At 50.6% G+C, this 263,001-nt stretch overlaps 6 protein-coding genes, 1 long non-coding RNA gene and 2 pseudogenes across 9 annotated transcripts; 6 read left to right on the top strand and 3 right to left on the bottom strand.

Annotated features, from left to right (window-relative positions):
• The first annotated feature begins 21,579 nt into the window (after positions 1 to 21,579).
• Positions 21,580 to 37,538, top strand: Prdm12 (PR/SET domain 12). Of its 2 annotated transcripts, XM_040745004.1 has the most exons (5): positions 21,580 to 22,048; positions 23,843 to 24,033; positions 25,365 to 25,520; positions 34,018 to 34,129; positions 35,886 to 36,402. In XM_040745004.1, exons 1-5 carry the CDS (start codon positions 21,826 to 21,828, stop codon positions 36,302 to 36,304), a joined length of 1,101 nt encoding a protein of 366 aa, XP_040600938.1. In that variant the 5' UTR covers positions 21,580 to 21,825; the 3' UTR covers positions 36,305 to 36,402. The 2 variants fall into 2 exon arrangements, with proteins under 2 accessions (XP_040600938.1, XP_040600939.1); XM_040745005.1 differs by lacking the exons at positions 21,580 to 22,048; positions 23,843 to 24,033 and having other exon boundaries at positions 24,578 to 25,520; positions 35,888 to 37,538.
• On the top strand, positions 37,100 to 44,430 carry LOC101841308 (annotated as a pseudogene).
• A 6,963-nt stretch (positions 44,431 to 51,393) lies between these two features.
• Exosc2 (exosome component 2) lies at positions 51,394 to 63,066 on the top strand. The gene is made up of 9 exons (XM_005085518.4): positions 51,394 to 51,546; positions 53,244 to 53,345; positions 55,504 to 55,549; positions 55,647 to 55,736; positions 56,742 to 56,807; positions 57,880 to 57,948; positions 59,716 to 59,892; positions 61,665 to 61,793; positions 62,452 to 63,066. Exons 1-9 carry the CDS (start codon positions 51,425 to 51,427, stop codon positions 62,530 to 62,532), a joined length of 882 nt encoding a protein of 293 aa, XP_005085575.1. The 5' UTR covers positions 51,394 to 51,424; the 3' UTR covers positions 62,533 to 63,066.
• An 8,640-nt stretch (positions 63,067 to 71,706) lies between these two features.
• On the top strand, positions 71,707 to 179,432 carry Abl1 (ABL proto-oncogene 1, non-receptor tyrosine kinase). 2 transcript variants are annotated; one of them, XM_005085519.4, is made up of 11 exons: positions 71,707 to 72,233; positions 151,033 to 151,206; positions 151,599 to 151,894; positions 159,565 to 159,837; positions 166,957 to 167,041; positions 167,371 to 167,548; positions 169,221 to 169,405; positions 171,638 to 171,790; positions 173,060 to 173,149; positions 173,621 to 173,785; positions 176,274 to 179,432. In XM_005085519.4, exons 1-11 carry the CDS (start codon positions 72,098 to 72,100, stop codon positions 177,962 to 177,964), a joined length of 3,426 nt encoding a protein of 1,141 aa, XP_005085576.1. In that variant the 5' UTR covers positions 71,707 to 72,097; the 3' UTR covers positions 177,965 to 179,432. The 2 variants fall into 2 exon arrangements, with proteins under 2 accessions (XP_005085576.1, XP_005085577.1); XM_005085520.4 differs by lacking the exon at positions 71,707 to 72,233 and adding an exon at positions 136,117 to 136,331.
• On the bottom strand, positions 80,087 to 80,659 carry LOC106022461 (annotated as a pseudogene).
• A 3,450-nt stretch (positions 179,433 to 182,882) lies between the features above and the next one.
• On the bottom strand, positions 182,883 to 186,363 carry LOC101841580 (pyroglutamylated RFamide peptide). Its single transcript, XM_040745003.1, has 2 exons — positions 185,849 to 186,363; positions 182,883 to 184,102 (listed from the first exon to the last, which is right to left on the bottom strand). Exon 2 carries the CDS (start codon positions 184,100 to 184,102, stop codon positions 183,704 to 183,706), a length of 399 nt encoding a protein of 132 aa, XP_040600937.1. The 5' UTR covers positions 185,849 to 186,363; the 3' UTR covers positions 182,883 to 183,703.
• Positions 183,959 to 187,908, top strand: LOC110343796. Its single transcript, XR_005877068.1, has 2 exons — positions 183,959 to 184,075; positions 186,359 to 187,908. It is a non-coding gene; the product is annotated as an uncharacterized LOC110343796 (long non-coding RNA).
• Positions 187,909 to 191,430: 3,522 nt separating this feature from the next.
• On the bottom strand, positions 191,431 to 221,704 carry Fibcd1 (fibrinogen C domain containing 1). Its single transcript, XM_005085521.4, has 7 exons — positions 221,473 to 221,704; positions 214,509 to 214,982; positions 210,791 to 210,950; positions 210,242 to 210,378; positions 196,607 to 196,703; positions 192,273 to 192,452; positions 191,431 to 191,798 (listed from the first exon to the last, which is right to left on the bottom strand). The coding sequence occupies exons 1-7, from the start codon at positions 221,542 to 221,544 to the stop codon at positions 191,539 to 191,541; spliced, it is 1,380 nt and encodes a 459-aa protein (XP_005085578.1). The 5' UTR covers positions 221,545 to 221,704; the 3' UTR covers positions 191,431 to 191,538.
• A 12,215-nt stretch (positions 221,705 to 233,919) lies between these two features.
• Positions 233,920 to 262,654, top strand: LOC121140145 (laminin subunit gamma-3-like; the record flags this gene model as incomplete). The annotated part of the gene is given in 7 exon segments (XM_040744849.1): positions 233,920 to 233,926; positions 234,358 to 234,444; positions 234,496 to 234,546; positions 257,343 to 257,407; positions 261,409 to 261,524; positions 261,611 to 261,708; positions 262,135 to 262,654. Coding segments are annotated over 7 exon segments (944 nt in total), but the record flags the coding sequence as incomplete, so codon positions are not given.
• Positions 262,655 to 263,001: the final 347 nt, after the last annotated feature.

Below are 263,001 nucleotides of genomic sequence, written 5' to 3'. Positions count from 1 at the left end.
GGGCATTACAGGGAAGACTTCCTTCTAATTCATCTTCCAAGCTCAGTGCCAAAACAGCATTTGGCATGGTTCACAGGGAGCAATTGTGTGATAATGAACCCTAAGGTGTCCCTTAATTGAAGACTGAGCATTGCGGTTTGTGCCAAGAGTCGTAAATGGCGCAGGCTTGCGGGAGGATGCATTTTCTTAAATGTATCGGTAAGTACAGATTAGCGTTTGTCCCCAGTGAAATGCCGTACTATAAATTATGGAAATCTCTCTTTCCCTCTGATGTAGTCTTCTGTTGGGGGGTGGAGTGTGCAGAGCAGCAGGCCGCAGGGGGGAAAGTTTGCAAGCATATGAAATTTGGCCTCTCATTAACATGGCGCCCGCCCTCTGAAGATGGGTTCCATCAGCAGTCTGCTGTCCTGGAAGGCTAAAGTGCTTGAAATGTACCAAGTTCAGCGGTTGTGTTCCATTAAGAAAGCTGCATGGTCATCATGGAGGGCAGTGCCTGGTCTGTCTTCAGAGGGCTCGCCCCACACCTACTTTGCTGCACCCACACTGGCCCTCTGCCCACAGGCTGGATTCAGCAGGACCCCTGCAACCTAGCCTCACCCAAACTGGAGTGAGGAATTCTCCATCCTCCATGGGATACACCTCCATCCCTGTCCCTGGCCTCTCAAGTAAGAGGCAGTCTTATCCATTCGTGGGCCGTCTCACACGGTGATCATCCGTGTATCTGACCTACAGCCCCACAGGAGCACAGATGGTATGCTGCGGTGCCCACACCAAGGGGCACTGGACACCCTAGAGCCCCAGCTCCAGCTGGCTCCGGCACTGCTGTCTCCCAGACCCACTTCCTGCCCGCCAGGGCCCAGCTGGGGTTTAGGATGGGCTAATGCAACTGCCCCTGAAGGACTCCGATTAATGGCCAGAAAGTGGCCTGACAATTCCGCAGGGGGCTGCTGGGCCAGGGTGCCTGCAAGTGGAAGGGGAGACATCCCGAATGGCTTCATGCAATGGTTATCTTGGGCTTTTGGTCTTGAACCTTTCTCCAACTTCTCCCCCTTTGCACACTGGGCGCAGGCCTGGATGGTAGAGGAGCAGGCTCTGTCTGTCAGCCAGGCCTTCTGCAGTGGGGCCGAGGCTGCTGCTGCTCATAGACATGGTGGGGTCTGGTCGGTTGCCCAGGGAGACAGCTGAGGAGGAGAGGATGTCCAAAGAGAGCTGAGCAGCAGCTGTGGGCGGGCCCAAAGGCATGTCAGTCATTTGTCATTCACCTCACTAAGATGTTTGAAACCCCAAACCAATACCTTTCCAGTTATTCATGGACCAAAGTCATTGTTACGGTTCTGTACCACCCTGTCTGACCAGCCACACGTTACTGTATGGCCTTCTTAAAAAAATGTTTTTCCATTTCATTTATGTAACTCTGGCTGTCCAGGACCTCACTCTGTAGACCAAGCTGGCCTCCATCTGCCTCTGCCAACCAAGTGCTGGGACTAAAGGTGTGTCTGAGCCCCACTTGGACACAGTTTTCATGTGTGTGTTCTTTTTTGTTGGTGATTTTGTTGTTAGACCCCAAGCGGGAAAAGCCAGCAGGTAACTGAGCACAGGAAACTGGGGTGCGCCTTTAAGCAGTAGGTGTGGGTCCTGGGCTGTATGTGGGCCTGAGTTAGTGCAGTGGCCATGAGATGGATCAGAATTGATACACACACCTATAAATAGACACATAAGCACATATACAGAAACAACCTTGTATGCACACGTAACTACACAAACAAATGTGCATGCATTAAGTATAGAAACATGCTTGAAGCATGATGTGCCCTAACACTGGCTCCTTGGAAGCCCAACCACATTTCACTGCTGCAGCTTGCACGTGGTTTAACCCCTCTGAAAGAAACCCAAGTGGCAGTGAACCACCATCAGCAGCCAAAGAGGAGCAAATGCTTTTCTGCGTGGGGAGGGCATGCTCTCTCCACCACGGGTCATGGGACCCTCCTCTTCCCTCTTCCACGGAGCTTGTGAGACAAACTCTTGTGCTTTCCAGGTTTCTATAATCTAGATGCAGGGAGGGTCCAGATACAAAACAGGTAATTCTCCCTCACCCACCCTCGAGCATTTTGTTGTAGCAACAGAAAAGGTGACGCTGCCCTCAGAGCTCCATGTTTACCACTAGGAGAATCTCGTGTGTGGTTCCCTTTGAGGGAAGTGCTGCACTCACGCCCTTGAGGGGAGGTCTTGTCATGTGTGTCAGGGGCAGAGCCGGCAGAGCATTGCCCTATCCGCCTGATGGAGACAGAAAAGAGCCTGTGGGTGAGACTTGCCTAAGGTGGTTCTAGAGGGGCCTAGCTAGTCAGTCCACCTGACACAGCACAGTGCACGGTGTGAACAAGCGGACCTCAGACTTGGCTCGGAATCCTGCCTCACTCACGACAGTCAGCTTCATTGCCAACTTGGCTGAGTTTGGAATCGCACCGGTGTGACTCCATGGAAACACACTTCTAGGCGAGTGTGGGAGAGGGCATTTCTATAGAGGTGTGATTGCACTGGGAAGACTCACTCTGAATGTGAGCAGTGCCGTCTTTATGGGCTGAGGTCCCAGACTGAAGGAAAAGGAGACAGCAAGCTGTGTACCGGCATGACTGCATGTAGGCGGAGGTCCTGTTCTGCCCGGTCCCGCCACCTTTCAGTCCCAAAGAAACACAGAGACATATTAATTACAAACTATTTGGTCGATGACTCAGGCTTCCTATTGACTAGCTCTCTCTTAATCATTAACCCATTTCTATTCTGTGTATCTCCGTGTGGTTTTGGCTTACCAGAGAATGCTCCAGCCTATTTCTCCTTCAGTGGCAGCTCACCCTCTGCATCCTCTTCCCAGCTTCTCCTCCTCTGGTCGCCCCGCCTTTCCTTCCTGCCTGGCTGCTGACCAACCAGTGTTTTATTCATCAGCCATATAAGAGAAACATGCACACAGAAGGGCGTCCCCCACCAGCTGCCTCATGCTCCTGGCTCCTCATCCTCCCCACCATGGTGGACTGTCTCTTCAGGCTGTGAGCTGAAGCAAACTTTCCTTTCTCGAGCGAATTGTCAGGTGCTATGTCACAGCAAGGAGGAAAGTGACCACCCTGTTCCCCCTCCTTCCACGGAGGCCCCTCGCAGCAGGTGGCAGTAACCACCCTGCTCATGAGGTGAGATGAGCTTAAGCTCACCATGGGAAGTGGCAGCTGTGAGTAATAGTGAGTAAGGACGTCTGACCACCAAGGTGGCTTCCTGCAGGAGGAGCAGGGGCACACTGAACACGGCACCCAGCTATCCTCAACCCCCATTCCAGCAGCCAGCCCCGGCAAGGGAGAACTCTGTAAACAGCCAGGTCCACCGCCATAGCAAAGTGGGTGACAACTGGCGTAGTCAAGGCTGCTTCACTCTGACCCATACAGTGACATTTCCAGAAATCTCACATCGGGTCGTTGCTAAGAAGTCTGAGGTTCTGCAACTCTCTGCTTGTGTCAGATTCTCTGCCCAACTGTTGCTTCCCTGGGAGGCAGGCACCATGGTCCAGATCTGAAGGTCTCAGCTCTCCAACTGTCCCTCTCTCATCTGCCACCATGATCCTAACGAACCTCAGGCAGGCAGGTGCTATGGGCCTGGTGACAGCAGAAAGAGATGTGGCTGTGTACCCAGGACAGCTGAGTCATCTGTCTGAATGGTTTTTAAGGGGCTGGTTTTGTTCTTTTGGTTTGGAGTTGAGTGTTTGTTTGGGGTTTTGTAGTTGTTTGGTTTGTGGGTCTGCTTTGTTTTTGAGACAGTATCTCATGTCTCAATATTGTTCTATAGTCGAGGAGAGATGGCTCAGAGGTTAAGATCACTGGCTGCTCTTCCAGAGGTCCTGAGTTCAATTCCCAGCAACCACATGGTGGCTCACAACCATATGTAATGAGATCTGGTGTCCTCTTCTGGCCTGTGGACATACATGCAGACAGACTACTGTATACATAATAAATAAATAAATCTTAAAAAAAAAAGACCTTGAACTCTAGACCCTCCTGCCTCTACCTCCCCAGTGCCGGGACCACTGGCATGTACCACCACACTCAGCCTTAGATGTGTACTTTAAAGATTCCTCCCTAGCCTGCCTCCTTTTCAGTCCAGAAGAGGGACCTGAGTTTTGTCTCCACTTCAGTGGAGATTTGCCCTATAATTGGAGAAGGTCAAACCTATTCATTGTAGTTCCCTTCCTTGAATTTGGGTCATACTTGTGATCCAAATCTCATTAGGCTCCCAGGGATCTATAGATGGACAGGTATTTGGTTTAGTTTCGAGTTGTGAGCTTTTGTCATTTGTATGTGAGGCAACAGTGTGCACAGGCACACATGTTTTGTGTGTGTGTGTGTGTGTGTGCGCGCGCAAGACACAGATACTCGGGATGTCTTCTTCAATTGCTCTCTGCCTTTTTTGTTATTCTTCATTAATACAGGGTCACTCACTGAAACTGGAACTCCCTGGCTAAGATGGAGCAACAAACTATAGGAATCCTATCTCTGCTCGCCCTGGCTCTTGGGTTACAAACACCCAGGGCTGTGCCTTTCCTTTTAATTTAATTTAATTTTTTACTTGTAATCATATGTCTGTGTCTGTATGCATGAGTGTAGGTACCTGTGGAGAACAGCTGAGGGGGTCAAACTCCCTGGAACTGGAGTTACAGGCGTGTAACGTGGGTGCTGGGACCAAACTCAGGTCCTCTGGAAGAGCCACCTCCTTTTAATTAAATATTTTATCATATTTATAGGTGAGTATAATGCATCTTGATCCAATCCACCCCAATTTACTCCTCTCCAGTTCATCCTCTACACCACTGTTTGGGTTTGTTTTCTCTCTTTTTATTTCTTTGGTTTTGTTTGTTTGTTTGTTTGTTTTTGTTTTTGTTTTTCCTGAGACAAGGCTTCTCTGTGTAGCCCTAGCTGTCCTGGAACTCACTTTGTAGACCAGGCTGGCCTCAAACTCACTGAGATCCACCTGCTTCTGCCTCACAAGTGCTGGGATTAAAGCATGTGCCACCACTGCCTGACTTAGTTTGGGTTTCTATTACTGCAACAAAACCATGACCATGATAATTCTTTTTTAAATATTTTATTATTTATTGTGTATACAGTCTTCTGCCTGCATGCCAGTGGAGGGCACCAGATCTCATTCACGATGGTTGTGAGCCACCATGTGGTTGCTGGGAATTGAACTCAGGACCTCTGGAAGAACAGTCAGTGCTCTTAACCACTGAGCCATCTCTCCAGCCCCAACCACGACAATTCTTAAACAGGAGAACATTTATTTAGGGTTGGCTTGCAGTTTCAGAGGTTTAGTCCATTATTATCATGGCGGCACACAAGCAGACACAGGGCCTGACTTGAGCATTTGAAACCCCAGTGACACATCTTCAACAAGGCCACAGGTACCCTGTCAAGGCCACACCTCCTAAACCCTGCCAAGCAGCATCATCCCCTAAAGACCAAGCATTCAAATGAATGAACTTATCCCTCCAAATTCATGTGCTCTTGCCTCCCTATTTCTCTCTCTCTCTTCTCTCCTCTCTCCGCTCTCTCCGTGCTCTCTCTCTCTCTCTCTCTCTCTCTCTCTCTCTCTCTCTCTCTCCTCTCAAATTAATACTCACATAGTTCAGCCTAAATGCACGTGGGTGTGGGACCAAACACTGGCGCATACGCGACCCCTGAGGCCTTGAGCACTACAGCCATGGCCCCTGGGATAGGGTGGGACTCCATGAGGCCCTCCCCCATCCATGCTGGGATGTCAGTTGCCTTGATTTGTGCAAGTCTTGTTTTTTTCCCCGCCCCAGCCACTAAGTTCGTGTGTGTGTGTGTGTGTGTGTGTGTGTGTGTGTGTGTGTGTGTGTGTGTGTGTGACTGCACTAGCGCGTCCAGGAAATCCTGTTTCTTTACAAATGTTCACTTGCTCTGGCTTCTACGGTCGTTATGTTGTCTCTTCCACCATGATCCCTGTGTCCTTAGGGGAGATGGTAGGACGCAGATGTCCCATTTAGAGCTGAGCGCTCTACTGTCCCTTATCCCTGCTGTCCCCCCCCCCCCATATCAATTTTTGATTTAAGGAAGTCCGGCACTAACAGGCATAATAAATGTAAAAGCCAGAGCAAGTGAATGTCTGCAAGCATGAAGACCTGGGCTTTGAACCCTAGCACCCACGTAGAAGCTGGCCACACCTAGGGGAGACCTTACTACTGTTTTGTTGAATGGACATGGTAATAAACTGCCCCCTAAGCTTTTGTCTCTGTACCCATAAGCGAGTGCATCTCTCAGTCCTCACCAGAGACGCTTCTTTTTGCAGTTGACAGCGATTGAAGCAGAAGCCACTTTTCTACAGTCACAATCACAGTGTGCCTCCATCTTTCTGGCACCTCTCTCTTCATGCTTGACTGCACCAGCCAAGCCCTCCAGTACATGGTCGATTAAAAGTGGTGAGAGTGGGCAGCCTGGGCTTGTCCGGGATCTCAGAGGACTGCTCTCAATAATTCACCATTAATTATGCCTGCTGCATGTTGCTTGTACATACCTTTCATCAGATAAGGAGTTCCCTGATGTTTCCAGTCTGCCAAGAGTCTTATCGTAAATCTTCGTTGAATTTTTCAAATGCTTTTTCTCCATCCACAGAAATTATCAAATGATGTGTCTCCCTTTTCACTGGAATATGTGAATATTAATGGTGTTGCCTTTCAAGGGTTAAGCCAGCCTTGCATTCCTAGAACAAACCTCCCAAGACTCATAGTGTATCCCTGTGTGTCTATTACTTCTCTACTATAGAAACATTTGGATTTGCTAATATTTTATGGAGGAGCCATCCTCCCGTGTTAGCAAAACTGCACCCAAAGGTTCACCACTGAATTCCAGGGCCAGTGAAATGCCAGGCAGGGCCCTAGGGAGATCAGTGTCTCACTGCAGCCATTGGTCATTGTATAGTGAAAGCCACAGCCAGCATTGCTGAGTAGCAACTGTCTCCCAGGCACTATTCTCAGCTCTGAGGAATAGGAAGGACAAAGCCGTCCTCCCATTATACCCCTGAACGGGGAACCTATTTAGACCTTGCATTGCTTAGTTTGTTCAGCTCTGATGCAAGTTCCTCCCACACAGGTGAGGGTTTGGGATCAGTTTCATGAGAGTTGCCAAGGCAACAAGGTAAGCATCCTACACAATGTTGTCAGGGAGTGCACTGCTTGCCTCTGTGCTCAGAATCGTAACCACACTGAGCGGTACTCTGAAGTAACGAGAATGCGGACTCTCATGCCACCCCCTGTCCCAAGTCAATTCTTAGCTTCTTTCTTTTTTTCTTCCCCTTTGGTTTTTTTGAGACAGGTTCTCTCTAAGAAGCCGTGGCTGGCCTGGAACTTGCTATGTAAAACAGGTTGGCCTAGAATGCATAGATATCTGCCTGCCTCTGCTGCCAGAGGGGCAGGATAAGAGGCACCCAGCCATTCTTTGGATTTTGTTGTTGTTTGTCTGAGTTTCCAAGGTGTGTGCTTTGCTGTCTGTCATTAAATTTGTAAGTCCTTAGCCGTAGTTTCGTCATCGCTTGGAATCTTACCTCCTTTCTTCCTTTCCACTTTCCCTGGGGCTCACGTAGCCAGGGCTATTCTCAAACTCACCGTGTAGCCATCAATAACCCTGAACTTCTGATTCTCCTGCCTCTACTTCCCTAGTGCTGGGATTACAGGTGTGCATCGGCAGATGACAAGTCTGTGCGGCGCTGGGATTACAGGTGTGCACCGGCAGATGAAATGTCTGTGTGGCCTTGGGATTACAGGTGTGCACCAGCAGATGACAAGTCTGTGCGGCGCTGGGATTACAGGTGTGCACCGGCAGATGAAATGTCTGTGTGGCCTTGGGATTACAGGTGTGCACCGGCAGATGACATGTCTGTGTGGCGCTGGGATTACAGGTGTGCACCGGCAGATGACATGTCTGTGTGGCGCTGGGATTACAGGTGTGCACCGGCAGATGACATGTCTGTGTGGCGCTGGGATTACAGGTGTGCACCGGCAGATGACATGTCTGTGTGGCGCTGGGATGGAACCAGGGTTTCTGACTGGCTAGATAAGCACTCTACCAACTGAGCTGCGTCTCCAATACCTCGGCCCCATTTTCTTTCTTTTTAATTAATTAATTAATTAATTAATTAATTAATAATTGTTGGTTTTTCAAGACAGGGCTTCTCTGTGTAACAGTCCTAGTTGTCCTGGAACTCACTGAGATCCGCCTGCCTCTGCCTCCCGAGTGCTGGGTTTAAAGGCATGCACCACCACTGCCTGTCCCATTTTCTTTTTTTATCTCATGCAGCCCAGACTGACCTCAAGCATCCTGCGTAAGCTGGTTGGTTCTGAATTCCTGATGCTCCCGCCTCTGCCTCCCAGGCGTTGGGGTTGCAGGCGTGTGCCACTGTGCCTGGCACTAACGGCCACGTCAGCTCCATCCATCTTCCTCATCCTGATGCTCCCACACCGCTCTGCTGTTTCTGCAGAACTCACCCTGTTGTTCCTGGGACCCCAGTTGTCTCCTTCCCTCATTGCCCTTTTGCCCCTCCTACGGTTATTTCTATTGACATAGCTTGATACCCCAGCTCCCCGCCACCCCACGGGGTCTGTTGCAGCAACAGGCCCATCAAAGCTGTTCTGTGCCTGTGATGTGGTGGAAAGCTCCCCTAACCTTCCTTCAGATCTGTGAATTAGACCTTCCTGCTTCCACACTTATCCACTCTACAGCCTGTAGCAGGTCCTTTCCCATACCCACCACGGCTGTTTTAAATCCCCGGCTGGTGCTTCCCGCATCTATTATACCGGAGTCTCCGGTATAATATATTATATCTATTATACGGCCTTGTCTCCTCAGACTGTGTTGTTTTGGTTTTGTTTTTTTCCACTCCCGTTTGGCACACCTTGCAGTTCTGCTGAGGATCAGGTACTCAGAGCTGAAGTCATTGAGCCTTTTCCGGGTAACGACCTAGTGTTTATCGGGTTGAGAGCTGGGGCTGGTCCCCTGTCAGCCCAGCCTCAGGGTGCTGAAGTCTAAACTAGTCTCTCCTACCCATGTGTTTGTCTTCGTTGCATTTCTAGATATTCATGAATCTTCCTCAGAGTCTGTTCAAAACTTTTCAGCTGCTCTCTGGGATGACCCATAGTCTGGTGAGTGGGCTGCAGCCATGAAGAGGTGGGAGCCTTCTGCCATCTTCAGGTGAAACGGGCATCTTTTGGGAAGACCTGGGCAGTGTGTGAGGGGTAATGAATTCCCTCTGCCTTCTGCTCCTGTGTCTGGATATATTTTACAGGGACCCCCTCTCCTTCAGATGTGATCTTCCTCAGATTGAACCTAGTAGGTTTCACCCTCAGCCTTCAGCTGTCCATCAAAATCACCATTGAAGCCTGGCCTGGTGGTACAAGCCTGGGTTCCCAAGCTACTCCAGAGACTGAGACAGGAGGATTGAAAATTAAGGTATATCTGGGCTTCGTACATCATCAGTTCAAGGCCAGTCTGGGGAATGAGCAGGACCCTGTCTCAAAAAACCATAAAATAATTACATAATAACAGAAAAGGTGAGCCAGGCAGTGGTGGTACATGCCTTTAATCCCAACACTCAGAGACAAAGGCAGGTGGATCTCTGTGAGTTCAAGGCCAGCCTGGTCTATAGAGCGAGTTCCAGGACAGCCTCCAAAGCTACAGAGAAACGCTGTCTTGAAAAAAGAAAAGAAAAGAAGGCTAGAGAGGCAGATTGGTGGAAGAGAACTTGCCAAACAGATGCAAGGCCCTGGGCTCCATTGCCAGAACCGCCGCCAACTGGCTCCTGCATTTACAGTTCGCCTCTTCTCAACAAGTAGCTTCAGTGGGGTGGAGAGATGGCTCAGTGGTTAGGAGCATTTGTTGCTCTTGCAGAGGACCTGGGTTTGAACCTATATGGTGGCTCAAAATAGCCCATAACCCCAGTTCCAGGGATCCAACACTTTCTTCTGACCTTAGCAGGCATCAGGCAGGCAGGTGGTACAGCTACGTGCATGTAAGCAAAGCACTCACACAAGGAAAGTAGCAAAGTGATTTGCTTTTAAAAGAAAGTGACTCCAGCCAGGTGTAGCAGCGCACGCCTTTAACCCCAGCACGTGGGACGCAGAGGCAGGCAGATCCCTGTGATTTCCAGGCCAGCCTGCTCTACAGAGAGAGTTCCAGGACAGCTAAAGCTACAGAGAAAAGGAAGGGAAGGGAAAAAGAAAAGAAAGCGACTCTGGATAACAGCTGGGGTTGTCTGGATTTCCTGTCCCTGAATGTCCCAGGCTGGCATTTGTCCCACCAATTCAGTATGAAAAAAAAAAAGGTTGCTTTTTCATTCTTCTTGCTTGCTCTGGGGGTGGGAGCCATGAGCCCCCAGCTGTTTGTGTGTGAAGCCCAGACTCGACCCCAGTATCCGCGTCCCCCAAGACTTCATCTGAAGGAAGCAGGTCACCCCTCCTTCATCTTTTGCATTCGCTCTGCGGCAGGGGTCAGTCTTTTATTCGGACAAAACCTTTGACACGGAACGGGAGGAGGAACGTTTGGTTTGGTGTCACACTTTCAGAGGGCTCACCCGCGGTTGCTGGCACAGCTGCTTTAGGGTCCTAGGTATGCCGACTGTGGAAGAGCACGGAGGGAGGGACTGTTGAAGTCAGAGGCGCCAGGGAGCGCAGCCACACAGACAAAGGGAGGGCCTGGGTACATGTGTCCTTGACAGCAGGGTGAGGTGACACATACCTTCAACCCAGCACTTGGGAGGCAGACGCAAGTGGATCTCTGTGAGTGTGGGGATAGCCACACTCTGGTCTGCGGAGTGAGACCCTGTCTCAGACAATAAAAGAAACTCTCCTCATCTGGGTGGAGGAGCACAGGCCCTTAATTAAAGCACTCAGCAGACAGAGGTCAGAGGATTGTGAGTTCCAGGACACCTAGACTCTGTCTCAACAAAACAGTGGATACAGTTCAAAGAGGCACCACCTGCAGCATTTTTCTCTTATCAGCACCCGCATTCAGTTCCAACAACCTCCTAATAGCTCATTTGGTGCACTGGGCATTGCGGCACGTGCCTGGAATCCCAGCACTTGGAAGGCTGAGACAGGAGGATCTCTTCAAATTCAAAGTCAGCTTGGTCTACATAGTGAGTTCTAGGCTGGTCAGGGTCGTATAGTAAACATGTCTCAAAAAAAAAAAAAAAAACAAGACAAGTAAGAGCTGGAGAGGTGGTTCAGCAGTTATAGGAGCATTTACTTCTCTCACAGAGGTTCTGTTCACAGCATCCACTTGGCAGCCCACAACAGTCTGTGACTCCAGTCCCAGGGAATCTGATTCATTCCTCTGGCCTCTATGGGTACCAGGCATGCTCCTGGCACACAGACATACACGCAGGCAAACACCCAGACACATTAAACAAACAAACTTTAAAAAAATAAAGCAAATACTGCTGGGGGGCAGTGGTGCACTCCTTTAAACCCAGCATTCGGGAGGCAGAAGCTGGTGGATCTCTGTGAGTTCAAGGTCAGCCTGGTCTGCAGAGTTCCAGGACAGCCAGAGCTGTGACACAGAGAAACCCAGTCTCAAAAGCAAGCAAACAAACAAAAACCAAAAGAACAAACAAACAAACAAAAAACCCACAAGTGTATGCAAATACACACACACACGCACACACACACACCCATTCATGAAAAGAAAAAAAAAAGACAGTTCGAGGCCAGCCTGGTCTACAAAGTGAGTTCCAGGACAGCCTCCAAAGCTACAGAGAAACCCTGTCTCGAAAAAAACCAAAAAAAAGAAGAAAAAAAAAGACATTTCACATAGATTCTCAGACCCAGGAAAGCTGCCTCAGCCCTACCTTTGCACTGAACCTGTTCTTATGGCCTCAGGACATCCAGACTAGTCCAAGGAGTCCTCTTTACCCTTTTGAGCTTGGACAGGACAAATTCAGTAGAAGTTCTCATTAGGGGCTGAAGACTCCATCCACATTTCCTGATGGTCTCTAGAGCAAGCTGGCTAGTGAAACTAGCCGTATTGGTGAGTGCTAGACTTGACCGACAGACCCTGCATCTTTGAGGAAGGCAGAAGAGTGACCAAGACTCAGAAACTGCCAGGCTGATGGGAATGCCTTGTCTTGACTACATGTCCCCAAGCAGCCTCATACACTGTGACTATGCAACAAGCATTTGCATAATTAAAACAAACTGATGATCCCATGGAGAGTCAGGAATAGCCAGAAGGTTCTGGAATTAACTTGTGTTTTCCTGGACATTGGGAGTTCAATTGCAACTGAGGATGAGAGTCAGTAGGAAACCCTGTGAGCACATACAAGGTCCTGAGTTTTATCCCTGGTGCTGAAGGTCAGTCAGTCAGTCAGTCAGTCAGTCAATCAATCAATATCTCTAGGCCAGTTTGACACTTGTTTCTGATAACTCTATAGTTGAGAGCATTAGACTTGGGAGGGGGTAGGATGGTATTCTCTAGACTGTAGAGAGTTGGGGGTCAAACAGGCAACACAAGGAGGGGGCTTAGGTTGGGAGGGCATTTTCTTCGCCAAGCTGCAGTTTCCTCTTCTGTAAGTGGGATGATGGCCAGACTTCCCTCAGAGACAGGTCTACCTCTCGGAGAGCAGCATGTTGACTGGGCTAGCCTGGGCTATGCACACAGTCCTGGAAGCACGATAGAAGTGTCCAGAAAGCTGCTGCTGTCACAGTGGGGAGCAGGCAGAGGCTACGGGCAGCGATTCAGGAAGGTCCGAGGTCCTGAGTAGAGATGGAGGGGACAGAAGGTGGCTAGGAAATGCCACAGTCCAGGCTGAGGAGACAGTTGCGAAGTGAAGCAGGTGTGGCATTCTGACCGTCATCCCAGCCTGGGAAGGCAGGGACACATGGGGATCCTAGTGCATGCTGGCCAGTTTACATTGGCAAGCTCAAGTTTGACAGACAGATCTTGCCTCATCGAAGGTAGAAGAGTGATCTAGGCTGATTCTAAACACCCACCTCTTGCCTTCACCTGCACATGCATGCATGTGCATATATGCCCACACACATGCAGACATGCACACACCCGTGAAAATGAAATAAAAAGCGGTTGGAATGGAAAGGGACCACAGCAATGCTAACACAATTAATACTTGGTAGGCACTCCCTTTAAGGAATATAAGTACTTATACTTGACACGGCTTGTCTCAAATACCCTCATGCAAACACACAAAATTAGCCACTGTAATGACTGTTTCTACCTCAAAGAATGGGAAACTGAGTCACAGATCTCTTAAAGGTCTCACTGAGGGACTGTTTTGGCCCTCAAGCAACTTAACCTCAGTGGCTACTGCAAACAAGGGGTTAATTTCCTCATATCATGGAGTGTGAAAGTAGATAGATATCTGTGGTCCTTGGTGTGTGTATATGTGTGTGTGATATATGTGTATTGTATGTGTATGATGTATATGTAGATTAGTATCTGTGGGCCTTGGTGTATATATAATGTATGCACATTTTGTGTATTGATGTACGTACATTGTGTGTGTATGATGTATGTGTAAATAAATGGGTAGCTGTGGTCCTTGGTGTGTAGGATGTGTATGTGTACATAATGTGTGTACGTGCACAATATATATGTATTGTGCATGTATGATGTGTGTGTAAGTATGTGTGATAGTGTGAACAGGCCATGAGATGTGTATGTGTGTGTGTGTGTGTATGCAAGTTAGAGCACAATTTTTTGAAGTCTGCTGTCTCCTTCCACCTTGGGATCTGAGGATCAAGTTCAGGCCACTGGTTTAGCACTTTTACTGCAGTTTCCAAAGAACCATATTCAGTTCTGCTTACAACCACCTGTAACTCCAGCTCCCAAGGAATCTACTCGTAGCCTTGGGCCTCCACTGACATTTGCACTCATGTGCATACATCCACACATGCATGCATAATTAACACTTTTTGTTTGTTTGAGATAGGACCTGTGGTAGTTTGGATGTAATTGGCCCTCATAATCCCATAAACTCACAGTGAGTGGCACTATCAGGGGGTGTGACTTTGTTGGAGGAAGTCTGGTCTTGTTAGAGGAGGCTGGATGACACAACCTTTAATCCAGACTTTGAGGCTGGGGGCTCACCTTTAATCTGGGCCACACCTTCTGTTGGAAGTGTGTCACTGTGGGACGGCTTTTGGGTCTTTTTCTCAAGTTTCCCTCAGTGTGAGTTTGTTGACTTCCTGTTGCCTCTGAGTCGAGATGCAGGACTCTGAGCTCCAGTGCAAAGTGTCTGAATTCTGCCACACTCCCTGGCGTGATAGACTGAACCTCTGAACTGTAAGCGAGCCAGCACAATATGTTTCCTTTGCTTGCTGTGGTGATGGTGTCTCTGCATACCCATAAGAACTCAAACAATGACAGGGTCTCTATATAGAGCTATTCTGGACCTCACTCTGTAGACCATGCTGGCCTCAAATTCACACTTATCTGCCTGCCTCTGCCTCCCAAGCCCTGTGAGCAAAGGTGTGAGTCATCACAGCACGCATGCATCACTGTGAGTCATCACAGCAGAAATGCATCACTGTGAGTCACCACAGCGGGAATGCATCACTGTGAGTCATCACAGCAGGAATGCATCACTGTGAGTCACCACAGCGGGAATGCATCACTGTGAGTCACCACAGCGGGAATGCATCACTGTGAGTCACCACAGCGGGAATGCATCACTGTGAGTCACCACAGCGGGAATGCATCACTGTGAGTCACAGCAGGAATGCATCACTGTGAGTCATCACAGCAGAAATGCATCACTGCGAGTCACCACAGCAGGAATGCATCACTGTGAGTCACCACAGCAGGAATGCATCACTGTGAGTCACCACAGCGGGAATGCATCACTGTGAGTCATCACAGCAGGAATGCATCACTGTGAGTCACCACAGCGGGAATGCATCACTGTGAGTCACAGCAGGAATGCATCACTGTGAGTCATCACAGCAGGAATGCATCACTGTGAGTCATCACAGCAGGAATGCATCACTGTGAGTCACCACAGCGGGAATGCATCACTGTGAGTCACAGCAGGAATGCATCACTGTGAGTCATCACAGCAGGAATGCATCACTGTGAGTCACCACAGCAGGAATGCATCACTGTGAGTCATCACAGCAGGAATGCATCACTGTGAGTCACCACAGCAGGCATGCATCACTGTGAATCACCACAGCAGGCATGCATCACTGTGCATCACAGCAGGAATGCATCACTGTGAGTCACCACAGCAGGCATGCATCACTGTGAGTCACCACAGCGGGAATGCATCACTGTGAGTCATCACAGCAGGAATGCATCACTCTGCACCATCACAGCAGGAATGCATCACTGTGAGTCACCACAGCACGCATGCATCACTGCCTGTAGCTCCAGCTGCAGGGGATATGATGCCTCTGATCTCAGCAGGCTTACAAACCTTACAAGAATAAAAACATTTTAAATGAAATGTGTATTCCGTGTGTTTGCATGAGTGCAGGTCAAAGGACAACCCGAGGAAGTCAGTTATCCCCTTCCACCATGTGGGTTCCAGGAACCAAACTCATGTCGTCTGGCTTGACGGCAAGGCTCTTGCTGGTTGAGCCATCTTGCCAGCATTTGTTATTGCCATTGTTTCTGGGTCGCACAGTTGCTGATATTTTCCATTCATGGCATATTTCAGAAACAAACAGTCTCCCGTGCCTTGCTGCAGCCATTGGTTACCTTGATGTGTTGGGGAGAGGATGAATTGAGATAAGTCAAGATGGGCTTAAAATAACAACAGGCGCTTACCAAGTAGTACATAGTTGCTGTGGCTATTTTTCATTCCGAGCACTCTCTTATTTGTCATTTTCTATTTTCAGATGGAGATTCTTTCATTATCCCATTTTACAGATGGAAACACTGAGGCCCAGAGAGGGGAAGTGGGTGCCTCAGGTCTTTTAAAGTAAAATCTACAAATGCCCTGAGCATTTCCTGATAGGTCCCAAAGGATTCCTGGAGAGGAGAGCAATATTAGGAGAAACAGCCTGGGCATCTCTTCTCCAATGGGCACTATATAGCTGGAGCCTAAGCTTGGTCCCCAGCCCCACAGGCTTCCTGACAGGGAAGCCCAGAAGCCACACGCAGGAGAGCCTCAGACCGAGCCATCTGTCATCCGTGGACACAGCACGTAGTATGTGTCAGACCCTGCGGACTCTGAAGGACCACCAGGGTGGACTGGCATCACTTCCCTGTAAGCTATCCTGAGCTCAGGGTCTAGCCTGGAAGCTCCAGGTTGCCCAGAACCTGACACAGCAAAGAACTGACCTGAGGCCCCCGGGATTCGCAGGGAGCAGGTGAGGCAAAGGGTGCGGTCCCAGGGGCACTCCCGCCCCCAGCCTCTCGCTCTCGGGTGGGCAACTGTTAGGAGGCTGAGGCCCTCCAGAGAGGCTGCTGGAGGAAGCCCGGGAAGGCTGAGGTAATGGGGGCGGGTGTTGGAAAGGGGCCCTGGGGGGAAGGGGTGAGAGTAGGCCGGGAAGGGGTCCTTGCTGCCCAGAGGGCCTCGATCCCGGGCATCCAGCCTCCTGTCTTTGTCCTTTCCTCCCCACGGGCTCCCTAAAGCCCCCTTTCCTTCTCAGCAGCTCCTCCAGCCCCTGAGGTCCTGCTTCTTTGGCAATCCTGCCTTGGCTTCCTTCATCAGGTGTCTGCAGTGATGCAGTGATGCCTCTCCGCTGCTCACTTTGCCTGCGTCCTTGCATTTCTGCCTCTCTCTGCCTCAGTCTCCCTCTCTCTCCACCTCTGCGCCCTCTGCCTCCAGAAAGCTGTGCCAATCTGTCGTAGCTTCTCATGGTTTCCCAAACAGCATGGTGGCCTAAGAGGGCTGGGCCGTGGGTGATGGAGTACGGGCACGGGGGCCCGGAAGCGCTGAGAAAACAGCCACCTAGCTCTGGGCTCCAGGGGAGACACCTCTCTGCCCAGGCGCCCGCTCCCACTTAGTTGCCCCGGGCTTACCTGTGTCTCTCCCTGGCCTCAGAGGCTAATTAGTTAGGGCAGAGATGGGACTGGGAGAGGGGGCCACCATCTTTGTTCCACCTGGCCACAGCCGACCCTCGGAGGGCCAGGCCCAGCTTGCTCCACACGTCTGTTGAAGACGTCCCTGCTGCAAGGCTCCCACCCGGCTTGGGCAGCCCATCGCGCCTTTGTCCACGCCCTCGGGGGCGCCCTGGAGCTACGGGAACAGGGCGCAGGGGTACACCTGGGCCCCCATAAAGAGAGCATTTTCTAGGCCACGGTGAGGACGCAAAGGAGACAAACTGAGACTAGGAGAACAAGAGAGAAACCCGGGGGTGGGGGGACCTAGAGGGTTTGAGAAAGGCGGGAGCGCTGGGTCAGACCGAGGCGCGCCGGGACCCGGAGGCAGGGATGAAGCGGAGACGCAGGGCGCAGCGGGGCAGAGCCTCGAGTCACAGGCTACCGCAGAGAGCGGGCAGGAACTGTGGAGGCCGGGGTGGCCGCGAGGGCCGGGATGGCCGGAGGCAACCCGGGAGCAGTGGGAGGCTCCTCTGCACAGAGCCAGGGGCCAGTCTCCAGCCACCGGGCTGGGGAGCAAAAGGCTGGGCCCAGGTGGGGGTTCCGGACGCAGATCCGCCGCTTTCTTCGCTTTCTCGTCCCCCACCCGCCCACCCTCCGGCTCAGTCCGGTCGATCGATACCTGCGCAGGACCTGCCCCTGCTGCTAATATCTTTTTAATGAGTTCTCAGGGCTTAAAGCCAGCGCGATCTGCCCTCCAGGGTGGATTTTCCCCCGGCAGATGTTTTGGGAGGAGGCGGTGCTTTGAGGCCCGGGGTGGGGGGGTGGCAGACGAGGACAAATCTCTCCTCGCGCGAGGGGCAAGGGCAGAAGACTTTCTTCTAAAGTTCAAAACGGGCGCTTTCTCTTGGAGCCCCCAAAATGTATTTCTCTGCGGACAATGGGCTTTTTTTTTCTTCTAGGGCCTACGGGACGGGAGGGGCGGGGACCCGTCGAGGTGGCCCCGCCTGACCGACTCCCGCCCTGGGCACTAGGGCCTAGACACCCGGCGTTCCGGCAGGAGCTGGAATTTGGCCTACGCTGCCGTGGTCCGGATGCAAAGGGCTGGCCCAATCTGGGGGTCCAGGAGCAAAGCCCGGTCGCACCAGAGGAACCGACGTGCCCTTCGGGCTGGACCCTAGCGGCGGGCTGCTCCCGGTGCTCCTGGTCTCCCGGTTGCGATGCTGAGCCCGAAGGGATGCGAGCTGGCTGCTGGAGGGGATGCGGGACTCATCTCCCGGCTCGCACCACTGCCCTGGTCCCCTGGGCTCTCTGCCAGAGGCAACAAGTTGGAATTAGTGGGGCCCTGCCGGCTGCTGGGTTCTGAGACCCTCTTGGTGCACCTCGGGCCAGCCGCCTCTTCTGATCGTTCCCACCCGATCCTGCGCTGTCCTTCCACACCCCACTTGGGGTCCCTTAGCGCTTGGGTCTCTTGGCCGGTTGCTGCGTCCCTTGTCCCCACTCCCGTGGACTTGGGGGTGGGGCACGGGCAGCGGGGATGACCTCCGAAGAGCCGCGGCCGATTGATTCGTTCCGCCCGAAGCCTGGGCCGAGTGAATGGGGCTCGGGCGGCGGTGGCAGCGGCGGCAGCGGGGATAAAGATGTTGTCCCTGAAAAGGGGGTGGGGGTGGGTGAGGAGCGGGAAGCAGGGCCATTCACTCCTGGCCCGGCCCCTCGGGAAGCCTCCGTGAAGAAAGAGGGCCAGGGTCTATTCAAGCCCTACGAGCCGCCCACAATGGGCCGATATACTGGGGGCCTCTCTATTAACGCCCATGAATATTAAAGAGATCGCCGAGAGGCAGCTCGCGGGCGCGATCGAGGGGGCGGGGGGGGGCGGCGCCTTGGAGCTCCGACCCTGCCGAGTCCAGGGGAGGGGTCTTCGCGCAGCCACACTCGGCGCCTGGGTCCCGGAGACGCGGTTCATCCACTGTACTCGCAACATTTCCCCCTCCAAGTCTCCACGCAGAAAGATGCGAGCTCGGGGACTTGGCTGTCCGATCCCGGTGGGCAGTCTTCCTACAGGGTTTGATTTTGGGAGAGCATGGGGTCAGGGGGGACTATCACTAAGCCAGAAGCTCAGTGTGCAGCGACTGCATCCCAGGTCCGTAGGCGTCCCAGCTAGGAGGCTGTTTTGGTTCCAGTACACTTCTCCGCAGGTTCTGGTGATCCTAAGTAATGGGACACTCTGGTCGCAGTCTGAGCCTTCGGTCCTTTTGTCTTTTAACTTCGATCTTGGGACCTGGGAGTTTTTCACAGTAGAATGTGGCGAGGGAATTGTTTTAAAAAAAATCCTCTGCAGCTCCGGGGAAAGCCGCCGGAACCGAAGGGTGACAAGTTGGGACGAAACCTCAGCACATAGTCCAACTCAAACCACTGTCGACAAGAACTCAGAGGCCCAGAAAAGGGAAGAGCTGTCTCCAGGATGGTCTCCCGTCCTCACTCCCCTTTAGTCTCCCGCAAGCGCAGAGGTAGGCTCCGGGGTTGGAAGCTGAGCACCCAGTCCGGAGATTTTTTTCTGTCCAACTCAGTCTCCTCTCCACGTAGGCTTCATAGAAACCAAGATCCAGGCGCCGGTCAGGTTCCCTTGCCACCGAGACATTGGATTCCATCCTCCCGTCTGACTGGAACCCTCCATGAGCCGATTTAACTCACCGGTGGCATCTGTAAGAAACCCCAGCCCACCGGCAGCACTTGCTCCTCTGCAGCGCTGCCCTCTGCTGGCGCCCTGCCCGCTGGTCCTCTCCCTGCCCGGTTCACCCACTTTCCTCTGGGCTCCAGGGGTTCTGCGTCGGAAGACATTCTATCGCTGCCGCTTTGGTGCTCTAGTCTCCCGACTGCCAGGCTGAGGATGCCAGAGACCACTGACTCCAACTAGGGGTTATAGAGATCTGAGATCCCCCGGTTGCCAGGAGCGAGGCAGGTTTAGGGCTGGCGAGCTGCGGGTGGAAAGGGGGCCACTAGGATCCCGCCCGAGGTTCAAATCCCAGTCCTGCGCTTGCAGCACTACCCACGCCCAAGTCCCAGGGCTTCAAAGGCCTGAAGAGTCTTCGCTATCCAGTGGAGACTTAATACATGAACTCACACTAGCCTGAAGGCTGCGGAACTTTCCATAGCGCCATCTGAAATTGCAGCGGCACGGGGTCGGGGGGGGGGGAGGATGTCCCAATGTGGTGTTTTCTGGAGCTGGAGGAGGAAATCTTGAGGCTATCCAGGAGGCTTCAATGCACGCAGGAAGCCGTCGTCTTCCCGACTTAGCAAGAGGTGTGGAGATGGCTCCCAGGTGCCTTGGAAAGACCATACAGAATATACTTTTGAGGCGAGGGTAGAGGGAAGGAGGGGGAAGAGAAAGGAGCCAGGAAAGAAAGAATGATCATTAGGAGACGAATTTTCCCATTAGGGAAAGAGGAATGCCTGACGATTTCCTAGGATGCAGATCCCGGAGCAATTCGAAAGTCCAGCAGATGGGTTTTCGCCCAGGCTGCCTGCATTGGGTTTGGGTCCCTGCAATTCCCATCTTACACTGGTCCAGGGTATCTCACAGATACGAGTATCTGAGGGCAATCGTGGAAGCGGGTCAGCCCTTCACTATCCCCACCCCAACTTAGTTCTCCTAAGGCTGGGAGCCTTCCTGTGTGGGCTCCAGCCCCGACGTCGAAGCCGGTGGTTCTGCCTCAGCAGCCCTCCGTGCTGGCTGCGCTCTGCTCCTCTGCTCGCAGAGCAGTTGGGGAACCCCGTTTGAATCGAATGAATCGAAACCGGCCCGGCATGGGGATAGCTCTGCCGGCGTATGAGATCTGCATCACTCGAGCAGGAGTCACCGGCTCCTGGTTGCTGTGGCAGTTTAGGGCGTGAAGCCTCTAAGAGAGCAGGGTCCGGAGGTGGGGGCGAGGGGGGAGATGGGAACCCGGCAGTACTGGGCTTGGTCAAGGGAGCAGCACACTGCCTGCAGTTCAGTGCTAGGAAGGTGAAGCCCTAGCCGGGACCCGTAGTGACCGCGGATCTTGCCTGGGACAGGTGGGCGCGGGGGCACTCGGGGCTCGCAGTCATGTGTCCCCTCTTGCTCAGTCTAGCCCCTAGAGTATGGGCGAGCCTCGCAGCCCCTACTCCAACCCCTCCTCTCCCGGCCGCGGGCTGAGACTCCCTCCCTGCCTGGAGCTTCCCACGGGGAGAGGAGGAGGGGGAGGAGGAAGGATCGGAGGGGAGGGAGGAGCAGAGGGGGACTATTCTGAGCGGTCCGCGCTGCCCCCGCCCCTCGCGCTGTCGGTGAAGGCTCCTTGGAGCCTGGCCGGGTGGAAGTCTGTCCTTCGACGTCAGGGGGTCATTAATAACCAATTAGGAGGGTCACTGCGGCTCCTATAAAGGAGCTGAGATTTTGCCAAGGGGAGGACGGTACTGGCTGGATGTACAGGAGGCGAGTGGGCAATCGAGAGCCCTGGGTCGGTGTTTTTCTGCAGCCACCTGCCTCCTACCCATCCCGCACCCCTCCTGGTACCCGCCCCTGTCTCCACCCGCGATTTCCAGCCCTCTGTGCCACCTCTAACATCTCCGCAGGTTTCGTGTGTCTCCCGCTTTCCTCCCCGCCGCCCCCTTGCCACTCACTCCCCAGTTCATCCTTCTCTTCCTTCCCCTCCCTCGTGTTGTGTCGCACTCCTGTCGTCTCTCTCCTGTTCTCCCTCTTCACTGCCCACCTCTCCGAAGTCTACCCAGCCGTCCTTCTGCAGCGCCGGCGAGCCCCTGGCCGCCCATGATGGGCTCCGTGCTCCCAGCTGAGGCCCTGGTGCTCAAAACAGGGCTGAAGGCTCCAGGGCTGGCGCTGGCGGAGGTCATCACCTCCGACATTCTGCACAGTTTCTTGTACGGCCGATGGCGCAATGTGTTAGGCGAACAGCTGCTGGAGGACAAGAGCCACCACGCCAGCCCAAAGACCGCCTTCACCGCCGAAGTCCTGGCGCAGTCCTTCTCCGGAGGTGAGTCGCGCAGCGCCGTCGGGGCTGTTCTCCTTCGCTCTTCCTGACTACCCCTCATTCCCAGGCTAGCAGCGGCGCGGTGACCAGACAGGGAACACTGGGCCTGGGGCTTCAGCCCTCAACCTGGATGCCCCCGCTCCCCCAACTGCGCACCTCAGTTTTTCTGAGTCAAATCCGGCCTGCAACAGCCACACCGAAGCAGAGCGGAGGCAGCTAGGAACGCAGGGCGCCCTAGAACCAAATCCCAGCGACCCAGACGACCTACAGCCAGGCTCCTCTGTGTCTTCTCTCCCCACCCCACCCTCCAGCCAGGAGCTCGAGGTTTCCTGGCATTGAAAGCCTTACTGGGCGTGTAATAGCAGTTGACTCAAAAAGAACGGGTTTTAAATTCATTTGGTTAACTTGGGCTTGACCCGCGAAAGTTCCCACTTAAACCAAAAACTTTAAAAGACAGCCGGGGCCAGGGAAGGGGCGGAGGGCGGGGAGGCCGGAGAGAAAAAGCCGGAGAGAGCGAGGGAGAGAAAGAGAGCGAGGAAAGTTCCTTTTCTTTAAGATGTCTCAAGTTCTTATTCCTCATTCGTCACCCCGCAAACAATATCTTTCCCCAGCGCTGGCGTCTCTGAGCGTCGCCCTCTCTTCCCCTTTAAGGTTGCTGTTCCTCTCTTAATTTACCGTGAAGACTAATTCCACTTCCATTCACGCTATGTCAACCATCTAATCCTCCCTTTTTGTAAGGAGAATTCCTCGGCCCCTTTTAAACAAGTCCCCTCCGCATTGAGATACAATTTACTGCTACAGCTTTCTTCCAGGGCTAATGAATTTAGAATTAGCAATTTCTTTCGAATGGAGCCGAATGAATGCGATCACTTTAACAGCGTGACAAATTGCCGGCCGCTCCGCAATGGACACCGTTTAACCCCCCCTTTCAGCTGGCCGGCTCGCTGGGTATTTTCCCAGGTAGCTTAGAGGGGAACCTTGTAAGACATGGAGGCCGCCCCTGTGCGCCTCGCCGCTCCCACCCCTGCCGCAGAGGCCCCACCGGGGATCCTCTGGGGACTAGGGACCACTGGCTCTTCCTCGTCCATTAAGGTGATTTCAGAGCTCGCCTGATCTTGGTGCCGCCTTCCCTGGCACTCTAGAGCCTGGAAGCAGAGAGAGAGAGACACTGGCTTGCCAGGGGAGAACTCAGTTTGCAGAAGCAAGTGTTTCTTTTGCGCGGGTGCTACCTTCCAAGCTGGGGATCTGTCCCCAGTGCTGACCGCGTACCGGAGACACGCAGTGAGCCCAGAGTCACCAGCTCAAGAGCCAGGAACAAGGCTGGCTGAAGAGACCCGGGTTGGACGTTACCTCTTCGCCCGGCCTCAGTTTCCCTGTCTGTAAACACAACGCGGTTTCACTTGTTCTTAAGCTTTTCCGCGATGGAAGGCGGTGAAGGTTTGTGGATGTTTGGAGAATTGTAGAAAGCCCCAAGGGCTGATGATACAGCTCGGGGCAGAGCGCTTCAAGCGCAAAGCTTTGGGTTCGATCCTCTCTAGAAACTCTCCGCCCCAAAGAAAAACAAATGAACCACGATGCACCGCTTGCTTTTAAAAGGCACAGAAGGTCTTGGGTTGCAAAATAAGGTTGAACCTCTGCTCACCCGCCCTTAGCGCACCACTGGAGAGTTTCACCGTGATGGGCTCAGCTTGTGGGCTGAGCAAGGAGAGTGCGTCCTGGATGAGAAGGGTAGGGCCTTCTCTGTGCATACATGACCGGGTTCTTCTAACCACCCCCATCACCCCCACCCCCGCACAGAGGTGCAGAAGCTGTCCAGCCTGGTGCTGCCGGTGGAAGTGATCATCGCTCAGAGTTCAATCCCGGGCGAGGGCCTTGGCATCTTCTCCAAGACGTGGATCAAGGCAGGCACGGAGATGGGTCCCTTCACTGGCCGTGTCATCGCCCCAGAGCACGTGGATATCTGCAAGAACAACAACCTGATGTGGGAGGTAGGCTCGAGCCTTGGAGAAGGATTCGGGTGGACAGATGGGCTGGCTCCCTAGGGCTTGTATCCACTGGTGCCAGAGCTCCAGCTTTGAGCGATGAACGCTGTCCCTTTGAACACTCTCCGGGGCACCATGCTCCTGTCTTGCAGCTTTCTCTGCCGTGGTTCTTTCTGATTGCCTTGGGGGAAAATCTAACCCTTCTTGATTCCAGGCTTCCCAGGCAAAGCCATCCTTCACCTGTGCAGGCAGTGCTGAGATCCAGGGGGGTCTGGTGCAGAGCCTGGACTTCTCCAAGCTACCCACATTCCTTCCCTGGCCTTAGAGGCAGCAAGGGTGGGGTCTCTGGGGCTGGCCTATGGTGAAGGGAGGCTGGAATGGAGGATAGTGGAAAGTGGGTGTTTCTTGAGAACAGCTTTCCGAGTTCCAGGCCTGTTGGCATCCAAAATAACCATGACTGACTGGGTGTTGAGTCAGCAGTCACATTCCCCAGCCTGCAAACTGTGAGCTCATCTCCTCAGCCCTGCGGGCCATTCTACTCTTTTTGCAGAGGGAAATGAGTGTCTGAAAGACTTCCATCTCTGGCCTTAGGACTCTACCCACCTCCAACAATGTCAGCCGCCAGGGAGGGTCCCCCTAGGACAAAGCCGGCCCAGCAGTAGTCCTCCTCCAGCACTCTTCCCCCACAGACCTGCACACCCCCAGAAGCCAGATGGTACACCTACTTCTCAACCTCATTGTGTCCCCTGCTGCCATCCTAGCAGCCCCACCTGGCAGAAGCTCAGTGTGACACTGTACAGCTGTTCCGAGGAACTGGAGGGACAGAGAGATGAACCCAGATCTTGCTCTCTCTCCACCCTGGACACCTGGGCCTGGTGTGTGTCTTCCAGCTGCTTCCCAGTCAGGAAGTTAGGGTGTGGTTTGAGCTCTGAGGACCATTAGCAGCTAGCCTCACATACGGGCTTAGGCCAGACCAAGAGACCCCAGTGAGCTAGATTTGCACCCCAGACTCTTGTGCCCCTTTCTGAGATTCTGCAGCAAACCTCTGCATCCCAAGGTCAGGCAGCAGGAAGAGCATGCTACGTGCTTAGTGATTTCTTGGAGACATTTTTCTTCTGGGGGCGGAAGAGCCTGGTAATAGTAAGCGCATAGAGCCCTGAAAACTGATTCCTTTGCCCCTTGCCTCAGATAAGTCACAGTGCTCCCTAACCTTCCTTGGATTGGAAGGCATAGCTGACAATAGCTTTAGTCACTTCCTGGAGCTGTTGGGAGAAAAGAGAATGTCTACGGATGAGCACAGCCCTGCCTCAACCCATCACTGCTCCACTTGTGCCTAGGTATTCAATGAGGATGGCACGGTACGCTACTTCATCGATGCCAGCCAGGAAGACCACCGAAGCTGGATGACCTATATCAAGTGTGCCCGGAATGAGCAGGAGCAGAACCTGGAAGTGGTACAGATTGGCACCAGCATCTTCTACAAGGCTATAGAGGTATGCACATATACTGTTACGTAGGGACAGATGGAGACATGTCATGGTGAGGATTGTGCAAAAGCAGCTGTGTTCTGTGACCAAGGAAGACAGAAGGACATTGGTGCTGGCCCAGCTGGCTCTGCCTGGGTGTAGGGCTGAGGCTTATGTGCCGTGATTGACAGGAATATGTCCTGCATGGAAAGCTTGCTGATATAGCCAGGAGAAGATGGAGCTTGCAACTGGATGACGTGGTGAATAAATCGAACATAGAGGAGCGTGTGCAGAGGTTCAAAAGGTACAATAGTGCAGAAAGCAAGACACCAAGTAGAAGCAGGCTGGTGCTTAGGTTCGATGATAAAGGCTGTATGTCCGTGGAGGGTTAACTGTGTGTCATCCCTCATTCTACATTTTACATTCTACATAATACATGGGGTGTATGTAGTTGTGGATGGCTCTGGGCTTTGTCTCAGCAATAGTTCACATGCTGAACCACACACAAGAGGATCTTGCGTTTATCCACAGTTTATGGACACGGAAACCTTGTCATTGCTTGGTGGCCTAGAGTTTTGAAACCACACACACACACACACACACACACACACACACACACGTGTTACTGAGGAAAGCCTGCGGGGGGGGGGGTATGATGTGTGGGAGTCTTCTAAAGTGGACCAGGTTCTGGGAAGAGGAAGGGGACACTCCTGAAGGTAGAAGACACCTGGCAGAAACAGAAAAGCTGAAGGCACCAGGGAAGGTGATGAGGGAGGGAGCAGCAGCCGCCGAGGCCGTGCACATCAGCAGGGTTCTTTGAACAGGGTCTCTTGGCGTGCAGCTTCCTTGTGTCTTTTTGCCCTGGGTGTGGGAAGTTGCGGGGGGGGGCAGAGCTGTCCCACCACATTTTTCTACATCTTGAACTTTTGCTAACTTGCTTTCAAAGTCCTTTGGTGGGGCAAGAGTCAGGGGCTTGGTTAGGGAACAACTTCCTTTCTAGCCACACTCCATTTACTGGCAAAGACTCTGAGCCTGAACTCAAGACTCTTCTGCATGCTCAGGCCTGCTAGGTTCTTGGACTTGAGTCTTGGACTTGTTCCAGAATGACCAGACCCTTGGGAGTTTGACAGGGGTGGTGACAGAATAGCCTTTGCCTAGGCCTTGCATGGCCAGGGCCTGGGTCACAGCAGAATGTTAGCTCAGGGAAGACCAGGGAGTAGAGAGTAAGGAAAGCCAGGCAGCTCTGCCACTGGCGTTCAGACATGCTAGCAGGGCTGAGGAGTGTCAGTGTAGTAACAGAGGTAGCTCAGGCAGGACCAGCATGACTCCTGTGACCATTCAACTGGATTGCCCACTCCTGGAACTGGTTTTTGTAGCAGCTGAATGCTCCCATAGTTAAGTACATCCCCATGAGTTCTCACCCCTCTGTCTTTCTTACACACACACAGATACACACCTCCACACCCACATACACACACATATTACGTGCACACTCCCAGAGACACACATGCACAGACATATATACACAAACACACATGCACACACACATACCTGTACACACACACACACACACACACACACACACACACGCTCATACATACACAGATTCACACAGACACACACATGGACACAGACACAGGAGACTGGCCAAGAATGCCTATGTCATGTTGATACTAAGGCTACCGGCTGGGGCAGACAGGTGGCCTGAGTCCCATCATACTAGACACATCAGATCAGACTGTTGAAGTCAGATCAGGACATGTGAATGACATTTATCCAGAAGTATGAATTCAGGGGACAAAGAGGGTAAGGAAATTTCTAGGGAGGGATTGGAATTTGTATGATTAGGAGAAAAAGTTCATTTATGTTTCCAGAAATTTAAGTTCATGAAAGAATGGGCTATACACACACATCTATATAGCACACACATTATCACACATATGATGAATCTATCATACATGTGCTTCTCACATGGTATCATAGTGTTTAGCGTGAACCATCCTGCTAAGAAGGGGCTCTTTACGTGAGGCACAAGGTAATACAAAACATTTCCAAATTACTTGTCTTTCTTTTGTTTAATTTTTTTGATATTTTGCAGTGTGCTAGGGGAACATGTCTTTAATCCCAGCACTTGGGAGGCAGAGGCAGGCAGTTCTGAGTTTGAGGCCAGTGTGCTTTACAGAGCAAGTTCCAAGACAGCCAGGGCTACACAGAGAAACCCTGTCTTGAAAAAAACAAAAAACAAAACCAAAAATTTTGTTTTTTAAAATTTAAGATAGGGTCTCACTATGTAGCCCAAGCTGTTCTGGAATTCACTTTGTAGACCAGGCTGGTCTCAGATTCACAGAGATCCACCTGACTCGGCCTCCCGAGTGCTAGGATCAAAGACATTCATTCGCCACTATACCTAGCCCCAAATTACTTTTCATAAGTAAAGTTGGACACGTTTTTTCATAGCAGCAATTCTCTCAAATCATTTTATAACAGTGTCAGAATTCCACTTGAGTATCTGGGTGTGACCAGACATATTTCTGCTCACCCAGGCGGCTCCTGGGTAGTCTTGAATCATCAGCTGTTTGTTCTGTGTGCAGAAGGAGCTGTTAGCCAAAGAGAGGGACCTTTGCCACGATCTGTTCACTTGCTCTTCCTGCCACTCACAAGCACTATTTATAGCTCATGACAGTAACCCATTACTCGCCAAAACGCAAGGGGCAATGCCTCTCTTCAGTAGGAAGAATACACTATTGCTGCTCTAGACCATTCCACAAATACAAAGTCACGGGTCACTAAGTGGAGACAGAGATCACTGGGTTTGGGAACTCAGGCCAGCACTAGAGTACTGCCCCAAATTCTGCATTCCAGGTTGGGGTGATGGGGGCTGGGGACTTGCAGTATTCTGGCTTTGCTTCTGCCTGGACAGTTACTCAGTCCTGCCTTAGGTGCTTCAAACGGCATTTCTAAAAGCTACCCAGCAGAAAGCAAGGATATACTAAATATTAAACAAATAAATCTTTCTCTGGGTGATGGGATATCCACAGGGGCCCACCTCTTCCAGGAAAGCAAAACTAGCTCACCGAGGAATCAAGAGATTTGCTCAAGAGACCATCACAAGTGAAGGCTTGAGGAATCTGTTATCACACTAACTAAACATTACTCTCTGGGTGTTTTACAATGGGAAGAAAATCTCCAGTCAGTCCTGTTTCTGCTTCATTGTATTGTATTGGCAAATAGTTGCCCTGAAATGTGGGCTTTCTTGTTTCTTCTTGTCTCGGGGCAGCTGAGCCTTCTACTTTTCCTAGATCCTCATCTCTTTCCTCAACTTGGAGGATAAGCGCAATTTTCCTTTTGACCTTGCTCCGTAGCGGCTCTGAGGATTACCGTCATTAGTGATCATCGACATTAATGCTACCCAGAGCATGTCTCATGTGCCGACACTATATTGACAATGTTTTCAAAGGGCCTTTGCAACTGTTTTGCTTTTGTAGTGGGGACTCAACCCACGGCTTACTTACTTTTTCCCCACGGTTCCCCAGGGCCTTATACACACTGAGTAGGTCCTCTATTGCTTGACCTCATCATAGCCCCTGTCCCCATTTTAATGATGAAGAAATGAAGGTCCAAGCTTGGGGAGACTCTGGAGCTGTGACTTGGACCCCAGCCCCATCTGCTGCAGAGCCAGAGTATGGATGGCTGTGCTGTGTGGCCTCCCCGGCCAGCATCTTCTTGTTGGGACTCTATTAATTGGTGTGTCAGGACATCTGTGCACAATGGAAACTGATGATCATCCAGATGACACAGAGATGCTTCTGTGTCACTCCGGGAAAGGGCAGGTGTCAGAGCCTCCCAGGAGCGTGTTCAATGGGGTGTCATGAATTTGTATTAGGAAAGCAAACCTGAAAGCCTGTCATTGCCCTCCTGTCACTGAAATGGGGCAGGACTAGAGTTAAGGAACGAGCGAAGAACGAACATTAAGCACTAGACGAGAGAGGTCACGAGGCTTGGCGGCGGGAACCAGGTAATGCTGCTTCCCTGGGCTTGGCAGAGTGGATTTTATGAAATGGGGATCAGTCCCTTTGGGGATTGCTTGCTCTGTGGCATGTCCCAGACCAGAAACATGAATGACCAGCTGATTCTGGCTCCCAGTCCTTCCAGCCTGGACCAGGTGAATTCAGTAGGAACAATGCTTGCGAAGGGCCTCCAGGGGACTGTGTCTGTGCAGTGCGCTGGGGTGGACTCTACACAGTACTTCCAGGGTCTCAGACAAGAGGAGGCAAGTCCTGGGGTATCCTGGGCTCCAATGCAGGCTTTTGCTGGATGCCAGACACACCCAGAGGGCAGCAGCCGCAGCTGGACATCCAGAGCAGGAGAGAGAGTAGCCCTCCCCCCCCCCCCCGTTACTTACCCCACGGCACAGTTATTATTTTATGTCCACGAGCTTTACTTTCCAAGGTGAATAAAATTCATTTTAGTATTTGGTAAGTGGAGACCAGAGGAAGGGGATTCCAGGCTATGAAGGTCAAAGCAACTCTCAGTCCTGTTTCTCTGTGAAGAGGACAAGGGTCTCTCCTACTGCTCGTAGCCTCTAGCTGTCGGGATGTTTTATTACCAGTTCCAGTACATTCTATTTAGTAGGCTTTTGTTTCCTGAAAAATCTTACGATTGTTGTCGCTGTTATGTATGTTTAGAAGTGATACATGCTCATTTTTTTTTTGAGACAGGGTTTCTCTCTATAGCCCTGGCTGTTATGGAACTAGCTCTGTAGATCAGGCTGGTCTCAAACTCACAGAGATTCACCTGCCTCTGCCTCTGGAGTGCTGTGATTAAAGGCACACGTCACCATGCCCAGCTAATACGGGCTTTTTAAAAAAAACTATTTATATATTTTTATTTTATGTGCATTGGTGTTTTGCCTGCAATGTATGTCTGTGTGAGGGTGCCAGGTCTCCTGGAACCGGAGTTACAGACAGTCATGAGCTGCCATGTGGGTGCTAGAAATTGAACCCCAGTCCTCTGGAAGAGCAATCAGTGCTCTTAATTGCTGAGTCATCTCTCCAGCCCCCATATGCTCATTTTAAAAGTAGATCTTGTAAAACCAGAAGTCACACTGTCTCTTCATGTTGCTCTTTTTAAGCCTAAATCAGCATTTTTTCCCCAAAGGCTCAAAATGACTTGTTTTTGGAGAAACACATCCAAAGAAGCATAGGAACAGCTGGACATCAAGGCAGGAGAGAGAAATTTTCCATTATTTACTCTGTGGCACAGCTAGACCTTTATTCCCATGAAGTTTGATTTGTTTAACCTGAATAAAAAATATTAGTATTTATTAAATTTTAAAATGTTTATTTTGTTAATATGCGTATTATGCATGCAAGCATGTATGTGTACCACGTGTGTGCTTGTAGTCCTCAGAAGCCAGAAGAGGCTGTCAGATTCCCTAAACTGGAGTCACTAATGGTTGTGTGCCACTACCATGTAAGTGCTGGGATCTGAACCCAGGTCCTCTGGAAGAGCAGCCAGTGCTTTTAATTGCTGAGTCACCATTCCAGCCCTACTTATTTATTTTTGAGTCAGACAATCTCTTGTAGCCCATGCTGGTTTTAAGACTGGCCATTCACTATTTAGGTAAAGATGACCTTGACCTTCTGGTCCTCCTGCCTCTGCCTCCTCAGTGCTGGGATTACAGATGTGAGTGGTGAGTGGAGCTGAGGTCCAAACCCAGAGCCTCTCACACCCCATACAAGCACTCCAGGCTCTGAGGCGTGCCCCCAGCCCCGAGCCTGTGCTTAGCAGAGGGGGACCTCCACCCTGCCAGCAGCCCTGGGCTTTACTGCAGTGACTCGGGGTGCCCAGATCACTGCCAGTTCCTCCAGGGATTTGGCAAGGGAGGAAAACAGTCAGCAGCAATTCCACAGTTTCATGGTTGAGAGAGCTTTGTGCTTGTGGTCCTGTTTCTCAACAACTATCAGGAAGCCGGTAAAATAGAGACTGTTCTGTTCTACAATTGGAAGAACTGAGGCTGAGTGACATGATGACTTGCTTGGCAGGTACAGAGCCTGAGTGGTCCCAACATCCCAGACTCCAGGGCTCAGCAGGGCCCTCTGTAGCCCATCTCTTACAAGGTGTGTGCAGGTGTGCAGGTGGCCGAGAGGCTGCCTTCAAGGGACATGCTTAGAGACTGCCTAAGGTCACACGGGGACCTGGTGTCATGAGATCCGTCTTGTACAGTAGCCTCTTTCTCAATCTATATCTTAAAAAACCAGTACCCCTCAATCAATATCTGAAATACTTGAATTCCATCATCTACATCTTTGAGAGCTTCACAGACCTTTCTTCTCTTCTGTATGGAGAGGCCACCAGCTCTGGCCCTGTGGCCTCTTGGATGCTGCCCATGATCAGGAAGGAGAGCCTGAAGGACTTCAGGACTAGTGCCAGATTCTAAGCTGCCTGCTGTCTTTGAGATGCCGTGTCATCTTGCTAGTGTTTAGGAGGGATCGTCCTTGTCTTCCATATTTAACCTCCCCACTGGAACTGACCACATGCACGCTCAGCCGTCGTGATGACAGTGGCTATGAGTTGGTGTGACAGGACATGGTGACACTAGGCTGAATCTCAGTAGGGAAACAGCAGCCAAGACACATGCAGCTTCCTGCCCTTCTATCCTCTCTCCTTTTGGAGACTAGAGGATGGTCTGGGGGGTCTTCTGGGCTCTCTCCAAGGAAGATGGACCTGAGGCTCTCAGGCTCACGTGAAAGGGGAGAGATTCTCCTTGACCACTACTCTGGGGTGACTCCAGACACTTATGGGTGGAATCCCACATGATTTCTTTGTGTGTGCATGTGTGTATATGCTTGTGTTGTATATGTGTATGTATGCTTCTGTTGTGTATGTGTATATGCTTGTGTTTTTGTGTGTATGTTTATGTTGTATGTGTGCATATGCTTGTGTTGTATGTGAATATGAGTGTGTGGAGACCAGACATCAACCAGGAGTTGTTGCTCAGAAAACTTGTTTTTTTGAGACAAGAGCTCTCACTGGCTTAGACTGACTGGTCAGTGAACTCCAGGAATCTGTCTATCTCTACCTCCCCAGCACTGGGATTACAAGTGTACACCAAGCCTAACTTTTTCAGGTACGCCTGGCGCTCAACCTCATGATCTTACAAGGCAAATATTTCCTCACTGAACTATCCCTCCCACCCCCAGTCCCCATGTGATCTCCTGTGCCTCTGCTGAAAGAGAACTCCAGAAGGACAAAGCCGTTGTTAGGTGCTGTCTGAGTTTCTCTGGGCACCTCACACAGTGACCTCCAAAAGTTGTGGCTAGTGTTAGGGAGGCCAGGTGGGCCTCAGGAGAGAGATGAGCTGTCTGTCCTGTTTGTCCTTCTTTGCTGGGGTCCAGAGAGCAGCATTTCCAGCTCCTTGGATGGTCACCACACACTCTCTTGGTCAGTAGCCATCATCACTCTCTCAGCCAAGCCTGGCTGGAGATCCAGCTCTGGGTTTCTTTCTTTCTTCTTTTCTTTTTAGTTGTTTTGTTTTTCGAGACAGGGTTTCTCTCTGTAGCCCTGGCTGTCCTGGAGCTCACTCTGTAGACCAGGCTGGCCTCAAACTCAAAGAGATCTGCCTGCCTCTGCCTCCAAAGTGTCGGTACTAAAGGTGTGCTCCACCACCATCCAGCTGCTCTGGGTTTCTTGATGATGGGCTTAGGACACCGAGAAACATTTTGTTTAAGGCTGTCTTGGTGTTTCCAGAGGTGTAGGTGTTTGTCAATCCAAAGGTTTCTTTTTTAGCACCTGCCATGTGCATGGAGTCCTGCAGAGAACCCTGTGCTGGGAAGAGTAGCATGTGTGACTCCATGCTGCCTGTGCGGCTTGGGGTAAGAGCTGTTTCCAGAACATTATCAGGCAGGGTGTAGCCGTAGGCCACCACAACCCACACTCCTTAGAAACATCTGGCTTAGCCCTATGACCCTGAGGGATGGCTGACTCTAATTCCCCTGGATAAAAAGAAAAAAGAAAAAGAAAAACAAAGTTCTAGGCTTTCATGTTACTTCTGCTTGTGAGGCTTTCCCCTCTTCTTTTGGAGACGGAGTCTCATGGGTTACTGATTGGTCTCAAACTGTCTACATGACCAAGGATGACCTTGAGCTTCTGATGGTCCTGCGTCCACCTCGGTGCTGGGATGCCAGTGACTTTCAGGACTGGTTTATGCAGAGCTGTCCATCTATCCCAGGCCTTTGTGTATGTTAAGCAAGCACGCTAGCAACGTAGCTACTACCTCAGCTCCTGAGTTCTTTTTTGTATCGGTTTGGATACCTTTGTGTGGTGAAGGTGGGACAGAAATGACATGATGACCTGGGCAAAGAGAGGGGAGCAGAGGGGACAATGCCCTGGGGCCTTCAGTGTCTACACAGTGTATCTGGGATAGCTCAGTGGGATAGCCTCTCAGGGTTGGGTGTGCAGAGACCCCCTACCTCCTGCTGGCAGCGCCCACCTCCCTGACCTCCTTCTGCCTCTCTCCTTACAGATGATCCCTCCGGACCAGGAGCTGCTGGTGTGGTATGGGAATTCCCACAACACCTTCCTGGGCATCCCTGGCGTGCCAGGACTGGAGGAGGAGCAGAAGAAAAACAAGCATGGTAGGTATTCCCCATGGGTCATGGTGACAATGATCCAAGGAGGGCAAGCTGTGGGACTGGAGGCCTCCTGGCCTCTGAGGACCCTGCTCCAACCTTCAGGAGCATTCTGTACATGGGACCTAACTGGTAAAATAAGGCCACTTCCTCCAGAGCAGCCAGTACAGGCTGAGCACAGGAAAGGCAGGCTTGCTTCCTGGACCAGATTGGTTGTCAGAAGTTGGATGGGGGAAACCCCCGAAAGGCGATGGGGTGTGGTTGGAGAGCTGGGCAGGACAGCAGGAACACATACTGACCCCCAGCTTGCTGTGTGGTGTCGAGACTGGCTTTGTGACTCAGCTTACTCATCTGTAAAGAAATGGCAAAGGCATCTCTGTGTCCCCTGTTAGCTCTGTCCCGGTCCTGGAGTGGGATCCGGCATCAAGAAGCTACACAGTTTGTGTAGGCAGATTGAGCCTGTGTGTCTTGAGATGTGGCTTATCACGGTAGAAGCCACCGGCTCAACACCCATGTCCTTCTTGGTACTGAGAACCTGGACCCTCCACTTTGGAACGAAACCTTTGATGAGCATCACCTTCCCGGAACTTAAAAACTCTCCTGACATTTTTTTCATTTAAAGGAGTGTGTGCTGTGTGTCCCAGGCTGGTCTCCAAACTCATTGTGTAGCTAAGGATGACCTTGAGCTTCTGACTCTCCTGCCTCCACCTCCAATGTTGGGATTAAAGGAGTGTATCATTATGCCCTATTACTTATTGTTTGTTTGTTTATAAGAGAAGGAAACTGGGCATGGTGGTACACATGCACTCTGGAGCCAGAGACAGGTAGATATCTGAGTTTGAGGCCAGCCTGGTCTACAGAGCTAGTTCCAGGACAGCCAGGGCTACACAGGGAAACCCTGTCTCAAAATATGAGGGAAAAAAAAAGGAGCAGCCCAAGGTTCGTGGCCTAGTGTTTACAGAGGCCTGCTTTCCCTGAATGTCCCTGTTGCCTCTGTTTGGGATGAGAAGATAGGCAAACAGTAGTTCCCAGGTACACTGAGAAGTCAGTGAATATTTGTGAAGCGAATAGATGAGGGTCGCCATAGTTGCTATCCTTTATTTGTGGCTTATTAGGACCTAGTCATTTCTCACATTCGAACTAAGCATAGAAAAAAAATTTCCAGTGACTCCAGTTTTTTTGATGAACCTGCAAAAATCCCACCAGCCCCTAGTGGTTCTACAAGACCTTAAAAAAACTTTATTTTATTTTTTACTTTACATATTTTGTGTGCATCTGGGCACGCATGCCACTGCGCGCATGTGGAGGACACTAATGGGAGTCGGTTCTCTTCTTTACCATGTGGGTCCAGGAAAATCCAGTTCGGGTCCTCAGGCTTGCCGCAAATGAATGCGCTTAGCCCAGGCTCCTGCCACCCCACCCGATGCGGTCCTGCCTTTTGCTTTGTGAGGCAGGGTCTCTCTATGTAGTCGTAGCTAGTCTGGAACTCAGAGATCCGCCTGCCTCTGCCTCCTCGGACAGCCTCCCATTTTCAGATGAGAAAGCTAACGTTTCCTGGGGCCTTGTCGCCTAGTCCTCGCAGGTTGAGTACTGCTGCAGTCTAGCTGCCATTAGACAAAAGTCGTGGCCCGTGGCGCCCTCGGGACCATATGGGAGTGAGTACACGGGGGACCGGGCGCAGCCGGCGTGGGTGCTAACCGGATTGCTCTCTTTCCCTCCCGCCCACGCCGCCGTGGGTCCCGCGTTCTGCCCGCTGGGCCAGAGGACTTCCACCCTACGGACTCGGCGACCGGCACCGCGGGCCGCATGCGCTGCGTCATCTGCCACCGTGGCTTCAACTCGCGCAGCAACCTGCGCTCGCACATGCGCATCCACACGCTGGACAAGCCTTTCGTGTGCCGCTTCTGCAACCGCCGCTTCAGTCAGTCGTCCACGCTGCGCAACCACGTGCGTCTACACACGGGCGAGCGCCCCTACAAGTGCCAGGTGTGCCAGAGCGCCTACTCGCAGCTGGCCGGCCTGCGTGCGCACCAGAAGAGCGCGCGCCACCGGCCGCCCAGCGCCGCGCTGCAGGCTCACTCGCCCGCACTGCCCGCGCCCCACGCGCACGCGCCTGCGCTCGCCGCCGCCGCCGCCGCTGCAGCTGCCGCGGCGCATCACCTGCCGGCTATGGTGCTGTGAGCGCCGCGCACGCGCCCCACGCGCACGCGCCCACCTGTCCCCGCTGCGGCGGACCTGACCCCAGCGTCGCGCACCGCCGAGGCGTCGGCTACCCGGAACCCACTTCTGATCCTCCTCCTCGCAGAGGAAGATGCCAAGGAGCGACGTCCTCTTTGCCCAGGCCACCCGGCTGGTGTGGCTGCCCTGTGACCTCTGCTTGGGAGCAGGTCCCCACGCCCAGCTCCTTCCCGGAGTCTTCCTCCTGCAGGGCCGCTCCCCCACGCGAACATCTCTCTCGTGGATGACAGGAGAGGGACAGATCATCTCTAAAGAGAGCTTAGTACTTGGGAGTGGAAGGGAGAGCCACCTCCTTGGTCCAGGGTGGACCTCGGGGCGGGCAGTGCCTATCCTGTCTTGATGTGCTGTGAGTGGAGAGAACGACGGTGACAGTTGACAGCGATTGCGGCCGGCCGAAAGGGTTAGGTTAGCACAGACCCGGAGATACCTGCTCGTCCTGGTCCCTGCTTTCCTTCTGGCTTCTTTCCCCAGCGCCGGGCTCCCAGGGAAGAACGAGACGCCAATACTCTCCAAGTGTGCTGGGCAAGTTGAGGGTAGAGACACAAGGAGCATTCACCATAGCCCCTGGGCAAATCCCTGTTCCTTTTGGAGCTCAGTTTCCCCATATGTAGAACGCGGGAGTTAGACCACTGCCCACCTCCGGTAGCGCTGTTGTCTTGAGTTTAGGAATGGAGAGGCACCCTCGCCATCACCCTACTAAGCACCCACATAAGACAAAGATGAACCATACAGGGCAGTATGGAGCCGGGCCTGGCTTCTCTGTGCAGAAAGCCCCCCGAGGCATTCGGAGTTGGGGGGCGAGGTGAGTCCCCACGTGCCCACACCGCCGCGGAGGCCCTGTCCACGCCTTCCCCTGCTCCGACCATGGGCGCCCTCTGGTGTCATCTCAAATCTTGTCATTTACCAGAATCCCCACAACACTCAACACTCCCTCCAAACACGTGGACGTTTGTAAAATTAAAACACAAAACTATAATAATATTAACAAAAGGATAAAATGTATAGAGTTTTCAAGAAAGTGTGTTCTACTCCCAGAAAACGGTCACTTTAACTTTGTAAATGTTTATCTAAGATGATATTTACGAAACTGTGATATATATTATTTGATTGTATATGTACAACTGTAAATACATTTGTACTTCTCTTGTATTCTAAAATAAAAATTACTTGGAACATGTATCGTTTGGCCCCTGGACGGGTCCACCCCTCTGTCTGAGACATTTGGAAACACAGAAAGTGGGAAGGGAATGGAAAAGGCTGGAGGGGCTGTTCCACGGACTGCTGCTGAAAGTCACGGCTGTACCCTCTGTAACGAAAAGTCCTGGACCCTAAGAGAAGCCACAGTGCAGAGCGGGTGGAATCCTGAAGGAGCAGGACAGAATTCTCAGCAGCACAGGTTCCCTGAGGTATAATTTACCCACCTATACTTAGAAGTTTTTGTTCTCATGACCAACTTGGAGGGGTTTAAGGAGGTAGTGAGGGTGGGCCACGAGGACCACCAAAACATTTGCCACACCCATTTTCAGACTCGATGGCTTAGATTCTTTTCCTGTGTTATGACAGCTTTAGCAAAAACAACTTAAGGAAGAAAGTTTAGTTTGGCTCATGGTCGATGGTATAGAACATAAAGACAGGAAGTTAAAGCAGCAGGAGCCTCAAGCAATTGGTCACATCACATGCATGGTCAGAAGATGGCAGTGTATGAAGGCATGCTGCTTGGTCCCTTATCCGTCAGGTCACCCACAGTAGGTGTGGTCCTTCCCCACAGGCATGCTCAGATGTCTTTCTCCCAGGTGACTCTGGATCATGTCAAGTTGACAGCTCTAACAAAACCTAAATGAAGGCCAAGGAGCAGGAAGATGCTAAAGCCAAACTTCCAAGAAACCAGTAGGGTCTTTCAACAGAGCTATTTTGTTCCCTGTAGGTAATTCTGTTGGACCCCAGAACCCACCTGGTGGCAGTGTCCTGCTATTGCAGTCACAGGTGCCTCAGGTGTGTGCACAGGCTAGGCTATTTTTGCAGAAGTGTCAAAACTGCCTATACCACTGGGGTGTAAAGATAAACAGATGTGGACTGTGCTCCCGAGGAGTTTGCACGCCAGGAGGAGGCCTGCACAGAAATGCTTTACTCCTTACACCTGCGTCAGAAACCTCTAGTCCCTTTCCCCAGGAGCATAGCGCCCCCCCCACGCACGACGTGCAAATTTTGAGACAATTTCTGTGAACTAGTTCCATGGTTAGGCACTGGAACATGTGCATTCTGAGACTGTTCCTCACACACTGATGAGCTGAGTTCCCTCCCCCTCTTCCGAGTGCCCTCTTATTTGATGTGCTTGTGAAATATGGACATAGGGAACATGTGCCTGTGTCATTCAGGCATGTAGCAGCAAAGCAGGATTTCAGCTCGGGTGTCTGACCTCAAGGGTCAAAATCCTGATGGTCAGGCTGCAGAATCCTGGTCAACTTGTGGGTTCAGTCCAAAGGGCTTTGTTCACATCCCACAAGGACACAATGTACTTGGCTCTGTATTGATTTTGATCTCTTGTTTTTGTGGTACAGTCCTGTCCCTCCCGTGATCTCCCCATCTCCCTCCATGCTCCAGAGAGCATCACTGACCCTTTCCCCCCCCAAACCCTTCCTGTACTCCCTAACTTCAGATCTCCTAAATGGGGAGCAAGAACCTGGGGTCTTCCTTGCAACTGGCCTACTGGGGTACATCCGTTGGAGGGCAGAGAAGGTTGCAGACATAGCTGACATCATTGGAGTCCAGGACCTGCATACGACAGACCAAACACTCAATCACTAAATGACACCCAGCCCTACCACGGATCTTCACTAGTATCTTTTTAAAAGATTTTATTTATTTATTATGTCTACAGTGTTCTACCTGCGTGTATGTCTTCAGGTCAGAAGAGGGCACCAGGTCTCATTATTGGTGGTTGTGAGCCACCATGTGGTTGCTAGGAATTGAAGTCAGGGCCTCTGGAAGAGTGGGTAGTGCTCTTAACCAATGAATCTCTCCAGCCCCGCTACTATGTGTCTTAAAACCTAGCAAAACCCACATAATCATTCTAGTGCCTTGTGTATTTCTTAGCATAATTTCTGGGTAAAATAGTGTTGTCTGCGGATGAAAATATTTTTCATTTTTCCCTTATAGTTGGTTTTGTTTATTTATTAATTTATTATTATTACTTCATTTCTTTATTTTGGTTTTTTGAGACAGGGTTTTTGTAGCTGGAGTTCCTTTCCAGTCCAGTCCCGCAGCCGATGAGCCCCAAATAAATACACAAAGACTTACATTTATTTAAAACTGTTAGCCGATGGATAGGGCTGCTTACTGACTAGCTCTCCCTTAATTATTATCCCATAACTACTAATCTATGTATTTCTACATGGCCTGATCTTACCAGAGAACGCCTGATGTATCTTATCTTCCCAGTCTCTACATGGCGTCTCCCTCAGCTTCCCTCCCTCTCCTCACTTCTTCCTCTCGTAGCCCCGCCTATCCTTCCTGCCTGCCTGGCTACTGGACAATCAGTGTTTTATTCATCAACCAATAAGAGAGACATATATACAGAAGGACATCCCCCATCAGGTTTCTCTATGTATCCCTGGCTGTCCTGGAACTCTCTGTCTAGACCAGACTGGCCTTGAACTCACAGAGATCCACCTGCCTCTGTCTCCCAAGTGCAGGGATTAAAGGTGTGTGTCACCACCATGCCTGGCTAAAAGAAAAAATGTAATCAGGGGCTTGTTGAGGTTAGTCCATGGTCATCACGGCAGGAAGCACGCAGGCATGGCACTGCAGCAGTACCTGTGAGGTTTACATCCTGATCCAGGCGGCAGGCAGAGAGAGACACTGGGCCTTGTATGGGGTTTTAAAACCTCAAAGCTCACTCCCAGTGACCATGCCTCTTCCAATAAGGCCACACCTCCTAAGCCTTCCTGAACAGTTCATCAAGTGGGGACTAAGTTTGAATACGTGAGCTTACAGGAGGAACATTCTCATTCACCCACCACACCCACACTCTGCTTCCAGGATGCTTCTTATTACTTTTTTCTTATTTCTGTTTTTGAGACAGGCTCTTCTCTACAGTTCAAGCTGGTCTTCAACTCATTATATAGCCCAGGCTGCCTCAGCTGTGATGACTGTCCCGTGCCACAGAGAGCACAGCAAGTTCTCTCTGAAGGAACCAAGCTTTGGTGTTAGATTTCTTCTTTTCATTTTCATAGCAATAGGGACCAAACTTGAGGCACCACACATCCCAAATAGTTTTAATCACTCCAAGGCTGACATGTATTCTATTTTCTCTTGCTCAGAAACCCCAGTAGCAGAGGATTCTGGACAGAGGGCAATGGTCTGAGTTTGAAACCCTACTCAGCCATATATTAGCTGTGTGATTTGAGGCAATGAACGAACAACTCTGTGCCTCAGGCTCCTCACATGGAACTGGGGGTTGCTGGGTAACAGTTATAAACAAATACAGTACATGTGTGCCTGGCATACAGAAGGTGCTCAGTAGATACAAGGATGTCTTCGGTGAGTGAGTGGGGTTGTAGCTTTTGCCACCACCACTAATGCCACACCAGCGCAGTCTCCAGAAAGCATAACCTACTGTCCCTTAAACTCTTTCCTAGACTTTACGCTCCAATCTCCTGAACTAGAGGGGTGGAGTCCCTGAGTATGCCTCGGAACTGGTCTGCTGGGACACGAGTCTGTGCATGGGGCGAGAAAGTTCCCGACAGTAGTTGGCAAGTTACCAAGCCTGACTGCTTACTTACATCACGGCCATCTCAAGGGAGTCTGGCTTCTCCCATGTTCCTTCAGAGCTTCAGAAGCAAGTATTCCAGGAGGGCAGGGGAAGCTGTGTGGGCTGTCTTGGCTGGGCCTTTTTCACATATACCTCTAGAGAGGCAGGCACAGGTCCAGCACAAAAAAGGCAGGGATTGAAGAACTCTGGAACTGTGAAACATTCATGGTCTTGCTTTTAAAAACACCAAGGAAGCCGAGCGTTGGTGGCGCACGCCTTTAGTCCCAGCACTCGGGAGGCAGAGGCAGGCGGATCTTTGTGAGTTCGAGACCAGCCTGGACTACAAGAGCTAGTTCCAGGACAGCCTCCAAAGCCACAGAGAAACCCTGTCTTGAAAAACCAAAAGCAAACCAAACCAAACCAAAAAACAAAAAACATGGCTGGAGGGAGCAGACTCCCTAGTGTTGTCTTCTGATCTCTACACACATGTCATGGTGCAGACACACTTGTGTACACACACACACACACACACACACACACACACACACGCATGCACACGCACGGGGGGTGTCTATCTCGAATGCCTTTAGAGAAATAGTATTTTGATGCATATCCTTGGATAGAAATCTCTCTTGTCAATTTAGTGAGCCACAAAGCAAGGCCGTCGTGTGGGCGAGAGCAGGGCCGAGAGCTGCCAGCTCCAGCTCCTGATGCCTCTTTTCACACTTCTCCAGATGCTCTTGTTGGCCGGTCACTTGGAACCCGCCCAGTCCACCCATCCCCACCTCCCACGCCCGTGGGTCCCTCACTCCAAGGCTCACTCTAATGCCACCTTACCCAGTGGGTCTTCTCTGGGCCTCCGTCACTACTCCTTCTGCTATCTCTGAACGCCCCGGCACACTCATTGCTGGGATATCAAGGGACCCAGCTCTGTGTTTCCCATAGCACCTGGTGGCTGTCTATTGAATAGGTTTATTTGTTCATTCAGCAATTAGCTATTGCTTTTCCCCTGCAGCCACCTGAGCTGCACAGAAGAGGATGCTCAGGAGCTTGCCGCAATTGGCCTCTTATATTTTGGGGGGTGAGTCTAGCCTTTAACAACTGAGCCATCTCTCCAGCCCAGGGGGCACACCATTAATCCCAGCACTCGGGAGGCAGAGGCAGGCAATTCGAGGCCAGGCTGGTCTACAGAGCAAGTTCTAGGACAGGCTCCAAAGCTACAGAGAAACCCTGTCTCAAAAAAAAAAAAAACCGAAACAAAACAAAAAATTTGACTTCTGTGTGGTTGCCCACAGTCTAATTTGCTATCTGGGACCATGTTAGTGACCAGGGATCATGCTGCATTTGGGGTCACATAATGGCACATACTGCTATCCGATGCCATGGTGACACCTGGGTCAGGGCCACAGCTGGAGGCCATGTCTGGATTTGTGGCCCTACTGCAGCCAGGGTCTGTGTTGATATCTGTGGTTCCTTCGACCACTGAAGACCATGCGGATGCCTAAAGTTGGTGTCTGAGGGTCACGCTGCCACTGGAGGTCATGCTGCCACTGGAGGTCATGCTGCCACTGGGGCTGTGCTGATCTGAGTGGCCTGAAGTGCCACCAGGGGCAATGGTGACATCCAGACCCAGTTGCTGCTGAGGACCATGTCTGGGTCTGTGGTCACATCACAGCTAGGGTCTGTGTTGTCACCAAAATTCACATGGAAGCCTGGGATCAGGACTGCAACCTGTAGCCTTGTTGGTGTCCAGGGCTGTTGCTGCCACCAGAGCCATCCTGATCTGAGTGGCCTGTGCCTCCACCTGGAGCCAGGATATGGTCCAAGCTCCAGCCACGGGCCATGTCTGGGCCTATGATCCTGCTACAGCTGGGGTCTTGGTCAATGTCTGTGTTGCCTCAAGGGGCCATGGGAGCCATGCATGATGGAATCAGAGGGCTCTGCTGAGCTGACCCTGGCCTTTGCTGGCCTTGAGATAACTGGACCTGCCCCCTCGGTGGACACTGCGCAAGAGAGACGGTCCTGACCCTCATGGGAGAGCTGCTCCCACTCCCCACTCCCCACCTCCTGCCGAAGAGATGGTCTCACCCCTTACCACAGGCATAGGAGAGCTGACCCTGATGGCATGGGCATAGGGGAGCTGGCTCCTCCTCTAGTCTGAGGGGCACAGCCCTGGTAGCCTGGACTGACCAGTTGAACTAGCACTCAGGCCCACAGCTTGGCCTGGGGCTAGCCCACCCTAGCATCTCCCCTACCTAGGACCTGCTTGAACTGGTGAAGGGACTGGTCCTGTGGAAACTGTCAGGATCTCCATGACTCCCGGAGGCCTTGGGATATGCTAGAGGAGATTCAGTGATGATGGTGTACCAGAGACCAGAGGCCTTGAACCAGACCAGAGACTCATTGTAATGAACACTCGAAAGTGAAGGTGATTAGACGGAAGTGTATACTCTGTGACACCCTGAGGCCTCCTATGTCACCAGGACAAATGATGAGGTGTTGGAGACTCAGGAAAGATGGAGGATCAAAGAGGTTTTTCGTTGTTATTATTTTGTTTTTGTTCTTTTGCTTTGTTTTTCTTTTCTTCTTTTTTTTTTTTTGCTTACTTTGTTTTGATTTTTTAAAAATTTTTTTCCAGGGGGCATGGCAGTGGGGAGGGGAGGATATGGAGGGACAGGGATGTGAGCAGAGTTGGGGTGCATGCTGTGAAATTCCCAAAGATTCAATAAAGGAATTATGTGGGGGGAAAAAAAAGATTTGGCCAGGCATGGTGGCACACGATGTTAATCCCAGCACTCAGTAGGCAGAGTTGGATCACTGAGTTCAAGGCCGTCCTGGTCTACAGAGTGAGTTTCAGGACAACCAGGGCTACACAGAGAAATGCTGTCTCACTGCCACTCTGCCCCCCCCCAAATAAAAGATTTGGTTTCACCTGAAATCCAGCCACCACCATACCCAAGGGAGGCATTGGTGCTGGAGGTGTAATAAACACCAGTGCTCCTGTACAAGAGGTGCTGAAGACCACCCTCATCCATGATGGCCAGCACGTGGCGTCCTTGAAGTTGCCAACGCCTTAGACAAGCGCCAAGCCCGCCTTCGTGTGTTTGCATCCAATTGTGATGAGCCCATCGATGCGTGTCAAGTTGGTGGGGGGACTCTGTGCTGAGCACCAATCAAGGTTGATGACAACAAGAACCTAGGGGAACGGGAGGGGAAGCCACAGAAGGTGACTGGCTGCAGTTGTGTAGTGGTTGAGGACAATGGCAAAGAGTCTGTGGCCGAGGATGTCATTGAAGAGTACTTCGAACGTAAGAAATGATTAAATGTGATTTTTGTCTCAAAAACAAAACAAAGCAAATATGTATTGAAGACTGTTCCCAAGGGTCCCCAGAATTTATTTTAATCAAGTGTTATAAGATAGGCCAGCCTGGTCTACAAGAGCTAGTTCCAGGACAGCCTCCAAAGCCACAGAGAAACCCTGTCTCGAAAAAACCCCAAAAGAAAAAAAAAAACATAGGCAGACAAGAAAATGACTATAAGGCAGGGCAGTGGTGGCACATGCCATTAATTCCAGCACTTGGGAGGCAGAGGCAGGCGCTATCTCTGTTGAGTTTGAGGCCAACCTGGTCTACGGAATGAGTTCCAGAACAACCAGGACTGTTTTACAGAGAAACCTTGTCTCAGAAAAAAAGAAAGAAAAGAAGAAAATGACTATAAGAAGAAAGAAATAGGTATTGCTCACTGGTCTTTAGAAATAGGAGATGGAACCACCTGGAGAAGCATAAGGGTCAGCCAGCAGCCAGCAGGAGTTAGTGTAGCCAAGAGACTTCCTGTACTTTGTTGTTTTTTTTTTTTTTTTTTTTTTTTGAGGCAGGGTCTCATTGCGTAGCTCTGGCTGTGCTGGAACTCACAGAGATCTACCTGAAAGACATGCCCCACGATGCCAGGCTTTCTTTTAATTCCTTCGCTTGCTTGTGTGTATATATTCATGCCGGAGGTTGAAGTCAGATATCTTTCTCTCTTCTCCACGTTAGTTTTTGAGACACTACCTCTCACTGAGCTCAGGACTCACAGATCAGCTGGGCTGGCTGGTCAGTGAGCTCTGGGGTCCAGGTGTCTCTGGGTTCCCAGGACTAGGGTTACTGATGGGTACCCTGTGTCTACTTTTAGAGGAACCAAACTCAGGTCTTATGCTTGTGCAGCAAGCACTTTGCCCACTGAGATTGCAGCAGGCTCTGTGGCATGCAGGCCGTCTCTTGTATCTTGTATTCATCCCTGAGGTGAGTAGGGCGGGTGCATGGTAACCCTGAGTGAGAGATCCCCCACAAAGCAGGGGATGGGCTGGGGAAAGCATGTTCTTGGGTTAGCTGGTTTTTGTCCTTAGGAATTGGTTAACCCTGGAAGGGCCAACTGCCTTTAGGCTAAGCAAGTACTCAGGAAGTCAAAGCACCAGAGTACAGAGACTGAAAGGGTGGGGGCTGGAGAGACGGCTCAGGGTTAGGATCATTGACTGCCCTTCTAGAGGACCTGGGTTCAATTCCCAGCACCCACATGGCAGCACACAACTGCCTGTAACTCCAGCTCCAGGGGATCTGGCACTTTCACCTAGACATGAAGGAAAAAACACCAATGCACATAAAAGAAAATCAATAAATTATTTAAAAAATAAAGAAAAGAAGTCAGGCGGTGGTGGCCAACACCTTTAATTCCATCATTTGGGAGGCAGAGGCAGAGGCAGTGAACCTCTAGGAGTTTGAGGCCAGCCTGGTCTACGGAGCAAGTTCCAGTACAGCCATCAAAGCTACAGAGGAACCCTGTCTCGAACTGCCCCCCCAAAAAGAAAAGAAAATGAAAGGTCTTAGGGTGAGTCATGCCTGGGACTGGTAAACCAAATAGACTGAGACAAGGTTTTAACTCGCATGTTGTGGGGAGACAGACAATGAGGACACAGAGAAACAAATATTTGTAAAATTTTATTATTTTTTCAACAAATGCTTTAAGAATGCTACAAATGCTCTCTCCAGGCCAGGTTTGCTGCTCAAGGCTGAGCAAGACAAGGTAAAAGTCCTGCAGTTGGGACACATGTGTGCCAGTGGAGATTCGACCTGTCCTGCAGCTGGGAGGCCTGTGTGCCAGTGAGGAGAGGGCCTGTCCTGCAGCCGGGAGGCCTGCGTGCCAGTGGAGAGAGCGCTTGTCTAACATCCCCAGCACTGAGCAAAGTGGGTGTGCTGTGCGTGCCTATAATCTCAGCACTTGGGAAGTTGAGGGTGGAGAATCAGAAGTCCAAGGCCAGCCTCGGATTCATGAGACTCTGTCTTCAAGCAGGCAAACAACTACCAAACCGAACCAACAGAAAAAGTCCTGGGTCTTGGACCATTCTCAGAAGAAGTCTGTTTCTGGTTAGGAAAGACTGCAATAAGCAGACAAGAAAACTCAGTGTCAAGAAGTGAAACAGGATCAGTGTCGAAAGAGGAACTGGAGGGTTTGTCCAGGCAAGGAGGATGGGAGCACCTTCTCCAGGAGGATATGGACATGGGGAGAAGAAAACACACTTGTGACAGGAGGATCCACCCACAAAGAGCCCACAACAAACTGATCTTAATCTAGCAAGGGGTGGTGACATTCATGGACCGAGGGAGGTCAGTGTGTGTGAAGACACAGAGGAGATGGAGGAGCTGCATTTGCATTTTATTCTTGGTGTCAAGGGAGACTTCCCAAAGTGTTAATCAGGAAGATGACATAAGCTGATCTGGGTTTTGTTTGTTTGTTTTGTTTTTTGCTTTTAGAGACAGTGTTTCTCTGTGTAGCCCTCGATCTGTAGACGAGGCTGGCTTGGAACTCACAGAAATCCACCTGTCTCTGCCTCCCAAGTGCTGGGATTAAAGGTGTGCACCACCACCGACCAGTTGATCTGTTTTTTTTTTAAGATTTATTATTTATTTTGAATACAGCATCCTGCCTCTATGTATGTCTGCACACCAGAAGAGGGCAACAGATCTCATTATGGATGGTTGTGAGCCACCATATGGTTGCTGGGAATTGAACTCAGGACCTCTGGAAGAGCAGTCAGTGCTCTTAACCTCTGAGCCACCTCTCCAATCCGATCTGGTTTTTAAAAGCTCCCTTTTGCTGCTGTGTGTGTAGTGTGTGTGTGTGTGTGTGTGTGTGTGTGTGTGTGTGTGTGTGTGTTGGGAGTTGGCTGTTGGCAAAATGCTTGCTGTACAAACTTGAAAACCTGAGTTCAGATCTCCAGCACCCACATATAAAGATGGCATGATGCCAAGTGCTGTAACCCCAGTGCTGTAGAGGTAGCTGATTGAAGTGATGAGCTCCAAGTTGGCGGGACAGAAAGGCAGGGGAAACTAAGGGGACATTAGAGAGAAGAGGAGGCCCTCTTATGAGAATCTGATTCAAGCCTTTTGACAACACAGAAGGAAAAATTCCAGGACAGCTAACATCTGCTTCAGACCTCTCTCCCTTCACTATAAACCTGAGTGTTCTAGGAATCTCATCAGGAACCCCATTTGTAGGGCAAGGCCATGCTCTGCATCTGCTGTACCATCCTAGTGGCTCCTGATTTCCCTTTATCAAGATCATAATTCCAACCAAAGCATCTTCAGAGCCACCCTATTTTACTACTCAAAAGAGAGAAAAAAGGGGTAAGTTTTCCTAGCAACCTTTTGACATGTATGTAACATGAAAGCCACCAAAATGGTATACATGGCTAATGCTAAACAAAGGAATCTTGATTCTGCCCTGAGGGGCCCATGCCCATACCTGGGTGTGTCTTACTTTCTGATAGAATCTTTCTCCTAACATAACCCTTGTGCTTAAAGTCTTTATTAAAATGACTTGATAAAATCTTCAATTCTGGGGGCTGGAGAGATGGTTCAGAGGTTAAGAGCACTGGCTGTTCTTCCATTGGTCCTGAGTTCAATTCCCAGCAACCACATGGTGGCTCACAACCATCTGTAATGAGATCTGGTGCCCTCTTCTGGCCTGCAGGCATACATGCACACAGAACACATAATAAATAAATAAATCTTAAAAAAAAAACTTCAATTCTGTCTCACACTGGTTAGTCCTGAAATTGTCTTCTGTGTCAAAGTCACAAGCCCTCCTGGCCTATGTCAAGCTTCCAAAAAGATTAAGACAGTTCTGTGGAGCCGAGTCTGTCTCCTTACTGCTAGGTGGGGAACAACAGAGGACAATACCTAATGTTGGCCTGTGACCTCTGTACAGATTTACTTGCACACATATGTACGCATACAAACATCCAAACACAAGCACACTAAATAGAGAAGACCTGATGTGCCATTGAAAGCACAGACTTCTGGACTCCACTTCTGGAGATGAGTTGGTGGGGGTGGAGCTGTGAAGCCTGACAGCTTGATCCCAGGAGCCTGAGAGGTGGAGGGAGAGGGCTGCTCTTGCAGGTTGTCCTGGGTGTGTGTAAAACCATGCAAGCACAAGCTGTCAAATGAATGCAAAATAAAACAGAAACAAAAAAGCAGAGCTGAATCCATATGCTTAATAAGATCACAAACCCCAATGTGCAGCTGTTTCCAGGTGCCCGCCGCACCCCAGATGTGCAGCTGTTTCCAGGTGCCTGCCGCACCCCAGATGTGCAGCTGTTTCCAGGTGCCCGCCGCACCCCAGATGTGCAGCTGTTTCCAGGTGCCCGCCGCACCCCAGATGTGCAGCTGTTTCCAGGTGCCCGCCGCACCCCAGATGTGCAGCTGTTTCCAGGTGCCCGCCGCACCCCAGATGTGCAGCTGTTTCCAGGTGCCCGCCGCACTCCAGATGTGCAGCTGTTTCCAGGTGCCCGCCGCACCCCAGATGTGCAGCTGTTTCCAGGTTTCCACTGCACCCCAGATGTGCAGCTGTTTCCAGGTTTCCACTGCACCCCAGATGTGCAGCTGTTTCCAGGTGCCAACTGCACCTTTTGCTGCTGAATGGGTAAGTGTGGAGCAGAGAGAGCAACTGTATGGAAATTTAATGTCTTGCATTCTAGTCCTAGCACTAGGCTTGTTTTGGGGAGTCAGTATCCTCAGGAAATCATTGGAATCAGCATGACCTTTTCCTGAATGAGCTGACTGAAGAGTCAGCAACATGCTCTCGGAGCACTCAGCCCAGGGGCAGTGAGCATCAGGAAAAGGCCAGTGAGCACTCAGCACAGGATCAGCGAGCACTCAGCACCTGGAAGATGTTTGGTTAAGGGCAAGGGCTCTGGAGAAAATGGGCAGCAGATGTAATTGAATGAGGCTGGCTGCCTTTGCTTTGTGAATTCTAGCCCTTCCTGGACTTCAATTTCCTCCTTTATAATTAGATATCCTCAATGTCATCTCATTGCCACAGGCTCTATGCCTGTGAGTGCTGAGGTGAGCAAGGTCTTTCCCTGAAGGATGGAACCTTGAAGCTTGAGTTGGGATGTCTTAAAGGATACCATCGCCCTCTTATGGCCACAGCTGACTCAACAGTTGGACTCTAGCTGGCTTCCTCCAGGCATGGAGAAAGGTGGCTCTGGCTGCTTAGTGGCCATGTGATTGACTTTCTGGCAGAGTCTGCTTTCTTGATAAATGTAGTTGTGAGCATTGGTTAGGGTAAGGACTGCTGACCCTTTGGAAATTCATAAAAATTTGGTTTAATTTTCTTTAGGGTCCCATTTGAGTGGAGAACTATGTTGGCTGATTCTGTGAGGTTGAAATTCAAAGGGCTGAGGCAGGGTATGATGGTGCAGAGGCAGAGGCAGGAACAGGGGCACAGGGGCAGAGGGGCAGAGGGGCAGGGGCAGAGGCAGAGGCAGAGGCAGAGGCAGGCAGCTCTCTGTGAGTTCAAGGCCAGCTTGGTCTACCTAGCAAGTTTAGGCTAGATAGGGTTACATAGATAGACTTTGTCTCAAAACAAACAAACAAAAAAGAAAGAAAAAAAAACAAAAGACAAACAAATTCAGTGAGCTTCAAACCTCGAAGCACCAGGAGAAATGGGGGTTAGTGAATGGTGGGGAGAAGGGCCCAGGGAAATGCCTCTGTTCAACAGAAGGCTCAAGTAAAGCCGCAGGAGACAGCTGTCCATCTTCCATTCACTACTCAACAGCATCTGATCAGAGAGCGCTAGGCTGTGTGAGAGAGTATAAGCAAAGATCTTTGTGTTGTGTGTACACATGGCCTCCCTAACAAACACACTTGCCTTGCCACATGTGGCTGGCTTTTACAACAGTCATCTCCCAAAAGAAATACTCTCTACACTCACTCAGAAGAGGTCCTTACTAAAGTACAGTGAGAGCCATGGGGGCAATAGGCAAGGACCCAAACCAGCACCTAAGGGGTAACTCTAACAGAGAATATGAGGCCCACTGAGAACAGTATTCAGAGGGCTCTACCTTCTGCGCAGGTGGTGGTTTCTGTAAATCTTGCCTCCAAGCCTTGATCTCTAGTCTATAAAACACTAGATTGTAGTGGTTTAGAGTTGGATGGAAAACTCAAGGTTCACATCTCAATCTCCAGACTTGGCCAACAATAAATAGAATAATGGATATGGGATAGTCTGAGCAAAAACTCACACTACAGTTTGTCATGATGGTCCACACATGTGATCCCAGCACTAGGAGGTGGTGGAGGAGGAGATCAAGAGCACCCTGGGTTACACAGCTAGTCTGAGATCATCCTGGACCGCAGGAGACCTGTCTAAAAAACACCCTAAACCTGGGGCTGGAGAGATGGTTCATTGGTCAAGAGCACTGGTTGATCCCCAGCATCCCCAGCTTGGCTCACAAGCAGCTGTAACTACAGTTTCAGGGGATCTGACACCCCCCCTTTTTTTTTTGGCCTCTGTGGGCACCACTCACTCAAGTAGTACAGAGGCATACATACAGGCAAACTTCTTATAGACATACAAGAACAAACCAATCAAAATCGAAAACCACCACCACCAACGACAACCTATTCAAACTTGTGTAATCCCAGGTCTTGCAAGGTGGAGGCAGGAAAATCAGAGTTTGAGGCAAGCCATACACGCGACCCTTTCTCAAAAAAAAAACAAAAAACAAAACCAGCATCCCAACACCAAACCAAATCAACATCACACTCCATTACAACGTGAAAATTCTTTACTCCACAGGTGCTTCCTTGCCAATAGTAAATATGGCAGTTTGTCGCCCTCCTCCCCTCCTCCCTCCCTCAGGTTAACTTAATAGTTGCCAATAGTCAACATGGCCGCTACACCAAGCACTCCTATTGGTCACTGCTCTGAAGGTGGGCGGGATTTGTTGCACCGAGAGTAGAGCTGCGCCTGCGCAAGTCATTGGCGCCAAGATGGCGATGGAGATGAGGCTTCCTAAGGCTCGCAAACCTCTCAGTGAGAGCCTGGGGCGCGACTCTAAGAAACACTTGGTGGTACCGGGGGACACGATCACCACGGACACAGGATTCATGCGGTACGTGAGGATTTGGGGACCCAAGGCCTCAGGAGGCGGCTGCAGAGCGCTCCGCACGTGGCCTGCTGCCCCGGAACCCAGGCCTCCTGCCACCTTGAGTCTAAATTACCGAGGTACCCGGGACACTTTCAGCATCCACAGTCGCCCTCTCCTTTCCGAGCCTCGTGCTTCTGACTCCCTTCTTCTTGGGTGAACCTGTTTCAGCCCCTGATTCCCTCTGATCTATGGCGTCCGAAACTTTTGAGTCCTTGGTCTGAAACAAGATTTTTGAGCTTTCCTGGGGAGGGAGAACTGTGGAGGGCTGGGAGCGGGACCGTCCTTAGGGCCCTCTGCAGGGACAGTGGGCGTTGCTCGTTTGATCATCTTCCTCAGTGTCACCTCAACAAGGAGCCTGGTTTTATTTTTATTTTTCGAGACAGGGCTTCTCTGTATTGTTTTGGAGGCTGTCTTGGAACTACCTCTTTTTTTTTTTTTTTTTTTTTTTGGTTTTTCGAGACAGGGTTTCTCTGTGGCTTTGGAGGCTGTCCTGGAACTCACTTTGTAGACCAGGCTGGCCTCGAACTCACAGAGATCCGCCTGCCTCTGCCTCCCTAGTGCTGGCATTAAAGGCGTGTGCCACCAACGCCCGACAAGGAGTCTGGTTTTAGAGCAGTGATTTTGGGGGTTTTTTAAGCCAACATACAGTGCTTGGTGCACTTAGCATGTAAGGCAGACATCTTGTGGTAGTTAGGGCAGGCTGTGGAGCTGGACAACTGCTGTCATTGTTATCATTAGCAGTAGCACCTTGCTGAATTTGACATCCTCACTCTGAAGACAGTGGTGACAGCCGTAATTGGTAGGGGAGTGAGGATTGTATGAAAAGTAGGACAGAAAAGCAAAATCCACCATTGTATTACAACCAAAGGTCAATCTGTGTTAGGTAGCCAGTCTCTCTCCCTCTTGTCCCCCCCCCTTCCCTCTCTCCCTCTTTCTCTCCCTCTCCCTCTCTCCTTCCCTCATGCACCCTCTCCCTCTGAGAAAGTCTGAGAAAGGGTCTCACTGGTTGTTTTGGAACTTACTGTGTAGACCACTCTGGCCTGGAACTCAGAGATCCCCCTGCTCTTGCCTCCCAAGTTCTGGGCTCAAAGATGTGGCTAACAAACCTGGTTCTCTTCCTTTCCTTTTCCTTTTTCCTTTCCCCACCCCTCCCCTCCTCCACCCCTTCCCCCTCCTCTCCTTTCCTTTTTTTGGTATAAATGAGGTTAAAGTGTTTGTAGCATTGCCTCTGAGCTTTAAGGTTAAGGTTGTTGGATGGTAGAGATCTTAGAATTCATTTCGTCATACTTTCAACATATCTTGTGTGGCTGGGGTACAAAACTGAAAACCTGTGCCCTGGTGGCGTTTACAGTCTGGCAAGGAGACAGAAACAAGAAATGACATCAGAACGTTGTAACTGCGGTGGATGAGGGAGAGCAGGGTCGGGGAGCAGCTGGGAAGAGGGTGGAGGAGGCAGCAGTGGGGAGGGCATCTGTGTGCCTGGGATGTTGGAAAGTGACTTCTGAGTGACCTCTTTAGGATGAGGAGATGCCCATGTAGCTCTCTGAGGAGTGCGTCAGGCTCAGGGCAGGAGGAGCCCATGAGGTTCCAGAAAGTTCTAGATGGGAGAAGTCACCTTCAGCGTAACATGGTATTTTTTCTTGGGTCTTTTCCTTCAACAGGGGCCATGGAACATACATGGGGGAGGAGAAGCTCATTGCGTCTGTGGCTGGCTCCGTGGAGAGAGTGAACAAGCTGATCTGTGTGAAAGCCTTGAAAACCAGGTGAGCACAGACAGTGGGGAGCTCTTTCTTGGAACATCTGGGTTGTACACAGGCCTCTTCCGTCTCCCCACATTCCTGTTACAGGCCTGCTGTGTTCAGTGAGTTCACCTGTTTGTCATAGTTGCCGTCAGCTGCCAACTTGACACAAATCCAGAGTTACTGGTAAGCAGGAACCTAACTGAAGAACTGACTCCATCAGATTGGCCTGTGGACATGTCTGTTGGGAAAGCCCAGTCCGTCCCCGGGCAGGTGGGCCTGGGGAAGAATGCTGGCTGAGTCGAGCGTTGGTGGCGCACACCTTTAATCCCAGCACTCAGGAGGCCAAGGCAGGCGGATCTCTCTCTGTGAGTTCCAGGACAGCCTGGTCTACAGGGTGACTTCCAGGACAGCCAGGGCTATGTAGAGAGAGCCTGACTAATAGGGGCAGGGAGAGAAGAATGGATGTGCTGGCTGAGCCTGAGACTGAGCATGGGGAGCAAGCCAGCAAGTGGTGTTCCCCTAGGTCCCTGCTTCAGTTCTGCCCTCCAGGTTCCTGCTTTGGCGTTCCTTCAAGATGGAGTATAACCTGTAAGCCCTTTCCTCGCCGGGTTGCTTTTGCTTGTAGTGTTTATCATAGCAACAGAGAGCAAACTAGGACACTGAAAGGTAGTAGCATGGATTTTAAAGGTTTCCTCTTGTCCCTTGATCCCTCTAAGCTTCTGGTGCTTTTCCTTTTCTGCAGAGTAAAGAAAATAGCCACCTTAGGTTTCAGTTACGTGCTATATGTAAAGTGCTTAACACAGGGCCAAGTTCCTAGGAGCAGCCTAGAAAGGTTAGTCCAGAAGGGTTGGAACTGAGTGGTCAAGGAGGAGATCTGGGACTGAGCTGGGCAGGTGGTCATCCTGGTCACCCTGCCTGGCAGTGGGCATTTGTTGTGTGGACAGAAGAAAGCTGTGATGTGGCTTTGTCTTTTGGTTTTTCGAGACAGGGTTTCTCTGTATTGTTTTGGAGGCTGTCCTGGAACTCGTTCTTGTAGACCAGGCTGGTCTCGAACTCACAGAGATCTACCTGCCTCTGCCTCCTGAGTGCTGGGATTAAAGGCGTGCGCCACCAACGCCCGGCTGTATCTTATGTCTTAATCAATTTGCTGTAGCTGCTACGGGGACATTGAAGGGGGACAGGGTGCTAGGCTAGGGACCTGTATTTATCTTACAAAATAACTAAGTGATGACAGCACAGCACTGAGGAACAGTGACTGCTTCCTGTGCTTTCTAAGTGTCTTTACATGAAAGGGGGTTGGACTTTATTCTTTGGGATTTTCTCTCTGTAGGAACATTGCTCACTTGCAGTAACTGATGTGTTTAAGAGTAGTTAACAGAATAGAGATGTTTTAGTTCCTGTTTTCCAGTCTGGATGTCTGTGTTTCCTTCATACATTTTAAGGTACCATCAGCAGGATTTGTGCTGAGCTTATCCCAGAGTGTGACCAGAATCAAGGTTGATATTCCAAGGTTTTGGCCTAAGCATGGGAGGTTGGATGGGGTGTGTGGCAAGCACTTACTGACCTGGGAGTGAATGGGAGAGCAGTTTGCTGTGGAGAAGGGGAAGCAGCTGCTGGCAGTCTTCAGTTTGGGTAGTTACTTTTAGAAGTGCTCATGAGCCATTTGTGTGGCTACTGATACTGGATAGCTTCATGACTCTGCCTCCCAAGAGCTGGGATTACAGATGTGCCCCCAGACTCTCACCATTAAAACTCAGTGAGGGAGCTGTGAGGGAGCTGTGAGCAGAAGGAGACCTAGTCTAGTGCCTGGCCTTTAGCAAAGTGCCCTTTGCCCTTGGAGTCAGGGTGAGGGGCCAGTAGAGTGCCTGAGCCAGGCAGGCAGCGAGGAGAGGCAGCTCGAGCCCCCATGGATGGGGGCCTGTTTCAGCCTCTCCTTCCCTCCATTGCTTGGTGATGAACTTATCTCATCCCTATTCTGAGGCAAGTACTCTGTGTTTTTGTCAAATAATCAGGCAAAGTTAGGACTGCAATCTAAAGAATGACTTGCAATGAGCAAGTTCTTTAAGGATAACTAATGAAGTATAAAGAGACTCTGAAGTCCCATCGTTTACCAGCCTCTAACAGTGCTTGGTCTGGTCCGTCTGCTGGTCACCAGGTAACCTTCTGCTTTCTCTTGCAGATACAATGGAGAGGTAGGAGACATTGTAGTGGGGAGAATCACAGAGGTAAGGTGAAGGAGGCTGGTGGCTCAGAGATGGGCCCTTCATTCTGTGAGCCTGTGTGAAGGAGGAGCCTGAGATGCTGCCCTACATTTCCTTACAGGTTCAGCAGAAGAGGTGGAAAGTGGAGACCAATTCCAGACTGGATTCCGTCTTGCTCCTGTCCTCCATGAACCTGCCGGGAGGGGAGCTGGTGAGTGCCTGCCTGTCTAGAGCTGCCCAGTCGAGCTGTGGCCTTTGCACCACCAGAGAACGCTGTTTACACTGGTAGCTTTTCTCCTGGCTCTGGCCACCCGACATAGGCAGCAACTAGTGTTTGGTGAAACCAGAAACACCTGTGGAATGGGCTCCTAAGACGGAGCTGGGGAGAGAGGCTCCTGAGCCTTGGTGCTAATTTCCTTTCTTGGTGCATTGCACAGGGAAGGGGTCTGTGAAGCGTTAGCCTTTGCTTTCTTTCTTCTCTTTTCTTTCTCTGGGGGGCAGGAGGTTGGGGTTCAGACAACATTTCTCTGTGTATTCCTGGATGTCCTGGAACTAACTCTGTAGGTTGTCTTGGAACTCATAGAGATCTGCCTGCCTCTGCCTCTCAAGTGCTGGGATTAATGTCATGTGCCATTAAGCCCCACTTGTCCTTACTTTTCAGTGACTTGAATGGCACATGGTTATTCCAGACAGTGGCAGCCTTTTGTCCGTTCTATGGTTCAGTTCCATCATACATTTCAGAGAGGCTCCCTGAGCTGAATCCTATGGAGAGTGTCGGAATAAAGAAGGCACACCTGAGCCCTTAGAGAGCTTATAGACTGGTGGAGGACAGGAGATAACTGAGCCCTATGGAGGCAGGAGAATGAAAACATGGAGAGCAGAGGGGTTGTTTCATAGGAGGGCCCTTGGGGTCTGAGGGTTGGAGTGGGGTTGGGGCTCTGAGGTGAAGGGAGATACGTGAGCAGACACAGCCTGGTGGAAGTGTGGGTGAGTGCGGAAGCAGGCTCAGTGAGCGCAGAGTGTCTGGATGTTAGCCCAGGAGGGTCCCGCTTGGAGAGCTCTGTCACCTCCCTTGCTCTCCAGAAGCTCAGGTTACCTCTTGTCATAGTTCATGTTAAAATACCGTGGGCCACACAGACCTCCAGCAAAAGGCAGGAGTGGGAAGAGCTCTCAGAGTGGGGCTTGTGTCACGTGGCCGTTTTCCTGTGTGTTTCAGAGGAGGAGATCTGCGGAGGATGAGCTGGCCATGAGAGGCTTCTTACAGGAAGGCGACCTCATCAGCGTATCCTGACCACAGGGCTGCGAGCGTGCCTGTGCTCTCTGACTAGAGGGTCTGAGTTCTGGTCAGATGTCCAGGGCTGGGCTGCAGCTTTGCTTTCTCCTTAGCTCAGAACAGTATTCTGGGTTTTGTAACTTGTGACCCATGGTGCAAGCTAGACACAATTGTCATTCTTTTAAAGAAGGATAGCCCAGGATGGCTTGGAACTCACTGTGTACCTCAGGCTAACCTCAAACACAGCATTGCTGTCTCAGTTTCCTGAGTACTGAGATTTCAGGCATAGGCCATCATTTCCTGGCAAAGACCTAAATTTCCTTTTTTATCTTTTCTTTTTGTTGTTTTTTGTTTTGTTTTGGGGACAGGGTTTCTCTGTGTAACAGCTCTAGTTGTCCTGTAACTAGCTCTGTTACCAGGCTGGCCTTGAGATCTGCCTGTCTCTGCCTCCTGAGTGCTTTGATTAAAGGCATGCCACCTGGCTCCTTTTTTATCTTAAACTTTTTCTTTGATTACATTTTTTAAAATTATTTATTATGCATACAGTTTTTTATCTGTGTACATGCATGTACCCCAGGAGAAGGCATCAGGCCTCATTATAGATGGTTGTGAGCTACCATGTGGTTGCTGGGAATTGAACTCAGGACCTCTGGAAGAACATGCAGTGCTCTTAACCTCTGAGCCGTCTCTCCAGCCCCGATTACATTTTTTTTAAATTATGTGTGTGATCACTGCTGTTCTGTCATGTGGAGGTCAGAGGACAAGTTGCAGGAGTTGGTTCTTCTATGTGGGCCTGGGGTAGACCTCGATTGTCAGGCTTGATGGCAAGTGTCTTTACCCACTGAGCCATCTCTCCAGCCCTCAAGTTTTCTAAATGGTAGGAACATTTACCCCAGAGAGAAGAAAAAAGTGTGTCACGATATTCTTGCCAACCAAGGGAGGAGGTGAGGTCAGTGATGTCCCGTGGGGTCATGGAAGATAGGCAGGGTGGGCCGTCAGTGACAGAAGGGCAAGCTGGACGCAGGCAGGTGACACAAGCGTGGGTTGCCAAGCTACTGTTGTTCCTTCATCACCTGGGCAGGCGGAGGTCCAGGCAGTGTTCTCAGATGGAGCTGTTTCTCTGCACACACGGAGCCTGAAATATGGGAAGGTGAGTCAGGCTTGGGAGGCTTCAAGTTCAGTTCCGAATCCCCATAGCTCCCGGCATGCTAACCTAAAGACCTGGTAGTTAGCTGGGTGTGGTGTCATGGGCCTGTAATCCCAGCCCAATGGAGGCTGAAGTAGAATTACAAATTGGAAACCAGCCTAGACTATATAGTGAGACAACCTCTCCCTATAGCCCCCATCTTTTTTTTTTTCTTAAAGATTTATTTATTTATTACATATACAGTGTTCTGCCAGAGAGGGCACCAGATTGAATTGTAGATGGTTGTGAGCCACCATGTGGTTGCTGGGAATTGAACTCAGGACCTCTGGAAGAGCAGTCAGCGCTCTTAACCTCTGAGCCATCTCTCCGGCCCCATAGCCCCCCTCCCTCCATCTTAAAACAACAAAAAGCAACAACACAGAACTTAGTTGATTAGGACTGATGGCTGGCTGACCGTCCTAGAAGAGTCTGGTGGGAGAGGGGGTTGCTGCTAATAGTGGCAAGGCAAAGGGTGATTGACATTCTAAATCCTTTTCCTTCTGAAGAGCCTGTTCTGGCAGAGCCCCTCTGCTTGGGGCTGTGAGGTTCTGTCCCCTTTGGGAGATGAGCAACCTGGTATTGGCTGGCTGCTGTGTCTGCAGTCTAGTCAACATGGTGGATATTACTGCTAGCAAAGATGGATTTCCCGTGTGAGCCTCTAAATGAAATTTGCCTGCCTCTGTGAGGTTCCATTATTGAGGACACATTAAAGACAACATGCTTCCTAGAACACATTAGGGTGTAGTTGTTTCTTGGCTTTTCATTTTCCGAGAGGAATAAAAAAGCTGTGTCCTTTAATGAAGTGGCAGCTGTCACCATGTTCTTGAACATGTGTTGTGTGTGCTGACCTCCACAGTCTGTTGCTGTAGACAACTATTATTGGTATGTGGACCTAGAGCTGACCAGTCAAGGGTTTGCCAACACCTCTTGGTGGCATGGGAATTTGAGGTTAAGATCCAAACTAGGGCCATGGATTGGAATTATGTGGTCATTGGGAGGCTCCTTCTTGACTCTAGTTTCTGTAACGGGCCAGCACACCTGCTCTGGATTAGAAGGCAAAGGGAAGTAACAGTATTGATGGCCACTTTCTTTTATTAAAATGTGTGTGCCATGGCATATGTGTGGAAGTCAGAGGGCATCTTATAGGAGCTGGTTATCTACTTGTGTGGATTCTGGGGATTGAACTCAGCTTGTCAGGCTTGGAGCAGGCACCTTTACTGCCATCTCACCCACCTGACTATTGCCTTCTCTGGAACGCATAAATAGCCATGGGCCGGAAATGTTTTCTGCAAAGTGCATGCCCTGTATACATTGAGCGACAGCAGTATCCACAGAAAGGACAGTGATGGGGTGTGTCAGGGTGTGTATTCTGTATCCTACTTTGCATTCATCTCACTGATTGCTTCTTGCTCTTTTTTTTTTGGGGGGGGGGAATGGGAACTTACTAGATAGCTCAGCCAGTCTGGTATTAGTGAGTCTCTTGCCTTAGCCTTCCAGATGCTGTCTCCTCTGCCTGGCTTCAGATCCTGTTGTTGTTGTTGGGGTGTTTGTTGTTGTTGTTGTTTGTTTTTTCCAAGACAGGGTTTCTCTGTAACAGCCCTTGCTGTCCTGGCACTCACTCTGTAGACCAGGCTGGTCTCAAACTCACAGAAGATCCACCTGCCTCTGTCTCCTGAGTGCTGGGATTAAAGGAGTGTGCCCCCATGCCTACCTTATGGTCTGTCTCTCTAGCTAGGTCAGGGAGTTTTAGTCCAGGTTTCTCCTTCCCTGGTGAAACGACAGAAGACTCATTTCCATGATCTGCCATGTGGTGCTTCAGTGATTCTGGGCAACAATGGTTTCATCTGGATCTACCCTACACCCGAGCACAAAGATGAGGATGCTGGAGGGTTCGTTGCAAACCTGGAGGTGAGTGAGCATCATGCAGCTGTTGACTGTATTTGTGGCAGGAGGAATCTCTTGTCCTGTGTGGGGGCGGGGAGTTTGTGCCATGGCACATGCAGTGGTCAGAGGACAAGCTTCTGTTGGTCCTTGCCTGACACCGTCTCTGCGAGCTGGCCTGTGAGCTTCTGAAGATTCCCTGACAGGTGTGTGGGGTTACAGATTGTTGTGCTCCGTCCAGCTTTTGTGTAGGCTTTGGGGGGGTCTAATCAGCACGTGCTTTTATCTGCCAAGCCCTGCTGTGCCTTGTGTTGTGCCAGGTAACATCTAGGGTATGTCCTGAGAACTGCAGTGGTGGGTGATTCTGTCTTTGTAGAGCATCACAAGTATACGCCAAGATGCTGCAGCACTGCAGTGGTGGTGTCTTGGGGGACACTGCGTCTGTGTGAGCTGTTGCTGCCTGAGTGCTGCTTGTGGTTCACTCAGTGCAGACTTCCGAGCCTGCTGAGCTTTGAATGAGTGATCTAGAGAGTATTCATTAGTACCTGATTGATGGCTCAGTGGCTGCCTTGAGCTTTGTTGGTGACGGTGGCAAAAATTACAGTGTAATAGCCAAAAAGCCATTGAAGAAGCAACAGAAGATGTGGGGGGGGGGGGCAGGTGTTGGCTCAGGTGGCAAAGTACTTACCTTGTAAGCATTAAGACCTGAATTCAAACCCCAGAAGCCATGTAAAAATGCCAGATATGTTGGTGCACTTGTAATCCCAGTGTTTGGGGGTGGAGCCAGGAGGATCCCTAGGGCTTGCCTGCCTTATTGGTCAGATCTAGTTCAGTGACACTCTCTCAAAGGAGGTGGATGACATTCCTAGGATGTCACAGAAGGTTGTCTTCTGACCTTCCCATGCATGTGCACTCATGAGCATATGCACACATGAACTTGTACATGTATACACAGAAAAAAATTACAGCTTGTGTAAATGGTCTTTCTTTGGATTGCCAGCTTCTGAATAACAACACAGGCTTTTGATCAATTATGGAAGCTTGGCCTTAGCTTAGTCTTGTTTCCAGCTAGTCTTACAATTTAATCTGTTTTTATATATATATAAATATATATATATTTATATAAATATATATATATATTTTTTTTTTTTTTTTGGTTTTTACGAGACAGGGTTTCTCTGTATTGTTTTGGAGGCTGTCGGTCCAGCCCGGCCTCGAACTCACAGAGATCCGCCTGCCTCTGCCTCCCGAGTGCTGGGATTAAAGGCGTGCGCCACCACCGCCCGGCTAATCTGTTTATATTAATCAACATTCGCCATGTAGCGCATGTTCGATTTTTTTTCCTTGTCTGGCTGACGAATTTCTTGCATTTCTTGCCCCTTATTGCTTTGGAGGCTGTCCTGGAACTCGCTCGGTAGACCAGGCTTGGTCTCAAACTCAGAGATCCACCTGCCTCTGTCTCCCGAGTGCTGGGATTAAAGGTGTGCGCCACCACCGCCCGGCGCCCCTCAGATTCTTCCCCAGAGTTTCTGTCTCTCCTTGGAAGTCCCGCCACATACCCACTCCAGCCTAGCTATTGGCCATTCAGCTCTTTATTAATCCAATCAGAAGGGCCTTAGGCACATAAGGAAGGACAGAGACACAGCTTCACTCAGGGTATGTAAAGATTATCCCAACAGGGTGGCATGGAGTGCCATGGTAGAAATGACTGATTTCTCTCTTCTGTGGCTTTTGGGATTGTTTGCTTATTTAGATACTGTCTGTATTTCTTTTCCCTTCCCCTTTGTGTCCCTGTGTAGCCGGTAGCCCTTAGTGATCGAGAGGTGATCTCCCGGCTTCGGAACTGCGTAGTCTTGCTGGTGACTCAGAGAATGATGCTGTATGACACCAGCATCCTGTACTGCTATGAGGCCTCCCTCGCACATCAGGTACTCCACCCACCTCCCTTCCCTTGTGCCAGCTGCTCCTGTGGTCCTTCACATTCCACTCTCCTTCCCATGAGTCCCTGCCCTGTTCCCTGAGATACTTCTCCTACTGCTATGGATTTGGTGTAGGATGGGGGCGTGGTAGGATTTTTCTATGACAATAGCATTCCACACTACATCTTGCCTGTTACAAAATTCAGCCATCAAGTCAATAGATTTTTTTCTTGACTTAAATTAAAAATATTTTATGTGTATACGTGTTTTGCCTGCATATGTATAAGTCTGCACCACATGCATGCCTGGTGCCTGGGGAAGCCAGAAGAGAACATCAGATTCCCTGGAACCAGAGTTACCGCCAACTGCCATGTGGGTGCTGGGAACTGAACCAGAGTATTTTTGAAAGAACACCAAGTGTTCTTAATCACTGACCTACCTCTCCAGCCCGTTAGCTGTCTTCTGATGAGTAACTGAACAATGTCTCTGTCAGCTGTCCCAGGGCACCTTGCTGGCTTGCTTCCTGAGCTGGGACAGTGTCCTTGCTCAGTCTCTGAGTACAGACTTCAGTGTATATTAGCTAGACTTCCTTGCCTTGGTTAGTTGACTTGATGTTCTGCTTATGGTTATTTCTGAATGAACACATACCTTTTTCTTTTTTCTTCAGATCAAAGATATCTTGAAGCCAGAAATAATGGAGGAGATCATGTTAGAAACACGCCAGAGGCTTTTGGAACAGGAGGGGTGAGGCCAGGTGCTGAAGGACAGGACTGTGCGGCTCATTGGAGCAGCCTCTGGAAAGGACGAGCCTGCCATAGTGACCTCACCACATGTGGCCTAGGGAGGATCGGACAAACATCATTCACCCACAGTGGCGCAGCAGAGACAAAGCCAGGGTGGAAGTGGATGGTGGCTTTGGACGCTCAGGTCCCTTTCAGAGCCTGCTGTCCCAGTCTGACGGTGTAACTTGGAGAATCCATGTCTTCCGATCATATCACACAGCACCCCATGGAACTGTTCCAGTGGGCTGGGGATTGTGCTCAGGGGTAGAACACTTTCCTGATATGTGCAAGGCCCCAGGTTCAACTTCCAGCCCTTCCCCCACCCCAGAAAAAAGGAAAACCAAAGAAAAAGAGAGAGACATGCGGGGCCAGCGGGGATGGTCTGTTTGGGCTTCTGCTCCATCTTCAGTGCCCACGTGTGTGGTTGGAGAAGAGGTGGGGGGTGAGGGCAACAGTGAGGTGGGTAGAAGAATAAAATGAGCCAGCAGCCTTTGTTGGAATCTGATTCCCACTGTGTGTCCTGGTTCAAGGGATCTGCACCCTCTGCCTGGACTTCCTTCCCTTGTGCGTGAGCTGTTTCTGTTTCTCTGCATCTCAGGTCCTTCAACGTGTCCACCAGCAGGAACTAGCCTGGGGGCCTTAAGAAGTGCCTGAGATGTTCTCTGAGATATTGGCAGTATTCTCTGTAGTGCCTGTCTTTCCTGAGGGTCGTTTGTAAGAAGCTGAGCCATTACCAATAACTGAGAGAATAAGTGTTCTGGACCCACAGTGCTTTTGGACGCTCTGACAAAAACAATAACAAAAAAAGCAGTTGTGAAAAGTCAAACCATTTCCTTGTGTAATTGATGTGGAGATGTATTAACTTTTGAATAATTTAAAAAACAAGTCCTGCCGGGCGTTGGTAGCGCACGCCTTTAATCCCAGCACTCGGGAGGCAGAGGCAGGCGGATCTCTGTGAGTTCGAGACCAGCCTGGACTACCAAGCAAGTTCCGGGACAGCCTCCAAAGCCACAGAGAAACCCTGTCTCGAAAAACAAACAAATGAACAAAAAAACAAGTCCTGTGTAGAGTGCCAGTTCCTATGCTTTGTTTTTCTTATGACTGTTTAAAAATGGGTACCCTGGTCCAGCATGGCAGTGCAGGCCTATGATTACACATGGAGGCAGAGGCAGGAGTTGAGGCCAACCTGGGCTACACATTGAGACTATCTCACTACACAAAACGAGAAATGGTGCCCAAGCTTACATTTTTCAATTAGCATACTTCCCCCCACTTATTTTGTGTATATTTATTTTGTGCATGGGTGTGAGTGCATGCATGTGGAAATCAGGGGCACTTGTAGGAGTCCATTCTGTCCTAGCATGTGGGTTCTAAAGATCAAACTGAGGTTATCAGGCTTGGCAGCAAGCACCCTCCTTACCCACTGAACCATTAAACTGGCCTAAGACATTTTTTTGCCAAAGCATGAGATAGAGCCTAGGCCTAGTATATACTAGTAGGCAAGGACATCTCTGAGCAGTGGCTGATTTGGATGCAGGGTATGGTGACGCATGCCTTTCATCCCACCACTTTGAGTTCAAGGCCAGCCTGGTCTACAAAGCCAAGGCTATACAGAGACTCTCAAAAAAACAAAACAAATTGGGCATTTCATAAATGTATACGACGTATTTTGGTCACATCCATCCTCCACTTTAACAGCTGCCAACTCCTGGCTCCTCCAACAGACCCCCCTTCCAACTTCATTTCTCTTCTTTTTGTAAGCAAACGTTAGTGCCAGGTTTTGGCAGTAAAATGTAAGCAGGTGTGTTACAGCTCTGCAGCTACAATGGTGTCCTGACTTATCAGGAAGTCAGGCTACTTAAAGCCGCAATAGGACAGCTCAGCCCTGAAGAAAAAGATGCCCTGACTTTTTGGGAAGCCAGGCTACCTAGGACAACTCTGGAGGCTGGAGCTGCAATAGGACAGCTCAGCCCTGGAGAGAAAGGTGTCCTGATTGATCCGGAAGCCAGGCTACCTGAAGCTGGGGTACAGTGGTGAATGGTCTCCCTTCAGGGTATAGCAATCCTGCTCCTCTCCTAGAGACGGCCCTTACAGCTGAGCTCTGCTCCGTTCCCCTAAGTGAGCATCCTAACAGAGCTGAACACTTCTTTGACTACAGTCTGCAGGGAAGCCCCTGCAGTAATCTAGCGAGGTGGTGATGATAAACATCTTTAATTCCAGCACTCTTGGAAGGCAGAGACAAGCAAATCTCTGAGTTAGAGGCCATCTTGGTCTACAGAGGGAGTTCCAGGACAGGTGCCCCCATCCCAAACAAAAAACAAAACCACACAGAGAAACCCTGTTGTGAAAAACAAAGGAAGAAATGTAGCAATCTCTTAGTGAAAAGTTATTTTTTTCTGCTACAGCCTTGCTCAGCTCGCTGGCAAATGAAGATCTTCACCCAAGACTCTTGAGAAAGATTTATTTGGACAGGAGGAGTCCAGGAAAAGTGGTGCCTCTGCCAGGGTGGGAAAGGACAGTCCTCAACTGAACAGGCTGAGGGACTTACATAGGGCTTCTTAGGGGGGGGAGTTACCTTGGGGAGAGGTTTTTCTGCCCAGGGATTGGTTAATTTAGTGGGTCAAGGGCAGAAATGGCTCTGGTTTCAGGACCAAACTGTTTCTTTCACTGGTCCTTTTTAACCTTTTGGCTCTAGTTTTAGGGCCAGTGTGTATTTCTTTCACTGGTTCTGATTCTAGGGACAAAGTATGCTTCTTTGGCAATGGTTTCGAAGTCAGGTGATTTTCTTTGGTTCTGGGTTCAGGGATAAAGTGTTTCGCTGGCTATGGGTTCAAAGAGTGCTCAGAGATTGGTTGGTTTCTGTTGGTCAGGGGCAGAGTTGGCTCTGGAGTCAGGGACAAAGTGGGTTTCTTTGGCTGGTCCTTTTATCCTACACTTCCTTTTTTTTTTTTTTTTTTTTCTTCAGACTGGCTATTTCTGTATAGTCCTGGATATCCTGGAACTGTGCTGATCAAGCGGGTCTCAAACTGATAGAGATGCACTTGCCTCTTCTGAGTGCTGGGTTAGAGATGTGCCAAGCCACTCCCCTCCCTTTTTTTTTTTAATTTAAATAACCTGAGTCTAGTTAGTGCTGCCCATCTGCCCAGGGTACATACAGTTCATCTTGGTGGCAGAAGCTTGAGGTGGCTGGTCACATTGTGTCCACAGCCAGGAACATGAGTACTGCTGCTTGACACATGCCCCCCTTTGTATCCAGCCCAAGCCCAAGGCAGAGAAATGCTATGTCCACAGTTAGGGTGGTCCTTCCACCTCAACCCAGTCCAGAAGCTTGCTGGTAGAACTAACAGAGGTCTATTTCCATGGTGATTCTACCTTCTGTAAAGTTTACAATCAAGATAGGCCATCAGTTAGTAGACAATTTTTTTTTTTGATACAGGGCCATAAGATGACAGCTGCAGTACCACAGATAACTGAATTTCCTGTATCTGTACTGCCAGGTGATTCACCTCTTTTTTTTCTTCTTCTTCTTCCCTATTTGTTTGTTTATTTGGTACAATGTTTTTCTGTATTGTCCTGGCTATCCTGGAACTGACACTGTAGACCAGGCAGGCCTTAAATTCACAGAGATCCGCCCACCTCTGCCTTCTCAGTGCTGGGATTAAAGGTGAGGGCCATCACTGCTTGGTGGTTGTTTACCTCTTAAGGTTTGGGAATTGGAGCCTAAGTTCTGCTCAAGTACATTTTTCCTAGCCTGCTTCTCCCAAACTGCTGGCTATGCTTTTTCAGTGTCTGCTTCAGGGCAGCCAAGAGGTCCAAAAGCATCTTCAGCTGGGTATGTGCTTCCCATGGCCCACCAGAGGGCGCCCTTGGTAAGGGTAAGAATGCGCTGAAATTTGTAACAGCTTTGCTTTATGAAAGTAAGGACAAAATTAGATTTGGTTGAAGCACTTTTAATGAAAGCTGTTTAAGCCATACAGGATGCATCAAACATTGGTTTCACATCAGATACTTGCTGAGTTCTGTATTCTGTAGTTTGTGTCCTTTGAAGGGTTTCTAGTGTTAAATAGTAGTGCATCTTGCTTGCTTTTCATGGTGGCTCCTAGGTAGTCGGTTATATCAAGATGAAGCTGAGTATCTCCTCCGCCCCAGCCACAGACTGTCAGAAACTCGTCCACAAGGACGGTGAACACAAGCTTCTAGGAGAAGCGCCCAGCCACAGAAGGAGCTGCCGATGCTCTGGTGAGGAGTGGAGAATTACCTGGTCAGAATCAGTGGTGGGAACAACAAACAAGGTTTCCCATGAAGCAAGGCATCTTGACCCAGGGCAGAGAGCGCCTGATGTAAAGTAAGGGACCAAGGGGAGCGTGGGAGAGGAAGAGTGTGTCTGTTTGTGGCTGGCAACCTGAGTGTTTTAGACTTGGTTAGTGTAAGAAAAAAAGAGAAGGATATTCATGGACTGACTGACTGTGTTTTGGCTGCTGGAATCCAAAAGAGCTAGCAGAATCTGAAAGCTTTTTAGTCTCTCAAAAGAAGTTGTTGTCCACTTGTCAGGAAGGCCCAGGACCAAAGCGCCCCAGACTCAGCATCTTGTTCCTCCACTAGTCTGCAAGGCAAGTGTCGATGTCCATACGCTGCTCTGAAGAAACAGTACACTAAGGGAAACAAGGAGGCTGCAGAACATGCTAAGCTTCTGGCCAAGAGAGTGAGGAAAACCAACGGAAAACACTACTGTCAGGAGATGGGCTTCTGAGTCTGGTCAAAAAATAAGTCTTTAGGAGTAACAAATAGCCGGGCTTTGGTGGCGCACACCTTTAACCCCAGAACTAGAGGCAGAGGCATGCGGATCTCTGTGAGTTCGAGACCAGCCTGGTCTACAGAGTGAGTTCCAGGATAGATTCCAAAACAATACAGAGAAACCCTGTCTCAAAAAACCAAAAAAGAAAAAAAAAGTTAACAAATGAACCGGGCAGTGGTGGTGAACGCCTTTAGTTCCAGCACTCAGCAGGCAAAGGCTGGTGGATCTATGTAAGTTTGTGGCTAGCCTGGTCTACAACGTGAGTTCCAGGACAGCCAGGGCTGTTATACAGAGAAACCCTATCTCAAAAAACAAAACAAACAACCAAATTATCAAAAAAAGTAGCACATCTCTAGGAAGAAAATTATAGATGGGGCTTGGAGGTCACCTGAAGAAAACGGAGTGAAAACTGATGGTCTGGGGTAAACATACAGCATAAATGCAGGTGAAGACCCTGCAATGAGGACAGTGAGGCAGATCTGAGTTTGGAAACCAATTGTGCTCGTAAGATTACTACAAACAGTAAGTAGCTATCCCTTCTCTTTCAGGCGAGGAAACCAATTTAGGGAACTGAATAAAGACTTGCAAATCATGAAAGCCATGCATGAACACAGCTGTGAAGGGCTACGGCTCCAGGGGTGTAGTTTGCGGCATTGAGACTCATTTTATTTTAAATGTGTATGGGTATTTTGTCTTCGTGTATGTCTGAGAACCACATGATGTGCCAGATACTTTCTAAGGCCAGAGGCAGCATCAGATGCCCTGGAACTAGAGTTACATATGGTTGTGAGCTGACATGTAGTTGCTGGGAACTGAACCTGAGTCCTCTGGAACAGCAGCCATTTAATCACTGAGCTGTATCTCCAGCTCCAAGACGGAGTTTTGTTTGGATTGCTGTCTTACTGACTGAATGCCTGTTTCTTCTTTTGTATTCCCTGAGTAAGAAGGCACCTTCCCTCAGTGCTGTATGCCGGCCCCAGGAATAGGTGCTTAGTAAATGTGTTAGTTGCTAGGACTGCGGATATAGCTGCTTTGGGAGGGTCCTCACCTAGCATCCTTGATCAAGGCCCTGGGTTCCTTTCCTAGCCCTGCTTGAACCAGTTTTAGTGGAGCATACCTATTACCCTGACACTTGGGAGGTGGTTGCAGAGAGGTCATAACTATAAGGGAACTCTCAGCTATATAGGGAGTTTGAGGATAGCCAGCCTGAGTTGAAACTCCTGTCTCAAAAGCAAAAACTGCCGGGCGTTGGTGGCGCACGCCTTTAGTCCCAGCACTCGGGAGGCAGAGGCAGGCGGATCTCTGTGAGTTCGAGGCCAGCCTGGTCTACAAAGTGAGTTCCAGGACAGCCTCCAAAGCCACAGAGAAACCCTGTCTCGAAAAACCAAAAAAAAAAAAAAAAAAGCAAAAACCAACAAATGTTGGTTCAAGAAATACTTATCGAAGAGCTGCAGTTTGAGGTGCTGAAGAGATGGCTCAGCCGTTAAGAGCACTGCGTTTGGTTTTCAGCTCATAACCATGTCTGTCACTCCAACTCCAGGGGTTCTGGTGCCCCTTGGCCTCTGTTGACAACAGGCACGATAGCGGTGCACATAAACTCATGCATGCACACTCACATACATGTAAATAAAAATAAGTCTCTTAAAAGTTATGATTTGGTTGTTTAAAGTTCAACCAGGGAATAAGAATGTGGGTGGGGAAAGGAAATGGCTAAAGCACGAATGAGAATTAAAAAGTAGGATCTTCAAAGAGAAAAAGCAGTGATCAGGTTGGGTAAGTAATCAAAGGCGAACAAAGGCATCTGGCTTGAAGACTGGCAGTACAAGCGACAGTAAAAGCCAAATGACAATAAGATGATTCTGTGACTGAAAAAGGTCACACTCACTAGAAGTTACAAATTCCCCTTCAGTGTTTCAAGTGATCCCCCCCCCCAATGCAGCATCTCACTGTGTTGCTCAAGCTGGCCTGGAGCTTTATGGAGATGGGGCAGGCCTTCAGCTGTTGAGTTCTGAGGCTGAAGGTGTGTGTGTGCCTCCTGAAATGCACGTTTCAAAAGCAATACCACTTCTCAACCTGGCAGATTTCTGAAATGCTTAGCTGCACATGCCTGCAGCATTCCCTAACGTCAGGTCAGCAGAGACGTCTGAACACTTGCTTGACTTTAGCTCAACAGTTGATACTGAGTGCTACCGCAGAAAAGGCTCGCTTTCCGGTGACACTTCAATCTCAGCTGTGAATTCCACCTGTATAGTGGGAACAGTATTTTATTCATACCTTGATGGGTGAAAAGACTGGGGTAAAGCATTTTATACAGAAATGCAGGCTAATTGCAGGGGTGAGTGGGTCCCTTTAGAAAAGGGTCCAGGAGCCCGGGAGGTGGTGGCACGCCTTTAATCCCGGTACTCTTTTGGAAGGCAGAGGCAGGTGGATCTCTGTGAGGGTGAGGCTACAGAGTGAGTTCTAGGACAACTAGGGCAATACAGAAAAACCATGTCTCCCGAAAAACCAAAAAAAAAAAAAAAAAAAAAAAAAAAGAAATAGGTCCAGGTACAGTGAAGACTGGGGGGCGGGGGTGGGGCATAGGATGAACTTTCACAAGTGTGGGGTAGTTTCACAGGCTTTTGAGAGCTGATAACCTGGACAATTTTCGCCCAACTTCGAGTTTTACGAGAATGTATGTCTCACTGTGGAATGTCATGGTAAGGATGCATACTAGTGCAAACATGCACGAATGCACGATCATGCCTAGCATACTCTGAACACTTTTTTTTTCAACTTCTTCCTATCCCAAAGGACCATCGATGATTGCTTCCTCAATACTTCTTCCCAGATTCCCATATTTATGCCTTTCCCGGTTGATGAAGATGTAACGAACCAGTCATCTTGCTATCTAGAAGCGAGCCAAAGTTTCTCCCCTAACGAGGCTCAAAGAAGTAATCCAACTCCGGTTCTGGAAAACTCCAATCCATAGTTTTCCCCTGGCTCTGAAATCTGCCGCGGTCTCGTAACTCAAGCAGTGAAGACGTTGGCTGACCGGAGTCCACCGGCTCCCAGGAGGCGGGACCAGCTCTCTAGCTATAGGAGCCGGAGGCTGGGGCCTCAGCGAGCAGCCCATGGGCGCCAGGACCACAAGTCCCAACATGCCCTGCGGCAGCACCAAGCACAATTAGCTGGCCGCTCTCGTCCTCACTGGCCAATTGGATGGCGGTGAGGGGACCGACTCCAGTAATAGGAAGACCAGTGACAATGCAGAGGAGGCGGGCGCTTCCTCATCGCTCACCTTGAGCTCTGAAAACCTACCTTTAAAAGGTCTCGCGGAGCCGGGCTATCGCGGGCAGCGAGGCGAGAGCCCGAAAGCGCCGCGGCTTGCAGGAGAGCGGGGACGGCGGCCCGCTTGACCTCACGCAGGATGCTCTGGCGTCGCTGGGGGCGGGGCCGGGGGCGGGGCCTGGCCTCGTTGTGGAGCTGCTCGTAATCCATCATGGCGGCCTCGGGGGTCGGTGTCTGTCCCTGAGAGGCGCTGGAGCCGGAGCCGGTTGCAGGGTCCTGCGGCTACGGAGCCCTTCCGCGGCACACACCCCTGTGGCTGGAGAAGCCGGGTCCCTCGGCAGAGCCGGGGATGTGACGGCTTGGCGGCGGCGGCGGCGGCAGAGTCCGGGGCCGGGGGAGGGGTCTCTCGGGTAGACCCCTGGCTCGGCGGTCGCAGCTGAGGCGCCGGGCCTCCTCCCGTGGCCGCCTCCCGGTTCGGAACCGCGGGAGTCCTTCGTTCCTTCACAGCTCTGCTCTGGCTCTGGGACACCCAGGGTGGTCTCAGTTTCAACCCACCTGGGACACTCAGTTTCCTGAGGCGTGGAGGAGCGTCGCCCCCGAGTAAGCCGCCCGCGCCCCAACCTGGGGAAGTCTCTCTCTCTCACCCCGAGGCCGCGCTTCGCTCGATTCCCACCCCAAGTTTGACCGCGGAGCCACTCATTCAGATCATTTCTCTGCTGTCAAGAGGTCTCCACGGTCCTCCCAGATTGCTTCCGCCGGCCTCCGATGTCCTGACTTCTTCCAATGTCACCCACAGCCCCATTGGTCTCAGTGCAGCCCAAAACTTTAATGCAAAGGAAAAGTCTGGATTGGTTTCACAGGCCTTTTAAAAAGCGGACTTAGAAGTTGCTGGCCATGCATTCCTTCTCGGCAGTGTGGAGAGCAAGCTCTGCTGGTTGAGGTCTGTGTGACCCGTGTCATTTTCCGGAGACCAGGGCAGGGAACAGAGAGCGGCAGGAAATTTGTTGGAGCGAGAGAGAGATAGGGGGCTGGTGACTTCCACAGGAAAAGTTGCAGAGAAGCGTCCAAGACGTTCAACGTTTGCAGCACGCTGGGGAGTTGAAGTGACTTTTAGTACTGTTGAGCCTTTTCAGACTTCCCTGTGAATAAATATTTCTATCCAAAATTCGCCTCTTGCAAAGGAACAGTCCTCAGCCCGCAAAATAGACCGAGTCAAGAAGCTTTTGGGTAGCGTTGCGATTACATGACTTCCAATTAATTAACTTGGAAAAAGAATTCCAGACTCCTGTTTACATGTGCGAACCTCAACCTTTCTCCTGGAAGTTGTCTTTCTGTGACTGACCCCAGTTACTGCCGTGGAGTCAGTGGTGTGAAGTTCTGGGTACATACTGTTTCCTGCTAGTCCCCACGAACCGTTCTGGAAGATCTTGAACCCTCTCCTGGAAAGGGGTGCTTATCATTGCTTTATGGGGCAGCAGCCTGGAAAAGTTCTTGGGGACCAAAGAAGGCCTAGTTTGCCGGCCCTTCATTTTATCAAGGGGGCAGGGAAGAGGGACTCATCGCGGCATGGGGGTCCACACTGCAACGTGTTCGTGGAACACGGTGAGTGCTTCCCAGGTTTCTGATCATTGTTTTCCCTTATGCATCAAAAGGACTGTATGAAACAATACTTGCGTCAGTTCCTGCTAGATCTGCTTAGCGTTTTTGCTGCTGTAGTTATTAGTTTCTTTCTCTGGTGGAGCACTTCTTTACATAAGAAAACTATGACTGTTTAGTCTGCTTGAGCTGCTGTTTCTAGCCAGGGCCCACTTCAGGTTCATTGTTGACGTGGGACAAGTCCTTTTACTGTTGGGGCCTGCATCCTGTGGGGAAGGGGACAGGACTTAGGTGGTTTTGAAGCCTCCATACTTCTTCCCATCTGCTCTCCCTAGAAGTTGGGACTCTGCTGTTGTGCATGGGTTTCTTTCTTTTCTTTTCTTTTTCTTTTTTTTTTTTTTTTTTTGGTGTTTTTTTTTCGTGAAGGGGTTTCCCCAGTGTTAACAGTCCAGGCCATCCTGGAACTCACTTTGTAGACCAGAGAGATCCGCCTGCCTCTGCCTCTGGGGCTAAAGGTGTGCGCCACCACCACCCGGTAAGTATGTTGTTTTTTTTTTTTTTTTTTTTTACTGCCTGTTTATGGAGCACTTGTACTGTGTCCTCAAAGTGGTTTGTGCCCTTTCTGAAAGGTTCTAATGAACCTAACTGATACTATCTTTTGACCTTCTCAATTATGAGCAGGACTTAAATTCTCACTGTGGAGCAAGGTAGGAAACTTGAGTGTGGAAACAGCGTGCCCCCTGAACTGAGGACCGTTCTGTTACTTTAAGGAGTAGCCCTGTCCTCATTGATGGAGCTTTCTTCCCCCTCATCTCTCCCTGCCTAGTTGACTTTGACATTTTTATGAACCTAATTGGTTCATAAGGCTGACAGTACATGTCGTGTTGTTGGCTGACAGTTGAAGTCACATTAGACTAACCTGTTGCAGGAGGCCAGCCGGGAGCTAGTTAGAGTCCTGGTTGTTACTGTGGTAGTGTTGTTTTTCAAACTGTATACTTAATATCAAAATACCGATTGAGCCATCATGTTGTATAAGCAAATGTAGCCTATGCAAGGGTCTCCTATACTTTGAAATTCAGTCATAAATACTTTTTTTTTGTTTTTGTTTTACGAGACAGGGTTTCTCTGTATGTTTTGGAGGCTATCGGTCCAGCCTGGCCTCGAACTCACAGAGATCCGCCTGCCTCTGCCTCCCGAGTGCTGGGATTAAAGGCATTAAAGGCGTGCGCCACCACCGAATAAATACTTTTTAACAATAGGTGACTTCTATAAACAATGGCTGCTTTTGGGTGAACTTACATTTGGTAATTGAAGTTTGCTTTTTTTTTTTAAAGTTTAGTTTGTTTTATGTGTATGAGTATTTTGCCTGGGTGTGTATATGCACCATGTGTGTGTCTGGTACCTACAGAGGTCAGGAGAGGATGTTGGATCCCCTGGAACTGGAGTTACAGATGGTCATGAGCCACAGTGTAGATGCAGGGAATTGAACCTGGGTTTGCTCTTACCTGTAGAACTGTGTCTCCAGTACCTCTTTTTTGTTGTTGTTGGTAGTTTTTCCTTTTATCTATTTATTTCCTTTTATTTATTCTATTTATTTAATTTATTGTTTGTTTTTTTTGAGACAGGGTTTCTTTGGCTGTCCTAAACTCACTCTGGAGACCAGGCTGGCCTTGAATTTATAGAGATCCACCTATCTCTGCTGGGATTAAAGGCGAGTGCCACTACCTGGCATATTTAAAAAGTTTTTATGTGTTTGTGCCTTGTCTGCATGTATGTTTGTGTACTACATGTATGCAGGGCCTGTGGAGCCCAGAAGAAGGCATTAGAAACCCTGGAACTGGAGTTACAGGTAGTTGTGAGCCCCATGTGGGCTTCTGGGAATCAAACCCTGGTCCTCTGGAAGAGCAGCCAGTGCTCTTAATCTCTAAGCCACTTCTCTAGCTCCTTTTTCCCCCTCGTAATTATTTTTAATGATGTGTATGTCTGTGGGTATGTGCACATAAGTGCAGGTGCCTGTGGAGGCCAGAGACATCAGCTCATCCTTGAAGCTGCAAAGCAGTGCATGCTCTTGACTGCTAAGTCATCTCTCTAGCCATTTCTCACATGAAAGTACTTCAACTCAAGTAAGTGTGGGTAACTTGGTTCTATTCTACCTGGAGTCATTAGTTCTTTTTAGCATTCACACATTAGACAAGTGTGACTATTTGTTAAGATACTTCAGATTTACAACTTTGGTTTTCTTTTTTTTTTTTTTCTTTTTTTTTCCAGACAGGGTTTCTCTATTGTTTTGGAGGCTGTCCTGGAACTCGCTCTGTAGACCAAACTGGCCTTGAACTCACAGAGATCCACCTGCCTCTACCTCCCGAGTGCTGTTTTATTTATTTATTTATTTATTTATTTATTTATTTATTTATTTTTTTTGGTTTTTCGAGACAGGGTTTCTCTGTGGCTTTGGAGGCTGTCCTGGAACTCACTTTGTAGACCAGGCTGGCCTCGAACACACAGAGATCCGCCTGCCTCTGCCTCCCGAGTGCTGGGATTAAAGGCGTGCGCCACCAACGCCCGGCGTGCTGTTTTATTTTTAAACAGTCTTATTTTATTTTTTTGAGACAGGGTTTCTCTGTAGCTTTGGAGGCTATCCTGGAACTAGCTTAGTAGATAGACCAGACTGGCCTCAAACTCACAGAGATCCATCTGTCTCTGCCTCCCGAGAGCTATCACCGCCCGGCTCAAATTCACAACTGAAAACATTATTATCTGGTGATGATGATGTAGCTTCAGATAGTGAAAGTTGGTGGAAAGTTCTGGCTAAACTGAAAACATGGCTACCAGTGACCTAGGAAACTCACACCCAGGAATCCTAGCCTAGGTGTCTCTGATACATTTCAGGGGTTCTGAGGGAAGATGGAGTCTTATGTAGTTTAGGTGGGCCTCTAACTCAGTATGTGGAAGAAAATGACCTTGAACTGTTTGATCCTGTTGTCTCTACTTCTCAAGTGTTGAGATTGTAGGTGCTTCTAACCTGCCTTCATCCTTTTGTGTGTGTATGTAAAAGTAAACTTTATTAGTTGGGTGTTAGTGGTGCACTCTTTTAATCCCAGTACTCAGGAAGCAGAAGCAGGAGAATCTCTGTGAGTTTGAGGCCAGTTTGGTCTGTAAGTCAAGTTCCAGGACAGCTAGGGCTGTTACACAGAAATCCTGTCTCAAAAAAATCAAGCAAGAAAACAAAGTTTATTTGTTATTATTGTGTGCATTGGAGTGTATGTGTGTATGTAGGTGGGTCAGAGGACAGCTTTGGGGAGTCAGTTGTCTCCTACCTTTTCATGGGTTCCAGGAGTCAATTCAGGTTGTCAGGTTTGCTTGGCAAGTTTGTTCAACCCATCATGCCGACCTATGTCTGTACATATCCTTCTGATGCTATGAGATGTAGTGGGAATGTGTATAAACCTCTTTGCTGTATACTAAGTGAGACAATGTCCCTGGTAACAACACTGGAGCAACTGTTTGCATGGTCACCTGAACAGTCACTTTTTAATTTTTCTTTTTTCTATTTTGGTCTGTCATTTTTAGTTGAAATTGTAACTGATAGACTATGGTTATTCGGATTAAAATTTGTCATTCCTTTTCAAGCTGGTTTTAGAGAATTTTTTATTGCCACCATGATGTTTATAGTGTAGGCAGGGAACCAGCATTTTCTTCCTTCCTTTCTTCCTCCTTCCTTCCTTCCTTCCTTCTTTCCTTTTATTTACCTATGCGTCTTTTTTCCCCTCATTCCCCTTCCTTCCTCCCTTTTCCCCTTCCCCTGCCTCTCAGTATCCCAATTTACTCAGGAGATCTTGTCTTTTTCCCCTTCCCAGGTGGATCCACGTATGTCTCACTTAGGGTCCTCTATGTTCTCTGGGGTTGTGACCTGTAGGCTGGTTGTCCTTTGCTTTATGTCTAATGTCCACTTATGAGTGAGTACATGTTACGTTTGTCTTTCTGGGTCTGGGTTACCTCACTCAGGATGACTTTTTGTAGTTCTGTCGATTTGCCTGCAGATTTCAGGATGTCATTTTTTTTTTTAAATCACTGAGTAGTACTCCATTCTGTAAATGTACCACGTTTTCCTTATCCATTCTTCAGTTGAGGGACATTTAGGTTGTTTCCAGGTCCTGGTTATTCTGAATAATGCTGCTATGAACATAGTTGAGCAAGTGTCCTTGAGGTGTAAATGTGCCTCCTGTGGGGTATATGCCCAAAAGTAGTATTGCTGGTCTTGAGGTAGATTGAGTCCCAATTTTCTGAGAAACTGCCATACTGATTTCCAAAGTGGCTGCACAAATTTGCACTCCCACCAGCAATGGAGGCCTGGAGCCAGCATTTTATAAGGGATTAGTAGATCAGTATGTGATACACACACACACACACACACACACACACACACACACTGAGAGGTGCCTTCAGACTTCAAGGTGAGGAAGTAGTTTTCAGTGTCCCATTAAAGAAGAGTGTCGACTTAAGATTCCACAAGGCAGGTAGCCTTTGAGAAGTGTCAGGGAAGAGCCATGGATATCAACCGAGTTTATTTGTTTGGGAGGAAACTTATTTATTTATTTATTCTAAAATAAAAAAAAGCTTAATTTTGCATGAATAAATGGGTATATTTAAAATTTTCAACTTTGGTTTCTAAAATAGGCAGTATTTGCGATAAGCTATATAAACTAAAGGTCTTTGGGCCATCATTGATTTTTCTAAAAATGTAAAGAGGATTGGGATTAAAAAGTACAGACCTTGGTCAGTGTGGTGGTACATACTTTTAATCCCAGGTTAGCAGATCTCTGTGGGTTCAAGGCCAACCTGTTCTACATAGGGAGTTCCAGGTCAGCCAGAGCTACACAGTCAGACCTTGTCTGAAATAAAATAAAATACATGGGTATGTCATTGTGGGAAGTGTATTCCAGGCACACAAGGATGCTTTCTGCAGACATGCTTCTGTTTGTCTGTGTGTGTTACTGCTTGGGCTTGAATGTGTCATGTGTGCATGTGGAAGTCAGAAGACAACTTCACATACTCACTTCGCTTTCATCCCTTAAGAGGGCATTGGAGATGAAACTCAAGTCATCAGACATGTGCTACCATCTATTGTAGGGGGAAATTTTTTTAAAAAGAAATTACAGTAGTTTTTTTTTTTTTTTTTGGTTTTTCGAGACAGGGTTTCTCTGTGGCTTTGGAGCCTGTCCTGGAACTCGCTTGGTAGTCCAGGCTGGTCTCGAACTCACAGAGATCCGCCTGCCTCTGCCTCCCGAGTGCTGGGATTAAAGGCGTGCGCCACCAATGCCCGGCTCAAGAAATTACAGTAGTTTTAATTAGTCTTAATGTTTTTAGACCTTGAAACGAAGCTTGACTATGTGGGGGAAGGGATGGTTTGTTTTTAAGATTAATACAACAGTTAAACTAGCCAAACCCACTTTAAAGGTGAAGGAAGGAGAGAATGGGAGGAAGAAGTTGAGGAAAAAGGGGGATAGAATGAAAACACAAATTATTAGTATCAGGAATACACTAAGGCATTAAGGATGGCATGTGGCTCAGGTGGCAGAGTGCTTGCCTAGCATTCATGAAGCTCTGGGTTCCATCCCCAGCACTGCATAACCCAGGAATGATGACTCACATCTGTAATCCCAACACCAGGAATATGGAGCAGGAGGATCAGAAGTCCAGGGTCTGGTCCACATGGGACCTGTCTCAAAACAAAAACAAAATGGAAGGGAACACACTGGGAAAGACACCCCCAGAATATTGCTAGGTGTGTAAATCCTGAACCGCTGAGGAGAGAAGGAACAATCTTCCCAAGAACTCAACCCCACTCTCATGAGCAGACACTAGCTCGCTCTCTTGCTCAGTCCACGTAATAGTATTCTTATTTAACAAGATTGAAGGCTGGAGAGACAACTCAGAAGTTAAGAGAACTTGTTCTCACAGAGGATGAAGGTTTGATTCCCTGTGTCACAAGGTGGCTCATAACTGTCCATAACTCCACTTTCAAGAGATTCAACACCCTCTCTGACCTCCTCAGAAACCAGGCAAAATAAATAAATAAATAAATAAAAATAAGATTTAAGGAAAGAAAACACCTGGAAGAAAGAAGCTCTCTCTCGTGGCACACGCCTTTAATCCCAGCATTTGGGATGCACAGGCAGGTGGGTGTCGGTGAATTTGAAGCCAGCCTGGTCTACAGAGCGAGTTCTACGGCATCCAGAGCTGCACAGAGAAACCCTGTCTCAAAAAAAACCAAACAAACAAAAAACCAAACAAACAAAAAAACCAAAAGAATCCCCCTTTTTATATGGATGTTTTCCCTACACGTATGTGTGTGTACCACATGTGTGCAGTGCCTGTGGACGCAAAAAAAAAAAAAGAGTGTCAGATCTTTTGAGATACCATATGGATGCTGGGAACCAAACTTAGGTCCTCTGAAGGGTAGCCAGTGCTTTTAACTGGCGAGACATCTCTGCAGCCCCTAGCTACCTTTCTGTTTTGAAATAATTCACTTGTTGATTTAGTTAGCACACAAAAGAATGTACATGTCGCAGCTGTGAAGGGAGGGGGCATGGGGGTGTTTCCCTAGAGAAAGTAGTACAGCTTTGCTCTGCTCAGGTGGGAATACCTCACAGCAAACTTCACATGAGACTTATTGGAAGGCTGGCTGCCTCTGCTTAGGTGGTCGAGAAGCAGCATCGAATGAGCAGAATGCAGGGCTCATATGGGGTTTCTCGGGAGAGGGGTGGAGCTCTCCAGGGTAGAGATTTTTAGGCTGAGGATTCGTGGGATTTCAAGTACTGAGTTTGGGGCAAGCTGGGGAATTTGGTGGACATTCATGTCCTTGGCTTTGGTCTCAGGGTCAAGGTGTTCTTTCCCTGACCATTTTTCCTTACATTTATGATGGGTCCATCTTGTTTGTTGTCATGGCATCCTTATTTTTAACAGTCTCATTTAATTATCTTTTTGGGGGGGGTCTGCATGAAAAATCATGTGTACTCAAAGGTCATGAGAAGGTTTTAACACTTTACAGTTTGCTTGGAATGAGTTTTGATCTTTATTGGTGTTTGTCCCCTCCCCCCTTCTTCCATTTTGACTTCTCTCTGTCATTGAAAAAAAATCTTGCTATGCTAGGCTTGGGGGTGGCTCAGTGAGTAGTACATCACTTTCTGCTCAATTGTGAGGACAGGAATTCATATGAAACCCACGGTACTCAGGAAGCAGAGATAGGGGATCCCTGGGTCAGCTGGCTAGCTAGACTGAGTCCCAGAGCTCTGGGTGTCAGGGAGAGGCCCTGCCTCAGTGTGTACAACAGAGAGTGATGTAGATGCCTGGTACCAGTCTCTGACCTCTGTGTGCATGCACACTCTACACACATACACATGCAGAGAGCATCACTGCCGAGTGAATCTGGTAGCCATGTGTGTGGGTCTGTCAGGGAACTCTATATTTTTTTAATTCACTGCAGGAAATTCCTCTGTGTCATCAACATCACCTGTGTCCTGTAGCTTTAAAATAAATCTTAGTATCTGGTAGATGAAAGCATCCATCTCTGTTCTCAAACATTGGCTTGGCTTGCTTTTTTGTATTTCGATGCACATTTTAGAATCAGTTCTATCATTTTTAGATCCAATTAAAACACACAAAGGTTTTCTTCTAGGGTTGCATTGGGTTTATTGATTACTTTGTCTTAGCAACAGCAGACTGCTTGGGGAGGCCCCCTCTCCCTTAGTGCAAAGCTCAGTGCCCAGTATATTTTTGCAGTTTTCAGCTGCTGCTTCTTTGACTTTTTTTTTTGGTTATCATATGTCTTTTATTGAAGTATTTTCTCTTGTTGCTTCTTAACTAGCTGGGCACTCCACTACACCACTGTTGCTGTCATGAGGGTGGCAGCCATCACATTGCAGGCCACAGACTGTACAGTACCCAGGATCTCTTTAATGGTTCTAGAAAGTTCTCTGGCTAAAGATCGGTGTCACATCTGCCAGACATTGCCAACAATCTCATCAAAAGTGATGTTTCCACTGTGTTTAATGTTCTTCTGCTTCTTTCTGTCTCGTGGTGGCTCCTTGAGGGCCTTAATGATCAGGGCGGAGGCAGAGGGCACCACCTCAATCTGGGCCTGTCTGTTCTGGATGGTCAGCTTCACCGTGATCCTCAGGCCTTTCTAGTCACCAGTTGCCTTGGCAATGTCGTCACCAACTTTCTTCAGGGACAGACCCAGGGGACCGATCTTGGGGGCCAAGGCGGACGTGGCGCCGACCTCACCTCTGGTGCACCTCAAGTACACGACTTTGACCTCATTGGGGTCGAACTTGGGCGGCATGGTGGAGGCGGCTGGTGCCGGATGAACCCGGATTCGGGACGACCGAGGAAAGTTGCACCGTTGCCTCCTCCGAGCTGAAAGCCGAAAAGCAATCTTTGACTTTTTTAAATGTTCTGTTTTCCTTTGAATTCAATCCTTGGTCTTGATGATGGGGATCCTGATTGTGTGTTTTTGTATGCCAAGAACCCCCCCCTTTTGCAAACTAGGTGCTCAGCACATATGGAATGAGAGTTTACTTTGTGTTGGACACTATGTGTGTGTCTGAGATAACATCGGGGAACAAAAGTATCAGTTAGTGATGGTTCTTTGTGATCAGTTGACTAGCTTAGGAACCACCTTCTGCTTGGGGAAATGATTCTTGCCTTAGGCAGGGCTACTTACTATATTTGATTTTCATTGTTCAGCAGAGCAGATGCCTGCTTAGTTCAGCAGTACCTTTATCTTGCTGATAGTGAGTGCTAGCGGCCTCTAACTTAACTTGGGTAACCTTTTTTCTTTGTCTGTTTTCTCCCCTTGGAAATAACTAACAAGTTTATTTTGTTTGAGACAAAGTCTTTTTTTTTATTACTTTAATTTTTTTTTCTTTTTTAGTTTTACAAGACAGGGTTTCCCCGTGGTTTTGGAGACTGTCCTGGAACTCACTATGGAGACCAGGCTGGCCTCGAACTCGCGGAGATCCACCTGCCTCTGCCTCCCGGGAGCTGGGATTAAAGGCGTGCGCCACCACCGCCCGGCTATTACTTTAATTTTTAAATAGCTTGCTTCACATGTCAATCTCAGTTCCCTCTCCCTCCTCTCCTCCTATACCCTGCTCCCCATCATCCCCTGAGACAGAGTCTTGGAACTCAATAGGTAACTGAGAATGACCAGGCATAGACATTCAAGGTCTACCAGTTGAGCCACATCCTCAGCCCACAAGGGTTCCCAAGTGCTGTTTCTTTCCCCAAGTTTGTGCACTGCAGTTTGCTCTGTTTAGAGTGCTGCTGGAGAGAGAAGGATGCCCTGAGCCTTTCCTTCCCTGTGGGCATCTGCATGTTTTAGAGCCTTTCCCCATCCTTGACAGGCCTCAGATGTCAGGGGGTCCAGTCATCTCAAGATGGACAGAGAGCTGAAATTATAGGCCAGGTCTTTTCCTCTTTGTCATCTGTTCTTAAGGGAATGAAGGCTGGTGTGCTCTGTGAGTTCCTTCCTGCAGCCCTGCAGTCCTGCTAAGAGTGTGACTTTTTCCTGTCTTCAGGTTAATTGGCATTCAAGTTTTATATTAAGTTTAAATCTGGGATGTCCCATCCTGAGAAGGCTCATGTGTAAAGGCTTTGCTGCCAGTAATGGGGCTTTGGATCATGATTGATGGGTTCATGTTGACTATCAGCAGGTGGTGGAGATTATGGGAGGTGGGGCCAGACTGAAGTGAGTAGGTTCTCATATATACCTTTGAAGGATGTGTCTTGTCCCTGACCTCTTGTCTGTGTCCTCTGTCACATGCTGCTGCCAAGTACTCTGCACTCCATTTCAAGACTGAACCCCTGAAACTGTGAGACAAAATCAGTCTTTTCGCCATTGAGAACATATTTTGTTCTTGTCTCAGTAATGAAAAGTGTAAATATAGTAAATATATAGACAGATTAAATGAGAAATCATATAGAATTCCCCAAGAGTTCACCCTTTTTTATGAATATGTGTATGTGGTGTCCTTGTGTATGTTTGTACTTGTGTGTGGAGGCCTGGGGCTGACTCTGGAGCTCTCAGCACTCTCCACTTCATAAATTAAGGCAAGGTCTCTTACTGGTGCCCGGAACTTGCTGATTTGGCTAGTCTAGCCAGCCAGCTTGCCCAGGGATCCTCTATTTCCAATTTCTGCTACCAGATGTATTGGGGATCACAGGGAGGCTGCCACACCCACTCAGCTTTTATGCAGGTTCTAGGAATCTAAACTCAGGTCCTCATGCTTGAGCAGTAAGCACTTTGTCTGCTAAGCTATCTATCTATCTATCTATCTATCTATCTATCTATCTATCTATCTATCTATCATGTATACAGTGCTCTGCCTGCATGTATGCCTGCACACCAGGAGAGGGCACCAGATCTCAATATAGATGATAGTGACCCACCATGTGGGAGCTGGGAGTTGAATTCAGGACCTCTGGAAGAGCAGCCAGTGCTCTTAACTTCTGAGCCATCTCTCTACCTCCTTATTTTGCTTTTTGAGGGCAAGAAAATAGCCAGTAGATATCCTAAATAGAGAAAGTGGCTTTCTAGTGGAGCCAATATAGGAGTACAGTTGTCTTGGTTGCTTCTGGGTATAGTTTGCCTCCTGTACAAACTGTGAGTATGAGTTTACAGCAGATACTACGTTGTATCTATTAAAATAAAAGTCATTTGTGGCACATTGATTTTGATGAGAAAGGGAGGTGGCCATCCAGTGTCAGAAGGTTAGCCCGACAGCTCCCAGGTCTGCGCTGATGTGGAGATGTGTTTCCTCTCTCCTGTGGTGGGACGCTGAACTCTTTCCTGTCTCTCTTCCTGGGTGCTGGGCTTGCAGGTGTGCTGTCACTCCCAGCATGCTTTTTGAGAATGGAATAAGAACTTTTGAAAATGATTACAACAGTTCGATGAGGGGGTATTGTCATTTAGTGAAAATGTTGTATGTTGTAATGTTCTGTGGTCTTCGTTTTTTGGTTGAGCTCTGATGATTCTAACTCTTTGGTGGTTAGTTATGTGGTATGGAACAAATGTATCCTATTTATGCTCTTCTTTTTAAAAAATATTTTATTTATTTATTATGTATACAATCTTCTGCCTGCATGCCAGCAGAGGGCATCAGAGCTCATTCAGGGTGGTTGTGAGCCACCATGTGGTTGCCAGGAATTGAACTCAGGACCTTTGGAAGAACAGTCAGTGCTCTTAACTGCTGAGCCATCTCTGCAGCCCCTATTTATGCTCTTCTAATGTCTAATTTTATGTGCCTTACCAAATTTCATAACTGTAAGATCACAATTTGTAATTTAAGACCGTTGTTTTACAAGCTTTACAGTAGTTTGAAATTCTATTTTAAAACTGAGTTGAATAGTGTATTTTCTGACTTAAGGTACAAAATACAGTACAATGTGTGTTCTGAGCTGCTTGTTCTTCTCCACTGCCAGACTTTTGTCCCACCCCTCTGCAAAGCCAACTCTGTAGTTCTTTTAAAAATATTTATTCGTTGTGTGTGTGAGTGTGCCTGTACCATAGCACACATGTGGAGATCAGAGTTGGCCCTCCTTTCTGTCATGTGAGTTCCAAATCTGGGCAGCAAGCACTGTTACCCTCTGAGCTCATCTTCCTTATTTATTTTGCATTTTTTCATTCATTTTTATTTTATGTGTATGGATGTTTTGCTTGCATGTAATCCTTGTGCACCACATGGGTGCAATGCCCATGGCGGCCAGCAGAGGGTAGCAAATCCCCTGGAACGGGACTTGATTTTGTGGGTGCTGGGAACTGAATCCCTGGTTCTCTGCAAGAGCAGCCAGTGCTTTTAATGGCTGAGCTGTCTCTTCAGCTACTATTTTCCTTTTCCTAATGACTGCATTGTGTCCCATCACCTGGAAGTATCATTGTCTTTTCCACCAGTCCCTGATTTGAGTTTTCAGTCGTTAGCTATTACACAATGATGCAAAAATACCCTTACATGTGTTATTTCGTGTCTGGGCAGCTGTATCTGTGGGAGACATTACTGAAAGCAGGAGTGCTGAACTATAAGGAGCATATCCACATGCCATTTCTACTAGCTGGTGAATGGCTACTAATGCCATATTGCTAGATGCTGTTATCAAATTTCTGTCCACGAAAGTTCTTGTTTATGCTCCCACCGTGTGGTGTGTGTGTGTGTGTGTGTGTTGACAAAGCTTGGCAACAGGCTGCTGACTGGCTGTGCACTCTAACCAGGTGTGCAGGACACAGTGTCTGTGGTTTTAGCCAGCAGCTCCCCAATAAGGCTGACACGCATGTCTGTCTCACCTTACCAGTCACCCTGTGCAGTGGATGTTTGAGCAGGAGCCTGTGCTGGCTTCCTGGTTGTCTCATCCCCTCTGCTGCCTCATGTCCCTCACTCCAGGGAGCTCCCCCATGTCTAGGTCCAGGGGGCAATGGCTGCACTTTTGGCCCTGCTGTCTGTGAGGATTCTCTCTGGAGCTGGGAAGACATGTTTTTAGATCTTGTCACTAGGGGCTGGCTTACTGGTTTGAAGAGAGGCCCAACTACCTGGGTTTGTGTTTTGATTTGTTTTCTTCCCAGTTTGTGTTTTAATAAGAAGAGACTCTATTCACAAGGCTTCTTGCAGGGTGGGGACAAGGGTGGGAGGGGCTGTTGCAGTAGGAGGGTCCTCTGACCAAAGACTTTCATTGTTTCTTTCTTTTATTTTTTTCCCAGCATATTATTTTTTATTGATTATTTGGGATTTCATACAATGCATCCCAATCACACTTGACTCCCATCCCTCCCAGGTCCACTCTCCCACCCTTGTGCTCCCCTCCCCCTACACCAAGTACAATTTGTGTTGCCCATATACTCACTGGAGCATGGTCAAACTTCCAGTGGCCAGCCCCTTAAAGATAACTGAGTCCTTCCCATTCCCCCTCTAGAGGCCAACAACTGTGAAGAGCTGCGCTTCTGTGTCTTTGTCACAATTTTTAAGGGCCTTCCTCAATGGCTTTCTGTCTAGACTGTTTGTTTATGGCATGTAGCCATCCAGGGAAACCCTTCACCCTAGGAATGGCTTTGGCTCAGAGTGAGCTTGCATCCTGAGTTGATCAAGTCAGTCTGAAAGCAAGGCCTGTATTTCCTGGTGTTGAGGGGTGAGGTTAGCAGCCTCAGCATGGAACTGAAGTCCTGGGGTGGTTGAAGAAGGGCGAATGGGCAATGTCCAGTTACTGAGTTCACTCCCCTCTGGCTTGGCATTGAGTTCTGTCAGCTGACAACTCACCAGGTTCCAGAAGAGCAGCACCTTCTACCTGGTCAGTTAGATGACAAGTTCTTTCCATTCTTTTTTTGGGGGTCTTGGTCTTGGTTTTGGTTTTTTGAGACAGGGTTTCTGTGTGTAGTCCTGGCTGTCCTGGAACTCACTTTGTAGCCCAGGCTGTCCTTGAACATACAGATCTGCCTGTCCCTGCCTTTGAGATTAAAGGCATGAGTCACCACTGTTCTTTCTATTCTTTTGGGAAGAAAAATAAATAGCAGATTACATTCATTAAATGATGTACATGGAATAGCAATATAAACTGATTGCTATTTATAAAAAGTCAGCACGTATTCTTTTTTTTTTGGTTTTTCGAGACAAGGTTTCTCTGTGGCTTTGGAGGCAAGTATTCTTTATACATATAAATATTTAAGTATAAATATACTTATAGTATTATTTGAGTTTATACTTGTTTCACTCTTATTAGTTCTCATGTCCCTTTCACACTTGTTTGTTTTGGAAAACTGACAAAATTCTGTTTCATGTCGATATTCTTAGCTGTCACCATGTGCTGTCCTAACTGTATCCTCAAGGTGTGTAGTTGTTACTTTGCTAGAGGTAATATGTTACTGATACTGTCTGTTGAATTAACTAATTTTTTCTTTATTTTTGAGAATTTCATACAAGTGTACAATGAAACATGATCATTACTACCTGGTTTCTCCCTTGAACTCCCACTACACTTCCCTATTCTGCTCCCTCCCATTTTAATCCCTGACCAAATCCCTCTGACTTCTAAGATCTTTATGAAATGTGTTACTGGTGTAAATGTTGTTGTTTCTAAAAACTGTTAGTGTAGAAGTTGCCAGAGTGAAAGTGTTCATCATTTTGCCACATCCCTTCTTTTTTTTTTTTGAGATAGGGTCTCAAAAATTTTTCTTTCTATTGTAGTGATAAACACTATTATTAAAAGCAACTTGTAGAGGAAAGAGTTTATTTAATCTTACAGGTTGTAGTCCATCATCCAGGGAAGTCAGGGCAGGAACCTGGAGGCAGGAGCTGATGCAGAGGCCATGGAGAATGCTGCTTGCTGACTTGTTTACCATGGCTTGCTCAGCCTGCTTTCACATAGAACCCAGGACCACCAGCCCAGGATATGCTAACACCTACAGTGAGCTGGGCCCTTCCACATCAATCATCAATCAAGAAAATTCATCACAGGCTTGCCCATCAGCTAAACTGGTGGGGGCATTTTCTTAATTAGGTTCTCTCTTCCAAAATGACTCTAGCTTGTGTTAAAGTGACAAAAAGCTAGCCATGTAGCTCTGGCAGGTCTGAACTCTTTGTGTAGACCAGACTGGCCTCAAACTAACAGGGCACCACTGTGTGCCTCTACTTCTTGCGTGCTGGACTGTATCTCAACAGCCCTGATTTAAGTTGTATGTAAGTTACATATTTTAAGAGAATTAGCAGGGTGGCGCACGCCTTTAATCATAGCACTCGGGAGGCAGAGGCATGCATTCGGATCTCTGTGAGTTCGAGGCCATCCTAGTCTACAGAGCAAGTTCCAGGACAGCCTCCAGCCTCCAAAATAATACAGAGAAACTCTGTCTCGAAAAACCGAAAGAGAGAGAGAGAGAGAGAGGAGAGAGGGGGAGGTAGAGGCAGGCAGATCTGTGTGAGTTTGAGACCAGCCTAGTCAAGCAAAACCTTCCCAGCTATCCATGCAGCTCTTTTTGTAATAAAGAGTTTATTCTGGAGCTGGATATGAGTGACAATGGCTTAGTAAATTGAGGTCACCCCCAAATACCGTGTTTCACTGTGGAAACTTTCATAAAAAATTTATAGTGATAGGATAAAGTCCCAAATCAAGGTATTACCAAACACATTGGTGGGCTTGTCAGGTAGGTGGGCTACAGCCAAGCCAGAAAACTGCCATAGGTTTCAAGTGCTGTCTGTGGCACTCTTAGCTTTGGAGATGGTGATCTCTGTGAGTCTGTCCTTACATCCCAAAAGGATTTACCCAGTATAGGGTCTGTAAATGGTCCAAGAAAATGGGGCTGTGGGCCCACAGCTTTCCAGTTTCCCACATGGTGGAAGTCCTAATTATCCTGTCTGTCTTGTACAGTCTCCATAAGGTATTCCTTCATTCTGGAAACTTAAGTTCACATCAGCCACACATTTTGTTCTTGTAGATTCGCAACATAATCCAGAGTACAGACTCCAGAGCGTCTGTGCCCTGAAGAGCTGCTTTGTCACTTGGCAGGTGCTACCATATCTATCTCCCTGGAACCAGAACAGCATGAGGTCAGGCGCCCTCTGAACTCATGACTGCAGACACTAGGGACATGAGGCAGGGCACATCTTTGCTGTATTTCTTTGCCAGGTAAAAGGGAATGAAGCAAGGGTGGGGTCTGTGACTCCATTTGCAAGATGGAGTAGGGAGGAAGAGAGAGAATGGGACATTGATGAGCCTGTGACCAAATTGTGTGCTCTTGGCTCAGAGTTGTTTATAATCCTGCAGATTATGAATGGACCTATGGTGACATAGCAATTGCTCTTCCTGGAAACTTGAGAGAGGGAGCCTTGCTGTGTAGATCCTGCTGGGGAATGCTTCCTCAGACCTGTGGAGGATGTGAGCTGTAGAACACTTCCTCCATCATGGCTGCATGAAGTCAGGGATTCTGGAGATTTCCCCCAGGACTTCCTTATGGGGTCTCTAGGACTTCCCCTTGGCAGAGTCAAGTTGCATCCTCTGACTAGATGGCTTCCGGGCTTTCCCTCCAGGAATGCATTGCTTCTTCAGGGTGGTTATCTAATCTCTAAATCTCTTGTTTACCACATTTCATTCTCCTCTGGCTTTTTCTCAGTCTCTAAAGGACTTATTTATGAGCCTGTGTGGAAGTTGAATTTGTGAAGCCCACCTTGGGCTCTGGTGCGGTGTATGTAACTTTTGCTCCAGGTATTTCTGGGTTTTGTGAGTTTGTGTGGTAGTCAGTCCAATTTGAAATTGCACAGTGGAGCAAAGATTTAATTTACTTATCAGGGACAGAAGCCTGACAAATGAAAGTGTCTACTCCAGAATGGGCTTTTTCTCTGTGTTGAAGGAGTGGGTAATTCACCTGGTATCTTCTGTGGATCCATGATCAGTGAGAGACCCCGTCTAAAGGAAATAAAGCAGAGAGTGAAAGGACAGGACACTTGGTACCCTCTACATGTACACGGAGGTGTGCACACCTGTGTGTATGCACATACACCCATGCACCCACCCTCACATTCCAGTTGTGTAGCCTTTTAAGACTGGCTTTTGAGTCTGTTCCATGTAACAATAGTTTTCTCCTTTTCATTTCTGAGTAATATTTCATTGCAGAAGTGTTTATTTTATTTTTTAGGTTTTTTTTTTGAGACAGGGTTTCTCCGTATTGTTTTTTGGAGGTTGTCCCGGAACTTGCTTTGTAGATCAGGCTGGCCTCGAACTCACAGAGATCCACCTGCCTCTGCCTCCCGAGTGCTGGGATTAAAGGTGTGCGCCACCACCACACGGCTATGTTTATTCATTTATCTGCCATGATGTTACCATGATGATTTTGGATATAAACATTATAAACTTTTATTCTGAAGGAAGATACTTCACACCTGGGTAAATAAGTGGGCACTGTTAAGTAGTAAATTCCACAGCATCCATTCTTAAGATTGGTCCTTTGGGGTCAGGCCATGAATAATTAAGAGTTAGCTCTGCTCAGGGCTTTAATCCCAGCACTGGAGGCAGAGGCAGGTGAATCTCTGGTTTAGAGGCCAGTCTGGTCTACAGAATGAGTTCCAGGATAGCCAGGGATACAAAGAGAAACCCAGTTAGCTCTGGCTGTCTGTGTAAAGATGTCACAAGTCGTTGGGGCTGGGCTCCAGGTAGTCAGGATCTGATTTTTGGCCCCTCATCTTTGCTCTCATCACATTTACTCCGTAGCAAACATTTAGTCTCTTCCTCAGGGAAGAATCCCCTGTACCCTGTCCTCAGGCTTGGGTATGCCATAGACTTACCTTTTGCTGCAGTCAGGCTGATGCGCACACTGGCTCATTACTAGTTCCTTTCTTTAGAAAAAAACAAATCACCAAACGACCTCTGGGGCTGACGAGGTGACTCAGTGGTTAAGAGAACTGGCTGCTCTTGCAGAGGACTCAAGCTAGGTTCCTAGCACCCACCCGGGGGCAGTTCACAACCATCTGAAACTCCAGTTCAGGGATTCAGCCCCTCTTCTGGCCCCTGTAGGCTCCTCACACACATGGTGCATAGACATCACTCAGACACACAATATACACTAGATAAATATCTTAAAAAGAGCAACTTGTAAGCCTAGCGGATGCTGACTGAGTTCTGAGCATGGCAAAGTATTCCCAGGAAACACGCCTCTGGGAAAAGGGCCACTTTTCTTACAAAGAAGAGCACATTTGTAAGTGAAAAGGTGGCAGACCTCAGTCTCCTGCCTCAGTGATTCTGAGAGCAGCTATGTTTGTGGTTTGTGCTGCTCCTCCCTTGTCTTCCTCTTGATGGACCTCGGTAGCAGTGAAGCTATCCCATGGTCCTCTTGAGAGCTGCTTCTTAGACTGCCTTCCTCCGTTTGGGCACGCTCAGTGACCCTTTCCTTAGGTGAGACTAGCCCTTATTAGTTTCCCACCCACTGCTGCAGCTAGCTAGGCCTGTGACCAACTGTGAAGATATTTTAAGCCTCTGAGCACCACGAAGTCAGTGGTGTAGATGGCAGTGTACGTCTGAGCTACACTTTGCTCTGTCATTCTCTCTTCACCTTTGGGACTGTCTGACTTGTTTTACATAGCCTGATAGTATCTTACTAAAGTGGAGGTTAGGGCTGTTGGGAATTCTTTTGTCACTTGTGGAATTAACTTTGGATGTTGTGATGGCTATTCTTGGTTGTCAACTTGACTATATCTGGAATGAACTGTAATCTGGAAATGGAGGGCACACTTGTGATCTGGATCTTGAGGCAAGAAGACAACATGCGTTAGTCTAGACCTTGAGGTGGGAAGACCGCCTTTAATCTGGGCTACTCCTGCTGGAAGCAGGACAGTGGAAGAAGGAAGAGTTTGTTCTTTGCCTGCTTGCCCTCACCTTGTCAGTATATACAGAAGACCAGCTGGGCACCCAACCTCATGGGACTGAGTAGCTACCAGATTCTTGGACTTTCCATTCACAACTAGCCATTGTTAGACTGCAGCTTTTAAGTCATTCCTGACTGATACAGATGTCTACAGCAAACATTTGTGCCCGTGGTGCCAGCCTGCTGTTGGTCTCTGCCACATTAGTACTGACCAGGTCCTAGCGTGGCAGAACATATATGTGTCCATTTCAGCTTGGCTACAAGAGGACTTAGGTGTATGAGTATAGTGTGGGGAGTGTCAGTGTTTTAAAAGAAAATGAAACATAGCTCCTTCCTGCTTTGTGCTGTGACTGTAGAATTTGGGCAGAGGGGGGCTCTCCCTGTGACTGTCTGTTGCCAGGAAGCTATCTGTCCTGTGGAGAGAGCTGCTCACACTCTGGTTTTAGAGCACCCTCTGCACCGTCTTTGACGAGGTGATTTGATCCCTGTTAGAAGAAAACTAAGGAGCTGGAGAGATGGCTCAGCAGCTAAGAGCACTGGCTGCTCTTCCAGAGGACCCAGGTTCAATCTCCAGCACCCACACGGCAGCTAACAATCATCAATAACTCTAGTCTTAGGGATCTAACACCCTCTCTGGCCTCCTTGGGCACTGTATATACTTGGTGCACAGAAATACATGCAGACAAAACATTCACACACATAGAAATAAAAATTGCTAGGAGGGGCGGGCATTGGTTGTGCATGCCTTTAATCCCAGCACTCGGGAGGCAGAGGCAGGTGGATCTCTGTGAGCTCGAGACCAGCCTAGTCTACAGAGCTAGTTCTAGGACAGCCTTCCAAAGCCACAGAGAAACCCTGTCTGGAGAAACCAACCAACCAACCAACCAACCAACCAACCAACCAACCAACCAACCAACCAACCAAGAAACAACAAAAATTGCTAGGAGGAGGAAGAAGAGGAAGACTTATACAAAGACAACACAACCGTGAGGGCTTGTTGGCTGACATCAGGACTGACTGAAAGGAAGCTGTTCTGAGATGGCCCTTGAGCTCGCTCCCTCTGAACATCAGCCTGGAGAACACCTGGGGAGGAGTGTTAAAGGTCTAGGGTCTCACACACAAGGCTAAAGGAGGCCATGGGAACTGAGAAGTAGTGGCCCCTCAAGGGCATGGCTCTTTTCTCCCTGGAGTTTTACCTCAGTTTCTTGGCTATGAGAAAGGGCTGACTAATGCCTTCTCTGAGGAGTATTGTTACTATACTCCAGTGACTGGCTAACTTACCCAGCATGTATGCTGAGATGGACAACACAGGTGCTTGACAGATTTCTTATCCTTCAGCATTGCCAAAGTGGCTAAGAATGGGCCTGAGAGTTAGACAGACCTATCTTTCTAGCCCAGCTGTGAAATGGGGCTGGTGGCCCCAGCCATAGTCCCCTCTGCTTCACTGGGTAGGGAGGTTAGGAAAGGCCATTATCTCATTTATCACTGCAGAGATGCCTGAGGAGTTGCCATCCAGAGTACCTCCAGGCCACAAAGTCCATGCTTCTGTGGAGTTACCCCCAGGACAGCAGTGCTTCCTGTCTGAGTTGATGATATTGTATAGAACTAGACTTCTCTAGGGAACACACAAGCTCTCCCAGTCCTCCTCTGGTCAGGATGCCATAGTCCTCATCTATGGGAACCATTCTCCTTGTCTCCAAGGCAGGGACAGCATTGGAATCCATGCTTTTGTCACAGACAGGAAAACTCATGTCTCTTCCCCAGAGCACACTGTAGTTCTTTAGCTTAAAGATTTCGTCTGGTTGAAATGTGCCTGGTTACCTTATTCTCAGCCACAGACTACTTGGGTGAAGTTTGTCATTGTCTTTTCCCCAGATCAGACTGCTTTGGGGATGTCATTTCCTTTATGGTGTTTGCTTTCGTGACCTTCCTCTCAGTTCATCCTGAAACTTAGGCCCTTCTCCTACAAAGGACTTCCTGTTCTCTGTGGGCCTGTGACAGAAGCGGCTATCCACCTTGATGTTTACACTCATCATGGGCTGGGCTGTTCCCGATTCCTCTGTCTCTTCACTCAGGCCGTTGGCTGAGGTGTGCTGGGGATTGAAAATAAACTGACCCTGATCTTTTTCACTGTCTGTGTCACTGGCCCTGACTGCAGAGCCCAGGCAGACACAGAGGTGCCCACTTAACTTAGGCATCGGACTGAGCATCCCCAGAGCTCTTACTGTCAGGAAGTCCTGCTTGTACCTTCCACCTCGCTATTGCTGTTTAGTTTTTTATTAAGACAATCACAGTGACATATCTTTACACAGTATAATCAAATATCTCACAACATTTCCCCCTTTTTGTCTAAATAAAAAGGAAAGGGTTGCCGGGCGTTGGTGGCACACACCTTTAATCCCAGCATTCGGGAAGCAGAGGAAGGCAGATCTCTGTGAGTTCAAGGCCATCCTGGTCTACAGAGTGAGTTCCAGGACGGCCTAGAAAAACCCTATCTCGAAAAAAACAAAACAAAACAAAAAAAAAAAAAGGGTTTTAACTCTAACATAGTAAAACTATAAACAATAAGAACAACTATCAAGTAAGAATTATATTTACAATGTCCAGTCCGTTGTACTTGGCAGTTTTGGAGAAAATAAAGTTTTATATCTAAACCATTTTCTATAATAATTTGTATTACCATCTTAAAACTATCTCCTTAAACCTCCAAACATTTTCTAAGATAAACAATTTAAGCTTTTATGTCTCTCAACCTTATACATTTTATCTTGTGCAATTATCTCATCTTCAACTCCATCAGAGACCTGAAAAGGATGTACTATTACCTGAGTAAACAGGAAGTACAGATCAACTAACTTACAACGCTAAGAAGTGACAGAAACAGCTGGCTGCCTGTACAGTCACCCAGGGTGCCTCTGTCACACTGGAGCATCCATCTTCGACCTACAGGCCTAGAATACCTGACAGACTTTTCTGTGAAGCAGAGGTTTTGAAGGATTGTCCTACTGTGTCTTTGCAAAGTTTGGCAGTTGTCTTCCTTTGTGCTCTGCTTGTCCAATCTGAACAGCATTCTTTCAGCAGTTGAGGCAAAGGCAGTATCTTTTCCCAGTAGCTAACTTTGCAAAAATAAAAGAAGACTTCATATGAAGTTTCCTTGATGACCATTATCTTCTTTTGAAGTAAATTGGTGCTGCTAGGAGCAGACATGTCTCACTGTTATGAAAAACCTCATGTTATTACAACATTTTAAATGCCATATTCTGTAGGTCTTTGAAAATATTTGAAGACCATATACCTATTTAAAATTTATTTGTTTGACCTTGAAAACATACCTAAAAGGACTATAAGTTTGATTGTCATAGATGACTAATTACTAACTTGTCTTTCAAATAGCTTTAAAGGACTAAAACTTTATATTTTTGAATGAGCTATGTAGGTACAATATCTTAAAGGTAGAAACATATACACAGTATAACAAAAATAACCTGAAATTTGTATCAATATGCAAAAATCCATACTAATGTAAAATATTTGAGACTAGCGGTTGTTTCAAAGTAGACTCAGCAACCCACCTTTTTATCCCATCATTTCTGTATCATATCCCCCTTTTCCCTTCAGAAAGAAGTCCCTGAATCTAATCTATTTTGTTTAGCTTTCTCCCTGACCATGATTAGTAACAGTTTGTAACCAACTGCCCTAAATGATGACAAACATCCATAACCCACCAGATGACCAAAAGCTATCCCTTGGGAATGTGGGTGTCGTTTTCTAGATGGCTTCCTGTTGTCTGGGGGTGACAGCATCTTTGGAGACCCTGAAAAAATTAGGATAATGGTCAAATCCTGAAAGAGCTAGCTGTAACATTTGTTGTCCAGTTTCTGAGCAGTGTGAAAATGTAAGGCTTTTCTGCAGTCCTGGCTGGAGTAGTCTGTGAGACTGGACCATCTCAGCCAGCAGCCTTCTGGATGCAGAACTCTGAGGAAACTGCAGCAGAGGCATTCTGAGAGGCTGGATCACCTGGGTTTTTATTGATGTCTGGTCTTTTTTTTTTTCCTGAATACACATTTTTAAAGGCAACATATGCATCTGTATTAACACAAGTATGGAATGTGCGATGTGCACAAATCAGTTAAAGATGATTTTTTGAGCCGGGCATTGGTGGCGCACGCCTTTAATCCCAGCACTCGGGAGGCAGAGGCAGGTGGATCTCTGTCAGTTCGAGGACAGCCTGGTCTACAGAGTGAGTTCCAGGACAGCCTCCAAAGCCACAGAGAAACCCTGTCTTGAAAAACCAGAAAAAAAAGATGATTTTTTGTTTTATGTTTGAGCAGGTAAAATATTGTTTATTACTTTACGTCTGTAGTCAAGATTTTCAGGGATCTCCCCGAATCAAACTTGACCTCTATTAACCTAGAAGGAACTCACTGTCTTTTTTTTTTCCCCTATGGAAACAAACGCATAACCTTTTCCCAAATGTAATACATTTTCTGACTTCCATTTTAAAGTCAAGCCATTCTTAAAGTATCTAGACTGCTTTAATTCAGCAGCCCCTGTTACATCCCATGTCTCTCAGCAGCTGTTGCTCACTCATCAGCTTTCAAAAAATTTAAAGTCAACATAGCACCATACAGGATCCAGACTCCCTGTGTATTTTCCATCTTTACATGACTTATTCCTTTCATATTATTTTATTCTTTCTTTAAAGTATTATTTATAAACTATATTTTCTATGACTGTCTATACCCAGTTTATTTTTAAAGCCTATGCACATTGTTTAAACACACTGTAAACTGTTTAGAGGTTTCTTTTGTCTGGATCTGTGTTTACTGCAGCATTTTCTGACTGCGTTAGGCAAATCTTAAACTTCCATGTCAGCTTCCACGAGGCTTAGCTTAGCACATGGTGCTAGTGCATGACATTGGTGGCTGACTCTTACCCGAAATGACCAGTAGCCACGCCTTTGTATGCCCAGCACTGGCATGCCTGAGAGACTGCAGGACTAGAAAGCCACATTTGGCTCCTTGTCCAGAACTTTCTGTAGTTTTCTCAGGCTCTATGTTTGGATATTCTAGCCTCCACATTGGATGCTATATGCAGATAGATTTTTTTCCTTTGGGCTGCCAGCTTACAAAATGTGACACAGAGACTTATTTGTAGACTGAAGTTTCTGTCCCACCAGGCCCTGCAGCTGTTTAGTCCCAAATAAAAACACAGAGGTTTATATTAGTTATAAACTGTTTGGCCTGTGGCTCAGGCTTCTTATTGGCTAGCTCTCTTTTATCTGTTAACCCATTTCTATTAATCTGTGTCTCTCCACATGGTCTTGGCTTACCCGGTGATGCCCAGACCTCTTGCTTCCTCAGCAGCTACATGGTGTCTCCCTGACTCCACTTACTATCTTTGTCTATGCATTTGGATTTCCCACCTGACTAAATCCTGCCTGTCCATTGGCCGAAACAGCTCTATTCATTAGCCAATAACAGAAATATATATTCACAGAAGGACATCCACCATCACTTATTAATTATAAAAACTTGGTCTGTAGCTTAAGTTTGTCCCACTGGTTCTTAAAACTTGAAGTAGCCCATTTATAGTAATCTCCGTTTTGCCTGTGACTTTTTGCCTCTCTTCCTTCTTGCACCTCCTGCTTTCTCTCTGTGTCCTCTGACATCTCCTGTGCTTAGATTCATCTCCTGCCTAACTTCTTCCTGCTTAGCTATTGGCCATTCATCTCTTTAGTAAACCAATCCGAAGGTGCCTTGGCAAAATCACATCTTCACAGTGTTCAAAAAAATTATTCCACAACATCAAGGTTCCATTTGAATTGTATTCAGGTGAAGTGAGCCCCACAGTACATATGTATTATGGATAAAGTGAATTTGGTGAGGTATGGAGTTGAACATGTCACCAGTAACTCTACTGTTCATCTTTAATTTTTCATTTACTTATTAAGCCTCTGGGGGCCTTTTGGACTTTAATCTGTGTAGGGGGCTATGTGTTATAATGTTTAAGAACTGAGGCACAGTTGGCATGGCAGCTCATACCTGTAAACTCAAAACTTGAGAGGCAGAGGTAGGAAAATTGTAATGATGCAGAGACTTCTTATTAATTGTGGAATCTCAGCCTTAGCTTACTTGTGTCCCACTGGCTCTTATAACTTAGATTACCCATTTATGTTAATCTACGTTCTCTTATGTGGGTTACCTCTCCTCCATCTTGCACCTCCTGTTTCCTCTCTGTGTCTTTGGTTTCTGTATGCATAGGTTCCTCCTCCTCTTTCTTTCTCCGTCCGGAAGTCCCACCTATCTCTCCTGCCTAGCTATTGGTTGTTCAACTCCTTATTAAACCAACCACAGCTGTATATCTTCACATAGTGTACAACTATCCCACAACAGATTGTTGTGAGTTCAAGGATGGCCTAGGCTACATAATGAGTACCTGGATAGCCTGGGCTACACAATGAGACCCTATATTAGAAAAAAAAAAAAAAGGAGTAGGAGGTGGTTGGAGAGTGTGTCTAGCACTAAAGTGCTTGCCGTGAAAGCACATGTGTCTGAATTTGGATCCCCAGAATCCATGTAAAGACTGGTTCAGAGGTGTGCATTTAAAACCTCAGTACCAGGAAGGTGGGGACAGGTACAGCCCTAGAGTCTGTTGGCCATCCAGTCTAGCTGAATCAGTGAGTTCCAGGTCAGTGACACCATGTCTCAAACACTAAGGAGTGATTGGGAAGATTCCTGACATAATTGACCTATGGCTCCTACATATGTGCATGCACACAAAGACCACACACACACACACACACACACACCAACCAAAAAACTCCTAGGTCCTGAATTCAGGTGAGCATAATTAACTTTGTTATCAGTCTTTGTTCAACTCCTATCATGTTTAACTGAGTTAGTGACATATACTACTTGCTACCCATTTTTGGATACCACATTAAAATAGAGTGGCCAGGCAGCACTTGGGAGGCAGAGGTAGATGGATCTTTGTGAGTTCAAGGCCATCCTGGTCTATTTAGGATGTTCTCGACCAGCCAGGGCTACATAGTGAGACACTGTCTAAAACAAAACAAAACGAAACACTCAAAAGACAAAATCCAGAGTTATTTCTGATGTGCAGGTCAGGGATTCAGCGGCGCCTTGGCTGGGTGAGCCCAGCTTGGGACTGCCTACAAGGCTGCAATCAGATGTCACTGTGCCAAGGCCAGCATGCCATGGCACCTGTCACCTAGAGCTCTTCGCATAGGCATCTCTGCAGGCTACCTGTGAGCATCCTCAGGATAGGTGACTTTCTCTATAGCAAGCAATCCTGAAGAACACAAGGCAGAAGCCACACTGTGTTCTCCTACCTGGCTCACAAATCCACATTTGGCTCTGTTATGTGCTGTTGGTTATAGAGGTCAGCAGTGAGGGGGGGACACTCATTAAGCAAGTGAGTTAGACATCATTGTGAACCATCTGGAAGCTGGTCACCAAGCTGCCCATGGTACATCTGTCCTAATTCATGACATGGATTAAATGCTAAAGTGAGTGGAGTCCTATACATAGTAAGCCCTCAAAAAGCCTTAGTTATTATTGTATTTGTGCTATTACCCTCCTTCCAACCCAACCTCCTCTGCCAAGGCAGGGAAATGAACCTAGTGTAATGGTGAGGCAAGGGAGGAGAGCCGCTTGGGAGGGTCACAAGCTTAAGAAGAGGCTAGGCTGAAGCTCTTGTGAGGTGGGATGCCCAGCCAGCATTGGTACAGGTGAAGGTCATGGCTGGGAGGGTGCTGGGTCGGGCAGCATGCTGTAAGAGAGACACAGGACAGCTGATCTCTAGACACTTAGCCTAACTCCAGTTGGAGGATTGGAGCCCATTTTCTGGAGCAGAGCAGGGCTTTTCTTTCTCCACAAGTGCCTGTCCTCCGCAATCAATCTTTGTTCTTGTACTTAGACTGTGCTCCCTCCCTGGGGAGGAGCTTTGCTCTGCCTTTTATTGCACCCAGTGGTTAGTTGGTTGGGGGTAGGGTGGAATCTCGGGCTTGTTATTGACTAAATCAAGTACATGTGTTCTGGGTCTGACACTGAAGAGTGAACAAATTTTATCTTTTCAGAGTACCTGGTAGAGTTGTACCATGCTGAGCTTCGTCTGAGCATCTATTGGCCAGCTGTTTCTGAATCCTGATATTCTACTCAGTTCTTTTTCGGCAGGAGTTGCCCATTTGGGATTTGTTACCTTGTGTCTTAGTTAGGATTTTATTGCTGTGAAGAGATGCCATGTCCACAGCAACTCTCATAAAGGAAAACATTTAATTGGTGTAGCTTACACATTCAGAGGTTCAGCCCATTATCATGGTGGGACATGGCAGCGTGCAGGCAGATATGATGCTGGAGAAGGAGCTGAGAGTTCTACACATTGATCTTCAGGCAACAGAAGGAATTGTCCCTCTGATTTAGCTTTAGCATATGAGACTTCAAAGCCCACATCCATAGTGACACACTTTCTCCAACAGTATCACTCCCAACCTATTCAAAAAAGATGATTTTTCTAGGTAGAGGGTGGAAACATGTGTCTTGTCCTATTAAGTTGTCATACTGGCCTGGAATTCTTCATGTGCCTCAGGTTGCTGGCATAATTTTGAGAGAGAGAGAGAGAGAGAGAGAGAGAGAGAGAGAGAGAGAGAGAGAGAGAGAGAGAGAGAGAGAGAGAATGTATGTATGCATAGTGTGTATGTATGGAGGTCAGAGGACAGCCTGCAGGAGTAGGACCATAGGGGTCATCAGGCTTGATAGCAAGTGCCTTTACCCACTGTTCATCTCCTTGGACTCGGGATTCTCCACCTCAGCTTTCAGAGGGATTATAGGTTTATGCTATCACATCCGGGCTCAGGATAATTCATGGATGTTCCATATGAACCATGTCATTTCCTCTGGATTTGAAAGTTTCCCTGAACTCATATGTGCTTTTGGCTTTGGGGCTTGCTACTTTGTTTAGGCTGTCTGGAACTTGGTATGTAGAACAAGCTGTCTTGTATAGAAGAGATCCACTTGCCCCTGCCTCCTGAGTGCTGGGATTAAAGGTGTTATCTATTAAAAAATAATTAATGTTGAGTATTCATGGGAGCCCTTACCTGTGAGGAGGAGTGGACTGGGAGTGCGCGAGGGGGATGGGAGGAGGTGAGGGGGATGAGGGGAGGGGTGGGAGGGCGAACTGTGGTTGGAATGTAAAATGAAATCAAAAACTAAAAAAAAAATTATTAGTGGACTGGAGAGATGGCTCTTAGGTTAAGAGCATTGGCTGCCCTTCCAGAAGTCCTGAGTTCAATTCCCAGCAGTGACATGGTGGCTCACAACCATCTGTAATGCTATCTGGTGCCCTCTTCTTTTTTTTTTTTTTTTGTTTTGTTTTTCGAGACAGGGTTTCTCTGTGGCTTTGGACACAGGATTAATAATTTAATACATATCAAAAATTGGTAAGTTCTAGTGGGGTGTCATAGTCTACCAGTTTTTCTGAGCTCTACCTTAACCAACCTTATCGCTACGTGCCTGAGCAGCTTGGTAGAGGGACTGCTGTCAGCAGAACCGGGTAAGGAAACAGTTGCTAGGGGACAACAAGGCAAAGAGTTGGGCAAATTCATCTGATTGTGTTTGTGGGGTAGAGACCAAGTGGGTGCAGGTCATCGCCCACGGCCAGTTTCCCAGGCTGCTGGAAGCTTACGATTGTGAGAGCCTGGGCAGTGGTTCATGGGGAAGAATGTGGCCATTGCATTCCCCGACACATACCAAGAGCACTTGTTACCCCTCCCCACAGCAGTTCACAGCTGTGCCGAACAACACCAGCTTGCATGGGGGCTGCATGGGAAGTGCCCCACTGTGGGCCTTGGGAGGACACTCAGAGGCAGCTTCCGAGAGAAGAATGCCAAACATGCAGTGAAAGGCTGCCCTTGGCCAGGGCAGCTATGGTAGACAGCAGGAAGCCATGGAAGTGGGCATCCAGGTGACTGTGGAATGTGACCCCTCGGAGGAGAGTGTCCTGTGGAGTGAAGTGTAGCTGTGCAGGTGCCCAAGCTCTCCTTTCTGCTGAGAGTTTCCATTCCATCTGCTCAGCACCTTCTGGTGTTAGTCTGCCTTTGATGGCTGAGGATCTGGGAAGGATGATAGTTGGTACTCAGGGTTTCCAGCCTCTGTCTCTGGCCTTCATGCCCATGTCTGATGTTCAAGTGATCCCTGCAAGGGAAACCTCCCAGCCACCTGCCTGCAGGGTGCCATCATGGCTGCTCCCCTGCTGCCTGCTGGGTCAGCTCACCTTCGGCAGCCATTGGCCTCTGTAAACGTCATCAATGTCCTCTGTCCCCAGGTTTCTGTCCTCAGTCACTGGCGATCTTAGTTATAGAAGAGCTGAGGCTCTCTATGGTCCTCACTGTCCCAGTGTGCTGCAGCCACCCTCCCTTGGTAGCATGGTCTGCTCTCTGCTCTCTGCTCTGCCCCAGACTTTACAGTCTTGCTGTCCCTGGTTGTGTGACACTTTTTCCAAAAGACCATGGCTGCCGCTGCCACAGACTTCAGTATCTATCAGGTACAGGTGTGTCAGCTCTGTAGCCTCTTGACAGCTCTCCAAAACCCAGCAATGTGTGCTTGTGTGTACTCTCTCAAATTGAGTGTTACTTCTCAGGAATGGCCACTTGCTTTGGAGCAGAGATAGGTTTTATACAGAAGAAAACATTAAAACACATCAACAGGTTCAGTCATCAGAATTTATATTAAGGAGCTCTCTCTAGGATAAAGGACTTGGCTGAATTAAAGATCCCATCTTTAAAAAGAAAAACATGTAAACTTCAAAAACTTAAAAATAGCCATAATTATTTTATTTTCTTGTTGGTAATGTCAAGGGGGTTTGAGACAGGAGCAGGTGCTAAAGCCCTCAGAGTTGTGGGCTCAAGCATTCCTCTAGCCCCCGACTCCCAGTGCTGGGATTACGGACACACCAACCACACCACCATCTCCTCCTTTCCCTTTTCTTTCTGCTGTTTTGGGGATGGAGCTAAGGCTTTGTACATGCAGACAGTGCAATACTACTAAGTTACCTGTGTCCTGACCACTTATAATAGTCTTCTACACTAGATTTTCCTCCTCACTCAGCAGCTGTGTTGGAGCTGAGTAGCTGCTGTTCTCCCAAGCATGCCTCTTAACACAAGAGAGTGCATTCTGGACGCCCATCATTTGAAACTGCCTGCTTCCCACAAGTGGGAGAACTTAAAGGCCCCACCTCAAAAATATTTTATTTATGTGTATGTGTGTGTGCTTGCTTGTCTGTATGTGCACCATGTGTGTGCAGTGCTTACAGAAGCCAGGAGAGGGCATCGGATCCCTTGGAATTGGAGAAATTGGAGATGGTTGATAAGTGTCTGATGTGGGTACTGGAAATAGAACCTGGTCCTCTGCAAGAGCGCTAGGCACTCCTAACCATTGAGCATCTTTCCATTCCCAGCCTCCCCCTTTCCATTTAACTTTTGATGGTCAGGGAGGTAGAGAGGTTACCTGATTGTTGGAGTTTGAGAACCTGTGAAGTAATTGGTACTTTGCTAAATGAGCAACTTCATGGAAAGTGTGGAGGAAACAGCCTCTGTTAGAAACATGGAGCTTATTAGGAGAATTTGCTTGGTGAAAGACCCTCCCACACCCCCAAACAGTGATAACTCATTGCATGTTCTCAGTCCCACCAAGGTCCTACCGTAGCCCATCTAGAGGCCTCTGAAACCCTCTTATCAACCCAAGTCACAACAGTCATGAAGGGTGTTGGATCTAGCCAGAGGAACAGTAGTAAGTTAGGTATTGGCCAGCATGATCAGATATGGTAGGTTGTGGGGTTTCTGTGAAGGGGTGGATTAACATACTGTATTGGAAGCTCACCTGTACTTGACTATTTTTAGAGTCCTTATGAGAGTTGAATTAGAACCCCAGGGGAACCTCATGTGGAACAATGGCATTGAACAAATGAAGTCACCGTGGGTGCTGATGCTGTTGTCCTTCAGCCCTGCCCAGTACAGTGGTTAGTGGGAGGTGGCTTTGGGAGTGGCATGGAAAGGTATTGCCAGTGCTCAGCAGAGCCCACTAGCTACAGAGAAACTGGGGTCATAGATAGGTGGATAAGGTTTGTGCAGCACAGTTCTTTGAGATGGGGTATGTTTTCACTGAAACCCACCAGCAGATATAAAGAGATGGATAAGTAGAGCTTAGTGTACAGCTAGCTCAGTGGAATTACAAAGTTCACAAAGACCAAAGGCTGAACTATGGTAGGCCGCTACAGTCATAGGCAGCCCATTAGTTGTTGTTTAACTTTTATAGAATGTGACTTCCTTATCTTATGAAAGCACAGTGCGTGTTCAGTTTGGAAAGTCCCCAGTCTCTATTGCAGTTCATTTTAAGTTTTTAGGGTTATTGTACTGTAATTTCCATGCTGTTAATCTCACCCTTCCTTATAGTGCCACTCTGTAGAGTTTGACAGATGCAGACAGCTGAGAAATTGCCCCAGATTCAGGACACAGGACAGACCTATTGGTCACTTAGTAGATCACCCCAAAAACTCCCCCTGTGGGCCTCTGTAGGCATCCCTTTCTCCACTCCACTGATCTATCCCTTGTAGCTCTGCCTTTCCCAGAATGGGAAATCATGCAGGGTGTGGCTTTTGAGCCTTGCATATTTAACTCAGCAGAGTGAGTCTTCCTCTGGTTGAGCAGTGCTTCTCAGGGTGTGGCCTCCTTGAATGGGCACAATGTGTGAGCACCTTGGGGTGGGATCAGCATAGTGTGAGCACCTTAGAGTGGACAGGCACAGTGTGTGAGCACCCTGGGGTGGACAGACACAGTGTGTGAGCACCCTGGGGTGGACAGACACAGTGTGTGAGCACCCCGGGGTGGACAGACACAGTGTGTGAGCACCCTGGGGTGGATGGGCAGTGTAGACTGTGCTTTTCAGAGTAGATACAGCACAGTCTTGAGTACCCTGGGGTGGATACGACAGTGTGTGAGAACCCTGGGATGGACTTGGTATGGAGTGAGCTATACTTTTCAAGTGGATGTGGCACAGCACAGGCATCCACTTAGCAGCACAGGTTGATGTTCCAGTCTTTTGGCTCAAGGATTGACTGGCAGCTTTTGTTGTTGTCTCCATTTCTACCAGTTCTCTGTCTCTGTCTCTCGCTCTAGCTCCCCCCCCCATGGTTTCTCTGTGTGGTGTCCTGACTGCCCTGGAACTCGCTCTGTAGACCAGGCTGGCCTCAAACTCACAGAGATCCGCCTGCCTCTGCCTCCCGAGTGCTGGGATTAAAGGCTTGTGCCACCACTGCCCAGCTATTTCTTTAATCCTAGAAGATCATTAATATTTATAATGTGTCAGGTGGTGGTGGTGGCAGCACATGCCTTTAGTCCCAGCACTTAGGAGGCAGAGGCATACATATTTGTGAGTTCAAGGTCAGGCTGATCTACAGAGTGAGTTCCAGGACAACCAGGATTGTTACACAGAGAAACCCTGTCTTGTAAGTTGTGACTGTGTGTCTTTTCTGTACTATGTTGGGATCACATTCTAGGCCTTCCACTTGCTATGCAAGTGCTTTGCTTTGTGCTATATCCCAACTGTGATTGTGTATTGTGCTGGGCTGCAAAGCTTGCCACTTTTTCAAGTGTAACACATTCACTTATCTATTGAGAGTGCACTAAAACCATTCACCACATGGTGGCATTTTCTTTAAAAAATTAGATATACATTCAAAGTGCAAGTTTTTTTGTGCGTTTGTTTTGATTTTGAAAGTTGAGTTCTGTTTTATTGATGCAGTGGAATATTCAGCTGTCAGAATATAGGCATATTTGTTTTTAGGAAGCTAACACACTCATGTGCACTAACTGATGCTGTGCTTCTCAGATGTTCCAAGTGTCTACACTTAGAAGTCTGTGCTTAGCAGGAAGACAAATGCTTTTACAAAGAAAACACTGTAGGTATTTCTTCAGAAGCTGATTCTGAAGAAAACAGTACTTCCTTACCTCCTGTGGGGAGAGCAGTTAGTCCTCTTGGGTAACAGGTGTGTATTTTGATAAGTCTGTGACATGTGTGGATCTCTGATTCCAGCTTTCACCCTATTCCATGCTCCTGTCCGACTCAAAATCAGTTGCCATCCTCACATTCCAGCTTCATCTGCATAGAGTTGGGTGCCCTCTCCACCCTCACCACTCTCTCCTCCCAAATTGTCCACCTGTGATTCCCTTTGTATTGACTGTGAGCAGTGCTTATCTCTCTACCTTCAGGTTCCAACTTTTCTGGAATCTGCGTTGTAATGACTACTACCTACTACCATCTTGACCCAGAATTGTAACGTGCATTCTTCCGCCAGTCTGGTCCCTGAGCCTCGTCAGTCCCAAATGAAACACGCAGGACACTATATTAATTATGAAGCTGTTGGCTGTTTGCTTTGGTTTCTTGCTGGCTAGTTCTGACTTAATTAACCCATGACTCTGACCCTGAAATAAATAAATAAATAAATAAATAAATATATATATATATATATATATATATATATATATATATATGCTTTTTCAAGGGCTTATCTTACCAAGAATGCCAGACTTGCGTTCTCTTTTCCCGGGATCACATGGTGACTCTCCACTCTTGACTACATTTCCCAGAATCCTCCTTGACTCTTAGTCCCACTTATCTTGCTTCCCTATTGGCTAATAGTGCTTTATTTACCAACCAATCAGACAAACATATATGCACAGAAGGACTTCCCCCATCACAGAATCCTGGTCATCCTTTCATGTCATGTTGTAACTGGATAGTTACTGCATATGGTAGATAGAGACATAGGCCAGGAGGTCAGGGCATGGAACCCTCGGAAGGATCTACTAGAGCATATTTAGAATTATTTAAAATCCCTGTGTTTTGCAAATTTGTCATTTTCTCTTTGAAAATTAAAAAGAAAAAGTCTGTGATAAGTAGGAAAGAAAAAACTGACAGGAAATTATGATTCGTACGTAAATATCACATGTTGATGGGAAGCATGCTGTTTTAAACAAACATCCCATTTTAGGATCTCTTCCTATTCACCAGTCAGCCCCACTGTCCTGAGGGAATTGAGGCTGCCAGGTGAAGGACAGCCATCTGCAGTTGCAGCTTTTTAAGATGCTTCAGTGGTAGTTATGGCAATAGCAATCAACACAAGGAGGTAGGAGGAGACCCTGGAAAGGCAACAGTGCATTTAATAGTCATCATTCATGATGGCAAAGCTGTTTACTATGAAAATTCATCCATCTCTTCCTCCCTGCTGCTCCTCCCCCATGTCCAAGCTGTTGATACATGGGCAATGAGGAACTAACCCTACCTCTGAAACCCAGCCTGCGAGCCTGGATGTGTCGGCAAGACACTAGTCCCCAGCCACAAGACAAAAAAGGGGCCAACCCTATTTGGACCTGTCTACATTAACTCCTGATGAAGGAGGGAGCATATATATGCATATATATGTATATGGAAAATCAATAAAAGAACATTTAAGGGCTAGTGGGATGACTCAGTGGGAAAAGGTACTTCTGCTGAGCAACAACATGAGTTTGAGCCACAGATTCCACATGGTAGAGGTAGAGAATTGACCTCCCTGTGTGTGCTGTGGCACATACAAGTCAAGTGTAAATGTTTTTTAAAATTTCAAATTGTTTGGACTACTACATCATGGTGTCTTCCACCAGCAGTAGTGCAATTTTTGGTTAAATGCCTTGCCCACCCAAATGAAACAAAATGTAAATGCTGTATGTATAGCATTTATCACTGTGAATGTGTGTGCACATACCATGAATGCATGTTTGTGTACCCTGTCTATGCAGTTGCCCATGGAAGCCAGAAGAGGCCATGTGATACAGGCAATTGTGAATTGTTTAATGTGAGCTTTGGGAACTAATCCAAGGCCCTTGGGGAAGCAGCAAATGCTCTTGACTGCTGAGCCGTCTCCCCAGACCTTTATTTTATCATTTAATTGAGAATTGACATATATATATATATATGTATGTATGTATGTATGTATATGCATATGTTTATAGTATGTGTGTGTGCCTACATGAATTTGTATGCACCATGTGCATGCAAGAGCCCACTGAGGCCAGATTCGGGCATTAGACCCCCTAGAACTTGAGTTACAGTTGGCTGTGAGCTGCCATGTGGCTGTGGGAAACAAACCCCTGGTGAGGAATGGTATTTGTTTTGAACTGTGCTAAGTAGAGTGCTGGCCTCTGTTGGAAATCCCTGGGTTCCATCCCAGCGACACAAAGACAAACTCTAATGTTAATCTAAGACATTCAGTGTGTAGTCTGTATTCAGAGTTCTTCAAGTATCAGTACATTTTAAATTCAAGCCACTAAAGATAGGCTAGCTGGCTTGTGGAGTTGAAGACTGAAGTGAAAAGTGACCCAGTAAGTATAACTCTTGAGGGGTTAATCAACTAGTTGTGTGGGGCTTCATTTGTTTGTTTTGCCTCCTTTAGATTCCAGGGAGCAGACAGTTGGAGGGTTGTATATACTGTGGGATGCTAGGTGTGGCACTACTCACACAGCCTATAGATAGCTTCCTTTCTTTCCTTTAACTCACAGAGAAGTGCATTGAGAGCAACACGGGAAAACAAAAGACACCTCAGATTCGGAGTTGTGGAATAGTGTGTTCAGTTTGAATGTAAACAGCTGAGAGTCAGACTGCTGGTAGAACATTAAGTTCTCCTTCAAAATGAGGATGCCCTTTATTTTTAGATTTATTTTTATTTTCTGTTTGAGTGTTTTGCCTGCATGTATATATGCACAGTACCCAAAGAGGTCAGAAGAGGGTGTTGGATCTGCTGGAACTAGAGTTATAGACAGTTATGAGCCACCATGTGAATGCTGGGAGCCAACCCAGATCTCGGCCAGTGCTCTTAACTGCTGAGCCAGCTCCCCAGAGAGAGACAGAGAGACAGAGAGACAGAGAGGACAGAGAGAGAGAGAGAGAGAGAGAGAGAGAGAGACAGAGACAGAGACAGAGACAGAGACAGAGACAGAGAGACAGAGAGGACAGAGAGAGAGAGAGAGAGAGAGAGAGGGAGGGAGGGAGGGAGGGAGGGGGAGAGGAGGGGGAAAGAGGGGAGAGAGGGGAGGGAGGGGAGGGAGGGAGGGAGAGAGAGAGAGAGAGAGAGAGAGAGAGAGAGAGAGAGAGAGAGAGAGATTTGAGCAAGCCAAAAAATGCAATAAAATGTAAGTCCTGTTCTACCAATTTCTTCTCTATTTTTCAGAGCCATTTTAACTTACAATCTACAGTATTTCATGCTTTAAAGCTGCTTCATAGCCTTCATAGCTCTAGAGTCAGGATGGACTCTACAATGAATAGGAATGACATGGTTTAGTTTACAGACATTATCTTAGGAGTTAAGCAGGGTCTGGCCTGCTCAGTACCTGGATGGGAGTGGACACATAGAGTAATGGAATATGAATTTAATGTGACTCTTAGAGTCAGATCTGATGAGGTGTAATGTTCTCTGCACTTATAGGTTCATGTGCTTGTCTAAGACATGATAACTTAGTAGGATTGTAGATTTATATCTGCCTCCTAGCCATGCAGAGAATTTACAGCATTAAACAAATCTGTGCTGCTGTTACCTCAGAACTGTCCTGAGGGGAGAGCAGTTAGCGGTCAACCACATCCCGTGCTTCAGTCTCCTACTTACCAATTCTGTATCTGTATTTCCTTCCTCACCCTACTCCCTGTTAAAAATGGTGTCCAGGGGGCTGGAGAGATGGCTCAGAGGCTAAGAGCACTCACTGACTTCTCTTCCTAGAGGACCTAGGTTCAATTCCCAGCACCCACATGGCAGCTTGCAACTGACTGTAATTCCAGGATCTGGCTCCTTCACACAGTCCCTAACCCTAGCCCTAACCCTAGCCCTAACCTTAACCCTAACCCTAACCCTAACCCTAACCCTAACCTTAACCCTAATCCTAACTCTAACATGAAGGCAAAACACCAATGCACACAAAAATAAATACAGAAATTAACTTAAAAACAAATGGTGTCCAGGTTTGTCTTGAGGGGTGTGGGATCTTCTGGTTAGGCGCTTCCTGTTTGTGTTTTTTTCTGCTGCTATGATCTGTTCTAGTTAGTAGCGCTGTTTTGATGTTTTCCTTTTGTGTCTGCCCAGGGACCTGTCCTTTCCTCATGTTCACCAGGAAGGTGTGGACACCTTCAGCTTGAATTTGAGGGCTCCTTTCTCAGCACACAGACTAAGGGCAGTTCCAAGTGGCCAGATCCACATTTTCTCTGTCCTCTAGCCACCTGCGTGGCTGGTGAGTGGGAAGTTATTGGTGGTCGTCTTCCAGACTTCCATCAGGAAGTTAATCCAAAGCCTCAGTGTTTTCCCCTCAGTCTACCTGCCGGCTTCCTTCTTCCTTGCTCTCTCCATGTGTCCAATCATCAGTCTGTTGCTCTCACCTTCAGGCCCATTCTTCTTCATCATGCTTTGATGTCAGGGCTCTAACTGTAAACATGGCTCTGTGCAGCTGGCCTGGCGCCAGGCTTTGCCAGCAGAGGTGCTCACAGGACCCTACTAGGTTCCGGCGGGAGGAGGGATCTTTTCTTGTTCCCAGTGTGAGCCCAGGTGGACTACTGAGCAGCCTCACAGCTGATGCACAGTACTCCACCCAGTCTCACTGCCCAGCACATCTTTTTCCCTGGGCCAGCTCAATCTCTACCACCAGCAGACTGTTTTCCTGAAGAGGTCTGGATCTGAGCTTTCACTAGAAGGGAGGCTCTGGCAAGATCACAGTGATTTTCTCAGCCTAGATGGTAGATGATTTCTGTATTTATTGTTTCTGCACACCCCTCCCCCAAGATCTTTCTTCCTCCCTGTCTTGGGTACTTGCAGGTGTGTAGTTTATGGAGATGAGTGCTGATGTGGACAGGCTAAGGCCATGGGAAGGTTTTCTATACCACATGAAAATAGGGAGGAATGTCATACCATGTAAGTCCCTTGAGGAAGTGCCAGGTTTGGCCAGGGGCAGAGGGAATGCAGGGAAGAGTTTTCCCTGCAGACTGCGTGGGGAAGGCAAGGTGGACAGAGGAGGCAGCTTAGGATTGTCTGGTATGGACTTGGTGGCCTTGAGGCAGTGGCTGTTCTTGGTTATGCTGCACCTGCCTTGGGTGATGTAGGGCAGGAAATGCTAGGTTTGTATGTGTGAGTTACATAAGGAGGCAGCTGCAAGCCTAGGCTCTGGATTGTAGGCTGTTAGTTCAGCCTGGGGACTAATGGATGCCAAAAAGACAAATGTAAAATCTAAGAAAATAGTCCCACACTGTTAGCTGAAACCACTTTTTGTTAGTTGCCAGTCTCTTAAATGAAGTCTTCCTGTTGGAATTTACTGATGTGGTTTCTGTCTCCTGTCTGGACCCTAACAGATCATCCCATCTCTTGAATTTGCAGGAGGAAAGGTGATGACATTGGGGGTTGACTCTTTCCCTTCTTTTCTCTCTTTTTGAGCTCTGGTGACTAGGAAGGGCTGGACGTTTCTTCTGTCATTTCTGCCTCTGCATTGTGCAGTAAATGTATCTTTCAGTTATCTTTCTTATAGTATCCAGAAGGGTTCTGAAGTCATTGTGCAGTAAATGTATCTTTCAGTAAGCTTTCTTATAGTATCCAGAAGGGTTCTGAAGTCATTGTGCAGTAAATGTATCTTTCAGTTAGCTTTCTTATAGTATCCAGAAGGGTTCTGAAGTCATTTTGCTAAGCCAAACAATGCTACACAAACAATACCATGTTTCAAAGTTAGCCATTAGTTTGAAAAGGTTGTTGTGTAATTAAGTAGAAAAGCTAACTTAGACCAGTATGGATGCAAGGAAATAGAATTAATGACTAGTTAGAATCCAGAGACTAAACTGTGCTTTTTTTTTTTTTTTTTTTTTTTTTGGTTTTTACGAGACAGGGTTTCTCTGTATTGTTTTGGAGGCTGTCGGTCCAGCCCGGCCTCGAACTCACAGAGATCCACCTGCCTCTGCCTCCGGAGTGCTGGGATTAAAGGCGTGCGCCACCAACGCCTGGCTAAATTGTTTTTCTAAACTTACACTTACTGTTTATTTATTGTATGTGTGTATGCTCCTGTGGTAGTAAGAGAACAATTGTAGGAATCTGTTCTCTCCTTCAGTCACGAGGTTTCAGGGCATCAAACAAGCCTTCAGGTTTAGCAGCAAGTGCCTTTACCTGCTAATCCATCTTGCCTATTACTGGCTGTCCTAGTTAGATTTACTATTGCTGTGATAAAACACCATGACCAAAGCAACTTGGAAAAGAAAGGGTGTTTGGATAGGAACTCAAGCAGGGCAGGAACCTGGAGGCAGGAGTTGATGTAGAGGCCATGAAAGGACGCTGCTTACTTGCTTATTCCCCATGGCTTGCTCAGTTAGCTTTCTTATAGTATCCAGGACCACTTGCCCAGGGAAGGCCCCACCCATAATGGGCCTGGCTTTCCTCCATTAATCACTAATTAAGAAAATGCCCTACAGGTTTACTTACAGTGTGATCTTAGGGAGGCATTTTCTCAATTGAGGCTCTCTTTTCTGTATTAACTTTAGGTCTCCATAATTCCAGTTATGTCAAGTTGACATAAAGCTAGCAGCACACTGGCGCTCCAGGTTTGTTTGCTTTTGTTTTTAGAATACTGACAAGGTACATCTTTTCCTTTCACTTTTATCCTGCCTGTGTCACTGCCTGTTGATAGGCCGATGTTCTGTTCTTGGAGTTAGGCTCTTGGTAAGACAGAGACTTTACTGGTTTTCTTAGCGTCATGCCCTTCAAATCTCTGTGCATGTCTGTGTGTGGTGGGGGATCTTAGATGGGACAGGACTGGCTCTGTGCCTCTCCTCCCTCTAGCTGGTTTTTTACTTGAGTCAGTGGGTGATGCAGCAAGCAATGGCTTTTGCTCCTACCCTGAAGCAGCAGAATCCCTCAGGTCAAAGTGGGTGTACTGCATAGAGCAGGGTTTGGAAAGGGTCAAGTGCTAGCCTGTTCCAATATCCACAGGGGCTGTCTCAAGTCTTGAAATTGACTCCTGAGTACCTGCTGGAGAAGACCTTGCACGGGACTCAGTGTCTGGGACTCACAGGAATTCTATAGTGTTGTCTAGCCCACACTCAGCTTTCTAATAATTCATGAACATTTAAGCTGTCTGCTTCTTGTATAGCTTTATGGCAGCCCCCTCATCCTCCTGGGTTTTGGGGAAGGTTACACATTTTGCATGCATTATCTCTCTTTGGAGGGATTGTGGCTCAGTAGAATTCAACCCTCATGTACTCATGTGATGTCACTCTGATGAGCTTAAGAGAAGCTGTGATTTTATAGCTGTCAGACATTTTCCTGTTAATGATGTGGGATGGAAGTGATGTGGGCTTTCACTGACAAGCAGTAGAACTTGGTTTTGTTTTGTGATAGGGACTCTGCAGTCATGGCTGGCTTCTTGCCTCCTGAGTACTGGGACTAAAGGCTTATGCTACCTACCACTCTGGAAAAGTTGAAGTCCTTTAAGTAATGAAATGTAGGGCAAAGGCTTGTGGTTCAGGTTCTAGGGTGGTAGTGAGAGATGTGAATTCTTAGGGTTAGAAGCTCATCAAACTCCAAAACAGTAGTAGGAAAGGCCGGAGATTCGGTCTAACCCTGAATCTGTAGAACACTGAAGATGGAGCAGATTCTACAGATAGCAGTAGAGAAAAGACAGAGAACACCTAAAGAGACCACAGGGACCTGCTGGCTTTTGTGCAGTGAGCATGGAAGTCCCGACACAGACTAGACACAGAATAGGTGGGAAACAACCCTTAGCCTAGAATTGCAGAGCCATAAAACTACCTTTTAAGATTAAGAGTGAGCTGGGCATAGTGACACAGGCCTTTAATCCCAGCACTACAGAGGCAGAGGCAGGCAGATCTCTTAGTTTGAGGCCAGCTTGGTCTACATTGTGAGTTCCAGGACAGCCAACGCTACATGGTGAGATCCTGTCTCAAACAAATAAGTACGATGTCATATAAAAATAAAGGAATTTACTGTCAAGAATCCATCACAAAGGACATGGTGCATGTCAAGGGTAGTGAACCCAAGAAGAAAGGGAGTCTGTCTCTGGACCTAGGCTTGTTAGCTTTTGTAAGAGTCACACCCAATCATTCTTTCTTCCCATCAGAGGTCAGGCTGCAAACAGCACTGTGTTAACATCCAGAAAGCATACTGAGCCCTTTGGGCCCTCTTCTAGGATAAACGCTACAGTGTTGCTCAGACTTGCCACATTTGTGCTGAGTCTCACAGCCTCTGGGACTTTGTCTTTGCTAATGGGTCCTGTCTTCTTTGTTTGCAAATCTAGGTAGCACTGAACTTTGTGTCCCTCAGCAGACCACATGCTAATCTGAGACCTCAGTCTTTCTAGGGAAGGTCTCCTCAGTTCCATGCATGTGAGCTTGATGCTCTTCCTTTTTCATCAGTGTCTTCCTGCCTGGGCTGCTCCTTCCAGACCTCCAGTTCTGTCTTGGTCTCGGTAACGCACCAGGGCACGACACCAGATGCTTCCTGGTCTGGCCTCCTGGACACAGGAAGGAAGTGCTGAGTTGGCTGGAGGGCCTAAGAGATATTTATTTATTATATATACATTGTTTTGCCTGCAGGCCAGAAGAAGGCATCAATCAGATCTCATTACAGATGGTTGTGAGCCACCATGTGGTTGCTGGGAATTGAACTCAGGACCTCTGGAAGAGCAGACAGTGCTCTTAACCTCTGAGCTATCTCTCCAGTCCCATTTAAGAGATACTTTCAATCTGTTTCCACTGTGGTACCTTAAAAATTTGCACTCCAGCAAAAGCGATAATGTCATATGAGATGGTAGGTATTATCTTTTTATTTTATTTTATTTTTTTGGTTTTTTGAGACAGGGTTTCTCTGTATTGCTTTGGAGGCTGTCCTGGAACTGGCTCTGTAGACCAGGCTGGCCTCAAACTCACAGAGATTCGCCCACCTCTGCTTCCCAAGTTCTGGGATTAAAGGCGTGAACCACCAACGTCCAGCCAAGCAGGTATTATGTTTATAGTAGATTGTAGCCAATTAGCCCCAAATAAACACACAGATGCTATATTAATTATGAAACTATTGACTGATGGCTAGTCTCTCTTAGTTATTAACCCATAACTATTAATCTATGTATTTTCCCATGGTCTTGGCTTACCTGTTACTCCTTTGGGGGCTACATGGTGTCCCTTTCTGTGGCCTCCCTCTGCCTTCCTTTCCCCAGTCTTCTGCTGGTCTGGTTGCCCTGCCTATACTTCCTGCCTGACTATTTGGCCAAACAGTGTTTTGTCTATTAACCAACAAGAGAAACATATAGACAGAAGGACAGCCCCCATCAGTAGATGGAGTTGGTAGGGCACCAAAATGGTAAGGGCATCAAGTTGGAAAGTGGCAGGCTGTTCTGGGAGCCAGTTAGATACTCCCTTCACTAATAACACCTTGCCTCTTTATAGAAATGGCCAATAAAATGCTGCTCAGTCAGTCATAGTAGCACACACCTTTAATCCCAGCACTAGGGAAGCAGAAGTAGACAGATTTCTGTGAGAGACTCTGTCTCAAAAAAAAAAAAGAGGAAAGAAGGAAGGAAATGCTGACCCAAGTGAAGGATATATGAGGGGCTTGTTTTTAATATTCCTGTCAGTACAAATAAGTTTCTTTTTTAAATAGTTTTATTGTTTTGTGTGTACGGGTGTTTTGCCTGAGTGTGTAGCTGTGTACCACATGCATGCAGTGTTCTAGGAGTTCAGAAGAGGGTGTTGGATTTTCTGGGACTAGAGTCACAAGAAGTTGTGAGCTGCCTTGTGGGTGCTGGGAATTGAACCTGGGTTCTCTGGAAGAGGTGTCAGTGCTCTTAATCACTGAGCCGTCTCTCCAGTCCAGGTTATGTTTTCTTAAGCTGTAAGGTCATCATCCAGAAAGTGTTGAGGATGTCCTACAAAGAAGTCTTGCTTTGTGACCCAGCTCATTTATTTCATTGATTTTTCACTTCTTTCGCTCACAAGCTTAGGAAGAACTTTTCCCCCACAAAGGTCCAATTTGAAAAACCACAAAGACCATAGGAGTATGTATTTCCTTACATGTTTAGTCCTCTTCTGAAGGCCAGATTTCATGGAACTTGCTCAGCTGTGTTTTGACCAGGCCACGGGATTTCAGCAAGGGTTGGTCACCCAGGAGCAAGCTCCTTGTACTTTTGTTGTCAAGTTAAGGACAGTGATTTTATAATCAAGCCTTATCATGTAGGCTCCACAGTCCTTGAAGCTTGTGCTAGCTTTCAGACAGGAAGAAGCATGCCTTGTAGTCTCTCTGGAGCCTACAAGGCGCTTTGCCTATCGGCTTCTGTGACAGCATTATCATTTAACCTTCTGCTGACTTTACTGGCTCTTCGTGGTTCTCTCGAGAACATCAGGGAAAGTGAATTCACCTGATACTCTTCACTGCCCTTGGACCCTTCACGTTCCTTCAGCATGGTCTTTAGGAGAAAGCATAGAAGCATAGAGCTAGCTGGCCTGGGAGTGGTTTCTCACATGGTTTCCCGTGAGCATCCGTCCACAGTCCCTGACGTCCACGGGTATCACTCCTTGCCTCTGCAGTGTCTTAGCTTATGTGCTACCCACTCCCTGCATCACAGCACCTGGAAGGAACCATTCCCTGGCACAGTGAAGTGGGTCATCTTAGAACTCTATCTACTTCAGATGCATTGGTCCTCCAACAGCTGCTTTCACTTACTGTATTTGTTTAAACAAACCCTGTTCCTGGAAGTGGTTTCAGAATAGTCTGTCCTTGTAACTAGCTGGTCCTTTGTTATTGTTTTTGAAAGTGTTTTCTTAATGATAACCATAAGAGCCCAAGCACGGCAGACCAGAAGACTCTGCCATTGCAGCCTCCACCTGCTGATTTTTATTGCAGCCATCATTACTATTGCAGTCGGTAATTGTTATAAGATTTAGAGCTCTTTATTTTGCAAAACTGGAGAGATTCTTTGGTTGCCTAGCACCTCCACCTCTCCGCCATTAAAGAGCTCTGATGACTGAAAGTCACCACGAACTGTTGTAGAATATTACTTTTTTTTTTAGATTTATTTATTTATTACATATACAGTGTTCTGCCTACATGCCAGAAGAGGGCACCAGATTGAATTGTAGATGGTTGTGAGCCACCATGTGGTTACTGGGAAGTGAACTCAGGACCTCTGGAAGAGCAGTCAGTGCTCTTAACTTCTGAGCCATCTCTCCAGCCCGTAGAATATTACTTTATGTAAAAGAAGTGGTACATTTGTTTATGTTGAGGAATATTGCTTTTAACTACGTAAAGGAGTGTTACATTTGTTTATGCTGCGTCTGTTTGTTTGTTTTTTAAATTTATTTTTATTTGCTGTGCATTGGTGTTTTGCCATTGGTGTTGGCAGACAGTTGTGACCTGCCATGTGGATGCTGGGAATTGAACCTGGGTCCCTCTAGAAGAGCACTCAGTGTGCTTAACCGCTGAGCCATCTCTCCAGCCCATGCATTTGATTAATTATGTAAAGATGTGTTGCTGTTTTACCTTGCCTGCCTAAGGCACCTGACTGGGCTGATGAAAAGCTGAATGGCCAATAGCTAGGCAGAAGAGGGATAGGCAGAGAGAATAAGTAGGAGGAGGAATCTAGGCTCAAGAGGGGAAGAGAAGAAAAGAGAATGAGGGAGGAAAAGGGGGAGATGCCCAAGGTTGGCCAGCCAGACATGGATTAGGATACAGAATGAAAGAAAGATAAAAAGCCCCAGGGCAAAACATAGATGAAGAGAAACCCATTAAATTAAGTTATAAGACCTAGTGGAACAAGCATAAGAGAAGGCCAAGCATTCATAACTATAATAAATCTCTGTGTCATGATTTGGGAGCTAGTTGGTGGCCTAAAAGAAAGCCTCCTACAATGGACAGTGATAGACAATGAACATTTCTTACTTTGTAAATATGAAAAATCTAACAAGAAGCAGAGATTGGCTACCTATTAGCATGTTTTAAGTGAGATAAAGAATTCTATAACATAAAATGCTGTGATATTAAAAATTTGAAGGTTAGATGCAAATACACAATGAGATATTCATCTCTACTAATAAGGGTCTGAAACCAGTTTACTTACTTCATTTAAGAGTTTTTTTATTTGTTTGTTTGTTTGTTTGTTTTTCGAGACAGGGTTTCTCTGTGCAGCTCTGGCTGTCCTGGAACCCACTCTGTAGACCAGGCTGGCCAGGTGTCCACCTGCCTCAGTCTTTAGTGCTCTCTTCCAACCTTTCCTGTCATTCTCAAGCCACTTTCCACAGGAACAGTGGTTCTTTAATAATGGGATGGGTTCAGGGAAATGGGAAAAGGGGAAGGGCTCTAATTAGGGAGAGAGGTGGGGGATAAATAAAAAAGAAGGGACAGTAAAGTAACAAATAGTAAGGATACCTGAAAAAGTCATAAGGAGCCACACTATTAACTATCTACCTAAAAAATAAAACCTCTAATATGTATAAGTCTGGGTATAAGCATATATAGTTTAAATGAAATTGTCCCACATGGATTGACAATGCTGCCCCCAAGGGCCAAAGACCACCTAGGCTGTTCAAGAGTCACCCAAACATTATAGACTATTGGTATTTTACTTGGTTGTCCCCCAAAGTGTGGAAGGTACTGGAAGGCTCCATGCAAGCTTCCAAAAGAGGACAATAGTCCTACCCAGATATGATTCCTATGAGTACAGCAATGACTAGTCATGGCATGGCAAACCTAAGGGTGCAGTGATGGACACGTACCTTGGCAGTAACCAACAGTCCTCTAATTGGCTTAAGTCTTGAAGGGACTGGTGTTCACACAAGACACCCCAAGACTAAGTTCTCAGCACAAAGATTTGTTTTGCCCCAGAGGAACAAAGGGCAAGGAATAAGAGACAAAGGATCAGAGAGAAGGAGAAAGGAGCAAGGGAGAAGAAGAAGGGATATTTGTCCTGGAGCCTCTGGATAAAGAGGAGACAGACATGGCCCATAGCCAAATGGCAGTTTATAAAGTAAGAGGGGAGCCGGTGGTGGTGGTGGTGCATGTCTTTAATCCCAGCACTCAGGAGGCAGAAGCAGGCAAATTGCTGTGAGTTTGAGGCCAGCCTGGTCTACACAGAGAAACCCTGTCTCAGAAAACAAAGAAGCAAGCAAAGCAGGTAAAAGGGAAACCCAGTGTTAGGTTGAGGTGTTTAATTTTGATTGGGCATGCTAATTAGGACAGCCAAAGGGGGCTTCTGATTGCTGGACTTTAGTACTTTGATAGCTGGACCTTGGTAGTCAGCCTCAGGAAGAAGTGGCCAAATAAGGGAATAGACCTTAGTGGCAGCTTTAGGAATTTAACCTATGGGTATTTAGCAAAACAGAGGGAATGGGGGAGAAGGGCAAGGCCTGCCAGAGCCATGTTTTGCCATGCTTAGACTGCTCTAGAGTTCCTTCAAGTCCTTTTTCAACAAGAGGGAAGTCATGCCTGGTACTGGAAACCTAGCCAACTACTCAGGGCTAGTGAAGTCATAGATATTGGAGTAGAATCTACAACAGCCACTTTAATAAACCATAACTACATTCTAAACATTTGTTCTCATAAATTATAGTAAGTATAGTCCTCACCCCTCAACAAGGAAACCTTTCTTTGCAACAGACAGATACCATTACAGAAAACCACAGCCACTAGAAATGCAGAATGTGGAAACAAGTCTCAATGTATACATCTACAACACAACTCCCACACCTAAGGCTCGGGGAACATTGCAGAAGAGTGGGTGGAAAGATTCTACGAGCCAGAGAGACTGTGAGATGGTGTCTCCCAATAGCAGAAGGAAGCTACACCTATAGTCTCACCAACACGACACCCTAAACTTGAGCTGAACAAGGACAACAGTTGACATGCCCAAGTGGAGGGGAGGAGTGCAGAGGCAGAGACCATGAGCCCTTTATACAAAGAACTCCAAGCAGCTAAGGAATGCTGAGATTGGAAGAAACAGTCTTCCCCAGGGAAAACAACCCAATTGGTTATCCAATACCAAATGGTCAGCCCTAGACTTACACATTCAAGTGACAGTGTACAAATTAAACAGGTTATATTTAGATATATATGTATGTACATATATGCATGTGATAACAATTAATGAGAAAAGAGGCCATGAATTTGAAAATGAGCAATGAGGGGTGTTTGGGAGGGCTTGGAGGGAGGAAAGGGAAGGGGGAAATGTAATTATATTATAATTTAGAAATAAAGGACATTTAAAAAAAGAATGGGGAGGTCTTGGGATTGTAGCTTGGTTGAGGGCTTACCAAGCATTCTCAAAGCTGTGGATTCCATCCCTACCAGCTAAAAAAAATAGAAGGAAGGAAAGGAAGGAAGGAGAGAAGGAATTAGGGAAGGAAGAGAAAAGGGTAAAAACACACACATCACTCATGATGTATATAAATTCAGAATAGCAGCCCTAAATGTCCTCTTCCAGCATCTTGTACAGTATGTTGAGAGCTGGGGACTCATCCAGCTGTGGGTATGAGGTGCCCACTGAAGCTGATCCTTGGAGCTGTGTTTGGGATCTCGGGGTCCTTCACTCTTGGTTCCTGCAGTGCCATGATGAGCTTAGGGCCGTGGCACCAGCAGCTCTGGGCTGGTGAAGATGTAAAGGGTGCTGTGGCGTGGGGAAGATACATCCCATTGAGTCACAGTTTCTTTCCTCTTAGTTTCCTTCATCTGGGAATACCTGAATTTCTACTTGATCCCTAAAAGACACATGTGCTATATGTGCAATCTTTTGATGCTATGTGGCGTTTTTTGTTTTGGAGGGAAAATCCTGTCACTGTTTGCTTTCTCAGTGAGCCTGATGTCAACATGTTCTGTTTAGTTTCTAGAAGTTTGACAGGGCTGGAGATACAGCTCAATTGGTAGAGTGCTTGCCTCACATGAGCCCTAGGTTAAGTCTGCAGAACTGCCACAAGTTCATCATGTGTTGGGTTGGTGTGCTCTTTTTTAGGTTTATCTCATCTGGGGTTTTGTATTCCATTTTCTGTTCATGATGTAAATATGAGCTCCATGTAGACCACATGATGTTCTGAAATAGCTCTGTTTTCTGTGGGCCTGTGTAGTTGTTTTGCCAATTCCCATCCCATCTCCTTTACTCCTTTATCTACCTCAGGAGCGTCCTTCTTAGTGTCTCAGCAGTCTTGTCATGGATTGTGCTAGATCTCTTCCTTTTTTTTTTAATGGTTTACTTATTTTTTTTTATGTGCATTGGTATTTTGCCTGCTTGAATGTGTGTGTGAGGGTGTCAGATCAGATCCCCTGGAACTGGAGTTACAGGCAGTTGTGAGCTGACATTTATGAGCTGGGAATTGAACCCAGGTCCTCTAGAAGAGCAGTCAGTGCTGTAACTGCTGAGTCATCTCTCTGTGCCCCCCCCCATCTTTTCTCTAAGAGTCCTTGTTTTACTTTTATCTTTTTGTTTTGTTGTTGCTGTTCTGTGTACTGGAATCAAAGACAGGGTCTTGTTCATGCTGAGCTAGCTACAACTCAGACTTCATTCCTGGAATATCTTGTCTAGGCACAGCGGTCCAGACACTGAGTTAACTAATTGGTTGTCTTCTGCCTTCCTTCAGAGTTTAAAAATGTTCTTTCTTTTTTTAAGGATTTATTTTGGGGGCTGGAGAGAAGGCTCAGAGGTTGGGAGCACTGGCTGCTCTTTCACAGGTCCTGAGTTCAATTCCCAGCAACCCTACACGGTGACTCACAACCATCTATAATGAAATCTGATGCCCTCTTCTGGTGTGCAGGCATATTACAGGCAAAACACTGTATACATAATAAATAAATCTTAAAAAAGATCTGTTTTGAGCTTTGTATTTGTGTGTGTATCTTTATGGGTATGAATATTGAGAGTACATTGCCCACAGAGGTCAGAGGTGTTGGAGTCCCTAGAGTCAGAATTACAGGTGATTATGAACCACTTGACATGGGTGCTGGGAACTCCCCTGCTTCAGCCGTCCTCACTCTTAACTGCTGAACCATCTCTGTAGCTCCAAGTTCAACTTTCTTGGTCATCATATTTTCTGATAAATCAGTGTTCCCATTCTTTGCTAGATCATCCTATGATTGCTTTCATTACTTGCCCATCTCCAAGTGATCATGGTAGTATGTACTTGTAGTTTGAGCTTCCCAGAAGGCTGACACAGGAGGATTGTGGCTTTGAAGCTGGCCTGAGCAACACGAGGACTCTATCGTTAAAAAAAGATCTTAACAGAGGCCTGGGTGTTTGGTTTTTGTATGTGGCTTGCTCTGTTTCTTCGTGGTGTTCATTTAGTGGTTTGCGTCAAGTTTCTATATGTCATTAAGTTTAGACACTTTGGGGCCCTTGTTTCTTTAGAATCCTGTTTTTTCTTTTTCTGCTTTCTGGTAACTCTAACTCCCCCTGTCACCCTTTGGTATCGTCTACCCCGCTGCTTTTTTGGAGGTGGGCAGAGACACTGTGTAGGCCAATGCTGTGCTTGGATGCATAACCCCTGCCTCCCACGCACTAGGGATGCAGGTGTGCGCCGCCATGGCTGCTCCTACGAGTCTTCCTTGGCATTCCATTCCTCTTCCTCCCTCTCCCAGTCAGGGTTATGCACATTTAGTGGAATTTTCATTTCTTATATTTAATTTTTTTCCGTTCTGGAATTTCCATTGAGTTCTTTGTGTTGTCTCTGCCCCCTTGCTGGGGTTTCTGTCCTCAATAAGATTTCTACTCACTCTTTAGGAATGTCTCTTCTCTTGTACATCAGTGTGACAGCTATGAGAGTCGCTCCAAACCAGGTAGGACTCTGTTTGGGTTTTACTGCATCTTCTTGGACTCCAGATGTCTAGGATTTCCTATTGCATCCTGAATGTTCTGAAGTTCAGTTGTGGAAATTCTGGATTCTTTTAGTCTTCTCTCAAGATGCAGTGAGGGCTGCAGTCCCAGCATTTCCCTTCCAGGGTTACATCACTCCTCTCAAGAGTTTCCTGGCTCCCCATTTGACTCACTAAGCCAGGGCTGCTGAGCTTCTCTATGCATTCTCCCTGGCCAGGGCTGGGCTGGCAAAGCCATAGACAGAGCTGGGAGAGGCAGTGATTTGGAAACCCAACGATAAGAAAAATTATTATAAAGACAACTTTGTAAAACTATGGAACATTTTGTGAACATATGTTCCCTAAATGTCAGAAAGCTCAGAAAGTTATGTCACTTCGATGATAAAGAGGAAAGGGATTCATTTTCTGAGGTGAGTAACTGTCATTTTACAGACAGGGGACTCACATTCTGCTTCTCTTTTTTGCATATCGTTTGTAGGCTTCCCTTTGTGTATACATGTGAGAGTGAAAGTGTGTGTGTGTGTGAGTGAGTGTGTGTGTGTGTGCACATGAATGAACTGGATGCATGTTGTATATTTCTGAAGGGGCTGGGACAGGATATCAGGTGTCCTTCTCTATCATGTTCTATAGACAGGTCTCTAATTTAAACTTGGAGCTAGGCAGATGACAGGCAAATATCTCCAATCTCCCATCTCTTTCACACAGTGCTGGGATATAGGTGTGTATGGCCACGCCTAGTTTTTTTTTTTCATTTTTTAATTAATTTTTTACATTCTAATCCCAGTTCCCCCTCCTTCCTTCCCCTTCTCCCATCTGCTCCATGGAGAGGTTAAGGCCTCCCTTAGGAAGTCTGCTAAGTCTGTCCCATCATCCAGTTAAGGCAGGGCCAAGCATGCCTAACTTTATAATGGTAGTGCTGGGGTCTGAACTTGGGATCTCATGCTTGTACAACAGTGTTGTACCCACTGAGCCATCTCTCCAGGCTTTCCTTAAAAGTTCCCAATGAAGGATTTATCTGTCCTTTGTAAGAGTGAAGCTATTAGCATTGAGCCAACAGTGTCAGTAATTTAAGACAGGGTTCATCATTGGTGTGGAAATACTGCATGTACATATGCTTTTGGGTGCTCTCAAAAGCCAGAAAAGGGTGTCAGATACCCAGGAGCTCAGGTTACAGGATGTTTGAGCCTGGGTGTTAGGAACAGAACCCAGGTCCTCTGCAGAAGCTGCAAGTACTCCTAACCACTGGATCCTCTCTAGTCACCCTTACCATGCCCCAGTAATTCTTTTTTGGGGGGAGAGGGACGGAGGGAGTTGAGACAGTGTTTCTTTGTGTAGCCCAAACTGTCTTGGAACGTGCTCTGTAGACCAGACTGGCCTCAAACTCAGAGATCTGCCTGTCTGCCTCTGCTGGGATTAAAGACATGTGCCTGGTAGCCCCGGTAATTCTTTAACTGGCATCTGAACACCATTGGGCAGCTTTCTGAAGATGCCATGTAAGTAAGAGTCCACACAGACTACCTGAGGGGAGAAGGGTTTACTCAGTCTCAGGAGAGGACAGTCTGCCATTGGGAAGGCACAGTGTCAGGGACTACTAGTTAATCACTGTGGCTGTCAGGAAACAGAGTAAGCCCCGTCCCCTGCCCACAGAAGCCCTCTTCCCCATAGACTGCATCACTGCTGGGAATCTGGTAAGATGTTTAAGGGTCTTCTTCCTGCTCTCCATCCTGTTGGTTGCTGATACACCGTCAGTCTCCTGCTTTGTCTATCTAAACCCTCACATTTGCATGTTAAGTAGCGGGCTCGCCCATTCATTTCTACTAGAAACTTTCTGGGTCTTTTGTTGGGATTGTGTTGACTTTATAACCCCCAGCTGACATCTGGAGTTGTCTAATCCCCAAATGTGGTCATTTTTTCATTAATTTAGAACTTTCTTTTTGTTTTTTGAGACAGAATTTCTCTGTATTGTTTTGGGGGTTGTCCTGGCACTCGCTCTGTCTGTAGACCAGGCTGGCCTCGAACTCATAGAGACCCACCTACCTCTGCCTTCTGAGTGATGGGATTAAAGTTGTGTGCCAACAATACCCGGCTAATTTAAAACTAATTTCTTTCTGTAGTATTTTGCAGTCTCTGCCAGATTTATCTTTAAATATTTGGTTTTCATTTGCCTGTGCACATACTACCTCCTCCCTCTCCACATGCACGCACACACACAAAATAAAATCAAATAATAAATAGTTGTTTCATAAACCGTTAAGATTTTCTTTGGGTCAGGCGGTGGTGGCACATGTTTTTAATCCCAGCACTCGGGAGGCAGAGGCAGGTGGATCTCTGAGTTTGAGGTCAGCCTGGTCTCCAGAGAGAGTTCCATGTGGGTACTGGAGATCAAACTCAGGCCATTGCACCTAAGAACCTTTATCCATGAGCCATCTTTCTGGTCCCCTGATGGCACTTTAATTGCCTTTCTTTCTAATATACTTCCTTCTGTGGTGATGTGTTCTCAGGGTGTCTCTCCTGTGAGCAGCCTGAGCACTGTTGCTCACACTACCTTGATAGCCTCATTTGTATGTTTGGTGCTTGGGAGTGTTAACAGCCATCATGACACAGGCGGCACCCTCTCCTTGAGAAGCAGGCAGTAGAAGGCACATTGGAAAAGGGAACCAGCGGGCAGGATCTTGACAATCAGTTTCAGAGAAGAAATGAATGAGTCTGAGAGCCTGACAGTTGTTCACTTGTAACAAATACCCACACACTTCTGGGTGGCTTCATGTACTCCACTGGAAAGCTAATCAGAGTCTAACTTGATGAAGATACTTTTGATATTTAAACAGTGCTCTGTGTGTGAGTGTCGGGGGGGTTAAGTTTGTAAAGTAAATTTCCAGAAGTAGTGTTGATGGGTCAGAGGGCAAATGTGTTTGTAATTTTGGCTGTTATAGAATATTGCCAGATTCCCAATGAGACTCTTGAGAACAGGAAATGAGAAAGGCAAACACAGTACCATACGGGGCTGCCGGCATCCCACAAGTGATGTAGTGCCATGGGACAAAGGATGGTTTCGTCCCCTAAGCAATGGCACTAGTGTCTTCCATCCTCAGAAGACCCATGCAGCCTCCACTCCTGCCCCTCACCTGCAGCTTGCTGACACTGCTTTTCCTCAGGGCCTCTGACTTATGCACCCTGTAAGTAATGAGCTGTGTGTGGGGTGCTTGAGTATCTGTGAGGTGTTGTTGGGGTATAGATATAAACTAGGGAAGGGAGCCCAGCCTCTGGGGACAGTGCTGACATCTGTAAGGTAGCAGACTTAATTCTTTCTAATTAAGAAAAGATCAGGAGTCACTTCCAAAGGTCCCGACAAGTAGAGATAGGAAGGCTTAACTCAGACCTGGTCAGGTCATAGGTCAAGTGCAGGACAGGTGACCACACCCTTTAGGTCAGCTTGGGTAAGTGAACCCTGAGCAGAGAGCTGGCTCCACAGAAATCAGCTCACCCAGGGCTCTGCTTCTCTACACTTCTTTCCTGCATGCCTGGCAAGGGAAGAAGCTGAACAGTCAGGAAAATTGTTATTATTAAAGATGTGTGGGGAAGAGAGAGGCGGCGGTGGCGGCAGGGTGGGGGATGTCCGGTTCCATGGTGCTTGTGTGGAGGTCAGAGGACCACTCTTGGGTGTCAGTTCCCTTCTTCCACCTTTACATGAATTCTGGGGAGTGATCTCAGGTCCAGACTTGCACAAGTGTTGTTTTCCAGTGAGCATCTCACCAGGACTGAAAATTCTTAATTGTCTGATTCTCAAAATTCCTTTGTTTATTATAAGTCTACAATTCATGAAATACTAATTGTTAATTGATTCCCATAACTAATTGGTTACAGCTGCTCCTCGGCATTTTAGGAACATAGTATTTATTATCTAGAACCTTTCCTCCAGTAGACCTTAAGTCATGTGTGTTTTTTGACCCCCATCCAATTACATGTGACACTTGGTTTTCACAAGAATTCATCACTTGGGACTGTGGTGTATGTGAGCATTGCCTTCTGTCTCTGAAGGTTCAGTGTAGGAAGCTGGGGTGCCACTGAGAGAGCATCCCAGGCTTCCTGAGTGGGAGGCACGTTCTCTGAGTCTTGGTCCCCACTGGTCCCTGCAGTACCAGGCACTGGCTTCCCCTGTGTCTCCTGTGAGCAGCCTGAGCACTGTCTCTTGCTCCCACTATCTTGATTGCCTCATTTGTATGTGCAGCACTCCCCTCCCCCAGTCCCTACAGAAACCCTGTGTGTCTGTGCTGGCTGTTGGAAGGCATCAGAAGTGTGGGAAAGTGATAGATAGTTGCATACCTTCATTAGAAAGATCTCAAATGAACCAAGTGCTAGCAACAACACACTGAGCTTGGCTTTCTGTCTTCACAGCAGGGAGCCAGCCTCCACACTGTGTGTTCCTAAGCTTTCTGTGTGACACTCAACTACAATAAAGTATCTGTCCTAGAACACAATGATTTCCCCTTGATTTATTAGCGGTTTTACTGAGGTGCAACTTATGTACATAAAGTTTATCATTTTACTGGATAAATTAGTAATTTCTAGTAAATGTTTAGTGTACACACCATAACCACAACTCAGTTTTCAAGCATTTCCATTTTCCTAAAGATCCTTCGGCCCCTCTGCAGTCTGCCCTGTGCCCAGCCCTAGCCCTAGGCACCACAGATGTGATTTCTTTCTTTTTATGGATATACCTTTCCCATATATGGTACATAACAAAATTCCATGCAATCTGTATTCTTTTTGTGATTAGCTTTTCTTTTTTTACTATGCATGTGGGGGGGTATGTGTGTTCATGTATACACATGCATGCAGAGGCCAGAGGTCAGCATTGGGTGTGTCCTCTATCTTTGTCTAGCTTATTTTTTGAGCCGGCTCCTGAGCCTGAATCTCACCTGAGTAACTAGAAGGTCATCGTGTTTGCACTCTCCAGTGCGTGCTGCACACCTGGCCTTGTGTGAGGTGTAGGGATGGACTAAGTTCTGATGTACAGCAGCACCTTGCTAACTGAGCCGTCTTCCCAGCCCATCGTCATACTTGTGACAAGCCTATCCGTGTAGTAGCATGTGCATTATTGAGATATACTCTTTGATTATTTACTCACTTGCCACTGATGGACATTTAGGTTGTTTCCCATTTGGGACCTTGACGAATAAGGCTACTGTGAACTTTCACATAGTTTTGGTATGGATATACTCCCATTTGTCTTAAGTTGATGCTTAGCAGGAGAATTGCTGAGTCTCAAATGTTTTATCTCAACTTTTGTTTTTTGTTTTTTGAGACGATCTCTTTATATAGACCTGGTTATTCTGCAACTTGATATATAGAATAGTCCGGCCTCCAGCTCACAGAGATCTGAACTCAGAGATCTGGCTACCGTTACTCCTGGGTGCTGGAATGAAGGTATACCACCACACCTGACTTTCTCTCAAGTTTTAAGGAATTGCCAAACCCCTTTCCAAAGGAACTGTGTGTTTCTATTTCCCTGCATCCTAGTTAGCACTTGGCTTATTATTGTAGCCCTTGGAGTGGGAATGAGTGGGAGCTCCTTGTGTTTCTGTCTCTTGGCCATTGATACTGAGTTGTTTTGTTGTTGTTTGAGGAAAGGTCTAATGATTTATCTCTTGACTGGTGTGGAACTTATTATGTAGACCAGACACTGCCCTTGAATCTGCCTCTCCTTCTCCAGTGCTGTCATTAAAAGTGTGTGTCACCATGCCTGACTTGAGCATCTTTTTGGGTGCTTATCTGCCATTTATTTTGCTTTCTAGGTGGTATGTCAGTGGCTCCTTTTCCTATTTTAAACCAGTTTGAACACTGTCTGACTGGGCAGGAAGGGTTCTCTGCATTTTGGATGCAGTTCTACATTAGATCCATGGTAGAATACATGACTTTTGTTTTCTTCACATGATCCCATTCTCCCTGTGTTCTGTGGAGAGATTTATCATGAGTCTTGGCTCATTAGAATAGAGGCTCTGGAGTCTGTCTCTCTGTCCACACTGTCTGCAAACTGGAGACCCAGGAAAGCTGGTGGTGTTTTTAGAAGCCAGAGAGCCAAAGGTAGTGTGAGACTGAAGGGCAGAAGACCCTGTCCTGTTCAAGAAGCCAGGCGCAGGGAGGGCAAAAGTCACCTTCTTTTTTCTGCTCTGTGAGATCCTCTGCTGCCAGGGTAGGACAGTCCCTTAACTCAAAAGCTAATCCCTTCTAAACTGTCCTGACAGACATGCCCAGGACTAGTGCTTAATCAATTCTCTAGCTGACACAAAGCCCACTACTGTCACACGTAGGGAATGTGGAGAATACTTGGAGATCTTGTGTTGTGGATCTTCTGTGCTAACTGGTAGGAAAGGTGACTAGGTGAACTTTAGGAGGCAAGCCCAGTTTGTATTTTCCTTTCAAGGGGCCCAGGAGCCCAGACCCACCCTTTCCCGGCCCTAAGTACAGTGGTCCTTGGCAACCAGTCTCTTCAGGGTCAACTGCAGTCCTTCCTTCCCTGTTCATGATGTAGCTCTGGGTCCATGTGTCCAGTCTATCACTTTAAGGAGAAAGAGCAGGCTGTCTCACTCAATTCTGTCCCTGCTTTTCTGAGTGGAGGGAAGACTTGGGCGCATCCATCCTTGTATATATCTAAAACAGTCAGCGCTGCTCTGCACTCCTCAGTCCCAAGCTTTTGCTTTCTTGGATACAGCACTAGGCTGCCAGACCAAGGGAGGATACTGTGAGCTGATAACTTGGGTAAACATGGCGCTTCTGCCTCCTCTTCCCTGCTGGGTTTACACTGTGGAGAGGGTTGGACAGCTTGTTTTCTTTCCCTTGGAGCCCTCTCTCCACACTCTTCTCCAGCTGCCTTCTTCCCCACCCCCAAAAGTAATGTGATCTCCCAGGCCAGTTCGCTGCTTGGCAGATTCCTTTAGTCTTAGGGAAGGAGAGGAAAGGCATTAACTGTTGGCTTCCCAGTTCCAAGTTAACCAAACCTCAGCAGCCAAGCAAAGTGCTGGTCTTAAAGCAAAAGGATGATAGGATAACAGTGTCCACTTGGGCCCCTAAGTTCCCCCATGAGACATCTTATTTCACAGATGTTTCTTTTTCAGTTGTGTGTGTGTGTGTGTGTGTGTGTGTGTGTGTGTGTGTGTGTGTGTGTGTGTCTGTCTGTCTGTCTGTCTGTCTGTGTGTGAGTGATAAGGGCTACCAGCCAATGCTTCAATGCTGATGTAGAATTCATGATCCTCCTGCCTTGGTGTTCTGAATGTTCGGGTTTAAAGGGTTGTGACACCATATTGGCTATGGAAACTTAATCTTACTCAATATTCAGGTCAGAAGAAAACAAACAAGACTTAGTAATTTGAAACAAAATTCTTTGGCCTTCACTATAGAACGAACCCAAATACAAGGACACAGACATTTGTGCGAGAATGAAAATCACTTGAAAGCTCCTGAATTGAGCAAGAGTGCTCTATGCTATTTGTGTTTAATGATATTCCTATTTACAATTAAACTTTAAGGTGCAGATATGAATGGATAGAAGAACTTGGAGCGTGGATGCTCCTCCATCAGCAAAGCTGAGATCTGAGACCTGTTATTGCATCAGGTGTTAAATAATTTTTCAGCCCAGTGTCCTCCTTTATCATACCCCACTCATTTCTGTGCATGTACATTTCTGTGTGTGTTCAGTTTTCGTTAAGGTCATAGACCAACATTGAGTGTCTTCTCTAGTCATTCTCATCTTATTTTGGGGGGCAAGGTCTCTCACTGAGACCCTAGGGTCCTTTAACTTCCAGTACCAGGGTTATAGACTTGCCACCATGCTCAGCTGTTAGGTGGGTGCTGGAGGCCCACACTCAGGTCCTCCTGCTTGTATGACTAACCCATCTCCTCACCTCCATCATGTTCTTTTAATTATGGAATCTAGTGTATGTCATCTAATGAGGACACACAGGGAATTTAGGGATTTGAGTTCCATTCCTGGTTCTGCTACCAACATGCTGTGTGGACTTGATGCAAGTTGTTTAACCTTAGCCACAGCTATGTGGCCTGTAAGATAGATGCACAAAACCATTTGTGAGAAGTGAATGTTTCCCTGTCCCTCTTCCAGACCCACTGATATGACAGCAAGCAGATTTTGTTGGTATTACTTTGGAGCCTAGCTTGACCTCAAACTGATGACAATCTTTCCAACCCAGACTCCTGAGTTCTTGGATTGTAAGCACCTGCCCCAAATAGAAAGGTTTTGTTGTTTTGTTTGTTTGTTTAAACTGGAGATGTGTAAACACAAAAGGAACCCAAAAGGAGGCGGTTTTCAGAAAATGGGAAGCAGTCAAGAGTGAGCGCTTAATAAGATGTGAGCTAGTGGACTGGTAGAAAACTGAGGAAGGGTCAGAAATCAATGGCATTAGGACCGTAGAGGACAAGCTACAAGAGGGATATTCAGATTTCTCACAGGGCTCCCCAGTCTTGCACAGCCAGGTGACAGCTACTCCTCCTCAGCCACATGCCATAGGGAATTTCCCATAAGACTGTGGACTCAGGAGCCTAATATGAAGCCAGAATTCATGTAAGCCTGTGGTTAGTAATAGTAGAGTAGTCAAGAATGGGATTTGCTGTTGAAAGTTTACACAGTAGTGAGATTCCTGGCCCCTCTTCCAGTGCCTGCTATGCAAGGCCTTATCAGAAGATTGAAATACTCGTTTCTGGGGATTAAAAAAAAAAAAAAAAGAATGGCCCCAGAAGAGTATTCTCCAGATACTAGTATTGGGGGCTGCTCAGCTCCTTTCCAGGTGCTGGTCCCCTTCGGGACACAGGGCTTCAGTCTTAAGTCCTTGCAAATAATAAACGAGCAGCCAAATTTCATTGGATATTTGGAGAAGTCTCCAATGATAATAAAAAATAATAAAAAGCCGGGCGTTGGTGACGCACGCCTTTAATCCCAGCACTTGGGAGGCAGAGGCAGGCGGATCTCTGTGAGTTCGAGGCCAGCCTGGTCTACAAGAGCTAGTTCCAGGACAGCCTCCAAAGCCACAGAGAAACCCTGTCTCGAAAAACCAAAAATAAAATAAAATAAAAATAAATAAATAAATAAAATACACAGATGAACTCGGTGGCAATAGAGGCAATACAGGAGAAGTTCAAAAGAATGGTTCTTCACAATCCTTAGGACCAGCACAGCATGCTACTGACAGCAGGAGAAAATTAGTATTTTGTTATTGTTGCTAATCTGTTGTTTGTGTGACAGAGACTTATGTAGCCCAGGCAAGCCTTGAACTCACTGTGTAGCTGAGGCTGACCCTGAAGCCCTAAGAATCAGTTTTGTTTGAAGACAGGATGTATCCCTCTGTGCCTTGGCTGACCTGGAACTTCATCTGTAGAACAGGTTGGTCTTGAACTTATAGAAATCCACCTGTCTCCTGAGTGCTGGGGCTAAAGGAGTGTGCCACCACTCCCTGGGGAACAATAGAGAAAGAGAGGGAGAGGAGAGAGAGAGTGATGGCAATATAACTAATACCACCAAGAAAAGTGTAACGAAACATTCATTGCCTGAGCAGTGAACAGTATTAATGCAAACGTCACCTCCCTGTCTGACCAAAACTCCTGATGCCACAGTTGGGAGGGTTAGACTGAAGACATGTAATGCTGCTTTAATGAGTTAGTAGGTGATGTGTAGACTTAGCCCAGAAGCACACACCTCTGTGAACACACCAGAGTCTCTCTCTCTCTCTCTCTCTCTCTCTCTCTCTCTCTCTCTCTCTCTCTCTCTCTCTCTCTCTGTCTCTCTCTCTCTCTTCTATCCTACCCCCACCCTCCCTTCTATCTCAATAGGTTTTCAGTATATAACCCTGAAATTCCCTATGTGACCAGGCTGACCTTGAACTCATAGAGATCCACTTGCCTCCATCTCTGGAGTGCTGGAATCAAAGGTGAGCACCATCCTAGGCATATTTTCTTAAGACTATATGAAGAACCTTCATGCTGCTTTTTAATCAAGTGTATAGTACTTTGAATAAAAGTAAAAAAATAATTAACATGAGCACACTAATGTTATTCATCTTATCAAACTGGAAGATTTGTTTGAACAAATATGTTTATGCCATTTAATTATAAAATAGTTATAAACATATATGTGTGTGTATATATTTTGTTTTGTCGTGTTTCTGAGACAGGGTCTCCTTAGCCTAAGCTGGGTGGCCTCTTGATCCCTTTGCTTCCACCTCCCAAATTATGAGATTTTCTAGAAAGAGAATTTGCTCTGGGACCTCATTGAAAACCTCAGCCTAGACATCCCCAGAGGATGGAGTAGACCAGGAACATCATTTGGATATGCTGGTGAAGCTGTGGGGTGGAGGAGTCTGGTTCCCAAACTCCCCAACATTGGTTTTAGATGAAAGTTGAAGCTTTGTGATATTTGAACCCAAGTTGCTGCTCCTAACCCATAGCCACTGACTTTTACCTTTCAAAAAGTTAACAGATTTCTTGTCCTTAGGACAATCTCTGGGCCTGACACTCTTCCTAGAGCTTGTTCAAACGATTAAACTTTTTCCTGTCATTCTTTTCAGTTTTCCAAGACAGAGTTTCTCGTTTAACTTTGGAGCCTGTTCTGGAACTTGCTCTGTAGACCAGGCTGGCCTTGAACTCACAGAGATCGACCTGCCTCTGCCTCCCAAGTTCTGGGATTAAAGGCATGCACCACCAACGCCAAGCTTTCTAGTCATTCTTGATTCAGAGTGTTCATTTGTGTTCTCATCTTAGACTTAGTGCTCATTCAAGAGTTCTGTACAGGACCCTGACTGGTACAGGGTCCTCTGGGAAATGCTGCAGCAGTTTACTGTGCATCTTCTATACATTATTTCTAGTGTTCAACACAATCAGATGACCAATACCAACTCTGCACAGATGAGGAAACTGAAGTTATGAATGAGGCTTGGGGAGTCTGCTGGACCCACAAGCGCCTTCAGTGGCCTCAGAGGGAGAAGGCTAGGGACAGGGAGTGCACAGGGCTGGAGCAAGACAGTCCTGGTAGGTCCCTGAGCCCTGGCCAGGGGTTACCTTCCAGGTAGCAGCTGGAAGATGGAGAGAGTCAAGCCCTTACTGGATTTGCAGCCACCAGCTTCAAGCAGATCTCCAGCATGTCCAAGCTCATCCAATCTTTGCTGCTTGGCCTTGTTAGTTAACTGGCTCTCCCATGCTGGAGTCACGGGGCCTTAGTGACCTGTGCCTGGTGACCAACAAATAGTTCTAAAAGGTTGTGAGACTTGCAGGGGCACATGTGTCCTTGTAGGTTGGTAAAGTGCTATGGTTGTTGTGATCAGGTTGGCTGTTTAATTCTCTGAACAGACACACCCGGCACAAGCACAGAGCTAGAGAAACTGGCTGTGGGCTATGTTGGCTCATGCTTGTGAAACAAGCTGTCCCTGTTCCCCCAGCATGACCAACTGTGCTGAAAAGAATGCAGGACTCAGTTGTAGAGGGCCCTCCCAGACCTCTTGTCAGATTCACCTGCCTCCCTTCCGCCCATACCCCCACCCTAGTCCCACCACCCAAAGAGCTTCTTGATGCCTGCTCCCCCTTGACCCACTGCTTTGGTGGGTGCCTGCCCCATTTTTTCTTCAAGAGATTGAACCCAAAATTTAAAATAAACCCAATCTAAAATCTTCAGAGTCCTCTTTTTGTTAGCTCATTCTACTGTGACAAGTTTCTTAAATCCACAAGTTTTCAGATGAGTAAATTCTAGATTTATAAAATCCATCCATCCCTGGCTGTCCCATTCCTGGTAAAATCTAGTCTTTCCCTTGATCAAAATGGCCCCTGGTCTCACAGGTCTTCCTCTCTGTGGGCTTTAGCAGTTTAGCCCACACAGTATGATGCAGCAGCTGCTGCTCAGGCAGTAATCTCTAGTGAGCAGGCATAGCTCCTTCGGTGCCAGGTTCATCCATGGACTACACTCTCAACACTGACCAGGTGACCTCACTCTGTCAACACATTTTAAACTTGTTTTGTTATATTTATTTATTGTGTGGAAGGAGAATGAAACTGTCTACAATTCCCAAGCTACTTTGAGGTATCTGAGCACCTTGCACATACTGGTTATACGGTACAAGTCTATAATTTCCCAGATGACAATGGCACAGCACATAAGCCTTGATCCTTTCATTTTCTTTTCTGCCTCTGTTACCTGTCTTGTTTCTATTTGCTTTGAGAAAGAATCTCACTATATAGTCCTGGCTGGCCTAGAATTTTGTCTGTATCCCAGGCTGGCTTTGAATTTGTGGCATTGCTCCTGCCTCTGCCTCCCAAGTGCTGGAATTATAAGTGTGCCCCTGTGCTTAGACTGTTTTGTTTTCCCCAGTCATTGGCTTTCTGCTTTGGGCTGACTGGAGGTGCAGCCCTCAGGCCTTTCTTCTTGAGATGGCTGAGACTGTTTGCTTGCACACAGTGCTCTTCCTATCTTGCCAGAGTTCAGAAACTATTTGGGAAGACTAGTCTGTTGTGTTGGTGTGCAACTTGGCAATGGCCACCATGACCATTGCCACATAAGAGTGTATTGCCAGGCTTGTTGATGGATGGTTTTATATCTAAATTATAAAGGATTTGGACAATTGGTAGGCCTTACTCATTTTGAGAGGATTTTAGAGGATAAGGTTATTGTAGCCAAAAGAGCAGAATATTAGTAGTAGTTATTAGCTTTTAAAAACAAGCTTACATCTCAGTGTGAAGTCCAGCACATGTGAATAAATGTCTGACTTGTATTAAAGAGCAGTATTCAAGGATGTGGTTAGAATTTCGAAATGCCTTTTAATGTGTAGTTCTTGGCATTAAGCTGCCAATCTGAATATAATCCTGTGATCTGATATGCTATATGATGGACTTTGGTGTATAATCTGATCCAAGACACTTGGATTTTAAAATGGTAGCAGAACAGACAGATACTGCATCATTTGTTGTGTTTATACTGGTGGCACACCTCTTAATGTTATTGTTGGCATTATATGGAGGTTGGAAGGTTCAGCATGTGGGCGCTCTCAGAAAATGGTCTCCCAGTTGTGGCACTTGCCTCCTGGTCGCTCTGGTCCTTTGTCTCCAGATGATGGAGTAGCATTGGTTCTGTAGTCCCCACTGGATGCTCTTGAGTCCTGGTCTGCCACCTGCACTAGCAGCAAAGCAGGTCCACTTGGCTTCAGCACAGACAAATTTCAGTGTTGATTGGCACTGGGCAGGGCACTTCTGAAAAGTGCATGACGTCCTGGCTGAGGCCTGTGACAGACTCAGCACTGCTGAAGACATCTGCTATTTTAGGCAGACCTAAGTGGAGACCTTGCTCGTTAACTGTGCCTGGTGTTCCAGACATCCTAGCTCTCAGCATTGTAGGGTAGGCTAGCCTCCCTCCCCCCTTGTTTGTTTGAGACAGGGTTCCTCTGTGTAGCTATGGCTGTCCTGGCCTCCAACTCACAGAGACCCGCCTGCCTCTGCCTCCTGAGTGCTGGGATTAAAGGTGTGTGCCACCCACTGCCCAACTTTTCTCTCTTTCTTTTGGAACCAGGGTCCCTTAACCAAGACTTTCTCTGAAACAGGTCATGTATGACAACTTCACAGATCCAGCTATCCAGTGCTTGGAAGCTAGATTCTTGCTGGGAGGGGAGTCTAGCCCACTGGTCTGGAGGCCAGTCTTTGGAACCAGGCAGACCCTGGCTGAATGCATGTCTCCTGGTTTCCACCATGTGACCTTCTTGAATGTCTGTTTCCAAATGAAGAATCAGGCTCATGATCTGATTTTCCTCACAGGATTATGGTGCACACGCCCAGTGGGTGGCAAGGCACATGGGGCTACTTGTCATGGAGGACCATCCTGGTACAAATCAGCTTTTCTTGTGCCAGGGGATCAGATTTTTAGTTATGCGACATTATTTAACTTTATTTTCCCTTTGTCATCGGAACTTGGGTGACTTTTTATTAAAAATTATTGGCTGTAGTTGGGGTCCTTGTTTCCCATCAACCTAGATTCTCAATCTGCCAGTAGCCCACTGCTGTGATTATTGCTTAGTTAACATCTTGTTGGTAACCTGCTCTAGCCAGCGTTTAGGAAAAGATAATAATTGAATTTAAACACTCATTGCCCATGGCACCAAAAGAAGAGGGAAAGTTCTGAAAATTAGGTCAAGAAGGGTCGCCATTCCAGCCCACAATGAACATTCAATGTGGAGACGAACTTCCCTAAGCTTAAACTCACATCTCCAGGTCTAAATGAATGGTTGGAGTAGTGTCCGGTATTCGGTATTCCTGTGGGTTCCAGTCCTGACTGTTCACATTCCTCAGACACCCACTTTAGGCTTAATCACAGTCGCTCCCCGGCTCCCCGAATATAAATGCGAACAATATTGGTAACTCGGGAGGAATTTGCATTTCCATCGACCTTCCCCGACACGCGGCAGGGGCTGGGCCAGCGCTGCAGGGCAGCTGGGGGAGGGCGTGGGGTCGCTGTCTTCCCTTGGCCAGGAGTGGGTTAAGAGGCAGGCGGGGCGGAGCGAAGGGCCCTTTGTTACCGGCCTAGGCGGGAGGCGGACGCGAGAAGCGGGCCTGGGCGCAGGCCGGGCTGGGAGTGCAGTGAGCGCGGCCTGGCAGGGCTGGGGCGAGTGCGGCCTGGCAGGGCTTGGGGCCCGGGGCGGCGGGGCAGCGGGGCCTGCGCCGCAGCCGCGGGACCATGTTGGAGATCTGCTTGAAGCTGGTGGGCTGCAAATCCAAGAAGGGACTCTCCTCGTCCTCCAGCTGCTACCTGGAAGGTAAACCCCTGCCTGGGCCGGGGACCGGCCAGGAGTGTCTTGTGCGCTCCCGACCCCTAGCCTTCTGAGGCCACCGAGGCCGCTTGTTGGTCCAGAGGACTCCCCTAGCGAGAGCCGCGGCTCTGGCGCTGGCGAGGCCCTAGTGCATGGTTCGGCTCCCGCCCAGAAAGTTTAAAAAAGCCAGCGCCAGAGGCCTTAGGGTCCTTGTGAGCCCACGTTGTGGCGTTTCCACTGCCAACTGGGAATTATGTGTCACAAAGGTGGACCTCCACCAAGTGCCGCGTACAAAGGGATCGCTCTACCATTTATGGACAGAATTTCATGTGAACTTTCTGCCCCCACCCCCACCTTTCTGCAGACCACGAAGAGGTCTTGGGAACTCTCTTTTTTTCAGGAGGGAAACAGAATGGTTTTGTGTGGTATTTCCAGGGGTTTTGAGAGCATCCACTTTGGTGCTTGGTTGGGGAGCCCTTATGTTTGGTACTTCGCAAAAACTCAGAGCCAGGAGCCTCTTGCTTTTGCCTGCTTTACTCTCACCCCTTTGATTCCATGCCCCTTCCTGCTGTCTTTAGTGTTTGGTCCTAATCTGAAAGGGTGACACATGGGAGAGGATGAGTGGAGGGTACTGGGGGTTGGGCCTTGGCCAGGCATTAGGACATAAGGACTTTTGGTGGGTACTTTTGCCTTCTACAGAAGAGCAGAAGCACTCACAGGCACAGTGGAGTTCAGATAGGAGTGAAAATGTCAAATTTGTCTACTGTTTTCTAGTCTTTCTCTTTCTAGAGATGAGGGAGAAATAGAGGGTTTTCAGTTCTCAGATCTGCTTTCCTTTCCTTTTCAACTCTGACCTAAAGGCTGGAGGGGCCCCTCATAACCCATCTCAACTTAAGTGCCCAACACAGGTGGTGAGTTTTTCCCCTTGGCCACATCTTGTATTCATGACTCCTTCCCCACCCCGGTCTGGACTTCAGGGGCTGGATCCCTTAGAGGAGCCTCATGTGGATGGCATGAGCTCAGAGTCTAACATTTGGAGGGAGGAGATGGTTTATTCATCCCCCGAAACTGGCTTCTGAGCAGCCAGGATCATCTTCAGCTAATGCGCTGCTTACTTTTCCCAAGTTGCTCCATTCTGTGCACATTCTCCGCCCATCTGTATCCAGTTAGCTTGAGATTCTATCATCTCCATTTTGAGGCCGCTGCTGGAGCAGAGATGAATGGACTTTTGTAACTGCAGTCAGGTTGCAACCCAGCTTTGCCTGGATATCTGCTTGTTCCTGGGGGTCAAATACTATTTAGTACATATCTGACTGGTTTAATTATTGTTTTAAGAGGGAAAAAATGTATAATCTTATTCTAGCATGCCTTAAAGTGAATTCTAAAGTCAAGTTCCTAAGAAGTGCTCACACAACAAGACTTTTTCCAGGAAGTGTCTCTCCAGGAACTCTTTCTGCTCACTGAATTCGGAATCCTTGTTCTATAGCTGAGTTTACAGTCTGCCTAGACAATTTGGACAAACTAGCTCAGGAACTTTGTCTTAAAGATTAAAGTGTTGTCTGTCTCTGGGGAAGAGAGCAGTTGCCAGCATCCGGAGAAATAATGCAGGTTTTCATTTCTTACTAATATCCTAAGTCAATCAATCAGTTCATCGACACCCATTCAGAGTTCAAGGCATCCCAGGTCAGGGAGAGAAAGAGTTTTCCATTATTACCAAGTTCATGCTCCCTGCTTCTTGAACCTAGCTGTCAGAAAAGGCATGGCTGGCACAGGCAGCAGTAATTATTAGGTGGCTGTGGTGAGCCAAGCACTACACTCCAGATGAACTAACTTCCTGTCTTCTTATGGTGGCCCTGACTATTGCATCTGTTACTAAAAAACTGAGGCACCGAAAGGTTAGGTGACATCCCTGACATGGTAGAACTAGCAAGTAGTGATGCCAGGATTTGAATTTGTGCCATCTGGTTCCAGAGAATCCACTTCAAAAAATAAATACATTTTGGTCATTGGAACCCAGGACTTTGAACTACACCCACAGGCCCCTCCCAACTTTGGAATTTTTTGAGATAGAGCCTCGCCAAGTTGTCCAGGCAGACTATAAACTCAATCTGTAACACAGTTAGGCCTTGAGCTTGGCATCCTCCTGCTTCAGCCTGCTGAGCACCTAGGATTGCGTTCAGCCTTGCACCACAGTGCCTGGCCCAGAAAGCCTATTCTTAACCCCTTTGTCCCGCATTGAAAACACTGTCTGCATTCAGCATCATCTTCAGAAACTCCCAGCTAGACCAGTCTTCTCTTCTGCACCTGGTACTGGTAAACGCCTGCCTTTATAAAACAGCAGTGCTATTAACATTTTCTTTTTTTTTTTTCTTCCAAGACAGGGTTTCTCTGTGGCTTTGGAGGTTGTCTAGGCACTGGCTCTGTAGACCATGCTGGCCTCAAACTTACAGAGATCCGCCTGCCTCTGCCTCCTGAGTGCTGGGATTAAAGGCATGTGCCTCCAATGCCCAGGACTATTAACATTTTTTAAGCAAGCAGAAAAATACTTGTAAGGAAATTCTGAAAGAGTATTTAATAAAAAGTAATTGGCTCTCCTATCCTCTTCCAAGAGGCAATTACTATTTTTGTTTTGTTTTTCTAGAAGAAAACCATGCCTCTTAGAAGTAGCTTGTATTTTTATAAGAAGCCTTTGTGATGCTGGAATTTTGCTCTCCCAAATATCAGTTCAGAATGACCATATCAGTTTTAATCTTTGGTCCACTTTGAACCCCAATCTTGTCAACTATTCCTTATCCAGGGCACATGAAAGACTCAGCTTTCCTGCCCTTGTTTGTATTCATCCACATGGTGTGGGGAGGTACGGTGAGCTCTGGTTCTGTGCTGTCTGCAAAGTGAACTCTTAACCTTTCTCATTTATTGGAAGAGCCCACTCAGAAGCTTCTCAACATGAGACCGTCCAGCCACCACCTCCTGCAGTGCCAGCCACATTGCTGTGCTTTTAGGACTGGGCTCTGAATATTCCCAAGGTCACCACTTGCTTCCCTTGTTTAGGAGCAAGAGGATCCCAGGCTCTTTCTGTTACTTAGCAGACTAGTCTTTGTCATTTTGGGTTATGTTAATAATGTTGAACTTTTAAATGATGTGACAGTATGTAGCCCCACACATCCTCACTTAGTTCTCAGGCTAGCTTTGTTGAAGTCCCAAGGGAAGGCCACCAGATCACTTGGGTGGCAGCACTTTAGAGGTTGGCGTTAGAAGATCCCCCATGTGACTCTTGACTCTCCTGGCTTCCGTTTCCTTTGTCAGGTCAGGGAGACTTCCTCTTTCTAGCCTGTGTGTTGGTTTAAGGAGCTGTGAGAACATGTTGACCACTGTAAAAGCAGCTGAGGCAAATATATGTATTTCTGCTAACTGGAGGTTGCTCTTTGGTGCCCTCGGATATTGTTGGGCCTCCCTTTCAAGCCCTGGCAGCATCAGGCTTCTCCCTCAGATCCCTAGAGGCCTCTCATCCTACCCTCTAGCTATGTTGACCTTCCTCTCCCACCCTAGGTCCCTGATGTGTAGACAGCAGTTCTGGATCCAGGCATTCCCCCAGATGATTCGGGCATGGTGTTTTCTGAGCTGACATGCTCTTATTTATAAAAACAAAGCTTGTAGTTTCTACCTCATTGAGAGTCATCATGTAGATTGTTCAATACAGAGCCTGTCACGGGGTAAGAACCAGCAAATGTAAGCTGTTATTGTAAACAGATCTTTAGCGATCTAAAATGGAGTCTTTGCTGGTTTCTCTGATGGCTGAAGTAATGATAGAATTGAGCTAGACCTATCCATAATTTTTCTTGTTAATAAATTGTTTTTGAAAAAATTTTTTTTGTTTTGTTTTTCCAGACAGGGTTTCTCTGTATTGTTTTGGAGGCTGTCCTGGAACTAGCTCTGTAGACCAGGCTGGCCTCGAACTCACAGAAATCCGCCTGCCTCTGCCTCGGGATTAAAGGCGTGTGCCACCAATGCCTGGCTTGTTTTTGAAATTTTAAAAATGCATATGCAATCAAACTAATACTTTGTATTCTTAGATTAAAAAAATTCATTAGTTACCTTAAGGGTTGTTTTGTCTGCATGTATGTTTGTGTACCATGTACAATGCCTGGTGCCTGTGGAGGCCAGAAGAGGGCATCTGATTCCTTGGAGTTGGAGTTACAGATGGCTGTGAGCCACTGTGTGGATACTGGGAATTGAACCTGGGGCTTTTGAAAGAGCAGCCAGTGCTCTTAGGCACTGAGTCACCTCTTCAGATTAAGTTGAAAAATATCTTTTCCCTCCTTGGTCCTCTCCTTAGTCCCATGGTGAATATTTTAATAGTGCTTGAAGCATTCCCATTGAATTTTGGTTAGTATCTTATTTCTCTTCTGCAGAAGAAGTATTTCCACAGCCCAAGGCGTTCACAAACTAAAATTATGTGCTCAGAGCTTTTAAAAATTGAGTCATTGTAATTGTGCTGGTATAATCACTGATCTGAGACCGATGTGGAAAAATAGGAATAGACAGGTTTTAGATATATATCACTAAGCCAGGCTAGTGCTCATGCTTGTAACCCCAGCAGGGGGGGTGATGAAGGAGGGTTATATATGCACGTGTGCACACACACAAACATCCATATGCTAGATCTAGTAGGCACACCTTTAATCCTAGCACTTGTGAAGCAGAGGCAGGTAGATCTCTAGGAGTTTGAGGCCAGCCTGGTCCTATAAAGTGTATTCTTAGATTTTTGCATTTATTTACTGATGTAACCTGGGCTGGCCCCCAAGCTGATAGCAGTCCTCCAGCCTCAGCCTCTTAAGTGTTGAAATGATAGGTATAAGTCAATGCAAATGCTGATTCTCCCACCCCATGGAAATTTTAAGTCTTATGAAAAGCAGATGGTAAGAAACTCCCTTGCATACATTATTCACCTTTAACAGTGGTCAGCTGGTCAGCCCTGTTTCCTTGCATGGTAAAGTTGTGGTTGCAGCAGTAACAGGAAAAGTCACTTGCCCTTTTTTTTTCTGTATGTGTATGTAATGTGTTTGTGGTGTATGCATGTATTCATGTGTGTGAGTATGGGTAGAGATGTGCATAGATATTGCACATATCTGCATGTGTGGAAGTCAGGGAACAGATTTGGTTGTCAGTCCTGACCTTCTGCCTTGTTTGAGACGGGGTCTTTTGTTGTTTGCTGCTGCACTGTGTACAACAGGATAGCTGACCCCCCTATTGTATTTCAGGGATACAAACTCATGTACTCATGCCTGCATGGTAAGTGCTTCTCACACTGAATCATCTCCCCAGCCATCCCTTCTAAGAATATAACTTTGTCGTCAGGCGAGAGCTGCCACTCAAATACTCAAGTCCCTTCTTTTTCCTAACACATACCATTGAGAAGTGGTGGTAGTGAAGTAAAGGAAGAGACCTGTAGGAAGTATGGTCTGGGAGGAAAGAAAGGGAGAAAAAAAGAGAGCCCAGAAAATAGAAAGACAAAGACAAACAAGTTGGGAGAGGAAAAGGAAAATAGAGGCGTGAAGGGAGACTGACATGTAGATGCAGGGAGGAGGGCCAGCAGGAGACAGAGACATGAGACTGGAAACAGGTGCACGGATGGGTGGTAGCTGAGGGTGAGCTGGAAGGGAGAGTCTAGAAGGTGAAGTCACCTCACTGGCCTCCCATTTCTTTCCTCTGGAAGGTGGTGATGCTGGAGGGCCAGATGGGTCATTAGCTGTTGTTCACCACAGGGAATAGCTAAACTTCTATTTGAGTCTGTAGAACTCCAAAGTTCACGACGCCCTCCCAAGATGTAGCACATTTTACACAGTCATCTTAAAATTAACTTGACTCTGTGGTGGGGGTAGAGTGAGACATGGCTTTTGGAGCCTGAGTCCTTCAGTCATATATGTGTGCGTGTGTGCATGGGTGCATGCGTGCATACAAGTCTGTGTGTTTCAGTGACCCAAATTAGCAATAAAAATGCTAATGGTTAGTGAGACCTTGTAGAAGAGTTGGCTACTATTGGGTGGTCCAGTTCAGCCAGGTCCCAAGGGACCAAGAATACACACAAAGGACAAAAAACCATCCCTGGCTCTCAGTCTGATGTACATAACAATTAAAAACTCTTGTGTGGTCAGCAGACTCACTATGGACCCTTGGAGTCTACAGCCAGTGCAGGAACTTCTGGAATGGCCCATAGAGAATCCATGGCTGCACCATGCTGTCTGCCCATTTGGTTTGAAAGCACAGAGAGATGTGTTTTCATGTCCTTACCCGTTTAGGCTCTTGGCCATAGCTTATGTCTTATGTTTCATTGGAAACAACTGGTGTTCCCTGGGCCATGATAGAATGTTTCTGGTAAGGTTGCTTTGTCCTACATTTCTGCTTGTTTTGCTTGGGCTATTACAGCACACCTTTTCATTTCTGACCTAACAAGCATGGAGGGCTCTGCATCTGAGCTTCCCAGCAGAGCTCTGCTGTGCTGTGCTGACCCCTCCTGAGAGTCTAACCCACTGAAGCTGTTGGTGTCCTTGAGACAGATACAGGTAGGAGCATCTTTGATATAAGAGTTCTGAGATTTTAGTTTGCCCTATCTATATCAGAACCCAAGCCAAGGACACAAGAAAGTTCCATATTGTGTGATAGCTGGTGGCAGAGTCAATACTAAGTGCTCAGGTGTGGAGAGGGAGCAGTAATGAGGCAGTGGCATAGAGGTCCAGTGACAGATGGGAAGGCCCAGGGGATATTGCAGCCCCAGAAGGTGTCTGTCAGGATCAGTCAGGTGAGGCAGCAGCGACTGGGGAGGCAGGCAGGCCTGCAAGGGCTCTGGGGAGGCTGGAATGAAAAGACGGGAGAATATAGCTCCCCACCTAGATGCTGCGGAGCCTTAGCACCTGCTTCAGGAGAAGCCTGAAGTTTCCCTGCCATGATTAGGACTGACAGTGCATTTTCTGAGGCCCATATAGGCTTAAGAGCAATGTTCAAAAGAGTTGCCAACAGCTACCACCTTACAAGGCACAAAATGTTCTGATCATTGCCTGGATAACACTGCTAATAAATAGTGGCTGACCAGCGACAGGCAGGCAGACAGTGTGGGTGATAGATATTTCAGAAGAGCCCTTCCTTGGCGGGTAGTATAGAGGTGGCTGGTTGCTGGGTGCTCTGCTATAGAAAGGAGAGAAAGTGCTGATTGGCCATGGGTTGCAGATGCTCTGAGAAGTTTTGGGGGCTAGTGGTGCCTATATTTTTAAAAAATATTAGAAGGCTGTGGAAGTGACTGAGTGGATAAAGTGCTTGCTGGGCAAGTCTGCTGCCCTGAGTTCTGCCTCAGAGCCTGCGCTAAAGGTCAAAAGAGAGAACCCACTCCTGAACATCATAGTCATAAAACCAAAATTAAAGGATAGTTACATCCATTGCCACAAGATTATAGCCGTCTTTAACAATAGATTAATTTTTAAGCCAGGCAGTGGTGGCGCACACCTTTAATCCCTCCAGCACTTGGGAAGAAAGGCAGGTGGATCTCTGAGTTCAAGGCCAGCCTGGTCTACAGAGTGAGTTCCAGGACAGCCAGGGCTACAGAGAAACCCTGTCTCGAAAAGCCAAACCAAAACAAAAAGACACCAATAAATTAATTTTTAAAAAATGATTTTCTTTTATTATTTTTTATGTGTGTGCCACATGTGTGCAGTTGCCCACAGAGACCAGAGAGAGTGTCAGATCTGAAGCTGTAGTTATAGGCAGCTGTGAGGCCCACCCTTGCCATGTGGGTGCTGGAAACCTAACTCAGGTCCTCTGTAAGAGCAGGAAGTACTCTTAACCGGTGAGCCATCTCCAGCCCAACAGTAGATTCTTAAAGGGTGAGGCAAAATTCTTTTGTTTTTAATTTGGAAACAAAGATTGTATCTTCAAGAAGGTTAGTATTTGGGATGTTTGACAGGATCAGGGGTTCAGGGAGAATTCCCTTTTGTTTTAATTGCCTGGGTAAGTACATTGTAATAGAAAGATTGCAAGGAAAATGTCTGAATCTTGGTATGACTCAACTTTGTTTTTTTGTTTTGTTTTGTTTTGTTTTTTGGGGTTTTTTTTTTCAAGACAGGGTTTCTCTGTATTGCTTTGGAGGCTGTCCTGGCACTCGCTCTGAAGACCAGGGTGGCCTTGAACTCACAGAGATCCACCTGCCTCTGCCTTCCGAGTGCTGGAGGATTAAAGGTGTGCACCATCAATGCCTGGCAACTTTTTTTTAAAAAAGGGATTTCTGTAAAAACCCATTTCATTTAGTACCTGTACTATCCAGAAGCAGGGAGTGCTAAAACTACATTATTTTGAGAGAGTTGCATAGTATGGTCTGGTCACTAGTATACACCAGCCTCCAAAGGTCTCTTCTTCATGGTAGGTGTTTTGGTGTCTGGGTCTCATTAGGAACTTGAGTAGCCCTTGCAGAAGTTGTTACTCTGGTAGGCTAGCCACTCAGGGGTCCCATGACCTTGCAAGGGAAGACCATCTTTGCTTTACTAACCTCTAGCTGAAGCCAGCCATTTTGCTTCTTTATGAACACAGTAAACAAAAGACAATGCCAGTCTCCAGCAGAAGTCAAATGTCTACATGTCACAGCTGCCTCAGTGACTGGGCGTGCTCCCTGATGTCTTAGTTGAGGTGTTCGTAATGAAGCATGCTTTTGAGACTGGGGTGTTAGGCTGGCCTTGGATAATCCCCTTCTGTGCTGAGTGCTGCCTCTGTGTCCAGTCTCCTCTCCAGGGAGACCCCATCTGTTCTGTCCCCTCTTGAGTGTTCACTTTTGCAGTGTTGAATTCTCACTGGTGTTTCAGGTGCTGGCTGTGAGGGTAATAGAAAGGCTGTGTTTTGTTAAATGTGGTTTTGTTTTTAAAATACTCTTAACTGTATGTGAAGTTTAAAAAAAAGGATGGAATTGCTTTCGGCAAGTTCACATTGTGGGAAATAATACTTTTCCTCCAAGCTCACATTATGAAGAGTGTACGAGGCAGTTACAGACTGATGAGAATATTCTGAGCATGACCTCATCAGCTGGAACAGAGAGGAGCTAAAACACAAAGCCTTCTGCTTTGCAAAGGGTCTGTTTTACAGATCTGCGCATTGCGGAGATTCCTTGAGTCAGAGGAAATCTCAAAGGGGCCACCAAGGAAATAAGGCTAAAGCAGCAGGGCTTAAGTCCTTGGACTGAGCACCGGAAGCAGGACTGTGTGCTCAGGGACGAATCTCTGCCCTGTCCTGCTCCTCCACTGGGAAGTGGCTCCCAGAGCCCAAGGTGAGGACAGCAGTGAGGGCTGTGCAGCTGGCTGCCCTGCACTCCACAGGACCTCAGTGCTTGTGCCAACAGGAAGGCAGGAGCTTCCTAGGGATGTTTTTCCTGGAGGTAAAGTCTCCCCTCCCCTTGGGACGGTGAAGTCTCCTGCCCCTGGAACTCCAGCATCCGTTCCCTCACTGCTCACTGCGGTCTAGACCAGATATGTCATATCCAAGAATCTTTTGTAAACATTTTTCATCAGTGACTCACAACCTTGAAAAATGACTTTTTTTTAAACGATCTTTAGCTTATACTCGAAAGACCCAAACCTTTTTCCTAGCGTACTGTCCAAACAAGCTAATCATGCACAGACCCAGGGGGTTTTGTGGCATGGTTCCTATCGTACTTCCCGACAGTCTGATACCCTCCTAGCTGAGCCAAGGCTTTTTAGTGGCTTGGAGGCAGTTTTCAGATGGCACCAATTCTTGCTGCTGCAACTGGCTGATTAGCAACTCTTGTTGAGTGTCACTGATGGGCGGTAACATAATTACTAACAGTAAGAGAACAAAATGGCCTTAAAGGGGACACAGGCACATTTAAAGATCCAAATCAAATATATATAAAATGTGATTCAGAGGGACACAGCAGAAAGTGCTTGTGGTGGGGAAGAAAATGGATCATAGCACACACTGCAGTTTATTGTCCAAGGATTAACTACTGCCAGAGACTTGCTGAGGCAACAGGAGAGGAGCTCTTTGAGGCATTCTTCTGAATAAAGCTTTTGGGCTTGGTGCTGGTGATGGGGTGGCTTCCTGACAGTGGGGCTGCAGAAAGTTAATGTCTTGAGCAACACAGATTTGAGTATGTTCTGCAACTTTGGCCTTGTGAGCTGTGATCATTTTTATGGTTGACGAGCATAGTTGACTATGAAATGAAGAAAGTAACTTGGCATCAGTGCACTGTGAGTCAGTTTTGACATCAGCCTGGACTGGGAATTGGCTGGAAGGTTTTGTTGTTGAACTGAGGCTGCACTCGTTGTCTCCATCCAGAGGCATGCATGAGCAATACTTCCCTTTGGGCTTTGGCTGTTAACTTGAGGACCAGGACTAGGGGGGCGAGGGGTGGAGAGAGGGCTTGGAGGCCATCCTGTTGGATCAGGGGCAGCTGCAGAACAGTTTTCTTAAAAAGCCTTCACCCCCTACTACATTGTCAGTTTCTGTCCCAGCTTTGGGTTCAGACTCACTTTACTCCTCACCTCTGGACAGAATCTCTGTCCTGCTTACTCCAGGTGTTTTTCCAGGCCACTTAGCCTGGTTATGTAACTTTGATCAAATCCAGATGCAACAGAATGTTTGATAAAAAGAGGTCAAATGACATTTGAGAAGAAAAGCACTTCTGTATGCATGACCCAGCATTCATTTCCTGTATGGGCCCAGCCTTCCAAAGCCTTGTGCTGCTGGCCCTTGGTTGGGGCATGCAAGCAAACACATAAATGCTTTCAGGACAGTGGGAGGGGCCCCTCCCCAGAGCTGCTCGTTTTAAATTGTCTGTTATATAAGCATCCCTGGTTTCTATTTACATGTTATTCCAGTGTTGGGATTGGGAGCTGATTATAACAATAACCTGGTCATTTTAACAAATGAACCATAATATATAGAGAGTAAAAGACAGCTAAAAGATTTGTAATCCTCCTACACCCTTATGTTAGCTGCTGTTCACATTTTGGTGTCATTTCTTCTGGTTCTTGTTTAAATTTTTATGAAGTTGGGACAGGATAGAATATAAAATTTTAATGAATGTGAGCCATTAGAGAGGTTTGTTGTTTGTTTTTGTTTTGTTGCAAAAGTATTTTGTTTGTTTGTGGTATTGAGGATCAAACCCAGGGTCTGCACATTCTAGACTAGTGTTCTGCCACTGAGCCCTGTCTAAAACATCCCAGGAAGGGGGGAAGGGTGTGGCTAGTGGTGCACACCTTTAGTCCCAGCACTCGGGAGGCAGAGGCAGGTGGATCTCTGAGTTCCAGGGTAGCCTGGTCTATAGAGTGAGTTACAGAACAGCCAGGGGTACATAGAGAAACCTTGTCTTGAAAAAATCGGGAGGGGGGACCCAAAAAACCCACAAAACATGAAAGCATCCCAAGTGACCTTTAAAGTGTCCTGTTTTATGGATGGAGCATAGCCTGACTTAATTTGATCAGTGGGTATTTTGGACCTTCCTTTTTTGTGCTTTTAAAGTTGGTGTACACAAGTCATTGTTTGTATGTCTTGGGATAAATAGCCAAAGATGTTGAATGACTGTGAGTCTCTAAGGGTGGTTTGTATTACACTTAGCTTCACAGTGCACACCCTGCTGCAAGCAGTGCAGAAGAACGCCAGTCGTAATGATGTCTCACTCACAATCCTGCTGCTATCCAGAAGGGCCTGTCAACTTGAAGAGTTGGCAGTCTTTGATTCCATGTCTAGTGATGAGTTTAGTTTTCCATGAATTGTTTGTTTATGGGTTTTGTTCATATTTTCCCATAGTGAGGATTTATCTTTTTTAGCTGCTGCTGTTATGTAAGAATCCTCTAATGCTGAGAATCTTCTACCAGAGGCTGAACAGAGGCCTCCACAGTTCAGAGCATGTATTGTGCTTGCAGAGGACTCCAGTTCTGTTCCAAGCACCCACATCAGGTGGCTCACAACCACCTGTAACTATAGCTCCAGGGGATCCAACACCTACTTCTGGTCCCCTTATGGCTTCCACAGGCTTCTGCACTGTTATAAATACATCTGCACACAAATACACATGCATATACATATTTAAAAATAAATGTTGGGGCTGAGAGATGGCTCATTGGTTAAAAACACTGACTGGTCTTCCAGAGGACCCAGGTTCATGGTAGTGGCAGCTTGTTACTGTAAGGAACTGTCTGTAACTCCAATTCCAGGGATATGACACCCCCACACAGACAAATGTGCACGCAAAACATCAATGCACATAAAAATAAATACACAAATAAATATTTTTTAAAAAATAAGTAAATGAGGGGCTGGAGAGATGGCTCAGCGGTTAAGAGCACTGACTGTTCTTCCAGAGATCCTGAGTTCAATTCCCAGCAACCACATGGTGGCTCACACCTTGAATGAGATCTGGTGCCCTCTGCTGGTGGCATGCAGGCAGAAGGCTGTATACACAATAAATAAATAAAATATTAAAAAATAAGTAAATTAAATTCATATCTTTCTTTAAAGTAAAAACTCTGCCAGAAAGTTTACTTCCATAAGACCACAGAGACTGTTCTACCATCGCATACCTGACCTGCTGAGTCAATAGTGCTCTCCTCTGTAGTAACAGTGCTCTCCTGGGCACAGGTGCTGCTGATTCCTGCCCATACTGCTTCCCACTGAAAGCTATCCTGGTGCTTCATACCATATTTGAATGTAGAACTAACAAAACAATAGCATGGAAAGTAGTTGATTTTATGAAGTTAGAATGAGCATTTCAGGAAGACTCATAAAGGCCAGAACTAAAAAATTGCTACGGAATTAGGGGGAAGAAAACTTGCAATGGCCAGAATGGACCATGTGCATTAGAAAGATTCTGCAGTGGACCTCAGCCCTGGTCTCCAGGTTGGACTTACAGGAGATAATTCTAGGCTCTAGTCATAGCACTCAACTCCCAAGGTCAGTCCTTGCTTGGGGTCAAGTGTTGATAAAATATGTTTCTGGGTCTGGAGAGATGGCTCAGTGAGTCAGGAGTACTTGCTGTGAAAGCAAGAGGACCTGAGTTCAAATCCTCATCACCTATTGGAAGGCCAGGCATGGTTGCATGTGCCCAGAACCCCAGTGTTGGGGTGGATGTGAATGAGTCCTAGGAGCTCCTAGGTCCTAGCCAGCCAGCCCAGACAAAACAATGAAATTTTAGGCTCAGTTACTGTCCTACGCTGCCATGCCCTGCATTACCATGCCTTCCAGATGGAATTGGTCTTCTCAGGAAAAGCCCTTCTGCAACTTATTATCAGTTGGAGTACAGTTCAAGGGTAAAGAAGAGAAAAGGACAAGAAACTGTCTACGAGTAGTGCCTGTCCCAGTGCCGGCAGTGTTGGTGAGCTCCAGAGCTCCAGCCTCAGATGTGACAGACACAGAAGAGCATCTTTCTGATTTCAGAACACAAGAGACTGCTTGTTAGGGCCCTCACAGGTTAAGAAATGTGTGACGACGGCTACATCTGAGTAGAAAGAAGAGCGAGAAGCCAGTCTCCTGTGGGGAACAGCTGCTTCGGGGCAGAAGCAGAAGGGCAGTTTGTAGTAGAGGGTGGAGAGCTCTCCGGCCAGCATCGAGAGGAATAGGATGAAAGGCTTGGTTATTTATATCAGCATTGATATATGTAAGTGTTAAAGCTAGCTGTGGGGGGCACAGGCCTGTCACTCCAGCGCTTGGGAGGATGAATCAGGAGTGTAAGGTCACGTGAAAAAAGAAAAATCACTTTTAAGAATGCTCACTCATGTTGTAGGCAGTGGCTACTCTAGAGGTGGGTTATGTCTGTTTCTGAGAAAATGCATATTGAAATAATGAATTTACTTTATTACATTTATTTGGTGTGTGTGCATATGCCATGGTGTGTGTATAGAGGCCAGAGAACAGCTTACAGGAGTCAATCCTCTCCAACCAACCACATGGGTCCTAAGGACCCAACTTAGTTTGTCAGATTTGGCAGCCTTTGCTTCTACCTGCTGAGCCATCTCGCCTGCCTGAATGAATACATGTAAAGACTTAACACTATTTGGGAACAGGAATGCCTTCGTTTCTTTTCTATTGCTGTGACAGAACACCGGGAACAAGGCAACTCATTAAAAATGTTTGATTTGGGGCTTATGGTTGTGGAGGTCATAGTCCATGCCATCATGATAGGAAGTGTGGCAGCAGGCACAGGCTGGAGTGGTAGCTGATCTGTAAGTAGGAGGCAGAGCTGACCTCAAATGAAGCCACACCTCCTAACCCTCCCCAAATAGTTCCATTAATGGGGACCAGACCAAGCATTCAAATATGTGAGCATGTGTGGGCATTCTTACTTAATTCCCCACAGGGAATCATCAATTGGAATGAGAATACGTCATGCCTTTCATAATACTTGATAAAGACAACTGAAAATTTAATACATAGAATATATAGATGTAGCCGGGTGGTGGTGGCTCATGCTTTTAATCCCAGCACTCAGAAGTCAGCGGCAGGCAGATCTCTGTGAGTTCTAGGCCAACCTGGTCTACAAAATGAGTTCCAGGACAGCTTGGGCTGTTACACAGAGAAACCCTGTTTCCAAAAAAAAAAAAAAAAAAAAAAAAAGAAAGAAAGAAAGAAAAAATATATAAATGTTAAGCAGTGAAAAATTCAGCTCGTGTCTACCAAGTTCTCTTCCAGTTTCATTTGCCTTTTTCTTGTCTTGCAGAAGCCCTGCAGAGGCCAGTGGCATCTGACTTTGAGCCCCAGGGTCTCAGTGAAGCAGCTCGATGGAACTCCAAGGAAAACCTTCTTGCTGGGCCCAGTGAAAATGACCCCAACCTTTTTGTGGCACTATATGATTTTGTGGCCAGTGGAGATAACACGCTCAGCATCACTAAAGGTAACAGGGAAACGGCAAGCAAGGGTGGGGGTGTGTGGTTTGGCTGTCCTTCCCTTCGCTCCACGAGAGGGCAGAGATGCCTACAGAGCACAGTGCCCGCCCTTAGGAGGCTCAGGGGCAGCAGTCCTGTGCACATGATTCCCCGTGTTCCTATAGAAGAGGACACCTGGATCTCAGGCTGGAAGCATGGGGTTTTGTTACTGTTTTTATCACCAAGTAAAAGCATTATTCCTTAAAAAGTTTTGAGTAAACTTGTATAACCTTAGATGTGGTGGCAGAGTTGTCCTCTGTGCACTCATGACTAACAGGAAGAGGAGATATTCTAGAGAAAGGTTAGGAGGAAGGAAGTCAGTCATCAAAACTGATTCATCTATTTGGTTCTTTTCTCTAAGGTGAAAAGCTCCGGGTCTTAGGTTATAATCACAATGGGGAATGGTGTGAAGCCCAAACGAAAAATGGCCAAGGATGGGTACCAAGCAACTACATCACCCCTGTCAACAGCCTGGAGAAACATTCCTGGTATCATGGGCCTGTGTCCCGAAATGCTGCTGAGTATCTGCTGAGCAGTGGGATCAACGGCAGCTTCTTGGTTCGGGAGAGTGAGAGCAGTCCTGGCCAGAGGTCCATCTCCCTGAGATATGAAGGGAGGGTATACCACTACAGGATCAACACCGCCTCTGATGGCAAGGTGAGCAACCACCCTGACTGGGACCAGCAGTGAGCTGATGGGCTGTGGGGGGCACACAGGGGAACATGGATGGTAGCCCAGGCCATTGAATTATATTGGTAGGCTCAATCAGAATGTCTCAAGCAGGGTATGGTGGCTCATACTGTAATTCAGCACTCAGAAGGCCTAGATAGAAGAATCAATACTTCAAAGCTATCCTTGGCTACATAGTAAGTTCAAGGCCAGCCTGGGCTACATAAAGACCTTGTTTCAAACAACCAAACCAGACAGTGTCTCAGGAATCTTCCAAATAAACAGAAGGAGTTTTCATGAGCTTCACGAAAGATCATTGGTTGTCAGCCAGTATCACAGGTCCTGGGTCTTGGTGTGTAGGATTCTCTGAAAAACCACAGGGATACTGTTGGGTCTCAGATGTAAGTTCTTATATTAAGACTCTTTTCATAAATTCTTTTTGTTTGCTCTTTGGGTTTTTTTTATATAGTCTCTGTAATTTATAGCCCTGGCCTTCCTGGAAGTTACTCTGTAGACCATACTGGTCTCAAACTCACAAAGATCTGCCTGCCTCTGCCTTCTAAGCGCTGGGATTAAAGGCGTGCATCACCACAGGCCAACGGCCCTTTTTGTAAATTCTTATATCGATGATGATTGATCTTTAGTGAGAGAAATTTAATCAGCAGTCACTCATTATGTGTAAAGCTGCAGGTCCCAGTAACGGTACCTCCATGACCTTATAGCCAGTGTCCTTCCTGTGGTAAAGTGTGGGTGTAGACACATAAATACGCCCAGATTTTTAACAGAGGTCACATCAAAGTAAACCGATTCATCTCCAAACACAGTGATTTGTGATCTTTGCCTAAACATTGCTCCTTAAATGTCCACAGAGAGAAGGGAAAAACCCAGTTACTGTGGCTTAATCAGTGCTAGTCTTGTAAGTTCCTCTCTTTTACCTCACCTCCACCCCTGGAGGGTACTGATGCCATCTGCATTTTTGCATCAATAAGAGGGGGGGCTTAAAGGGACAAGACTTCTAGTCCAAGATTTTCACATAGGGAGTAATTGGTAGCACCAGGCTGGGGTCCCCCCTCTTCACAGTGCCAAGTACTGTTAGAGGACAGCATTGATAGGCAGATTGCATAGGACAGATGGCATTCTGTGCTGTGAAGAGACACCATGACTAAGGCAACTCTTACAAAGGAAACCTAGAACTGGGGGCTTGCTTACAGTTTAAGAAGCTTAGTCCACTGTCATCATGGTGGCAGGCAGGCATGGTGCTGGAGAAACAGCTGAGGGCTATATCCTGATCTGTAGGCTGAGATAGAGAGGCTGGGCCTTGCATGGTCTTTGGAAACCTGGAAGCCCACCCCTAGTGACACCTTCCTTCAAAAGAGCCACACCTCTTATCCTAATCCTTTCAAATAGTGGTGACTAACCATTCAAGTTAGTGAGCCTATGGGGGACCATTCTTACTCAAACTACCACAGCATCTAAACTATTTTTGAGGGAGCCTGACTCCATGGTATAAAGCCTAGCATGTATATGAGCTGGGTTCTGTTGTTGTTTGCTGCAACTTCGGGCACAACATGAACCACACAACTCAGCAAACCCATGTGGAGTTTATTGGGAAGGGAGTGGTTTAGAATGAGGTTCAGTAGTTGAGGCAGTTGAAACTGGAGTCATGGAGCTGCCGCTGGCCCAGCTTGCCCAGTTTCTGGGTACAGAGTCCTCATGCAGCCACTTAAAGCGCTAGGTAGCCACCACAACACAGGGCCCTTAGAGCTGTTTAAGTATCTGCCTGAAGGCTGGTTGCGTACCTTGCCAGTTGTCATGGGGCAGGGTCAGCACAATGCCAGAATATCAACAGGTTCTATCTACAGAACTGCAGTTAATGCATGTCTTTTTTTGTTTGTTTCTTTTTTTGTTGTTGTTGTTTTGTTTTTTGGTTTTTTGTTTGTTTGTTTGTTTTGAGACAGGGTTTCTCTGTGATTTTGGAAGCTGTCCTGGAACTAGCTTTTGTAGACCAGACTGGCCTCGAACTCACAGAGATCCACCTGTCTCTTCCTCCCGAGTGCTGGGATTAAAGGCGTGCGCCACCACAAGGCATGTGCCACCACCGCCCAGCTGTTTTTTTGTTTTGTTTTGTTTTGTTTTGTTTTGTTTTGTTTTTATAGAGACGGGGCTCGCCGGGCATTGGTGGCGCATGCCTTTAATCCCAGCACTCGGGAGGCGGAGGCAGGCAGATCTCTGTGAGTTCGAGGCCAGTCTGGTCTACAGAGCGAGTTCCAGGATAGCCTCCAAAACAATAGTTAGGGCTTCTCCATGTAGCCTTGGCCATCCTGGGATTCACTGTAGACCAGGATGGCCTTGAACTCCTAGAGATCTACCTGCCTCTACCTCACAGTACTGGGATTAAAGGCACGTATGCCTGCAGGCCAGAAGAGGGCATCATTACAGATGGTTGTGAGCCACCATGTGGTTGCTGGGAATTGAACTCAGGACCTCTGGAAGAGCAGTCAGTGCTCTTAACCTCTGAGGCATCTCTCCAGCCCTTGTTTCATATTTGTATGTATTGTATGTGCATAGTTTCAAATGACAAACTAATTGCAATAAAAACTGTCTCCCAACTCAGTCATGCCCACTACTGTCAGTCCCTTTACTGTCCTCATGAAGCCGGAGACACACGTGGTGCCTGCACACTGATGCTCCTTGCTTTTCCCCATGTGACAAGGTGTTTTGGAGTTTTGCAGTGGCACATGTAGACACCTCTGTCAGTGTCCTGTGGTGGCTCACACCTATAATCCCAACACTTGGGAAGGAGAGGCAGGAAGATTGCTGAATTTGAAGCCAGACATTGTGGCATAGTGAGCTACAGTGTAAAACTACAGCAAAAGGCAAAACAAAACAATTTTGTTTTTTGAGACAGAATTTATTTATGTAGCCTTGGCTGTCTTAGAACTAGCTCTGTAGAACAGGCTAGCCTTAAACTCACAGAGATCTACCAGCCTTTGCCTCCCAGGTGCTAGGATTAAAGGCTTGGACCACCACTGCCCACCACAAAAAATTTTCTGACTGTGATCTGCTACAATTGTTTCTATGCACTAGGGTATAAGCATGGGCAAGATAAGGACTGGAGTTAATCAAAGGTGATACACTCTTTAAAGCTAGTGTCCGTGTTGTCAAGCCACCCTCTACAGCATTTCTTCCAATCTGCTTTCACAGGTTGCTGGTGAAAGTACTGCATGTTTCCCTTCGCCAGGGTTACAGCTACTGTCAAACTTTATGCCATCTCTGTTACTCTGATTATTGAAGAAGGTGACCTTACCAGATTCAGCACACATGTCATTCTTACTCCATTTATCAAATTTGTCTTTCTCCTGCTTAGAAAATCCGTTGTGTAGAGACCTATGGATCCTCTACTCTCTTTGAGGGCTCTTTCATGACCTTTTGAATAGTTAGCTGGACTAGAATCAGTGTCTGATGGGCTATCACCCTTGTCATCTTTTTAGCCTTTTCCTGGCTGGCTCACACTTTCATTTGTATTATGTGAGCATGTATACACCCCTCCTGGAACTTGCTGTGTGGACCAGGCTGCCCCATCCCTGCCTCGAGACCACAGGGACTAAGGCCATGCACCACAAGGCTATGTGCCTCTCTGATTTCCTTCTTTTTGAGTGTCTGCATCCTCTTGCCTGTCTCTGGAGGCCTCTGTAGTACAGCATTGTGGTTTGTGTACAGAATTAATCTGTTGTTGGTATGTTTTAGTTCTTTTTCTCAACACTGACCAAAAGAAACTTATGGGAGGAAAGGGTTTTTTCATTTGGCTGGTCTTGGTGGGGCAGGTGAGGCAGGTGGGTGCTGCTACTTGCTCACACCCCAGGAGATCCAGGAGCAGGAAACGGGGAATGAATGCATTTGGCTTTCTCCACCACCACCACACCCTTTTTTAAAAACAGGGTTCTTTGTGTAACTCTGACAGTCCTTCAGTTCTGTAGATCAGACTGGCCCCAAACTCAGAGATCTACCTTCCTCTTGTCTCCCAAGTGCTGGGATTAAGGGTGTGTTGCCACTACCATCTGGCTTCTCCATCCCCTTTTATTCAGTCCCAGACACAGCCCATAGGATGTGCTGCCTGAATTCATTGGGAATGGTCTTCCGTTCCTAGTCCTCTTTGGAAACTCCCTCACAGAAGCACCCAAAGGTTTGCTTCATCAGTGAGTGCCCTTGGTGTTTCCTCATTTAGGCAGGTTAACCATACAACTTGCAGTTAGAGTCAGGCTGACTCGGCTGTGTAGTGGGTAGAGCCAGGTCTTTAAATCTGGAGCAGACTCCAAGGTGGTGGGCCTTTGAAGAGCCTTCAGACTGCAGAGTACCTTTTCCCTGGGAGGTGGGTTTCTGGAGATGACAGTTTGCTCGCCTTTGTTTCCTTTTGTGGAGCAAGCCAGGCTGCTTCAGGAGGTCCACACTGAGCAAGCCCATGCTGTCTTATCGCCAGAGCTGTTTAATCAGCAGTCTCAGAACAGTATGGCTAGGTGTGGTCTGAAGTGGGGAAGAGTTTAGAGTCCCCTCTGTTTAAAGCTGGTGTGTATGCCTCAGGGTATACAGGCCACTCATGATCTGTAGCTCATCTGACAGCCTGCCCTTTGCTTCTCCCTGGAAGAGGTTTTCCCATCAGCTGTCCAGGTACCCAGAGACTTTGGATACTTCTTAGCCCTTGATGAGCCTTCTATCTGCAGAGGATCACATTCAAGGAAGCATTATTGGGTGGAATCATGTCCCTAGAGTGAGAGACAGGCGTCAGAATGGGGAGGTACCATAGCTCTGGTGGGACAGTGGGCTTCATACTGAAGAATGCTTCCCACAAAGCAGGGCTTTGATGCAATCCTCTTTGATTACTAAAGGGGACATTTAAGAATGCCAGGAGGGAGCCTGGAGTTGGTGGTGCACGCCTTTAATCCCAGCACTCAGGAGGCAGAGGCAGGCAGATCTCTGAGTTTGAGGCCAGCCTGGTCTACAGAGCGAATTCCAGGATAGCCTCTAAAACAATACAGAGAAGCCCTGTCTGGGGAAAAAAAAACAATGCCGGGAGGGGTAGACTGGGACTGATAAAAATGATATTTTATTTCCAGATCAGCCAATCAGTCAACAACGGGATGCAAAAGACTCTTGTAGTTTCCCTCCTGACTCTTGTTTACCTCTCTTTGTGGTCTGTGCTTTCTGAAGCAGTTTTGACTAGGGCACCCTCTAGGTGATTCTGCCTCTGTTGCCTTTCGTTCTGACTTCTGCAAGCCACCGCTGTGCATTCCCACAGTTCCCAAGAGCCCTGAAGCCCTGTCCTCTTCTTGATGTTTCCCGCATACATTATTTTCATGGTCAGAAGTGACAGCCTCAGGTTGACAGAAGTGGGACCCAAGCAGGAGGTGTTGGCTCCAGGGCCTCTGGAGTATCTGTGCTTTGCTTCCCCTGGGAGTGAACAGTGGTGTGGGCATTGTTGGAGGAGTGTGGGAACTTCTGAAGAGCCTGGCTCAGTTCTAAAGCACAGGTGGCACTGTCCTGTGGCATGACACTTGGGAGTTTCTCCATGAACACTCAGGAAGAGGCAGAGTCCTGGCTGGATGCTGTATGTTTGTGGAGCAGCACAGAAGCAGGCACTCAACACTAGCTCCACCTGCTTCTCTGTACATACCATGGGTTCCCAATGCTCATCCTGATCATCACTAAGGGTTCTAAAAACTAGAGCGGTCAAAAGGCAGCTGGAAATGTGGCTGGGAGCGGAACCACACTGCACTTGAGGGCAGCTGGCTGTAGTATTAATACTTAATGAGTGTTGGTGTGTAAATTTTAGGTTGGAAAATGAACTTAGTTTTCATGGCTTTCTGAGTAGTGGTAGAGACTGGAAGCGGACTCTCCAAATCTTACAGAGTGCGTTGTGTCTGTGACCAGCACTGAGGAGAGGGCTATAATGTGTTTATATCCTCAACAAGCAGAGAAAGGAGATCTGCTACTGGACCCTAGCTAACCCCTTGTGATTATCTCCCTTTAAAGTGTTTTAGTGATCTAATATTAATACTATAAGCCTCAGAAAATAATTGTGCCTGCATTTTATTGCCGCAGTGAAATAACCTGAAGCAGCTAATTAACAGAGACAGTTTTATTTAGCTCTTGGTGTGGAAAGCTGTATGCTGAAGCAGCATGGTACAGACTGGTAATGGCCCCTAGCCCAGTAGCAGTGAATTGGTGAAGTATTCAGTCCACTCACTGAGTGTATGGAGGAACAGACCTCTCATCTGAGAGGGAGGAGGGGCCAGCCTGGTTCCTTCATAAGCACCCTCTGAGGACTCTGTTGCAGGCGAGCTCTGGGTTCCCACAAAGACTTTGTGCATCTCCTCTGAGACCACACCTACTAAAGCTTCCCATCACCACACTGCTCCAGGGAATGTGTATCTTATGGTGGCAGTGGTGCTCACTGTAACGAGCAACCAAAGCCCTTATGCCTGCTCCCCATGTGTCTTGGGCTCCCGACCTCCACTCTTTATATGTCGAAGCTGTAGTTACAGCCTGATCCTTTCCTTCTGTGCATTTCTTACCAAGTATCAGCACTGTGTCAGTCCAACCCCTCTTCCCCAACGTGAGTTTGCTACTGGGGCAGGCAAGTCGAGGTGCTCAGTGATGTGCCTGGAGCCCAGCTGTTGCATGTAGACTGAGCATGGAGCCTTCCCTTCCCACAGCACTGCAGCAGTGACTGCATGAGAACTCTGCAGAGCCATCCCTGGGAGGCCCTCTGTGCTGTGGCTCTCAGAAATCCCGAAAGCAGTACCCGTCTGTGCTGTCTTTTGGCCTACAAGGTGCTGACAGAAACAGCCTCACCAGGCAAGCTGCCAGCGGTACAAATCTTGGTGTTGGGTGCCTTCCACCAAGTCCCAAGCAAGTAGGCAGCTTGAGACACATGTTTCATTATCAGTTACCCTCTCTTCAGTATCAATTCAGTTTTTTTCTTTCCAGGGCAGCAAGTTCTTGAGTTCTGTTGCTCATTCATCAACAAGTATTTATTAAGTACCTATTTTGCAATAGTTTAAATCGGAGGGTAGAGACTAGAGAAATGACTCTTCGGAGTTATTAAGAGCACCAGCTGCTGCTCTTCCAAAGGCTCTCAATTCCGTTCCCAGCACCCACACAGTGGCTCACAACCACTCTAGGTAACTCCGGTTCAGGGAGTCAGACACCTTATTCTGGCCTCCAAGAGCACCAGTCATGCACATGGTACACACACACACACACACACACACACACACACACACACACACACACACACACACACAACTATCTATACACATAAAACCATAAAACAAAAATGACAAAGATTTAATTAAAAGTAATATATTGGTTCGAGGCCACCCTGGTCTGCAGAGCAAGTTCCAGGGCTACACAGAGATCCTGTCTGTCTGGAAAAACAAAACAAAACCAACAACAAAGAATACATTGGAGGTTAAAGAAAGGGAGGAATGCTGGGTGGGGTGTCAGTAGAGGCCAGGTGCACATGTCCTCAGGCTTTTGAGTGTCTCTCAGTAAGTTCCACCCTGCTAGAAGAAGCTTCAGAGGGCAACCCTAAACCATGTACAGAACCTTTCCCCTGGGTTGTTGCTCTGTGAATGAGGGCTGTTCCCTATCTTCCTTAGCTCTATGTCTCCTCGGAGAGCCGCTTCAACACTCTGGCCGAGTTAGTTCACCATCATTCCACGGTGGCTGATGGGCTCATCACCACGCTCCACTACCCAGCTCCTAAGCGCAACAAGCCAACCATCTACGGCGTGTCCCCCAACTATGACAAGTGGGAAATGGAGCGCACAGACATCACCATGAAGCACAAGTTGGGCGGAGGCCAGTATGGGGAGGTGTACGAAGGCGTGTGGAAGAAGTACAGCCTGACGGTGGCCGTGAAGACCTTGAAGGTGGGCTGGGGCCTGGTTGAGGGGGGTGCGTGTGTGCATGTGTGTGCCCATGTGTGTGCGCGTGTGTGTACCCATGTGTGTGCGTGCGTGCATGTGTGTGTGTGCCCACGTGTGCGTGTGTATGTGTGTGTGTGTGTGTGCATGGGGGGGGCGAGAGGGGGATCTGCTGTGGCTCAGCTGTGCCCAGGCCTTTGTGAGGCTGATCATCTTCCATCTGTGGCTCCACCGGTGCTGAGCACTGACCTGTGCTGAGGGTTGCAAAGGGTTAATTCCTTGAGTTCCTTGTTCTATGGCAATGTTCTTTAAAGTCTGCTTTCTGTTCTTGTTGGGTGACATGGAAGCCACTTCCTTATGAGAGTTCAGGAAAGCATAGAGGCTGGGTTGGAAAAGGAGAGTCATGAGAGAAGTCTTCTGTGGACTTCTGTGAGCTGATAGAACAGGCAAGTGTGTGGTGTCCTCACACCGTCCAGTTCTCTCTGCAAACAGGAGCGGGTACCCCTGGAGCAGCTCCGAGAAGCACTTCCTTACATCACAGGGCCACACACCTCTCCACTGTTGACTAGTGTGTCTGTTTGCAGGTAGTTCATGTTTTCCTGTGAAGTTCTCTGTGTGAGGTTCAGGCTCCATCCAAGCTTGTCCCTGTGGTGAGAGTGCCCCCTAGTGTTCACCCACATTACTTGCTTGTGCTTATTTTAGACAGACTCTGATGATACCCTGTGAATAGTAGTCAAGAAAGGATCCGGAGCTACCCACTTCAGGGAACACAGACTTGAGTGTGCTTGTGTCTCAGCTCAGCCAGGCAGTGCATCTGACAGGACCAACTCTTCTCTGAAAGACAGTAAGGTGGAGGCTGGAAATTTGGTTGCCATAAATGACTGTTTAGAGCAAGACTGCATCCCTTAATTCTAGAAGGAAAAACAGCTTTCCAATCACTGTCTTAATATTTCCCCTCCCCTTAGCTCTGTGGCAGACCAGTGCTGGGGGAAGAGAGTCATAGGTGGGATTGCCTGGTGTACCCTTGGATATTTTCCAAATTCAGTGTTTTAAAATTTAACAGATATGGAGTTCCTCATATTTATTGGCTAAGCCCTAGGTCCCAGGCCTGGGTGGTCTACATCAGAGGAGAAATGGACAAAATGCTGATGATGACAGCAGAGTAAGTCAGCACAATGTCTGAGGATAGGTTTTGCCATGCAAGGGGAGACAGTGATAGATGACTGTGGTGGGTAGGAGAATGTGAATCATGGCTGTGAGGATGAGCAGAGGCCAGGTGAGACACTGAGTCTCTGAGGGGCAGGAAGGGAAGCCCCAGCTGAGGAGAAGGGGCCATTGAGAACCAGACACTTTTGGCAAACCTGATTCTATCATTTCGCAGAGGATGAGAAGAGCGTAGTGATGATCCATGTCCTGTACACCAGGCCACTGGCTGGCAGGACCAGGCACCACTGGCAGGGATTTACAAACAGCAAGGAAGAGGGAAACCACAGGGTACCTGAGATTCAGCAATGAGGGAAGGCTAATTTGAAAACCCCTAATAGAGAGAGGGTCTGTGAGGTGCCAACCCTGACAACCTATGGTTTATCCCTTGGCCCTACATGATGAAAGGAGAAACTCATGCCCAAAAGACTACCAGAGGTGTGCTCCAACCAGCACACATGTGTCATGACACATGCTCTCTTCACACAAGAACAAACAAACACATAAATAAATGTGAGAAACAAAACTGCCCCATTGATGAACAGTGCTGCAGCTCTCCACAGTGGAAGGGACTCTGGAGGAGGGGGACCCGGTCTAATGCTTTCCCCAAGAGCCTCATTAGCATGAGCCATGGTTGGTAAAGAATGACAGGGTGGGTGCCTGGGAGTTATCATGTATGGCATCTGACCAGAGAGAGGCAGTGCACCCTCTGTGGAAGTGTGTTGTCTCAGACACATGTTGTGCAATTGCTAAATAAACTGTCCCCAGCACCCAGTCCTGCACCTAGCCCTGCGGGCTTTAGGCTCTGCAGTCATTACCCATTTGTCAGATAAGCGTAGTAAAGAGTTTTGGCTCTTTATCTCTTCTGTAGAATTTAAGATCTATACTAAATTAAGCTAAATGGCCAAAGTTACTGTGCTGGTATAGAGTTCTGGGTGTGTCATGTGCTTAGTCCATCCAGCAACTCCTCAGCACTCACAGGATCCGAGAGAGGGGCCCAAGGACTAAAACAATCACCATCAAGGCTGTGGACGCTGGAGTACTGAGCCAGAGTTTGAACCCAGACACCCAGATCTGAAGCAACTCTTTGCCATCTCCCCCATCCTTTATGGCAGTGGTTCTCAACCTTTCTGATGCTGTGACCCCTTAATACAGTTCCTCATATTGTGCTGACCCCCAACTATAAAATTATTTCGTTGCTACTTCATAACTGTAATTTTGCTAGTTATGAGTTATAATATAAATATCCGATATGCAGTATATCTAATATGTGACTCCAAAGGGGTTGCCACGCACAGGTTGAGAAACCACTCCTTTGATGGCGATAGCTCTGAAACACTCCTCAGAATCCTATGGCCTTCCCAGCTATCCATATTCAGCCTGGAAGTTAGGTGCTACCTTTGGAGAACAGGAAACGGGAAGGGCACTTGGCTGACCTCTGTAGATGAGAAACTGTAATTGCACTATAAGTGAAAGCCGGATTCTGCAAGTGACTGCAGCACCTGGGTTGTATAGATTTGGCTTTTGCTGTTTGGTTTTGAGAGCATCGTGGTACTCTGTGCATAATTGAGTCTGGCCTTGATCTTGAAGTCATCCTGCTTCATTCTCATGATTGCTTGGCATTACAGTGTGTCGTCATGGCCAACACAGAGTGTGCTGAAGAAAACTCTTCAGCTGGGGAAATGGCTCAGTGGGTAAAGAACTTCCATGCACATGTAAGGGCTGAGTCCAGAGCCCCAGGACCTAAGGAAGCCAGGCAGGGTAGCATGTCTCTGTGACCCAGTGCTGCTATGGCAAGATAGGGAGCAGAGACAGGAGAATGCTGGAAGCCCGAAGGTCACTCAACCTGGAGCGTACAGTGCAACAGCAGACAACAAAGAGGAAGGTAGAAACTTTACCATGTTGTTCTCTAACCCATAAACATGTGCTATGGCAGGTGTACTGCAACACACCTGCATGCACACACACCAAACAAAACCCCAAAACTAAGCATGTATCAGGGCTTTTTCTTCAGGGCCACCAACCAGCCCCCAAACCATAACATGGAGACTTAGTTACGAATGCTCAGCTTGGCTTAGGCTTATTTCTGGCTAGTTCTTTTAACATAAATTAGCATATTTCTCTTTATCTGCCTTTTGCCTTGAGAGTTTTTACCTTTCTTTCCTTCTGTATATCTTACTTAAACTGCTTCTTCTTCTGTCTGTCTGGCAGCTGCCTGGCTTCTGGCACTGGGCATCTCTCTCATTCTCCTTCTCCTCCTCTCAGGTCTAGATTTCTCCTCCTATTTATTCTCTCTGCTTGCCATTCACCTATCCTTTCTCTGTACCATTCACCTGTTTTTTAGACACCTTTATTAGCTGCCTTAGGCAGGAAAGGTGAAACAAATGTAGCATATCTTTACATAATTAAACAAAGACACCGTAAACAAAAGCAACACACCTTTACACAGTTAAAGTAATACTCTGCAGCATAAACAAATGTTAAGATAATATTCCACAATATACACAAACAAACAAAAACAGCTGTTAAGTACAAAGAGCCTGGACTTTTAAAGGAGTTACATCCTAAACATCTTTCAAGTCCGTTAAGACTGCTTTGTGATCTAGTTGTGGCAATGATACTGACTTAGAAGCCCATTGACAGAGCAACCTAGAAACAGCCAAAAGCAAAGCAGCTACCAGTGTGAATACATCATATCCTCCCCCAGTTGGTGGCTGGAGTCCTGACTGCACCCCCATTGGCGTTGTGAGACCACCTCCCCTCCCTGAGGGGCAGCAAATCTGCCTTTACATTTCCCCCCTAGAAATAGTTTATTGGGGAACTCTAGAAACAGCGAAAGGGAAGAGGACTCTGCAACAATATTAACATTTGACAGCCACACTGCAGATTCCACATAGCGGCTGCATTACCAGGGAGAGAGGCTGTGACTGGACTTGTACCATGGCAGCTAGTTCCTGCACTGCCACCATTCCTGCCAGGGCTCTGCTGGCCGTGGAGATCAGTGTGGCTATGATGTTTGAGAACAAATGCTTTTGTGTGAGCTCTTTGTGGGAGGTGGTTACAAACCAGATGTGGAACTTCAGCTTCTACATCTGCTTCCCACCACGAGGGCTTGTCAGGAGCCAGCATCTCCCCAGGGTACATGTGGCTTTGCTGTGCCAGTCCACTGTGCTGTTGGCCTCACCCCCGAGAGCCCAAGAGCAGCGCCGTTTCTAAAAGCAGTGTCCTCTCTTAGGCTGTAAAATGCCTACACTTGGGGTGAAGCCAGGAAGCATGTTAGAGATAACTGTCTGTTGAGTCTCAGGGATTGTGTCTGTGGGAATAAAACAAAATAAGATAAAATAAAAGCCAGTATTCGTTAGAAAACCAGTCCTTATTCCAGATGAGCAGTGTGCCTCTTAGGACCAGAGTAACTGCTACAGCAATAGGAGTGCATGCCCCTGATGCCTGCTGGCCAGGCACTGAAAACAAGTTCAGAGGCTGAGATGGCCCAGCTCCTACAGTGCTTGCTCCTTAGCACTGTATACAGATGCAGGCCCAGCCCAGCCCCTAGGAGGTAGAGACAGGAGAAAAGAAGGAAAGAGAGGGGTTCATAGTAGCATAGCTGACAAGCCCTCCTCTTAGCCACTTTGTAGGACTGTCTCAGAGGTTTCCATTTTCTCTCAAGAGGGAGGAGCCTGTCAGGGCCTGTGAAGACCTGTTGGCCCTCCATCAGCAACAAGCACAAAGGACAAAGAGATGAAGGAAAATTCAGGCCTCTGAGCGTGTCTTCCACTTTTATCATGTAAATGGAAAAATTGTCACCAAAAGAATCGCATGTATTTATTAAAAAACAAGCAGAGGAGCATCACAAAGTAGAATGAGGGTTTTGGTATTTTGTTTTTTAAAATTCCAATAATTACAAACCTAGGTAGGTTGCAGTTTAAATAAGAAATTTTGTCATATCTAATTCCAGCAGGGGGAGACAAACTCACACTGATTTTTCTGAAAAGAAAAAGGTAAGGAATGATTACTCTGTGTGTGTGTGTGTGTGTGTGTGTGTGTGTGTGTGAGAGAGAGAGAGAGAGAGAGAGAGAGAGAGAGAGAGAGAGAGAGAGAGAGAGAGAGAGAGAGAGAGAGAGAGAGGTGGAATGGAGACAGGCATACAGATAGACAGGAAAGAATGGTTGCACCGTGTGTGTGTGAGACAGGTCAGGGATTTGTAGACACACAGTCTGATCATGGGTCTTTTAGAAAAGGGTAGATGGCTCTACAGCAAATGAGACTTCCAAAGTAACGTGCCTGTGTGGTTTACTGTGGTGTTTTGCATTAGGAAAGAGAGGCTTGAATGTTAGAAAGCGTCCCTGGAGAGTAAGTTTGTCACAGCCAGTTGTATTGTGCAGCATTGACCCTTGGATTCTGGCAGGCATCCCCTAGTCTTTAATGTGAGTGTGTCATCAGGTCCATCAGAGTGCCGCACACCTGAGAGCCCAGCAGCCCGTGGGTGGCATGGGGATGAATGCCCTCTGCTTAGGTTGGGCAGTGACAGGCAGCATGCTGTGGTGACATCAGCAGCTCACATTTAGACAACAGCACATCACATCTTTGTTTGGTCTTTTGGAGCCTGTGTTCAGTGGTAACTGACCACACACTGGCATTGGCTGACCAAGGGAAAAAAAACCCCGAAAAAAGGTGGCCCATCCTCTGGAATGTCACTCCCCTTGCCAGGGCAGGAACTGGGACAACATAGTGCCAACCTGTGGACAGTTCCACACTTGGGCACAAGGACAGTCTAGAAACTTACATACTTGGCACGAGGTCTGGTGCAGCTGTCTACTCAGGGAAGCTGATTTTCAAGAAGCCTTTTCCCTACTACACAGGCAGACACTGCATGTGGCCTGCTGTCCTCCTCCAGAGACTTGTTCTTACAGCTAGGGAGACCCTGCCACTCACTGCTGCCTGTCCCTGCTTGTGATAGTTGCAGAGGACAGTAGCTTAGGATGCAAGGAGGCTGGAGAGCATAGACTCGGCCTGGAAAGGTGGGAAGAGGGGTAGCCTGCCTGTCTCTGGCCCTGAATGTCTGACCTGCACAGATGATTCTGGGAGTCGTCAGAGAGCTGCTGGCAGGATAGTTTTAGAATCTGGTGATTGACCCCCTAGTCAGTGGTGATTGCTTCATTAGGTGCTCGTGATGCCGCACGCCTAAGCAGCTCAGTGTCTGTCCGCTCCTTCTGCGGTGAGAGGCACTCTGGAAATGTGGCTCTCGAGCCAGCTTATGCAGACTCTTCACACCGTTCCCTTTAATATTAGGAAGCACACAATCCTTGTGGAAACAGTACCATAGTGTTTGCACATCTCCAAAACCCCACAGAAGACCTGGGCAGCTCTGACCCGCAGTCCCATTGACTCAGACAGAGCGCCTGACAGAAACAGTAAGGGAGAGAAGATCAAGTTTGGCTCAGGGTGTCAAAGGGCTTCAGTCCATCACTGTGTGGAAGGCATGGCAGAGTGGCCTTGTCTGTGGTAGCAGGAGTATGTGGCATAGCTATTCCTATGAATAGCCCAAGAAGAGGAGAGCTGGTCTAGAACCAGAGGCTGGGTCTAACCTTTAAAGACCTGCCCATAATAACTACTCCCAGACAAGCCCCACCTCTTGAGAGTTCCACAGCCTTTCACAACTGTTCCATCAGCTGGGGAAGAACTGTTCAAGGCATGAGCCTGTGGGCAACATTTCCCATTCAACTCATAATGCCCTGGGTGAGATTTGCCCCACAGGACTCTTCACATCATCAGGACAAGACTCTCAAGAGCAATGTAACCAGTGGTCACCAAAAGGCTGAGTGTAGGTTGCCACTGCTGTTTGTATTGGCTCTTGAAGCTGGGTCCTTCCTTATAGCCACTTTGTTGCTAAAGAAATCTTACACCTGAACGTCCCTTCTGCAGGAGGACACCATGGAGGTGGAGGAGTTCCTGAAGGAGGCTGCAGTGATGAAGGAGATCAAACATCCTAACCTGGTACAGCTGCTAGGTAAGCAAGCACGGACTCGGACTCAGAAGAAGGGCCGTGGGCATCTGGCTGTGAAGAGCTCTGGTGCAGGTGTCCGTGCACTGAGTGAGCGTTACTTCTTAATCCAAGAGAGCTTCGTGTTTGGGGTCTGTGGGGAGGTCAGAAGACAAGTCAGTTGGGGTCGCTCCTCCCATCTCCAATGGGTGCTGGGGGCAGACCTGTGTGGCGAGCGCTTTTACTCGCTGAGTCATCTCACCAGCTCAGAAGCCCTTCTTCAGTGCCAGACTTTCCTAGGGTTCCTACCCTTGGGAGCAGGGCTACATGCTGAAGCCCCCATGTCCTGTTGTCAGGGGTGTGTACCCGGGAGCCTCCGTTCTACATCATCACGGAGTTCATGACCTATGGTAACCTGCTGGACTACCTCAGAGAGTGTAACCGGCAAGAGGTGAGCGCTGTGGTGCTGCTCTACATGGCCACACAGATCTCCTCAGCCATGGAGTACCTGGAGAAGAAGAACTTCATCCACAGGTAGGGCTGGGCAGAGCCTCACCCCTGCTTCTCAACACCCAGCTGTGGAGTCTTGTCTCAGCTCCCAGCCTTGGTCCTGACGTAAGTGCTGCTTGCGGCAGGCGGGACTGAGGCCTTCAGACCCCAGGCCTGGGCCAGTGGAGCAGCTAATGCCAGGGAAAGAAGGGCTCATTTCTGAGCCATTTCGGACTTGGTGAATATTACATGAAGCTTGTAAAGGGTCTTCTTCCTTCCTAATAGCCACGGCTCCCTCTGGAACAATGCGTCCCAAGACCAGCATTCAGTAAGGCCTCTGCCTGGACACAGTGGAAGCCAGGGCGTAGGCCTAGTGTCAGTGTGTGGCTTTTCCTCCTTCTCTTTGTGTTTCATTGTTCACCTGCTGTCACTGGGTTTGGGGATGTTTCCATGGCTGTAGAATTCTATAGAATATGCAAGCCGGAACTAGGCATTTTTGCTGCTTTTAAAACCCGGAGTGTTTTGACCTTCAAGTGTGCCACAATTATCTGAGCTTGCATGCTTTGCTGCTGGAAGTGGCTTCCTAGCAGAGTGACAACCTGTGCAGGAGGGAGCCTGATGGACTTGGCCCGACTCCGTCATGCAAGATGTTCTCCATGCCACTGTGGTGACCTTTCCTACCCAATTAACTCAAGTGTGAAACCTCGACATGAGATTTCATAGCCAGGAATAAGTAGTGTGTGTGAAATGCTGGCAGCCCCTTGGAAGACAGATTTTTTTCTGCTCCACAAGAGCCCAATCCAAACGCTCCTGTCGCTCAGCAAAGTGAAGCCTCTGATGCTGCAAATTGAGATTTCCTGACTTCTGGCTTGCCTTGCATGACCAGCTCTGTTCCCCCTCCGTTCACACACTAAAATGCCTTACCAGAAATCCTATTAGGCACAACTCTTGTGTGTTTAATTTCTCTCTCATTGCTGATGATCAAGCTGCATCATGCAGCTGTCGCCATAAGCTGCCTGATCTTCTCATTCCTCGGTTCCTAGCTGCCTTGTGATTTCATGATTAACATCCATAAACCAAAGATTAGACCCCTTCTTCCCTAGAAGACTCAGGAGGTGAGAGGAGGTGGATTATACGGGAGAGTTTCTCAAACACATTTGGGTAGGCATCAGGAAGCAAGAGGAAAGTGAAGTAAAGAATGCAACAGACTCAGTTTTCATTTTCCTGCTGAGTACAGATAGGACAGGCAGAGACTAACTCATGTCAGTCTCTTTCAGTTGAGCATTGGGCTAGCTGTTCGCTGTGCTTGGCATGGGGCAGTAGCAGCACACACATATAGATAACATTTGTTATTCTTCAAGCATCAGAGGAAGCCCTTTGCATACTATCCATTATCACACACAGATGGCCATGGCAGGCCCTGTTACTGTCTTCATTTTAAGGGTGAGGTAGCTGAGTTCCAAGGTAATTAACATGCTCCAGGTCATGGGGCAGGACCTGTTGGCATTTCCACCCTGTCTGCTTGTGTTCCTGCTATTGAAGCCCGAATAGTATTTGCTAAGGGACTGTTGCACCCCAGCCAGGCATTTAAAAGTTCTAGGGACCACACTTGGTTTTCTCTGTGTCAGTGTTACATCATCTGTCAACAGTAGGGAAGCTGCAGAGTTGGCGGGGGCTCGGTGAGGAGCTCGTACAGTTGGCTTTTTTCCTTTTTCAGAGACCTTGCTGCTCGAAACTGCCTGGTTGGGGAAAACCATTTGGTGAAGGTGGCTGATTTTGGCCTAAGCAGGTTGATGACAGGGGACACCTACACGGCCCATGCTGGAGCCAAATTCCCCATCAAGTGGACTGCGCCCGAGAGCCTGGCCTACAACAAGTTCTCCATCAAGTCAGACGTCTGGGGTAAGGACCAGGCCCTGGGCAGTCCTTGATAGTGGGCGTCCCTCCTCTCTTCTCTACCTCCATCTCTCCTTCATCACTCCACCCTCTTTCTTGTTTGTTTCTGGCTTATTTTAAAACCCTCTTCCTGCTTTCTTTCAAAAATGAAGCAGCGGTGACATTTAGAGTAGCACCGCATTCGCGTCTCCGTTCCACATTAGCTAGCTGTAAGCCTGATGGTGCAGTGGCGCCTGGCAGAGCTCAGAGTCACCCTCCCACAGGAGAGCGGCTCACTTTGGTCTGGGCTGCAGTCAGCACTTCATGTAGAAGTACCACCTGGTATTTATTTTATTTTTAAAGATTTTTTTTTTGAGACAAGGTCTTTTTACATAACTTCAACTGTCTTAGAACTCATTTTGTAGACCAGGCTGGCCTCAAACTCAGGGTTCCACCTGCCTCTGCCTCCCGACTACTGGGATTAAAGGCATGCGCCACAGTGTCTGACTTAAAGAACTTTTCATGCTGAGGATGGCCAGAAAAGATGGAGTTGAGCAGTGAGCCCTATGTCCCACCCACTCCCTTGCCTTTTGTTACCTTAAAGCAAATCCCGGACATCATATTATTTTACATGTAAACACTTCAGTATTTGCTTCTTACAGATGACTCTTACAGCACAGCACACCCAGGCTTGACTGACTTCTGAATACTGTCAAATAGCCAGTGCTCACATTTCCAGTTAAACTATAAAAACCTTGTCTGTGTTTACAGTTTGGTGCGAGAGCCAGCATGGCTCACTCACTGCATTAGTTGATGGGTCCTGTGTGACTCTATTTCCCTGCTGTTGCTTTATTGATAAACTGTCACCTTTCCTTTAGATGTTTCCAGATTCTGGACTTTGCTTGTTGTGTCCCTGTGCTGTCATCTGTTCAGTGCCTCTGGCTTCAATCCTCTTAGAAAATTCTAAATCAGATCTGGGTAGCTGATGACATTTGGGTTGACTTTTCTTTCACTTAACGCATTAGAGGAGGAGGCATGCTCTTAGATCGGTTTATCCATAATGCTTGACTTTTCTCCCTCTAGTGTAGCAGTTCTCAACTGCTTGGGCAAACCCCTATCTCCAAAAATATTTACTTTACGATGAATAACAACAGTAAAATTAGTTATGAAGTATTAACAAAATAATTTTATGGTTGGGGTCACCACAACATGAGGAAACTGTATTAAAGGGTCACAGCATTAGGAAGGTTGAGAACCTCTGCTCTGGTGGGATGTGGTATACCAGCTCTAAATGACAAGAGCCAGGACTGGTGGTTCACTAGGGGCTGTCATGTGGTCATTCTCCAATTCCTTTGTTCCATATTCAGTTAGCCACAGAGTATAAAAGAAAAAACCTGGCAAGTGCTTGGTTGCCCGGTGGTAGAGCTGGTACAAAAATAGGTTCGTGTCATGGCTCCCACTTTACTAAGTACCCTGTAGTGATGGCGGTTGGATTTGCTAGTCTTCTGTGGTGTTACTATGAGCTCTTTGTTGACACACACTGATAGGTTTCAGGTCCTCCATTCTGGAAAGAGTGGAGCATCTCGTCTTTGGCCAGTGGGAACTCCTCCCTTGCCCTTTTGATAGTGTACCCTTGTAGTCTTTCTGATATGCATGCCCAGGTCTCTTCCTTGTCCCAGATCTGAGTCACCTGTTCTTCTAAGGACCCCTGGTACTGCTGGTGGGAAGAAGGACATCAAGACTTTGAGAGTTCACAAGATTTTTACAAGCCATTCAGAGCTGTGTGGCCTGACAGGCATGCGACACAGTCAGTCACACAGCTATGAGCAGAACATGGTATCTAACATCTAGCCCTTGTGCCACTTACCTGAGAGACCCAGGAGGTCACCTTTCCCCTTCTCTCCTTTCACGTGTTTTAGTTTAGTATGAGTAAACAGTTTTGTTCTGTCCTACCTTTCCTGGCTGTTGTCATGGGGAGCCTGGTAAATATCACTGATCAGACTGCTTTGCAGCTCTCTCCTGCACAGTGTGGAAAAGCCTTCTACATAATTTTCGTGTGTGTGTGTGTGTGTGTGTGTGTGTGTGTGTGTGTACTTTGGCACATGTAAATGTCAGAGGTGGAGTTACTTCTCTCCTTCCCCATTGTTGACTCTAGAATGGAAAGGCCTTCATGCTTGTGAGGCAGATGCTTTACCCACTGAGTCATCTCTGTGGCCAACCCCTCACATGCCCTGACGTCTTCTTCCTTCTTTCTTTCAGCATTTGGAGTGTTACTCTGGGAGATTGCTACCTATGGCATGTCACCTTACCCAGGAATTGACCTGTCACAGGTTTATGAGCTTCTGGAAAAAGACTACCGTATGGAGCGCCCTGAAGGCTGCCCGGAGAAGGTCTATGAACTCATGCGAGCATGTGAGCCTCCCCAGCCTGTTCAGAGGGTGCATGTGGGCCCTGAGGAAACTGCAGTGGTGCAGGTCTGCAGGAGGCTGTGGGCCCTGGGCACTGTTCCCATGTTCCCAAGCCACTCATGGAGTCTGACTTTTGGGTGCCTGCCAGTGCATTTACTTACAGATGCCATACGTATGAGTTGTTTTCGTTTGCCTTTCAGAGGGATATTTTTTTAGTTTGTTTCTTGTTTTGGATCAGAATCTCACTCTGTAGCCCTGGCTGACCTGGAACTCATAGTGACTCTCCTGCTTGGACCCTGAGTTTTAGGGTTAGGTATACACCACATGCACATGTTCTTTCATTTTTTAAGCATGAAAGGATGAGATGAATACCAAACCTGGATTCTTATTAGTAGGTAGATAGATCCCTGGGTCCTGCTTCCACACACCTGGCTATAAGATAGAACTCTAGTGGTGTTTATATGAGTGTGTGTGTGTGCATTTGTCTGCAGTGTGTGTCTACACATGGTCTTTTTTTTGTTTGTTTTTTTTTTGGTTTTTACGAGACAGGGTTTCTCTGTATTGTTTCGGAGGCTATCGGTCCAGCCCGGCCTCGAACTCACAGAGATCCACCTACCTCTGCCTCCTGAGTGCTGGGATTAAAGGCGTGCGCCACCACCATCCGGCCTCATCTGTCTTCTTGTGATGAGGTTTTGGCTGTTTTACACATTTGCTTTCATTACATTTTATTTGTTTGTTTATATTTTTGTTTATGGTGATGTACACTCCACAGCATACAGCTTGCAGGAGTTGGTTCTCTTTTTCTGCTATGTGGATCCCAGGGATCAAACTTGTTATCAGTCTTGGCAGCAAGTGCTATGTTGAGGATTCTGTGTTTGCTGTAAACAAGGCAAACTTAACCCTGATATTTCTAAAAGCTGGATTGTTGGTGCAAAGTTTGTTTTAGTTTTTCAAGACAGGGTTTCTCTGTGTAACAGCTCTGGCTGTCTCAGAACTTTGTCTGTAGATCAAGCTGGCCTTTAACTCTCAGAGATCCTCCTGCCTTTGCCTCCTGATTGATGGTATTAAAGGGATGCACCACCACCACCACCACTTCTTTTAAAATTCTTAGCATCTGTAATAGGACACAGTAGCATTTGGCAGTTTAATTTGCCGTGGCATCAGCAGTTAGCAGGCTTGAAGTGCCTCCGTCATGTCCAGACCATCCCTTGGATGGCTAGCCCTGGCCTGTTAGCAGTGCTTTCCCTGCTCTGACATGGTCTTCTCTGTCCAGGTTGGCAGTGGAATCCCTCTGACCGGCCCTCCTTTGCTGAAATCCACCAAGCCTTTGAAACCATGTTCCAGGAGTCCAGTATCTCAGATGGTAACGTACCTCCTGGGAGCATGCAGTGGGTTGAAATTTGGATTGGGGCTGGACAGGCCTTCAGTCATTCCTGTAAAAGTGCCCAGGCCAAGTGAGAGACGGAACTCTACACAGAGGCTGGCTCTGTGTCTCCGGAGTCATACAGAGTTCTAGAAAATGCTGTGCTATTTCTTCAGCATCTGTGTCCCTTTTCTCTAACTGCATAGACTTTAAGAACAAGAGAGTCCTGGAAACCAGAGACAGCTCAGTGACTAAGAGGACTCAGGCTCAGTCCCCAGCACCCAAATGGTGGTGGCTCATAATTCCAGTCCCAGGGGGTAAAACACCCTTACACACACACACACACACACACACACACACACACACACACACACACACACACAAGAATATGTATAAATTAGGAAAAGGAGAATCCCTTTCAAGACAGCACCTTTGCTGATGACTGCTGGATTGTATGTGTGTGACCCTTAGAGGTGGAGAAGGAGCTGGGGAAGCGGGGCATGAGAGGAGCTGCTGGCAGCGTGCTGCAGGCCCCAGAGCTGCCCACCAAGACCAGGACCTGCAGGAGAGCTGCTGAGCAGAAAGACGCACCTGACACCCCTGAGCTTCCCCACACGAAAGGCCTGGGAGAAAGCGGTACGTCCATGCCTTCTCACCCCGCAAGCCAGGGTAGGCGAGCAGAAAGTTCAGTGGAGCTGGCAGAGAACAGCAGACGCTCCTCAGTGGCCCAGCCCCAGGGAGGAGGATCCGCCCACCTCCTGCCCAGAGCTGCCATTCTCCCCCAGGGAGCCATTCAGCAGTTGCTTAGACAGGCACAAAACTGGATGCCAGCCAAGAAGCACACCAGCCTTTCCATGTGTTCTTCACAGTGCTGTGGGCATCTTCCAGGACATACATGGCAATAAACAATGTCCAGCCAAATAGAGCAGCCTGGGAGTCACCCAGTGTGGACTTGGTCCCTGGGACCAGGCTGGGGTCCCTGTAGTTCCTGGGGTGTCTTTTTGCACTCTTCTAGGCTCAGTGAGGGCAGTGCGGCTGGGTCAGGAGGTGGCGAGAGATGTCCAGGGACTGTACTGTGTACTGAGGACTGCTGGGCCAGTGTCTGGCGCCCCTGCAGACCCACTGAAGTCTGGTTTTGAGGGTGGTGCTTGAACTCACAAAGGCTCCAGGGGCTCCCAACTGGACTGATGGGCCGTGGGTCTGGTTGAGTGCAACCAGGCAAGACAAAGTTTGGTTCTCCTAGGGATTCATAAAGGGTATTTACTCAGTAGAATCCACAGTTATGTTTTTTTTTTTGTTTTGTTTTGTTTTTTTGTACAGTTGTATTTTTAAACCTATACTCATACTGATGAGAAGCTGAATGGTGAAACCCACACAGCACATAAAGTACTTTAGGGACTGTCCTGTCCAGGGTTACTATTGCTGAGATGAAACACCATGGCCAAAGAAACAGGGGAGAGAAGGGTTTATGTAGCTTTTGCTTACACATCACTGTCCATCATCAAAGGAAGTCGGACAGGAACTCACACAGGGCAGGATCCGAGGCAGGAGCTGATGCAGAGGCTATGGAGGGATGCTGCTTACTGGCTTGTTCAGCCTGCTTTCTTACAGTATCCAGGACCACCAGCCCAGGGATGGCCCCATCCATAGTGGACGGGTCCTCCCCCATCAACCGCTAATTAAGAAAATGACCTACAGACTTGCCTACAGCCCAATCTTATGGAGTCATTTTCTTTTCTGTTTTGGTTTTTCATGACAGGGTCTTTCTGTGTAGCCCTGGCTATCCTAGAACTCCCTCTGTAGATCAGAATGGCCTCAAACTCACAGAGATCCACCTGCCTCTGCCTCCCGAGTGCTGAGGTTCACTTCTGTTAGATGACTTCAGCCTGTGTCAAGCTGACATAAAACTGCCCAGCCTAGGGACAGTGCACACAAGCGCCAGTGTGTGTGTGTGGAAGTTTTCCTGAGGATGTGGTTCATTGGTTGTGCGGCGGGCTTGTCAGGACCTGAGTTCTAGTGTACACAGCCCACATCTGTAGCACCAGCTCTCCTGCAGAGAGACCCTCAGAAATACAGAACCAGCTAGCTTGGTGTACACAGCAAGGTTGGAAGGAAAGGCTAATACCTGAGGTTAACCCTCTGACCTCTACATGTATGCTATTGCATGTGCATGTACATATGTGTGCTTGGTTTTTTTTTTTTTTAAAGTCCAAATTGTAGAGCCACTGAATCATCTTCCTTACTCTTTTGGAGGCTGTGACACCTAGGCAGTCCCTTCGTCCCTGCTGGTTGTCATGCTGTTGGGTCATTGGCATGGGGCAGAGAGGCTGCCGTGGGAGCGTGTACTCAGGAAAAGCAGGTGACGAGCAGGCCTGTGTGTTTGTTCTTAGTGTCATGAGGGTTTTGGTAGGTCATCTCCTGTGAGCCAGAAGTGTCCCTAATATCTGTGCTCTGGGACCCAGTAGACTCTCTCCCAGCTTCTACGACAGTCCTGAGGTGTGGGAAGGTCTTCTGCTCACCATCGCTGTGTGCCTCTGCCAGCCCTAGGACAGGTGCGGCCTCCATCTCTGTCCAAAAGATCAAGGGATGCCTCCTTCAGCTGACCTGACAGCACAAAGGCATTGTGTGAACTGTCACTCATATTTTAAAAATACCCACTTGAAGTTTTGTAAAGGTCATCTTTCCCTGTCTGTCACAGCAGCTGATTGTCATGCCCCCGGGGGATACCTGACCTCTTCCTTCAGATTACACCTCAGGAACCTCAGCAAGCCTGACCCTTGGCATTGTTGTTTCTTCAGACCAGAGTGTGACATTGGAGGACTCCACAGCTTTAACTGGTTTCAGGATGAGGAAGGCAGGGTCATTCAGCCCTTGCCCCTCTGTGTTTGGAGAGGACCTGTACCTCTGTTGGTAGTGCCGGTGTTGACCCCACGATCCCGATGGCGATGCCCAGCTGTGGTGAATGCCTCTCTTTGTCCTCTGCCCTCAGCAGCACTTGGGCTCTGCTGTGCCTGTTGTAGGAAAGCTGAGGTGCAGAGCAGTGTGGGGAGCTCCCCGCGGGGCGCTCAGTGCAGCCTGGAGCGCAGCGTCCCGGGAGCTCTGCTCACTCTTCTCTCTGTTGCAGATGTGCTGGACAGTGAACCTGCTGTGTCCCCACTGCTTCCTCGAAAGGAGCGCGGGCCCCCAGACGGCCCCCTAAACGAAGATGAGCGCCTTCTTCCCAAGGACAGAAAGACCAACCTGTTCAGCGCCTTGATTAAGAAGAAGAAGAAAATGGCGCCAACGCCCCCTAAGCGCAGCAGCTCCTTCCGTGAGATGGATGGCCAGCCAGACCGCAGAGGGGCTAGTGAGGATGACGGCCGGGACATCAGCAACGGGCCACCAACTCTCACTCCCTCAGATGCAGCAGAGCCTACCAAGTCCCCAAAGGCCAGCAATGGGGCTGGTGTCCCCAATGGAGCATTCCGGGAGCCAGGCAGCTCAGGCTTCCGTTCTCCCAACCTGTGGAAAAAGTCCAGCACACTGACCAGCAGCCGCCCAGCTGCCAGTGAAGAGGAGAGCGGCATCAGCTCCAGCAAGCGCTTCCTGCGCTCTTGCTCAGCCTCCTGCATGCCCCACGGGGCCAGGGACACAGAGTGGCGGTCAGTCACTCTGCCTCGGGACCTGCCGTCTGCTGGCAAACAGTTTGACTCATCCACCTTTGGGGGACACAAAAGTGAAAAGCCAGCTCTGCCTCGGAAGCGTGCCAGTGAGACCAGGTCTGAGCAGGCGGCCAGAGGCACCGTGACACCCCCTCCCCGGCTGGCGAAGAAGAACGAGGAGGCTGCTGAGGAAGTCTTCAAGGACATGGAATCCAGCCCAGGCTCCAGCCCTCCCAGCTTGACTCCCAAACTCCTCCGTCGGCAGGTCACCGCCTCTCCTTCCTCCGGCCTCTCTCACAAGGAAGAGGCGACCAAGGGCAGTGCCTTGGGGACTCCTGCTGCTGCTGAGCCAGCACCCCCCAGCAACAGAGTCGGCCTTAACAAGGCACCCTCTGAGGAGACCCGAGTAAGGAGGCACAAGCACAGCTCAGAGTCCCCAGGGAGAGACAAGGGGCGGCTGTCCAAGCTCAAGCCCGCCCCACCACCTCCACCTGCCTCCGCAGGGAAAGCCGGAAAGCCTGCACAGAGCCCCAGTCAAGAAGTGGCTGGGGAGGCAGGTGGGGCTGCCAAGACCAAATGCTCAACCCTGGCTGTGGATGCTGTGAACAGCGACCCCGCCAAGGCTGGCCCACCTGGAGAAGGACTAAGAAAGCCTGTGCCCCCATCTGTGCCAAAGCCTCAGTCTGCTGGAAAGCCTCCAGGGACCCCCACCAGCCCGGTCTCCACACCCCCCACAGCGCCAACACCTTCATCCCTGCCCGGGGACCAGCCATCTTCTGCCGCCTTCATCCCCCTCATATCAACCCGCGTGTCTCTTCGAAAGACCCGCCAACTGCCAGAGCGCATTGCCAGTGGCACCATCACCAAGGGTGTGGTTCTGGACAGCACTGAGGCCCTGTGTCTTGCCATCTCCCGGAACTCAGAGCAGATGGCCAGCCACAGTGCTGTGCTGGAGGCTGGCAAGAACCTGTACACGTTCTGTGTGAGCTACGTGGACTCTATCCAGCAGATGAGGAACAAGTTTGCCTTCCGTGAGGCCATCAACAAGCTGGAGAGCAACCTCCGAGAGCTGCAGATCTGCCCTGCGACAGCTTCCAGTGGCCCAGCTGCCACACAGGACTTCAGCAAGCTGCTCAGCTCTGTGAAGGAGATCAGTGACATCGTACAGAGGTAGCAGCAGCCAGTGCACGCCAGCCGGAGATGCTGCAGTCCTCGGGGCTTTTGTGCCCGTAGGATGGGGGCCAGAGGACTGGGGAGCTGGCATGCGGGCCAGGAGCTTTACAGAGCGTCAGGCAGAGCCAGGTCTGAGGGAATTGGCCCTTGTGTTGTGCGCCAGCTGTCTGCACCCTCCCCCAGCCCAGGCACCCCAAGTCACCTTTCCTCACTGCCTGTGTGTGGGCCTCCCGCTCGAAGACTGCAGCTGGCCTGCCAGGCCACCAGGCTCACCCCTGCCCAGTGCCTCAGACCCAGCTCCGAGGTGTGCTCAGAAGGACTGTCCTTTCCATGTCCTCAAAGAAGAACGTGGTCCTCTGATCCGCCTTGTCACCAAGGCATGGAAGTCCCTGGCTTAGGACCTGTCCCAGAGAGGCGGTGTCCAGTTTTCTCATGTGAAGGAAGCTGTTGATTTGAGGGCTGTGAGGTGCTAAAGCCAAGGGTCTAGGTGGGTGGGTACTGGAGACAGAGCTGGGGCTGTGTGTTGTCACCCTGGACAGCAAGCTTCAGGTTCATGGGTGACGGTCGCTGGTTGGCTAGGCCAAGGCTAGTGCTCCAGAGAGCCCCAAAGATCTGAATTTCTGAGCAGTTTTCTTCCCCTCTCCTGCCCCTGAAGTCAGGCTCATCCTCTCTGGTCCTTGCCTGGATGGCAAGGGTCCCGTTTTCTGGTGTTTTTGAGCACTTGAAAGCTCTGCACAGAAAGGAACAACCACTAGGCACAGACAGCTAGGAAGGACCCCCCAGCCCTGGGCTCACCTGAGCCCTGGCTACTCAGAACTGCTGCCTAACCACCAAGAACAGTGCTTAGCCCAGTGCCCCGGGAGACTGCGGGTGGGGTAGACTTTGCAGGCTTAGCCAGGACCAGAGCAGAGACAGGCGTGGGCGTCTCCTTGACTGACCCAGAGCAGTCAGCTGAAGAGCGGGTGCCTGCCTAGACCTTGTACTGGGCCAGGCGAGACACCGCCACACTCCCTGCTTCTCCACTCGGCTGCACTGCGCTGGCCACGGCCCCACACTAATTTTTCTGGTAGATGATTTCCTCTGGATTGTTCTTCGACAGTCCTCATAGCACGTCCCCTCCTTGCCTCCAGCGGCCGTTCTACAGCCCAAGGGAGGCAGTGCCACACTGCCAGCGGCCTTGAAAAGCCAACCCCCCCCAGCCCTGACACCATGCTCACGAGGTACCGACCCGTCTGTCTTGCTGACATGATGCGCCACTATATTTTGCATTATACTTTGGTATTACACTTTTTTAATAGACTTGCTCTCGTATAAATGACATGTAAATAGCCCACTGCTGTGCCCACTCTGGCACACCGACGGCATTCCCCTTCTTCTCAGTCCAGTACATTTTGTTCTGTATATGATTCCGTGTTTTTTGAATCCAAATCTCTCTGTAGTATTTTTTAAATAAATAAGTGTTTACAGAACTATTGACAGATATCTTGGTTATGATTCATCCCTGCTACCCCTCATGTCCCAAAGGGTCACAGCACGTTTGGCTGTCATAGAACAGAACAGTGGCTGCCGTCCATGAACAGGATGTCTTGGCTACCCTGTGTCCTTGGCACATAGTTGCCAGCTGCTCGGCTCTTGTCAGCCTTACCGCAGGTGGCAGTATCCTGTGCCCGGGCTGGAGCAGGAGAGACATAAGCTCCTGAAATTCTTGCTGGCAGGTAACCCCCCCCCCCGCACGGCTCTCATCTGAGCCTACTTCCTGCCCTGCCTTGAGCAGCGCCCAGTATCCATCCCTCCCCTGACATGCCTTCCAGGTGCCCGCTGTTCAGTTTGAGAGGACAGTGAGTGGCCGGAAGCTGAGGGGACAGCGCCTCCCTCCAGCAGGCTCTGCGGGGACCACGGCAAGGGTGCCCTGCTGCCCCCAACTCCACACACAGCACAGCCAGCGCTGCTTCCTCCGCCGTGGCATCACAGATGTGGAGGGGCTTCCAAGTTACCCGGTGGCCTTCTAGACGCTGGCCCTCCTGCAGGCTCTCGGGGCCCTTCCCATGGCCTCGGGCAGGCCCTGCTGGCCTGTTTTCTCAGTGCTTCATGTAAGGCCACAGGGGTGAGACCTGTCACCTCGACCCAGGGACTAGATACTTCTTATCTCCCTGAAATGTACTCCTTTCATTTCTAAGACTGGCTTTCTTGACCTTAGACCATAGATGCTCCCTGGAATCAAACAGCTGTGGGTTTCCTCGGCACATGGCCATTCTGAGGGGTCAGCAAGACGGCTCCATGGGTGGAACAACCGCTTCCAGGCCCGAAGACCTGGGTTCAGTCCACGGGACCCACGTAGAGGGGGAGAAAACCAGCTGCTGCTGCAAGTTGCCCTCTGACCGCCACGTGTGCACACACGTGTGCACACACACACACACACACACACACACACACACACGAGTAGATGCACAACATCCAAAGGAACTTGCAAGACGGGTCCTCATTAAGCCTGAAGTTTAGACTAGCTGGCCAGTGGGCTCCAGGGATCTACCTGTCTCCACTCCTGCTACTACCATCCACTCCAGCCAGGGCTGGGATTAGAGAAGGCACCCAGCTTTTATATGGGTGCTGCGGATTTGAACTCAGGGCCTCATGCTCACGTGGCAGGCACTTTGCTGTGCTCTCAGCTTCCTGGTTTTGCACAGATGACATTAAGGGGGGCCAGACTAAACAAGCATCCCCTCAGCCCCACCCCATCATTGGTACTGCCTCATCCCTGACAGTCACCCAGCTAATGTCAGTTCTGCAGTCAGACCCTCTGGGGTTCCATTCCCCAGGGGGCTTTGGGGCACGTGCCTACAGACCATGAGCACGGGGTGACCAGGGACTAGAGGTGGGGTCTGTGGATCTCCTGCGGTGTCTGGTACAGGAGCAAGTGAGGATGGGCAGCCAGCTGTCCTGAGACTTTTTTTTTCCTTAAGCATCTAATTATTTCAAACACAGGAAAATATGGACAGACCTTTCCATCCGTCTTAGCAGCTAATAGCCTATAGATGTGCACACTATAAGGAAGATTTGCCTTTTTCTATTTTTTTTTTTTCAGACCAGTACTCATTAGTCCAGCCCGGCCTCCATCTCGCTCTGGAACCAAAGCTGGCCTTGAACCTTGATCCTCCAGTGTCAGCCTCCAGAGGGTGGGGATTACAAGCACCACTATGCCTGGCTCTTGTTTATGCATTGAATAAATACAGTGAGTGGCTACAGACGGCTCTCAGGTTGAGAGCTGGAGATGCCAGGCCAGCAGGTGAACAGCCTGGGGCAGAGTCTGCCTCGGGGTAGATGTTTCCCAGAACCTCCCCTTCCCCAGTCAGGAGGGGAGTGATTTCCTCATTCCCAAGAGGACAGAAGAGGGCCTAGCCCTTGCCAGAGCGTGAGAAACTTGGGGGCAGGGGGTTAAAGAGGGAGTTTAGCACCATATAGGCGAGCTGGTTTAGCAGATCAATGCTTTAGCAGTCTGAGTGTTCTGATTTTCAGGGCTATTGAGCTCCAATGTACAAGCAAACTGGAAAAAAAATAGCTTTGTTGGTTCTTTTAATGATTAAAGGTAATGACAGCAGATTCGTTCCTTTGAAGGCCTTTTCCTTCATCTCAGTCTTCTCCATCGTGGTTAATCTAATCCTGCTAAATTAAGAGCCTGCCAGGCTTGGGGTGCAACTCGGTGGTAGAGTGCTTGCCCGCACAAGGGCCTGGAAACCCAGAATGAGGCAGCGCCTACCCTCAGAGAGAGGTGTGCAGGCCACCTGGCCTCGTGGGCAGGCGGTACCCAGCCTGGCTCCAGGGCGCCCTTCTGCCCTGGCTGGCGGTCTGTCTGTCTCAGCCTGGCTCCTGCATGTGAATGAGCCGTGGGAGAGACTGAGCGCGGCTACTGCCCCGCAGGAGCAGGGTGGGCATCCCTGGTGGGTGGGGCGGCCGAGTGGGACCACAGTCGCCCGTGTCTCAGGCCCATCTTCACAGACGCTGACCCGGGGTGCGACAAATGTCACACTAGCAGGGAGCGGCACAGCACACGCCCACCCCTCTCCCTGAGGCGGTGGGGAAGGCAGAGGGGTGTGCCTCGCAGATTCTGGGGGCCTTGCCTTGTCCCTGTGACTGCAGCCCATGCGCAAGGCCCAGGGGAGCGTAATGTGGGCTCTGGGGGAGGCTGCCTACCACAGCGTCAGGTGTTTGGTTCTGGCCTCACCTCCCAGCCCTGCTCCCCAGTCAACGTGGGTCTTTTGTGGCTCCGATCTGTCAGCCTTAATGAAGTGGCTTCCTGACTGCTGAGGACTGAGAGCTGCTACTGGGGACCTCAGTCACCAATAGAATGGAAAACACCGGAATACTGTGAGGTGCCAAGCTGGGCCTGGCCCAGTGTGGTTCTAAAAGGCTAATAAAAATCCACCAATTAATTGTGACAGCTCAATGGAAAATTATTCAATTGTGAACAGGGGCAAGCCACCACTCGAAAGGAGGAGGGGAGATGTTGCCATGGAAACATCAATATAAGTCCTCATCTCAGCAGTCACAGCCAGCCCTGGAGTGAGCTGCTTCTGACGGGTGTGTCTGACCTGGGATGGGATATACGAGACTCAGCAGCCTTTGAAAGCGAGCCTCTGCTGGCCCCAGGCTGCACGCAGCCTAGACTGAGCCCCCCCCCGGGGGTGGAGATGTCAGCCCCCCCCCAGTCTAAGAAACGTAGGGAAGTGAAGACGGAAACAGCCTGTGCCGTATCTCCCTGTACCTTCACCCAGCTGCCAATTAAGGGGCTGGTAGGAGAGGTGTACGGGGTACAGACAGCCTGATTTCCATCTCCCCAAAGTGAAGGCTCCAGGAGCTCAAGAAAAGAAGTTTCTGGGGCCCAGAGGACCTGGAAGGGGGAAGCCAGCATTCCATTATGATGCTGCAGTTGTTACAACTTTTATTTCAAAAGATACACACGGCGCATTCCTAGTTTGGGTATTTGAAACTCAACCTTGCTTAGCAAGAAACCGTCCCTTCCTCGAGTTCAGTTCCCATGAGGCCCTTGGCCTGGCAGACACTGCCATGGACGAGGCCAGCTGCCAGAGGGGATGGGCGGGCCGTCCAAAGGGCAGCCGCTGCCGCCCACCGCAGGGCCTTCTTGCCAGAGGCATCTTGTGCTAATGGGGCGGAGAGCGCGCTCACTGTCTTGGCTCTGTTTGGGTGGTTGTTTTTCCCTTCGTTCGTAACTCGCATTCTATGCACAGCGGAGTGTGCTCTGTCACAGTGGCACTTCAGATGTCAGTTACCAGCGTCCCTGTGGGGACCGTCAGGACTTTGATTTCCCGCTGTAATCTCGCGGCCCACCTGCCATCAAATGAGCTGTCGACAGAGCCAGGGGTCCACTGCGTTCACTGCCTCTGGGGGCTGGGGGCTGCTGCGGTCAGACCACTGGGGGAGGGGGCGGCTGAGACAGACAGCAGCCTGAGTCGTGGGGTAGGACAAGGACACTCAGTCTTGCTAACCAAGACACATTTGCTCTTGTGTACGGTTTTGGGGGTGGGGAAGGAGGGCGGTGATTTCGTTTTTTAAACACCACCCAAGTTTTTCAGCTTAGCAAAGTTGGAGACGAAAAGTTGAGCGCACAGCTATCTACCGCTAATTCAGTATGATAGGCCTTTGCCCTCTCCAAGTGTGGGTCCTTGGGGGGCGGGGCGTCGGTTGGGGGCAACGGTGGAAAGACGGGCGGAGTCCACAAAGGCCCTCACCGACCAAAGCGAAAGCTGAAGCCTCCTTTCCTCCTGCTGTAGCTGCTGAGCTCCTCCGCCAGGGTCCCCAGGGGGCTGCTGGCCTTCTCCGAGTCAGTGGGCAGGAACCCTGCAGCCTGGCCGCTGCTATCCTGCCTCCCCAGGCGGAAGCCCGTGTGTTCCCTGCGTGAGGCCTGCAGTTCCTTGGCCACCACAAGCAGGGCCTGCGGCTGTGGTGCTCTGGGCCACAGGAAGGGGCCTCCAACCGAGTGTGGTCTGCGTCCCTCAACCAGGTGGGCCCAGCTCATCCTGGCTCCGATGTCACCAACGTCTGTGGGTCCCCTTCGGTCCGGCAGGGGAAAGCAGGTGCTCAGTGGCAGGAGAAGGAGGTAAGGCAAAGAGAGGAGGCCCCTCATCTGAGTGGAGGAAGGAGAGGAAGGGGTTAGTGCCAGCTTTGGTCACACACAATCCCTGGCCCCGGGTTTCCCAAGGCCGGGGCAGCCTTTGGATAGCTGCTGACTCAGCTTAGCCCAGGAGACCAGCCTTTCTCAGCCACCGCAGGAGCTGGCTGTACCAATTAGGCTTATTCTCACACTCTCACCTGCAGCCAAGGAGCTGCCTGCCTTCGTGGCTCTGTACCAGAATGCCAGGGCTGCCAGCTGGCTTGCAGAGGTACCCGGGTGGCCCTCAGGGCTGTGTGCATTCGGGCTCAATTTTCTATTACAATTATTGACTCTCGGGCCGTGGGCAGAGTGAGAAGCAGCAGCCGTGTTTCCAGCTTCATAGTGAGCAGGTCTAGTTGGCCTGCTGGGAAACCCCAGTCTCCCTAACTCAGGGACAAGCTGCTCCTGGGAGGGGGAAATGGGTCTGGTGGTCCTTGTGGGGAGGAGCGGCTGGACAGGACAGGCTCTGAATGGGCTTATCTTCAGTAAGTCAGTCTAGCAAACTGCACCCCACCACACGCTAGAGTGGGGGCTTAAGGTTCTAATGTCCACCTGGCTTCTTGGTGTACCAGGCCTCGGGGCCATGCTTGCTTCCTGCACACAGCCATCCTGACTGCCAACCAGAGGGCCACCCCCAATTCCTCGGGCTCAGAGGTGCAGGGTTTGTCTTAGATCCTCCAGCCTTATAAGGGAGGGAGCTGAGTTCAAGGTTCCCTCGTTTCTCTGTACCCATGATGGTCCCGCTGTCACCGGTCCCCCCACACCTCTACGTTGTTGGAAGCTACTCCCTCCCTCACAGAGGAAGTCTGTTTTGCAGTGACCATGGGTGAGTCTAACTGGGCTGGCTCGCCCTCTGAGGAGACCCTGAAGCTGGAATAGAAGGGGGAGGAGGCATTCTTTCCAGAAACTGCTTCCTTGAAAACATTTCAAAGAAGTGAGCTCAGCCAGAAAGCTTCAAAAACAACAACAAAAGCAGCCCAGCTTCTTACCCAAATCCAGCTTGCTAAGCCCCTGTTCCCCGGGGGCTGGAGTAGCCTCCAGCCTGCTGCTGTGAAGGGGGCTTCCTCAGGTCCCAGTGGAAAGGGCCCTCCCAACAGGGGACAGGCAAGCCTCATTCCCTTCTCCCTATGGAATGCATGAGGACCGAGGAATATTCTTTATCCTCGGAGATAAATGCTTCCTGGCTGGCAGCTCGGGCTGACCTGCATTGGTAGGATTTATAGGATGATGCAGATGAAGCTGCGGGTCTCCCATGGTCTGCTCTTCCCCGTGTGGGTCTAGGTGCCACGCCTGCCTGCACCCAGCCCACCTGGAGAGCACCCCCCCCCTGTACTCACTGTGCTGTGGGCTGCTCTCTGGAGGGCAGGTGAATCCCTGGGCCCCAGGGCTAGACAGAGCTGCTCGGGTCCTGGTCAGGTAGGCATGGCCCTGGGGGTTCCCTGTTTTATGTGGGTCCCTTGTGTCACGGCCCCCGCCCGCCTGATTGCTGTGCATTCCTGGCCCTAGGATCCCTTTCGGGCTGTTGGTGGTGAAGGCGGGGGCCGCATGGGCCACAGGATAAAGACACAATACAAGCAGGATGTGGTCTGATGGAAGTGGCGGGCGCTGCCCCTTGGGGCGGGCGTCATTGCCTGTGAACTGTGGGCACAGACCCGGCAGCCCTGGATGGGGACATCATTACCCACCCCTGTGGTCACCCTCCAGAGACGGTGGCCTTACAGAGGCAGCTTCCTCACTGCTGCGGGGGCTGGAGGGTCACAGGTATCCGGTCCCTTCTGTGGGAAGGCGAGGAGTTCTGGTGTGTGAGGCAGCCTCTCTGGAGCCTTAGGAGAGGAGAAACTGTGCAGGAATTCTTGCTTCAGAGGGGTGCTGGGACAGAACCCAGAACTCAGCAGGCCCCTGTCCAGCTACAGCACCACTGGCAGTCTGTCCCACGGGTGGCGCACTGTCCGTCACCATCCAGCCCCATGGCTGGGCTGCACCTGTTGTCTGGACGTGGCTACCCACCCTGATATGAAGCCACATGGCTTTCCCTACTGAACCCCAACTGAGTGTGAGCACACACCCACCTCCCCAGTGGCTGTCATGGTGGCCTGGTGTGGACCCTGGCCAAGGCATAGGGCGGGCAGTGGGGTCCTCAACGCTCACACTTTGCACTGGTGCCTGTCGTGAGGAGGCGGTGGTTGACACTGACACCCCTCACTACACACCATGGCTTCTCTCCTGCAGAGTCCACGGCTGGGTGCTGCTCTTATGAGCCTGGCGTCACCACAGGGAGTGTGTCACAGTACCCCCATAACCCACCCCTTTTACCAGAGATGCCCTCTGGAAGCTGCCCATTCCGGGGCCGCTACTCAGTGCAATTCTTCTGGTGACTAATGACAGTGCCCACCACCCCCAGCTGAGGCCTCAGCAGCTGCATGGTGGAACCTTTTGCAGACAGGCTTCCTGGTGGCCAACTTGTTCCTCAGCGCAGACTGGGTTCCCACGTGTCATGCCACGCCCCTCAGGCCAGGAAGCTAGTTCAGATGTTTGATTTCATCAAAGTCCTGCCTCTGAGGGCCAGCCAGACTCCAAGGGCACTCTCCAGGCACACTTCCGGGCTCCTGCCTGCATTTGGACCTCTGCTTCCGGGCTCCTGCCCGCATTTGGACCTCTGCTTCCGGACTCCTGCCTGCGTTTGGACCTCTGCTTCTTGGCCCTTTTCTTCAGCCACCACCTGCCACCATGGACTTTGCCAGCACCCAGTACCCAGGGCGGTGTGGAGGCGGGAGCTGAGGGGGCCTACATTGTCATCCAGCAGTACAGGCCTCGTCAAGGTCAGAGGGCACAGGGATCCATCCCGCCCCTCCATACTGCCCATCTGAGATGGACTACAGCCTGACTTATGCACCTGTCCCTTGCTTCTCATGGAGGGAGGGCTCGGATTGCATGGGTAAGGGCATATTCGTGACAGCCAGTCTGGGCCGTGCCCTCGCAGGCACTGATCCAGCCCTCAGGCTCTTGGCTTTTTCTGAATTTTGCCACATGATTCCTCCCAGAATAGGACGCACCCTGGAAGCCCATCCAGCTTTGATGTCAGGCAGCCCTGAACCTCTGAAACTGATGTCATAGCAACCCTCGTGTCATGAAGGTCATGGGGACCCTCCGAGCCCTGAGTGGGCATGGCTAGCAGCGTGCCCAGCCCACAGACGTTCACCAGCACTCTGGCCTCCCTAGTCTCCCCGCAGAGCCCTGGGGAGCTCTCTTCCCTTGGTGCTGTGCCCTACTGGAGGCGTGTCCCCAGACCCCTTGATAGCTCTAGAAAACTCCGTGAGACTGATCAGTAAGACCTACCCAAATGGCTCTTGGAGTCACAGCCAGAGTGGTCCAGTTGAGGGAAGTATCAATGACGTTGGCTTAACAGTGCCGGAGAACGGGCTAGATGGGCAAGGCGGGGCCCCACCTAGGTGGTGGGGTGCCGCCACAGGAGACGGGTAGACACAATCACCGTAGTTTTCTGTGTCCTGGCTCGGGAGTCCTATACCCAGGCATCCCCATCTCTGTTCTTCCAGCCTTGTGACCCAGAGCGAGAGGCCTACAGGCAGGACGATGGGACCTGGTGGAAAGAACTCAGGACACCCCCACAGTCCAAGAGTGAGATTGCCTCTCCAACGGCCCCCATGACGGTGCCTTCCTCCGCTCAGCACGGGCCCTCAGTCAGCACTGCCTTTCGTGAAATAACTTAAGCCTCAAGTTGAAGCCCCAAGTCAGTTTGAGGAATAAATGACTGTCGGTTAGTTCCCAGGAGAGTCAGCTCCACAGAAGCCCGGGACCCATGCCCTGTGGGGGGGTTCACCATCACAGAGACGCCAGTAGCACGTATAGCAAACGCGCATAGGTGACCCAGTGAGACCCAGATTTCCAGACCAGCCCTGCGTCTGCCTAGCCAGTAACTCAGTGAGAGCGCAGAGCTACCTGGTAAGTCGAGCAGAGCGGTCCCAGACATCACGTGACTGTCTAGTTCTGCTGTGACATGGAGGGGGGCGGGACTACGGGTGAATGCTGGGGTTGGGTCACCACAAGACTTTATTGGAGACAGGGACACACAAGACACCAAGTGCACACCACCCCCAAGTAGCAACTGCCCCCCACTGCTTGCCCATGGGGTGTGGCGCTGACCCTCAGAGCTCCTCCCCAGTCCCAGGGCCCCATCTCGTCCACCAGCAGGCACACCTGTCCCGCTCATCCCGGCCAGCCTCAGGTTGGACCCCTCCCCTGCCCCCGGTTCCACGGTGGCCTGACGCCAGGCCTTTCCCTCCCCTGCCCCCGGTTCCACGGTGGCCTGACGCCAGGCCTTTCCCTCCCCTGCCCCGGTTCCACGGTGGCCTGACGCCAGGCCTTTCCCTCCCCTGCCCCCGGTTCCACGGTGGCCTGACGCCAGGCCTTTCCCTCCCCTGCCCCGGTTCCACGGTGGCCTGACGCCAGGCCTTTCCCTCCCCTGCCCCCGGTTCCACGGTGGCCTGACGCCAGGCCTTTCCCTCCCCTGCCCCGGTTCCACGGTGGCCTGACGCCAGGCCTTTCCCTCCCCTGCCCCCGGTTCCACGGTGGCCTGACGCCAGGCCTTTGGATTTATGGATCCCTGCGCGGTGGGGCCGTCACAGCATCCAGCAGCCTTCCCCGAAGGCAGATGCGGAAACTGAGGCTCTCCGAGGCTCCCAGACCGTTGGCTCAGGGTTGTTTCATTGCAGTTCTGGGCTCCGTGAGTCTTCTGCCACCCGTTGCCCCTCAGTCCCCACAACAGGGACCGAGGCAGCCTCGTCCACACCTCCTGCCTCAGGGCCAAGCCATCTTGTTCGGAGCTGGAAGGTCACACTGCTGCTCATAGACTTTCTGGCCACCCAAGGCCCTGCTCTCTCCCAGGAGTGCTCTGGGGGGCCAGGACCCACAGTGACCATGGCCACAGACTCCCGTGCTCCACCAAGAGGCTTGAGGGGACAAGGATGAGGGACACGAAAGCCACGGGCAGCGGTGACAGGAGAGGCAAACAAACAGCTCTGAGCTGATCTCCCACCAGCCTGGCTTTCAGAGGAGCCGAGGAGCTGTTCACTCGCTGCACTGCATGCTGGCTAGGCAGCCATTGTCATGGCACAGGAATAGCCAGTTTGGGGGTCTCTGGTGGAATCCACAGAGCCAGCTCGGGCTTGGAAAGAAGTTTCGATGGTTTGCAAGTGGAGACAACCATGCTGCCAAGACCCTAGTGTGGGACACGGAGACCCTGCCCCAGAAGGAAAGCAGTGTGGCTTGGCCAAGTAGCCTCAGGGGACTCACTCAGGTCAATTTGACAATTCCATTGTCAAACCAAAGTAGGCCTTGTGGGTCAGTGTCATCATGTCTCAGTCGGCCTGACCTGTCCCCCAAAAGTTTCCCAGCATTCCTGCTTCCTGCGGGCACTGTAATGTCAGGTGACGGGATTGCACAGACGTCAGGCCAGTAAACTCCTCAAGCCGGGACTGGAGGCTGTGAGCCAGTGTGCAGGGACAGTGTTCCTGTCTGACTTCACAGGGTGCACGCTAGGAAGGTGAAGGCAGGCCTGTTGGCCTGTCCCCGCTCCAAACAGCTCTGAGCCCACTCGGCCAGTACTTGGCAAAGCTACACCCCAGAGAGTACCAGCCTGGCCTGGGGGAGGGTTTGGTGTCCCTGGGGTGGTGGCTGGGCTCTGGAGGGCTGTTGTCCCCAGTATGTCCGCACAGGAATGCACATCACCCTCACCTGTTCAGAGCTGTCTGCTGGGATGCACGGCTCATGTGCTCTGCAGCTCGGTCCTGGCCTGGGGACTGTGCCTCCTGTCACTCACTCACATCTGTGCGTCTGTTAGCATCACACTCGCAGGGGTTTGTTTGATGACACATCAGAAAGCGCTCGGCACTTCTGAGCCGCAACGACAGAGGCGGCTGGCAGCAGAAGCTACGCAGCACCAGCTCGGGGGTGGGTAGTGTCTGCCAGGACCCACCTCTGCCGTGAGACTAGGTGCCAGGAGCGGAAGACGAAGAGGGATGAGAGGGGACTTCCCTGTGCGTCCCTTGTCCCCTCAGAACCCTGGCTGCTCTGGGCTGGAGCCACGTTTCCTGCCACCATCTGGGGACCAAGTCAGCAACAACTGGTCTTGTTGCTCTGACCTTCACAGAGGACCCGAGGCCCAACGTGAGGGACGGAGCGGGAGGCACAGGCCATCAGTGGGGTTCAGGCTTTGCTATCAGTCTGGTGGCAGGAAAGGGCACGGGTCCTCGCCTGCCTGCCTCCAGGTGTCCCCTCCTCCTGCCATCCTACCTCCCAGCCTTCTCAAAGCTCCCATCAGCTTCCCACAGGACACAGAAGCTGCTCAGTAGGTAGCTGAGGGCTGGCGCTGCAGCCTGCCCTCCTGGGAGATCACCTGTAGGGGGCACTGGTGGGGTGCAGGTCCAGATGTCCAGCCTGCTTGATGCCTCAGTCCCCTGACCGGTAGGCTCTGATGGCAGTGCCCATCATCACCAGCAGGGGACAGCCTCTCTGCAGAGATGGCAGCCTTGGGCCGTGCTGCTGAGTCCCATGACTTGCTTGCTTCTACTCTGTGGCTTTCGGGAGGATCCTAGAGGCAGTCCACCAAGGTTGACAGAGCACAAGAGCCTACCATAGCCCCACCTCAAGAGGTTCTCATTGGCTTGGGCAAGGAGGGGCAGGAGCCCCGGCTGCCACGCAGGAAGCCAGGTGGACCTCTTTTGAGTGGGGAGAAGCAGGTGAGCTTTGAAAGCAGCCAGGATAGAAACCTCTCAGGTCTGCAGAGGCCCAGAGAAGGGCGGCCTCGGGGGCTGGCCTCAGCCTTGGGGCTTTGTTGACAGCTGTGTCCCTGGTCAGTTGGCCACAAAGCCACAGGAACAAGCAATGCTGGGCCCCAGCTATTCGGGATGTCTGATAAGACGTGGGGTCTCCAGACCCAGAGGGAGCGGGCTAGGGCGGGCAGGCAGGTGTCAGAAGGCCCCAGTCCTGCGCTTTGATCGGCTGCAGGGTCCAGAGAGCTGTTTGACCCCTACCCTGTGTGTTCTCACAAAGCCGGGAAAAGTAGGGGAAGCTGCCCCGCCAGGAGGCAGCAGGCATAGCACAGGGACTAAAGTTGGGGCAGGTGGGAATCTGGGGTTGTTGGGCGCCAGTCCCACTGGTAGAAATTACATCATGTCGGCTGATAACCAGGGACCTGGCCGTGAAGGGGACTGTCACTGGCTCCCAGAGCTGAGTTTAAGGGCTGGCCCCAAGCCATTCCTAATGAAGAGCAGGTCAGCCATGCACAGGTGGGCAGAAAATGTTCTTGCAACAGCGGGCACGGAGTGGGCTGGGGGTGAGACGTGTGGGTCTGGGCATGAGCAGAGGGCACCAGTGCGGGGCAGTGCGCCAGCCTAGCGGTCCTCTCGGACCGGTCGGACCTTCATCTCCGAGAACTTGAGCGAGTACTGCCAACCAGTCCAGGAGGACCACTCGACGCCGTCAGCGTAGGAGGCATGAGCGCCGCGGAGGTACTGCCCGTTGAGGTTGGACGTGTGGCAGTTGCGGTACCACCAGGCTCCTCGGTAGAAGGCAGCACAGTTATTCTCTGAGTGGTCGCTGTCCCGGTCCTTGGTGGTGAACCTCATGCCACTGTGCTTCAGGAGGGAGTCACCTGCGTGGCGAGCACACACAGGGGTGGACACCTGGGCAGGGGTGTGCACGGGCCCCAGAACCCTGTCTTCCAACCACGTGCGCCTGGGTGTGGTGTGTGCACGCCACCCTTCAGACCCGTGCCCGGGCAGCTCTCCTGCCAACCCCATGCCACACGCATGCCTTCTGGCCGTTCCTGTGCCCAGGCTGCCTCTACCGCTCTCCCAGCGTTCTGAAGCTCCCATTCCTTTAGCTGAGAGGAGGAAGCCAGCCCAGAGGTCTCTTCTACAACACGATGGCCCCACAGAATCCAACCCTAGGAATCCCCTGGCTCCTGCTCGGGGCTGTTCTTCACTGTGAAACATGGAAACCACCCAGGCTCCACAGGGTTGCAGAGGTGGGACCCCCATGGGACTTGTGGCCTAGACCCTGGCCCCAGAAGGTAGAGGGGCTTAACCCAGCAGGCCAGCTTCCCCTGCTGCACCACGAGCCTCACCTGCGGTGCCCGAGTAGTCAGCCACCGTGAGGGGGTACCCATCCTCCTCGGGGTCCACAGAGAACAAGCCCACGCCGAAGCTCCCATAATGGGCATAGGCAGTGCCGTTGTCAAAGTCTTCTAGGTCTACATGCAGCTCATAGGCCGCCTGTGTGGTCAGGGCGTGGATCCGCTTGAGCCCTGAGGAGGGGGAGGAGAGAAAGATGGGGGAGGTCAAAGGACACAGGGGTACCCCTCCCACCAACCGGAGCTGAGTGCCTGTGCTCAGGACAACTGCAAAGTGTGTGCTCTGTGCTCTGGGACACTTCCTTCTCCCCGAAGGTGTGATTTTGGCAGAAGCAGGAGACCGAGTTGCCGTGTCCCGTTTTCGGCGTTCACTTTACGTGGGACGTGCTCTCCAAATGCAGCGTGTCTTGGCACCTCAGGCACGTGCCACGTCAGGTGTCCCCTGACCCTCACCTTGTGAGACAGGGTCTCTCACTGAACCCGGAGCTCATGGATTCAGCTAGGCTGTCTGGCCAGAGAGCTCCAGGGACCCCCGCCCCGTCTCTATCCCCTTAGAGCTAGGATGACGGGCATTGCACCTAGGGTTTACAAGGGTATGGGGACCAAATCCAGGTCCTCTTTACTAACCGGGCCATCGGCACAGCCCCCAGCGGTAGGCGTTCTGAGGTGACGGCTGGAAGAGAGCCGGTCAGAATGTGAAGTTCAGGTGGGGGTGGTGGCGCCCTCGCCTGAACCTGGCCTGCGAGCCTTTGCATGTGCCGTTTTTCTCTACCTATTCCTTGTCACCCCGTACCTTTCTGCCCCTCCTCGGGAAGGCGGCCGCCCCCCCCCGCTGACCCAGACTCCCCCCTTCTTCTTAACATTCATCATTCGGTTCTAGTTGTGAATTTCCTGCCAGCTGAGCTCCCTAAACACAACTCCGCAGTCGGTGTTTGCTGCGACCCCGGCAGGCACAGTGGGGCCTGGCGTGACACATGCTCAATAAATATTTCTCAGTTCATGGAGCTAAGGCAGTGCCTGCATCTCCTGCTATCCCCGGGTCCTTACCCTGCACACCCCACAACCCTACCCGTCCTTCCCGCCTCTACTCCGCCCTCCCTTTTTCCTGTTCTCGGCCCTCGGGCCATCCCAGGGTCTCACACAAACAGGGCACTTCCCTGCCTTCACGACCAACTCTTGATTAAGAGGGCACTTAATTAAACGCCTCACAGGTTCTCTGCGCCTATATTGTTCATCAGCCCCTCCCCGCGGGCTAGCATTTGGGTTACTGTGTGCACAAAAGCCTTGCGGCCCCTCCCCTGCTCAGCTTTGGTCTCCTCTGCCAGGCAATCTGCAGCCCATCACAGGATCCCTGTCTCCCTCTACCCCCTCAGAGCTGCTGACTCAGTTCAACCCAGCGACCTGAAGGATGTGGGTTCGAGAGCCGCAAGAGAAGGCAATCCCAACACATCCTGTTTCCACGCCTGGGCTGCTACCCCAGGGCTGGTGGCATCAGCTGCTCTCTCTCTCTCTCTGCACATGGCTTGCACACCTGTGCAGGGCCGATGGACAGATGCACAGGCAGCAGGTGACAATGACAACAATCCCCACCTGGAAGCCAGGCGCCATTCTAAGCACCCCCTGCATAGTGATCAATCAGGCAACATTAGAACATGATTAATTACGGAGCCTCAGCACGGCCAGTGGTTTGGGGAAGGACCCAGCAAGGCAGGCACAATGACCCCTTATCGTCTGGGCTGGGGAAGGAAGGCTCAGAGACGTGGTCACCTGGCCAGGTCACACGGCTAGCCAGCAGCAGAGCGGGAATTTGAATCCAGGCGGAAGGCTCCAGACTTTTCTTCAGGCCTCAGCCAGGAGAGACTGCATTTCCCAGGGGTGCTGAGAGATGCCCTTTCCCATCACTGCTTGGTCACTGGGGTCCAAAGACCTACAGGCAGCATGCCGCAGCTGGGGTTAACAGTACTGGGCTCTGGATCAGCTGCACTGGGGCTGCAGGGCAAGCTGCCGGGCGGTGGGCGGGGCGTCTGAGGCTCATCTGTCTTAGTCCTTTCCCCTCCCTTCCTCAGCCTGCTGATGTCTTTACTAGGAAGCTCCAGCTCTCACCAACCTGGGATTTCTGCCTGCCACGTCTCTGATCCCTGAGCAATGGATCGGAAGCTATGATGCAGCCCAGTTGACCCTCAGAGTGACAGAGGACCCTACACTGCACACAGTCACCCCAGGTTGCTGAATCTAAGGCACAACACAAAAAAGCATAAAGGGGCTGGCTAGATGGCTCAGTGGGTATTGCTGGCTGCCAAGACTGACAACCCAAGTTCAACCCCTCGACATAGTGGAGAGAACTGACTCCCACAAGTTGTCATCTGACCTACACACACACACACACACACACACACACACACATGCACACACACACGCACACACGCACACACACACGCACACACACACGCACGCACGCGCGCACACACACACGCACACGCGCACACACGCACACACATACACACACACGCACACACATACACACACACACATACACACTCATACGCATAAACATACACACCTGCCTGCATCCATGCATCCACCCCACATACATATACAAAAATTAAAACTTCAGGAATAAACAATATGGAAAAAAAGCAGATAGGTAAACTAATGAAAGCAAACGTGTGTGGTGTGTAGCCATAGCCACAGTATGTAAAGAGCATCCGTAAGTCAATAGGAACAGAGGAAGCCCCCATGGGAAGGTGACTGAGACGTAGAAAAGCAGAGGTGAGGCCGTGGGGAGGCTGAGGACCTCACAGTTGACATTCTTGTCAGGGCTGCTCTCGTCTGCAGAGCTAATCAGAGCCTTGCTTAAATGCTTCCTCCCCACCTTCTGCAGCTGCTGATAGATTTCAATTAAGATGCCACTGAGCAGTGAGGCGCCAACCCTGATCCAAGCTTATGGGTGGGAAGGAGGGAAAGGGCCTCTAACTGGCTGCCACCAATTTTTCCTTCACATAACTACCTTGGGGTGGGCGAGGAGGAATCTCCTACCCATTGTTGTTCGCAGCCCCTTCTCCTGAAATATCATCAACGCACACCCAGCGTATCCAATGGGCCTTGTGGCCCAGTCTCTTGAGCCTGGGTTTATCACCTGTAGAGGGGGGGATGGGGACAGGACCACACTCCCAGCTGGTGTGAGGCCCCAGGGACGGATGGGCGGCGTGAGCGCTCAGTAAACTCTGACCATGGTCCAAACCATGTGTGGCCTCTCCTCATGGAAAGTCCCCTGGTCAAGGAGCATGAACTAAACTGATGCCCTGGGACAGCAGGCTGCCGACTACAGCGCCCATCTTCCTCTGCCCTGGGCCTGCCTCCCACAGCTCTCGGCACCCGGGACTCCCCCCACCCCCCACCCCACCCCCCAACCCCCCCACCCCCTCACCCCCCGCCAGGGTCTCAGCCTCTCAGGAGACTGAGAAGATGAAAGTGCCAAGTGAGTGGACTGGAAACTCACTGCTGACCCTGAGGGCAGGGCAGTGCTTCGGTTATGCCCAGTCCTCCTGATGCCTGAGATGGAGCCCCTGAGCCCGCCATGGCTGGAGTGACCCAGGCCAGGAGGGGACTCCTAGACAGACAGTCACCAGCCAGGGCAAGGCTTCCTGCTTCTGACCTAGAGTCACCGGAACAGCCCCTCCCCACCTGGTGTGCAGGGGACTGGGGACCCTCGGCGTCCGCCACCGCCCCTGTCTCTCCATTGCCCATTCCATTCGCTCGGTTTGTGTCTTGGCATGCACTTGGAGATCAGATGACAGCTTGTGGGGACCAGTTCTCTTCCACGGGTGTGTCCTGGGGACTGAGCTTCAGGCACCAGGCTTGGGGGCAAGCGCCTCTGTCTGTTGACTGATCTCCCCGGCATTTTTGGTTTATCATCACTATTGTTTTTGAGTTAGGGTCTTAATATGTATCACCGTCTAGACTGGAAACCCTATGCAACCCCCCTGCCTCGGCCTCTCTAGTGCTGGAGTTGGGAGCATGAACTATCATGTGTAGCTTTTGTTTTCACTTTTCTTGCTGATCTTGAACCGCAGAGCTCAGTCTGGCCTTATACTATGCAGCGTGGCTGGGGTTCTCCTGCCTCCTGGGTGCTAGGGCCCCTCCACCCAGCTTTCCCCGTCACATTTAACAGCCCCTGTCCACGGGGCCCACTTGAACAATGCTCTGAGGCTGACTCTGTTCTCATGGTCTCCATCACTCGGCCCCCCTGAGACTGGGATGGGACCCGGTTACAGAAAGGCAAGGAACGGGCAGACAGCGCGGAATGTGCTCAGTGTGAGGACGCTTACCCAGCCAGTGCTCCCCTGTGAGCTTGCCGAAGCCCTCCCGGTACGCCTCCCAGCCTCGGAAGAAGTTCACAGAGCCATCCTCCCGGCGCTGAAACACCTGCAAGGGGAGGGGAAGGTAAAGGATGGGAATCCACCACCTCAGGACCTGCCCCTAGGCTCCTGCCCTTCTCCACAGGCTGCCCTGGGGTCCTTGGACACAGGATGGGGTGGGTGGGATGGAGACCAGGCCTTCCAAGTCCCTCAATAGCTCCTGGCTCTGGGACTTTGAGTAGACTCGGGAGCTTGTGTTGGCTAGAGGCAGGACTGACTGCCCCACCACAGGTCCCTGGAATGTCCCCACAAGGAAGAGTCACCACGGGCAGGCGGGCGGGGCAGCTCCCAGGCCCAGCCTACATCTGCTGTGTGCTGACTGACGGGGGTGGGGGGGGTGGTGGAGGGGGTGGGGGGGTACAGCTTCTGGTTCTTGCCAGAAGGCAGAGGCCTGAGGCTGTGGCTTAGCTGGTAGAGTGTTTGTGTGAGCTCTGGGTTTTGTCTGGGCCTAAGCCAGGCATGGCGGCTCAGCACTAGGAGGCAGAGGCAGGAAGAGAAGAAGCTCAAAGTCGTCTGTGGCTACACTGAAAACCCAAGTTCAACGAGGGCTTCGTGAAATGACGACTCAACTAAAAGAGACAAAGTTAGAAATGGTGGTGGGGCATCTGTTTGGAGTTTTTATAGGCATCGTTGTCCGTTTTGTTTGTTTGTTTGGGGGACAGGTTCTCACTTTGTCCTGGAACTCACTATGCAGCCCATAGCAATCCTCCTGCCTCAGCCTCCCAAATGCTAGAATTGTAAGCACACACTACCGGATGTAGTCCATTCTCAAGTTTTTAAGCAACTCATCTTAGACTTGACCCCCTGATTCTCACCTCTGACACAACTCCTCTCCCCAGATCACACACCCCTGGCAGAACCCAGGGGGCGTGGCCTGGGAACCCTGAATCCAAGTCACTTCTCAAGGGAGGAGCAGGAGCCCAGAGCAGGCTTCGAGTGTGACTCGGGTACCAACCAGCCGCCGAGCAGCCAGAGCCGCCTCTGTTCTTTTTAATAACATTCTCGATTTGGGAGTGTGGAGTCCCATTGGTTAAATTGCCTTGAAATAAGGACGGTGCGGGTCCCGGTCGAGCTGGCGAGTATTTACACGATCGCTGACAGTCCCGTTCCGGGGCCGCCTGGCCCACGCCGCCTTTCTGTTTAACAAGCCTTTTCCTGCTCATTTGCAGAGGCAGCGCCCACTTGCCTCCATCTGTGTCTGATGTCAGAGCTCTGGCTGCTGCTCTCATTACTAAGCAGCCCGGTTCCGGCAGCTCGGAACCTCCCGGGTGCCCGGGCGGAGCAGCAGCGTCTGCTCGCGAGATGCACCAAGGTCCCCCGGGACACGTCAGTCACAGGCAGTTGGGCAGCGCTGACGTCACGGGCTGGGGGAAAGATGACACTTTTTTTTTTCCTACTGCCCCGACCTGGCCCTGCCCTGAAATTTCAAGTCCTCAGGAGGGACCCGTTGGATGGAAAGAAGTTCGATAAGGCTGGGGAGATCTGAGCGGCTTGGAGAGCCGTATTGACGGCCGCACATTGGGACCCTGAGCACGCGCCCTTTGAAAGGCTTAATCCTGGCAGAAGCTTAGGCCCTCCGGAAGGCAAAGGCGGCAGGCAGGCTGAGCCTGCTTCTGTTGGAGGAGGAGGAGATCATCAGGAGTGGCAGGCTGGAAGCTCACCTCCTACCGGAGGCCCTAGGGTCCCTACCCCCAGGACTCGGCCGTCAAGGGGAGGGGTTGAGTTGCTAAGGGTCTGAACTCCAGAGCCTGGATGTGGCATACCCTTTACCTCTCTAAACCTGTCTGGTCATTGGCTGTGAGGTTCCAGGGCCTCGTGCACAGTAGGTGTGCATGCAGGCAGGGCTAGCTGGATAAACACGAGATAAACATGAGAACTGCCCACAGTCTCCCTTCCTACCCTGCTCTCTCTTCCAAATGCCAGCCCCGCAGGTCTCCTCCCCAGCCCTCCTTTGCACACGCCCTCGGCTACCCTCTACAGTCCCAGTCAGTCCAAGTCCACCGCACACGGTCCAGACTCTGCCCTCAGCGACCTTGGGACTATCCACCACCACACACAGGGCACAGAGCAGAGAGAAAAAACAGGTCTGCGCAGGGAAATGCAGCTTCCTGGGGCGGCGAGTGGGGCAGAGCCCTGGCCCGACACTGTCCATCCTCCTTACCCCTCACGGCAAGCTCTGCATCCCAGGACCTCCAAAGAACACCCTTCTAGTGCTTTGCCTAATGTGAAATGCAAAGTGGGTTCCAGGCTTCCAGCCCCCCCCCCCACACACACACACAGGGAATGAAACCCTAGCGGAGACCGAACAGGGAGGCCTGGTGTAGAGAGGGATCTCAGAGAGGGAACAGCGCCTCCCTCAGGTAGCCAGGCCCAGCTCAGGCCGCAGACTGTAGGGTTGAATGCACGGGGATAGGGAGGGTGGGGGAGGGGCAGCTGCGTCCCTCCTGAAGGGCTGAGGGACCACTGAGGTTTCTGGATGGAGCCTCCCAGCTCTGCACCCCATGCCCAAAGAGCTCAGAGCTGTGGGCCGGGCCCAGCCTGCTCTTCCGATACACTGCAGGGGTCCCACAGTCCCAAGCTGTAGCTCTGGAATTTGGCCTGATCCTGCCTGCCCCTAACCTAACCGGCACAGTAACGAGTGTTCAGACCATCAAACCAGATGGTGCTGAGCCCATCACTTCCCTTCATGGCACCTGCTGTTCACCAAATCCCTCCTCCGGCACCGATGAGTTCTGAGTTTCTTCTGTGTCTGTCTGTTACAGAAGCCGGAGCTGGGACAGAGGCGGAGCAGCCACCCACATCCTCAGTTGCTGCCCCACACTGTTCCCGGCGTTAGTCACTGCACGGTCCCCGCTGCACCATGGATCCACCTGAATGGTCACCCGGGCAGACACACACATCCTCGGCCCACCGGGGTCTCCTGTTTCTTTTCTACCCGGCAAAGGGACGCCAAAATTAAGAATGGCTACCAATTCCTGTTAGATGTGGCCCTGAAGAAACCACAGTGTTGGCCTGGGGAGACAGATCAGGCCCAAGTTGCTCGCCTTGCAAGCATGGGACCTGAGTTCAAATCCCTAACACCCATGTAGAAAACTGGGCATGGCTATATGCACCTTTAGTTGCTGCATTGGTGGGCAGAGGCGGGTGGACCCCAGGAGCTTAGTGACCAGCCTGCCTAGGAGAATGAGCCTTCCGGTTCCGTGAGAGACACTCAATGTCCTCCTCTTGCCGCCGCATCACAAGCACTGGCATGCATACCCACCCATACATCCATGTGAATGCACTGCGCACCTGTACGTGTGCACACACACATATGAAGCCAAGCCAAGCGTGAGGACACACACTGGGGAGGCAGACAGTGGGTCCCTGGGGCTGGATGGCTGATCTTCCCTACTTGGCAAGCTTGATAATTAGGTCTTAATTTTTTTAAAGCATATAAACTGGGCATGGCAGCACACACCTTTAATCCCAGCACTGAGGCAGAGACAGGCAGGTCTCTGTGAGTTCAAGGCCAGCCACAGCTACATGGTGAGACCCTGTTTCAAAAAACAAAGTGAAGTAGCCTGAAGAACAGCATCCAACATTGTTCTCTGCTTGCACACACATGGACACACACACACACACACACACACACACACAAAGAAGCTCTAGCATTTGTCAACATGGCCATTGCAGCTGGACCGAGACAGGCTATGACCCACTTGAGGGGCCACTGCATACCCCTGCCCACCCCTTGAGAGGCCACTGCACACCCCTGCCATGGATTTGGAGATGGGACCTTGAGATGTTTGGACCAGGGCTCGGAGAAGTCCACTTCCCACCCCGAGACCAGATGCATAGTTTATGCTGGAAACCGAGGCTGTGTGGTGGTGGTGGGGATAAGTAGACTGCACCGTTTCCTGCTGTGTCCTCTTCTGTTCCACTCTATTCGATTTAAAAAAGCAACGTTGATCACAACCCAGGAAATTGATTTCGCCACCTGCCAACGGATCCAGGCCCACGGTTTAAGAACCGTTGCCATCGAGTTCCTGGGCTCTGCCGAGGGCTGTGCTAGCCACAGGTCAAACATCGAATGACTGAGTGTCCCCGAACACACACTGGCACCTACTGACAAATCCTGAGAGGACCTCGTGGCTCCAGTTAGCCACAATACCAGGGTGCCGCGCACATGGGCACCTTTCACCAGACACCGCGGCCCAGGGCGAACGGCAGCTGTGGCTTTAGAGCTCTGAAAAATCAGCTGGATTTTTGTAACAACAACAGGATGAAGTAAATTAATTAGAGAGCAAGGATCAACTGGGCAGGAGGATGCCAGCCACGGGCCTGGAGTGTCCACACCCCCTCCTTCCGCCCTGGGCTTCCCAGGTAGACAAAGGCTGAGGAAACCAAGGCCAGAAGCAAAGTAGTTATTGATCAACGCTGGGCCTGCCGTGGGCGTTGGCCCAGCTCCTGGGCTTCACTTGGCTTCCGGCTAGAAGGCAACAGAGAAATACTCACTGACGCCGCGGCCTCCTGGGCAGGGGCCATGAGTGGGAAGGCAGACGGCGCGTGTTTTCTTGGTTCGGATTCTTAAAACCCGGCCTCCTGCCGCCACTAGCGCAGCTTGGAAGTATCGCCCAGAGGCTCTGCCAAGGAAGCCTGTGGTCCACATGGTCCTGCAGATGGTGCTGGGAGACTTCAAAGGAGAATCAGCGACTGCACTTGACTGTCCTGTGAGCATCGACAGGGCCACAGGGACACTATGGGGCCTCCCTCTCCACAAGCCTGGGCCTGCTGGAGTCCCCACCGCCCAATAACCCCGCTGGCCCACCCCATGTTTGCAGTAATATCGAGGACTCGGAGCTGGTATCCTAAGTGCCAGACAGAACGGGTCTCACACCACGGTCGTGAGGGGTTGGTTCCCTCTAGCAGTTAGCAAGACCAAAACCGAGAGCGTGGGCGACCTTTGGAGCGTGAGGCGGACAGAGACTGGAGATGGCAGGGCATTCCCTGTGGAGACGTCCTGTGGCCTGGATGTGAGGTGATGAGAAACTCAGTCTGCACACCTGTGAGTCCAGCTGTCTCTCAGTTCCAGGGAGCACTGTAGGGTGGCACCCAGGGGCCACCGTACTAGAGATTCAACTCACAGCGTCACTTCCCGAGTCCCGGCTTCTCGCCTGGAATCATGGCTGCCACTGAGCCCGTTGTGTGCTAGCGTACACGGGTGAGCACAGCATTCCGAGAGCTGAGGTCCCGAGAGGCAGGCACACACAGGCCTGCGGACACGGCACAGCTGTGCCCAACCTCTTAGGCCTGTACCTCAGTTTCCTCATCTATTAGAAGGAGAGTCTGACAGCCCAGGCTCCAAAGTTTACGTGGGGAATCAGAGCCAGGGGTGCAGCTTAGTTGATAGAGTACTCACCTAGCACGCAAAGCCCGGGCAGCTTCCATCCTCAGCTCCTGCTGGGAGGAGGAGCTCCAGAAATCCCAAAACTGGGGCGCCGGAGGCCAGAAGACCAGAAGTTCAAGGTTGTCCTTGGTTACACAGCGGCTTTGAGGCTAGCCTGGGCTACATGAGACATGTCTCAAAACCAAAACAACACACAACACACCCCATACATACACATCTCACACACACACACATACCACATACATACACACACCACATACACATACCACACACACATACACACATATACACACACACACCACACGCACTCACACACACACAGTACTGGTACACTGCATTCACTCATGGCTCAAGGGTGCTCTGAGCAACTGGGAACCCTCTGTGGAGACTGGGGTGCTCAGGGAGGCTGCTGTGCTGGGAGGTACCCTGGGCCGCTTGAAGAAACTGAGGCACTGAGAACCAGAGGTGAGAGATGCCCGCCACAGGCGATGACCCTGGGGCAGTGGTGGTCCCTAAACCCTAGAATGTCCCCAGGAGGGGGCTCTTATGATTTTCCTAGTCTGAGGCGCTTGCTGACCTGGGGACAGGCAGAGGCCTCAGCCAGCCTCCCAGACCTGCCCAGTAGATGATTCTGGGAGGAGGAGCCAGGAAAAAGCTCAACTCTTACTCTGCGAGAACAAAGAACTTGGAGATATCCCCAAATGTGCCCTGCCCCCATGGAAGGCTCTGCCATCTTCCTGGCTGGGGCTTTCTGACTTGGGACAAGTCCTGAAACTGTCCTAAGCCATGTCTCCCCCTCTTTTAGTCCCTTTCTTGCTCCTGACGATGAACCAAAGTCAGCATGGGCTGATGACATGCAGTAGGTCTGGCCGCTGCCCCAAAACCAGCTGATGGCACACAGTAGGTATGACAGCTGCCCCCTCATTAGCTGGTGGCACACAGTAAGTCTGGCAGCTGCCCCAAACCAGTTGATTGCACATAGTAGGTATGACAGCTGCCCCCCATCAGCTGGTGGCACACAGTAGGTCTGGCAGCTGCCCCAAACCCGCTGATGGCACACAGTAGGTCTGGCAGCTTCCCCTCCAAAACCAGCTGCTGGGTCCAGAAGGAAGCGGCCCACTCCTTGTTTGTGACTGGAAATGGTACCCCCGGGCTTGGCACCTTGCCATGCTTCCCAGGCTTGGAAGCCAATGCCTGCCGACTCTGGCAAAACACTGCTCTGAGCTGCCATTCATCAAGTTCTGTGCTGAGCGTTTCACGTGTGGTGTCCCATGGACACTGCGAGCTACCTGATGGGCGCCGGCCGGAGTTGGGGGAATTGACCCGCCCCAGGTGGAGGTAGCTTCCTCTGGCAGATCAGAACAGGAAGACAGGGAGGGGTGGGTACCAGCCTCCAGTCATGATGAAGGTGGGTGGGCTCTGCTCAGCAGCAGGGGACATTTGTGTCCCACTGAAGCCACGGCGGGTCACTGGCTCTCCTGAAGGGAAGGCTGGCTACAGTCTCCCCTGCTAGCCCGCAGCCTGGCCTCCCCAGCACAGGGTCCCTGGAGCTTTTCATCTGTCTCTGCACTCACTGTCTGCCAGGGCCTTTGAAGTTCTGCAGGGAGAGCAGGACTTTCCTCTGCCCCTCAGCCTATGGGAGAGAGAGGAGGGCTGGGGAAGCAGGGCTTCCTCTTGTACAGAGCCAATTAGAGGCACATCTCAACCCCTGACCCTGCTCGCTCAGTGGGGAAGGCCTGGTGCCTGGTGGGGCAGGATGCAGAGCAGCAGGTGTCAGGATGGGTGGTGTGTGTGTGTGTGTGTGTGTGTGTGTGTGTGCCTGTGCAACAGTCATGTGTGGTGTGTGTGTGTGTCTATGCCTGTGCAACAGTCAGGTGTGTGTGTGTGTGTGTGTATGCCTGTGCAACAGTCAGGTGTGTGTGTATGTGTCTATGCCTGTGCAACAGTCAGGTGTGTGTGTGTGTGTGTATGCCTGTGCAACAGTCAGGTGTGTGTGTGTGTGTGTGTGTATGCCTGTGCAACAGTCAGGTGTGGTGTGTGTGTGTGTATGCCTGTGCAATCGTCAGGTGTGTGATGTGTGTGTGTGTGTCTATGCCTGTGCAACAGTCAGGTGTGTGTGTGTGTGTGTCTATGCCTGTGCAACAGTCAGGTGTGTGTGTGTGTCTATGCCTGTGCAACAGTCAGGTGTGTGTGTGTGTGTGTGCCTGTGCAACAGTCAGGTGTGTGTGTGTGTGTGTGTGCCTGTGCAACAGTCAGGTGTGTGTGTGTCTATGCCTGTGCAACAGTCAGGTGTGTGTGTGTCTATGCCTGTGCAACAGTCAGGTGTGTGTGTGTGTGTGCCTGTGCAACAGCCAGGTGTGGTGTGTGTATGCCTGTGCAACAGTCAGGTGTGTGTGTGTGTGTGTATGCCTGTGCAACAGTCAGGTGTGTGTGTGTGTGTGTGTCTATGCCTGTGCAACAGTCAGGTGTGGTGTGTGTGTGTGTGTCTATGCCTGTGCAACAGTCAGGTGGGTGGTGTGTGTGTGTGTCTATGCCTGTGCAACAGTCAGGTGTGTGTGTGTCTATGCCTGTGCAACAGTCAGGTGGGTGGTGTGTGTGTGTGTGTCTATGCCTGTGCAACAGTCAGGTGTGGTGTGTGTGTGTGTGTATGCCTGTGCAATCATCAGGTGCGGTGTGTGTGTGTGTGCCTGTGCAACAGTCAGGTGTGGTGTGTGTGTGTGTATGCCTGTGCAATCGTCAGGTGTGTGATGTGTGTGTGTGTGTGTATGCCTGTGCAACAGTCAGGTGTGGTGTGTGTGTGTGTATGCCTGTGCAATCGTCAGGTGTGTGATGTGTGTGTGTATGCCTGTGCAACAGTCAGGTGTGGTGTGTGTGTGTGTATGCCTGTGCAATCGTCAGGTGTGTGATGTGTGTGTGTGTCTATGCCTGTGCAACAGTCAGGTGGGTGGTGTGTGTGTGTGTGTCTATGCCTGTGCAATCGTCAGGTGGTGTGTGTGTGTGTGTGTGTGTAATAGTCAGGTGGGGTGAAGTGTGTGTGTGTGTGTGTATGTGTGTGTATCTTATAATAGTCATGTGGGGTGAAGTGTGTGTGTGTGTATCTTATAATAGTCAGGTGGGGTGAAGAGTGTGTGTGTGTGTGTGTGTGTCTGTGCAATAGTCAGGTGAGGTGAAGTGTGTGTGCCCTGAGTCCCTGCTGGAGATGTGGGACCCACCCATGATTACACAAAGGGAAGGCTTAGCAACGGCAGGATCCCTTCCGTGATCAGGGAGGGCAAGGTCATTCATCTAGGAAGTGTTAGGGTGTGTGCTGTGTGAAGCCGGGTGATCATCAGAGGACATAACTCCTGCCCTGCCTAAGACTGAGGTAGGAAGCCTGCGGACAGGGGTAGAGGCACAGGGAAGGGGTGTGGAAATTAACCAGGGTAGTCAGAGAGGCCTCCCAGAGGACATGGCCAGGGTTGGTCTGGGCCCAGTGAGGAAGCTCTCCCATCTGGGTCACAAGGTCATCCATGGCTGCCCTTCCTCGTTTTATGGGGTGGGGGCAGGCATCAAGTTTAGCAGTGTCCCTGACATTCCATCCCATCCCGCCACCCCTGTAGTGCCAAGTGAGCCTCAGGCCTTCTTGAAACATTGTCTATCCATCTGTTCCGAGGTCTCTCCAGCCTCAAGGAGCCCCAGGTGTTCCCACATGTCACCATCACCTCCAGAAGCAAGGACCCTCACCGCACCCCTTCACCTGGCCTGTCAGGGTCACCCCTCCCTGTGGAAACCCTGTGACACTGAGAACTCGCTGAGCCCCAGGAAGAGCCCAAGCCCATGGGCCCATCACCCACGTGTACCAACTGTCTCCTGACTCAGACCCTCTTATATCAGGTATGTCCAGGATAGAAAGCCACCTTAGACTCGAAAAAGCCTTGTGGCTCCCACCGAGCCTCACTCTGTCCCCATCACCCGGTTTCTAGACTAAGATCAGGGCCTCTCCAGTGACCCTCAGCCTTGACACAAGGCAGCTCCCTTGTCCATCTGCCCTCCCAGCTGAGAGCTACTCTGCCTCAGTCCCGGCTGGCTCCCCATGGCTAGTGCTCAATTAATTGTTCAGTAGCAATTAATTGCACTGACTTGCCTCGGGAGGCCTGGATTTTTCCCCGGCCAGACTGACTGGGCAGCAGAGGCAAGCCTCTTGCCATCTGCAGGCTACCCAGCCAGCCTTTGGGGGGATAGAAAGGGCTAAGGGCAATGCCAGTCAGGAAGTGGTATTCAGACAGCAATGCACCTCTCAGACCGAGCCCTGTCCTTTCCACTCCATTCTCCAGAGGGCAGGCTGTGACTGCCGAGTCCACTCAGGGGCTTGGGGTCTGGCGCGGCGTCCAGTCTGCTGGGGATGGCCATGCAGTGCTGGTGCCCGAAGCTGGGCAGTTTTGATGGGGAGCCTAATGAGAATGGATGGTCTGGGAGGCCAGCAGCCTCCCAACAACAATTGAGCGTCCAGGAGATTCTGTGTGGCAGGGGGTTGATCCTGACAGGTGCCTGCAGGCATCTGGGGGAAGATTGCTTCTGACGGAAGCCAAATGGATATGAACGTTTACCGGCCACACAAGCACTTTGCAGACCACTCCAGTGTCTCCTGCAGAGCCCCCATTCAGGCCTCAAGGAATCGGGTCTAAGCCAGGCGCTGCTCCCCCACCCATCCCGGCTAATCGTCCCTGAAGCCAAGGCCGAAGGCATTACCAGCCCCAGACCCTGACTGACTTCCCAGGAGATTAGATCCAAGTCGGCCTGAGTGGAAAACAGACGCATGACCACAGCAGAGCCTCAGCCAGGAACAAGCCCACTGTAATTCTGATTTCCGGGCCTGGCAGGGGGCGGGGGCCCTGGCCGTTCTGCCTGCCTAGGGATCCCAGAGGCAGAGGCCATAACTCAGCCTCTTTGCAGTTAGAAAAACAAAAGAGCTTTTAACCCCAGACACGGATCCAGTACATTTAAAAGCTCTCCCCTAGAGCCTGAAGACAAGTTTAGAGATATGTCCATCTTCAGGGTCTCCAGGGAGCCTTGGTTGCACTCAGACTGGTTCCTAATTGCAGGCTCTGACTCGCTCCTTCCTTGATCACTCTGGCCCCCTCCATCTCCCTTCTGCTGGGGACACTGACCCCTTTCAGAACTGCCCTGCCCTACAAGTCCCAAGTGCTCTCCTGACACACTCCCTACCCCTCCCTTTGTAGCTCTATCTGGTGTTGAACTCCCCCCTTGAACCTCCAAAAGAAGTCAATGCCAAGGGTCTTGGTAAGCAATGGAGGTGTCCCGTGTGAGGCCAAGGTCAGAGACTGAAGAGAGGCTGGCTGGCCACTGGGAGCCGCTGGCCTGTGTGAGCGGAGTGGTATTAACCATCTGGATTGCCATGGTGGCCTACGTCATCCCCAGGGTTGGGCCCATGGTAAAGATACTGATTGGCCTCCAGTTCATCCTGAACCAGAACCCTCACTACTCCCAAGAATCACAGAAGTGGGCTTTGCAATTTCCTTTAAAACAAAACAAAATTGCATGAGCCAGGCATGGCAGCACACACCTTTAATCCCAACACTTAGGAGGCAGAGTCGGCAGATCTGAGTTCAAGGCCAGCCTGGTCTACATAGCCAGGGCTGTCCTGTCTCAAAAAACAAAAATAAAACAAAGGTTGGTTTGTGTGTGTGCATGTGTGCCTGTGGCCGTGGAGGCTTCAGGGTGACCTCGGGTGTCTTCCTTAATGGCACCCCCACCTTATTTTATTGAGACAGGGTCTCTCCCTGAGCCTGGAACTCAGTGATTAGCTAGACTGCCTGAACAGCAGGCTGCAGGGACTCTCCTGTGTCAGCCTCCCCAGAGCTGGGGCTGCAGGCTTGAGCAGCCAGACACAGCTCCACGTGGGGCTGGATACGGACGGACAGACAGACACTGGCTATCACGCTCGTGGGGCAAGCACTTTGCTGACTTGGTTTCTCCTTGACTTTGGGGGTTTGGCTTGAGTACAGGTAAATCACAGCCTGACTAAAACTGTTAAACCCCCCATTTCCAGCATCGCAATGTGACCACGCCCCATCAGCGGAGGAGACTCTGAGTGACTGGCTGGGCAGCTTCAAAGCCACAATGTCTAACATCCAGTGGCAGCAGCCTGGGACACTGGCGCTCATACCAGGCCAACCCCAGTCTGGCCTGGAAGTCTGTTCCTGAATGAGTGACCCTGACCTGGTGACTCCTGTCCCCCTCCATACATTCCTGGTCCTCCTATGAGCCACTTTCTGGTGCTTGCCTTTAAAAGTTCGAATGCTGTGCCCAGAGACATGGCTCAGCGGCTAAGAACCTGAACCGATCCAACAGAGGGCTGAGTTCGATCCCACCCAGCACCCACACCGGGTGGGTCACAACTGTTTGTAACACTAACTCCAGGGGATCTGACGTCCTCTTCCAAGGGCTCCTGTACTCACAAGCACATGCCCTACGTGTGCACAGAGTTAAAATGAAAAAATGAAGCTGGGTGGTGGTGGCACACACCTTTAATGCCAGCACTTGGGAGGCAGAAGCAGGCAGGTCTCTGTGAGTTCAAGGTTAGCCTGGTCTACAGGGCGAGTTCCAGGACAGCCAAGGTTACACTGAGAGACCCTGTCTCTAAAACCCTATAAATAAATAAATAAATTACAATCTTGTGAAGAATCGGGGCTCAGAGAACTTAAGTAACTTACATGAGACCACACAGCAAAAGCCACATCATTGCCAGACCCACTGATGAATGGCAGAGGCCAAGTATCACTTACAGGTCACACTGCCTCCTCAGCAGAGGGACTACACCACAGCCCTGTCGCCTGGACTCCATCCATATCAGCAGACACACCCCCCCCAGCTGACCCTGCACCCTGAGGATGTCACCCGCTCTTCACTGCCTGTGCTCAAAAGCCCCTCCCACCCTCCAGGTACTTTACCAACCTAACCCAGGCTACCCCTCTGTCACAGCAACTGTCTGAATCACTGCAGACGCTAAGCCCCTTGACAGGATAGGGGCGGGGCTCCCCGATCACTACATTTCCAAGACCCCGGGCGCATACAGGTGTTCAAGGGAGCCGAGCCCACAGAGCAAGGCTTCCTTAGGTCGGGCATGAGGTCGAGCACAGCACTGCATTCTGCGTAAAGGAAGAAGGGGTTGCACTGTATTTATTGTTTTTTGGTTTATATGGCTTTGATATCTTGAAGCTATTTTTGTTTGTTTGTTTGTTTTGCTTTGTTTTTTGAGGCAGGGTTCCTCTGTGTTCCCGACTGTCCTAGAAACTTGCTCTGTAGACCAGGCTGGCCTCAAACTCAGAGATCCGCCTGCTTCTGCCTCCTGAGTGCTGGGATTGAAACGGGGATTTGCATTTCTTAATTTGCACACAGGGGTCAATGGTGTAAAGAGTCTGGGAGGCTCTGGGGAGGGTCAGAAGCCTTCAGTGTGGAGAAGGGATTGCAAACTCATTTCCGGGAAGTACCCCTCAGCTCCAGACCAGGACAAGTCACAGCACACGGGACGGCTCCTGCCTGCTTTCTGTTGTTTAATGCCCTCTGAGTAGTACTGAAGACTATGTGAACATTTCGTGAAATTCAGATCTCAGTGAGAACAGCCCAGTTATTGAGACAAAGCCACGCCCTGCTCCTTTTTGTCTTATTTCCCCTACAATGGCTCCTGAAGACGGCAGGGCCTTTGCTGAGCACGAGCCTCTATTTCCTGCCGGGCGCTCTGCAGACAAGTCAGGCTTGCGGGACGCACCAGCTCCCTCAGCTCAGAGGAACCTCAGGGTACCTGTGGCTGGCTACACCACCCCTGCTGCCTGGTACAGTCTTCCACTGTCCAATCAGGCAGACCTCGGGAGGAACAGGGCTCAGAGTCCCCTCCTTCCTACCTACCCTGGACAGAAAAGAAGGGTTACTCAGTCCGCGTAGTGACGGGTCCCTAGGCATCTCCATCCCAAGGCCTCACCCCACCCCACAGCACTCCTGAGAACCAAGGCCTGGGTGCTCGGGGCTCAGGGGCAATGGTGCCTCTCACCTGGTTTCCGCTCCCTGAGGGCAGACTCACCTGATGTCTATAGGGAATGGGAGGGGCTGCAGTTAGCGTCAGGCAGAGCGTGCTGGGTGCGCTGCCTCTACAGACTCACCGTCCAGCCTCCGCCGTCAGTACGCATGTCACAGTAGACCTGGAAGCCAGCTGGGTAGTGGGTGGGGAAGACGGAGTAGACACCATCATCCTGCTGCCCACTCAAGAGAACGTCCAGGCAGTCCCGGGGCCGAGAGCCTGTGACAGGGGAGCCAGATCAGGGTGACGGTGGCCCAGATGCTACGTTCTGTCATCCCTTCCCTCCAGAGAGGTCCCCGGCTCTCTCTGACAAGTCTGTTCACCTTGCGCTTGTCAAGAGCACAAGCCCTCAGTCCCCAGTGAATCCCCGGGGCCTTGCCTTCCTCGTCTGGAAAATGGGCTCATGGCTCACCAGGTCAGGCTCTGAGTCACCTGGCCCACAGGAAATCCGTTTTTTGTTTTGTTGTTGTTGTTGTTGTTTTTTTTTGTTTGTTTTGTTTTTTTATAACAGCATCATGTCCTTTCTATCAGAGTCAAGGTGGTAGAGGGTGGTAGACAGCCCTCACTGCAAGTTTCTTCCCTGGAACTGGGCACCCGAGCCACCCAGAGAAGGCAATCGAGTTTCACCTACCATTAGCGCATCCTCGGGGCCGGGCTCCTCTGGAAGGGGCCCTTTGAAGGTCAGCCTTGACCCGGGGCCGGCCCAGCCCCCGCTCCCTTTGCAGAGCCTCCAGGACATCGCTGACAGAGTTCACCAGGTGAGCCATGTGACCTTGGCTCTCAGAAAGCAGCTGCAGAGTACAGAAGACATCAGAGGGGACACAGACCTGGGGAGCCCCTGCCAGGGAAGCCTTCTCCCTCCCCTCACCCTCCACCGCTTGCCCTGGCCTCAGGGTCATGTTCCTGGCAGTTCGAGGGGTCAGTGGAGCTCTAAGGGGTTAGAGGACAAGGGCTCTGGTGGAACCCTGGCCACTGCCATGCATCCAGCCCCCTGACAGGGCCAGTGCAGGAAAAGGCAGCAGTGGGCATCAGCCCAAGCTCATCCTCCTGAACCCGCCTCCATTCTGTCGGTGGGACAGGGTGTCACGTGGGTCAGGCTGGCTTTAAACCTCCGATGCTCTTGCCGCTCCCTGCCCCCAGGTGTGGAAATCACAGACAAGTATATGTCTATACTGTACCCAGACAATTACACACCCAGTATATACATTGCTGGGAACCCGGCCTGGGCTTCCTGCTTCGCAGGCAAGCACCGCCCACCGTGCCCCACCCCACACCCCAGCAAGCCTAGGTTGTTAGGAGGGAAATGAGTTGCCCTCACCTCCCCAGCCTAGCTGCTGTAGGGACCTGTGACTACACACACAGCTCCAGTGTGGCATGGGCCCCATTGGGGTCCTCACTTTGCCTTCCTGGCTATAGTGCAACCCAGCCACCATTTCTTCTAAGCCCCCACATGAGGAGGCTAAGGCAGGGTGTGTCCCTGCACTTAGAGAAATGGGCCGGAGTCTTGGGAAGAGCGTAGAGCCTGGGAACGAGTCACTGGGTTCAAACTGGGTCCCAAGTAAGGACGCCCTCTGCTCCCTTCGCCACCCCCCAATTTGCAGGGAATCCCCATAGATGCCCAATGTCCATCACTTCACAGGGGCCCCACGTGCTGCAAAGAGCCAGGACTTAAGATGTTACCTCCGTGCTCCCAGAGGGAACCAGAAGCCTCGAGGGAGAAAGACCCTGCCAGTACACCAGTGCATATGAGAATCAGGATTCATACGGCCTCCTCAGGGCAGGTGGGGGGCAGGGGGAGGGAGCAACCACTGTACTACCAACCCGGGTGGGGGTGGGGCCCAGGCCCTGGCGTCCCCTGAGTGGGTTGTGGCTCCAGTCCTGTACTCCATCGGTTGTGTGACACCCTCCCTGCCCTGTCTGCACACCAGGAGGAGGGGCCTTCTTTCTGGGGTGAACTGTCACCACTACACGTCCCGGGGCACTCCAGCCATTTGAGGTAACACATACCCCTCCCATTTTCCCCTCCATCACTGTCCATGGGTTGGAGCTCAATAGAGCAGCATCGATTCCCCAGGAACCCCTTACTGTGCTGGCTGGATGCAGGGTGTGGGGGTCCCCTGCACCCTCACCCTGGGCTTCAGAGAGCTAGGGGACCCAGCGGAGAGGGAGACGGTGGGCAGCTCGCAGCACGAAGTAAGCTAGGTCTTGCTCACCGAACCTGTCACTCGCCAGATAATAGCCCATCGGAGAAAGAGAAAGAAATACACCCAGCCAGCAGTTTACAAAATATGATTCGCGGCTCGTCCGAAGGCTGGGCTCTGCGAAGCTCTAGGCCTTGTTGATTTCCCCTCTGCTGAGCAGGTGATCAGTGGTCTCCAGGAGCACTGCTATGGGCAGGGGGAGCCCGCTGCCCCTACCACAGTGACCTATGGTCAGGCTCCATGGAGCCTGTGGGGACACAGGCAGCCCTCGGTGACAGGGTGGCAAAGACCCCCCAGTACCCCTTACTGCACAGCCCATCCTTTTGAGTCGCCATGGTCATGACATTCAGCAGCTTGGGCACGGCCCCTCCCTCTCCCTGGCAGGCAGAGGAGACCTCGGTTTAAACTAGCAAATGATTACCACTGAAACATATAAACCTGCCCCGAATTAATAGGGAGTCAGTCACTGCTCGCTGAGCCGCACAAACCATCATAAGAAGAGCTGGCGGCGACCAGAGGCCGTGAAATCAGGGCAGCTGCTTCCAGCGAGGCCCAACAGTGACCAAGCTTCCACCAGGCCCTTCACCACTGAGCCTCAGTCTGTCCCTCTGCAGAGTGGGGCGACAAAAGTCCCTGCCCCGGGGAAGCAGACCATCACGTCCACTCACAAAGCGTCTTCAGTGGTGGCTCCCTATGTGCAGGCTACGGATGGAGCAGACTCTGGGTGTCTCCACATGCTAGAGGCCTGCCGAGCAAGCCCTGTGCAGCCAGAAACACCAGCATCCCCTCGGGCTTGGCCCGGCACCCCATCTTACAGGTGGGGAGAACCTACCTAGAGAGGGGATGTGACCCACCCAAGATCACCCAAAGCTAAGACGGAACCCACACTGTATCCTCCAGTCAACACGAAGAGCCGCTAACCTTAGCTGGGCCGGTGAGCATCACACCCTGGCAATTATGGCTTTGGGAACAGAACCAAGGGTTTCGGGAAGGGGCTGCCAGATGGGCGAGGGAACATGGCTGGTTGTCTCTGAAGGACAGAAAGCATCTCGGGTGGTCCTGTACCAGGTGAGTGGCAGCACTGGAGCCTGGGGACACTACCCATCTTGCGTTTCATGGGGGACATTCCAGCTCAGAGGGCTGCCTGTAGCCAGCCTGAGCTCGCCAGGGCTGAGTTCAGGGAAGGCAGAGAGGGGTTCCTGTCACCCAGATCCTGGCGATCGCCTGTTCTGTTGATGGGCCCGGGGGAGGGGCAGCAGGAAGCTGGCTGTGTGTCCCCCCAACCCAGGGGACCCATCACCCTGTCAGTCACCCAGACAGAGTGACAAGGGCTATAATTTCTCCAGCTGCAGCCTTCAAGGGGAGGGAAGAGGGAGACTGCTCATGAGCTATAGAGGACCAAATGCCTGGTCACCTTGGGTGTAGAAACAGCTGTGATGGCCAGCGGGTGGGGGTGACTTCAGCCCTCAGGCTGACTCAGGGGGTGAAGTGGTACAGGGCTGGGGGGGCTGGGCAGGGTACCGAGGACACACCAGCACCACTTTCCAAGCCTGAGTCCCTCCTCCTCCAAGGAGATCTAGCTGGTGCCCAGGGCCTTGTGGCAGAGCCAAAGCCAAAACCTGTCCTCTAACTCCACTTGATCTTTGCAGGAACCTGGTTGGGTACCCGGTAGGGCTGGGGATGGAGGAGTTGGGATGTCAAGGGCCTGGCTGGGTTCCCCTCAATGGCCCTGCATCCCTGGAGACCTGTAGTCAGCTCAGAGCAAAGCAGTGACAGCTCCCATGGGCCGTCATAAGACAGACTGGGAGCAAGCCTCACTCTCCTTACCTCAGTTTGCAACTGATGACGTGGGGGGGGGACGGGGGGGAGGTAATGCCTGCCTTGTTTGCAATTCATGGCCTCTCAACGGGCCCGGGAGCCCCCCCTAGCACTGGGTCTACAAGGCTACAGCGTTACCAGGAAAGTGTGTGGGAGAAAGGCTGGGTTGGGATAGTGGTCATGAATGTGAGACACAGCCCTCCGCAACTGGAAAGAACAAGGCCCAGGCTGGAGCTCTTAGAGACTGAGGCTGCAAACATTACACACTCAGTACAGGGGCTGGTGACCCCGCCCCTCCACCAGAGGGCGTACGTAGATCCCGGCCCTTACCCGGACTAGGCGGCCCTGTTCGCTCTGCAGGGAGCTGAGGCCCTGGCCCAGCATGCTGTGTCCCTTGCGGAGTCCGGCACATTCGGCTTGCAACTCAGAGGCCCGGGCCAGCAGCCGGGGCAGCTGGTCAGCCAGTGCATCCAGCAGCTCGGGGGCACCATCCAGCCTCGGCTGGGCCTGATGGTCACTCAGGGCCCGAAGCATGGAGGCCTGCGCCCCCTCCAGGCGAGCGAAGCTGTCGGTGAGGTCAGGGCAGCGAGGGTCGATGAGAAGGCTGAGGTGGGAGCTGTCGGCCCTCTCCACGGTCACCAGGGCACTATTGGCCCCTGCAGACCCTGTGCTGATGATGGGTGGGGGGGCCGTGCCCGGCGCGTGGGCGTGGTTCAGGAAGAGGACTGCACCAGTGACAGCCACAGCCAGCAGCACTGCAAGGGACAGGAGCACCGTGCATAGCACGTAGCTGCAGCTTGGTCGCTGTAGGTCAGCCCAGGACACACAGACAGACAGACAGACAGACAGACAGACAGACAGACAGACAACAGACAGACAGGAGAAAGGAAGGGAAGCATTAGAAGCCAGCCTATGCCTGCGGCTGTGCCCAGAGAGGCCGGGAGGAAAGAGAGACCACCCTCGGGAGAAAGCTGCACGCAGCCCTGGGTCAGAGAGAAACAAGGAAAGCAGAGAGGGCTGGTGCACCAAGTTGTCCTAACAGTGGCTTAAGAACAACCGAAGCCAGAGCCAGTGTGTCACTTGCAATTAAAAATGATGCCATGGCTGTGTGGCGACAATGCTTTGGGACCTACTCGTTCTACCACGTCACTCACAGCCCCTGAGCATTTATGTATCTGTGGAAAAAAACTCAAGTCTAGAGAGGGCAAGGGGCCTGCCCAGAATCACACAGCCAATTAGGAACCAGCATACTGATTGGACCTGGAGCTCCCGCCTTTGGGCGGGGGCAGTGACTAGGCACCTCCTGTAACCAAATCTCAGCTCTCACACACGCTGCCCCTACACTCTCAACTTCTGAATCTGAGATGGCTCTTTAAATGAGTTAGTATATTAAGGCCCCTGGAGCCGTGCCTAGCACGTTACACTTCTGCAATAAATATTAGTGGCTTTTATTATCTCATGATCAATGTGCTCAGAGCATCTGGAGGTGGTTTTTATCTTCCACCCGGAGCGTTATTTCTGTGTGTCCTCTGCATCGGAGGACACCTTCCCTTCCTCATGCGTGGTAAGATCTTACGGTGTGGCTGCTGCCGGCTTGCTTTCCTGCCATGTAGAAAATAGCCATTGCGTTTACTAAGACGCCAACTGCTTCTCTGCCACAAATCCCAATGCTGCAGAGAGCTTCTGAGTCTCTTGGCAGGAGAGGAGCAGGGGCTGGGGGCAAAGGGCTGCCTTCTCCAGGAAGCCCTCCTTGACTGTTTCCTTCTCTCCGCAGCCTGCAGTGGCTTCTCCCCCAGTGCTGCTCAGGACAGATTTTTATCGCCTTCAATCCAGTCACCCATTTCATCACTTTTCTACTTACAGGAAGTCCCATGAGCCAGGCTCAGGGACTCTCCAAAAGACACATCAGTGGAGACTCAGACCCTGTGTCCCCTCCAGAGGTGTTTGTGTCTGTGACCTGATTCTCAACCTCTCTGGGGACATGGTCCCTTTGGAGCTCAGACAAAGGCTGAGGACACAGTTTCTGGGGATCCTGGAACTGGTAAGACATGGGCAGGCCACCTGCCTGGACCTTGGCCGCAGCCCCGTCGGACCACCTGGCACAACTCCGTTCTGACCTGTGAAGTGGGTGGACATACAGAGGCCGGAAGAATGGGTGGGCCAGGCCATGCCTTTGGGACAAGCTGGGACACCTGGCATCACAGAGCCTCAGGACCTCCCGGCAGAGCCTGAGCCTGGGGTTCTGAGATGCGGCTACCTCCTCTTCATAATGGCACACACGGAGTGGAGGCAGCCCCAGGCTGTACCAAGCCCCCACCCCAGGCAGGCCGGCAGCTCGCAGGTGCCTTATCCCTTACCGTAACCATCCCTCAGGCATGTAAGGAGTCCACGCCTCTGAAGCCTGCAAGAGCAGCCCCCGCTGTGAAGGCTGTGGCTGAACTCATTGTGCAGATGTGGAAACTGAGGCTCAATGACCAAAGACCCAATCCCAAAGTGACACGGGGGGTTGAGGGAAATGTTGGAGAGAACCTGGGGCTCAGTGGCTGTGGGTTGAATGTCCCCCAACATTCCTTCCTTGCTAAGCAAGGCTGGGGCTTCAGGGACAAAGCTGTGTTGGCAACTAGGAGCCTGTGGCACCTGAGCATCTCCAAGTCCTGTCATCTGATTGTGTGGCATTGAGGTCCCCCAGCCAGCTTGGAGAAAGGCTCATCATCTCCTAATGGGTCTTCAGGACTTCATCCTGATGGATTGGGCACAAGTCTTCCCAGGGGAGTGGGGACAGAGGGGACAGAGGAGGAGAGGGTGGAGGGAGTTGCAGGGTCCCTTGGAACCAGGGTGGCATGGGAGCTCAGCGATGGAGCAGGCTGCTCTTGGAGGAGAATTAGTCTTTAGAGATCAACTCTAAAGATGAAGAGCTGCTCGTTTTTATAGGCTGCGGCTTACGTGCCTCGCAGAGAAATCGCCCAAGATAATAAGGGGGCCCGGGCCAGGCGGCAGCGCTGTGCCTCGGGCTGGAGCTTATTAATCAGTCTTTGGCCAGGCAGAACAAGGTGCACCCCAACCCTCCCATACAAGGTGGGGGGTAGAGGCAGCACAGAGCCTCCCAAGGACAAGGCACAGAGCCTAGAAGGGACCAGAAGCCTGAGTCAGGAGATGGGGTTGAAGGCCTGCATGTCCCCAGCTAAAGGGATGTCTGTGATCCCTGCAATAGGGGTCAGTGGCTGCGCCTTGAGATAGTTGGCAGGTAAAGGTGCTCACTGGCGAGCCTGACAGTCTGGGCTCAATCCCAGGGACTCACGCTGTCTTCTGACCTCTATGCACTGTGGCATCTGTAACCCTGCTGCCCACCACACGAAGTAAATAAAAATTAAAAAATAATTAAGCGCTTGTTCAGTGGAAGGTTAAGGGGGGCTTGCCCCTCCCAGATATCTCTATGGGGCGGTGACATTCGTCCAATATACTTCATGGAGTCATCAGTCCTTTAGAAGACTTGGGTATCTACAGTAGAAGATTCAATACCAAGGGGCCCTGCGAACTCCATCCCTGCATATGACACCCGTCCCCTCCTCTTGCTTTCTCTCTGGTGGCCCAGTCCCGTGGGTCCTAGACAGAGAGCCTCATCGAATGAGGAGGTCTGTTGTGGACCAGGAAGGCAGGGTATCAGGGGACAGCCATTCTGTCTCCCATCCTGCGAGCCTCAGCCAGAGGCTGAGTGTGGAGCAGGGTTGCTGACTTTGTACTGGAGGTCTGGGGTGCTCTGGCTTTCTGGAAGGTCCTAGGGGCAGCCGCTGACGATGCCGAAGGTGACAGAGACGATGTGGGAGCCGCCTGAGTCATCCCTTCTAGAGGCTCAAGACGCCTACATTTTCACTCCCCAGGGAATCCTTGGCTTGGCTCTCGCTTTGCTGGCAAAGGGTTTCCATGGGTGTCTGTGAAGGGCCCCCAGATTCTGGCCTCCCCCCACATGGTTCACTTGAGCCTTAACTCTGCACGCCCAAGCTGGTCACATCTCCATCACCAGAGTCACTGAGTGTCACCCCTGGCCTGAACAAAGAGAAGACAGGACACTGGTCCCTTATATCCCTCCAGGCCCCAGATACTGGGAGTGTAGCCATGACCAGCCCCAAGTGTGCACACCTGGTGTCTGCTGTCCCCTCCCCAGGGCTAGACATACCCAGGCCCCTCTCAGGCAAATGTCACCAACAGCTCTATGGGACTCTCCCTATCCACCTCAACCACCCCTGGGAGCCTCAGGCAGGCTATGCTGACTCTAAAGACAGCTGAAGGGGAGCCCAGTGGTCTCTTCCTCCCTCACCTCAAATCTGAGTGGTGACTTCTTAAACTCTAGTAAATGAGAAGAGAAATCTTTCTTGTATGGTATCCACCATGGCCTGTGGCAGTTCCTGACTCCTGGGTTTGTCCCCAGGGGACTCCATGTTTCCCCGAGGCATGGGCTGCATCTCCCGGTGTGATGTAGGGTCTCCATAAATAGCCATGGAATTAATTAAATGCAGCAAGGACTAAGGTTAGACCTCAGGAAAGACTTCCCAAACAGAATAGCCTGCTTGCTTTCTGGACCGTTTCTACAAGTTTTGAAACACGGGGTTGGGCATGGCTGGGAGGCTAACTCCTGGAGGGCCACTGGGGTTCTCTCAGCGAGAAGCTACCATTCCCTCCGAGGAGATGGTCCAGGGTGACATCTTTCAGACATTCCAGGGCCAGAAGCTGGTATGTAGTTCCTGAGCGTTATCTGAACACCTGGCAAAAATCACTTCAGTGTCTTCCTGCCCCAAGGCACACAAGGCCCTTGCTGTGTGGGGGACAGAAGACACCCTAATGAAGTTGTAGTCAGCCACTTGGCCAAGGTCATTCATCCAATGCAGAGAAAGTCCAGGATCAGAGACAGGCAAGCCAGGCCTGAGGAGGTCCCCAGGAGTGGCCATGTTGGACGTGAGGAAGGGCTGGACTAGGCTCTGGAGGGCAGCGGGTTCAGGGAAGAACACAGGCTCTCTCCCCTTCCCCTTCGCCCCATCTGCTCAGGCCACTGGTTTGGTCCTTGGGGGTGGGGGGCAGCCTCATCTATTGTATCTGCCAGCCTCCTGTGGTGATGTGAACAAGGCTGTGAGCCATGCCTGGCCTGATGCTGGGTGCAGTCTCGGTATGATGCATCCTACTCTGGAAGCAAACAGGAGAGCTGTGGTCAGGGACAGGGCGCCGGGAGAACCAGCCTTTTTGTGGGCACACGGCACTTTGAGGGGTGCAAGCACACCAGAAGTTCACTCGACTTCCTTGTTAGCTCGCCTCGTTAGGGGAGGTGAGGAAGAACGGTATGGTCAGTCCCCATTTTACAGGCGCACCAGCTAGAAACAGCGACTTAGCACGAATCAGAGCCCAAGGTAAAACTAGGGTAGAAGGAGAAGTCCCCAGCAGAGCGGGGCACTGCCCTCTCCTTCCCCCCTACTCTCTCCATGTTCCTCAGAGGAAGACCTGGCCTCTGGTCTAAGCATACAGTGGGCACAAGACCCAGCCTGGTGCATACTGGGTCATTATTCAGTGATGGAAGGGGTGTCCAATACCCCCATACCCAGCATAGACGGCTGAGCTCTGCCGTCTGCAGCTCGAAGCTGGTCCCCAGGGCCAGCAGAACCCAGGAGGCCACGGCTGGCCCAGGACACCTTGAAGTTCTGTTTTGTAGCAGACTCCCCCAGACGCCCCTACCTCTCCTCTGCCATGTTCCTCCTGGTTAAGCATCAAGCAGGTGACCTCAGTAGCTGACCTGGGCTTCTGGGAAGGAATACAACCCGGGCAGGGGACCTAAAGGAGGCAACGGGGGAGCTCAGAGGGGAGAAGTGATCTAGAGCCAGGGGCATACTTTAAAAAACAAAACTGCTTGGACCAAGAGCCCCGCCCCAGGCATCCGGGGCAGGGGGGGTCTCCCAGAAGAGGTGGCCTCATTCCAGTCCTGCGTAGCACAGGTAGGGTGTTCCTGGATGTGGAGTGCGTTGGGGCCTGGTGGGGTGAATCAAATGAGAGAGCAAAGCTCTAGGAGTGGCGAGGGCCCAGGGAGGGGAAAGGCAGTCAGGACCGGTAAGGTACCAAAGGACAATTCCAGAAGTTAAGACCTCAGCAGGAAGGGCCCTGTCAGGAGCAGTTAAGAAGAGGAACCGAGCACTCCGGAAGGCAACCAAAGGGACTGGCAGAAGGACGATAGACTTCTTACTCCCTGGCCCAAGTGCTGTGTGGCCTGGGCATATTCCTCAGCCTCTCTGATCCTCATCTGTGATGTGGGGACGTATACTCGGGAAGAGCCACTGACTAGAAAGTGAGGTAGCATCAGGGCTTTGCAAACTGTACCGAGCTGGTCCCCCTGACAGACCAGTGTGGCTCCAGAACGAAAAGCAGGCTGCAGTTTTGAAGAGTGAGGGGCGGGCCTTGGCCACCCCCTCCTTCTCCGGTGGCAAACGCTCACTGTTCCTTCCCCAGTGACATCTGTCTGGGAGAAATTTAAAATTTAAAACGGGCAGCCCCATTATCTGCTCTCCTTGGCGAATGGCCTCCTCAACACGCCTGTCTATCTCCGTCCCTTGATGGCTCAGCCTGGGGCAGTCCTGCGGCCACCCCTCTGCCTCAGATGCCCGGCTCTGGGTAGCTCCTCCCTGCTCTGTCCCAGTGCACAGCCCTGGGCACCCTCCAAGCCGGGGTACGTTACTGTCCTGCAGAGGCAGCAGGGAGAGAGGACCAGGCAGACCCGGGTTCAAATACTTGCAGGGCTGCACGGCCTCGGGCGGGAACTGGACCTCTCCGAGCCCTGCTCTCCTGGTCTTAAAGTGGGAGAAGCACAGAGCCCAGGCTTCTTACAGGAGATAAATATTTTCTGCTCCCCTATTGGGTTTGGGAGTCTGGGTAAAGAGGGAGATGGGGTGGGGGGTGAGAGAGCAGGTCCTGATCTTGAAGCCTGGGAGGACGTGAGGGGAGCCTGACCCAGGCTGAGGACTTGCAAGTGGGGAGAACGCCCATTGTGGCTGTGGGCGAATGGGACTCGGCACGCGGATCATCTGTCTGTCAGCTGTCCCCAACTGAAGGGCTGGTCCACAACCAACTATAGGTCCCCCCTTCCCTCTGCATGAGCGAGCACGGGGGTCTCCGATGGGGGTGGGGACCGGTTGCAGCGAGTGCCTCCTGCAGGGAGCCCCGAGTTCAAGTCTCCGCTGAGGGAGGAGAGCAGGTGTTCCCCCAGCCCTGCATAAGCTCCCCAAACTCCAGCCCCCGCACCCGTCCCCGCGCCCGTGGGTACCTGAGGTTTGTCGCGCGGTCGGTCCTCAAGTTGGGACGCGCCGCCCACGGTCTTCCACCGTTCGTGGACCATCTTCCCGCAGGACCCGCGGGGGCGCAGGGCGCGGCCGAGCGCAAGGGAGGCACGAGGTGCACGGGGTGCACGGGGTGTGCTGCGCGCGCGGGAGGACCCCTCGGTGCAGGGGACCAGGGGCGGCCCGAGAGCGGCAGCCGCCAGCAAGGCTGCGTGTGAGCGCGTGTGAGCGCGGGCGCGAGCCTCTAAGAGCCGCCCGCGCCGCGCCGTCCCCGCGTCCCGCTCCCGCGCCTCCCGCGCGCTCCTCCCTCCGCCCTCCTCCTCCCGCCTCACTCTCCGCGTCTTCTCTGACTCGGACTCTCAGAGCTTTTTATTGCTCCCCGCGGCTTCCCGGGCGCGCGCACGCGGCCCGCGGGCTCCAAGACCTGGCCGCGGGTGGCGAGGACTAGTGCGCAGCAGCCCGCGCGACGGCAGCCACGGGCTCCCCGAGGAGCCCGCGCGTCCTGCGGCGCCCGCCCGGTGCAAACTTCCTATCGGGAGGGACTCGCCTAAGTCCGGGATCATCCCCGGGAAAGGGGCTGGGAGGAGACAGAGGGCCCCTTGCGCGACTCCTGGGACCCAGGTTCCCGGGACAAGTGTGCGCGTGGCCCGCCAGTCTCCCGCTCCTGGGTCTCGCGCTTGAGTCCCCGACTCCGCAGCCGGGCTCCTGCACACCCCGCAGCCCCCGCCCATCCCGGGTCCCCGTCGTCGACTCGGTCGCCAAAAGCCGGCCTAGAGCTGCCCCGACAGCGGGAGGAGGGACGTGAGCTACCCCAGTGGGGGCTTCTTAGTCGTCCCTCCCACCAGCAGCACTTTTTAAAGCGTTTAATCCGCCCGAGCAGCCATCGGAGGTAATTGACAAAGTCCTTAATCTGCGCGGTTAACGAGCTGCTGTTGTGGCTCCGACCGCGTGGCTCCCACGCGCCTCACGCCGGGCCGCGCCGGCCGCCCTTCCCCCAGCTCCGCAGAAACGCCCGGGCCCCCCGCTACTCCCGAAAGCTGTTTTCCGGCTCCGGGCGCTCTGGCCGCCGTGCTGTTCCCTGGCACCGTCTTCAATCTCTCTCCCACCGGCTGCCAGTCTGTCGCCCCGTCTTCGTCCCTCGTCTCGTCCCTCTAGGCGCCTGGCAGGCGTGGGGCAGGCCTCTTGAGGGTGGGGCCCAAGCCCGACGTGGGTAGAGTGGTCTCTGGATCAGAGCTGCACCGAGGCACCGCGGCCACATGCCCTCATCGACTGTCACCAGCCAGAAACTGGGTCCGACAGTCTGCAAGAACTCACAGAGCCACTGCTGTTGGCATCTCCTGCAGCCCCAGCGCGGCTTCCCATCAGCAAGCTGCTGGAGTTACTGCTGAGTAAGCCCAGGCCGGGGTTAGGAGAGGCTCCTTGGTCCCTCAGCGCCCACCGCCACCACCAATTAAGAGGGTTGTAGGTGGTCTCGGGCCTAGGCAGCAGACTGCATGGCCACTGGCCACTGAACTTCTCTTGACTCCGTTTCCCCCATGTATCCAAAGGGTTAACAGCATCTCATTCCGAAGGGCTTTTCTGGCTCTGGGGCATCTGGGGGGGGGCGTGGTAATGGCTCATCCTCCCCTGCGGTAACCTCAGCCAGGCTTCATGCTCTCTCAGAGCCTCGGTTTCCTCATTGAGCAGGCGAGGAGGGAGCAGAGCTATGGGGTTCCCTCGCAAGAAGCAGGTGAAGGGATTTTGACTTCAGGCAAGGTGTACCCTAAAAACCATCCTGGGCAATCCTGAACAGGAGTCTGGGGAAAGAGGTCCAAAGGTCCCAGGGTGTCCAAGGAGAGCAGTCAGCCCTTTAGGACGAGCACGCTTGGTTCAGGACCCTGCTTTGATAGGTTAGACCAGGAAAGCCAGGCGCTGAGACAGTGAACTTGAGCAGGTGCCCATAGGAGCCTTCAGGACATCTACTCCCGGGCCTGCGGAAGGACAGGTAAGCGGGGGCCACCTAGCGGCTCCTCCTGGCAGTGTTTGCCAGTGGGACTGGCCACCCGCCCAGCCAGAGTCCTCAACTCTCCAGCCTGCTAGAGTGATGGGAGGGGTGAGCAGTGGCGCCTTACCCGGTTACCACTCTGCCCGGTGCTCTTGGCTCGGGTGACGCCAGGAGGGTCAGTGGTGGACTAGGGTTGGCAAAAGCACACTCAGGCCTTGTACACTGCACTCCCCCGGTGCACTGGGTCCTCAGCCCTGCAGGGGTTTTAGATGAGGTGAGCCAGGGGGGAGTGGCCACATCGCAGACCAACACCTTCCCTGTGCTCTTTACCGGGCGGGTGGGGGCGGAGCATCAGGGGCAAGTCTATCTGCGCTCAGCATCCCGGCCGTAGCCGAGGGAGCGGCCTTTTAGCCAGCTGAGGGACCAGGCAGGGCCTCAGGGAGCACAGAACCCAGTACTCATGCGGTACAAAGACTTAATCAACCCTGGACCCTCTGCTCTGACTCACCATCTCTTCAGGGTCCCGTTTCTTCTTCCCTCAGTGTCCTGGGTTGATGACTCCCCAGGGCAGCAAGTCTGGAAATTTTAATTGAGATTCTAGAGAGAGGGTCTGGCCAAGCTCTGCCCCCCCCCCTTTGAGCCAGGATCCATCAGACACAAATTGTCAGCTGGCCCAAGGTAGCTGTCCTCCACAGGGTCTCACTGTAGTTCCGCAGGAGGACATGGCTCCTGAGTGCTTTCACACGGAGGGCTACAGGGTGGGCAGTGAGGACCAGAGACAAAGAGGAAACGGGTCACTTTCGGGACCTAGAGTGACAGCACACCCCAGTGCCAGCTCAGGAATGGCATCACCCTTCCATTCAGCCCGGGGAGGCAGGGTTCCCCCAGCCATCTTGATAAATCAAAGATATTGTTAGCCTCGTTCATGGATGATGAAACATATTCAGAAATACACAAATACAGTCAAACAGCTTACCTAACAGTCTAAAACAATGCGATTAATGCCCAATTGTCACTTACCAAGGATTTCTCGCACACTGAACAGCAACCATTCATTTGCAATAGCAACAGATTTCGCTGTCTCCTCTCCGAAGACCCGTGAGTGGTATTAATATCCCCATTTTAAAGATGAGGCAACTGAAGCTCAGAGAGGTTAAATACCTTGACCAAGAGCACACAGCAGTTTGTAGATCCAGACTTTGAATCCAGAGCTGTGCTCTGCTGGTGTCCATCTCTCCTCAGATGTCCCAGTGCTCCCTGGCTGGCCTGAGAGGCCCGGAGAGCATTGCTGGGCTGGCATGCAGCAGGCCTCCAGAGCGTGGGCTGCATGTCAAATGCATCTGTCTCTGGAGGCCTGGGGCAGCTGGCCAAGAGGTCGGGACCCCTGGCCCTCATCCACCCACCTCTCCCTCATACACTGCCCAGGGCATTCCACTCTCCTGGTAAAGCGGTTTCAACTCACCTCTGACAGTCACATTTATCATTAAAAATAAATTCGTCCTGGCTCCCCTTGGAAGGTACTGTGCAGTGATTCAGTGGGCTTGTCACCCTCGTGGTTAGGCGCGGGGAACCCAACAACTGGATGCTCTCCAGCGCCAGCGCCTCATTTTCTGCACTGGAGCCAGAAATGTACAGTGGGCTGACATTTAATTTAGAATCCAACATACCTTGACACAAACTCATAATACAAAGGCGGGGGTGGCTGGGGGCTGCCAAGCCAGGCAGGGATGGGGGAGTCCGAGTGACAGGATGGATTTCTTTCTTTCTTTTTCTTTCTTTTAGTTTTTTATGTTTGCTTTGTCAACATGATGACAAGCCAGAGACTGCCATCAAAGGCAAAAATTAGCAGGGACCGTGTGTGTGTGTGTGTGTGTGTGTGTGTGTGTGTGTGTGTGTGTGAGAGAGAGAGAGAGAGAGAGAGAGAGACAGCGACAGAGACAGAGAGAGAGAGACAGAGAGACAGAGAGAGACAGAGAGAGAGAGAGAGAGAGAGAGAGAGAGAGAGAGAGAGAGAGAGAGAGAGAGAGAGAGAGAGTTCCTGTGTGTCCATACCCTGAGTCCGCTGGGATCTTGAGGTAAGTCTTCCGGGTCAGATATTACCATACCGGAGAAATATGTGCCAAGTCTCAGGTGTCACGGCCACACTGGCACCCGGGAGCTGGGCAATACAGTCCTAATACACATGGATGGCATCCTCACCTTCCATCTGTGTCCCTAGTTTGACCAGATCCTCGGACGCACATTCAGCGCTCGGTAAACATAGGGCAGAAAGGAAATATGTCATTTTAACCATTTAAGCAGAGTCTCTCTCAGGAGGAAGCCTGGGATTATTGGACAGAACAGTCTGATGGGCCATTTAGTTGTCGAAATCGGAGGTTCACTGCCCTGGGGAGGCGGCTCAGTGGGTAAAATGCTTGCTCTACAAACAGGAGGACCTGAGTTTGGATTCCAGCAACCACATAAAAGCTGGGTGCAGCAATCTATATTTCCACGCACAGGGGGTATAGAAACAGGATTCCAGGCTGTTGCTGGCCATCCAGCATTACCAAAACGGTCAGTTTCCATGTTCAGCAAGATCTTTAGCTTAAAAAAAAAGTTATCCACATATGTGGGCAAACACATGCACACTCATCTATTGGATGCTCAAGGATCCCTGGGGAGGAGGAGAGGGCAGAGTACAAGAGACTCAAGAAACCAAGCTGGAAGGGGACAGAGAGGGACTGTGCCCCCTCGAGGGAAAATGGAAACGGGGCAGAGCAGGCCTTGCAGAGGTGGGGCGCTGTCCTTCCTATGGCCCCCTACGGCCTGAGCAGAGAAGGCAGGAAAGAGAAGAAGTGGGGGTGTGGGGGACCCCAGATGCATAGAGTTCACCACTAGGCAGAAAAGCCAAGCAGGAGGAACAGAGTACTGGGGGGGCAGCTTGTTTGAGTGTCTGCTGCGTGCCCAGCCCGAGCATCCTTCTTATACCCACGTGGCAGGAAGAGAAGAGGGAAATCCACGGAGGATAGCGCCTGTTTGAGGTGCACATCTTACCTTATCCATTTGTTTGTTTATAGAGAGAGGGGTTTCTCTGTAGCTTTGGAGCCTGCCCTGGAACTCACTCTGTAGACCAGGCTGGCCTCAAACTCACAGAGATCCACCTGCCTCTGCCTCCCAAGTGCTGGGATTAAAGGCGTGCGTCACCACCGGCCAGCTTTTCAAATCTGTAGATCTTAAGGGCAGTTTTGTCCATCATGCCCACCAACATGTAGGTCGCTTATGGCACCTCGGACTCCTAGCGGGTCATATTCCCTCCAATGTTACAACTGTTGATTCATTTGCTTTTTCTGTTTTGGACAAGGTCTCCTGTAGCTGTGGCTAGCCTTGAACTCGCTGTGTTGTTGAGAATGACTTAGTTGTGATGATCCACCTGCCTCCACCTTACCAGTGCTGACTGTACGCCACCATGTGGTGCTGGGGATAGAACCCAGGGCTCCCTGCAAGCTGGGTGAGGGCTTCACCTACCGGGCCGCATCCAACCCTGCTTTGCCTTTTCCTAAACACTTCAAGTGTGAGCCATGTGGTGCGCCTTAGCGGCCCGATTTCCTTTGCTTGTCATTTGACGGCACAGTTCACCTATCTGTGTGTGTCCTTGGCTCAGCCCTTTCTACTGACCATCCAGCTGTGTCTCTGCTGCTGCTGTCTGTGGTCTGTTTCTGTTCAAGGGTGTGAGCACTGCTGGGAGCTGCTGGGAGCACTGGTGTGAGCCGCTGCTGGGAGTACTGGTGTGAGCCGCTGGGAGCACTGGTGTGAGCCGCTGGGAGCACTGGTGTGAGCCGCTGGGAGCACCGGTGTGAGCCGCTGGGAGCACCGGTGTGAGCTGCTGGGAGCACCGGTGTGAGCCGCTGCTGGGAGCACCGGTGTGAGCCGCTGCTGGGAGCACCGGTGTGAGCTGCTGGGAGCACCGGTGTGAGCTGCTGGGAGCACCGGTGTGAGCTGCTGGGAGCACCGGTGTGAGCTGCTGCTGGGAGCACCGGTGTGAGCTGCTGCTGGGAGCACCGGTGTGAGCTGCTGCTGGGAGCACCGGTGTGAGCTGCTGCTGGGAGCACCGGTGTGAGCTGCTGCTGGGAGCACCGATGTGAGCTGCTGGGAGCACCGGTGTGAGCTGCTGGGAGCACCGGTGTGAGCTGCTGGGAGCACTGCTTGAGCTGCTGGGAGCACTGCTTGAGCTGCTGGGAGCACTGCTTAAGCTGCTGGGAGCACTGCTTGAGCTGCTGGGAGCACTGCTTGAGCTGCTGGGAGCACTGCTGGGAGCCGCTGGGAGCACTGCTGGGAGCTGCTGTGAGGAATCGTGTGTGCCCATGCCCCTGGGGCACACACGTCTCCCACGTGACCTCTGGGCCCTCTGCAGCATCACAGAGTGGGAGGCTGTCTAAGTCCAAAAGACCTGAGGAAATTGCTGTGCGTGGCGGCTGCTCCACCACTCACCCTCAGCCACAAAGGGCAGAACCCGGGCACCTGGTTCTCTTCCCCACGGCTCAGCGGGAAGCTGCGTGGTGATGCGCCCCCGGGTACGCCTGTTACTCTGTTCCTCCATTCCCCCGCCCTGTCCCCTCACCACACCCACCCGCTGCAGGACAGCGTGCCTCACTCAGTGTGGACCCTTAGGTGGAGGGCAGGGTATCTGTCCCCAGGGAGGTCTGCCCCCGTGGACCCCCTCTCTCAGCGTTGCCTGCCAGAGGGCTGGTCTTAATGCTGTGGCGGGGCAGGCAGCTCAGCTGTCACTGCCCCTGAGGAGGCTGACACCGGGGTCAACACTTAGAAACAGTGCCAGTGGGTAGGAAGGGCACATCAGTCATCTCCTTCCAGTCCTGCGGGCTCCAGCCCCCACCAGTGCCAAGCGCTGGTCCCCCGCCCCAAAGCTGCCTGACTTCTTTCCTATGCAGCTGGGCCAATCCACACCCCCACGTGCAGGTAGAATCCACGTCCCACAGCCCCCTTTGCATGGGTGCAATTACTCAAGCATGGCTGGTGGGCTTCTGTCTCCCAGCTGGCCTTGGGTCTGAGGGTTTGTGCTCTGAGTCCCACTCAGACCCCTCAGTAGGAGTGACAGGTGACACTGGGCAGTAATAACGCCCTAACCTCACAGAGATTTCAGCCGGCCCCTCACCCCTAAATACTTGGAGCCATCTCTCTGGTTCTGTCTTCTGCTCCACCAGCAAGCACCTTCAGCAAATATTTGTTAAGCGGTACTATGTGGAGTTTAAGCCTAGTGATGTTAGCTACAGTTAAACGGTGTGTTTGAGAAAACGAACGGGGTTCTAGGGAGAGCCGCTGAGCGGCAACCATCAGAGAAGGGAGGGCGGTGCTGAGGGAGAGCTCGCTCTCCGGGCACAGGGAGTCGCGGGTGCGAGGCCCCTGGGGTCCCAGCAGAACCAGCGGGTAATGGAAAGATGAGGTTCGAGACAGAGAGAAGGCTGGATGACGCAAGGCAGGGGGCACGCTTAGATTCCACAGCAGTCATGATGGGAAGCCACGGGGACATGGCAGGTGAGGCAGGTGAGGCAGCATCCACAGGACGTCCTTGCCGGTTCTCTTTAGGCGCCACATTTTGCATGGGCTCTATGGGCGTCTGGGGCGGGTCACTAAGGAGGCTGCCGCTACTGCTGGAGGTGGAGCAGCTCGGACTTTGGTGATCAAAGAAATGGCCGAGTGGACAGGTGTGGACAGAGCTGGGATGGAGCCAGGAGGCCTGACAGACAGCAGACGGGGGAAGGGCTTTGTATCACTGTGCCGCTGTGACCCGAAGCAAAGATGCGCTTTGGCTCACAGTTTTAGGGGAAACAGTCCGTCGTTGTAGACATGGCAGGAAGTAGGACAAGAGAATGCAGGAACCAGGGCAGCACGAATAGTAAGAAGCACTCCTGCACTTCTCTCAGGGCTCTGAGAAGCTACTGTTCCCAAAGTTGAGAGACTGTGATACAGTTCTGGACCTCGCTGAGCTACTAGTAGTTTAGTAAGCTGCTGTGTTGGGAATGTTTGTTATGCAGCATTGTCAGAGCCATGACTGACTATGGCACAAACAGAGGCAAGCAGTCTTGTATAAAATCATAAAGAACACCTACTATTGCATCTAGAAACCATCTTTGTTACTGATTTAGAGCACTTCTTCCAAATCTGTGTTTGTTTGTTTTCAGATAGGGTCTCCTGTAGCCCAGGCTGGCCTTGAACTTGCTACATGGCCATGGATGACCTTGAACTCCTGATACTCTTGCCTCCATTTCTTAAGTGTTTGGATTACAGGTCAGAGTCATCATACTTGGGTTTTGTAGTACTGGGGATGGAGCCTTGGGCTTGGTGCATGCTGGGTAGGCACTCCACAACTGAGCTCCCCAGCTCTGGTGCATGCTCTGTCATTGCTGGAGACTATGGACGCACTACGCTCCCAGATGGAACTTCTTAGGAATCCGTGCCTGGGTAGGGTACGATGAGTGAGAGTTTGTCAGTGTGCAGTCCCTCGGGGCTTAGACGGGAAAATGGCAGCTCACTTAATCAATATTTACCACAGCCCAGCGCAGCCTGTGTTGTCAGACCTCTGGCCTGTAGACATTCAGCTCTGTGGACACCCGGTTCTTGCCACACCAAAACATATAGCTGCACCCTGACCCCAAGGCAGCTCTTGGTCACAGACTTGTAGAAGCTGGATGATTCAGAGAAACCCTTTCAGCTCCCTCGCCTTTGGGGAAGCCGGTGCTGACCTGTTTTCTGGGTTCCCGTAGGCGTGAGCCCATGACGGCCGCCTCTCCTTCCTGAATCATCCCCTTTGAGTCAATGCTTCAGGGTCATCTTCGGATCCGTCCCTTGTATGTACAGCTCCCAGAGGCAGCGGGACCACGTGTGCAGCCTGGTCGGCATTGCCTGGCCCTTCCTGTCGCCATCAGTGAATCCTGATTTAACTGGTGTTTAGAGACCACTGCCGAGGCATGACACCAGCCAAGAGCTGTGCTCATCAGCGTCTTTGCTGCAGAGGGGAGACCCTGAGGTTGAGCAGGGGTGTGGCCTTTGTGCTTAACTACATATGTTACTGTGTTACCCAGCTGGGAGAAGGTCCCTTGTTCTTTTTGTTTGTTTGTTTGCTTTTGGTTTTCTGTTTTCAAGACAGGGTTTCTCTGTGGACCCTTGGCTGTCCTAGAACTCGCCCCATGGGGCTGGGGCCCAACACTGTAGACCAGGCTGTCCTCAAACTCAGAGATCCTCCTGCCTCTGCCTCCCGAGTTCTGGGATTAAAGGCGTGCGCCACCACTGCCCAGCATGGTCCCCATATTCTTAAGCCTTTAAATCACATTTGCTTTATTTTTAAATTTCTATTACATTTTATTTATTTAGTGTATGTGTGTGTTCATGAGTGTATGTATTGTGCACATGCATGTGTACACTGTGCTCCACACAAGTAGAGCTCAGAGGACAACTTTTGGGAGTCATATCTCTCCTTCCACCTTGCAGATTCTGAGAGTCAAGCTCAGGTCGCCAGGCTCAGCTGGAAGTGCCATTGTCCTCTGAGACATCTACATGGCCCATCAAAGGCCTTTCAGAAAGGTGTGTGTGTGGCCTGTGGCTTTAGGAAGCCTTCCAAAGACAACCAGGGTCAGCAGGGGAACAGAGAGATATGAGTAGCAAATTCTGATGACACCCTGTTAAATATCCCAAACTTCCTGAGTAATTTAGTCTATTTGACACTGGTGGTGTTAGGTGATGTGTAAGAGGGTATTCTGGATGCCCGGAGCTGAGCTGGGCTGAGTTTCCATGGGTACCAATTCATCCACCCTCCACAGGGATCCATCTTTTAGTAAGGTTACCCCATTTACAGATGAGGGAACAGAGGCCCCAAAAGGTCTCACAGGGAAGCCTGGAGCGCTCACACACACACACACACACACACACACACACACACACACACACACACACACACACACACCCGTGGCCTGCCTCCAAAGTTGAAATGGCAGGGCTGCATGTTTGTAAATCTTACTTCTTTTTGGACATTTATTTCCACTTTGTAGCTGTTGATAAACAACACACCATGAACAGCCTGTATCACAGAACAGCCTCACACATCTCAGCCAGCCTCACTAATTATTCCCTTAGATGGATTCCCAGGAAGAGAATTACGGAGTCAAAGGGCAAGCCTGTCTTTAAGACACTCCATCCCCTCACCCAGCCCGGCCTTGCTTCTGCAGTCTCAGGATTTCTTTCCCACAGAGCCCTGGGTTGGTGGGAAGACTCCAGCCTTGGCCTATCCTTTCCTACGCTGATGGCCTTCTCTTCCCCCAAGGACATAGGGCAACCTCTCTCCTACCGTCTCTGGTCCTGTCCTGCAGCCCGGAAGACAGGCTAGCGCTGCCCAGGGGCCACAGGGAGGCAAGCCTGTGATGAAGGAGAGTGCTTGCTTCAACACACAGTGGGCTTGGTCATGGATGGATGGATGGATGGATGGGTGGATGGATGGATGAATGGATGGATGGGTGGGTGGATGGATGGATGGACTGATGGGTGGATGGATGGGTGGATGCATTAGTGGATGGATGGGTGGATGGGTGGATGGATGGATGGATGGGTGGATGGATGGATGGGTGGATGGATGGATGGGTGGATGGATGGATGGGTGGATGGATGGATGAGTGGATGGATGAATGAGTGGATGGATGGGTGGGTGGATGGGTGGGTGGATGGATGGGTGGATGGATGGGTGGATGCATTAGTGGATGGATGGATGGATGGATGGATGCATGAGTGGATGGATGGGTGGATGGGTGGGTGGGTGGATGGATGGATGGATGGATGGGTGGGTGGGTGGATGGATGGATGGATGGATGGATGAATGGGTGGATGGATGGACTGATGGGTGGATGGATGGATGGATGGATGGGTGGATGGATGGATGGGTGGATGGATGGATGGATGGATGCATGAGTGGATGGATGGGTGGATGGGTGGGTGGGTGGATGGATGGATGGATGGATGGGTGGGTGGGTGGGTGGATGGATGGATGGATGGATGGATGGATGGACTGATGGGTGGATGGATGGATGGATGGATGGATGGGTGGATGGATGGATGGATGGATGGATGCATGAGTGGATGGATGGGTGGATGGGTGGATGGGTGGGTGGATGGATGGATGGATGGGTGGGTGGATGGATGGATGTGTGGATGGGTGGGTGGATGAGCTCTGACTTCATCTGCTCCCAGCGACAGAGCAGCTACCTGTGGACCGGCCCCCTTATCTGGTGTCACAGACCCCCCACTCAGGGAAGACGGCTTGCTACTGTGGGGGAGGGAAGGTGGAAAGAAGACCTGGTGTCTGTCACCAAATCCCATTGTCACCTTCCTCCTCATCCTCGTTGTTACTACCATCACAACCACAATCACTGCCATCGCCACCACTGTCATCAGCACCAGCTTCATTCATTCCCCCCCCCCCCCCCCCGTTACCACCACCACCACCACCACCACAATTATCATCACCGCGTCACTATCAACACCGCCGCTGCCGCCACCATCAGCTTCCTCTCCACCGTTGCCACCATCATCACCGCCACTGCTTTTGGGGTCAACTGTATCTCTTAGAACCGTGCCCCTCAGCAGGTCCTCTCATCTCAGACACTAGGCTTTCACCTGAAGAGCTACTCACCGTACTCACCATGGTAGCCTCTGCCAGCTGGGGTTGGACCACTACTGCCCCTCCGCCTGTCTGGTTTCCTCCCAGAGCGTCCCCACTCTCAGTGTGACTACCCTAGAGCTCAGTTCTAACCTGCACTCCACCCTGCTCCTGACCGTCCCCTCGAGGCTTACTGTGAACTCTAGGCTGAAGGGAAGCCTCTCTGACAAGGCCAGCCGCAGCTTAACCCTGATGCTACCAAGAAGACGGTGTCACACAATGCTGCTGCATCACCCACCCGAACCCAGCAGCAGAGGGGCAGATTCTGGCCCTCTCCTTGTCACTCAGGCGGTATGAGACCATCCAGGCTTAGGCTGTGAACGGGAGAAGGGTCTCCAGGGGTGTCCCCAGCTCATGACGCCCCCTCCATTCTGCCCAGTGCTCCCTGTCTGAAGCCTCAGCTCAGAGCAGACAGCCAAGTTAATCCTGTCCCGGGCTGGTGGTCACCCGACTAGGCGGGGGGGGGGACGACTAGCTGCCCAGAAAGCTGGTGCTGAGTTTGGGTTGGCGGCCAATGGCATCATAGTACCACCTGGAGATTATCTACCAGTGGCTAGTTCCCAGCAGCAGGCCTCAGCGCCCCAAAAGAAAGCGGCTAGCTATTAAAGAGATTCATAGGAAGGGGTGAGGCGAGAGGGAGGGCTAATCAAGCTGTCCTGATTGTAATTGTCCAAAGGTGCTGGCCTTGCTCATAAACAGCCGACCTCACCCGGCCGCCTCGGCATCTCAGCAGGACTTCTCCCTGCTGGGACCATGCGAGGTAATGTTCTTTCAACATAACTCTATTTAAATTCACATTTCCATCATCCCCCAGAGGAGCCGCGAGAGAGCTGAGCTGCGTGGTATAAGCCGGCAAAGGATTAGATGGGGTGGGTGGTGGGGTTTTTTCCTTTTTCCTTTTCCTTAGTGATGGAGATGGGGCTGTGGTGGTGTGGGGTGGGATGAGGGGGGGGGGCTGTTCTAGAATCCTGCAATGTCAGAACAGGAAGAGCTGCTAACAGCCAGCCAGTTTAGCCCTCTTGATATCCAGATAGGAAACTGAGGCCCGCAGGGACCCTCAGCATGCCCAGAGTCCCTTTGTGGCTCCTTCTCCAGGAGACCCTGGGTCCAAGGATGTGGAGGGTCATCTGGGGGAGAGGGCAGCCCGAGGAGGGTCTGCAAGACCCGGCACTTGTTGCTTGTTGCCTGCAGACCTGACTTTCCTCCGAGCCAATGGACAAACCAGCAGGACTCCCAAGAGACCCAGCTCCTTCCCTGCTGCTCTGCTGAGCCCAGAAGGTGACAAAAGTCACCTTCCTCCTACACAGCTGACCCTCATTTCCTCTGCAGGAGGCCTCTGGGGGCTGGCAAAGGCCATGGCTTCTCAGGAGAATATGAGAGGTAGGTGGGACCTGCCAGGCAGACCAGGGCCCTGGCACAGGGGTGGACAGATTGGCCAGGGGTATGGCTCCCTGGGGAGGGCCAAGTCTGTGTCACAGGCAGAGCCCCGGCAGTGAGGGAGAGCAATTTGGGAGTTAAGGGGAACTGCAGGCCTGCTGGCTGTTGAGTTTGGCTGGGAGGTGCCTGTCTTGGGGACTGTCACCTGCAGGGTGGGGGAGCTGGAGACAGCAGCCAGTAGGCAGAGAGAGGAAGCACAACATTTGGGGAGTCCTGCCTCCAGTGGAGAGAACACCAGGGGCCTTCAGAGAGATATCTGCTTCTGTTTTTTCACACTGCCTTCAGCACTTTGGGCACTGTGGACTAAAGCCCAGCTAGGTCCCCCTGCCCGGAGGCCTCACCATAGGGACAGTGGGGGTGAGCATGGGGTCCTCTTCCTCCTGGCAGGCAGACAGAGCCCAGTAACAGTGCTGGTGCCACGTTCAGGAGACACCCTTCTCTGCTCATCATGAGGAGGCAGCTCCGCCTGGGCTCTGGGGAGGCTGGGGAGAACCTGGGAGCCAGGCACCCTGAGCATCTGGTCAGCGGGGTCCTTGTCTGTACTCTCTGGCCTCAGTTTCCCCATCTGTTAATCAGATTCCTTACGAAAGTCAAAGAGGTAAGGGACACGCAGCTGCTTTGCAGAAGGGCTCATGAGCAGTCACAGGTGCAGATGGCGGCTGGGCAAGGGGGGGTGTCAATCACCAGAGGTAGAGGCGTGGGCTATGGTGGATTGCTCTGGCTGACCAACCTCTGCATCCAGAGCAGTGGAGGGAAGCTGTCCTGAGTGCTGGCCCAGCCCTGCTTCTCTGAGGGACTTTGGGTAAGAGAAAGAGACAGCATCTCCTAGAGTCTCATCTTATTTATCTGTAGATAAAGATTTTAAAAAGTACAATAGGACAAACCTGCCTGAGTACTACAGCATGGGCCTGACATGTACAAGGGCTCTTGTTATCATCATCATGCCCCTAGCTCATTGTGCTGGCTAGTTTTCTGTCAACTTGACGCAAGCTAGAGTCATTTGGAAAGAGGCGACCTCAACTGAGAAATGCCCCTGCCAGATCGGTTGATCTGTGGGCAAGTCTGTGTGTATTCTCTCTCTCTCTCTCTCTCTCTCTCTCTCTCTCTCTCTCTCTCTCTCTCTCTCTCTCTCTCTCTCTCTCTCTCTCTGTCTCTGTCTCTCTGTCTGTCTCTGTCTCTGTCTGTCTGTCTGTCTGTCTGTCTGTCTGTCTGTCTCTCTCTCTGTGCAGGGTTTCTCTGTGTAACAGATTCTGGCTGTCCTGGAACTCACTTTGTAGACCAGGCTGGCCTTGAACTCACAGAGATCCACCTGCCTCTCCCTCCCGAGTGCTGGGATCACAGGCGTGCACCACCAATGGCCGGCAGTGCATTTTCTTGATTAATGATTGATGTGGGAGAACCCAGCTCACTGTGGGTGGTGCCATCCCCAGAAAGCCAGCGGAGCAAGCCACGAGGAGAGGAGCAAGCCAGTAAGCAGCACCCGCCATGGCCTCCGCATCAGTTCCTGCATCCAGGTTCCTGCCCTGTTTTGAGTTCCTGCCCTGATGGGCTGTGGCGTTGGATTGTGAACGGAAAACCCATTTCCTTCCCCAACTTGCTTTTGTTCATGGTGTTTTATCACAGCAGTAGAAACCCAAGATACTCACTACCACCAAATTGTGCACACCTTTAGTTCCAGCACTCAGGAGGCAGAGGCAGGCAGATTTCTGCAAGTTCAAGGACAGCCTGGTCTACAAAGCTACACAGAGAAACCCTGTCTGGAAAAAAAAATGCTATCACCGCCACAACCACAATCATCAATCCCTTACCACCACCACATAATCTCCCATCACCGCCGCCGCCATCGTCATCGCCATCATCGTCACCACTATTGTCAGCACCGTCTCCTTCGTCACGCCTACCCATCACCATCACAGCCACCACCACCCCTGTCACCCACCTTCACCATCGCCACTCTGCCACGGGCACCGTCTCTACCTCACCTCATGCTGCCCTGCACAGAGGCCTCCATGCCCTGCTCTCTGCAGAGACACCAGATACTTTCCCGGGGCCAGGCTTAATCTGCACCCTTGAACAGTAAGTACCACAGAGCTAAAACATGCCCACTCACAGACCCAGCATTAATTCCTTGATTACCAGGCTCCAGAGCTCCGCCAGCTCGGGGCCACCTGTGGGGCCTGATTATGAAGCAAGCGCCTATTTTTGGCCTGGGTTTACTGCTCATGGCTCCCACCTGCCACTCTGTCCCTTATAGTCCCCATAAATTATGAACTTCAGCGGGCTTACAAAGGAGCCCAATGGAATAAACCACTGTTGTCTCTTCTTCTGGGACCCTAGCCTCAGAGGGGTCTGTGAGGAGACAGGGGGAGAGGGGCTTGACCAAGGCCCTGCTATCCTTCCCTGGAGCCTGGGCACCACTCCCCCTGAGGCCCTGGAGGAGGGTAGGTTTCAGGGACACGGACAGTGTACAGGAGGTGAAAGCAGATTTGACTCATTTGTTCTGGGAGTTTCCTTGGACTGCTCCATCTACTCCTTACAATTTTACCTAAGCTGTCCATACCAAAGTGGCCTTCGTAATAAGTAGCCTATGTGACTCCCCCGCCCCAGCCACCTTGAGTCTACCAGGAAAGTGCCCACCCTGTGTCTCTAGAGGCTCCAGAGCAAGTCTGAGGGTCAGGGCTGGTGGCTGACAGCCACCCAGGCCCTGTGGGAGGAGAGGGCATTCGGGCACAGGAAGGAAGACAGGGGTGAGTGTTGGCAGGGTGCTCAGTGTGTCAGCACACAGGCTGCCCTCCAGTGAGGAGGCTCCATGGCAGTCCTGGCCCAACTGACCTGAGCCCCTGTCCCTGACGGGGAGAGCGCAGGTGTGAAGATCTCCGAATTGGACCCCCAAAAAAAACATCAGCTAGGATCCTGCATTGGAACTTCCTTACATTTTCCCGTGAGTCCCGAGGCCAGGATGGACTCCACTGCCTGTGTGGCTGGGTCCCCGGCCCAGGCACACACCCATCCCCAGAATCTTCCAGGCAGAGCCTGAGGACCAGAGCATCTTGGACATGAACACACAGGCCTCCAAGGATGGTTGGAAGAATGATCTTTTTTTTTTTTAAAGATAACAAATGGTAGAGGAATTGAAAACATGCCTCACATGTGAAGCTGGCCTGCGCATGCCAGCTTGGAGGGTGGGTGTGGGCTGCCTGGGAGGGGGCGGAAACACAAAGGGGGCTGGGGAGGCCGCAGAGCTGTAAGGACACCTGTCTCTGAGCAACGGCCCAGATGTGACAAGCTGCTTCCAAGGTGACAGCACCCCCTCTGTCCTCTGCACTGCAGGTCCCGCCGGCCCAGGGCACACCTGGCCCCTCCCGGAGGAACCCTCCTGCCGTATATCTCCTGTCCCCATCTGTCAAATGAAATGTCTGGCATGACTTCAGTTGTGATGCCCCATTCAAACGAGGTATCATCTGGGAGCCCCGCCCCCACCTCCCCACCCCCCACCCCCCCTCTGCAAAAGAAAAACAGCAGAGCTGTTCTGGGTTGGCCATTCTTGAGGGTCTGGGCTGCCCCGCTCGCCTCAATGTCCCCTTCAGCCGCTCCTGACTACTGTTGTGTGACTTCTCCTGGGGAGATAAGAGTAAGCCCCTGCTCGCCAGATAGGGCATAGTGACAGACCCAAGACTCCAGTCAAGTCTGTGTGGGTGACCACAGCATGGGTGGCAATTTGCTATGCCAGGCAGCTGCCAGGCAGACAGGCCCCTCTCCCTAACAGTTCTTGGACAGCTCTAAAGAGGGGGGTGGTGAAACCGGCAACTTTATGAGCCTGATTTTTTATTTGGAGGGGCAACATGCGGCTTGTGTGGAGGGGTCAGATGTAGGAATTGGTTCTCACCTTCCACCATATGGGTCCTGGGGCTCAAACTCAAGTGCTTAGTCTTGGCAGCAAGCATCGTCTCACTGGCCCCTTCTGAGCCGCTCAAGTCCATCTGATTCCCGAGCCCTGTAAATTTGCTTAGCTGGAATGCCGAGAAGGGGCTCACTCCATAGCCCTGACTGTAGCCTCTTTATGTAGGCCAGGCTGGCCTCAAACTCACAGAGATCTGTCTGTCTCTGCCCCTGAGGATTGAAGGTGAGGGCTACCATGCCCAGCTTCTCGAGTCTCCCTCAGAGTACAATAGCTGCACAATACAGCCTCACAGAGAAGTCTCCTCAGAGAGCCAGAGGCTGCGGGCACAGATGTATGCTTCTTGGTGCAATCTCTCTGTCTCTGTCTCTCTGTGTCTATCTCTCTGTCTGTCTCTGTCTCCGTGTCTCTATCTCTCTATCTCTGTCTCTCTGTGTCTATCTCTCTGTCTATCTCTGTCTCTGTCCCTCTCTCTCCCTCTCATACTGAGATTGGTCTCTGTCTCAGGTGTGCCAGGCAAGCACTGACCTACATCGCTGGCCCCAATGCCCCAGGTCTGTCTACGCATGGAATCCTTTCTCCTAACACAGTAGCAGGCAATCTAAAGACTCTGAGTAGATCTGGGCCTTGTGCCAGCCTAGCCAGTGACTGTATGGATGGCCGCGGAGCCAGGGTCCAGATGCCAGCTGAGGAAGAAGGTGTTCACTGGGCCTGGGGACATAGTTCAGCCAGTGAAGTTCTCTCAGAACCCAGTGGGGACGGCAGACAGGTGGATTCCTGGGGATCACTGGACGGCCCGCCTAGCCTGCTTGGCAAATTCCAGGCCAGTGAGAGATTCATCTCTTAAAAATAAAAGGTTGAAGCCGGGCAGTGGCGGCACACGCCTTTAATCGCAGCACTCAGGAGGCAGAGGCAGATGAATGTCTGAGTTTGAGGCCAGCCTGATCTACAGAGTGAGTTCCAGGAAAGCCTGGGTTACATAAAGAAACACTGTCTCAAAAAACGGAAAAGAAGAAAAAGTAAATAATGATTTCACATCTGCTTTTTACACAGAGAAATACTGTCTGGAAATAATAACAACAAATGAGTACAATAAAAGGTTGATGATATCCAAGGTGGTCCTCTGAATGCTACAAGCGTACACACACACAAATACACACAAAAGATTTCTATTAACCATTCACTGCTCCCCCCACTCCGTGTGTGTGTGTGTGTGTGTCTGTGAGTGTGTGTCTGTCTGTGTCTGTGTGTATGTCTGTCTTTGTGTGTGTGTCTGTGGACACAGAGCCAGCAGGCTGGAGCAGGGCAGTTCAGCCATGGGTGTCAGAAAAGAGGTTATGAAGAAGGGTCCTGAGCAGCACTCAGCCTGAGCATCTTGACGTGGACCAGTTCCCCTGGAGGGGAGGCTTGGCCAGGACTAGGTTCGAGTCAGTCTGAAGCTTCAGGATGGACACGCTGAGCCAGGGTAGACCTTGAAAAGCCCCGCAGCGGAGGCGAGGAGGCACAAGTCACCCAGCGCAGATGGGCTGCAGGTGCAGACTCAGGCATGTGCCACGGGGGCTGCACAACCAGAAAGCGAGGACACCGCCAGGGTGCTGGGGTGGGCTTTTGAGGATTCCATGTACCCAGGGTAGGAGGGGCCTTCCTCCATTGGTGGCTACCCCCGAGGGCGGATGGGCTCCCCATTGGAAACCCTTGGGGACCCCCAGAAACATCTGCAGTAAATCTGAGAGTAGACTGGGGGTGGGGGACAGTAAATGAAATGTCCTGGAGCTGGTGTGACCCTGGGGCCTTGGAGCTGTCACTAGGATTCAGTAGTCCCTGGCAGCTGATCCAAGACACCAGGGTTCTAAGAATGGGTCAGACATAGAGAGCGACCTCCTCATTACAGAGCGCATGGGGACCTGCCCATGCCTCTTCTCCCACCCAGATGTCTCCAGCTGACCCTCTGCCTCCAGCAGTGGCCCCTGGTGCTAGCTGGGATCCAAGGGAGAAGGGGCAAGCTGAGCCTGCGGTTTCCAGCATGTGAGTGGCTGCCTCGGGCTCATCAGAGAGCTCCGTAATATTAATAATGAAAGGATGGCTCCCTCAGAGATTCGGGGCCTGCGCTGGGCTCTGGCAGCAGTGTGGAATGCCAAGTCGTCCCAGGATGCCACCATAGACAGATGAGGGGGCACAGGCTATGGTGGGCAGGCTGGCCTTTGTGGCGGCCTGCCCCTAGCCCCCAGGGGCTGTCTGGGATGTCTTTAAGGGCGCTTTGTTAAGCCCTATTAAATATGCATCGGCCACCATTAAAATTTAATGTCCCACTTTGAGGTGTCACATTCTTTACCTCCTCCTGGGATGAGGGAGGGATGAGTGGAAGAGAACATATTGGGGACCCAGGCAGAGGCGAGGTTGAGAGGAGCCTGGGCCATGTGATCTTCAGCCAGTGCCTAGGCTTCGGGCAAGGCACAGCGTGGAAACACTGCTCCATCCTCACTCATGTCCAAGCCTCCAGGCTGGTAGGCTCTATTCTTAGTCACCCCACTAAGCTGAGCAGGAGCCCTCAACTCCACAGAGCCAAACAACAAACACCTTAGACTTTGCTCAATCATCTTTGATTTTATTTCTTTCGAGAGACTTTAAAAAGCCAAACATCATTCCTAGCACTGGGATGAAGAGAGCAGGCTGTGACCCTGACAGTCCTGGTTTGCCTGCTCTGGGGGCTGCACTGTGTCTACAGAGGTGACAGTCCTGGGCCTGGTGTGGAGACCTCAGAAAGGCTCACAGCCTGAGCACCTCTGGCTTTCCCTGATGGGAACAAGACAGATGACAGTTCTATGGGAGCCTGGCCTCCCAGCATGACCGAGGAAACAGATCACACACACACACACACACACACACACACACACACACACACACACACACACACACACACAGAAGCAGAAGCACTCTGAGGGCTCTGGTGCATGCGAATGCCAGGCAGAGCCGCCGTGAGAGGCCCTCACACCTGTGCAGCCGCTGTCCCAAAGAGCAAACGCCAAAGGACATGGCTTTCGGTGCAAACAGTATACCATTGAGTGTGGAGAGAGCGTGGCAAAACGTTAAGTCAGTCACTGCTGGCCCAGCCATGCCCTGCTCACGTGTATGCATGAAAGAAGTGAGGAGATGTGCTCACAAAAACATGCACACCGTGTCCAAGGCACACAGAACACACAAAAACATGCACACCCGTGTCCAAGGCACACAGAACACACAACAACATGCACACCCATGTCCAAGGCAACATTTTTCTTGATAGCCAGGCAATGGAGACCTCTCCTTCCAGATGAATCAGGAGAAAATGTCACCTTGACACACAAAGCAATGGAATACTACTTAACCGTAAAAAGGAACTGTTAACACAAACTATCCACTTCTTTTTTTTTAATATTTTATTTATTTATTGTGTATACAGTCTTCTGCCTACAGGCCAGCAGAGGGTACCAGATCTCATTCAAGATGGTTGTGAGCCACCACGTGGTTGCCAGGAATTGAACTTTGGAAGAACAGTCAAGCACTTAACTGCTGAACCATCTCTCCAGCCCCCAAACTGCCCACTTCTGATGCTGCCAAAAAAGCACCCTGTGGGGAGGTGGTGGCGCACGCCTTTAATCCCAGCACTCAGGAGGCAGAGGCAGGTGGATCTCTGTGAGTTCGAGACCGGGCTGGACCGACAGCCTCCAAAACAATACAGAGAAACCCTGTTTCGTAAAAAAAAAAAAAAAAAAAAAAAGCACCCTGTGTTATAAAACACGCTGGTGAAAAGAGCAACTTTAGGAGGAGGGGTTGGCTTGAGCTCAGAATTCCAGGTTACCATCTATCGTTGTGGGGAAGTGAGAATGGTAGGTTTTAAAGCTGTACTGCAGCCCACACAGCTTAGGCGTTGACCTAACTGGGGAGATGGGGAATGAAGAAGCAACAGGCGCGTGCACAGAAAAGCTGGGATCGAGTAGGCCATGAGCTCCGTGGACCACTTGCTCTGCTGGGGAGGCACCAACAGTTTGGAAAGCCGGGACATTTATTTCATGCATCTGAACTGAGACAGGCTTTTTATATACAACTGAACAAGGAGGCAGGTGTAGCTAATCTCCATAGCCTCTGACTGTAAACATCCACAAAGAGGAAGCTTGTGGCCCATGTTTCCTATAGACACTATCAACATCTGTACACGGACCAGGGGACGTTCCTACGGGTCTGAGGCACTGGGGTCACTGATAGGCCTTGTTCATGTCAACAACACTCATTCACTCAGGACTTCACCTACACCTTCACGAACACCTTTCTCTACGCTTATGCATTCGGGACCTAAAACCAGAGAAGGGTACCATTCAGGCTGGGTCTTCCCTCAACAGACACATCCACATCTAGACAATCCTTCATAGAAACTATTCCCAGCTGACTCTAGAGTAGTGGGTCTCAAAGTCCTAATGCTGCGGCCCCAACCACAGCACTGTTTCATTTCTACTCAGTAACTGTCATTTTGCTGCTGTTACGAATTGCAATGTAAACATCTATTCTGTATGCAGGACATCTGATGTGTGACCCCTAAGGGGTTGTGACCCACAGGTTGAGAACTGCCGTTCTACAGTGTGTCAAACTGATCATTAAAACCAACTGCCACATGTTCTAAACTGTGAACCAGCCTCGAAGTCCAGTCCTGCCGAGACTGGGAAGACTGTGCGCCACGATTCCTTTAAAGGGAGATGTCCAGAAGCCACCACGCCGTGGGGAGAAGTCGGCAGCTTCCAGGCACGGGGCGTGGGGGAGGGGCACAGCTACTCGATTGGTCCCTGTGTGGGGCACTGAGCAAGTTGTGGAACTAGAAGAGATGGAGGCTGCACAATACCGGGGATGCTAACGCCAGTGCGTCCTGTACCACAGCACGGCTACCACGGCAACGTCATGTGCCTTTTGTCCCAATGCTAAGGATGAAATGGTATAGCCATAAAGCACAAACTGTAGCTTTTCTATGATGGGATACTGTGCACAGCCTCATGGGATCCAAGTCTGTGGTGAGGCGTCCAGAAATCTGGATTTTTCTGTCTTATCAAGTAATGCTGGTGTGTAAAGCAGGATGGCAGCCACCAGATCTCAGGGAGGTTAAAATCTGAAACGTGAGCTCTCAGAACAGAGATAAAATGAGACTGGAGGACTCTGCTGCTAACGGCCCCTGCTGTAGGAAACTCCCTCTGGGGCCTGGAGCTGCCAACATTTGCCATGGAGCGGGGGACTACAGCCCGGGGAGGACAGGTCAAGGAACCCTCAGTCTCCTCGCAGGTGCAGCCTCAGCCGGGACACCTGTGTGGTTTCTGGGCTCAGAGGAGCAGGGCGGCCTGCAGCCCAGCCATCAGTGGGTGGCCTGGAGCTCTCAGTGGAGACCCCAAGAAGAGCAAGCAGCAGAGGAGCGAGTGACACCACATTTTTAAAACTGCATTAATAATTGACTAGAGCCAGACACTGTAGTAGATAATTCACACGTGTGGATTGTGAATTTAAGGCTCTAGAAAGAGAGAGCAGGAAGAGGGGAGGGAGGGAGGGACTCCTGGGTGGGGGAGGTGTCTGTCCATCTCAAACATGGACTGAGCTGGTCCCCATCTGTCTTGGGAGGCAGAGGCAGGAAGATCTCTAGCTCCAGGTCGGCCTGGACTACAATAATGAGAGCCTGTCTTAAAACAAATAGACGGCAAAAGCAAAAGAGGAGAAGGGTCATAAAGCCCTTATTCACACCCGCACTTGTTCAGACCTCACTTTGTTCACACCCTGCATTCACTTTGACGAGCCCCGTGTGTGTGCTTTGAAGCAGTATCTCCATCAAAGGCACTGGTGGCCACGGAGCCTGAGCTCAGAGGAGGTCTGCACGGCTGTGGCCGTGGCCCCTTCTCCTTTGGTGTTCCCCAACTTGCACCCATTTCAGAGGTGGAACCTGATGCTGGGCAAGCTCAGAGACTTGGCACTGTGGGAAGTGACACCTCCCTGTGCCCCTGACCTCAAGTGCCGTCCCACGAGGCCCCTGTTATTTAGGGCCCAGGGATGACCAAGGACAAGAGACCTGTGCTATAGGAAGGATGCCCCAGCCTTCTAGAAGCTACTATCGTTTCCTGAAGAGACTCAGAAGCCTCTGGCTCCTCCTCAGCCCAGAGAGAGGATTTCTCAAGTCTGTTTCTTTATAAAAGGAAGGGGGAAGAGAAGAAATAAGCCAGTTTGCCCCAGCTTGTCCGGTTCTCTTTGGATGACCATCTTCCTGAAGGTCAGGCTGGATTTGACCATTCTGCATCCCAATCTTCCAAAGGGTGGATGCATTCCTCTGAGTGTGCCCAGAGCCAAGGAACGCCCAGCACATCTGTAACCACCCTGCAGGGAAGGTACCGGAGCGACTACCCACGCTGCACCCTGAGCTCTGGGCTCTCAGGAGCCTCTCCCTCCCAGAGCTACAGGCTCTGGTCCTGGGAGGAATTGGGCTTATAATCTGAAGACTGAGACCATGGGGTTTAGGGGTGGAGACCTCCTTCTGTGCTCAAACCTCCAGCTTCAGGGCCAGAGGCTAAAGTCACTCACTCTGCTCCACTCCTGGCCCCCTGAACCTTTCATCCCCGGCGGGGGGGGGGGTGGTGGAGGTAATAACCCAGCAAGAGGCTCCCATAAGTTACCAAGACAACCTTCTGCTCACTCTGACCAAAGAGAAGGCAGGGCACATGGAGACCCGCCCCACCAGCTCAGCCTCCACACAGCCCCACCCTCATCTTGGGCCAAGCTGGTGTCTCCGAGCTGTGCCTAGCTCACTGTCTGCACTTTGATCCCAGCTGACAAGCTAGGTTTCCGGCAACAAGGAATTGTGGGTAGGGTAGGGGGCAAAATCCTCTTCACTGTGGAGACATTCAGTCACAGCGTTCATTCATCCTGCTGTCTGCTACCTTATCTCCTGGGGAAGGACCGGTGAGTCACACCCACCTGCCTCAGACCTCAGCTGCTCTGCTTGCACTGTGAGAGTCTGGGCAAGTGCTTTAACCTGTCGGAGCCTCAGGACTGCTGGACATGCTGTTTACTGCCTCCGTGGTCTAGTGAGGCGCAATAAAGGTGCGGATGGCCACTCCTGAGAGGTTAATGAGCTCGGTATGCACTGTGTGACAGTACCACTGTGATCACAGGGACCACTCTCCCTCAGTCGAGACATCCACAGGCAGAGTACAGAGGAAACGGCACAAGAACGGCTGGCGTGAACGCAGAGCAGCATGGGACCCGGCCTACTCAGTGATCAAACCTGCTCAGCACTTAGATCTGCCATCAACACACAGATGCCACTCAGTACAAATACCTGTTCAGCAGTAAACCAAAGGAGCACTCACCTGCTGCTGAGCACTCACCCCTGTGCTGAGCACTCACCCCTGTGCTGAGCACTCACCCCTGCTGCTGAGCACTCACCCCTGCTGCTGAGCACTCACACCTGCTGTGAGCATTCACACCTGTTGTTCAGCTTTCACACCTGCTCAGCACTTACACATGCTGTCCAGAAGATTGGGTGAAGTCATGACTCAAAGCTATTCCAGCTCATAGGCGAGGCTCAGGAAAGTATGCCACTTGCCCACAGCAGTCAGTAGGTAAAGCCAGGCGGCCCGTGTTCCCCAGACCTGTGCTCCAGAAGCCCGAGGTTTTCTGTAGCCATTTTATCTTCCTGAGTGTGTGTGGTGCTGGCTCCGGCCAGATGCTGTGCCTAGAACTGGCCAAAGCAGCACAGGACACCCCTATGGCCTTGGGAGCACACATTCTGTCCCCCACTCATGTCTCTTCCTGGGCTATAATGCTTTCCATTACTTGGGGTGACCGCAGCACTGCCACCAAAACCCTGAGAGAGCCACAGAATCCAATCTTTGTCATTAAATGTCCTCCATAGTCTCTGCGCCAACTAGGATACAGAGCAACCAGAACAGAGTGAAGCTGCAAATGGATTAGCCCAACCCAATCAAGTCAGGGACCCTGGGCAGGGACTCAGGTTAGCAAGAACAGAGACAGAAATTAGAGACTGGCTGGTCCGGAGCCCTGGCCATGCAGGGGCTCTGTACTCCTGGAGGTGGTGGGTTGAAAGGAGGGTGTGTCCAGCCAGGCCACTCTGGCCAGCAAGACCACTAATGAGCTGAGAAGGTAACCCTCCAGTCACCTGGATTGGTAAGACCATCTCAGTGCTAAACTGGCCTCACTCGCCTCTTAGAGTTCAGTGTAAACATAAGGGGGAAGCCACCACAGTGTGCTGTGTGCCGTGTGCACACCGTGGTGGCTTCAGCACTGATGGAATTGTAGAGAACCCTGCTGGAGGCAGGAGCTTGACCTCTGGCTCTCCCTGGGAAACCTGGCCGTGATTTGACATGGAATTGTGAGTTACAGCCTAAAAAACACACCAGCAGCGCTGAGGTTCACGTTGTGCAGTGAGCAGGAGATGAACTTGGGTTGACAGCAAGGCTCTTCTCTCATTGGACACTACTAAAGACTTAGAAAACCAAGTATACAGGCCTGGGGAGATGACTCACAAGTTAAGAGCACCAGCTGCTCTTCCAGAGGACCTGGGTTCAATTCCCAACACCCACATGGCAGCTCACACCTGTCTACTACAGTTCCAGGAGATCCGACACCCTGACACAGACATACATTGCAGGCAAAACACCAATGCAGATAAAATGAAAATAAATAAACCATTGAAAAAGGAAAGAAAAACAATTGCAAGTATTTTAAAAGCATCATGGATTAGCCCTGTAGCTGGGGCCAAAGAGTAATTTAATAGTTCTTAAAAGGTGCCTTGGGGTGTGCTGACTGGATAACAGTTGTGTGTCAGATGAAGCCCAGTGAATCTGTGTGTGGGGCACTCATCAACCCAATACTAACGTTAAAACCAAAGTCCCTGCCTAAGAACTTTTGTTCTGTGCACAAAAGCTACACCAGAAACAGAGGGGAACTATGCTTCAATAATTAAGAGTACTGACTGCTCTTCCAGGAGACCTGGGTACAATTCCCAACACCCATGTGGTGGTTCACAACCATCTATAACTCCAGTTCCAGTAAATTCAGCACCCTCTTCTGGCTTCTGAGGGTACCAGGCACACATGTGACATAGGGACATGCAGGCAAGACAACCATATATATAGTAATAAAAGCATTCTGTTAGTCTTTTTTATGAATCTGAGCATTCCAGAGACTATGGAGGACATTTAATGACAAAGATTGGATTCTGTGGCTCTCTCAGGGTTTTGGTGGCAGTGCTGCGGTCACCCCAAGTAATGGAAAGCATTATAGCCCAGGAAGAGACATGAGTGGGGGACAGAATGTGTGCTCCCAAGGCCATAGGGGTGTCCTGTGCTGCTTTGGCCAGTTCTAGGCACAGCATCTGGCCGGAGCCAGCACCACACACACTCAGGAAGATAAAATGGCTACAGAAAACCTCGGGCTTCTGGAGCACAGGTCTGGGGAACACGGGCCGCCTGGCTTTACCTACTGACTGCTGTGGGCAAGTGGCATACTTTCCTGAGCCTCGCCTATGAGCTGGAATAGCTTTGAGTCATGACTTCACCCAATCTTCTGGACAACAGGTCCAGAGCATGGGAAGTGATTTCATGCTGAGACACACCCCTGGCCTAAGGAATTTTAGTTTTTCTGTTATTTTAAATACCCAAACTATACATTTCATTTATTTTTTTATTTGTTTGTTTGTGTTTTTCAAGACCAGGTTTCTATGTGTTACAGTTCTGACTGGCAAGGAACTCACTCTGTAGACCAGGCTGGCCTCGAGCTCGTAGAGATCCACCTGCCTCTGCCTCTCGAGTGTTGGGTCTAAAGGCGTGCGCCACCACTGCCCGGCTTCACTTAATTTTTTTTTATTGTGATGCCAGGAATCAAACCCAGACCCTTGTTTGTGCTAGGCATATGTTCTATTGCTGAGCCACGTCTCACCTAAAATAATAAAATCATTAAAAAAAACAGTTCAAGGCCATCCTCAGCTACATAGCAAGCGTGAGCCAGCCTGAGCTACGTGAGGCCTATCTCAAAACCTCACACACAAAACAAACAAAAATAAAAGCAAAAGCTTCCAAAAATCTAAAGCAAAACCAAAGACGCATCCTTCCTGTTTCCACCATACTTCGTGGTTTTACCCAAGAGTTGGAAGCCCTCGGTGTTATAGGCAACGTTGGGTGTCCCAAACCGGAAGTGGGGAACTCTGGTCTCCCACACAAGACCTTTATAGGTTTTGTTTACCCTACCACCATAGGGAGAGGGGAGATTCCTGGAGCCCAAACCTTGTTCAGGAAACATCCAGGGTACTGATACAGTGTGGAAGTCAGGGAGTGGGGTTGGGCGGGGGAATGGGCATGGGAAGTGAGAGTGTGGGGGTGGAGGAGCCCTAAAGCTGTTCTGGTGTTTGCTACAGACACCACCGTGTTGAGCCTGGAGGATGCCAACTCTCTAACTCTATCCCTGCTGACGCCGTCACAGCCCTGCAGAACCACCAGGCGCTGATCTGACTGGGCGGCTGGTCTGCCGGGCAGCCTATGTATGGGTCATGCTCCAGTCACTTATGTGGTTTTCCTCCCTCACCTCCGCCTACTGACCTGGTCATTCCATGCTATGGACTAGTTACCTGAGGCCCAGGGAGGCTGGGGTCTTCTCTGAAGGGCCATCCTGGCCAGGGACAAGCAACTTCTGGCCCTGCTGACCTCTCTGTGGTCCAAGCCCAGAAGGGGACACAGACTTCATGGGACAGCCCTGGAGGATGCTTTGTGGCAAAGGGCAGAATCAAGCAGTAAGGAGGCTGGCCTGGTCTGAAGGCAGGGAGGCACGGCCAGGGGTGGGTGGGGACAGGCATGTAAAGGGAGCCTGTCACCCTGTAACCCGGGCTCCTGGATGTGTGTGTGTGGCCAAGAGGGACATGGGTGAACCCTCTGGAGACGCAGCCGCAGCAAGCAGAAGCAGGAGGTCCTAGAGCAGTGGCTCTCAACCTTCCAACACTGAGGCCTTTCAATACGGTCCCTGAGGTTGTGGTGACCCCCGACCATAACATTCACTGTTACTTCATAACTGTAATCTTGCTTCCGTTATGAATCATAATGTAAGTATCTGTGTTTCCTGATGGTCTTAGGAGACCCCTGAAGAGGTCACAACCCACAGGTTGAGAGCCACTGCCCTAGAGGGAGGCCAGTAGGGGACGGGCACGTGGGTGGGACCAGGGGGGTCAAAGCCCGGCAGGCGCACTCTGGGTGGATGGTCTCAGTACCATGAGAAGCAACCGGAAGGCTGTGAGTAGCTGAGGGGCACAGGCTTCCTGGGGGACAGCAGGGCCAGGCAGCAGGGTGGGAACCAGCCTTGACATGAGTGGACAGATGGGGTACCATTTAGGAGTGGGGAAGGGTGAGAGCGCCAGACTGGACTACATCACCCTGGTGCGGCGACTCAGGACTTCCCGCATGGCGGCCGCGTGGGACAGAAAAGCGTGGCCTCAAGGGTGCCCGGCAGGGGCTACACGACTGGCCTCCTCAGAGTCCGTCCCCCCCCCGGCCTGGCCCGAGGTGCCCTCACCACGACCCGAGCCTCCTAAGTCGTCCCGGAGGAGCGTGGGTAATTCGGTCTGTGTGTTTACTCCTGCCGTGCGCGTCTCCGAATCTTTCATCTTGACTGCTGACTGTATCAAAATTCCCGTGGTAATTGGATCAGGTGCAGTATTTTCCATGAGGATATTAAATCAGGCCTTCTGCCCGCGTCCAGAACGATCCGCTTCAGAATATAAAGACGCGGGAGATGGCATTAACCGACGTATCTTTCCTCCTTTAAACTGTCCCCCCCCACTCTTAATCGGGCAGCTCTTTATTTGTTGCCAAATAAATTGGGTCTTCTTACCCTCCCCCAGCTAGGAGCCAGAGGGAAGGAAGGATTCCTGTGGGTGGAAGGGAGGCAGGTTGGAAGTGTGGGATGGCAGACCAGGTCACCCTGGATTGTTCCAGCACTGTGGCAGCAGAGCCCCCAGCACCGAGCAGAAAACCAGCCCCTGCCCTTCACTGTCTCCTCAGGCAGCGGGCACTCAGCTTGGGCGGGAACCCTGATCAGCCAACCCGTTCCCGTGGCTAGCTCATGTCACGTGAGTCTACAGGGTGTGTGTGTGTGTGTGTGTGTGTGTGTGTGTGTGTGTGTGAGGGGGTACGGGCACACATGTATGTGGGGGGGAGGGGGTACAGGCACACATGTATGTGGTATGTATGGGCTCACATGTATGTGGTGTGTGCACATGTGGAGGCCAGAGATTAGCATCCGATGTCCTTTTTCAGGCACTATCTCCCTTGTTTCCTTTCTTTTTTAAAAGATTTACTTTTTATTAGTCTCTCTCTCTCTCTCTCTCTCTCTCTCTCTCTCTCTCTCTCTGTATATCATCTGTGTTCCTGGTGCCTGCAGAGGCCAGAAAAGAACACTGGATCCCCTAAACTGGAGTTACAGACAGTCATGAGCTGCCATGTGGGTGCTAGGAATTGAACCCAGTTCCCCTGGAAAAGTAGCCAGTGCTCTTAATCTCTGAGCCATCTTCCTTGCCCCTGGCCCTGGTTTCTTGAGACACAGTTTCTCAGTCCATAAGAGGTTCAGCAGATAGAGACACTTGCCACCAACCCTGAAGCCCCATCTGTGCTGCCCAGCAAAGACAATTTCTATAAGTTGTCCTCTGACCTCCAGATGCAGACTGTGGCACACCCATAAATGGATAAATGTAATGAAACAATTTTAAACACAAGGGGTCTCCTTGGCTTGGAGCTCCTGATTCAGCTGGGCTAGCTGGCCAGGGAACCCCAGGCATCCTCCTGCCTCTGTCTCCCCAGGGCTGGATCCTGGCCTTTTGTTTTATGTGAGTTCTAGGAATCACACTCATGTTCTTATGCTTTCGTGAACTAGCATATCTCCCCAGCCCTGGTGGCACATTCCGATGTCATCTGTTGTTATACTGTAGGAAGACTTCCAGACTTACAAGCCTAGGGCTGGAAGGGAGGAGAAGCTCAGAGAGGTTCATGCCTAAAGATGTCCACCTATAATCCCAGCACTCAGGAGGCAGAGGGCAGCATGATCTCCATGAATTTAAAGGCAGTCTGAGAAGCTGAAGAGATGGTTCAGCCTTTAAGAGTGCTGTCCGCTTCTGGGGCTGGAGAAATAGCTCATCGTTTAAGAGCACTGACTGCTCTTGCTGAGGTCCTGAGTTCAATTCCCAGCAACCACATGGTGGCTCACAACCACCTTGCATGAGATCTGGTGCCCTCTGCTGGCCTGCAGGCAGAAGGATGTATATACAACAAATAAAAATTTAAAAAAAAAAAAGAGCACTGGCTGCACTTCCAGAGGACCTGGGTTCAATTCCCAGAACCCACATGGTGGCTCACAATTGTCTGTAACTTCAGTTCCAGGGGACCACACACACACACTCACACACACACACACACACACACACACACACACACACACACACACACACAGAGCAATGTACATAAAATAAACACACAAACAATAAAGCCTGGGCTACATGGGAAGTTCCAGGCCAACCTGAGCCTCAGATTGAGGCCCTGTCTCAAACAAACAAACAAAAAAAAAGAGGGCTGGATGTAGCTCAGTGGTAGAATGTTTGCCTAGCGTGTGTGAGGTTCTGGGGTCAACCTCTCGAGGCATTAAAAAGAGAGAGAGAACTAAGATCACATGAGAGGTGACAAAATCTTGGCAAGATGGCTGTCATGTGACACAGCTGACATGCTTACACAGCTGTGTGTGTGAGCGGAATGGTTGGTTTCACGGTCTGCAAGTTTTGCCTTCGTTCGGAGCTAAGGCAGCTCCTATCAGTTGCCTGCCGGGCTTATATCTCCATTGTTGGTTGAGCCCCTGGCAACTGGCAGAGCCTGTCACCCTGAGTCTGTGGGGAGGCAGCCTATTGCGGCAGGAAAACACAGTGGGGTGAAGCCTCACCTCAATAGCCTCCCCTGCCTTGCGGCCCCGGGTGTCACTGCAACTACCAGCAAGCTAACATCAGAGAGACCAGAGAGGCTGGAGGAAGGAAGGGTAGGAGGAAGGGCAGGCAGAGCCAGAGCGGGAAGGGGGCAGCAAGCAGGTGATAAGGGAGGGATTGTGGGGGAGCCAGAACCCGGTCCTCAGCCAACAGGGGTGAGGGGATAGCAAGTCCCTCTGGCTGATGGGACAGGGCAGAGTGTAGGAGAACTGTCATGGGCCAGGGTAAGCAGCCTGAACAGACGGCTGTGTCAGGATCGGTGGTGAAATCTCAAGTCACAGCCATGGCTATCCCTGTGCACAGCCGATCACTGCTGAATGGTGGAGCCCAGTGGGACACCTAGAATTCTCAGGAGTTGCTGTAGGGGGATGAAATGTCACAGCCACTTTGAAGAACATGGCATCGATGACCAATGGCATTCACAAAAGGTCTCATATAAGCGTGTCCATAGCCGCTTTCTTCATGATAGCCTCAGACCAGAAATGGTCCAGTGTCCACCCAGGATGGCTGGAGAATGAGTGCACCTTCCCACAGTGGACAGCTGCACAGCAGTTATCGACGATGCAGGTGTGACTCACACATGCTAATGAGGAACAAATGAGAAATCCCTTCCCCTGGATTCTTCTGGCTGCTGGGTGAGTTACCAGTCACCAGCACAGATTATGCCCCACCCCAACCCCCAGCTCTTGCCATGGTGCGCTGCCCATCGCAGGCCCAAAGCAGCAAGGCTGCCCAGTCATGGACTAGAGCTGCAAAGCTGGGAACCAAAGCAAACCTTCCTTTGTTATAAACCGTCGTTTCTGTTACGGCATGCTGTTACAGCAATGGCAGGGAACCCAAGCCCCCACACAAAGAGTGGTTCCAAGAGAGAACGTGGTGGATCAACTCTCAGTCTGTAGCACTGTGAATGGCGACAGGGGCGCTGGGATGCCCCCTACCAACCCCAAGCTTTGTGCCTTTGGAGAACGTGGTGGATCAACTCTCAGTCTGTAGCACTGTGAATGGCGCTGGGATGCTCCCTACCAACCCCACGCTTTGTGCCTTTGGAACTAGGCAGCCATCACAGGAGTGACTTCCCGGCCTTTCTCAAAGTCCTTTCTCTTTGGGTGGGGGAACCAGGCCAAGCAGATGCCTACATCAATGGGGGCAGGTGGTCTGAGCAAATTGTTATGTATTTTGGGGATCCAGCCTGTTTGTCCTATGGGGAGGGGCTGGCAGTGAGTGTCAAGGGGGACCAGATTCTGATTATAACTTCGTAACGGGCGCTGGCTACTTGTGAGGCGCTGATATTTATGGAATAAATACGGTGCGATTTATGGCCGTATCTCCCTCTGATGTCCTATCTGATATGCAATTCAATTTCTTTTATTGTTTTTGGATTTTTGCCACCGAGGAGAACCCATAAATAAATAAATATATGGGCGAATGGCAGCCGGCAGGCCAGGCCGGGGCTGCCAGCCCGGCGTCTCCAATCCCATATTAGGCCCATCGATCACACGTTATGAAGCCGGAGCCTGTCCCCCGGCTGGGATGAGCTGCAGAAGGGCCGGTCAGTCGGTTATTTAGGGGCCTCAGTTGGCAGCCTGCCCTGCCTGTCCTCTGCCTGCCACCAGGATGTGATAGCCCTCTGCCTGCCTCCATTCGAGGCTAAGGAGAGGGTGTCCCGACTCCCGTGTGGGCAGAGAGCACCTCGGGCGCTTGGCATTTGTCACCTGTCAGGTCCTCCTGCATGTGTGCTAGGCGGCCTGACAGGAGGCTCTGCTCTGGGGAATAACTACTGTCCTCTCAGAGGCAGTCAGCCCCAGGACCCAGGCCGAGTCACCCATACCACACGCTCAGGTCCCCCGAGAAGGAGTGCCAGCCCCTTAGGTTTAGAGACGAGAAGAGCCCAGACAGCAAGGCACAGAGATGCAGGCTCTCATAGGGCAGAGCGCTGATGGCTATGGGAACCAGCAGTGTCCGTCCATCAATGACCCCATTTTGGTGGTGACAGAAATCTCTAATAGCTGACTCCCAGGACTGTCCCTACGGGGAATAGCGCCCCAGTGTGTAATAGGACAGAACAGGAGTCCTAGGATAGCTTTGGTGCATGGATGGATACATATATAGCACACATGTGTCATGTACCCCAGAGCCTCATACACATAGTAACATACCAGACACATATTGACACAACACGAGCTTGCATACCTACATGTCATACCGCATGTACACACATGCCTACACCACCTACGTTACAAACTACATGCATAGCTTTCCACAGCACACATAAACATGTGTATACATATGTACCATGTGTTCATACACCCACACACTGCACCCATATATATTTTCTTCCAAATACATGTGTATGCACACACCATGCACACCACCTTCAAATACATCATGCCTGCATATACAGACATTCACACAAACACGGATCCCCACATGCCATGTATTCCCAACCCTGTCCCTGGCCCCAGGCCCACTGGAAAGTCCCACCGTCCTTAACTGTCCTTTAAGATAAGTCACCCGAGAAAATCGGGTTGCAAAGAAGGGTGCAGTCGAGGAAGGCAGCAACTTCAGCTGAGACCCCACCATGAGGACAGGGGTGGCCTTGGCTTCTGTGTGTTCACCATGCCCCCAACCCAGCAGGAGCCCCCAACACAGACCCAAGGATGCTGGACCAGTATGGTTCTCCACCCTTTGGGGATCGGACAACCCTTGAACAGGGGTTGCATATCAGATATCCTACATATCAGATGTTTACATTGCAATTCATAACAGTAAAATTGCAGTTATGAAGTAGCAATAAAAATAATTTTATGGTCAGGGGTCACTACAACATGAGGAACGGTATTAAAGGGTCATAGCATTAGGAAGGTCGAGAACCACTGTCCTAGGGTTAGTGAGTGACCCTTTAATACCGTTCCTCATGGGAGGGCTGGAGGTAGCCTCACTTCCTGCCTGGCTCTCTGACTATGTGAGTCACTTGGCCTCCAGGAACCTCAGTTTCCACTCCTGTAAAATGGCCTAATGTGTCCCTGACAGGGCCATCCTGAGGAGGGATCCATGACCATGAGGGGCAGAAGGAACCTCTAATATCACTGCCTCTCACTGCCCACCCTCTCTCTGCTCACCAGCTTGGGGGAACTCAGATCTGGCATCCACACTGTTTTATTTTCCGTGTCCCCTGGCCTTAGCCTTCAGCAGGGGCCCCAGCAGGCGGGACATAAATTTCCCACCACCCAGAAGAGCCCCATTAGCAAAGCCATGCAAATGCTAAGCGGTTCCCAGCGCGGTCCCAGACGGGAACTCGCCTTCCTCTGACATTTGTAAAGTTCACGTTTTCAAAATACAGCCACGTGAAGCAGAGACGGCTCTATATCACTTCCGTCAAGGGCCCGCCTGCTCCTTCCCTGCCCTTGGCCTTCACCTCCCCTCTGAGGGGCCAAAGGCTCTGGGGAAAACCCCACAGTGGGCGGCGGGAGCCACCTTGACGGCGGTGGTGTCTTTCTCCCAGCCTGCCTCCTGCTCTCCGTCCTCCCTCTCGTTACAGCTCCCTCATTCACGTTTCTCCTCCCCATGAGATTAACTGAGCACCTCGTGTATACCCTTCCTAGGACGCATCAAACCCGTAGCATGTTCTAGAAGAGTGCCAGCCCCCAGGAGGGCCACTGGATACCAGAGGAAGCGGGAATGAGCCAGGTCCCAGGCAGGGCGCCTCAGGGGAAGAGGGTAGCCGGGGTCCCAGAGGAGGCATGGGAAGGAGAAGCTGCTCCTAACACAGCCCCAGAGGCTGCCCCCTTTCTCCTATAGCTAGGGCTTCTGGGGCCCAGAGAGGGAGACAGTCCCGCCCAAGGATGCACCCAGTGGCTTCTGGACACTTCCCTCAAATGGTGTCGAGCGTGCACACTTTAAAACAGGTGCTGACTTCTCTAGGCCGTGTTCCTTGGTCCAAACCCAAGCTTCCGTGTCAGGCGCACAGTCAGCAGTGGGGACCCACGCCCAGCTTCCCTTCCTGACACGGAAGCCCCCCCCCACAAGCTTGGGTCACCCTGGGCCCCCACCTGCCCCTGCCTGGGCCACCACTCTCCACTGGGTCCCCATCCCACTCCTGTTTTGTTTCTGTCCCAGCCCGGGTTCCTCTCTTACCGCTGAGCCTCTCACGTGCTGTTCCCTCTGCCTGGATGCCTTCCCCACCCTGCCACCTTTCCAACCCAACGGACACCTTGCCTCCTCCAGGAAGCCCTCCTTGACCTCTCCAGACAGGCTAGACACCTCTTCTTTACTGTCACTGATGGGACTGACACATCACCCCTCGTTAAATTATTGCTATTCTCCAGGTCCCCCAAACGCAGGGGCACGTCCATCATCCCTCGTGCCTTGGTCCCCTGCGCCCAGCCCAGGCCTCTGCACCCCCAGGAGCACCTTCCGTCGTCTCTCTGGACCCACAGCTGACTCATCCCACGTCGGGGGGCCTAGTGTGGCTGGGAGCAGTGAGAAGCTCACTGGGCAGAGTGATGACATGCCCCCAGGACACCCCTGTCCCTCAGCCTGTCTGATGGCGTTACCTCCCTGAGATGAGATGCTCCCAGAGGTGACAGCTGAAGGGCCCTGCCCACTCCAATCTGTCTGACCCCTGCCTCTCCATGTCCCCTTTTCCCGTGTGACAGGACTCAGCCGGGCTGCCACCTCCTCCAGGGAGCCTTCCAGATTGCCCTGTCCTGTGCCTCCCCCGGGTGCTCCTCCAAGCTCCTCAACAGACATAAAAGCATTGAACTTGTCTCTTTGCTTCCTGGATCACTGTCCTCTCCTGTCCCCCTGATTTTCCAGGGAGGTTCGTGAAGTCGCTGACAGTCCATGTCCCCGGCATCACGGAGGCCATTGTGTTTGGGTGGGTACGGAACAGTAGCCCTGGAGGAGTGAGTGAGTCAGTGAGAGACGCATTCAGGGCAAAGCAGAAAGGCCGAGCGGCTTGCTCCTTGCTGTGGCTTGCAGGGGTCCCCCACATCCACACCCGCAGCAGACCCCAGTTCTTTCCCCTGCTCTTGGGGCTGCATGCAGAGCAAGTGGCGCCCCACTAAACAGAAGGGAAAACTGAGGTGCAGGAGCCGAGCGGCGCGTTCATCGCTCATGTAGGGGAACTGGGGTGTGGCCCTACCCAGGAGACCTCAGCGTGTCGGGGCCCAGTCCTGGGTTCCTCCCTGGGCATCCAGGACCCTAGGCTGGGCTGTGGGGGGTTCTTGACTCTGAGCCCCAACAGTGTGCTGCACTGAGCTGTCAGGAGGGATCAGCAGCCCCAGCATCTCCCTAGATTTAATTAACAGGTCTTTCATCTCGGGCCTGGAGGAGTCAGCTATCTTCTGTCTCCTTAATTAACGTTCATTAAGCAAATCAGAACAACGGAGGCTTTGCTCCCTCCTCCTTGCCTGGGAGGTTTTAACCCTTGGTAGGTGGGCTTGGGGAGGGGAGGCTGAACAGAGGACCTGCACCCCCATACAGGCGCCTAACCCCCCACACAGGTGGGGATGAGCCCACCTGCCAGCACCTCTGTGTGAACTCCTGGGACCACCCCATCCAGCTTCCTCAAGGAAGCTGGTCCTGGCATGCTGTCACCCCAGAACCCTACAAGGCTCCCTATTGCTGCCCTTGCCTAGACCAGAGCCCTACTTGTTATAGTCTGTCCCCTCACCAGTACGGCCTCACCTCCCTTGCTCTCTACACCCCACCCCTGCCCATGCCCTGCTCTTTAAGACACGCCAGCCCAGCCGGGCGACGGTGGCACATGCCTTTAATCCCAGCACTCGGGAGGCAGAGGCAGGTGGATCTCTGGGAGTTGGAGACCAGCCTGGTCTACAGAGCGAGTTCTAGGACAGCCTCCAAAACAATACAGAGAAACCCTGTCTCGAAAAAAAAACAAACAAACAAAACAAAAAAAGACATGCAAGCCCTGCCCACACAGCCCCTCCCAGGTTGCTGTTCCCAGAGAGATCCCAGACAAAACTCTCCTGGAAGACAGGCTTCAAAGCTAGCAAGCCACGTGACAGAGATTCCAGAAACTGGTGTCTGCAAGGGCCTTGCAGGGGCGGATGGCCTTGGGTAGGGGATGGGGCTTTCACTCTTCAAAGCAGAGCACAGGGACCACCACACAGGGCTCCGCTCTGAGATGGGGCCTCAAAGATCCAGGCTAGAGGGAGATGGGCCATGCCGCCGGGTTTGGGGTTACATTGCTGGGGTTCCTGGCATCAGGGGACAGATACTGGACGTCCTCGGAGCCTTGGCCTTGTGTATGCTAGGCATGCACTCTTCTATTGAGTCACTCCGCAGCTCTTCCAACCCCATCTTTACAGACTGGCACAGGGTAGACCACCCCCCCCCCGCAAGGGTGAACGCGTGAGTTGGCACAGGGTAGACCACTCTCCGGAGGGGCGAATGTGTGAGTTGGAGCAGGGTAGGCTACTCCCCTGCCCCGCAAGGGTGAAGTGTGAGTTGGAGCAGGGTAGACCACTCTCCGGAGGGGCGAATGTGTGAGTTGGAGCAGGGTAGGCTACTCCCCTGCCCCGCAAGGGTGAATGTGTGAGTTGGAGCAGGGTTGACCACCCTCCTCCCCCCCGCAAGGGTGAATGTGTGAGTTGGAGCAAGGTAGACCCCCCCGCAAGGGTGAAGTGTGAGTTGGTGCAGGGTAGACCACTCTCCGGAGGGGTGAATGTGTGAGTTGGAGCAGGGTAGACCACCCCCGCAAGGGTGAATGTGTGAGTTGGCGCAGGGGTGAACGGAGTGAGCCCTGAATGCACAGTTCCTTGATGGACAGGTGGCCATCATTGCACACAGGCCGTCCTCAGCTGCCTCACTTAGCCCTTTCCAGCTGCTGTAGATAAGTTTATCGCCAGTGTCACCCACATCCTGAGAGCCCTGAGACTTCGGGGTGCACAGATCCCCTGTGTGTTGGAGGCACACTGGATTCTGGGCCCCTCCCCATCGATCTCTGTCCTGACGTGTCATTTCCCCGGTAAAGGCCCCAGTTCCCGGCCCCAAACCTCAGTGACTTTACAGGTTCACTGGATCCCAAGACTCGGGGAGTCGGGTGTCTCTCAGCCTCAAGCCCTCACAGGAAGGCAGGATGAAAGCCGACCGGGCACTTTCCCTCACCTGGCGGTGTCCGCACCTAGGCTGGACTGTGCAGCCTGCACACAGACTCCCCAAGTTTTGGGTGAGCGTGGGAGCTAGTGTCTGTCCTGATAGTGGGTGAAAGACTGAAGGCCCGCAGGCAGCCGGAGGCCTGGCTCTGCCCCCCTCCTGCTGGGTGTCCCGGCAGTCACTCCTGCAGGCCCCTGGAGCAGGAGTCACTCCTGTCATTTACAGGCTGGCACGCCCGGACACCTGCCGTGTGCAGCCTAGGTGGCAAGGGCAGGGCTGGAGGAGAATGGGGCAGGCAACCTCCCCTGGACTTCATTCCCTTCTCAGGTCTGTCCTTAGCTGATTGCTGGTCAACACTACACAGTGGTGCAAGCGAGGGTCACCATGTTCTTGGCCTCTAGGGGGCAAGAGGGGCCTGTTCCCGTGCTATAGCCAATGGCGCCACCTGGTGGTGCATGCTGTACACCTTGGGGACTGGAGGAGAGAAAGGGAAGCAGAGCACCTGGGTGCCTTTAAGGCCGGCCGCTGAGGTCACCAGCCAAGGCAGGGATGCTGGCCCAGATGGTGATCATCTAGCTGGCCCTGAAAGAGGCCATCACCTCTGTCCCAGGCCCCCAATCCAGGCTGGAGTCCTGTGCATTCCACAAGCATGCCTCTCGGGTGCAGGTGTCCTCGGTGATGACCTTTCCTTGCTCATCCCACCAAGGCCGGGGGACGAGCAGGCAGGCCAGCCTGTTGGGGTGGAGAGCAGGTCCTGGTGAAGGGAAGAGGCTGAAGCAGGGTGCCATGGTATCAGCCCCACGCCACGCCATGAGCAAGCTGGGTACTTTCAAGGGGCAAGAGCCAAACGTGCCTCACCCCAGCGTCCCCAAGGCCTGCACAGTGAGGATGGACAGAGGATGGCGCTTGCCCAAGCCCGTCCAGCCAGCCTTGCAGGGTGATGGAGCTGTATTTTAGTGTAGACCAGTGCTCGCTTCACTGCGGTGCTCGGGGTCGAGGATCTGGGCTCTGGGCTGCACACACAGCTCCAATGTAGCTATTTCTGATGGGACTTATCTGTGTGCTCAAGGGAAGGCTGGGAGGGCCTGAGGGGATGCCACACAGAACATTGCTCCCAGGGAAGCACCTGCCACCACGACAGTGCAGCCAGCCACCTCTGCTGGCTCTGATTGAAGCCCCTCCCCACTCCCCGGAGAGGGGGGGACGGACAGGATGCCACTGGGGCTATGGCTAGCACACAGGCTGCAGAGGTGAAATAGGTAAGGCAAACCCTCCCTTCTCTGGGACCTCATGTATTCCAGAACATTCAGTCAGAAGGGCAGAAGGCAGCCCTGGGGAGCCTGGCTACAGGGGCAGCTGGGTGGAGAAGACTCAGGGACAGTCTTAGTGAGAGGCGGTGGGTTCTGCCGCATGGGTGGTACAGAAAGGACCCGAATACCACGTGGTTAATGGCTTCTGTGTCACGCAGCGTGGATCCTCGCCTACTCAGTCCCTCAAGCAAATCAATAAAAGCCTCGTAGGTTGAACTGAGAGAGTAACCGAGAGCCTCACCCAAGCTGAGTCCTTGATTGGGAGTCTTTAGGGGTGTGTGTGGGGGGGAGTCTGCTCTGGCCTCCTCAGTCTGACCCGTCCTCATCATTGTCTCCAGCTCCGCCCCTCCTGCGGGACCAGCCAAGTGTCACTCAGAGGGGCAGCCCGGTCCATTTTCATCCTGCAATTGTGCACCGATCATGAACCAGCTTGGCCTTTTCCGTCCCACCAGCTGTCCATGCAAGGAACCCCTGTGACCCCGTCTATGGGTGTGAGGGAGGAAGTCCCAGAGGGAGCAGCACACGGTGGTCGCCACAGGTTTGCAGTTGGCCGGACTCTGGACCACTGGTGCCCGACCCCAAGAGACCCACGTCCCTAACCCTGACCCTAACTCCCACGCAGGGCTGGACCCCTGCTGGACCTCTCCACCCTAGGCCTTGTGGGCCTGACAGCGTCCAGCTCAGGGCTGTCCCTGCCATGGGTTCATTTTATTTCACTGTCTACAAGGGCCCGCAGCTGCTTCGGGAAGGACGTAAGCTTGGTGGAGAGAAAAGGAGGCCTCTGTTAAGAGGAAGTTCCTTGGTAAATCCCAGGTGAAAATAGCAGCTTGGGGAAAAGAAGCCCGGAGTGGCAGCACTTTTGAAGGAGAAATGCCGGCAAGTATGGAGGGAAACTCCCCGAGGTCATTCTGCCAGGTGAAGACCTGGCCTTGCCTTGCCTTTTGACTCAGGAGGGCTCACATGCGCTTGTCTTCCCTAGAAACGTCCCACTAGCCGAATGAATGAAGCGGAGAGGCCTACGGGTCAGGCTCAGAGTCCCTGTCCAAAGCCTAGCCAGAACAAGCAGGCACTCCCGGGCACGTCCAGCAGGTGGGAGTGAGCACGAAGGGACTGAACTTGGGCGGTGGGGTGTTGTCTGCTTGGGTCCCGCCCTCAGATGCCGTCGGGTCCGCCTGCAGGGGAGGGCTGCGGGGCCAGTGGAGCCCAGAAGCCTAGCGCTGAACGCGGCAGGCAGGCGCAGAGAGGATCGGGACGCAGCAGCACGGAGCGGGGCGCAGGCAAGGCTGTGTCCAGGGTCCTCTCCTGCCTGGCAATGGCAGCATTGGTGGCGCTGGTGTCCCTGGTGGTCCTGACGATGCTAGAGGCGCATTGCGCAGCCGGTGCGGGCATGGGCTCTTGCTACGACGGCGCGGGTCGCGCACAGCGCTGTCTGCCTGAGTTCGAGAACGCGGCTTTCGGCCGACGCGCCGAGGCCTCGCACACATGTGGACGGCCCCCAGAGGACTTCTGCCCGCACGTTGGGGCTCCAGGCGCCGGGCCACAGTGCCAGCGCTGCGACGATGCAGACCCCCAGCTCCGCCACGACGCCTCCTACCTTACAGACTTCCACAACCCCGAAGACAGCACTTGGTGGCAGAGCCCGTCCATGGCCTTCGGGGTGCAGTACCCCACCTCAGTTAACCTTACCCTGCGCCTAGGTAAGCGTGTGTCTCCTGCCACCTTGTCTCCATCCCATGGAGGCCCTGGCAGAGAAGGAGGGCTGTGCACCTGGGACAGGCTGCAGAACCCAGGACCTGCCGCCTCTGAGCCGCAGGAGACCAGCCCAAGGGACACCCCTAAGGGCTTCCGGGAGCAGAAAGCTCCCCTCAGCTTTCCCAGAGCTATGGAACTGGGCGCAGCAACAATTCCCAGGAAGAACTGTTAGGGTAGTTGGGGGTGACACCTCCATAATGACCAGGTCTAGGCAGGGACTCCTAATCTGGTCAGCTTCAAAGGCACCGTGGACCTCCAAGGTCTTGAGCAGCCTGGGATGGGAGTTAGGACAG

This window comes from Mesocricetus auratus, unplaced genomic scaffold, assembly GCF_017639785.1.
Source record: "Mesocricetus auratus isolate SY011 unplaced genomic scaffold, BCM_Maur_2.0 Super-Scaffold_100004, whole genome shotgun sequence".
In the NCBI taxonomy this organism is placed as follows: Eukaryota; Metazoa; Chordata; class Mammalia; order Rodentia; family Cricetidae; genus Mesocricetus; species Mesocricetus auratus.
This window is presented reverse-complemented; position numbering and strand designations above follow the sequence as displayed.

Bases quoted from the DNA above. Each gene is read 5' to 3' on its own strand.
- Abl1 (XM_005085519.4), top strand. From the start codon at position 72,098: ATGGGGCAGCAGCCTGGAAAAGTTCTTGGGGACCAAAGAAGGCCTAGT. The intron at 151,895-159,564 runs GTGAGCAACCAC...TATCTTCCTTAG, and splicing joins ACACCGCCTCTGATGGCAAG to CTCTATGTCTCCTCGGAGAG. The intron at 167,042-167,370 runs GTAAGCAAGCAC...TCCTGTTGTCAG, and splicing joins TAACCTGGTACAGCTGCTAG to GGGTGTGTACCCGGGAGCCT.
- Fibcd1 (XM_005085521.4), bottom strand. From the start codon at position 221,544: ATGGTCCACGAACGGTGGAAGACCGTGGGCGGCGCGTCCCAACTTGAG. The intron at 214,983-221,472 runs GTACCCACGGGC...GCTGACCTACAG, and splicing joins GACCGCGCGACAAACCTCAG to CGACCAAGCTGCAGCTACGT. The intron at 210,379-210,790 runs GTAGGTGAAACT...CCCCTGTCACAG, and splicing joins GCCCCGAGGATGCGCTAATG to GCTCTCGGCCCCGGGACTGC.
- Exosc2 (XM_005085518.4), top strand. From the start codon at position 51,425: ATGGCGATGGAGATGAGGCTTCCTAAGGCTCGCAAACCTCTCAGTGAG. The intron at 53,346-55,503 runs GTGAGCACAGAC...TTTCTCTTGCAG, and splicing joins GTGAAAGCCTTGAAAACCAG to ATACAATGGAGAGGTAGGAG. The intron at 59,893-61,664 runs GTGAGTGAGCAT...GTCCCTGTGTAG, and splicing joins GGTTCGTTGCAAACCTGGAG to CCGGTAGCCCTTAGTGATCG.
- Prdm12 (XM_040745004.1), top strand. From the start codon at position 21,826: ATGATGGGCTCCGTGCTCCCAGCTGAGGCCCTGGTGCTCAAAACAGGG. The intron at 22,049-23,842 runs GTGAGTCGCGCA...ACCCCCGCACAG, and splicing joins GGCGCAGTCCTTCTCCGGAG to AGGTGCAGAAGCTGTCCAGC. The intron at 34,130-35,885 runs GTAGGTATTCCC...CCGCTGGGCCAG, and splicing joins GCAGAAGAAAAACAAGCATG to AGGACTTCCACCCTACGGAC.
- LOC101841580 (XM_040745003.1), bottom strand. From the start codon at position 184,102: ATGAGGGGCCTCCTCTCTTTGCCTTACCTCCTTCTCCTGCCACTGAGC.